The sequence below is a fragment of the Globicephala melas genome, chromosome 5 (genome assembly GCF_963455315.2).
Source record: "Globicephala melas chromosome 5, mGloMel1.2, whole genome shotgun sequence".
NCBI lineage: Eukaryota > Metazoa > Chordata > Mammalia > Artiodactyla > Delphinidae > Globicephala > Globicephala melas.
In genome coordinates this window covers 31,291,707-31,535,499 of record NC_083318.1, presented here as the reverse complement: position 1 = coordinate 31,535,499, position 243,793 = coordinate 31,291,707, and the positions used below count along the sequence as shown (strand labels likewise).

The following is a 243,793-nucleotide window of genomic DNA, read 5'->3' as shown; positions in this document are numbered from 1 at the left end:
TTATTACAAGTATGGTAGCCAGCTGTTCTCCAGCTGTAGTGAAGGTTGTAAAAAGGAAACAGAACTAGAATTTCAGCAAGACATTGAAATGAGATCAGTGGTGTCGGTGGTTTGCAGACTAGCTCAATGGACTGTGGAAGCTTTGTCGAAGGCCATGAAATGCTGATGTTTTAAACTTAAAATATGGAGGTTCTAGTAAATCCGATACCAACCTATATATAGTATAACAAACGCTTAAGGGAGAATTATGGAGTTCAAACTCAGAATTGGGAAAATGTCGACTTTGGGAGATGAATGGGAGTTAAAGCACGGGGATACCTTGATTTGGGGAGCCCAGTTTTGAGAACCCATGGGCTCTGACCACGGGCTGCACCAGCACAACCTGCAGTGGTGCCGGCTGAAGCCCGTGAGGATGTCTGGGTTCTCAGGAAGGGAGAGAATCATTCCCATCTGAATCCTGTTGCCCGGATTTCCACCTACCCGTGGGAGAGGAGGAGGTGGAGTTCCAGGCTGCAGGAGGACCCCTACGGACTGCATGGCCTGGAGACGGGGGGAGGGTGTGGGCCTGTCCCCGAGGCAGCCTCACGGGCAGCGCCCCCATCATGCGGACACACCAGCTCTGGCCTGGCCTATGGATTTAGGTCACCATTACACAACTGCAGGTTATCAGGAACTTCACTCTTTAAAAAAAAAAAAGACTTGTTTTTAAATGTTTTATTACAAAGCTTTTTTAAAAAATTGCTCAGCACGTTAACTCAAACTGGAATGACAAACGTTAGATGACAGTTTGGGGCAAAGGCTGTGCCTTGCTATTTAAAAAAAAAATGGGTACATCAATGCTCATTTTAACAACTGGCTTAAAATTCCACTAATTGGCTAATAAAAACAGATACAAATACAGAACATTTAAAGTAATAACAATTCAAGTGCTGGGCTTTTTACAACAAGGGGGTGAGAAGGAAAGAAATGAAAATTCACTGCAAACTGGTCTGCTGAAAGTATCTGTTAAGGTTTACCATTTAAAAAAAAGAGAAGAGATCATAAGAAAAATAAAATGAAAGAGGACTGCCAACTGCTACCCACAGAGTGGACTGGCTGTTACAGTTTACTTAGCTCTATCGGACACCTTACAAAGACAGGCTACTATTATTACAGGTAATTCACCGAGAAGCCCCTTAGCGGACAAGATATCCCTCAAAAGAAGAGGGCTTCTTTTCATTTCGTTTTTATTTCAAACTCTTCCAGATCTTTCGATTTTACTTAAAAAGCTCATCGCTAGCAAGATATACAAGAAGATTAAAACTAAAAAGTGTAAATTAAAAAAATTCAAGTTTAAAAAAAAAAGAAGCAAACAAGATTGATCCTTTTGCACTGTTAAATAAAAGCTTGAGGAAAAGAGAAACAAACATGAAGCCAGAAACAAAGAGGGAACTCTTCCACAAGTTCCCTCCGGGATGCTGACGGCTGTGCTGCGGCCGCTCCCAGGGCTCGGGGCAGGCAAAAGCAGCCAAGTTACTGTCCTTGCCAGGAGGTTACAGGTATGGAGGCGGGATGCTCTGGGAAGTGCACGGCGGAGACGGGGGAGGAAAGCTGCTCAGCTGACCCAGGGCCTGCTAGCATGCTTATGTGCTTTTTTTCTTTTGAAAAACCTTGTATGCTTTTTATTGTGGAACATGGCTCTCGCAGTAGATGAAAGGGGGTTTGGCAGTGATTGTCTTTATGGATCAGCGTCTCTAGCAGTGACCTCAGGGTGAAGTTGGTGTCATTTCTCCTTTGGGGTCGACTGGGCAAGCCGTGGAGACAGTCTGGGTGTTCAACAAGCTTCCATCTCCAGGAGAGGTCCCGGGGTCGCTGCCTTGGCTTTGCACGTGGGGAATGAGCTTCGTTTTCCACCTCAAGAAGGAACAAATAAAGTACTGTGAATGTGAATGTGCCACAGACCTTTACAGATTGTAACCTCCGTTTCATACAGCACATGTCTTAAGATCTCTGCATTTAATTAATCCACGTTGTTGATCTGGTGATGGCTAAAAGAGGTTGCCCTATGGTAGCCCTAAGTCCTCAGACTATGTTAGAGAATAAGTGTACTTTACTGAAATGTTTACCCTGGTTCCATGTATATGTACATAAATGCACAGGGTTACGATGTGAAATACACATAATACTTTAGATCATGGTTAAAAAAAAAAAATCTGTTGGAAAAACATCAGGAGGGAATGGCCAAACATGAATCGTAATGGCAGGCAATGGCCAAATCAGGGAAGACTTGTCATTCTAAAGTGTTTGGTCTTTTTAGTCCACTGTGGGGAGCCAGTGTAGGATTTTACATGAGACTAAACCACACGCAAGTTAGTCAGTGCCCCTCACACTCCTACAACAAGCCCCCTTGTGACCAGGATGGTCTATGTCCGCTCATATTCAGTCTTGAGGTGCATACGCTTCTCCAATCTTCGACTTTTCAATTCTCAAGAGTTTTTTCCTTCCTAACAACCAGGATCTCTAACGTTAGCCTTGGAATGTACACTCAACAAGTATTTAAAGATACTGCTGATAAGAGCATTCAGAAAGGAGAATCCCTACATCCCAAAAGCTTTAATAATCTGAGTTTTAAAAAGTGATTAAAAATAAAATATAACATTGCAACAAGATGACACAAAGACAGAAGGAAAGTGAAAGCATCTCCAAGGTCAACTCCTTTCTGGAGAGCATCCGCCTCCCCTGCTTCACACCAGCTGCAGGGAAGCACCTACTCTACCTGGGTCTTTGGCACCTCAGACGCATCTCAACTCTGTGCTTGCAGTGTCCTTGTTATTAGCAGACATTTCCTTTAAAAAAAATTAATTCTAAAAAGTGGAGTGCATTCCCTTTAGGCTTCTTATTTGAGTGGAAAGACATCTTAGAGGAGAAATAAAAGGAAGCTTTGAGATAGTTTAATAATGAAAACTCAACTCAACTCTGGGTAGCCAGTTACAGTCTACACCGCGCTGTTCAGAGAAGATGGATCTGTAGCCCGGGAGCCGTGAGGACGGGCTCTGCCAATGCCTCTAAGGGGCTCAGAGAGTGCGGGGCGCAGAGTGAGCCCTGCCATTAGGGCTCTTACCAGCCACGTGTTAGCATCGTCAGAATCACGGCAACCACCACCGCTGCTGTCCCTCAAAATGACTTACCAGAGCTGAGAAGAAACTGTTTACCCGGGTGGCTAGTGAACAAACAAAACAAGCAAAAGCAAACTGGGAGGAAATCAGCCACAGAATGTTGCCTTCAACAGAATAAGGTCTTCAATGACAGTTTCAATTCCTATTCTCCTGCTTCCCCCATTTAACAGGAAAACCACACTACAGCTTTGTGGTTTTTAAACTTGACGCAGAGTAGAGATGCTTCACACAGGAAGACGGAAGAGCTGCGAAGGGCCCTGGCTTTCCAAGGAGACAGAAGCAGAGCCCGGGCGGGGGTGAAGGCAGCGCCCGCAGACTCCTATCCACACCGTGCTCGGGCTCACTGACTCTCAAAGGCCCGGTCCCGGTTGCTCTTGCTGGTGAGGAATGGCGAGCAGCCCCGGGCTGCTGGAGACCAGTGCTGTGGTTCAGGACAGACTGGAGACCAGTGCTGTGGTTCAGGACAGACTGGCCTCAGCCACCAGGAGCGCCTGTCTGCTCACGGAGACAAACTGTCCCTCTGCTGGGACCCGTGCCCATCCCAGCCTCAGGCTGACTCCGAAGTCAGACGGTCGGCGGCCTGCGTGGCCCTGCGGCGGCCTCCACTCTCCTGCACTGACCACTCGTCGAGTCGCCCTCTCTCCTCACGGCACCCAGAGTGCCTCCTCCTCCCGCTTCTTGAGAGCATAACAACGTAATTACTAACCCGATCCTGGCTGGCCAGAGTGGCCCTTTATCCCAAGGGTGATATGCGCTTCCCTGGGAAGAATTTCAACATCTCCTAATAAAGCCAGTGCTTTTTACAGTCTCACGTTTCCCCACTGTTGTTTCATTATCTTAGTATCCTCTTATAAATCCTCCTGAAAAGCTGGTTTCAGAGGTGCTTGTACAACTGCCAACCAAAAAGCGACTCGTCCCCACCTGGGATGCTCTCCTTATAGTGTAGCTAGTATTTAAATAGGTGTGCAAGGAAACTGCCTATCAAATAAGCCGCCTTATTTGAACCTGGTTGCTCCTTTAAAATATCGGGTCACCAGGGCAGACCAGTCTTACCCCCAGATGGGAGAAATGGGGGTAAAAGGCCTTGCAGTGTTGCTTTACAGACATAAAACAGGTCAAATCAAGATTCTTTTCAAGAAACCACAGGCATGAGGCTCGGGAGACTGGCAACTTCCCACATCTAAGTCTTCACGGGGGGATGCAGCTGAAGCTGGGCTGGCCAGGCGAGCCCCGCGCAGCCCAGCCCGGCGGTGGAGTCGGTGTAATCAAAGCCGCAATTACCGCGCCCGCTTCAAAGGGAGCTCGGAGCCCGTCTTACCCGTCAGGCTTGGGCTCCCTCCACCAGCACTCACCACGCATGGGCCATTTGCTGAGTGGGTGTGAAGGAAGCACAGGAAAACACCCTCCCCCCACCGTCCCTCTGAAGCTCCTCTTCTGGACTAGACTCCAATCTGGACAAAACATCCCACTAACCAAATGGAAGCAGGAACCCAAACAGGCGGAGTCGCTTATGAAGAGCCCAAGCCCATCCCAAGATTTCAAGAGGGACCTGCGTCTGGAAGACGACCAGCACTGACCGAGGCATTAGGGCCTTCTAGGCCTTGGCTCAAAAGATGTGATGAGAGGGAGAGGGGAAATTCCTTCTTCTTACGTGCAAACGTAAGCCTCCACTGGGAGCCAAGCGTGGGGTCAGCCCATATCCTTGAGGTCCTGCGGCCCAGCCCCCTTCCCAGGCTGTCCCCACAGCAGGAGGGGCTGCGGAAACAAGCCCATTAGAGGCCGAGGTGGGGGCGGGAGGAGGGGCGACGCGTGACCAGGACCCACCGGCTCAGCTGGAGCCGTGCCTGTAAGCTCACTTCCCCGTCCAGAAATGGTAAGTAACCCGAAAGGAAGCTGGTTGGAGTAAGAGCTCCTCCCTCTCCCTCCCCCTCCCACATGTTACTAGCAAGGAGTGGGAAACTTTCAAGTGTTTTTAGTTATGATGTGAAATTTGAGGGGAGAGTATCAGAGATCAGTCTGTGAGAGATGAAGAGAGGCGGGGGCTTTGCAAAGATTGCCCTCCTCACAGCAGCACACTCCTCCTCACAGCAGCACACTCCGCCTCACGCCTACTGCCTAAGTTCTTCTGCCCCACCTCGGGGCAATCGGACCCAAGCCTGCCATTTCAGGGCGTGAACTCTCGCGCTGCACAAAGCCGCCTGTGGACGCAGAGAGCAGACTTCCAGAGCAGGAAGCGAGTGCGACAGAGCTGGTCTGGCCCTGCTGTCCTAGAGGGAACTGAGGCATCTGGTTGTCAGCGGCTGGTGTGAGGGGCCCCTAGAGATTCCCCAGGCCTCCTGGTTCCCCATGGGTCACAGGAGCTGGTGAGGAGGAAGGAAGAAGAACAACATGCGCCGAGCGCTGCTGTGCCAGGCGCTGGGACACGACGTCATGCGATCACAACAGCTCCGCTGACTTCAGCGCGTTTACACACAAGGATCCCGCTGCGGGAGGGGCGAAAGGCCTTGCCTAAGGTCACCCAACCTACAGGTGGCAGGATTAGCTTTTGAGCCTTAAACCTACGTTCTCTCCAGCACACGTCGGGGCTAAATTTTCACTCATTTGCTGCTCCTTGCCTACCTGCCTGCCGTGCCCATCACTAGTCAGCATCACTGCGGAGGTGGAGGTGGTCTCCATCTGGACCACCGCCCACCCCAAGAGGCTATGCTCTGTTTGAAAGCAGGGTGAGAGAACAAAGGGCCTAAGAAAGTAACTTTGAAAATTAAATCTCTAAGATTGAAAGTATAACCTACAAAGGCCACCTTCAGGTCTTTGAAAGTACGTACTACCCAGTATTTGAGAAAAAGAAGAGATGATAACGCGTGGTTAGGAAGGTTAGTGCTGACTCTTTCTGCAGCTGAGCTAGTCCTGAAGTCCCAGCATCAAGCCAGTCAGTCCCCCAGTCGCCAGCCACAGCTCTGACACCAGATGATTCCCAGAACGTGGAGGAGGGAGGGAGGGGTCAGCGAGACAAGGGGTCACTGGCCCCGGGCTTGGATCCAGGTTATACAGACCGAGGCAGGGTCACTGAATCTATGCGGTTCCTTTCCGTGCGGTTATTCAAAGCGTAACTGTGACCAGTGAAAGCAGACTTCTTCGGCAATGCCAAGATGACGCTGAGGCAGGCCTGGAACTATTGATAAATTGCTCGAGGGGGAAATTCTGGTTTCCGTCTGCAGCTGATGGTTTCTCTTCCTGATCAGCCCTTGGTGTCTCCCTGTGAGGACGTACACCACCATCGGTTGGCTGGGCCTCCCAGTGTAGGTCTCACCCACTAGACCTTCACCTCCGCTGGGAATACTACCGAAACATTCTCGAGGAAAGTTTTTAATAAGAGACCCTCAAAACCCATTTTAATTCTGTATATTAAAGTGCTTCAGGAGGACAGTAACTACGGAGACCCATCTACCCACCTCCAAATTCTTTATCCAGTTCACCTTTCTCTCTACAAGTTCTCCTGCACTAAAAATGCTAACTTCACCTTCTAAAAATGAGGCAACAGAGTGAGCACACACTTCTGTGTGTTTTTCCTTTCCGCCGTCATGTAGTACGAGTCTACGTGTCTAAGTATATGGGGCCTAGGGAGGTGACAATGTGTTGTGGGCTCTGAGCATGAGCTCTGAAGACAGAGCTATCCTGAGCAAGTTACTTGAACATGCCACACCGGTTTCCTCGTCTGTGAAATGGAAATAGTTAAGTCGCGCTACCTCATAACGTGTGTTGAGGGGATGAAAGGAGATAATACACATGACAGGCTTGGTAAGTACCTGGCATCTGAAAAGGGCACAATGAATGTTGGTTACTGCAGTGGGTGGAGACTTGAGTTAGAGAGAGACAGAGCCAGGTGTGAACCTGTCCCTGCTGCACACCAGCCACGTACGTGGCCCTGGACAAGTTACTGACGTCTTCTCATCCCTCAAACAGGGCAGAGATCCCTCCCCACACGGGGCTGCCTCGAGGACGGGAATGGAGAGGCTTCTGTTAGAGCACCCAGGACAGGATACGTGGTCCAGAAACGTTAGTTCCATTTCTGTTGTTCCGATCTCACACAGCATGTTCGGGGGTAAAAGCAAGATTTATACTACTTACAGAACTTCCGGTGGAAAATTACGACCAATAGAGAATTCTGGAAAATCTCTCATGAAATATTACAAAATATCTTATCAAATAGGATGTCTGCAGAAACACACCGATAGCTGGGAAAAGGAATCCCAAGAGGGCAGCAAAAAATTTGTCATTATATTTACAGAGACTGTATCTAAAAATTTAGAAAACTTCGGGTTAGATTTGACTTAGGACTTAAGCAGAAAAGCGGGCACTACTGGTTTGAGGTGCTTTCATTTTTTTTTCTCCTCGTTCTGTCAAATAGAATAGAGTGACTTTGCTAAGGCTCACAGACAGTTCTAGGCAGGATCACCCCACTCCTCTGGATCTGCTGACTGGCAGCTTCAGACCCAAAGGACACAGCTGAGGAAAAGGAAGTGAAAAGGCCTCAGGGCCTCACTGTAGTTATCAAGAAATTCAAGCAAAAAAAAAAAAAAAAAAAGCATATTTATCCTTCCTAATAAGAGCACCCTCCATGCGCCAACTCAGGCCCCATTTACTTTTAATGTATATATTATTCAAATAAGCTTTGTTTTCTGGTTCCCAAATCTACAAAATGGATCAGAAGGAAAATTACTTTAGGGGAGGGGTACACAGTCCTAGACAGAACAAGAAGACACAATAAATAGAGCAGATATTAAAAAAAAAAAAACATTATTTGGGGTCATCTAGAAGGGTCAAATGGCATCAATTCCTTGTTACCATTTACCATATGGTACATTACACTGTAGAATAATGGCATGAGTATTAAGAAATATTTAATTGTCACATACTCTGGTGAAGAAAGAGATGCACTCACAAAAGTGAAAATTAAAAATTACATGTTTTGATACTTAAAGAGGTAAACCTAGAGTTCTCTGGGAAACTCCGTTATCCAGAAGGATGATTTCCCTCAAGTATCTGGATGGCTCAGTGAGAAAACATTCTATCAAACTCCATTTGTCCAAAATAATTTTTTTATTCTATGAAGTCTTAGAATAATAGCATGGATCTTCCTTTCATAGGGCTTTCACGAACAATACTAAATATTGCGTGTCTCGAGAGGGTTGGAATAATGAGCTTCATCCTTCTCTCCGTCTACTATTATTTTTTCATGGCACGTGATCACTCTTGCTAGCCCAGGGTCCAGTTTCCTGTTTGTTTCCCAAGGCAACTTAAACACAATTCTAGCTCTTCTGACCATTAAAGAAAGAGGGGGAAAGACTTGATGGGAAGAGCACTGTAGCACAACAGAGATTTTAAAAGCTTTCACCATACGTACGATCCTCTACCAGTTCCTTCACGAATGCACAGTTGCCTAGATAAAATCACCCTGTCTGCTGACCTAACAGGCCCAGCCACCAGCTTATTCGTGAGCTGTGGTGGACGTCTGCTGGGTTGCAGCCTGCCTCCCTCTTGATGATCCCAATGCCAACACAGCCCCGGTGGGAGCGGTGAGCCCCCGACAGCTGTCTTGTACTGTGTGGCCATCTGCTGTGGCCACAGTTGACTGCAGATGGGGGTAGGAGTTTGACCCAAGCTGGGCTAGCCAGAGTCCCTTCTCTGGAATTTGACTTTGTATTGGTTTATTGTTTGGCCACGCGGCACGTGGGATCTTAGTTCCCCGACCAGGGATCAAAAGCCTGTGTCCCCTGCAGTGGAAGCGCAGAGTCCTAACCACGGGACTGCCAGGGAAGCCCCCCTTCTCTGGAATTTCAAAGAGTTTTCTCTTTTGGAGACTGGTACTGTAAGAATATGTGAGCTCGAGGGGTTCTGGACACGTGGATCAAAGAACTGAGGAGGCCAATCTGCAGAAGGGGAGGATGTGATTTGGGGGAGGGGCAGATATAAGAGAGCAGAAGCGTCTGGACAGTTTTCCAAGCCCACCTTCTAGTGCTCTCCTCGGCCTCCGCACGATGCTCCTGCACCCTTAAATAGAGGCGCTCAGCCTCGCGGGGGCTGTTTCTGCTCCTCGTGATGAAAAGGCTCGCGTCACATGAGCGCGCGTAAGGCACTCTGGAGAATGATTAGAACGTGAAGACCTGCGGTCCACGCACAGCTTGGTCTAGCCACATGGTGCCGTGAGGCAGCCACCTCCGTTTCAGACCGCGTGCCCAAGGCTGCCCTTGCTATCAGTGTCTGCATTTTCCTGCTGAACGGTCTTACTAGGGAGTCCCTAGTAAGAACACTGCAGTCCAGTGTCATTGCTGTGTGAATTCTCTGCAAGTGTTCCTCTAGCTCACGACACGTCTCGCAGGGGTTTGCAGCCAGACGTTAGAGGAGGGGAACGCGGGTAGGCTACCACCCCAGGCAAGGACAGACCTCCGTGTCCTAGGCACAGCACACCTGCGATCCTGACAAGACAAATGACGCGCCTGCGGTCGTTTCCATCAGGATCCAGACGCTTGGCCAACTGGCGGGCGAGGTCCTGCACTGGCTGGGCCACCACTCAGAGGGCGCTCAGGAGGAGCTTGGGGACAGCACTGAGCAGGGTGCAGGCGGCCGTGCTGGTCTCCCACCTCCGGATGTGAGGCTCCCTTCCCAAGAGCTCCTAACTCTGCCGTATCCTGTGTGGTTAGTGGCAATTCTAGGCTAAGTGCCTGACACGCTTAGTGCCTCATCGCGTGACAAAAAGATGAAGGATGGAAAACAGGGCATAGTTTTTTCACTTTCTCATTATCAAAGCCTTAATTTTTACTCTGAGACTTTGGACAAGCCTTACCGTTTCTCTAGCTGCTTCCAACTTTACTACTTTGTAAGCACTTGGCTTTGCTTTCTAAGTAGACATGCCAACCTAGGAACAAGTACCCAGAGGCTCACTGATACTTACTTAATGGGGGTGACGACATACGTACTTAGGGAACAGAGTTCAGAGCAAAGATTAGGCAAAGGCATCAAGTTCCCCAGGGTGAGCTTCAAAAACTATACGAAATAAATGTTTTTCTCAAGGAGACCGCTGAAAATATTTAGACCTCTCCCCGACTCTTAAGAGGACAGGGCTAAGTCCCGAGCTTCAGACAACGCTCCTAGAAGACCTTCAGGGTCACAGTCCTCTCGCTAGTCCTGCACATGACTCCAGTCTATAATGGAAAGCTAGAGACAATTTTTTTTTTTTTTTTTTTTTTTTTTGTTGCGGTACGGGGGCCTCTCACTGTTGTGGCCTCTCCCGCTGCGGAGCACAGGCTCCGGACGCGCAGGCTCAGCGGCCATGGCTCACGGGCCCAGCCGCTCCGCGGCATGTGGGATCTTCCCGGACCGGGGCACGAACCCGTGTCCCCTGCATCGGCAGGTGGACTCTCAACCACTGTGCCACCAGGGAAGCCCTAGAGACAATTTTTTTAAAGATGTAAATCCAAGCACTGCACAATTAACTATTGCATTCTATACTGTACTAGAAATTACTTCTCCCACACACCTCTTGGTGCCAGGGAAATAAAGGCGAATGTTTTTATTTAGTAAAAAATATATACTAATTTCTCAGTTCAGCAAGTATACAAGCTGAAGATTATGCCAAGGCTAAAATCATAGTGTACAGAAGAAGTATGTCTGTATGTGAGTGCCCGTATGTATCTCTGGGTGCGTTTAACCAGAGATTTTTTGCTTTTTAAAAAAAGATAGCTTGTTTCTACTTTTAAACTAGACCTTTGACGTTATATAATCAAATGAAATACACTGAAATATCCTAAGAATATCTTTTCCATCTATATAACTTTAAGATAGTGGACTTTTTATGTTTTGCTAAAGTAAATATTAGTAAACCAACCTGTAAAGTTAAGTTTTTAAGTTAGTAAACTCAGAATGATAATTCTGTCCAGCTTTTCAAAAATTCTAATTCTCTGCTTCTTTAATTCTTTATGAATCTTGATTAAGTCAGGAAGAAAGGGAAGTTCAGTATTTGATGATAATCTCTGACTTCTGACAAACTCTTGACGTTACATATTCCAAATGAAACGTGCACCAAAATACTGGAAACTCAAAGAAAGCAACTCGATCATTGTTCTGTCAAACTCAAGAATTCCCCCATGACTGGGCACGCAAGTGTTACCTACTGCAGGAGGCCTTCCTTGAGCTCGCTCTGATTTCCGTCACCTTTGTTTTTACACACTGCACTGTATGCACTTCCTTGGTAGCATAAAACGTATTATTTTATAATTATCCATTTGTACGTCTGCATCCTCTTAAACTGGGAGTGCCTCTGGTAACGGACAGGGTCCGTTTGGCAAGTAACCCCACTGCCTAGAGCAGTTCTTGCTTGCCGGAGCAGGCCTCACTGGATGTTGGCAGAATGAATAAACGAACAATTGGCATTTTATGATATTGGCCTGCACAGGAGAACGTGTGTAAGTCTCACTGCCTGAGGCCCTGGGCTCCCAGCTCCCACAAGCGGCAAGTTAGTTAAAAAAGCTAAGGATGAATCTGGATTTCCTGAATGATCCCACAGCTTGGGGATCACCTCCAAGTTGGAGGAATGTCTTTTAAGGATCCCGTTTCCAATAATCCTAAAGTCTGCTGCAAGGTGTTAAGACTGGGTTAATGCTCATTTTTTTGTTTCAACTTGATTTCACCAGAGTGAATATTCTTATAGAATACACAAAAGTAGAAACTCACAGGGAGATGGGGACACAGCTGGGTGTATGAAGCAACTGCAATGGCATTTCCCACCATTGGGAAATGAGAAAGTATTAAGTGAAACTCATGTCTTTCAAGGAACAGAAACAAGTTTTCAGAGGGCTTTTGTGTTCACAGAGGAGTCTTTTCCTGATGGGTGGGGTCTTTTCCTTATAGTCCGCTGCCCCACTCTAGTTCAGGGTACTGAGAGTTCCCTAGCATTTGAGCTACACCATGGATTGTCTAAGCTCAGTGATCTAATAGGAATTTCCTTTAAGGGCAGCAGGCTAATGTTAAGTTTCGCTGTGCAGAAAGAAACCCTCTCAAAAGTCTCTTCACGTTGGAGTCAACGGCATCCTCCCTGTCTGGGCACTGCGCTCCGTTAGCTTTACCTTCCTGCAGGGAGGGCCGTGACTTTAGAACTTCCCTTCAGAACTGAAAGCAAGTCCTGCGAGCTTTCACAGACACTATGTGCAGGAGCAAGTCTAATCAAACATTTCATCTGTCTTCGGCTTTTTTATAAGGTGGAGCCAGCACTGGCGGGACTGAAGTCTGGCAAACAAGGAGCCACGTGACGGCATCCGTGGAGAAGCAAAGCCCCAGACTAGAGGCAGTGCTTCTGGGCACTCATCCTGTGGAGGGGGAGGGGAGGCAGGAAGTGATCTATACAGGAATTGAAGAGCAAGCACATCGTGGACAAGGCGTTTTCAAGATCATACAGGTGCCTTATAGTTATACAGAGCCACTCAGACCTAGAATGAGGACGACAAATTAGTAAACAAAAAAGAGACCCGAGTCCCTTGACTAACACTGGGAGGCAGTGCAGCCCGCGGAAGCACAAAGCAGACCAGGACGTTGGGACCTGATGCGGCCGGGAGCGTAGAGGCCAGCAAAGCACCCCTTTCACTTGTGCGGAGGAACCAGTCTCCAGCTTAAACCTACTGCCCCGGGCCATACAGCACAGGGAGGGCTAATGTGAGAGCCCAGTGTGGCCTCACTCCTAGTCTAGTCTAAGCTCTTTCTACAACAGGGTGCTCTGTTGGCCTGGTCTTTCATTTAGAACAATACACACAATACCCTCCAGGGAAAACAGCTGGTTATTACTGAGTGTCACTTCTCAGAAGGGCCTTTCATGATCTTCAAGCCAAAGCCGACCCTCAAGTCACTCCCTGTCTTCTTTTTATTATAGCACTTACACTTTCCTGTTTGCTTTAAATCAGCTGCTCTCCCCGAGATGTAAGCAGTACAGAGCGGGGACCTTCTGAGCCTTGTTCGATACTGTATTTCCGGTATTATGGAGCTAACTGGCATTTATAAAGTGCTCAATAAATGCGGAATAATGACTAAACAAGTCAACGACTACACAGATAGAAGTTTCTGAATTCCTAAAACAAAGAAGGGGATGGGGAAACGGTAGGGATAGTATCATTCCTAATTTGCGGAAATCTTTATGAATGCAAATCTGACCTTCTCTCTGCTTAGTAATTCTTATCAGATGACTGCCAGTGCCGCTCTCTACAACAGGATAGTGGGGAGGACAGAACTTCAAAGGCTGCATGACTGATCCAGCAACGAGAGGGGAGAGGAACACTGGAGACCCTGATTAAGTGCAGCCCAGCCGACGGGAGCCTCACTGGTTGCTGGTGAAAATATTTTTCTTGGGGGGAGGGGGGGAGACTTTGTTGTGTTTTTCTGGGACAGGGCAGAGGGGACACCCCTTGACCTTTAGAAAAACAAGTTAAGTGACAAGAAAACACCATGATCACTGTAACATTATTTTAAAAAGAGATACTTGGGATACATTCTAGGACAAAAATGCATTCAGCCTAATCGTCTAGTTTAAAATACTACATAAGGTTAATCATTAAGGATGCAAAACTAAATATCAAAGTATGAAGCAGAGAAATACATTTTTGCATGATTTTTAATAGAAATAGCATTAAAGATTTTGGTGCAAACAGAGGACACAGTAAAATCAGCGAATGTTGGTCCTTAGCACGGTATGCTTATCAGGGTTTTCTGTTTCGAGGCAGAGCATAAAAAGGGCTGCTGTCCATACCTAAGTGTTTGTTTAGTCATTAAAAGGACAATATTCTTCTAAAAAAATGCAAAGAAGAAGTACAAGAGCCTGTGCTTGCTACTAAAATTACTTCTGAACTATGATGCCATGAGCACCTGGGGGGCAGAGCCTGTGCTCCTATAACCAAGCTGGGGGGCCAGCTCAGAAGAGGTCCTCAATTAATAGCCGTTAAGTTGAATTAAATATGAACATCATCTGTGATATTATTTTTCTGATACCTTGTTTGGTCACCTGTATGAAGGGCTGATCTTCTTTTCAGCTGGAGAAAAGCCTACCACTCAGCGCTAGTTTAGAAGACTTTTGATATCATAAAACAATGATGACATTTTGAAGAACCTGGGGAACGTGAATAAACATGAGGAAAGTTTCACAGAGGAGAAGGCAGCTGCATTAGGTCTTTGGGGTGGCGTCTAGGGAGGGAGGGAGGCCACATACGATAAACAAAGAACCCTAGCGGGCGGCGGTTACTGTTCCCATTTTACAGCGGAGGAAAATGAAGATTAAAAAGCTCACGCAGATTGCCGGGGCAAACAGCTGATGTGAAATTCATACCTATTTGGTACCCAAATCTCTGCAGATTCCCCTGGGAAAGTCCGCTGAAATTTGAGCACCAAAATTAAGTTCTGAAAGATTAAGCGGTCATCTGGTTCTAGTCAAGAATGAAGTGACCCGCAGGCTAATGCTCTTCTCCTAAGAAACACCACCCTCAGGCAGAGGAAACGGGCTTTCCAAGCACAGGGACAGCCCGTGCAGCGGCCTCCACCTGTCTCAGGGACGGCAAATAATTTTGTTTGGACTGAGCCCAAGACGCATGGTTGGAGGTGAGGCGTGTCAGAGAGTGGAACCCCCCAGGACAGGGGAGACGCAGATCCACCCTGACGTGGTCTGCACTGCGTCCCTCAGACAGTGGGGAGCACTGAGCGTTTTTAAGTCGGGAAGTGACACAATCCGTTTGTGTTTCAGCAGATCCCTCTGGGAGCAACACAGAGGATGAACTGGCAGAAAGGAAGTCTGGAAGCAGGAAAATTATCCAAAGGCTTATTACAATAATCCAGATGGGAAGTCTGAGCACCTGATCCGGGGCTGTGAAACTGCTGAGTGTGAGAGGAAAGACTCGAGACAGACCCAAACGATAGAGCTGACGGGACTGGGATGTGGGTTCCTAGAGAGAACAGAATCAAAGGGAGCGCCTCTGAGAAGAACTTTCACAGTGTAGACACACCGTGAACTCAAAGCCTAGCAAAGACTGAGGCAATTTACAAAGCCAGGTTCCCGCCAGGGATGGTGGTCAAGTGGTCAAAAGTCAAATAACTGCAATAAAAAGAAATGAGATAAATATCACCTATAAAGATGAGAGTGAGATCTAGCAATGGTTACCAATAAAGAACTTGAGAGAATACAGTTAGTAAGTCCCCATGCCATATTTTTAAATAACAGATAAAACGAAGCATCCCTCTCTTTCTCACTGGAAACAAATACATTACTTTTTAAGCCTCTGTATATCATCTCAACTGAGAAAAAGTCTCTATACCACAAAACCTTCCAGGTCCTGGGCCAGCCTGAGCTCCTCCAACGCAGCCCTGGGTTTGCAGAGTAAGATGGCATTTTGCCGGGTTTCGTTACTTGTTTGTTTCTGAAGCAGGCAGATTTGCCACTGGTCAGTAAGGAATGGCTGACAAGAGTTAGGGGAAAGAGAACAGAGAAAGATTAAAGGGGCAAAAAGGGGAAGAAGAGAAGAGAGAGACACATACTATATTGCAAATCCACAGCCGGTATAAAAACCATCAGATGTTTTAAAGCACTGATTTGATTTTGGTGGCCTTTCCTCTTTAAAGGAGCAATGCTGAATGGCATCAGTACAAGCAAGAAGATTCACAAGCAAGTGCCTCTGTTTATAACTAATGTCAGCAGTAGGACCAGAGAGTCGTTCTTACCATGTTTCAGATGTAGGCAGCTGTCATTCTTGGACCTGTACCTGCAGAAAATTGTGTCTTTAACAAATTTTTATTGAAGAGGTTTTTTGTACATTCCCAATACGTAGTAGCTACAATATAATGTGGACCTGTTTGCTTTATTTTTTATGGTTCTTATGCCAGCCAGTCTTATTTGTGCCGTACAAGTAGAGGCCTTATCTTTTATGAAAGAAAAGGGGAAATAAACTGGACCTCACTGATGGATGCCTTGAATTAACGTACACGAAAGATAAACCCTATCATCATGTTTTATATTTTTAAATAACCCCAAACCATAGAAAGGATTCTCAAGGGGATATAAGGTAGCTCATCATAAAAAACTGTATTGTAAGGAGTTTTGCAAATAGAAGAACAGAAGTGTTAGAGAACACAGACAACAAAAGCAAAAACAAAACCTTAAAAACCACCACAGTTAGCAACCAGGAATCCAGGTGACAGGGTTTGCAAGAGCTTTTTAGGTGTACCTTCACACAGTCACATTTAAAAGAAAGGTCTTTCAAACATTTTGAAAGCATCTCAGGAAGAAAAGCAGAGTTCAAGAATCATATGTTACAGCTGAAGAAGAAAGCAGCGTGTAGAAAGGTGCAGACTACTCTTTAAAAGGTGCTTGTCAGAAGCACGAGAATTGGCTGGAAAGTCACATGGTGCCTACCTGACGTAGATTCCTGTAGTTTCTCTCTCTTCCTCTTCTTTTTCTTACCCTGGAAGAAGACAGGCACATGTTCATGTTATAGACTGTACTGTGAACACACGGATGAACGTGATACAAAAGGACCAGCAGGTGGTCAACCAAGAGATCAAGATGCCTCATTTTCTCTCTCTCTTTACCATCTGTGCCTAGAAACAGGGCAAGAGAAAGAAATTCTTATCTGTGACCTCTGTCTCTATAGCTTCGCATTTAATGTCATCAGTACGGTACTGACGTAAGCAGTGGTCATACACACACACACACACACAGAGGACGATGATGTCCTAGGGCTGTGGCCACAGACCCCTCCGCCCCCCGCCCACCTTCAAGGAACGCCCGCTTAATAAGGAGACCCTCCTTTCACTGCTAAGCACCACACTTAGGACCCACTTCTGGTAGTGTCGATGACAAATCTTCCTCACTGTGAATTCCACCATCTAATTAAAAATCCACAATGTTAACTGAGGCCCCCTCAGCTCCCACGGCACAGACAAGATGTAACTGAAGACAGTAGTAGAAGGGTAAGATAGAACCTGAGAAAACTTAGAAGGTAATTTTAAAGACTGATTTATGGCAGTTAAGGACCCTGCTTCCTAAAACAAACACAATAACGTGAATATGCTTGCAATTTAAAATACATTTCAAAATCATCTTAATCACAAATTTATAATTTTAGGTCCCTCTGATAGTAGTTTAATTTTCTATTTTTCTTCATAATTACTTTCCCCTCAAAAAATAATTGTAATAGGGCATAGACACAGCATATATTTGATTTCTATGAATAGTAAATGACCAACCTAGATTAGGATGGTCTTTTCAAATAAGTGTCATAGGACACATATCACATCCAGTATCTCTATCTTATGTCTGCTGTAATAATCACATTCACAAAAAATAAAACCATAAGATTATATTGAGTATATTGTGTGAATATATTAAAGTCTCTACTTTTATGCACCTCAAGATAGTTTTTCTTCATGTCACATGACCTGACCACTGAGGCTTTATATCTTTGGAAAGCTGACTGAAACTATCCTCACAAACACTAAGGCAAACAACAGATATTAGTGACCTGGGGAAATGGTATATCAAAAATAATGGAGTCTTCTTTCAGAAGATTAAGGTGCTCCAGGAGGAGGGGCATCTGCTATCTCCCTTTCAAATGCAACGGCTGTGGTTTCCAGAAGGTGCAATAAGGTCGTTTCCTGTGTCTGGAGCCTTCTTCCTCACCGTCTCCTAGCTCCCATTTGCCCTTTAAGACTCACCTCAGGTGTCATCTTGTCCAGGACCCTTCTCTCCCCCCACCGCCCCCCGACGTCAGCCCCAGGCAGAGCTCACCACCATAACGTAACTCCGCACAGGTGTCATAAGGGGCTGTGGCCCTGGACCCCTCAGCCACATGGCTATCGGCTCACACGAGCACCGCCCGAGTCTCAGCACATCTCTGCCACCCAGCACATGCCTAGCACGTGCCTAGAACATGCGACCGTGCCCTGACATGTCGGACTGATGTTGCTTTGTGAAATAACCTGTACTATATCCTAGGTATACATCAGTGCTTCAGAGAACTTACATTTATGGTAGACAAAAGGACCTAAGGAGTTTGAATGTATTCATGTCAGCTTAACACAAAAAATTCATGTGTAGTAAACACATATAAAATTTTCATTAAAATCATATATAGTACTTGGGTTTTAAGCACCACATTTAAAAGCTCTAATAATATAAATAATACACCTAAGAAAATATGTGCACTGATTTATGAAAACCAGTTATAAAAAATGAAAGTTATAAAAACAAACTGAAGTTATAAAATCTACAATGCCATAGAATAGGACAACTTGATATTAAATCATTGAGATATATATTTAATATGATTGCAGTGAGCATCAGGATATCATTCTGACAATGAATTGCTAAGATATAGGGCATGCATCTTATTTAGACTGTACTCCTGTACTCTTATTTTAAGAATACTGTAATATCTTTAGCTAAAGTGATACCACGTGACTGACTTCTGTTTGCCTTAGTAATTAATAGGCTTATTTTGACTGTTATAAACATTTTAAGTAACAAAGCTGGGCTTCCCCTTCATTCAAAGAGATCCTAAAATCAAGTTACGCAAACAATTTCCTTTAAAAGTTGCGCAGAGGAAAATCTTTAAAGGTAAATTCACATAACACCGGTTTTCTTTAAAACTACTCTCTTCCCGTCCCTCCACATGGAGAAAAGGGGAGAGAGCAAGAGGGAGAGAACGTGTGTTTCTTTTATCTCTTTTTAAAAGTGGAAACTCACTCCTTAAGGATCAGAAACAGAAACTTCACTCAAAGACATGATATCATTCATATATGTGGAATCTAAAATACAACACACATAAATTAGGAGTTTGGGATTAACAATATACACACTACTCATATATAAAATAGATAAGCAACAAGGACCTACTGTATAGCACAAGGAACTCTACTCAGTACTGTGCAATAACCTATATGGGAAAAGAATCTGAAAAAGAATAGATATATGTATATGCATAAGTGAATCACTTTGCTGTACACCTGAAACTAACACAACATTGTAAATCAACTATACTCCAATATAAAACAAAAATGAATAAATAAATAAAAAGAAGGGTGAGTTTGAAAAAATACAACACAAATGAACATATATCTATGAAACGGAAACAGACTCACAGACGTAGACAACAGACTTTTGGTTGCCAAGGGGGAGGGGGCGATGGGGAAGGGATGGACTGGGAGTTTGGGATGAGCAGATACAAACTATTATATATAGGATGGATAGACAACAAGGTCCTACTGTATAGCACAGGGAACCATATTCAGTATCCTGTGATAAACCGTAATGGAAAAGAATATGAAAAATAATATATATATATGTATAACTGAATCACTTTGCTGTACAGCAGAAATTAACACTGTAAGTCAACTATACTTCAAAAAAAAAAAAAAAAGAGAGAGACAGTCAACACACAACACTAAATCTATGCAAAGTCACAGCACAGCAAAGCTCTCCCAGAGGTCAATGAAGGAAGGCCACTCTTCCCTATAAGGCCAACCACATCCAAAAGAGATCCAGGACGGGGTTAGAGGAGGACACTTCTGAAACCCTTTAGGTGGGGGACTGATCTTCCCACTTAAAGGGCATCACGAAGGCTCTATCCAGAAAATACTAATTACGGCCCAGAGGATGGAAGCCCAGTTCAGGGAGAAAAGTCTTCAACTAAAGCAGACTTCCTAAAAAGGTCCCGGAAGACTGAGCTGGTCCACCTGGAGGAGGAGAGAAATGGCATAGACTGTGAAGTCTGGGGGACCTGGGTGTCCCCTGTAGCTTAGCCACTACATGGCCCTGGACCAATTGCCTAACCTCCTGACAATTTAACTTCCCTCATCTGTAAAATACAATAATACTGTTGATGCCACAGGATTATTAGAAGGACTAGAAAGTAACACAAAAAGCATTTAAGACAGTTCTTGACCATTGGCATATAGTATTGCGCTGGCCAAAAAGTTCATTAGCGTTTTTCCATAGCATCTTACAGTACAACCCAAACGAACTTTTTGGCCAACCTAAGTAGTTATTTAAAACAATCAAGACAACAGTTCAGGAGAGATGATGAAGCTGCTGCTCCCAAGTCACGAAAGGAGGACTCTTACTTCCTGTGTCATAGTTGTATCCAATGTTCAAGCTCCAAACCCTGACCAGTAGTGACTTGGCCACACACTGGCCACACACTGATTTACATATTGATTCATGGCTTCACCCTCGCCCTATTTTTTTAATTAATTAATTAATTAATTTAACATCTTTATTGGAGCATAATTGCTTTACAATGGTGTGTTTCTGCTGTATAACAAAGTGAATCAGCTATATGCATACATATATCCCCATATCCCCTCCCTCTTGCATCTCCCTCCTGCCCTCCCAATCCCACCCTCTAGGTGGTCACACAGCACCGAGCTGATCTCCCTGTGCTATGCGGCTGCTTCCCACTAGCTATCTATTTTACGTTTGGTGGTGTACATATGTCCCTGCCACTCTCTCACTTCGTCCCAGCTTACCCTTCCCCCTCCCCGTGTCCTCAAGTCCATTCTCTACATTTGTGTCTTTATTCCTGTCCTGCCCCTAGGTTCTTCAGAACCATTTTTTTTTTTAGGTTCCATATATACGTGTTAGCATACGGTATTTGTTTTTCTCTTTCTGACTTACTTCACTCTGTGTGACAGTCTCTAGGTCCATCCACCTCACTACAAATAACTCAATTTCGTTTCTTTTTATGGCGAGTAATATTCCATTGTATACATGTACCACATCTTCTTTATCCATTCATCTGTCCATGGACACTTAGGTTGCTTCCATCTCCTGGCTATTGTAAATAGAGCTGTAATGAACATTTTGGTACATGACTCTTTTTGAATGATGGTTTTCTCAGGGTATATGCCCAGTAGTGGGATTGCTGGGTCGTATGGTAGCTCTGTTTCTAGTTTTTTAAGGAACCTCCATACTGTTCTCCATAGTGCCTCGCCCTTTTAAAAAAGGACAATTCCATTTAATGTGAAGTCTGTCCTAGCGGGCACTCTGAATGCTCGTCTCACAAGAAACATGAAAATGATCTTCAAATTTTTAAATTAAGAGCTTAAGTAATCAAAATCATTCCCCTCTATAAAATATGATACAACTAATATCACTTATAACAGTCTTTCTCAGTAGTTTTTGCTGTATCAAGACTACATGAGTAAGGTATTCAAACTCTGAAGTAATAAAATAATTGGCAATATAAATGAGGTATTTATAAATGAGGTATTCCCAATGAAATTAGTACAGCTTAAAAATATAATACCCACTCCATCTGAATAAAATATATAATAGGCATCAGGGTACGTTAATATGAAACGAACAAAAAAATGTTTTTTTTACCCGGTTTTAATTAGTCTGTGCAAAACAGTCACTGGAATATATTGTTTGTAAGAAGGGTAAAATAACACAATCCATTTTGGAAAGAAATCTGACAATATATATCAAGAGGCTTTAAAATATTTATAATCTGTACTCAGCAATTTCACTAGCGTTTCACTACAATTTCACTACTGTGAGTCTATCCTGTAGAAATAAGTCCTAAAAACTGTTACGCACAATCCACTGCAGGATAATTTCCAATTATTAACAAAAAAATAGCCAATGTCTAAAAAGCAGGGAAAAAATGGTTAAGTAAATTGTGACATTCACTCAGTGAAATACTGTATACCTGTTAAAAGTGATATACAGAAACGCTATGCCGTAACAGAAAAACGCTTATTATAGATAAGAGCAAGCAGCATGATACAAAGGCGTATGTAATACACAGCCACCCACCCACACATATCCAAGTAAAAGGTAAAAAGCTACGCACAACACACCGCTGTACAAAGCAATTATACTCCAATAAAGATGTTAAAAAAAAAAAAGATATGCACAGAAAAAATACTGGAAGGTAGTGTAACTAGTTATTACTAATGCTGCCTTCACATGATGAGATTATATGCTTTAAAAAAAATCTTTTTCAGGCTTCCCTGGTGGCGCAGTGGTTGAGAGCCCGCCTGCCGATGCAGGGGACACGGGTTCGTGCCCCGGTCCGGGAAGATCCCACATGCCGCGGAGCGGCTGGGCCCGTAAGCCATGGCCACTGGGCCTGTGCGTCCGGAGCCTGTGCTCCGCACCGGGAGCGGCCACAACAGTGAGAGGCCCGAGTACCACAAAAAAAAAAAAAAAAAACAAAACAAAACAAAAAAAATCTTTTTCACCAACATTTTAATGATAAGGTTTTCTTCGATTTAAAAAATTTTACTTAAAAATTTCATTAGCATATAGCCAAAAAAAAGTGACAGCACAAAGCTTTCAGACTGGAATATATCCATGAAATCTTTATTATAAAGTTCATTAACTTTCAAAAATAGAGAACGGTGCCAGCATTAGCTACACTCTACAACACATTTCCTTCACGAGAGCAACACAGAGGGAGAACGAGTGAGAGGAGAGAGCCGTGTGCATAAAGTGCTTACATAATTGTCTCTTGCAGACCAGCCTGGATAGAGCTGCATATGTAGCTGTCTTTCCTTCCGCGCTAATTCATAATATTTAGCCTGCTCTTCACGAGAGAGGGCATGCCACTGAAAAAGAAGGGGGAAGGGGGAAAAAATCAAGTGAAAGCAAAACAGCGACAGTATTGTATGTTTCATATTTCAGACACTAAAGAATGAAAACATTAAGCATTTAAACTTCGATTTATTTTTAAATGGCAGAAGACCACGTGTCGCAGAAATCCACCTAGAGTTCGGTGGCTGGAGTGAGACTCAAACTCTGATTTCTCTATTCTGTTCTCACGTGACATGAAACCTGTCAAAGTATCCAAAGTGAAATGGCCTGTCACCCAGCCTTTCTCTTCTCCAATACAAATTAAAGAGAACATTCACTGGTGAACCTCAACACCCACCTTAGCCCTTTTTCACAGTTTGCAGCACATTCTGACATCTGAGCCCAAGCACCATTTATTTATGCAAAATGAAGTAATTTCCACAGATACATCCTCACCTCCCATGCACTCTCCCACTCTGTCATGTGAGGAATCTGAAACCTTCATCATATGATCCTGTCCATAAAGCAAGACATCAAAAGTCAGTCTGTCTCAGTCTCTTCACCCTCCCCTCACACTTATTTAAACACTAATTGTCCATAGGGAGAATACAGATAACGCTGTGTAATCAAACATGCACACTTTATGGCTGTGTTTTTTAGCTTCCTTCGGATGGAAAACAAGGAACCTGACTAAGTTTATTTTGCCATCTAGACTTTGAGACCGTAGGATCTAATCTGGGGAACGTAGCAGCTGACACCCTGCAAAATTTCCACTTCCCTTTAGGTAACATATATTTATTTATCATACAGAGCAGAAGAGTTTATGCAGGCAAGGTGCTGTTTGGGATTTTTAGCAGCCTGTACCAGCACTTTGTGTGTGTTTGCACACAACTTACCCCAGGCCCCCACGGAGCAGTTTTCAAGTTGGTCCCCCTACTTCCCAAATGCCAGGATCTGTTGCCAGAACATCCCAGGAGAACTGGCTGCACTTTGGGGAACCCACTGGCTGGAGGTGACGGCACAGAGGCGGTGGACCCAACGCCACACCACTGCGCAGCTACATACACGTGCACATGCACGCGCACACGCTCTGTGTGAGCCTGGCTCCCAGTCCAGGGCTCCCAGCTCTAGGGTGTGTCGCTTCCCATTTTGCTAACTTCCCCTTAAAGGCTGGGCGATTCTTTCTCATTCACCTCTACCCTGCATATTGATTTTAATTACCCTGTTCTTGTTTTTTTAAATGATAAGACAAAAAGAAAAGAAAGGTGTGACTGGATTGGGGCAAAGGAAGGAGGAGTGAGGGAGAGAGGCTGGTGAGCGAGAAAAGGCTGCCCTCCAGGACAGCGATCCAGTGGTTAGGATGCAGCCCCCAGAGCATGGCAGGGATGCTCTCCTCAAGAAAATGAACACCTGCTGCTCTTGCCTGTTAGAAGAACAAGAACCTGATCTCAAGGAGAGCACTAAAGCACCTTCGGCCTCCTTCCATCCTCCTGTCCAGAGGCTGTGGGGCTTACAGGCAAGGCAACCAATTCCATTTCCTTTGAAAAGCCCCTTGAAGGCCAGGGCCTCTGTGCTGGATAGAGCAGATGATTTCATTTTTAATTGCTTTATACGTGCGGAGTGTAAAGGTAAGATGTGTGACCCACAGCGGGACTTGGCCTGAGTCTGAAGGCAAATCAGGTAATATGCTTTTCTTTTTAAAAAAAAAGGGCGGAGGGGGGAGAGGAGATGGGGAGGTGGCAGGAAACAACAACAACAAAAAAAAACCCCAAACACCTGGGGAAAGTTACCTGCGACACAAGTCTTTGTACTAACAGAGTAATCACAATTAGTTAAGCGGAGCCTAAGGAGGCAGGTCTGGGGAGCAGTGGAAGTTTAGGCAGGAAAAGTCACAGAGGCAGTTGCCTCTGTCAACTGACAGCTTTTCTAAACCTGAGGTACTGACCTAGAGACCTTCACAGGGAGAAAAAGCCGAACTGGGCACAGCGGAAAAGATCGGCCTACACTTTTTTTTTGAAAAAGACTGACCATTAGTGTTTAGACAGTTCTGGTGCTAACATGATCAACGAGAGGCAAAGTGTTATCAAAAAGGAACAACAACAAAAAAAGAGACTAAGAGAAAAAAGGTAAGGATAGAAGTCTTACTTTGTACATCTGTTTATTCATTTGATAAATAATCTCTCTCATCCTACTGCAGTATGTCAGTATAAAGATATCTTTTTTATAAATATAATTGTTTGTAAATATATTTTATAGTATAAAAAAGCTTAAATAATTTAAAGTATAATTTTATGTAATTTATGGCAGCTTTATAACTTGCTGAGAAAATCTGGCATTGCAAATAGAACTTATCTCCCAAATACGTATGGAGGTTGGGTCTTCTACCCAAAACAAGCAGTCAATGAACAAGCATGAATTTTTCAGTTACAGCAGGAAACTTAGGTTGACAAGACCCCAGCGAACAAAACAGCAAAGTTCAAGGAGAAAAAAAAGCAGACCACAGACTAAACTGTTTACTTGCTTACCTCAGATTGCTTTTAGTTCCTTGATATTATTTCGAATTCACAAACGAAACATCATTTACCAGAGTAAAACAGTAGGTGAAACTATGTATTAAAGTTTTGCACTGAAAACAAGAATAAAGTCTGATGCAGACAAGAAAGATGATCTTTCTTTACAGGAATTTCTGAAACACAATTGACCAAAAATGCTTTTCCATCTCTTCTGCTTACTGAAAGATTCACCAAGTTTTTGGGAAAATACCCATTTAATTTGAAGAGACATTCTGACAATAAATATGCAATAAGTGGACTTCCTTTAGTAGCCTGGAAGGTCTGAAAACGAAAGGCTTATTTTAAAGTAGTATTTGTGTTATTATTATTCAGAATACGAAGTAGAAAACTTTGATGCATTCATATGAACGAACATTTCTATGCTAGAAATACAGTAGAAGTGAATAAAAATCAGAAGATCAAATGTTCTAGGATGAATTTCAGGCCCACTATTAAGAATTCTAATTATCCCAATGTAAAACTTCATGATTTTAAAGCTGGGAACTTTAAAGAACTAGCAAGGACTACCCTGCCAGAGGCGGAGTTATGAAAGGATAGAAAACCTGATCTTAATCAAAGATCTCAGAGATCTATAAATAGAAACAGGTGTCCAAATTAAAACCAGAGAGAGACCTTAAATGAGAGCCATCCTTTAGGACACATGCTCTGATCTGGGGATTGTTAAGGGAGCTGAGAAAGTAGCAACTGTTGGAAATGTGCATTAAAAAGAGGAAGCATACATTCATATATTCTTAACTCTATAGAGCAGGAAAATAATTCCCACTGGAGGACCATGGACCTTTAACTCAAAAAAGAAACAAACAAACAAACAAACAAAATCTAAGAGTTTTACACAAGCGGAAATAAGAACCCGTCTTTTCCTCTGATTTCTTCTTTTAAAGGGTCAGGGAAAATCGTCATCAGCCTTTAAGCTTTCAAGGAGGAATTCTTCAAAAAATGATGGGAATCACTCATCTGCTATGATCTGGCTTTGGAAATCATTGTAATTATTGTTATTAAGTGTTTAAGAAGCCACAGGGAGATAGAGTACTGTACACAGGGCACCGAAAGAGCTATAATCTACCACTGCATCCCACCCCTGAAACCCTGGTGTCTTGCAGATTGGAAATTGCTGCATTTTTATGCTCTCCAACAGGAATCGATAATACAAGAACGCCTGCTTTCCTCCATCTGCTTCCTCACGTGGACTGGTAATCTCCTAAATGTTTTCTGTTATGAATGCTGAAATGTATTAGGTTTGTAACAAACATGACAAAAATTATCAACAACAGCTAAAACATGATCTCTAGGTCTCACAAAGGTTGTCAAGACCCTCCTTCTCCTGAATGTTCATTTGCAAATCATGAATTTCTTGAGAGGTTGCAAAAACAAATACACAGGGTCATATTTTAAGAAGCTACCGGGACTTCCCTGGTGGCTCAGTGGTCAAGAATCCACCTGGCAACACAGGAGACACGGGTTCGATCCCAGATCCGGGAAGATCCTACGTGCCCCAGAGCAACTAAGCCCGTGCACCACAGCTAAAGAGCCTGCGCTCTAGAGCCCATGAGCCACAACTACTGAGCCCTCGTGCCACAACTACTGAAGCCCAGGCGCCTAGAGCCCGTGCTCCGCAACAAGAGAAGCCACTGCAATGAGAAGCCCCGCGCACCGCAACGAAGAGTAGCCCCTGCTCGCCACAACTGGAGAAAGCCCGCACGCAGCAATGAAGACCCAACGCAGCCAAAAATAAATAAATGAAAAAAAAAAAGCTACCACACATATATGAAGAGCATCAACAAGTTAAGATGAAGCATTTCTAAAATTACAGTGTAATTACAGAAAAATGCAATTTGAATTAGAAAAATTCAAATGTTCTCCACCACCCATCAGATACCCAACTAAACCCATTTCAATCCTGAGAAAAGTACTGGGAAGGACTTGACTAGCCTCTGGGCTGGTGGCTGGACAAAGAAATCTAAGAGTGTCTGTCCTAGCTGTAAGTCCAGTTCCTGGTACATGACAGGTGCTCAGAAAAATATCTTCGCATGGGTGAAAGAAGCAACAACAAAAAGAGAGGCAGTCGAGAAACCTGGCCCATGTACACGTTAAGATTCAGAGAGCAATTTTCTAGAAAGACTTCTCAGGCCTGTGCCACTTCTTCCATTTAAAGCTTCGAGGTGGAACGATCTGCTTATGTCTTGCAAGGTGCAGCCGACGACATGTGCTTGACAGGGTTCACCCAGAAGCGTGGCTGGTCCCGCAGGCCTTTCTGTAGCCCCCTGGGTGGGCTAAGTGGTTTCCTGCTTCAGAGTGTGCACGCACACGCACGCAACGCACGCACACGCAACACACGCAACGCACGCACACACGCACTCGCACACGCACGCAACGCACGCACACACACACAACACACGCACACGCACTCGGGCACACACACACACACACACACACACACACACACACACACAGCTTCACCTCATCCCGTTCATCACATGGCTAACCCCAGGCAGCTCTCAGGCCTCAACTACGTTCTCAGTGGGCCCTTCCCCAGCCACCCTGTGGTTCTTTCTCAGATCCTTGCTCTTCATACAATATTTATCACAATTTTAATTATATATATACTGGGTAATTATTCGTCTAATATCTGTATCCTGTCACAAAACTTCAAGCTCTACGAGGGCAAGCACTACATCTATATTATTCAGCAATAATTATCTAATGCCTACCACAGTGCCTGGTACCTAAAAGACACTCAAGATATATTTGTTTAAAGAATGATAATAGGACAAACAGTTATGATTTTCAGGAAGTTTTCTATGTGCCAGGTACCATCTCAGTTGCTTACAAGGCACTGTATCATTTACTCCTCCTAAAGGCTGTCGTGCTCTCTCTGTTACTCCCCGAATGGCGGTGGCTGGTGACTATACAATGATTCTATGACTACCTGGCACGTAAGTGCATTCGGGCAGATGTTACTGAAGAGGTTCCGTGGTTACCGTGAACATCTGCAGACCATCCCACTACTTACCCTTCTGCCTAGAATCTGGTTGATAGCGGCACTTTCCTTTAGGGTGCACTCCGCTACGACATTCGCTCTCATTTCTTTCATGTATAACATAAAGGCATTCAGAGGCTTCTTGATGTGCGGTCTCTTGGGCTCCTGCTCCTTCCTCTGTTCATGCTGAGGCTTCCTAAAGGGCGGGGGTGGGGAAGAGGTGAGCCCAGTAAGGAAGACATGGCAGGAGAGAAGCAGAGCATCTGCTTTCACCACAAGTCCAGCTCAGGCTGGGACCACCCTCTGGGCTCTCTGTAAGCCCCCAGAACACCATCAGCTTAGAAGAGCACCTCATCAACTCCTTGTGGATAAGGATCCACCCCAACATGGAAATGGGCTTGTGAAGATGTTCCATCTAAGCTTTTAGATGCTCCTTGGTCACCTCGGGAAAAGCTGAACATACAGTGCGGGGGGTCAGTCCTCCTCCAGAACTGAGGTTCTTAACTTTTTTGGGGTCAACGGCCCCTCTGAGAAGCTAATGAAACCTTAGACTCTCTCCCCCAAACACACGCACACTGGTTTTGCCCGTATTTGCAGGGTTTTTATGGACGATCACGTGCTCCCTGCCACCCCATCCATCCTCCCATCCCAGTACAAACCCTAGATTAAGAAACTCAATTACTAATCTCTTCGGACAATCTAGCCCTGCTGTAACAGCCTGGGATGACCCTGGCCCGACAGGAAATCCTGGGCTTGGTTTGCCCCTTTCCCTTGAATTCTGTGCTCTTGAAGCCTTGATGCAGGGCGACTGCCTTTCTAGAAGGAAATGCACTGAACCCTCCAATCTACTTCGCTCCCGTGCTCCTCAAGAATCGGAACCCAATTAAAGCCTTGGAGTAAATGGCTAAACCGCTCAAGTTACTCAGTCGCTATGCTCTGAAGGTCACCCCCCTTTGGTGAGTTTCCCTGGATCTTTTGAGGTCTGTGCTCCTCTTCAATCTCAGACCCAGAACCAGAGCAGTGAGAATCAAGCTTTTGAGGACAGAGCTTCTGAGGCGGGGCTACACTGATTTCCGTAATAACAGACAGGGGGCAGATTCAACAGCAGCGAAAGAGAAGAAACTGTGTGGTTTAAGTCCTTAGTACCATAAGGCACGCGCGGGTGAAGACGGGGCACACTTACACGTGCATTAGGTCGCTGTCAGTGTGCGGGTGTTCCTGTTTGACCTGAGGCGTTACGATAGCTGGATGTGGGATGCCAGTTGTGTGGGGACCGGGAGGACCAGGAATCATGTGATGAGAAAACCTAAAAGAAGGAAAGACAAGAAAACAAAATGTACCGCTGTAGCGAAAGCTAGACAGAATTTCCAAACGACCCACTGACTGCTATTGGCTGACAGTGAAAACACACCTTCACACGCAGAAGTATTAACTCTAAGTTAGAGCAGGCTGATGATTAATTTCTTTCTTTTCTGTATTCAGGTGGAAAATATTTATAATTACGTGCCACCTCACAGATTTTTTTTCAAGCTAATGGTACAATCTGGCATTTCTCCTGGGAGGGCTCTAGGCCATAGGATTTAAAAAAAAAAAAAAAAAAAAGTGAGTCACTTTTCTTGCAAAGCAGTTTTCAGAGAAGAATTTCAAGAACAATTACTGGAAATATAACACTATATTAAGATTTAGCTTTTTAAATGATTAAAAAATTGAAAGACATCACATTTTCAATTCTCTGTCTACATTCCTAAGCAAACCTTCACATTAAGAGTCTTCTTCTCCTGTTGGCTTTTTTCCTAATACTAGGAGAGAACAATTGAGAAGACAGGGGACAGGAAGATTTGTTCAGTCCCCAATTTAATAAGGTCACCATCAACATCACCCCAAATAATTTTCTACACATAAAGAAAGTAGTGTTTGAGAGATCTGGCCTACTGGAAAACCGATAACAAAATTAAGGGGAAGGATTTAATTAAAGGGAAGGATACAGTTCTGCTTCAAGGTAAAAACTACGTATGCTAAAATGAAGGCTTTTTCCCAGAGTATACTTGTAGAGCATTAAACAAATCTTAAAATATCCAACTACCATCCAACACAAAGGAGGGAAACTGCCATGCAAGAAAAATAAAACAAATGAAGACAGTACTTTCAACAAGCTCTTTGGATAAATTTGGATACGCTTTAGAAATTTTTGTTTTTCAAGCTCTTTTAAAGTCAACAATTTAATTCAACAAAAACAACTTCCTCAGGTCTTTTCATCGCCGCCTGTACAGTTAATTCCTTCTTCTGGGAAGGAAAGAAGGGACTCTGCTTGGATATGTAATATTTCAGAAACAAATTTTTAAAAATTAAGGAGGCATGGGAAAAATACAAACATTTGATCAAATCATCATGCTCTGCTAACTGTACCATTTGCAAAAATACATGATGCTGGTTATTTGCCCGTGAGAAAATCCCGTCGTCACACAATTCTTACAATGTTAAAAAAAAGTGTACAGAGAGATTTGGGGGGAAGGATAATAATTTCATCCTCTCGCAATCAGCTAGATTTACAACCTACTGAAAAAATAACGTTTCTTAAAAAGCTGAAATTCGCCACAGAAAACTGCGAATTTCCTACCGATGTAAAAAGTAAAGATTCACAACCAGTTACTAACCCAACAGTTTGACTTCTAGCATGTTAATGCTAGCTCCCTTGAAAAAGCCACATTGAACACGCAGATGACACCACAAATGTGTGTGTACATCAAAGCACAGGGCACAGAAGCCATCCTTTCCAGAGGCAAAAGCATTACACACAGCGGTGTGGCACAGCAGACCTCACAGAGCTTCGCTTGCACCAACGTGTCCACACGGGGCCTGATTCACACACTAGGACACGCAGCCCCGTATAGCCTGACAGCCTGTGAGCACCGTCCCTTCTCTTCCGACGGCCTTGGTCCCGAAGGCTCTAGACTGGGCGTTTTCAAACACTGGCACGTGAAACTGCTACAACTTTCCTCATAGAGAGCAAATTAGAAAACTCAGATCAAACCAGTCTCTATTCTCCCCCCCGACCCCACCCCCATCATATTTTGAATCGAACAAGCTCTTCTGATAATGTCCCCTCTGGGGACGTTTCCCGTCCCACAGTCAGGTGGCAGCGAAGTCTTCTGGAGGGAGACGCGGGTTCCCGGGGCGGCCGAGTCCATCCCCCTGGTGGGCGTGGCTGGCGCTGCTGGGGAAGGACCCTCCGGGACGCCTAGTGTGGGAGCCAGGCACCCTGCGCAGACAGACGCGCGGGCCGAGCCGTGCACCCGCCCGGCCAGGACCGAGAGGCAAGCAGAGGCGCGCGAGCTGCAAGCGCAGGAAGGGCAGCCTGTCCTGGAGCGCCCGGTTCCACCTCCACCTACCTGGACATGGAAGTGTCGACTGACAGGGAGGATGGGTAGGGTTGCCTGAAGCCTCCCGTGACGGGATATACAGGCTGACCTTGCCTGAGGTCACAGAAGAAAGGAACCCATCAATGACAAAGCATGACTTACCAACCAGCAGTAAGAGTTTCAGGAGGGGAGGAACTCAACCAGAATTTGGGGGGAGTGTTACCAGGGCATTGCTTCAGTCACCCGGCTCCTTCCCTTCCTGGACACCCTCCGCCCAACCAAAGCATCGTCTGCCTTGAAGGAAATCTCCCACCGCAGTCCGTGAACGACCTGTCATCTATCCCTTCCCCTCTCCCATCCCCACGAATGCTCTGAACAACAGGTAAACAATGTTTTTACTGAATATAACAGAACCTGAGAATGGTGAGATACTCCTTTTAGGTTAGTAGATTCTTTATCAGAATCTTTGAGCATTTCAGGGAAGGGAAGAAAGAAGGAAATAAAAGTTTATATAAAAATGAACAAAGTTTTTAAAACGCTGCACTCCCCCCCCCTTATATATCCATGCTACAGGGAAGAAATAAAAGATCGATTCATCGGAGTTATTTTCTCTCTCCTCTGAGAATTCCATCTCTCCCTCTGCTTTTCCTACATCTCACACTTTGCATTTACACGGTCTTTATTTCCAGATGCCACTGATGCAACTCGGCCCAGGATTATTGCCCCTGAGTAGCTAAGTTCAGAGAGAATAATTGATGGAGCTTTGAAAATATCTGCATAATCAATTAAATTCAGACAGAGTTATTGACTGAGAGATTTAATGCAAAGAGAAGAGAGAAAGCTGGAATTTCCATGGCAGGATGAGCCTCCTTATGAAGAAGAGATAATCTAAGGATGTCAAGGTAGGGAAACTGGGGCCTTGACGTGGGAGCTGTGGGGACTGAGAGCCAGATGAAGAAAGGAGAGAAAATATCTGCTGAAGTTGCAGCGCTCTGTCCATGGAGTGAGCGGTGGGGAGAGGAGAGGAAGGGAAGTGGGAACAGGGAAAGCCTCACGCTAACAATAAAATGACAAAAACAGGCTACATCACATGCAGTGATTCTTTCTTCCCTAAATACATTTCTTTTCCTTTACCTTTACAATTAAAAAAATTTGAAAGGAATGTTACGGATTTTTCAGAAATAACAAAATAGACAGCATTTGGATTCTGAAAAGAGAAGTCCAAACATCAGTTTTTCACGCCTCTGAACTCAAACTGGTGCTTATTTTATTAAAATTCAAAAGATGCTTTTGCACTTGCATTTCTCCCTAGTTATCTGTCATTTATCTCACTTGCCCATTTATAAGCAAAGATCGATATTCAATACATCTAAGGTTATGTTTCAAAAATATAAGTTGTTCATAAAGAACTAGAAAAGAAAAATCCACACTGAACACTTTGTACAGGCATAGCAAATGCCCAAAGCCACAAATTGAATCCATAAAACTATAAGCTTCAAAGCAAATGCTACACAGCCATTTTCTACACATATTAGCAAACGAATTCAATCCATTTCAAAGTCTGTATGTTTTTTAATCTTTTAAATTGAAATGAAATAAAGTTAGCACCTTGCTTGTTGATGTGAAGTTTCTTCAACTCCAGTGTTATCATTCATAAAGCTAATTTCCATGAATGGGAAGTAGAAGAACACGTGTTCAAACGCCTGGCTAAATGTTGCAGGAAGGATCTTACCAGCCAAGAGGTGGGGTAATCTGTCCAACACCACCCGGAGACAGGGGATAGAAGGTAGGGATCTCGGGAGCTGGAGGATGTCTGGACATGCCTATTAAAAAGAACAACAGAGAGGTAGAGTTTTCAGATTCATAGGACATTCGACTTTAAGAGAAATAGAAAGGCAAGCAAATGCGTGATGTCATTAATACTTAAGCTCTAGAATGAAACAGTATTTATTTTTCAGATCCATTTAACAGAAGTCAGTTTGTTAACTTTTCTCAAGATTTCAGCATCTGAGAAAACAGGCAGTAAGGTAGTACATCTTGAGGAGCTCCTGAAAGAGTAAATATGCTGCTAGTAAAACAGGCATCAAAATAAGACTTTAAAATTATTTAGTTTGCCCTCATTATAATATCACTTTGGTCAGGAGAAGGGTAGACAATTGTTTTTGTGTAGAATGGAAAATGACAGCCCTTTATAAGTAGAAGGCCTGCCATGGTGTTCAAGGATTAGGTAAATTGCTACTTTCAGATTTTCACTGGCTCCCTTATGGACACATAGATTTGGGAAATGTGATACCTCAGAGGATCAAAGATTAATTAGAAATCATCTTCAGCCCCATAATGGTCGTACTTGATATGATTCATTTGGTCTCTGCCACTTCAGCTCCAGCTAAGCTCTTCATCAAGTTGAGTCCTCTGGGCTCCAAGATCAAGCTGTTCTGGATTAGTTGTATTCCACAGAAAATGAGAGTGCCACCAAATTGTTTCTTGAGCTCACACTCCCTGGAGCACACTGCCCTATAACTGTAAAAACCACCTGAAGCGGCTTCCCTGGTGGCGCAGTGGTTGAGAGTCCGCCTGCCGATGCAGGGGACATGGGTTCGTGCCCCGGTCCGGGAAGATCCCACATGCCGCGGAGCGGCTGGACCCGTGAGCCATGGCCGCTGAGCCTGCGCGTCCGGAGCCTGTGCTCCGCAACGGGAGAGGCCACAACAGTGAGAGGCCCGCGTACCGCAATAAAAAAAAAATTTAAAAAAAAACACCTGAAGATTGTACCTAATCCTAGTCCCAGATGACACCTCTTTGTTTATATCTTACCTTGGGTACAGAAAAGAAGGGCTAAGACGCACACATAAAAATGCAAAATAAAAACTTAGATTTAGATTTGGGGGAAAGTGCTTCGGAACAGAAAAGAGCCACATGAGTTTCTTTACATATCTAATCTGGCTTTAAAAGGCCATTACCACGTGCAAAGACACATTCCCAGGTTTAACACCCAGCATATGCATTCAGTGGCTGTAATTATATTAGCCGGTATGCAAATTAGGTGAGTATACAGAAGATGCCCTTTAAGTATGCTGCTTTTTTTTTTTTACTATTTAAAATGTTTATGAATTTCATTTGGATCTTAAAAGATACTGAAGGCCTTGAGCATATGGGAATGGCTTATGAAGTGTCGCCTTCAAAGTGGATGTTAATTTGACTTTGAAGTTAGGACACACTCTTTCTCAACTCTCAGAGAAAGGTCTTTAATCTTTCTCTTAACAGAGAGTTTACAGGAGATCATCTGAGGTTTTACTGTTTTTAAAAGAATAGTCTAAAATCTCCTTTTTTGATCTCTTATCACTTTCAAATTTAATGAGTATTCTTTTAATTCCTTTATATCATCAATTCACCAGGAGCACTGCGTACAATGGGACCCAGGGCATTCTGCGGATCCACTCTCTCCCACTGAAGCAGAACCACTGGCAGCTGGTTTTTGGAAGCTGGAAGTTCACCTTAGCAGAGTTACCATCAAATCTCCCTTTTTTTTAAAGCGAGAAATACTGCTTCTTTTGGTCACAGTAGACCCCAAGTTTCATACTCTGGGATTTTTTTTCTTGGGTCTGGGGAGGTAGGGGCAGCAGGGGTGCCTACAGTGGTGATTCTTGACGTATCAGAATCACAGGGAAGTTTCTCCAACTCGCTGCCTCCCTCACTCTGACACTCTGATACCTCTCCAAGCCTCAGGTTCTGCAGGGGGGCTGCTCCGTTTTGAAAAGAAAAACCAGGCCAACTCAGAAGAACTTGGAAAACTTTGCGGAAATTTGAACTTGAAAATCGTAATTAGAGATGGAATTGTCTGAATTGTCTCCTTTAATCCCTTTGTTGGAGAGGTGAAGTGACGGTTCAGGTACCTAAAAAATGCGATTTGTCCTGGGATCTTATCTCTGGGATGCAGAGAAGTAGCCTGCTTTCAATCTCATGTCTCTAAGCAGACAAGCTTGAAAGCTTGCTCTCCACTCTAGTCCATGTTCTGAGTACACTGAGAAGGCTGAACCAGTGATTCTGTGTGGGAGTAATCTGACAGAACAAAAAATACAAACTAGCTGCATTTGGTTTCACTGCTTAAGAAGAAAGGCGGGAACTACCATTTACTTAGCACCTGCTACATGCTAGTTCCTACGCTGGGTATTTAATTTGACTCTTCCTATTAAAAGTCTACTCATATTTCAGATACCTCTCTCTCATGGAATATTCTCTAACTTTTATTGCTCTGAGAAATCTTTCTTCTTTGAATTTACAACATTTCATTTGTACTTTTAACATGGTACTTAAGATAGTCTTCACTTGGCTTTATAGTGAGGTTGTACAAATGATTTCCTGCCTGAGCCTCGTACACTGCTTGGAAAAAAAGAGACCGTGTTTTCCCCATCTGTGCATCAAACTATGGCTGTCTCCGGACGAGGCTCTGAATATACTTCTGAGTGACTAAGCAAATGAACAGGTGAAGTAAATGGACCCATTCCCCATGCTGGGTCAGTACGATAACCGTTTTGCACGTACGTACATGATGTGGCTTAGGTCATTACATGAGTAGAAGAAAGTGGATCTGTGTTTTCTAAATAGCTTATTGTTGTTTTAAGATCCCGTTTCCAAAGATTCCTAGAAGTGTGCGCCTCTCTACCGACTCCTGCGGTACTTTAGACACATTTCACGTCATTCATTTAATGAGTATTTATTGAACACTTAACTATACTCTGGAGGCTCTATGCAGTATATCCTTAAAAAAATTTTAAACTTTTATAAATAACTTTTATAAACACAGCCAAAATGATTCTGGTGTCAGACTGCATGGATACAGTCATTCTGCCACTCACTAGCTATATGGTCTTGAGGAAGTTATTTAATTATTACTCTGTAAAATCAGAATGAAAATGAAATAAATGTTGTTGTGAGGAATAAATGCATTCGTATGTAATACTGAGAAGCGCTTGGTATATAGTATAAGCACTAAGTTGAGTGTTTGTTGTTATTTATAAGGATACAAAACATATAAACAGGTACATAAACCCAGTATTTCTTAAAAGCTCTTTCAACATTTTTATCAGACACAATGAGTGGAACAAAATGAGGGGTATTAGCTTCCCTTGCTTTTCCTACAACTAACTACACCTACACACCTGCACCCCGCACCCTATCCCAAAACACATACTGAGGGAAACGTAAAACCTAATACGCTTCCTAATAGGAAATTAACCTAAAGTTATTTTCCTACAAATGAGAATGGGTTCTGCTGACAAGCAGTTTATATTTATCGGATAATTCCATCTAGGGTTAGAGTAGGAACACGATATTCTTTTTTTTGGATTTGGGGGGGATAGAGCTAGCCAGCTTCCCAAGGAACTTTGAAATCAGCAACTCAGTACCACCTTTTGGTGGTACCAAAAGGCAGGCAGAAAGGAGAGAAAAGAGAGTAAATGCAAGAGATCCAGTAAGCCTTAGACTTTTTTTTCCCTTATACTTATTTTTTGGTGATCAAGGTACCCAAATATAATGATATGAACTCAAAATCATGTAAATTAGTACTTTTTAAAAAATTAGTTCTTTTTAAACCAAGGTTTTATATCCCCCTAACTACACGGTGATGAGGTACATGAAGTCCACGACAAAAAAAGTAATTAAAAACAGGATTTTTATATTAAAACAAATGTAGACTGTGTATGGAGTAGAATGCAAAAATCACACGAATTTTTAGGACAAAATACTTCAAAGAAACTGCAAGCAGACAATTTCTGTTCATGCCCACTAGTCCCTTCTCTAGTTCTAAAAAGTTTGTTTAAAATAAAAAAGTTTGAGGAGTAATGATATAAAGTACAATTAGCAAGGTAGGGTAGCCGTAAGATATGGAAACAGAAGAGAAAGTGTAATTGTAATTGGTAGCTAGTCAGAAAATTGTCTGTTTCAAAAATCTGAACTCTCCTAGGGACTTCCCTGGTGGTCCAGTGGGTAAGACTCCGCGCTGCCAATGCAGGGGGCCCAGGTTCCACCTCTGGTTGGGGAACTAGATCCCGCACGCATCCCGCAACTAAAGCCTGGCGCAGCCAAAATAAATAAATAAATATTTGTATAAACCAAAACAAAACAAAAAATTGAACTCTCCTAGAATTCCTGAAAGAACAACTTCTGAACCATCATGTGTTACTCCTTTAAAAATTTTTATAATGTTATTCTTTTAAACAAGTCCGTTTCAAAGTGCTCAGAACAGGGACTGGGATATAGTAAGTACTATGTAATTGTTAAGTAGATAAACGGTTTAAAACTAAATAAAACATGCTGTTGGATTATTTTTGCTAATAGCTTGTTCGGGGCTTTTATATCTATCTTTAACTGTCACCCGCATCTTTATGGTCCTCAGAGGCCAAGGTCATATTCATCATATGGTCCCCCTTGGCCACGGCCAAGGTCATATTCGTCATATGGTCCCCCTTGGCCACGGCCAAGGTCATATTGGTCATATGGTCCCCCTTGGCCACGGGCAAGGTCATATTCGTCATATGGTCCCCCTTGGCCACGGCCAAGGTCATATTCTTGAGCTTCCCTCTCAAACTCAGCCTTCTTCCTAAGATGCCTATTTTAATTCCCTTTCTCACTACATATTCACAGACCTGTCTCTGATGTTTCTTATTCTTTGGAGGTCCTTGACAAAAGGAAATAGAGGAGAGGAAGGACTGGAAATGAGGAATAAAACAGAGACAAACCCAGAAACATCGGCCTTGATGATTTCTGCCTTCTCTAAGTAAAGGTACCTGGGCTCCACTCAAGCGAAGTCCAACAGTAACTAAGTCCTCAAACAGTCGTCTTTTTAATAAAGGTGGGAAATGAACATGATACATATTTAACCTAGAAGTGTTCACAGCAGTGGGAAAAACACCCAGCCTCTGAACTCCACTTTTTTTTTTAACATACTTACTATATTTTGTTGTTCACTATCGATCAAAGATAGGCCTGGACACACGGGTGAAGTGCTGGAGGTGGCACGTTTGACCCTATATACATTCTCTGCCTTCATGTGGCTTTACAGGACCCTTTATTTTGAATGTCTAAAGAGCCCGTTGAGGTCCAAGTATGTATGTACGTGGGAAGAATAAGGGCTATGCTGTGAACAAACTCCCCCTCAAAGTCTGCTCTAAGCTGACATGACCAGAAGGCTTGGGGAACCCGAGCTTTGTGTCTGACAACGAACCCACACACACACCCATCAGGTTAGAAAACAGGTGTCTTGATTTTTCAGACTGCTTATGATGTGTGTTTCTCTGTAAATGATACAGAAGCAGAACTTGGTAATAATGCAGAGAAGCAAAATAAGACTCATGTTGCTTGACTTTAGACAGAGATGGTTTTGTATTTTAATTATATTTATATCTAAATTGGTGCTGGGAAACAACAAAGAGAGGAGAAAACACAACAGGGATATAAAGACCAAAAGAAATCACAAAAGGCTCAAAAAGGTAACATTTGAGGAAAAAACAATCTCCCACTTTGTCCCTTTTCTACCTTTTTTTTTTTTAACACAATCATCAACACCTAGTACATGCTAAAATAAACAAAGACGGCAGGGGGCACTGAGGACTGAATTTGTAATATATTTTCACAACATATTGGTTTACACTGTGATCATAGATCATCAGAGCTGTCACTTTGAAATGACCCTTCAATATTTTTGTTCTGTTTTCTTTTTTTTTAATCCTGAAAAGAAAAGAAGCCAACAACAAATTCTTGTATGCTTATTAGATGTGGCACACATATACAATGGAATATTACTCAGCCATAAAAAGAAACGAAATTGAGCTATTTGTAATGAGGTGGATAGACCTAGAGTCTGTCATACAGAGTGAAGTAAGTCAGAAAGAGAAAGACAAATACCGTATGCTAACACATATATATGGAATTTAAGAAAAAAAAATGTCATGAAGGACCTAGGGGTAAGACAGGAATAAAGACACAGACCTACTAGAGAATGGACTTGAGGATAGGGGGAGGGGGAAGGGTAAGCTGTGTCAAAGCGAGAGAGAGGCATGGACATATATACACTACCAAACGTAAGGTAGATAGCTAGTGGGAAGCAGCCGCATAGCACAGGGAGATCAGCTCGGTGCTTTGTGACCACCTGGAGGGGTGGGATAGGGAGGGTGGGAGGGAGGGAGATGCAAGAGGGAGGAGATATGGGGATATATGTATATGTATAACTGATTCACTTTGTTATAAAGCAGAAACTAACACACCATTGTAAAGCAATTATACTCCCATAAAGATGAAAAAAAAAAAGAAATTGCTATCAAATAAATTCCTCTCATCTCCTACAAATGTATTATGACCCACCCAGTGACATGTGCGGAGGCACTTGTGAGGTCGCTCAGACTGATGAGATGAGGCTCCTTGCTTATCCAAAGCGGCCCGGGGAGGGAGGCAGGGCTCTCACCTTGTTTGGAGCTGACATCCGACGGGATGTGTGACGGGTGTGATCCTGGAGAAAAGTGCTCGTCGCTGTAAGTGATGAGGGGGGTGAGAGGATGGACTGCGTGGGACGGCTGCACCACGGGCACTTTATTTGACTGCAAAGTAACCACAAGGACAGCCGTTAATATGGACGCCCAGCTCCTGTCTCCTCTCCCCGCAGAAGTCACACAACAGCGGTCACTGGGCACCAGCACAACCCGAGAATCCTCTCCAGACCTGGACGACTGAATCGTCTGCTCTACTCACTTAGGTCGTCAGGATTTTCTCATGTTCGGGACTCAAGTACATGAATATCCCACCGAGAAACAACCAGTTATTTAACCAAGGCCCCTTTGGAGATTTAGGTTGGTCACTATCATTCCATATGACGTTAAGTTCTAAACGTACACATGTACACTCCCCTGTTGGATCATCTCCTCAGGTGAAAGTCAGCAAAGAGCTACTGGAGCAAAAGTTGTGAATGTTTTATAAACTCTTTATTCATTATATATGTTCGGCATAAAAAAGGCACTCAATAAATATTGTTCAAAGAATACATAAATGAATAGATATTGTCAACTTGAAGGGCAACTTTTAAAACAACCCAGTATATATAAATCTGCTGTATTGGTATCACCTTAGTTTATAAAATTCGTCATTCTAGAGTTGTACATCTTTAAGAACCACATTATACCATATAGTTTTATAGTTTGGTCAATCAAGCATGACCATCATTCATTATGCTTTAGAGCTGCTCAGTTCATCTTCAGGTTCTTTAGTTTCTAGAAGTCTTAATTGATAAGAGCAAGTTCCCAATCTTGAGCTTAACTGCGTAATGTGAAACATGGCTTGTCAGAACACTCTAACTTGTTAGCCTTTATATTTTAACATATTTTATATGTCTTCTATGTGTTTAAAAGTAAACTTTATTATTTAATTTGGAATTCTAAAACAGTAACCCGTTTTAGAGGTTCAGGTTATTTATCTGGACCTCATCAATTTGAAATCTGGAATTCTTTTGTTTGGCTAAAGTTGACCCCGCCCCCCACCCCGCCCCCAAGAAAGTGCCTACAAAGCAAATCAGTAATATAAACAAGATTCAGGCAGTTTAACCTAATCAGGGGATTGTTTCAAAAGGAACTCTACCCACCCCCCTCCAAGAGAGTAAACTCGACACAATTATATACATGCAAAATACGTTCCTGATTTTAAATTCATCTCCTAGTTAAAGCAGTCTCGGGAAGATCTCTATTTAGAAACACTACCGTAACAAGTAACTTGTGAATTTAAGAGGAATAGACTGTAATGAATTGTAACTATTCTCTCATTCACTAGTTCAGACATGCCTTCACCACAGCCAGTTTGAAATAGTGAGACTGTTACTGTGCTACAGACTAAAATGCACACGAAATCACTTTCTCCGGAAACAAATATCTGTTTAAAACAAATATTAAAAAAATGTAAGTGCCTGAAAACTGCACAGTGTAAACTGCTTAAAATGTAGGGACATATCTGAATGGCTGAGGGCCCATAACACACTTGTGTGTGGTGGCTGCACCTATGATGTACTCTGATTATTTCATGTTTTTTTTTACAAATTAGGTATAAACGGTACGTGGCTCCAACAGGAAAAACCATCCTCTCAGGAAAATTAGGAATAATCATACTAGTAACACTTAATTCTCTTTACAGTTAGTAATAGTAATTCTCTACACCCTATCATTACAACCTGCGCCCAAAAGAAACTTACGAAGAAAAAAAAGCAAGGGGAAAAAAAATCACACTTTTTTAGACAATAACATAATATCCATACTAGACTTTCCCCTATTTTATAATTATCAGCTTCCCTCTAATGGCAGAACTTGCGTAGCTCATATAGCCCTTGGCATTTATTAAATAGAGCACCATTATCAAAGCCACATGCCTTTTCTCCCTACACTTCTGCACAGACATCTATGCACATAAATGTGTAAACGGTTAAAAAAAAATCTTTCAATGCTTTTCAAGGGTTAGTGATGCAGTTTGTCAAATACACAGAATGAGCTTCTTAAATACTTAGAATGCTAAAGGGATGCTTCTTAAATATTTAGGATGCTAGAGGAAGTGGGAGGCGGGTGGGTGTGACGATATTATTATTATAAACCCTTTTAAAGACAGCAAAAATCGCAACACCCAAATGCTAAAATGAATATATTTCAACTAGAGTTTAGAATAACTGCTTTGAGTTTCATTTTTCAGAAGTTTCATAAGAAGCATAATCGCCGAACAATCTACTTAGATATTTTCTTGGGGTAGTTAAAAAAGCACTGCAGAAATCTTCTGGGAAAAAAAAAAAAATGTATTTATTTTGCATGCCTTTCTCATTTCCAGAGCACCACCTTAAGGGACCTGCATTAGCAGGCAGCATCTTCTTGACGTCTGACCTATCCCTCCAGCCATATAGCTCAGAATCCGGTGCCATGAATTTTTGTTAAATTATGCTATCCTTGCTCTCCTCTTAATTTTACGGCTTTCAAGACAGATTTGCTTTCCTGTGGGAAGGAGATAAGAAGCTGAGGATTTTCATCTAAGCTCTGGCCTTGTCTTATATTTTGCAAGATGGATAGCGGAAGCAGTACTAGTAGGTGTGCTAAAGCCAACAAGGATTATGTCTATTTTTGTGGCCAAATAATAAAAGCAATATGAAATCTCAATAACATGAGCGAGCCCAGTTCTAGGGTTTATATCTTGCCTCCTGCTGATCACCTCTGCTACGTACACAAAAGGGTCCAACCGACACCACGGAGGCTCGGCACGTCGCCCTCACAGTCAAGTGTCCTCAGCCCTGAACAGTGGGCTTCCTCTGACATCAGGAGCCGCTGCCCTCTGATGCCACACGCCCACACAAGGCGAGAAGCCACGCACTGCGACTTTGTGTTAAGTTTTACGACAGACAATATAACCATTCTTTTTTATCGCCCACCTTAGGGTTTTTTCTCTTTTTTTTGAACTTTTTATTTTATATTGGAGTACAGTTGATTAACAATGTTGTGTTGGTTTCAGGTGTACAGCCAAGTGATTCAGTTATACATATACATGTATCTATTGCTTTTCAAATTCTTTTCCCACTTAGGTTGTTACATAATATTGAGCAGAGTTCCCTGTGCTCTACAGTAGGTCCTTGTTGGTTATCTCTTTTAAATACAGCAGTGTGTGCATGTCAGTCCCAAACTCCCAACATAACCATTCTTAATTCTAGTCTTCTCATCTCCAAATAACAATGTGCTGTATATTGGGGAGGGGAGCGTGTGAGGAGAGAAATAACTAATCGACTACTTAGCTTCTATAGACACACTTACGTAACTACATTATAATGCCTAGTTACAGGTATATATGCGGGCACATGTGTATATTCATTAAGCACCTAAAATGTGCCAAGCACTGTTCTAGTGCGGATGGCCAATACAGACAAGGTCCCTGTTCTCACGCAGCTTCCTTCCTAGGGGCCTGGAAAATGGGGATGCGAGTACTGGAGACTAAATAAATAAATAAATAAATGTGTAAAAAACAAAACAAAAACCCCAAGCAAAATCTGAAAAGACGACATCAAGTGCTATGAAGAAGAGGAACCAGGTGATAGAAGAGACAGTGTATATCCATCCCATCATATGCCTTCGTATCACATTAAAGCTGTAAGAAACCGAAAGTTCATTTAGTCCAAGATCCTTATTTTCTAAGACAGGAAGCTGAAAAACAGAGGTCACCAGGGAATGGGTGATCAAGCCATGACAACTGTCAACACTTACAGTAAGACAGCCTTACTCACTACACAACTCCAGTTAACACAGACAGGGCCACTGTGAAGAAAATGGGAATGGAGACCCCCAGGCGCACTTAAGAGAGTGGAACCAAGCAGTAGAGAAATTACCATCTTTCTGGCTCCTACTCTGTGCTGGGAACTGTGCACCTAGTACTGTACCTAATGGGACCCCAGTCTCCCGACTCCCCCTCTGGTGCTTTTCCCAGCATACAGCTCCCTGTAAGGGAGGGAGGAAGGGCAAAAATCATTTCGATTCTTTTTCATTCACAGCTACAGTCAGGTAAGTCTTAGCTTCCAGAGGAGAGCCACCAGGTACTCCCAACGTGTGTCCTTTCCTTGATCATCTCAGGAAAACAGCATGCACAATTATCCACCTTTACAAGACACCTGGCAGCCTCAAGTCGTCCCAAATTCTCCACGCCTGCTCAGAGAGAGGTTCAGTAACGTGTCTACACTCATACAGCAGCAGGTGGCTGAGCCCGGCCACAGACCTTCATCTTCTGATTCCAGCTCTGCATCTCAGGCAGGTGATCAGTCAGGTGAGCAAAGGAAAAAGATGGAAAGAGCAGGTACTGGAAAAGGGGTAGAAGATATCAAGGGTGGATTCGAGAACACAGCTCTCCTGCCTACACTCAGCACGCATAAGTGGCCATTCAGGAGGAATCCCGCAATCTTTTCCCAAACTGGAAAAACCACCATCAGGCCACCCTACCCGCGAAGCACATAATGATTACAGTAACTAACACTTAGCCAAGGACTTCCTATGTACTAAGCACTTTGTAAGTATCTTTGAGGCAGATACTATCATTATCCTCCTTTTCCAGAAGGGGAGGCTGAGGCACAGAGAAGGTAAGTAACTTTCCTGAGGACCCAGAGCTAGTAAGTGGCAGAGCCAGGTTCAAATGCAGGAAGTCTGGCTCTAGAGGCCACGTTCATTACCAGTAGACCATGCGGCCTCCCCGAAGAGCCCAGCTCATAAAATCCTGGACACCGAGTTGACCATCTGGGCCGTAGCTGACAGTACGTGACATCCATGAAATGCCCGTGTGGTCTCTGTACCCCGCACAGGAATCACATCAGACAAAGAGGCACCTTAGTAGAAGTGGTTAGACCCGGAGACTCAACAGCCACCTTTCTCTCCAGGACTGGAAAACATTCCAAGGAAGCTAGCTTGGCTGCCACCCAGGCTGGTCCCTGCGCGTAAGGACTTCTTCGGCATCACGGCCAAGAAGACCCACGCCTCCTGCGGACACGAAGTGGGTACCACTTAGGGACCCCGAGAGTCAGCCCCAAAGCAGCATTCCCAGAAACGACCCACTCACTGCTGGCAATAACTCGAGCTGTCGTGAATGTCGTCAGCCTCTGAGGATGTGGTCTGGGAAGGACTAAAACGTGGTCCAGCTCCCTCCTGGCTAAGGCCGTGGGCCTGCTGGTGAGTGGAGTAACTGGGGGGGAATCCTGCCGGCCTGCTGGCTAGTCCCCGCTGTGCACATCTCCACACCTCCACTAAAGCCCCAGTGCAGGATCTGGCTGTGCATAAAGGTCCTGAGCTCCATTTCAACTGGCTGTGCGTTTCATCAACAGTCCTCCCGGTAATGGCCGAATCCACGGGAATCTTGACACTCCACCAACTTACCGAGATGAGGAATTTCATCTGGCCTAAATCGTTATAGTGGCATTTTACTTTTTACTAAACTCTTAGTAAGCCTGGTGTTCGTGAAGTAGAAGCCGCGTAATTTCGTATCGTGCCTTCCCGTCCTCTTCTGAGAATCTGAGCTTCTCAAGCCTTCCCACAAAGAGCAGCAGATTGAATTTGCCCAAAAAGGATACAGTGACTCTTGCATTCGCGAGAACTCAAAAGTAACACTTGGTACTGGAAATCTTTCCTAAGAGCCACCAAAGCTAAACGCCTGATTCAGATCTGAGGCGGCTGTCAAATCTCAGATGACTACCGGCTGAGAGGTAGCAGCTCTTCTCAGATAATGATGAGGTCCCAGACTTTGCAGACTTCCCGAGCAGGAACTGATAAAACTTCTAAGGTTCGCAAAGGACAAGTATTCCATGAGCCCAACTCTGGAGGCAAAGGGATGGTCTCTACTGGACACCTGGAATATCTTCCCTAAGAGAGGAAGGAACATGTTGTAGGGAAAGGAATTAATATGCACTGGACACCCAGTAAGCGCCCTAATTACGGCCATGCCTTTATATCTCTGGCTGGCACTCATGCACAGAGGTGGGCGGTATCATCTCTATATTTATAGATGAGAAGGCTGAGTCCTTTTGGACACAGCTAAGTAATAATCAGAGGAGAGAGAACTTGTGCTGGCACAACTGGGCACCCACGTCCCTGACTGTCCTGCCCCACATTGCTCACTACTCAGCTCCTCTCTCCACCGCTGCTCCAAACCACCCTGCCGGCTGAGCATGGCCCGCCCTGGGCTCAACTGTAATGAAGGGTCTGGGCAGAACAACGGGCCTCTTGCAAAAGACTGATGTCACCAGCGGGACTCCAAACAGACTGATGGAATTGCTGATAAAATGAAAAGGTGTGAAGCGCCCTCCGTGTTCCCACTTCTCTATAAGGTGATGATTTCTATAGGTTTCCTCATTGAAACCTAAAGTCACCCCTAAGTTAGGTGTTACAGTTTACGTTAACACAGAGAAGAAAGCCAAGGTTCCGAGAGGGTAAGCAGTTTATACAAGATCACACAGGATGTTAAGCGGCAGAGACGGGATTTGGACCCAAGTTAGAGACTCTGAAGTCCACAGCTTGTATCCCAAGGAACCAAAACCAGACAGTGCCAGCATCCTCTGGTTGCCAAGTGGATGAGATGAGTAATAATACAGTTTAATATTCGAGTACGTGGGAACTGGAGGCAGAGCGTTCAAACATTCAAATACCAGTTAGCTGCTATGCTTAGGTAACTCACTTAATTTTTCAGAATCTCGGTTTTCCCATATGTAAAATGGGTAGACTAATACCTCACAGGATGAAGGTGAGGATTAATGAACAATGCAAATAAAATATCTATCGAGTCCTGGCATATAATATATGCTCAATGAATATCTGTGGAATGGATAAAGGGAAGAGGAAAGGGAAAAGAGGGCCACTAAATGAATTACTCTGCTCCCCAAAGTTCAAATCACTCATCTCTAAGACACAGTACATTTTAGAATTTAGAACTGTGCTTTCTTTCAGATGAATTACCCGCCAACTCTCCCTTCTGCAACTGGTTTAATAGGAAGACAACTGCATTCTCCTATCTGCTTTCACATTCAAATCTCCAATTTGATATGTTATTTTGGTTGAAACACAGGAAGAAAATCTGACCTCACACAGATACGTTGTTGAAAAGGGAAGGATGATTTTAATCATTTTTTCAGATCATTGTGGCTCTTCTTCTTTGATACTAAACCAAAACTCTACAAGTGGTAGTTGAAAGGCTTAGCTGCAATGTAGAATCGAAAAGCTTATCAATGTATTTTTCCTCCTCTGACATCAAAATCTATTGCTCTGTCTTGCACTTTGAATTCACCCATGTATCATCTTGCATTGGGTCATTCGGAAAACAGCCTTCACTGAGTTGACATATTTTGTTACACAATATAAAAATCACATTCATTCATGTCATCACTCATCTCATCAGAAAAGCTTTAAGGATTTGGGAAGCTATCAGGCCTACAGCCGCGGTTCACAAGTTTTCTAAAATTCTCGTTTTTGCTTGAAAGCTCCGATTTTATCAGTGGCAACAAATGCTATCAAGTGTTTTCACTGAAGAGAGAGACTCACCTTACTCATCTGTGAGAAAGTATCAGCCAAATACCAGGGTCCAAAGAACCACAGTTTGTCTGTCAGTTATGCAGTCAAGGGGTCAAGATTTAAGAAAATTCCAAAATTTTCTACTGCTTCCTCAAGGATATTCTAAGTGACACCGGCATTTTTGCTCCCCTGGGAGGGTGTTGTGGTGCAGAATTCAGTGACTATTAGTACCTCTTGGTGCCAAGGCACCAATAGTTTTACCCACTGCTGCTCTTGGACCAATGACGCAAATGCCTACACACGGTGGAGAAGACAACTAATGTGCTGCCGTTATCACGACAGTAGTTTTGACCTCGTGGGCACCCTATCTCAGGGAGTCCTTTGAAAACGGCTGCCTGTAGGAAAGTAATGGTACAGAAATAGTTGTTGATTGTCGATGATCCAAAGCCAATAAGGTGAAAAGTATTATTTTTGCTCAGCTGAATTCAGAGAGAAATTGATTAATGTGTTACAAAGGTAGAATGCTTTCATGATGTACTAAGTTATCATTTTTTCCTTCCTATTTGCTAGTATCATACATCTGTAAATCAAGAGAAATTTGAAAAGCAAACAATCAAAAGTAATATATACCACATCCTTTTAAATAACATTAAAATTTTTTTACACTCCTTCAACTCTTTTAACTCGATATAGAACCCCAGAGACTTGTGTTCATTCATTCAGTGTGAATTATTTTCTTGAAAGGAATTCTTGACACATAATAGCTGGGAATAAGGATTTGCACCCTTTGGTGCTAAGAAGCCTCCTTCAGCTTCCTCAGGTACACCAGTCATCACTGGCTCTATGCTTGCAGCCCCAGGACATGACACCATGCATTTACCACACTGCACTGTGACTACTTGTTTGTGCATCTGTTTCCTAGGTAGAGATCAGGTCTTGGTAACTCATCGCCAGTGTCTAGCATAGGTCCCAGTAACGTGGAGACAATCAGTACCTCCTTCTTGTGACTAAAGGTCTGAATGAGGCTTTCAACACTAAGAAGTCGGCTCTGCTCAAGAAAGAATTCCTTCCCTTAAATTAAAAACAGGGATTGGTCCTCGTGTTTTCTATTGCTGCCTGAAAAATTATCGCAAATTTATCAGCGGCCTTAACACATCACAATGTACTGTCCCTCAGTTTCGGTGGGCAGGATCCTGGCACGGTGTGACCTGTTTCTTAGCTCAGGGTATCACAAGGGTTGGCCGGGCTGAGTTCCTGTCTGCAGACTCTTGCCAGCTCTCTCTTGCTGTTAGTCGGATTCATTTCCTGTGGTGATCCCCATTTCCCTGCTGCCTGTCACGGTGGGGGGCCACTCACATTCCTTGCCAAGCAGCCCCTACGCTGAGCATCAAACGTTTCTTGCTTTGAGTCTCTGATTTCTTCTTCTATGACCTCTGGAGAAACCTGCTTTCCAAGGGCCCCCCGTGTCAGGGGTATGTCAGGCCTACCCCATAACCACTCTTTCCTAAAGCCAACAGTGAGAGTAAGAGAGCAGAAGTGGGGGGCAGCTCTGATCAGCTCAGGATGCTGCAAGACCTGATGCCATCTGTTAAGACACAGATCACCCCCTTCACTCTCTCAGTGTTTCTCTGTTTGCAAAATGTTATCACCATTAATCTTCAGCAGATAAAAATGAAGTACCATTACAAACGTTATTTATCTGGTGTTATAGTTCTTCTGGCTACACTATAAAGTCCTGAGGTTTAGTTTTGTGTTTTCCTCCTCTCCTTTTCGCTCTTTTTAATCCAGGGACTACATCGTCAACAGCGTGTTACCTCACACGCATCAGAGTTGACGGCAGTGGCGGCGCAGAGGGGAAGGGATAAGAGAGGATTCAAACATCTTCCCCTCCCCTCCTCCCAACGTCAGGGAAGTCAGGGAGAGCTATGTGCAAGGAAAGTTCCAGGGTAACTACAGGGTCATGGCTTAAAGAATGGAAAAGGGCAATCACTAAGCAGGGCTGAGGCTCCAATAGATTTATCTCGAAGAAAACGTTAACAACCAACATATCAGATTTCGGCCAATTATCTGCCTTTTAAGAAAATTTTTAGAAAGATCATTATTTTATATTTAAGTGCAACTCTCTTATTACAAGGGTCTATCTAACCTGAAGCTTTTGGCTTAATGACCTGACCCTAAAGAGTCATATAACTGTCCTACCATTTATTAATCACTAATAATGCACTAAATGCTGTAAGAAATAAACATGGTAGAAGGGAAATATATCAAAGTTGTAGGTTAAAACCTGGATGCTTGAGTGAGAAAGACAAGAGAAGGGACATTCACGGAGTATTTACTCTATTCTAGGAACTACGAATGATCCTTACACACTTGTGATCAAATTTATTTCCTCACTTTCAACTAAGGAAACAAACTGAGGCTCAGAACGGTTAAGTTCTGCCCAATGTCACATAGGTTAGCTTGTCAATGTTTGAACCTGGATTCAATACAGATCTGTTCTATCCCAAACAGAGGAACTGTTCCCTGTGAGCTGCTGAAAAGAATGGCAACAAGGGGAATAACTCCTTCTGGGAGCCTAAAGGGGACCCACACGTTTCAGTCACTGGAGTCTGTAACTCAACAGACTGGGGTTACGCCGAGAAAAGATCAGAGCAAAAGGGAAAATGACTTATAATTGGGTGAAGCGGCAACATCCTATTATTTGATTGATTTCACAACACCTTCACCACACCCCTAATCCTCTGAGTGCTGCGTTTATTTTTCATGTTAGAGGCTGTTCTTTGAAAATTACGAGAAAGAACTGGAATCATTCAAGATAAACAAACCAACCAAAGAACAAAGCAAACAGGTTTGAGATTTACTGTGCTAGTGGCGAGACATTACGAGATGAGGCCAGACAGTGGCTAATTCAGAAGCTGAATAAAGGGGTGAAGCATAGGTGAAAGGAAGGATCACTAGATTCTAAGCAAGAGGAGACTGCCTGGGCTACGGGCTGTAGGAGCGTGGGGTCCTGTGGGGTGCATAGGTAGGTGTAAGATTTTACAGCGGAAGGACATGGGGTAGAACAAGATGCCAATGGTTCGCAGCATCTTCTGGATCACAGACATCGTGATCTGATGAAAGGCGGCGTGTAAGTGTTTTTACATACAAACACAATCACACATTAACGGACCGGGCTGGGAGGTTTCAGTGTGTACGGGGGAGGACAGGGTACGGAGTAGCCCATGGACCCTAGATTAAAAACTGCTGCCCTATTCTAAGAGACAAGTGCTTTAGCAATCACTAAATCATAAAACTTTATTATTATTAATAAGCTGGAGTTTAATTAGCAGGTTGAAAGTAGTATTTGCGGGGGTCATTAGGAAATAATGAAAGGCAAGCAAGTCAGTGAAGGTGGGTGAGAAGTCAGGGCCGGGGCCGCCTTTGTCTACCCCAGAGAGCACTACGCACAGGTAGCAAGTGACAGTGTCCTCTGCAGCCCAGAGACAAGGCTGTGTAACGACAACAGGCCAACGGGAAAGGGCAGAATGAGGCAACTCCAGGAGCTCTAGAGCCAGAGAGGGAGTGTACTGCTTCGGGGTGAGTGGATCCCCAGAAGTTCTCCTCTGAATCTCATCGGCCATCAATCCTGAATAGACTCGGTCAGGTTTTCTGGTGCTGGTCTGAGCACAGGCTGGTTAAAAGAGACTATCTCCACCCACGGCCCAGGGATAGATATTCAAAGGGAAGGTTAAGTCTTCCTACTGCCACCACAGCAGAATCAATCTCTCATCCAGTTTCAGAGGGTTGGAAGATTTCCCCACGGCACTCAGAACGTCCAGTCCGAGAACTGGATGACCCCAGATCTCCTTGGGGGAGAGGGGAAGGGGGGAGCCTGCATGGGGTAGAGGGCAAGGAAGTCCCACAGCTACCCAGGAGAGTGGATGAGTTGTTTTTATGTCCGGGCTGCAAACGGATGGTACAAAATTCCGCAGGAGCAAAGGCCAACAGGCTTAAACCTGGTATTTTCGTATTGAAAAGGGATCCTTCACACTTAAAGTAACTAGGAAAAGCATGTGCCTTATTTTAGTTTAGATAAAATTGATTTCTGTCTTAAGATCAGGTGTGAAGCATTTATAGAACAGTAATAAGAAGGCTTATGTGCCCATTCTGTCCCTCAAGCGGTCTCTGATTTTAGTAAGTACCATACGTGTAAAATAATCTCTGCTTAAAACTGGGTGTTTTGAAAAGTGAAAAGAGTAACATTTATGTCTGTGAGGGACCCTCATTTTTCTACACTATTTGCTAAAGAGTCTTTCAGAAATCAAAGAAAGACATGCGAATTATTTGGGGTTCAGCTACTAACAATAACACTCTAATTGAGAGCTACAGCTTACTAGGAAAAGCAAATCATTTTCTGTGAATGTGTAAATGTGATATTTACACTGTAAGATACGCATGAAAGCTATTCTACAGAGCTGTGCTGTCCAATATGGTAGCCACTGGTCACCAGCTTTTGAGGGCTAGAAATGTGGCTAGTCCAAATGTAGACGTGCTGTTAAGTATAAAACGCACACCGGATTTCACACAGTTAATGTGGAAAAAAGAATGTAAAATATCTCAGTAATTCTTTACATCGATTACATGTTGAAATAACATTTTGGTTATACTGTGTTAAACAAAGTTATGACTAAAATTGATTTTACCTGTTTCTCTTTACTTTTCTGATGGGGCTACGAGAAAACTTTAAATTACATGTATGACTTGCAGTTGTGGACTCACATTATATTTCTAACAGACAGCTCTGCTTCACAGTTTGAAAATCTACAGGTAAGAATGCACCTTTCCCTATTATACTCCAATTTGACTTAAAACAAATAAACAAAAAAAGTCATATTTATTATTAACAAAAGGTCCTTTTATGGAAAAGGAAACTTACAGATAAAGAAACTGAAAATCAGAAAAGTTTAGTGGTAGAGCTGGAAATTAAACATTGGATTCCAATATCCCATACTGAGGGCCAAGTCAGTAAGTTTAAAACCAAATATTTGTATGACAAGTAGTATAAAACTATACATTTCATATTATAGCATGAAAGGAATTACTAAATGATATCTATCTTTTATAGGTCAGTGAGCCTTTTGAGTAAACGGTGTGTTGCACAGCGGTTATATGTATCTTCTTCCACTTGTCAGCACAGATTACTTTTAAAAACACCTAATACACATTTTCAGATTCATTACAAGTTAATGGTTAACTCACTCCCTGATGGGTAACCATCTTTCCATCTCACACCAGAATATATTGTCTGAAAAAAAACAAAACCCAACACACTAGAGTTTATCTTGAGTGAAAATGATGCTGCAGACATCACCATTTATAGGATATACTTTTATGAGTCAAGGAAGAAAAACTTTTGCTTGGGATTTGAAACCAAATTCTTGAAATGAGTTGAAACGGAGGCATAAAACCTGAGTGACAAATGAAGTAGACTACATAAACAGGATTTTATGTAATTTACTACATTTCAATTCATCTTAAAGCCCACAAATAAGTCAAACTAGAACAGCAAACTTTCCTTGAAAATGTTTGTCTCAATGGTATAAAAAGAGGAAGCAAAATGTAAAGACCCTTTAAAAACTCAGTTCTATTCATATATTATAAGAGAGAAATGCCCTATAGCCAGTGGAAAAGTATAGCAGCAAAAACGACAATAGCTATTCTCTGCCGGTGAAAAAGGATACTTCCACGAATATAAAATCAAAGATAAACTCTATTTTGTAGCATTTATTGTGAATAGGAAATTTCCTTTTTGAATTTTATTTTGCATCCTTTTTGGGAAAACTTGCTGATGAACTCAAGGCAGATACCCAATGCCTGATCTACAAACCTTTCCCAAGAGCAACCTAGGTTACTGTTTACTTACAACACTGGATTGGAGTTGGCTTCTACTAGCCCTCCAGAGCCGACTGCTAAATTTTCAGGAATTTTGAGAACCTGTTAATATTATGTTGGTAGCTTGAAATTGGCCATGGTGGGATTATTTATACCATGAAAATTGGCAAATATGAAAAGTCACTGCCACTTCCCCCCAAACTGGTTGTTAAACATGAAACAGCACACCACTGGCAAACACTGAATCCCTTCCTAAATTACCGGGTGAAACAAACTTTTCTTTCCTTATTTCTCTTTGACAAGCAACAGGAACGTATTCTCGATCTTTGTCTGAAACCGTTCCAGAATAAGACGTTTCAAAGATTGTCATTTGATGCGATCTAGGATGACCTGAGCCACGTCCCCAGGCCCTGCTAACACTGGGAAAACGTGTGGCGGCTGGGCATGAACTACTCTGCCTGGTTCCCTGCCATTGGGCTTCAGCAGCACCGGGGTCTGAGTCAGCAGACAGGAGGAGCTCCACCACGTGGCACTGACAAGAGAGGTGTAGAAGATTTGCTGGCATCTTCTTCCCTCCTCTCCTGGAAATAGTTCATGCAGCCCCAAAAAAGGATAACATGCTTAATGGAATTACTTTTGAAAGTTATCCGTAACAAATGAATTTTACACAGAAAAGCAAATAATTGAAACTATGTCATACATGCATTAAAGAAATCAGCTTCCAACATGAGGGCGGTATATCAAAGAGCAATTCTCCAGACAAACTGCACAGAACCGGGTACTGGACTCAATATTAAAAAAGAGGGAGATGAGAGGCTGCTGCCTTTACAGCACTTTTACTCAAGAAATAGGACATAAATACTCTGTAGAGAATATGAGAATCAACTTAGGGACCTCTGAAAGCAATTATGAATCTTAGGGAGAAGTGTAAAGGAGCAAAAAGAACTTAAGGGCTAATTAAGGAATATTCTTAAGACACTATACTCTTTGCTTTCACAAAGCTTTTGCCTGGGTTTCTATACGAAGGCTGGGGGTAGTGGTCGGTTCTTGGGCAGATAATTGCATACTGGATTTGAAGTGGAAACACCTGGATACTATTCCTGGTCCTACCTGTTGTGTGGACTTAGGCAAATGACATGCCCTTTTTGTGTTTCAGACTGCTCGTTCAATGAGGCTAATATTTCCCCAGCTAAGTGTGTATAAGGATCAAGTGAGATCATGCATGGAAACACTTTGCAAATGGTAAAACACTATGTAAATACAATAGTTAATTCCACTTTGGAAGAAAAAGAAGTCATTAATCTCATTTCCTACACTGAGAAAGTTATTACCTGAGTCCACATGCATGAGTCTGGTGAATACCAGATAAAGCTAACTTAGAAATTTGCTGAAACAGTTAATCATGGCCTCAAAGAATCCTCTCAATCACTGTTTCACTACTGATTTGCAGCCTTAAAGAAATCTCTACTCCCTATTCAGATAACTTCTTTGTGTAAGAATGTTTCTTTTCTGATGCAAATATGCTACACTATGGTCTATCTAAATGCACGAAGAATATTTCAATTTACCTCTTTAATATGTGTCACCTGCTCCATCTGAATACCACTATTTTAACGATGTTTGAAGGTAATGGTTGACTTGCTAATACAAAAAGTGGAAATATATACATACTGGGGGGCCAAGAAAGCCCGAAGATGACCCATAAACCCAAGAGGGAGCAAGAAAGGTAAAGCCACGTGAGGAGCGTAAGGCAAGGCTCTCAGGTGCAACAACTTGAAGTTTTTGAGTCTGACGTTTTGGGATTGGATTCCCGCCATCAACAAATGATAAAAGTGTCGGCCCGAGTATCTTCCATGCCATCTCCAGTACCAACGACCCTGTGATCCCAAAGGTTTCTAAAGCTTTGAATTCCAATAGTTTAATATTCTGTAGTTCTGATTCTTCTAGTAGTAACTAGGAGGAAGGAAGAAGGTCAGGAAGGTGAAAGAAAGAACTGCATATAATCAGAGATGACTTACCTGAACATTTAAAAAATCAGTTTGAAGATGCATCAGTGTCACACTGCTGATGGGGCCCTGGCTTGCTGGCAGCGTGTACTGGTGATCTGAAGGAACATCCATAAAGCTTACAGAACAGATGGAAGACAGAGGGCGAGAGCACTTTCACTGTCATGAAACCCGATTTCTCCCAGTGCAAGGACCTGGAAGATTGTGCTAATCGTGACAAGGGTCAGAACTTCCAGATGAGATGAGTCATCCTGCCAAGATTCCACTGAGGGCTTCTCCCTTTCTGCAGCAAAGACAGGAACCACTGTGTACTCCTGCACCCCAAGTCTACCTTGAATCTCCGCCGCTAAATTAACCTTCAAAGACAAACCCAGTTGGACTAGTCTGTGACTAAGAAGTGGCAATCCCCTGTCAGAAGGGCAGGGAGACGGCAGCCCCCTGAGTTAGGTGCACTTGCACCAAAAGGCCAGTCCAGAGTCTGCACTGACAGAGTGAGCTAACGGTCAGTACTTGTAAGTGCGATGAATTGTATGGCTACAGAGTTATGGTCCTACAGAATAACAAACATGGAAGAAGAGTCCTGCTTTATTTCAGGGGTCTAGGTTCCTGGTTTCCTCTAAGTACTTTACTGCAAAGAGGATTCGGCGTTGGCAGTTTGGTCTAGCTAGGAATAGGCCACTCCGAGGAAAGGCTGATGTCTTGTGGGGAAAAGCCAGAACTGAACTATGACAAAACAACCAATTTACATTAGTTTACAAAGTGTCTTCATGTCCCTTGTCTCATTCGGATCTTGGCATTGCCCTGGGAGAAAAGCATTATTAATTTCCCCATTTTTCAGACAAGGACAAGAAAGCTCAGGGAAGTCCAACACCACAAAGGAATAAGTAAGAAAGGCTGGACTAAATCCTATTTTCCTTCACGTAACCATGATGCAGCCCATTTTCTGATTATCCAGTGGCCGACAGCCTCTCTCACTAGGTTGGGAAAGTTGACCTGGAACAGGTCACAGGGCCTCAGAGGCAGGCGTGAGAAACGTCAAATTGTAAAGACGTAGCCAATCACCACAGACCGCCCCCCCCAAATGCTATCATCATCTGTGTTTATGCTTTAGAAATAGTTATGCAACATACTAATGTATAGTATAATCAATCAATACATTATCCACAAGCCTTGCAATTCCCAAGCCAAGCTGATGAATGGAATGTCGAGAAAGAATATACGCTGTCATTCTATTTAGAAGATTCCTGCCTCATACAAGTAATCATTTTAAGGAACCTATGGGCCTCTGTTTTTCACCTTCCCTTTAACTTCCAGTTTATGTGAACAACGGTCATTTCTTCAGGCTCTCAAGTCTTTCAGCTAATTAGCAATGCTCAGGACACCTTCCCAACCTTGATTACTACCGCTGATTCTTGAAAATAATTAAACTTTATTTCACCAGAGTTTGAATATGTCTATTAAAAAATCCAAGGGAATTCATTTTCTCCACCAACCCTATTTAAGCCAGCTTAATGTGGCGATAACATAAATCACTGTAAGTAATAAAGTTTTCTTGTATTTAGCAGAACCTGAAATTTTCCAACTCAGATTATTATTGCAATACTAACTCAGTTATGTGTTCTCTAACCAAATATACTGACTTGTTGAACTCCTGCCTCCCTTAAAAATGTTTTAACTAGGTGATATTTAGGCCTTTAAAAATATTTCAAAGGAATAGACAGGAAAACAGTTTTTCAGTTCCTCAAAAAGTTAAACATAGAATTACCATATGACCTAGCAATTCCACTTCTAGGAATGTACCCAGGAGAACTGAATGCATGTGTTCACAGAAATGCTTGTACACAAATGTTCACAGCAGCATTGTTCATTAATAGCCAAAATGTGGAGCATTCCAAATGTCCATCAACTGATGAATGGATAAACAAATTGCAGTATATCCATACAGTGGAATATTATGCAGCTATAAAAAAGAATGAAGTTCTGATATATGCTAGAATATAGATGAACCTTAAAAACTATACAAAGTGAAATAAACCAGACACAAAAGGCCACATATTATATAATTCCATTTCTATGAAATGTCCAGGATAAGCAAATCCATAGAGACAGAAAGAAGAGTCGCTGCCAGGGGCTGAGGGGAGGGAAAAATAATTGGGAGTGACTGCTAATAGGTAGGGATTTCTTTTTAAAGTGATAGAAATATTCTGGAATTAGACAGTGGCAATAGTTCCACAACTTAGAGAATATACTAGAAACCACTAAACTGTACAATTTAAATGGTAAATCTTATGTTATGTGAATTATATCTCAATTTAAAAAAATAAACTAGAGGCGCAATAACTGATGTGGACTGAATGAAGCCTAATTGTACTGTATATGTAAGGCAAATCCAAGCGATATTTTACTGTGTATGTGAATTATATCTCTGAACCTTGTAATTTTACATACAGTGATGACAGGGCAATCTCAGAAGGCTAAACTTGGGATCACATATAACCAAAGCACAGCCCACAGCAAAAGCGTGACACGCTGTGTGTGTGTAGGGACACAGATGACACCCACATAATCAGACTGAGGACACATCTAGGAGCGAGCCTCCCCTTCCCTCACAGACACCTTCCTGGGCCTTGCTCACGTGCTGGCAGGAAGGCTGTTATTGGCCCTGTGGTGTCCCTGCCCTTCCAGGAGCTCTCTCTGGAGTCGTTCCATAAATGGCACCAGTCTGACTGTGGGCACTGCCGCAAATGGACAGAAGGGAACCGGAAAATTTTCCAGGTGTTCTCCAACCTACCATAGGCTGATTAGGGGCTTGCAAGCCTCCTGGGAAATGGCACTGACTTCTCAGCTTGCTCTCAGCTGTCAGGTAGACAGACGGGCATGCTTCACGGGAGCTGAAGAGAGCATACCTTGTAGACTCGGAGTCTGGGCACACACGGAAGGAAGGGCTCCAAGGGCTTTCTGCTGGCCTGGTCGGCAGGCCACGTTCACAGCAGAAACCTGGGAAGTCTCTATTTGTAACCTGGAGTTCTAAGTCCTAAGGTTGATATTTTGTCCTATTCTTGAAAAGGCAGTGAGTTTTTAAAGTTACAAGTGTGTAAAGAATCCACTTCTTAAGAGGACTCCTGGGGTTGGAATAAAAAGTTTAAAGGCCACGCTCTAATTTTAAAACATTGTTTTCACTTCAAATATCTCCATTTCCCCAAGTGGTTTCAAAATTAACTTCAATCCTTTTCAAATCATGACTTTTACCATTATACGTGAAAATTGTAAGTTTTCTATGTTATTTCTCTACAGATGATTTGGCCAAAAGTCTTACAATAGAACAACGGAAACGATCCCATCTCTTCCAACATGGAGTCTCTGGCAGGGCTCTCATTAGCCGCCCTCACAGGATACGCGCAGAAGGACTCCTGGGCTTGAGATGAAACATTTTATCTCATACGAGACGGGGAAAGTTGCTACTTCAAAGTGATCAAGAGCAAAGCAGTTTACTGAAGTGGGATTCAAGAGCTGGAAGGGGCCTAAGGGCTCACACAAATCTGACTGCCCTCAGTTGGCCGGTTCGGGGAGCGCCGTCGCCTGGGGACGTGGTCGTCTGCAGCCAGGCCCCAGATCCAACGCTCCCCTGCAACAGCATGCCACGACCAGATCAGCCAAAATCGCTCCAAGGTGAGCCCAAATCTGGCTCAGAGATTAAACAATCCAATCAATTCAGTTCACTCCTACCCCATTCAATAAACTTTAAATCGGGTACCTACCATGTTAAAGTGCAGGGCCAGACAAGGAAGGGTGGCAAAGGGGCCAAAGATAAGAAAAATCTCACCTCTGTTCTCAAGGAACTTGGTATCTGCTCAAGGAGGTAAGACACATATGCAAGGAACTAGAAGGTGGAGTATTCGAAGCAAAGCTAGGCCAGTTGGGAGAGGAACGAGTCCAGCAGGAGGTAACAGGATGGAGGGGTGGCAGCGACAGAGGAATGGTCACAAATGCGAGCAGCAGAGGACAACGGGCTGGACGTGACGGCAGACTGGGTGTGCTGGTAAGGGGAATGGCCAGGACAGAGAGCCTTCTAGGTTTCCAAACTAGCAGCCTCAGAGAATGCAGAGGCTGCCTTTGTGGACTAGGTTGCGGGTAGGCAGGTGGGTGAGAAGTGATAATGGGCTTTGTTATCTCACACACGTTCTGAGAACATTTTAGGTCCACCGAGGGGAACAAAATTGGGTGTTACGGCCTTTGACTATCATGGAGTACAACAGACCACTTTCACTCCCCCCTCCCCAACTCTGCTGCCTCTCACGGCCACTTCCCCTGTTATACATGACCGCACACTCATGGACCAGTTAGGGTATTCATGTTGTTTTCCTTTCATGAAACAAAATTAGCAAAGTGACTTTCATGAGGTCACTGGGCTAGGAAGAGGTAGAGCTGGCACCAGACTCCAAGGAAGGCCCACTATCTGAGTCCTTGCCCCGGGCCATCCCGTACCTCCAAAATGCTACCTCTATTGTGGACGAGTTTCAAAGACCAGTTGCAGAAATACAAATTCTTTTTCCAAACCCACTCATGTTAGTAAAAAGCATATAAGAAAAAGCAACCTCACAGGATCATCAAACAACACTTGATAATGAATGGCACTTTACATATTTATAGTCCCTTTCAACTTTCGTGGAGCGCTCAGAGAGAGGAAACCCAACTGACTGAGGAGGCAGACAGGTTGAAAACTGAGCAGTAACAGAGGGATGAGTAGAAATGAGACAGCAGGCTAGACACAGACAGGGTGTCCGCCGGAGTCCAACTTGAGCCTGATTGAAAAATATTTAAAAACCCCACACCTGGGCTTCCCTGGTGGCGCCGTGGTTGAGAGTCCGCCTGCCGATGCAGGGGACACGGGTTCGTGCCCCGGTCCGGGAAGATCCCACATGCCGCGGAGCGGCTGGGCCCGTGAGCCATGGCCGCTGAGCCTGCGTGCCCGGAGCCTGTGCTCTGCAGCGGGAGAGGCCACAACAGCGAGAGGCCCGCGTACCGCAAAAAACAAAACAAAGCAAAAAAACCCCACACCTCACGTGCCTCTTATTATAAAAAGGCCCGCCCATTGGTCTTGGTGGAAAGGCTGACTGGGCTTTTAAACAGTCCACTCTCTCTGTCCTCATTACGCCCCTCGTCATTTTTATCTGCATGAATGTACCGACTCATGCCTGGAAGAGGGGCTGAGGTCAGTGACCTCTGCAGGCAAACACGATGGTGCTTATGGGCACAGAGAGGGAAAAGGGTTTTTTGAAAATGTTCCCCATACTTAGCAGCCTTTGTTCTGGGAAAAGTGAAATTTCATACAGTACCTATGGACAGAAAAAAGACTGGAAATACATGCACTGAAATGGGAACCACAGTGTTAACTTGTCAGACTAGAGGTGATCTTGTCTCTGGTGCTCTTCTGTATGCTCCAAAATTTCCACCAAGATATTATGCATTAGCCTTATAATCAAAGAAGAAGACTTCCACAACAAAGTGAAATTTTAGTGTTAACTCGAGCTTTCTTGTATAGAAAAACTGTATACTATGAACTGTACTCTGGATAGCCACTGAAGTCAGCCTCATGTGTAAATTTTTTGGTTTTTCACAAAATTTTGCCCTGTTTCTGTCAAGTAAGTGATGATCTTCATGCAAACACACTGAGAACACTGAAAGAAAAAAACAACTGGGGTGTTACGTCCTTTGACTATCATGGAATCCAAGAGTCCACTTCCACTCCTCCCCGCCCAGCCCCCGCTGTCTCCCACTGCCATTTCCCCTTTTATTGATAGAAGAAAGAAAAAGATATAGAAAACCTAATACAGGTACACAAACCCGTGCGGACAGTTACCACATGAAGGTCTTATAAACGAGGATACCCTCAGAAAGCACAACTCTGAGGACTCAGAGCCAGACATCTACCTACAGCACGAAGCTGGCTAGAAAGGGACAGCTCCCTGGGCAGGGACGGGGTGAGATGGAGAGCCATGAAGGGAAACGCAACCGCACGGAACTCGAGAGAGAGGCGGAAGTATCGACGAGACCCAGTCATCTATCTATTCAATCGCTCTGCAAAGTGTACAGCTGCAGGGACCTCAACCTGGATACGTGGCTTTACAATAGTCTGCTTCAACTTTGACGTTTCCTCTCCAAATGGCTCAGATGTTCCACGTCAACCTTCAGGCGCTTTGCCAGAGATGACAGTTGTGCAATCAGCCAAACACTGTGCTGGCAGTGAAAAGATCTCAGCTCATCATCTTATCTGCCATCAGTTCGTCACATCACCTCTTTCTTACTTTCGACTTCTTCTAGATTTGACTCACTCGTAGGACACCCTTTTCTCCTTGCAAGCTTATCTGGTTAAGAGGTGCTGCACTAATGTTCTACTGGGCTCGGTTTTTCCTACCCAAATTAAGGCAACAACACGCACAACAACTGGTTATCTGCCTTCTGAACGTGTACAATAACTCATATTACAGCACGGGGGATGTCTCACAGCCTCGGCACTGGGAACGGTTCCACCAAGATAAGAGCAGTCACATGGTCAGGAGAAAGGCCTCCCACCTCATCTCACCAGCTCCTTCCCATGAGGTAAACAGGATCTGCCAGGAAACCCGTACAAATCACTACCTTCTCAACTTATGTATAAGGCACACTTGCACGAGGTTAGGATTAACTGTTAAATATGAGGTTTAAAAATAAACAGAGGGCTTCCCTGGTGGCGCAGTGGTTGAGAGTACGCCTGCCGATGCAGGGGACACGGGTTCATGCCCCGGTCCGGGAAGATCCCAAATGCCGCGGAGCGGCTGGGCCCGTGAGCCGTGGCCGCTGAGCCTGCGCGTCCGGAGCCTGTGCTCCGCAACGGGAGAGGCCACAACAGTGAGAGGCCTGCGTACCACAAAAATAAATAAATAAACAGAAAACAAGCCAACTAGTCCTTTCTGTTGAGCTGCAAGTTTTTCTCTCCTCTCTCGCATCCCTACCCCTATTAACTCTCTTAATTACATTAAAAGGATCTGGAGCAAAGATCTTACTAGTAATTAGGGGTGACTTATGTGTGTTTTTCATTCTCTATCTGTGAACCAGGAATATAGGATTGGATCCAGACCAAGTATGAAATTCAATAGGTCCCTCCTGTCCCCAGCTTAGCATGCAAACTTTGATGTGTAAAAACTTACGTTTCTACCTAGGGATATAGTTTTGATAACAAAGGAGCTTGGCAGACAAAGGATAATTTGTTAAATCTGCTAGAAGCTACTTATCTGCTGTGGGCATGCGGATCTCTACGTATATTTGAGTTAGCACCTGTGTGGAAGAACTATTTAAATTGGAAGAAAGAAGAGAAATCCACTCCCTGTATGGCCATCAACTATTCCTCCTTAGTGTTTTTTAGCCTGTGCACTTTCTCAGTGCTCAATCTGTTTCAATGATTAACAGACGAAAGCTAAATGCTGTTCCCCTGCTGGAGGCTGTCATCTAGAAACGCCTCAGAGAAAAACGAGGAACAAGCTGTCTTCCAATATAGTAAGGGGCTGAGCTGTGGACTCTGGAGCCAGGCTGCCTGGGTTTGAATGTCACTTCTGCCCCATAACAGCTGAACGATCTCTGGCAAGTCACTCCATCCCCATGTGCCCAGTTTCTTCACATGGAAAGTGCGGAACAAGAACAGGAGCATGCCTGAAGGACTGCACGAGGAATACACGTGTTAATATCTGCAAGCCCCTTAGAACAGCGCCTGGCTTACGGTAAGTACTATGTCAATGCTGAACAAAAATAAATGCATGTGAAGTGTTTGGAATGGTGACCAATGAGCACTAGATATTACTACCCCTTGTCTAATGTAAATTTTAAACCAGAAAACGGAAGACAAAACATTCAGGGTCCTGAACGCTGAAGACATTCCCTGAGGTACTCAACTATGGCCTCCCACTGTATTAACAGATTCTTAAAAATCCAGACAAGTTATTTTCCATCAAGTCCCAAGCTCTTGGGGTCGGAGTGGAGGGCAGGAACAGCAGGTCCACAGAAATACCCATCTGCCCAGCCCCATAATTAAAAACAAGTCACCGTTACAGAGCGCAGATGTGTTTGAAGTTCACCAGAGCTTTACAATACAGTACAAATTACTTTCTCCTGGTACTTCAAGCAATTATCACTTTTAAAGTCTACTGGGGGAGGGGTGTGAAAGGGAAAGTAATGGGATTTGTATCAGAACTGCTTTTCCCTTCAATTGTTTATATTCAGCAAGGGCCAGTCGCCTCTGGTGGGGAGGGGAGATGGGGAAGAAAGGCAGGTGGTAATAATGTTGGCTGAACAGTTTTCCGGGGAGAAAATTAACATCCTCCAAACGGTATGTAATTGTTAAATTTTTCTGTCTGCTTGTTTTGAGTACAATAACAGGGGTCACTAAGTATTATAAACATTTCCTTATGGGACATGTTTTCACGCTCTAAAATTAACACGTTTTCGTATTTTATACTAGAATTTCTCACAAGCATCCTACAGTATGGGTATTTACTATCTCTACAGTGTAATAGCTTCAATCGGCCCCTGGTGATACAGCCATTTGTCTGTTGCCTAGAAGGTTCCTAATAAGATGATTATAATTGTCTTTGAGATTGACACTTGTGTTACTGGCATTTAATAAAAAAAAGAAAGAAAGAAAACAACCCACAAAGGGGGTTATTTTCAATAAGGAAACAGACACATGAGCGTTCTTTATTTCTTCACCCTCCCAAGAATGCTCCCCTCTCCACTTCTCTCAGGAAATCATCCCAGCTAATCTCTGCCCCTCCCCTTGCATGGGCACTCCATGCAGGTCTCCTGGTGTGGTGTGAAGCTGACAGATCTGGGTTCAAATCTTGACTCTGCACCGTTGGTAATCCTTGTCTATATACACCTCTCTGTTTCCTCCATTGTAAAATGGAAATGTTAACATCCAACATCTAGTGTTAATGTTAACACTAGATGTTAGTGTTATGAAAAGGATTAAGGAAAATGTAGAGAGAATTCACAGCCCTTAGTAGCTCTTCAGTAGTACATAGCAATCCTTCATGTTATTTGAAAACTTGGATGGGTCCTACAACCATAAGGTCTCTGAAACCTGTCCGTATTGAGCATTTATTAAATTGGAAGAAAGGTGCATCTTCTTTCTATATGCTGAATTTCCTAAAAATTGGGCAAATCTCCTCTATGTTCTTCTTAAGCAGAATATAGGGCTAATCAACAACTTACCTCCCCCTCACCCAATATTTCCATAGGATACACCAAAGAACACATGAGTCACAAAAGGAAGAAGAAAAGATCATTCATGTTGATGATATGAGAAGACGCCTACGAAGGTAAATGAAGGATGCCCATCTGTGAGATATACCCCTGCAGACTCAACTCTACTTTCTTTCCATTCCCATTGTTGTTTCCGAATGTAGCTATAGCTTTGATGACTTCACAAGAGCTGCGTTTTTATCTTGATTCCCAGCACACCGGCCTATAGCTATTTTTTGAAAGCACCACCTGCTGAGCGTACCTGGGGATCCAGCTCATGAACTGCATGGTTGGCTAAGTCACCTTTCAGCAACCAGGCCATGCTACAGAGTCCCCACAAACTCCTGCTTGAGGGGAGGACAGGAGGGAAAAACAAGCGACGGCTACAAAGAAGAGGTTCTTTACCTTTTGCAGCTACCATATAAATTCCCAGCCCTGATTCTGACACTTATCTCCACCACTTAATAAGAGGGAGAGTTAAAAAAGAATGAGCTAGAGAAAGACAAGATGAGCAAGAAAGGTCCTGGCATATCAAAGAGTGGCGGACGAATTTAGGTTCTATGCTGAAGGTAGACTACTGGCACTATACCTTCTTACCCATGATGGCAGTACCTAGTTCACAGGGTTGTTAAGGATTAAGTGAGCTACTATTAGTCAAGTTTCTGGATCAGTTCCTGGCTCATAATAATGACATACATATATGTTTGTTAAATAGGTAAAATGTAAAAATAATTCAACATCTGCTGCACAGTAACCAAACGTGACTCATACCTAGTACAAATGGTCTAACAGGAATGTGATTAGTACACGTGCCTCATTTTAAACCCAAGCCCTTTTACAGATACAGCCCTCTCAGAGAAGGCAGAATCAAGCCAAGGTCCACCTCCACATAGTAAAGTGTTATCTGTCCCTAAGACGTCCCCCAGAGATCCCAGAAGTACACCGTTAGGCAAAGTCAAAAAAAAGCACTGTCAGAAACTGCCCCGGTGGAGTGGAAACACCACTAGGAGAGGCAGGGGCCCAGGCATGGAAGCCGGGCGCTGCCATGAGTCCCACAAGCTGTAAGCTGGAGACTGCGCCGCAAAGGTGAGATATGTTACCGAAGTGAAAACCATGCCAGGTTTTTAATTAACAAGGCTGGTGGAAACCATTCTCTTGGTTTAAGGTCATACATGATCAAAGTGAGGAAGAAATACAGTAAGCCGGTAAATCCACCAACCCCTAACTTTTAATTTGGAAATCAGAGAGCGCGCAAGGGACAGAAACTTTCTGATGAAGACAGAGAGGAGGCAGGTGGGAGGGGTCCACCCCGCCCCCGAGCGAAACGGAGGACCTGGGGAGCGCCAACTGAGTGCCTGTCCCTTGACAAGTCCTGAAACTAACCTGCACACAAAGAGACAGAATTGTTGTGGGTGTGGAAGGGGAAGTGGGGACCGTAGTCAGGGAGCACCCACCCTGCCACAAGCCTACCTCCTGTACAGTCAGGCTCACCTAAAACATCCTGTTTTTGCCGCAGATCACAAGCACCTGAAGCCAAGTCTGCATCTCATGCTGTCAAAATACCAAAACAGAAGAGATGCATCTACAAACCTGCTCTTCGAAGAATTCAACAAGATGCCCCCGGCACTCCTGAAAACGGGAGGAAGGGCAGATACACAACAGCAAGCGCAGGGTGGGGAGCTTGGGGCCCTGAACACACAGCCCGAACGTCCGCCGAAAGGAGGGGGACGTAGGGAGGATGAGGCAGCGAGTGGCTACTTCTCCCCTTGGGCCACCCGTTGTCACTACTGCTCAGAATAAGCATTTTGAATAAAAGACAAGGCAGGTTCAAGTTGAAAGTTGGTTTGTGCTACCTTCAGCTGTAAAAGAGTTCGCTCTGGACACAAAGCCCATGTTAAAAACCGCTGTGTGAAGACAAAGAATGAAAGAAAGGCAACAGAAGAGTTCCAAGCAATCTGGGCTTCCTTCTATTTTTGTCTTAAAAGGCAAGTATGTTAGGGCAACTTCAGGAAGTTTTAAATACTCAAAACTTCTTAACCTATTTTATTAAAATTTTTCAAAACTCCATTTTTTCATTGTAGAAATTCAGCATATTCAAGCCAACAGTTGCACGTATTCAAACTTGCCCAGAGTATTTACCATTCAAACACAACAAGAAACGTGAAGAAAAACTGCCCTTCGGAGATTTTCTTTCTCCTTTAGAGTTAACTTATTTGGTAAAAGAACCAACCTTAAAAATATTTTCTGAGTCAAGTAAAGGAATGTATAAGGACAAGCAGGGAGGAGGACCAAGCTTGCCTAAATGACAGACATAAAAAAAGCCATACAAACAATGGTATCACCATCGTCATCACTGTTGTTGTCGATACAGCAGGATAATTAAGAAATATGAACTGGGCCGTTCGAGAAAATGGTTTTCGCAGAAAGCAAGTTTTCATCACCCCTACCATTCCAAAGGTCCTATGTTAAAGGGGAAAGGTTAAAATGAGGAAAACACCAAAAGCACAGAGGTGAAAAGGTACACAGTTAGGGGAAATAGCACAAATTAATATGAAAACAAGGGTTCTCTAGGAAATATGGAGACAATTTTGGTGCATATGAGCAGACAAACTCCATTAGCTGAAGATACAAGATGATGCTGTTTAGGGAGAGACACTGACTAGGAATGAACAGCTGCTACAGGGCAAGGAAAACACCCTGTGCCCTGGAAAAGGGTTTACAGAGGGCAGTTAGGACCACTGTCAGAGGCACATGTCATACGTGATACATCATTTGTCCTTATCAGTGGAAGTGTCAGCTTCCTCTGTGAACACTGCCCCTCAGCGGCCCAGGACTGTGTTACCCCAGGCAGCAGCCCTGGGCATGGTGACGGCGGGGGGGTTGCCTGCCTGGGGAGAAAGGGATGTGGGAGAACGGCATTTGAACTGGGTTCCCTCTGGCCTGCTACGGACAACCTATGCCCAAGAGGCTGCATTTAAAGCAACTGATTTATTATCCACTTTAGATTATAAGCCGTCAACTAAAGGTCCCCTTCCCTTTATATATACACTGGTATAACTGATATATTCTCCTCTGTTGAAGACAGAAGATTCTCTCCTGGCCATGCAAATACCCAACTTTATATATTGAAAATGAGCTGTCCAAATAATTCAGACCAACAGGCACACCTTAACATATGAGGCAACCTGAGGGTGAGAACGGGAGTAAGCAGAAAGCGTACAAAGACCTGATGACGAGAAGTTAGATGTAATTTGGTAGAATGCCGGGAAGCTGCCTCCTCTCTCAGTGGCTACGGTGAGCCCAGGTCATTCCTCTGCTTTATAACCTTGAGAAAATTCCTACTTAAATGTTATTTTAAAGTGGTTCACTTTGAGAGATAATGGTCTATCCAGAAACAATTTTGCTAATAACCCCAAAATTGCTAACTCCGAGCTCTCCATCAAAAATAGATTAGTAACTGATGCTACAGTAAGAAAACTGCCATCAGAACAATAGGACAGGGCTTCCCTGGTGGCGCAGTGGTTGGGAGTCTGCCTGCCGATGCAGGGGACACGGGTTCGTGCCCCAGTCCGGGAAGATCCCACATGCCGCAGAGCGGCTGGGCCCGTGAGCCATGGCCGCTGAGCCTGCGCGTCCAGAGCCTGTTGCTCCGCGGCGGGAGAGGCCACGGCAGTGAGAAGCCCGCGAACCGCAAAAAAAAAAAAAACCAAAAAAACAATAGGACACAGCTGAGGTACTTATCAGACCTGATGAGGTTAAAGGAAGGAAAAGAGTTTTGCGGCTGTTGTAGAAATATACAATAAGACTCTAACCTCTTTCTGCTTCTGGAATATACTAGAAAAAAACAATATGTAACAGAAAATGTTGAAAGACTGCACCGAGTCTTTTTCAAAGAATCAGAGCAGTGAGAGACCTTGAAATTCATTTAATCCTGTCCTTGAATTTTTCCAATGAAGAAACTGAGGCCCAGAGAGGTTAAGAGGTCTGCCTGTAACACACACAGAGATGGCTTAGGTACACCTGTGGTTTGAAGCCCTCAGGCCAGGGGTACCCTTTCTCGTTACCTTGCTTTCCCTCCCTCTATGAGAAGCAGTTATGGAAGAGCTATTTTTATAGGGAGAATTGAAGCCACCGACTATGACAGAAGGAAAGGAAATGGTGGTTTTCATTTTGAGTGAAGCTATCGACTCATTGATATGCTCACACCCAGGTAAGATTTTTGAGCCTCAGGTAAAATAAGTAGCAGGCCTTGGTAGCCGAGGCTGTTGTGTGGGGTTAGGACTGGGGTCCAAACAGTGACGAGATCGGAGGACCACGGGCTGGACTCGGCTCACAGGACAGAGAATCGACAGGTTAAGAGAAAGGGTCCAAGCAGCCCTTTGCATCCACTTGTGACTGCATTTGGCCACGGCACCCCAGTTCACCTTGCCGTGGCTACACGTACAAAATCCACCTTGGAAATAGCTTGCCAGGAGCGCTGTTAGAGCTCAAGGCAACCCGGGACCGTGCGGCTGAAGCGCGGGCTCTGGGTCTGGGTCTCGGTTCTCCTGCTCGTGTCTGTGCGAGCCTGGCTGCGTTAACCTCCTTGTGCCCTGGTTTCCCATAAGGTACAGATAACAGGCTCTCCTCCGCGAAGTTAACAGATCCAGAGCACTGAGAACAGTGCTGAGCACGCGACGTGCACAAGTCGTTTGGGACTGGCTCCTTCCACGGCATCAAGGCCACAAGCCTCCCAGGGTGACGACACGTCGCTTCCAGGCACTGCGGCACACAGTTCACACTCACACATCCTCTTTTCTCTGAAAGGTTAACCTTTTTGTCTGAAAGACAATTTGGTTTCTTTCTTTAGAAAAAAAAAAAAAATCAGCTTTTGTTTCTCCTTACTAGAATTCTCAACTCATGTAAAACATTTAGAAAATCCAAATAACAGTTAACAAAAACTACCTGATATTGCCACCCAGAAAAAAAACACTTCAACACAGAGATAAACTTCTTTCCAATCCTTCTTCTCTATTAGTTTCACACACATACATTAATTTAAAAAACAGAACTGTGATGTTGTTTTGTGATCTGGTTTTTTTACTGAATACATTGTGAATATATCCCCTTATTGATTATGTTTCATGACACCACGTTTTAATGGTGGCGCTATCTGGGGCATAATTTACCACTTCTAACATCTTCGACAAGACTTGACCTCCACCGTCCTAGTCTCACCTTTTATATATCCCCAAAGAAAACAGAAACATAACAATTAAAGCTTTTTGATGGTGACCTCCGTACAAGAATTCTCCCTTTTGTTTCTCCCCAGCTCAGTCAGCCCTGGTGCTCAGAAAGTGGCTTCCAGAAAAGCTTCTCCATGTAGAGGCTAGAGCTCCTGCATTACTAGACTAGGGAAGGGCAGCTATTATAGCCAGCTGAGTGTCACAGTGCCAGGAATGCCTGACCTTTCCCAGGGCTTTGATCTAGCAACCTCCTGCTGGGAGCTAACTGGCCAGGGCTGCTGGGGAGGAGGGAAGTAAGATAGGGGGTGGGGAGGGGAGAGTGAAGGACCCTCCACTGGGCAGCGAGCCAACCTCCTGAACCAGACTCAAATGTCCAGCTGGAAGAATTACTTAGAGCTCACCTACCAACCCCACATTTTAGAGATAAGAGAACCAAGGCTCTGGAAGATAACAGGACTTAATTAGTACTTGAGAAATACAGCTTAATATTAGCAAGGATAACAGCCACAATTACTATTACTACTATTGGGAGCATTTACTTTGTACCAAGTACCGTGCTAAACAAATGTTTAATCCCAACGACAATCCTGTGAGACTGTATAATTATCCCCATTTAAGGAGGGGGGAGTGATGAGTCTTGGAAAGATGAAATGAGTTCCCTGAGATCCCACAGCAGGCACACAGTACAGGTAGGAGTCAAATCCAGATCTGACACCACAGTACGGGCTCCCTCCAAGCACGCTGTAAGAGTGATTATTTTTATTTCCATTGCATTGGTTTTTTTTAAAAGATGAGCTTATTAGTACTCACTGTTAATTTAGAAGTTGGCAAAGAATCCACGCTTTCATCTCTCTAGTCATCTTTTTACAAATCCCTCTTTCTGCATTTGCTAAACAGTGACATAAAAATATTCAACAGATCAATTTGCTGGCAGTCAACCTCCATATATTTCATATGATGGTTCTGGTAATAGCCTGACTGTAAAGTTTAGGCTAAATGTGAACTACCAGCTGCAATGATATAGCTGAACTAGCAAAGAAGGTGACAGACTTGACAAAACACTTTGTCTCCAATGAATGACAAATACAAAGACATTTCTTCTACATTTCTCCTAGGCCACTGCAGGTTTGGAAAGGCCTCAGGCCGGGGACTGTCCCAAGTACATAATTACCATGCTTCTCTTAGATGATTATCAGGTAGAAGACAAAGATTTCAAATAGTTTGTTTACTTCCTTTTTTAAAGGCAGAGTCTCTTCTCAGAACGACTCATGTGAGCAATTTAAAACAAACAGCTGCGGCAGGAGATGGACAGCCACTGCCACCTGGTTTGGTGGGTAAATGTGCTGAATCTGTGTGCGTTAATTTGATCAGTCCTGACTCATTTTCTTTAATGAGACAGTATAACACAACATCCACCCAATCTGTTTTCTGGATTTTGTTTTACATACATTTGTTGTCATGGTCAAATCTGTTCTTGAGCTTCTTGTTGGCTGAAGCAAAAAGTTTACAACTATTTTTTTTCCAAACACGTATTTTAGGTGTGCGTATATGACAGCTATGCTCCCTTGTGAGGGAGCTGTACTTCACCGCATGTGGTCTGTGATCAAATAGATTCAAATAACTTACACCAAAGAAAGAAACATAAAAATAAAATTTAAAAAGGAGGATTTTATTCAATTTCTTTGCCTTCTCATTAGATCAGCTATGTAGACTACAGATGCAAATTCTGCAGGAAGGTGGGCTTCTCAGTCTTGATATTTTTTTCATTTTCTAGAATATCATACGGATACATGGGAAGATGATTGTTCTTTCTCACTCTCATCTCTCTTAACTGTGCTTGTGGAATTCTGAGGTCTAAAGGCCAAGAGGAAAGGTTGTGATCACAGCCCTGTCTGTAGAGGTGAAGGCCAACTCCCACATTCAGGATGAAAGCTCAAACACCAGGTTACTGAAAACCATGTGCTGAGGAAAAAAGCAAGTCTTTGGGTTCTGAATCATTTGTTTTTGTTTTCTGTTAAATGAGGAAATCTTTTTTACTTTCATTTAGAAAAGATCATTGCTATTCTTGATCTTTGAGTGAACACACTGAAATTTTATTTTAAGTAAGAAAGGACATGATAGATTCTCATACATTTTCACTCAAGAAATTTCTGAGCCCACTTTAAATACATAATAGGCTTCAGATTTATGGGGTTCAAAATGTCATTTAATACTATTACAGTCATGTACAAAATGACAGTGAGAATTACCCACACTTAAAAAATGCAAAAAAAAAAATAGCTCAAAACACTCAATAACATGTCTTAGGTCTTGCCAATATGGCCTATTTGGGATTATTTTGAATGGTGTGGTTCATCACCAACAGCCTTTATTACAAAAAAAACAAAAAAAACCCTTGTATGTATCTGTGCATTTGGCAGCCTACAATCTTTCCCATGAAAAAGTTTAAAAGTTTGACTCACTAAACTAGTAGTTCTCAAACTTTTTGGCTTTAGGAGCCCTTTAACTCGTAAAAATTATTGAGGACCCCAAATAACTTTTGTCTATGTGGATTATATCTACCAATATTTACCACACAGAAATTAAAACTGAGAACATTTAAAAGCATTTACTTATTTATTAAAAACAATAGTAATAAATTCATTACATGTGACTATAACTGACATTTTTATGGAAAATAAGTGGTAGTGTTTTACATTTTTGAAAATCCCTTTAACATCTGGCTTAATAGAAAAGAGCTGCCTTTTCATATCTGCTTCAGCACAAAATCTGTGGTGATATGTTGTTTTGGTTAAAATATATGTAGAAAATCTGGCCTCACACAGATATGTAGTTGGAAAAGAGAATTATTCTAATAGCCTTTTTAGATAATTCTGAATATTCTCCTTATACGTGCAGTATAATGGAGATATTATACTACATTGGACAAATGATGGTTTCTTAAAGGTTAGGTGCAAAATGAAATTTGAAACCATACCAGTGTACTTTTCCTACCCTGTCACATCAAAATCCATTAGTCTCCATTGAATGGATCTTTCATCCATGTATGATTTTGTAATAAGTACTGATCATTTTGAATATGTTGGTTTCCTGAGTTATTGCAGATCTTCCAAATATTGACACATTTCATTACACAATATCAAAATCACATTTGTCAATACCCCCAATGAGCTTATTAGAAGAGTCTTTAAGGATTCAGGCTTCAAGCTTATGGAGAGGGATACAAGACTTCCAAAATTCTAATTTTTGCTTGAAAGTCTGAATTTTATCATAGGTAACAAATATATTGTTTTCCTTGAAGTGACAGGCTTAGTTCTCATAAAAGGTCTACCACAAGGGTCCCCAACCTGCGGGCCGTGAACCGGTACCAGTCCATGGCCTGTTAGGAACCAGCCGCACAGCAGGAGGAAGCAGCAGGCAAGCGTGCGAAGCTTCACCTGGCACTCCCCATCACTCCCCATCGCTCGCATTACTGCCTGAACCACCCCCACCCCCTCCCCGCCGGTCCGTGGAAAACTCTCTTCCACGAAACTGGTCCCTGGTGCCAAAAAGGTTGGGGAGCACTGGTCTACCAAGCCTAAATAGCCATATTTGATCATCAATCACTCTGTGAAGTAAAAACTCAATCACACAAGTGTTTTCTTGAGACAGCCATGGCACGTCACTACACACGAAAAGTACCTTCTTATGTGTACTTCTCATTCGTCACCAGAATAGATTAAAAAAAAAAAAGACTCAAAGGGTTTAGGTTTAATAAAATAACTTTTACTGTTTTATCAAGGGGCACCAGCATTTTTTAATTGAATTCATGATAGGAAAGAATATAATCACTATTAATAGAGTTGGTGCTACAGCCTTGATCTGTGCTGTTGCCACTAGTTTAACTCATTGTTACTTTCATACTACTAGTGCAAATGTTAACACGGTGAAACAGCAAAAAGAAAAAAAGAATGAAAAAAAAGGACAATATTATATGTTATCATGAAAACAGTCCATGAAAACAGTTCATGGACCCCCTCAAAAGTGTCTCAGGGACCCAGGGGTTCAGAGACTACACTTTGAGAACCTATCTAACTAAACCAAACCTGCTGATACTGATCCACTCAACTAAGGAAGTTGGTTTTATTTTTGCTCTGAGCGAAGAATAGAGATACCAAAGCACAAGCCAAGCATGCCCTCGTATTTTGAGTACTACAGCGTAACCACTTTCCTTTTGTTACCCTCTGGACCAGCTGTTCCCAAAAACTTGGACAACATTTTCTGGCCAAGACTTTGAAAGACTGATTTCTCAGAGTCATGAGTGACTGCTAGCAGCAAAGGAGGACAGTCCCTGGCCTGGACTCTGTTGCAATCACCCCTCATGCCTCAATCATTCTCTTTGATTCATCACATATTCACCACACCTTTAATCTTTCCTGTTTTGCTCTTATGAGCATTTAAGGCTATAAATTTCCCTCTAAGTATCACTTTGGCTGAATACCACTGGTTTGATATGCCAACTTTTAATTACCATTCAGTCCTAAATAATTTCTTTGACCTTTGTGGCATTTAGAAGAGTTATCCTTATTAATAAAAAAGTTTTTCTGGTTTCCTTCTAAATTAATAGCTTTATGACAAGAGAATACAGTTGTATAATAACTAATCCTTTGAAGTTTGGTAACACTTGATTCCTGGCCTAATATTTTATATCCCAAAGCAGCTGGATATAGCAATCCACATAATCCATTTGAACAAGCTGTGTTGTTCAAATATTTTATAGCTTAATTATTTTGAGGAGGAGGAGGAACATCTGGTGATTTATCAATTATTGAGATATGCTGAAATCCCTTATTGGAATGTAGATTTGTCCATATTTCCTTATGTTTCTGTCAATTTTTCCTTTATAGATTTTGAAGTTGTATTATTATAAGCATGACAGTTTAGCATTTTATTTTCCTTTGTCTGATAGTATCATAGTTCTATCAGCTTTTTCTGGGTTGGTCTTTGCATGTAATACCTTTTACCTTAACTTTCATAATTTTCCTTTTTTTGTTTGGTCTCTCCATATGAATTCTGGAAAATTTCTTCAGATCTCTCTTCCATTTCATTAATTCTCCCTTCAGCTAAGTCCAATCTGCTCTTAAACCCATCCATTTTAGTTTTTAGCTTTAAATGCTCCATTTTTTCCTTTCTAAAAATTCTGTTTCTTTCTTAAAACTGTATCATATTTCTATAGTCTCTTGATCTTTACTCATATATTTTTCAATTCCCTTTTCTATTTCTTAAGCATATTAAACTAAGTGTATAATAATTCTACTTTCTAAAGCTGTACTATCCCATACAGTAGTCACAAGCTGTATGGCTACCTAAATTAAACATTCAGTTTCTCAGTTGTACTAGTTAAGTGCTCAAGAGCCACATACATTATGACTACCATATTGGATAATACATATGACAACACTGATTTAAAGACTCTGGTGTTTGACTCAACTGAATCTGTTGAGTATGGGGCCGTGTTTTCTTGTGTGCTGTGACTTTCTTTCTTTCTTTTTTTCTTTACTGTAAGTGCCTATTTCTTGTAAGTTTATCTATGGACATTCTTTGAGACCTATTTTAAAGGTAGGACTTCCAGAGGGAACTTGTCTCTGCTTCTGCTATGTGTTGAGAAACATTACCAAACTAGGATTCCTTTAAAGAAAATTCTCAGTTTGAGGTCTTTAGTCCACCTGGGTAATATGAACTTGGGTTGCAAACCTCAGTGAAAGCCAGCTGTGTTTACAATTCTCATGAGAGTATTTTTCCAACCTTCTAGTCAGCGCCAATATTTGAGACAAGAAATTTTCCTTGCATTTTCCTGGGAAGGTGGGTTTATTGCTAGTTCACCTTTATACTGAAGATACAGCTTTTGGCATCCAGCTTTCTGCTGGGATTGGTGTTTTTCTTTTACTAGACTCTATCTACTTTTATTCCTGTGTACTCTGCAAGATGTAAACTGAAGCTTGATTCACTACATTCAACAAAAGCCAGCTTCTGTGGGCCATTTACATCACTGGGTTCCTACTTTTACTTGTTGATTGGCCTCTGAGTATCCCTTACTTTCTAGTTAGCTGACAGATGCATTCAAAATGTATATTTTGACAGTAAGTTTTTTATAGATTGGGTATGTGTATGCATGTTTGTGTATGCATCATTAATGTGCATATATTTGTGCATATATGAGTGTGTGTGTAAGTAAAATAGATCTCCATAATTTTGGCTCATTTCAGCAGAAGGGTTGGTGAGAGTATCTCATTTACCATGATGCCAGAATTAGAAGACCACATCAATTTTCAAGATGCCTGTTGCCAATTTTAAATCTGAAGTTAATAATCAAAGCTACTACTTAGGGAGTATTTTGACTTATCACCTATCAAACATGGTATTTTAGAAACTTTCAAAACAAATAACCCTATAATCTAAGAATTATTCTTTCAGAGGTTAAACAACCTGTCCCTGGTCTCATGGTAAAAGGCAAAGGCAGATTTAAATCCAGATCTGTCTGACATCGAAAACTTTTCTCTTGCAAAATGGTATGGTATTATCAATCTAATTTACATGAAATAACTAAGGTTCTGGTCTACAACGTACGTGTTACGTGAAACCCGAGGGGACGTGTTTTTCAGTTTTCAGAATTTTCATATGTATGTAAAGTAATACAGGATGTAGACTGTATGTCTACAGGATGTAGACTGTATGTATATGTAATACCCCCAGCAGAGTCAGGGGCAGCACCCCTTAATCAGTTAGATGAACATTCCTTCAGCAAAATTCAACAAGAGTCACACTAAGTGGGTTAGATATAGGCTATAAAAAGTCTCACGTCAATTTTGGTCAGCTCTGGTGACCAATTAACTTATGAAAACACTTTCAGATTTCAGACTGTTTTTGGATTTCCACACTCCTTTATCTGCAAGCAATCTGTCCAAAGTTCATCTTGGACCTAGGATTAGAGCTTAGCTTTTCTAACACTTCCTTCTAGGTATCACCAGAATTGTTTCATACATTTTAATGTAGCAATGTTGGTACCAAGCTGTGGGAGAAACATTACTTTTGACTCATTAAATCTGAAATGAATTCTCTGCTGAAAGGCTAATCATATAGAATTTATCTCCTTCCAACTTAGAATTTTAACTTACCAACATCTTTTCCCATTAGAGACTAGCAATTATTCTTCTCTGGACTAATGCACTGAGCTTATTAGTATTCATTGCACTTACTAATTCAATATAATTCAGTCATTATTATATCAATATTACTTACAGTGGTAGGATGCCAGCTCTTTTAAATATATCTCACTATCGGTTTTTAAATTTCCCACTGCTACAGATAAAATGTTTAGTGTTTTAGAATTTCCTTGATGCACTAGTGAAAATCTGTGAAAGTCCAGCAGATATGTGTATATTATTGATAGCTTATATGTTATTAGTGGGATTTTGCAACTTTGAGGTCTCCCAGAAAAATCATTTGTTTGCTGCGTAACACTACCTTAGAATCTTTTTTTAAGTACATTTTTAAAGCACGTGAGTTTGAAAGATACTTCAGTAATCAGACTTTGGAAACAGCTAACCCTCAACAGATGGTTTAAGCACAGTAGTGTGAATGTACAGTCTTACCACCAGAGAAGAGAGGTCAAGGCTTGCCTGAGACTTCAATTCAATGTAATCCATAAATGCTCATTAAATCCACTATTATACTCGTACGAGGTAATCCTAAATGTATTATGTTGTATTATTTAGAACTCTAAGTTCAAAAAGTTACTAATCATAACAGTGTGAACACTAATCATATCTTTTACCACCAAAACCCACAAAACTACCCAAAATCTCCAGTTCTTAATATTTAAGTTCTTAGATGGACATGAGACAACTTTACTGGAGTGGGGTAGTTTCTTGTTGTTTGTTTCTGGAAATGGTCCTAGTCCAGAGTCCCGTGCTCTTAATTATGTTCTGAAATGCTCTTTTTCTACTAAGGACTTAAAGCTCCAATTATAAGTCCCTTAAGTTGCAAAAACTTTCACATACACATGCATAAAAAAGCCAATTCTAGATTTCTGATACTAATGAAAACAGATATCATGGATATTTTTAGTAAATGTTCAGCAGTTTTTTTAGTCAACTATGTCAACTTTCTCAATCAAATTTTTTCATCTAATCAGGACTTAAACTGATTAGTTTGAATTTGACCTTTTTGTGCCTTTTGATATAGGTGTGATAGGGACAAAAGAAAAATGGGTAAAAGAATCAGTCAGGGGCTTCCCTGGTGGCGCAGTGGTTGAGAGTCCGCCTGCCGAGGCAGGGGACGCGGGTTCGTGCCCCGGTCCAGGGGGACCCCACATGCCGCGGAGCGGCTGGCCCGTGAGCGATGGCCGTTGAGCCTGTGCGTCGGGAGCCTGTGCTCCGCAACGGGAGGGGCCACAGCGGTGAGAGACCCGCGTACCGCAAAAAAAAAAAAAAAAAGGATCAGTCAGGATAAATGACAATTGGAATAATTAATCAAGACTGCAATTGAATAGTTTCTCAACATATTCATCTCCTTATTTTTTATCCTTAGGAAAAAAAATGAAGTTCCATTCATTTACTTCACCATTCGTTGGTTTGTGTACACATGGCTCTATTTTAGGGGCTAATCATATAAAGGTGGTCTCTGTCCTGAAGAATCTGTGCACAGTCTAGTGAGAGGAATGGGATGTAAATTAATAACCTTCAATACAATGTGGAAAATGCTGTAAGTGAGGCATGAATAAAAAAAAATATTCTACATGAGTGATTAAGGCCAACTAGGGCTCAACTAGAGCTTCTGAGGAGAGGTGACATGTGAGCCGGTAGGAGTTTTCCCTGCGGAGCGAGCACTCAGGCACACTGAAACCTGGGAGAGGCCCGAGATGGCACCTGGGACTTCCCATCTGACGAGTCAATTCTTTGGATTATTCTTCAGGAGGGCTCCTAAGGTTGTTTCAGAGCCTTCCAAATTTGGGGGACTAGTAAAGGAATGAAAGACATCTAAAAGTTACTTATTTCATTTATGAAGTTGTGTACCTAAGGAAATGCTGAGGACGTGATGGCTGCTATATAAATCGCTGACGCCAAATCTCGTGACCCTCCAGAGAGAGGCTGAAGAGAGCTGGAGGGAGTGGGGGCAGAAAGAAGCAAGCACAGGGGTTCACTGACGTAAATAATTATTTACGATTACCACTGTGTTGTCATCAATTTTATGTTCTCTCTTTTCTCCATGCATTTGAAAACCATCCATCATCAAACTACCTCAGGGACTACAGGCAGTCTCCTGAACTTGTCTACAGTACATCTCACTTACAGAGCAGGTACTGTAGCTGCTTCTCACTTATTGAAGCAGAAAATGTACTGTAGCAGTCTTGCCACTGTGAGGAATCAGAGATTTTAGGAATGTAAATACATAGTGGGAAAAAGGAAGTTATAGAGAACTTATGGATGTAGGGAGTATAACACGTCAAGATAGTAAAGGCTGAACTGTGGGAAACAGGAATTTAAACAGGTCTCAAATTGTTTGGGGCCAGGCAAAGAGAAGGAGATCAAGGGCTGGGTCTCTGTCCTTGCATCCTCTTTTATGGGGCTTTTGACCATGGCCCTGAATCTTCTCCGTAAGGTCTGGTGCTGGACATTTCAATCCCACAAGTCCTATTTCTTTATCTTTCCAGCTGTTGGAGGTTTGCTAATGCAACACATGCAGAGTATATTTTCGTAATATATGATTTGCTGGGGAAAAAATAGCAAATGAATTATGTACGGTTCTTAAGAGAGAGTAGTACTCTCAAAAAGAAATATGCACGCAAACCCCAGTATAAAAGTGACAATATTCACCTGTTGTGGAGTTCCCACAAAAGGACCTCTTACTAACGGAGGGAGTCTAGCAGTCAGGACCTCCACAAGGACCTTCAGTCTTGCCCTCCAAAGACACGTTAGGCATTCAAGAAAAACAACAAAAAAGATGAATAAAACTGCAACAAGAGCTCCTAAACATCAATGTTTACAACATAAGCAAAATTATTTAGCTGTCATTAAAAAAACCTGTATCCGTAAAAGCTTGACAAGAAATCAGTCACTGGTAGAAAAGCAAAGTGGGATTAAAATCTCAAGGAAAAGAAAAACAAAAAGACGATGTATTTTTCTTTAAGGATAAATTGATCACTGAAAGTAAGGAGTTAGGGCTTTTTTTTTGCCCTTTGGAAAGACGTTACTTATTTTATTTTTTAAAATTGAAGTATCGTTGATTTACAATATTGTGTTAGTTTCAGGTGTACAGCATAAAGAATCAGTTTTTTTGCAGATTATATTCCATTATGGGTTATTACAAGATATTGTGTGTAATTCTCTGTGCTATATAGTAAATCCTTATTGCTTATCTATTTTATGTAGTTTGTATTTGTTAATTCCATATTCCTAATTCGTCCCCTTTAGTAACCACAAATTTGTTTTCTAAGGATATATCTTATTTTAAAGTTGACTTGAAACTGTTCTTTCCTAAATTGTGAAATATATTCATTTTAACTAGAAAATAAATATATAGTTAAGATACAGCACCCATTCTTATTGCAAGGATATAAATATCTAAACAGATAAGATTACAAAAATGCCAAAAATACATATGTAGATGGGAAAGGACTAGAAAATAGAAAAAATCGTGAATAATCAAAAGAGGTATTTATTAGGGCAGTAAGGCTGTGTATGGATTAGCTCATCTGATTTCCTTTGTTGTTGCCTTAAGACAGATTAAAACTAAGAGGAAAAGAGCTCCTAAAAATGCCTATTATAAATGGATGTTTGTAGCAATCAAATAAATATCACAGATAAAATAAATGAACACTTCCCACACTATTAAATCACAGGCACCATTTTCACTTCAGAAAAGAAGGCCAGGTAAAATCCCAGAGCGCGTCCACTGGGCACCATCTTCACCACTCCCTGTGCCCCACACCCCATGCTGAATCAGGACATCTCTTCTGTTTGTGTTCTTTCTCAGATTCCTGACAGAACCAAACCTGCTGCTCCCAAGGGAAGAAGAAAGAACTCAGAAAACCAAGTTTCTCTGAACATCTTGCAGGATTTGTGCCACTTCACAGTCTTTCTGATTATATGCAACTCTGGTCAGTTCCAACCGGCTCACTAGAGAGAGACAGAAAAACACAAACCCCTTCCATTCCCAAGAACCAGTGGTCAATTAGAATGCTCCCTTTGCCTCTAGCATTACAAGAGCACTAGAATTCCAAAGAAAATTATAATTTTGGAGGAAAAAATATCTCTGAATCATAGATTCTCTAAGCTTCAAGTCATAATTTTTTTTTTTTTTTTTTTTGGTAAGGAGTAAGTTAGAAGCTCAAACCATGTATAGATTGCATGAATTCTGAATGCTTTGTTCTCAGAAACATGGTCATTCATGAATAATGGAGAGGCAGAAGGAGAGAGAACAATCCAAGTAAAATAACACTTTTCAGATTCTGAGAAAATCCCAGATACAGAACAAAAATCCTGCCCTGGACATTCCACTTAAAAATATATATGGAATCTTAAAAAAAAAAAAAAGGTTCTGAAGAACCTAGGGGCAGGACAGGAATAAAGACGCAGACATAGAGAATGGACTTGAGGACAAGGGGAGGGGGAAGGGTAAGCTGGGACGAAGTGAGAGAGTAGCACTGACATATACACACTACCAAATGTAAAATAGATAGCTAGTGGGAAGCAGCCGCATAGCACAGGGAGATCAGCTCGGTGCTTTGTGACCACCTAGAGGGGTGGGATAGGGAGGGTGGCAGGGAGACGCAAGAGGGAGGGGATATGGGGATATACGTACGCATATAGCTGATTCACTCTGCTATACAGCAGAAACTAACACAACACTGTAAAGCAATTATACTCCAGTAAAGATGTTAAAAAACAAACAACAAAACTATCTTTGGTTGTTCTCCTCATTCTTCATAAGTCTATCCAACAACAAAATGTTCCCAGTTAATTCAGGTCATATCTTGGCATTCAAATTGTTTAATAAAGTTAGAAATATACTTAGTTTATCTTATGTTAGTTATAGCTAGTTGCAAATCCTAGGTACAAAAACATGGTATCAATATTGGGTACTTACTTACTAGGGTATAACCCTAGGAAGCACGTTGTATATTCTTTGAACAATTTTCTTAGCCTGTCTGAAGTACCAGTAATAAATGGTATCAACTTAGGAGAGAAACACTGTCCTCTTAAACCACGTTATGGGTAGCAGCGCCATTCACAGAGTGAACAGTCATTGAGGCAGTTGGTAGTGATCCCATTTTTCATTTCTTTTTTCCATAACATCATCAGTCCCAAGATCACTTTAAAAAAGTACTTGATTCACGTCCCTTTGAGTTTCAGGACGAGTTAAAATAGTCCTTCAAATCTCTCCCTTCATACAAGAACTTTCAGAGCAGCAGCTGGAATTGAGGTTAAAAAAAGAGGAATGACAGCCTGTAACACAGGTGACCAGAACCGATTATTAAGTCTGCTTATATGATTCTCTTTAAATGAAGCCATTAAGAGCTTGACAGATAACTATCCACCTGGATAATAATGTTGATGAGATCCTTAAAGACACAAGAAGGCTCTCTTATGTTGACAGTCCTATGATGCAGTGTTATCAGCCTATGGTTACATTAACTGTTTACAGTTCATCAAAAGGCTTTCTAGTTAATTTGCTATGAAGTGAAAATAACATGTTCTCTTCCCTGCCTTCCCAAGTTGCTTCCTGGAGCTTAGGCTTGTCCTTAACCAACAAAGAAAGAAAATGAATAAGCGCACGTATTTTTTTTTTTTTTTTGTCTTAAACAGCATCTGACTGTCACATGGCGGCGGGGGTGCCACATAGAAATCGTTTTTTCTAACGTAAACCACTCGAAAGTGCCTCCACAATGCCCACACGACTATGCAAGCGGCCCTCACAGAAACATGCTTCCATGTGTTATTAGACAGAATTTTGGTCAAAAGAAAGACATCTGGAAACACTGTCAACTCCTGAGCAACTGCATCCGAGTCAGTCCCCGCAAACTGCCCAAGTGGTCTGAGAGGGGGCTGCAGAGGACCAGCTCGTGCGCCTGTGCCTTGGGTAGTATCTGGCACAAGCCAATACGTGCTACTAGTCACCAGTCCGGCTTCCGTGAGGCACGGGCTCTTTGGGAACATACAATAAAAATTTTAAGTTTCTGGCAGGCTAAAAATCAGACAAAATTCTGCCCTTGGGCAGCTTACCATATAGTATAAAGCATATCTTATAAGAAAAAGCTTAAAATGTAAAAAGTTCCCAGTAAAAAATTTAGTGGTGTGCTGTATAGGGTTTGATGAGAAAACAAAAGAGACTTTTGTTTGCTTTGCAAACCACGCAAGAAATCAAGGTTATTTCTTTGTAGTTCAGCAAGTGCACTGACACGACGTTAGGATTCAGGTCAACCTAGAGGGAGATGTCAAACGCAAGTTCAAAGTGTCTATCGATGACTTGGATGAGGATCTAATTAGGCAATGCGGTTCAGGAATCCAAAACATTATGGGACTCAACTGATGTGCCTATTTGAGCAAGATGAAATTTAACAAGGATAAATAAGGTAAGGCACTTGGGTCCAAAGAGAATTGATTTCACATCCAAAAGCATGTGAAAAATGTAACCCAGTAGTCTGGCTGATATATTTCTTTAGTCCTCCCTTGCTACTGCTGTATCCCCACTGACATTCTACAGACAACAGATCTCCCAGTGGGGAGAGAACTGTTCTTCCTCCTGAGCCAGGAATGCTATTCCATCTGTAGCCCAAAGTCTTACCCATCGTAAAGCACCCTCTTCTCAATGAGCCTCTTCTCGTTGTCCCAGTTAGAATTCCTTCACTCCTCCCCTACTCTCCTTCTGTATTTTGAGTTTCATTTACAGTCCTTTCAAAATAGTCACTTGGCACAGAATAACCTGGGCCTAGACGGCAGGCACCATGGGCCTCTCCAGGTGTTTTCTTCATGGCAAGTACTCAGTACTGCTTACTGAATTAGCATGCCTCAGAATCACCTGGAGGACTTAAATCAAGCACAGGTTTCAGGACCTCGCCTTACAGAGTTCTCCGTAGATCTGGGATGGGAACAGAAATATGCTTTTCTAAGAAATTCCCAGGTGATGCTGATTCTGCTGACCCCTGGACCACACTTCGAGAACCTCTGACCTCTGGTCAGATCAAGCTCATGAAACAGAAGTTTACCACACAACTTTTATTTATAATTTAAACTCTACAGTGACTATAGCATTCTGGGTAATCGTGAGACATAAGTAATAAATGTGAAGCGAGTACGGGCTTCTCCGTCGGTAGGTGCCTGCACTCTGGCGTGGAGGGTTGGAAGAGACTTCATAGGTCCAGTTTCCTACTCAATGAACTCCTCGACAACATCTTAAAGAGGGGGTTGCATGCCACCTCTCCACCTCTCCCCACCCCAAAGAGTGATCTCAGTGTTAGAGATGTCATCACGTTGGAAAATGATCCCACTTTATTGCCAAGTATGTGAGAAAGTCTTCCCTAAACTAGGCTGGTATGTGTCTTTCTGAGATTTCTATTTACCCACCGGTACAGGCCTACAATCTAATCTCTTATCTAAAGTCCTTGGGATCATAGGTTTCGTAACTTAATTGTTCAGATTTTAAAAAAGTAATATGGTACCCATACTACATATCATATGCTGTCCTCAGTGGAGTCCAGGGTAGTACTCTATAATCAAACATGTTTTTATTTTTGCAGTGAGGCATCTGAATATTCACACTTAGTGGAATAAAGATTATAAATAACTTCACATTGATGAGAGTCAGATTTTGCCACCAAATTTACCAAAACGCTCAATTTTCAGGTATTTTTCAATTCCAAATTTATAAATAAAGGACTGTGGACCTGTATCAGTTTGTCCTTTGTGATTACACGAGGTAAGTCTACTTCCTCTTCCACCCTAGCTAGCAGTCCTTCAACCATCTGAAGACTGCTATCACACCCCTCCCTCTTATCCACTGTGTCTCCTCCTACATGTCACCGTTCTTCCAAATTATCAACTGATAGATTGATCCAGTGTAATGAAAGAGGACTAGGTAAAAGGTCAACTACTCATCCTAAGCAACCTTAGTTCTTTACTTAAAGTTCAAATGTGCAGAAATGTAGAGCACAGAAGGAATAGTCAAAAGTGGCACTCAATCCTCGAAAAGAGAAGACTTGTGAAGCTGATGAGGAGACAGTGATTCAGTTAATCCAAGACATATGGATGAAGTATTAAACTTTATGATTCCAAAGCACAGGAAAAAAAGAGAATGAATCTTTGTTGACAACGACTCTGTGCCAAGCACTGTTTGATGACTGACATACGTGATCTCCAATCTTTACAACTGCTCTATGAAGTAGGTGGTATCGTCATTTTATATATGAGGAAATTAACACTTTGAGAAGTTAACTGCTCAAGGTCATACTGCAAGCCAAAGGCAAAACGAGGATTCTTATTACCTGATTCCAAAGTCTAAGCAAGATCCTTCCAAAGTACCCAAAGGGTACTGATGAATGGCTCAGTAAGTCCGTTCTTAGTCCTGCCTCTATACGCATTTTAATCAATGAGTTTAAAGGAAATGAAGATGCCTGCCTTCCAAATTCTGATAGGACAAGAAAATGGCAAGAATAAAAAACACTATCACTGGATCCAAAATGACCCCACATGGCTAAAAATGACAAAGTAACACTGAGAAGGGCGGTTTTAATATGGCTTAGTATGAAATTTTACAAGTTGATGGGTCCATCCACCACCATGTTGGAGGAAGACAGGAATTTTAGTTGCCGCAAATTAACTTTAAGCCCACATGCCAAGAAGTGATGAAGACTTTAAAACCTATGGTTGCATTAATAGAACTCTAATGCTTAGAATGAGAGACCCCACAGACCCAACATGAAGTACTGAGGAGTTCAAACCTCAAGGCTTTACTGAACCAAAACAAACGTAATGGGGCGGGGGGGGGGGGGGGCGGGCCGACCAGAACAGCAAAATTTCTGAAAGCAGAGACTTGGAAGAACTAAGAACGTTTAGCCTGAAACAGGGGGAAAGAGTGAGAGGAAGGCAAATGACAGCAGTCTCAAAAACACATGAAAGAGTGATTCCATTTACTTTCAGTGATGGCCCTGAAAGGCAGCTACCTCTCCCCATGGGGGTGGGAGATGGTGGGAGGGTGAGAGATGAGGGAGTTACTCTCGCAGAGGGCTGGCCTCACCTGGGGAGAGGCGCAATGCCGTGTCTACCAGCCAGAATGTTAGACAAGCCCACCTCTAAGGCACTCCCCATCCCCAGCATTAGGGTTAAGGGCACTGAACAGGGGCCTTTGGCAGCAACGCCCCTGCTTTGTCTGTAGAGAACCTCTAACAGTGGGAATTGGGAGCAAGTAGGCCAGCTGAGTGACATTTCCATGGACTGCCAGCAGGGAAGAGATTTTTAGGCAAGCAGAGACTTGCAGGCCTCCTCAAGCCCTATAGTGTAGGTAATTATCCACTCTGAATCCTTCAGGGGCTAACCCCACTTGGAGCCTGCAATCCCTTCTCCCCTTCTCCCCCTCACCCCGTGGGCTGGCTCCAACGAAGCTTTTCTTTTCGGCTTCATCACTCCCCTCCACCCCCCATGCAAAAGTACATCAAACAGTATGTGTGATTAAGTATATCCTTTTAAAATTCCTTAGGCTGACTTATTCCTTACCCATTCATAAAGAAAATCAGTTACAAAGTTATTGGACAAACAGGCCAACTGAACAAAAACCGGTCTCATTTTACCTGGAAGCAGTATAACCGCTCATAGGAAGGGGATGATGGGGGGTGAAAAGCAAATCTTTCAAAGGTTCAAATTCAGGTAGAAAAACAAAACAAAACATGGCAGACAAGAACAAAAAACCTCTGAACTTAAATGCAAATGATTTCCAGAAGATTATATTAAAAACTTTAAAATTCTAAGGCATGGTTCATTTTTTCTAAGACGCACAAGCAAACACTGTGTGTTTGAGTTCTATGAAGAACTCTTACCTTTAAAATTTCCGTGTGGTGTTGGTCGAGCATTTTATACAATTTATATCTTTCTATCATGTCTGCTTTGTCCTTCTACTATATATATTCCCCCAAACCTTCAATACTTCAGTTGCACGGGCTATTCAACCAAATATTCCAAAAATCAAAGCATTAATCTTCATAGAAATGTGTGTGCTAAATTGCCAGGTCAAATACTTCTAATGAAATAATGTTTCTAATGAAACATCTCCTTAATTTCCTTTTTTTTAAAAAACAACAACAACAACAACTTTAGATGCTTGTGCTGCATAGTAACATTCCGGTTTGGAAAACCCACTCAAATCTGGAAAGCAACACAGAGGATCAAATACCAGAAGTTTGCCTTTTAGGAGGTCTTATAACTGCAAAGCTAGAGGCAACATTTACATGTTTTACAAAGCATGCTGTTTAATTCTTAGTGTGCCTGAAGAGTTAAATAAAATCATTTAGGGTCATGTGCCCTCCAATAAGACTTGCATTTTTTTTTTCAAAAGCGTAAATGGTTGAGATTGTTTACCCTGTTATGCTTGTAAGATTTTGAAAGCATGTTCTAACTCCAAATAGCCAAGAGTAAAATGGGAGATACCGGCCAAAAACTTTTATAAGTTACTATATAGGTTACGTAATCACTGAAATTTTTTTTTTTAAAATAAATTTATTTATTTATTTTTGGCTGCACTGGGTCTTCGTTGCTGTGCACGGGCCTCCTCTAGTTGCGGTGAGTGGGGGCTACCCTGAATTGCGGTGGTTTCTCTTGTTGCAGAGCACGGGCTCTAGGTGCATGGGCTTCAGCAGCTGTGGCATGCAGGCTCAGTAGTTGTGGCTCGCGGGCTCTAGAGCACAGGCTCAGTAGTTGTGGCGCAGGGGCTCAGCTGCTCTGCAGCACGTGGTATCTTCCCGGACCAGGGCCCGAACCCGTGTCTCCTGCATTGGCAGGCGGATTCTTAACCACTGTGCTACCAGGGAAGCCCTGTAATCACTGAAAATTAAATAGCTACAACTAAGAGCTCTAGAGTGTTCCTTTAAAATTCTGAGAAGTTGATCAAAACATCATTTTTTGTACACCTTTAGTATGTACAATTTTTGTCTGTCAATTACACCTCAAAAAAATTGGAAAAAAAATCTGAGAGATTGTCTGGTCCTTTCTGCTAAGGATATAGCTATTTACCCAGACTAAGTTTCTTTTGGCTTGTCAAAATTTCAGAGGTTTTATTTTAAATATTTTTAAATGGATGTTAATTAACCTCAATTAAAATGTACATTGGTGCCCCTCTCCTAAATAATTCTTCTTCAAACAGTACAGAATTTTGAAGTTAAGAGGAGTAAAACTGTTAAGTAAGTTATCTTCAGTAGTTTTTACAAAAACAACACAAATCACCAAAATTGGAGATTTCCTATTAAAACAGACGGTCCAAGTACTATTTTAAATTCCACATGGTTATCTCCCCACTGCAACTTAGATTTTAAATTTTGGAGTTCGTATGTGATAAAACTGCCCTCAAAGGCCTGAGAAGAGGAAGGTAAAGCAGCACTGACGACTGTCCACACGATGGTGAGAGGCCGTGAGTGCTGGTAGGCAAGAGGCGCAGTCTGGACGCAGGAAGGACAGATACTAGTCACTGTGCTGCCCAGAGTCTGCTTTTATCCTGGAGGATTTACAATAATCCAGTAACCTGAATCTTGTTTGTCTCATCCACCCTGAATATTATCTTATTATATTATAAATTTTAGATCCTTAACCAATATTTTATTTGTAACTCAAAATATCTGAATATGGCTCTCCTTTTCACCATTCCAAATGCTAGTGAATTACACATGGATAGACTCTGTAAAAAGAACTTAATACCGTCCTATGGAATGTATCCAACTAACAAATACAATATGTGAAAATATAACACTCATGTAATTAAAATTTTTTCCTTTGAAAGAGATAAGCTATTTCCTTTAGTATATTAAAAAGGCTAGAAAAAAATGTGAATTATGGTTGTTTTCCTCAATTCCAAATTACGAAACCTAAGAGTTAAACAAATTACTGACCATGTATTTTCTCCCATGATTATGCAGCCCTTAGGATCATTACAACAAAACCCCTTATTATTGCATCTTCAATAGACATTCAGGCTTAGACGAGACATGCTGGACTCAACGTTTCCCTCCAGAGCCTGGGCTCTACTCTGGGAATGGGTCATGAAGAAATTCAAATACCAAAAAATGCATAAACAGATAGTACATCTCAAAAACTTAGTAGCAAAATGCAAATTATCTTTTGAGTGCAGAACAGATGTGTTCTTTTCTAACATGAACCCAAGAAGAGCTAACATTAGTACCTAAAAACATCATCTATGTTTGCATCTGCATTACCTTTACACAGAGTCCCCACAGTAGTCACTACTATTACTTCCATTATACAGATAAGGAAATGGAGGATTAAAATACTTAAAGTGGCTTGCTTAAGGTCCCACAGCCATTAAGCGGTGGAGCTGGGATTCAAGTACAGGCCATCTAACTGATCAGCTCTAAACACTGCATTAGATGTACATGTATGTCCATATATATACACTCACACACAGGGGAATATGCCTGACAATTTACCTAGCATGTACATTTCTACATAAAAGGAGCCTAGGGACGGCAATCTAGGTGGAAGAAGGGATTAGAGGTTCCATCTCGAAGAATGCTTTTACTTGGCATAGGTGTTTATTTGGGGCAGCTGCTGGAGGCAGTTTATTCAGGATATTGCTGGAGATCATGGAGGCTAGCCCGCCCTCACACCCCACCCCCCAACCCCTTGGAGCTTCTACTGCCTGTGTGACAGTAAACGCCCTGAGCTCAGAATTTAGGGCTGGGATGACAGGTTCTTCCACCTGGGCCAGAGCAGAGCTTGCTTAGGGCATGGTACCTATGTGCTGCACGTACACCCTGCCCCATTTTCCTCCTCTGTCTTCTTTCCTTCCTTGCATGTAAATGTGAAGACACTTATAACAACATCTGCTAAGTAGCCTGGAAGGATGACAAAACGGGATTAAGGATAGGAAATGGAAGAGGGAGACTGGAGTAGAAATGCAAGCCGAACCCAGCCTGAAGGAGAGTCAGAGGACAAAGCCCTAAAAATACTGACTGCAATTCTCGACCATAGCTTAATTATAAGAAACTAGAAAGAATCCTCACTTCTTGTCTCAAGGCCTACAGCACACCCTTGCAAGCTTCAACGTATAATAAAGTACATTCATGAAATAGTTCAAACAAAATGCAAGTCTTTTAGATTTGTGGAAATGGCTCTACCATTTTTCTGCTCATTAACTCTGTACTAGGAAATAAAAGTTGCAACCCACAGTGTGTGGTTGTTTTCCATTTGGGTTTATTTCGTTTTCAAAACAGTGAGTCATCTGAACTTATGCAAATGAAAGTTATGATGATTTTACTCAAGTGATTAACTCCAGTTTATAAGTAGAACAAGTTTCTTTAAATAGCAGGGCATCCAGTTCTATAAAGCCAAGCTATCTTGTTCTCCCTTAAAATCTGGAGACTTATTACCCAGCAAGGGGCAAATCAGGCTCCACAGTGGTTGTGGAGGTGGATGCGGGTGGCTCCCTGGGCAGCAGCTCAGGTACACTACTCTATCAGTGAGGAAGGTAAAAAGAAACCAAGGGAAAGGTAAAAGTGTAATCTGTGCTGCTTCCTTATGAAAGACCTTTAGGGAAGCTAATGAAGGAACTGTATCTTGGGTAATTTCAGAAATGTTTACAGCTGTAAAATGAGTGAGCAAACAGGTTCACTTTTCTATAAGAATATCTAAAAATACAAGCCTTTTAAACTCTAACTTGGGTTCATAAAAATACATACTGGCTCACATAGTAACGTGCTGGCCAAACTGCTTCAGATAGATAGTTAATCTCCAAAACTATCTGCCATTACCCACAAGAAACAGGAAAGACACAGATTTCTTACCTCAAAAAAGAATTCATGGGGGCTTTCCAGCTCTCCTTAATAATTTGGCTTGGGGAAAGAATACACACGGTAGAGATTTGCCTTACTTTTCATATAAATCAATGGCTTTCAATAAACATTAAGGAAAACCTCTCCTCAACTTATATTCAAAATATCAAGGGATTATTGAAACCCCTAATTTGCTGTAAAGTCTGTGGCAAGTGTTATACCTTGAGTGAAATGCAATCTAATTCCTATGTGGTTATATTTAAAAAGGGTCGGTGGGCGGGGGGGAGGGGGTGGTGGTGGTGGCGGGGAGAAGCAACGTTATTAAAGCCAATGCTCCAGGCAGCCCTGGAGCAGACTGGATCCAGTTTGAAAAGAACTGGCAACCCCAAAACTTTTTGATAAGATAAAAATTCATTGATGTTGGCTCACACGAGGCCCACTTCAACCCTGCACTTGTCCTCCGAGTTTCCTTGGCATATCTGCTCCTTTCCTCTATGTGCTTTAGCATAACTTTATTTTTCTCTTTTATCTTTCGATAACTGCACCCAGGGACCGGAGGGGATTGATTTTTTGTTTTGACTTATTGTTTGAAGATCTGTAACTCAAAGCAGCTCTCACGCCTCTGATGTCTAAGCTGGAGCGGCATAAAAGGTAAACCCGGGCCTGGGTAGCAAGCTGAGCAGCAGCAATACCATTTTATAATCAGCCATCTAGGTTTTCATCTTCTTCTGCCTTCCCTCCCACCCCCTTTAGCTGGGCTAGCTGGCAAAGTGCGAGGTTACTCCTACGCCTTTGTTAGGTGACAAGAGCAAGCTAAAATAAAAATAAATGCCTCGACATCTTTGCGTGCCAGAGCTCTGAGACTAAATATACTTCTACTTACAGCAAAAAGTTATTTCCTACCTAGAAGAAAGGCCTTGCTTTTATTCACAATGAAAGGAAACTTGAACGCATTTCAGAAGGCTGCATTAGAAAAATATAACCTGTGAAAACAAGGGACGACAGAACAACTGACAAAATCATTTTCCCAAAGGGCTTAAGTTAAGATGAAAAAACGTAAGGCTGTTTTGAGGCAGATTAACAAATTCAAAACAAAAATGTGACTCTTGAACCGGAAGATGTTTAAAGACAGACTCACATATGTTAGGTCAGAAACTCAGTTGTGTTTTCAGGGTTCCGTGTCAGCGGTATAAATTCCAAATTAGCAAATGTAATAACCCAGAGCTCTCTTTCTCTCTTCCAGTCTAATCCTCAAATTATTAGGATTATTTCTGCCTTAATTAAGCTAACTTCACATTCACACGCTAGTATACATACACATAAATACCCACACAAGAGTATCTAAGGGTCTGTTCCCTGAAGTTGTTCAGCCTGATGAAATATGGTTACATATGCAAACATTACCGCCCAATTGTAACCTCATTTTCTGCTCTGCTGGACAGCGTGACCAGCATTTGTCATCGTGCCTCCCCCGCCCGCCACGTCATTCGTATGTCTGTAATTGTCATCGAGATGTGGCATGTCAGCAGGACTCCAGTGTTCTCTGCACCCTGTCTCCACAGTCACTCAGGTAACAAACCCGTAATCTCGTCCTGTTTTCATGATGGTTGAATTACACATAATTGTTTCTGCACAGTGATTGATTTCTGCCTGAATAGAGACCTCTGCCTTTTTTCAATGCAAGCGAGTGGCAGCCAAGTCTCTCCATCTAGGAGGAGGCAGCAGCCTTTGAAGAGATCAAAGCCAAGGCCGCAAGCAGTTGTGCGCCCTGGGAATATGGAAAGCCTTTATGCTCTCAACCCCATTTCCAGCATCATGTTGGACTGCAGCTGCATTACATTCTGCCAGCATTCTTAATGCTTTTAGTATTGACTCTGACATCACCAATAGCTGTTTTAAAGTAACAAAAGCCGAAAGATGACTTATTTTCACAACTCTGTAATTGGAACATGCAAAGATGGGGGTGGGGAATCAAGAATGAAGGGGAGGGAAGTACATTTGCTTTTAATTTAAAGCAGCACAAAAGAAAGCCCAGCCAAAGAAAAAAAATTATATAAGTTTTCACAAATGAAAAACATGTTTTTCATATGGAAAAACCAGCAGGGGCATTTTTATAACTCAGACCACACAAAATGAACCGATGGCTAAACACACGCTTTTTCAAGCCTGAAGGGTAAAATGAAAACGATGGGGTAAGTGACTCCAATTGGGAAAGGGACTTTAACATGCACTGGGTCTGAAGACACCTGATGCAAGGTGAACCTTGCAGCTCAAGAACTGCCCCCTCCCCACTCCTTTTTCTATTAAGGAGAGCTGAAATTTGCATCTGTAATACATCACAGGTTCACTCGGGAAATTGTAAATGCATAATTCCTTACTAATAAGAGAAGAAAAACAGGAAAGTCAGAGGAGCTTTTCAGTTCTGGCTCCAGATACACAGACACACAGTCTGCCATGATTACACCTTGGCATCTGAATCAAAACCGGAAGCCACCAAACAGCAGAAAAATTCTTAAGGATACGATAACCAAAACATATCAACATCAGTGTCCTACTCTTTCTTAAAATCGCAAGTAACAGTGAAGGTATTTCTGATTGTTTAAAAGTTAAGGCATTTTGGCCACTTTTATTAAGCACACTGTGTAAATAATCCATTACTGCCTTTAAAATCAACACAGAAAACAAGCAGGTCAACCATAAGTCATTATACTGTGTCTCCAGGGTTACGTATAGTGCTATCTATGTCCAGTAATCTCCACTCCCTAGCTACCAGAAAACCCTCTCATATTCCAATTCCAATACTTAAATTTCTGCTTTTGAAAATATCTGCCCCAATGAATATATGTAGCTTTATAAAGAAGCTACAAATGTAATATAGGACAAGACTTTAGGGCAGAAAAAGTAGAAAAGAAGAACTTTTTAAGAACTTACAGAATTGAATGCATCTCATTTATTAAAGCCCCCTTTTCAAAAAGATTTAATATCGTTTATGTAGCTATTAATCAATGAACCACAAGTCTTTTACTTTTTCAAGTCTACGAAGTTCTAAAACTTACTGACATCGAAGAAATGCATCCTTTCCCTCTGCACAAAATCTTAGTTTTGAAACACCAAGTAACTGGTGAACAAAAGCTGCCTTTGTGTTTCTGACAGGATTTTGAATCAACAGGCCTGGTTGTAAGGTCCCCAACTGTAAATTTTCTCTGAAAAATTTGTCTGAAACTCTGCTGAACTGGAAAGTTCTACCTCAGTTTACTGGGCTACAGTTTTGATGCCTGTTTTATTTGGGGTTTATTTTTTGGTTTTGTTTTGGAAAAAGGAGTGCAAACTACATGAATTTAGACTTGCAACAACAAAATTCAGCAAGGAAATATGAATAACAACATTTCAAAGTCTAGATCTTCTTCTCTTGGAAAAATGCTGTCTTTCCTGAATTTTACCATTTTACAGAAATTGCCAGAAATAAGTTCCAGTTATTTTCTCTGTGTTGCATTCCTAATAAGCTTATCACATTTTCTGTACCCCAAGGCCCCAATCTAATTTCAGATTATCAGGCAAAACCCATTTCTTTATGATTCTATCATGAGCGCTCTCCAGCAAAGTAACAAGCAAAATGGCCACTGGGAGCATCCCCTGCTTCTCATTCACACCTGAGGGACAGTCACTACAGGCTAACCGAACCCAGGCCCCCGCTCACAACCAAGGGTCCCACTCTTCCTAGACTCTTTCTCTTGAGTCCAATACTCTTCAAGGCTCTCTTCAGAGAAACCTGAATTTAGAATTTTAGTCACCTGGACAGGATGTGAAGTGATACAGCACCCTTTGCTCAGCCACCAGCCTTGAGAGCAACACCACGGCGGCTAAGCAGAGACACGCTGAAAGCCCGGGGAATCTCAGGTGCCGCGGGCTCCCCAACTCCTAAGACTGCCCCTCGGCCAAAACTGCCATAATTGAGAACTGAGGTGACAGCACTGTAATAATACACAGGAGACTCGTTATATAGCATAATCTATACGCTGGCCTCTTTATCTTTCCCTTCAGGAAGGACTATAATCTCTTAGAGGACCTGGAGGGCTTGCATGCTGCTGACTGAAAAGAAAATACAACTGCCTCCGAGGTGAAGGGTGGGCGAGGCAAGGCGGGTGAAGCACAGGGTGAAGCACAGGGTGAAGCACAGGACGAACAGGCACAGCCCACGCCTGGGGTCGCTCCAGGTGAGGCATTTTCATCACTTCTCACTTCCTACAAGCGTTTCTCCTTAAAACCTTTAAAGAATCAGACTCCATGCTTCTCCTTTGGTAAACCATTCTAATGTTTATTAATCCCTCCCTCTGAAGTAATTCTTCCAACCTCAATTCTTTCAACAATTGAAGCCCGTTTTCTTTGGATATTCCTTCAGCGAAAACAAAGCTGGTCACCAACTCATTTCTGAAGAAACAGTCTTACACTTAGGGATGATTTCAAACTGCTCTTCTGCCTTGTCCAAGTCAGATGATCAGCTTCTTATCAGGCAGGTCCCTCTGGGGACATCGACAGCCACAAGAATATGTCAAGATTTGGATGGTGTCCAATTTCCAATGTGCTCGTGAAAGACTGAGAACTGTCTCAGATAGCAGAGGGCTTTCTTTTCAAGCGGTTTCATCACTTGCACACACACTGTACAGTTTTGGTTGAAAATAGCAAACACCCCAGCGCAGACATCTAATCTAGGGGAAGGAAGGCAGCAGAATTCTCACACAGCTGCTGGAGGGCAGGGCCACAAGAAGGGCACACAGGAGATACCGCAAGGTCGGCATAAAGCGCAACCTCCGATGATGTAACTTAGCTGGGCCATAGCAGGGTCACACATGGCCAACAGCCCAGCGTGCGGCAAACCCAGGCGACTCTGAGCCATCCACAAGTAACCTACATGCAAAGAACCTACTTAACCGGACAAAAAGAGGAGTATTTTCACGAGTGTTGCAGAATCTGCTGGTCTCATAAGAAAACCCTCACAGGAAACACACAGCAGCCAGCTTGTCAGAAGTATCTTATTGGATCAAATAGCAATACAGCTTCCCTTTACTTTCTCCATCAATCTAGAGCGGTGGGCTATAATGTAGTATAGGAAGAGTACACAGCATCATCCGCTGGGGTGCAGGAAGAAAACATTACAATGTCCATACTTATTTTTATGTTAAATCACTTACGCTTTGCAAAATATTTCTAATATACAGATTGTCACTGGGCAAACGCCCCCATTTACTCTGTATGTCAGATGGTCAAGAAGGCAAGTGGATTGAAGACAATGCTAACAATGAAAACACAAGTAAAATCAAGAAAATGGCAAAGCTAACAGCTATCCTACTTCTAATAACAACTCTTTAAGCGCCTGTCTTAGAGCTAAAATCTAGGATGAGATCTGACAAGAAGCTAACTGAAATAATTAGAAATTATTTATTTTATTTGAAAGAAGAATTTGCAGCTTCCATCAATGACCATACACAGTGCCCTAAGTGTATACTCTAATTTGAGTTATTAGATAAATGTGTAATTCAGCTATATAATTCATAAATAATTACACAGTGGTCAAAGGTTTTAACTGGTAGGGATCTGCAATCAAAAGTATTCTCATCACTAAGTTATGTATCTGAAATATCAACTGACTTTAACTTTCCTCCCTCCCGAAAAAGACTAAATCAACTCATTTTCTCACTGCACTAATGCTTATACCGACATCAGAGAGGGTATCCAACCTCTGGAAGGTGAGATTCAGCCATGAAGAAGCAGAGGAAGAAATGAATGAAGTAGTGATAACATGCTACAACATGAAGGAACCTCAAAGATACTATGCTAAGTCAAAGAAGCAAGTCACAAAGGACCACCTATTATGATTCCATTCTTACAAGATGTCCCAAACGGGGAAATCTATTGAGACAAAAAAAAAAAAAAAATAGATTAGTGGTTGCTTAAACCTGGGGTGGGGTGGTGAGGGAACAGGGAGATGGTGGGGTGACAGTTGAAGGGTACAGGGTTACTTTCTGAGGTGATGAAAATGTTCCAAAACTGACTGTGGCGATGATTCCTCACATCTGTGAACACGTTAAAAACCATTAAACTATACCCTTTGAATGAGTGAACCATATGCAACGTGAATTACATCTCAATAAAGCTATTTAAAAATAAGTAATCACTGAATAAATGCTAAATAAATGAATACATTCCTCCTCCCCAATTAAAAAAAAAGGCAAAGTTTCGAGAAAACCCTCCCAGACATGATCCCCCTGAGTCAAACTACTGTGGGACTTAATCCTTGTCCACAGGGCTACCCTGTGACTTTAAAACGACCAAATGGTTGCTTGTGGCAATGCAGCATCTGGATGACAACTGTGGGCAAGGAATTCTAGGAACATATTGGGGTGTGCGAAAAAGAGGAAAAGCGGAAATAGTTATGGGTTGGTTCCCTGAAGCAGACCTTTATTGGTCAGCAAGCCCACTGCATGGAACTATTCAAATTAGATGTCCAGATCTCACTTGCATGGGTTAGTCTGCAATTGGGGCGCCCCCAGAGGTGACTAATGGGCAACGAGATGCCGTCCCAGAGCCAGGCAGAAGCAGTACTGGGTTCATTTTCTTTGCTTCTCAAACCATCAGACCTTGCTCTGCTCTAAGAGCAGAAACACTCCTTTGCCAAAGCACTGAGGTCAATTCTGATGTTTTCAGTGCCGATAAAACAGCTCAACGGAAACGCACATCTCATGCAGCTCAGCAGTCTGGCGCCCAAAAGCCCAGGGACTGTGCTTCTCAGTCCCCGCAACCACTTGTTCCCACTGTGAGACAAGAATGCCAAGGCTTGAGGGTTAGGAACCCCTTCAGAGACAAACAGCCGGTCAACGACTTGCCTAACTTCTTGTCAGTATTTTTTCCCCACCACGAAATTAGCAACAACAGAACTTAAAGAAAAAATTAAAAGCCTTTTAAAATTTATTTTTCCAATCCTAAGGAAAGAAAATTAATTTTTCTGCAGGTAGCCAACCATTTTCAAACTTCACATTGCATACACATCATTGAATTCATTCATTAACTATTTAGACAACCAACAAACATAAAATAAACACCTCAGATGTCCCTGAATTACAAACCGTTTTCTCAATTGTAGGCTAAATGTCAAATTTCTCTTGCTCTTTCCATCTTGGGAGGAACTATTTCCTTTTGAAAAATTTCATCTCTGACTAATTTCCCCAATGAGATACATGAGAACCCCTCAAAAATCTAGTTGATTTGATCTTACATTATTTAAATTTGGCTTTAGCTTAGAATTATTCAATAAATGGTATAGAAGGCATGAAAGCGAAGATCCTCAGGCCTGTGATTCACAGATCTATCTTGATACCTATTCCAAGCAGGTAGTCATTCCCTGCCATGGATTTTGACCAAATATTTCCTATATGCGGTAACTAAGTAACATCGTTTTCAAAGCAGTCGTTTCCTGCTGTATTTCCAACTCTCAGGAAAATTTTCAGACTGTGAGTAAAGAAACAGAAACAGAGAGGTAAAAGTAATGTTCCCCTTGGACAGCTACCAAGTGGCTGATTCTGCATTTGGGCTTAGCCATTCAAGATCCAGCGCATGTGTTCTTAGCCCTACATGACATAAGCCAAAGGAAACTTGTCTACCTTCCTGAGCCTCTGTTTGCCTAATTCTAATTGTGGTCAAGTCTGACAATAACTCTTAATGTGGTTAAAGAGTACACAGAGCAAATGTCTCACAAGTTAAGGTTTCTGGTGGTGGTGCTAATGAAAGTGACACAGTACCAACAACTAAGCAGAGGAGGGTCTGACGCCTAGCCTTCGTTCTTACCATCAATCAACTTGGCAGTGATGTTGATAAACTCGCCCCTTTAAAATGCTTTATGATGGGTGTGTTAACTTACTTTAAAAATAAATAAATAGGGCTTCCCCGGTGGCGCAGTGGTTGAGAGTCCGCCTGCCGATGCAGGGGACACGGGTTCATGCCCCGGTCCGGGAGGATCCCACATGCCATGGAGCGGCTGGGCCCATTAGCCATGGCCGCTGACCCTATGCGTCCAGAGCCTGTGCTCTGCAATGGGAGAGGCCACGGCGGTGAGAGGCCCGCGTACCGCAAAATAAATAAATAAATAAATAAATAAATAAAACAAAATGCTCTATAAATTATTGAGTTCTTTTCTTAAATAGTCTTAGGTTACTTACTATGCGTAACTTTTAATTTTAAAAAGTGTTTATTTATTAAAACAACTCTCCTGGCCCAACCCAAACAGAACTATCTACACAAGCATTTTAAAATAACTAAACCAAAAACTCTCTATCATATATCAAATGGTCCATACTGAACTGAAAGCAGGTAAAGAAAGGTTGGCACATATGAAAACTACAACCCTCAGGAACTGTTCAGTAGGCTGCACCACTGCAGGAAGACCTGCCCACTCCTGTTCCCTGGGTCCTGCTCACTCTGCGTTCAGCCGTGGGTGTCTGCACAAGCGTCTCTCCCTTCCTAAACCGTAAGCTCCTTGAGGGTGGTGACCCTGTCTTCACTGTCACGTATGTTAACAATGGGGCTCAGCACAATGACTTTCAAAATAAGTGCCTTCAATGAACGTTTATGAGATGAATGATAAGTCACACCTGAAATAAACATTCTTTGGTGTTTGCCTTCGTTCTACCAGGAAACCTGTTTTAACCCTAAACTTGAGGGTTAATTCAGAAACTGCTACAACAACAGGTATCTTCTTCTGATAGTGAAATGAAATAAAATGTTTTTTCCTGGTTACTGTACCATCCTACAAGAGTCAAAAGAGTATCTTCTCTTCTGAAATAAATTATAAAAAATGAGCCAAGCTAATGCTGGAAAGCATTTTCTTGGAATCAAAATGGTTAATGTGCTTGATATATAAAAACCTCTTATAAATCAAGAAAGGTATGATCAAGTGATTCACATAAACATGTAAAAACATATTTAATCTGAAATCTGCATAGACTTATTTCTATAAACTATTTAATTCTACATAACCTAAAAAATAGATTATGAATAAATACGCATTTTTAACAGGGTTTCATTTAGCATTGTTTCAAACAAGTAAAAACAAAAAAATAACACCCATAATTGAGGATAAAATCAATAAACTGAAATACTCTTATAACTGGATGGTATCCAGCCGTGACAATTGATGATACAGACCTTTACTTATTCACATTGAAAGATGAGCAACAATATCTTTTTAATGAAAAAGTTATAATAAAATAATAACCTTATGAACCACCTTATAAAAGTACTTGTATTATAGGTACAGTGGAGAAAGAACATCTTAAAAAAATATATAAATGAAACCATTATATCTGAGTGACAAATACAGGCAGTTTTATTTTTTTCTATTCTTTAATGAGTTTTCCCCTGACTTTTTAAAAACAATATTACTTTAAAACGACAACAAAAATCTCCTTTTGAGAGAAAGAAAATTGTTTCTAATAATTATTTTCTTAACAAAAAAAGTTTCTTCATTTTTTTAAGGAAACCCACTGTTGCAACTTCTCAGGAATGATCACAATTCCAGTTAATCCTAAACTAATTTCTTTTACTTAACCTAACATCACGATACCACAAAAATCACCACAAACAGCTCCTAGAAACGAAGCACAAACCACATTTTAATTGCTTATTGTGCAAAGAACACTCTTTGGCAGTAGATTTTTGCCTGTAAATACTCAGTTCTTATGGAAGGAGGCAACATCATTCACCAAAGTGATTCCAAGATTTACAAAACCTTTGGCCACACAGCTGTTTGATTAAGCTATTTAGTCCTTAAGACTTGAGGACACTGGGACCCTAGAAGTGAGCAATAGGAATTCCTATACAAGTCAGACATTTGTCACCTAAGAAACAAACATTTCCTGGGAATTTTCAAGAACACATTGAGCAATCACATGGTTATGTGCTGAATGAACCAGAAGACAAATTTCAAGTATTCTTAGAGCTTGCTAATCAAGCCACCACTAAAGCTGAACCGTTTACATTGTTTAATAAAACACAAGCATAACAGACACTTTTAATCCTCAAAGTGATTTATCGACATTGACTAAGGATTATTCTTTAGGGGGGGAACTAGTTTATAAAACGGGTCCCAGTTCCTAAATCAAGGCTATCTGACTTTGAATCCAAGTTCTACCGCTTACTAAGCTTTGGAACTATAGCAATCAATATAACCTCTCTGTGCCTCAGTTTCTTGAATGGAAAGATGGGAAGACTAGGTAGTGTTCACTTCATAGTGTTACACTGAGTATTTAATAAGAAAAATGCAGGTAAAGTGAACTCATTAAATATTACATGCTAGTATATTAATACTATTCCTCTCCTCACCTATAGGCAATATGCAGTTCTGTTTTTCATAACCACACAGAGGCTTCTAATCAAGGTCCAGGCAGCTCCAGAGGTAAGTGATTTTGTAAGGCACAAAAAATTAAATAAATTAGATAAATTATGGACCGAAATGATGTCCATAATGTAAAATGTTTGGTTGCAGATACTGGTTAATTTTTTGTTTTCTTAACATAAAAGAGAAAACACAGGATAGTCCTTAAGCCAAACTCATGTATGTCTGTCCTAAAACTTGCTCCTCTTTCTAAATTCATTATTTCCACTAATACTGCCCCCTCATCATCAGGCTAGAACTTTCACCATCTTTTTTGCATCTCCCCTAATTTTCCCTCCCTTCGCTACATCTAACTTGTAATTTGCTCTTTCTAAATTCATTATTTCCACTAATACCGCCCCCTCATCATCAGGCTAGTACTTCCACCACCTTTTTTGCATCTCCCCCGATTTCCCCTCACTTCGCTGCATCTAACTTGTTGCCTTTGAACTCTGTGTTCTCTATTAGCACCACAGCTATTACTACCAAACATAATGTTAAAGACATTTATAATTCCATATACTATTTTATTTTATGCTTGCAAATACCATATAGATTAAGAATCATTTACATCTTCCTGATGAGAAATTCACTGATTCAACAATCATCTAGCATCTTCTGAGTACCAGTGGCAGTGATGGCAATGAAAACTGAAGTTGCAGAAAGCACCCTGCAGTGAGAGTCAAGGCCTGGTCCAAGCATGGTACCACTACTTACTAGCTGTATATCCTGGCAAATTAACTACTTTATCTGACCAAGCATTTCTTGGTCTGGTCTTACAGTGGTCCTTAACCACTTCCATGGCCCCTATGCCTCAGTTGCTCAAACCTCCTTATGCCTCAGTCTTCTCATCTGTAAAATGGGGATACTGGGGATATCACTGGGTTATTGTGAGGATTAAATGAGCTAATATACATAAAGTGCTCAGAACAGGTCCTGGCACTTACTAAATACTCAAAACTAATAGCTAATTCTATCCCATGGATTATACTTAATGCTCAGATAATTTCTAAGCTCAATTCAGGTCTGTGATTCTGTATTAGCTTATATTTTATTAAAGTGTCTCCATTTAAATATAGATTGATATCTGGTGTCACTGCCCTATATTAATGAATTTTAAAATTTTCTGCTCTATTTATTCCACAAATATCCGTGGAGTAACCTGCTCTATGCCAGGTAGTATAACAGGCTGTGAGCAACAGAGATGAGTAAGACAAGCTCCTTATCCTAAAGGAACTAACAGTGAGACAGAAAGACACGGAGACAACCAATGATTATAAGATGTGGTAACGGTTATGAAGAAGGTCCTGTGGGAACCCACAGCAGAGAGCACTTAGTCTTAACTGGTGGTGCAATCAGAACTTCATGAGGTACCATTTAGCCTGGATCTTTCAGGAGGAACAAGACTGTGCTGGCAGGGAAGAGGGAGCAGGGCATTTCAGGGAGACCAAGCTGTAATTACCTGAAGACAGGGATTTGGGAAAGCGTTTAGGATGCAGGTCTGGAAATGTCACTGAATCGTAGGCTGCAGGGTCTGGTGGTAAGGAGGCAAGGCTTGCAAGGTGGATGATTCCAGATTGCATAAAGCTTTGAAAATAATGCCAAAGAATGTGGGTTATGGGAAACCCCCTGAGGTCTGACTAGAAGTGAGCAGGGTGCCAGTGGTCTCCATGAGGCATAGCGCTGAACTGAGCTGAGTGGAGAGAAAGTAAGCTTTGGGGCCAAAGTGCCTGACTGCTTTCTAGGTGTGCGAGTCACTTGGGATATCTAAGCCCAAGTGAATTAAATTATTGAATGTCTACTTGATCAGTGTTTTTTCAAACCTTACTGTAGGTAAGAATCGCTAAAGTACCTGGTTAAAAGTGTACGTGGTACGTGTTATGTCCTGCTTGTCGCTTCTGGTTCAGGACATTTGCAGAAGGGCCTACATATTTGCCTTTTGAATAAGAATACCAGTAAATTCGGATGCAGTTGGTCCGCCTTCCACAGACACTACTACTAATGCAGAGTGCCAGGTACTTTCATAAGTAGACGAGGTGGCAGTCTATGTTGCAGGTGAAGAAATCAAGGTCCAGAGAGGAGGTAGCTGGCTGCAGCCGGTCACTAGCAGACCCCGACATCTAGATCTTCAGACCCCAAACGCAGTGCTCCGCTGTAGCTCCCGTCGTGTACGCACGCGCGTCTCACCACTGTCCCGGCTCTCGGTCTGATCAGGGATTATGACTAAGGAGATAAACACACTCTCCTTCGCCCCTCCTCCCTAGCCTGGCAGCGGCTGCAGCCTTTGTCCCTCCCACCCCCTCACTCACTTTCCACAAAGGAAAGCGACTCATCTCTGGTGATCTGGAGAAAGAACTGGGCAAGGACGGACTGACCCTTTGTTCTCCCTCTGGGGGCCAGCTTGCCCGAGCGTGGGTTTGTTCTCGTCTCCAGTTCTATAGGACGTAAGCTCCCTGCCCCTGTTAGGGAGGCCTGTGACTTAGTGGTGTGTTCCATCTGGGCAAGTCAAAGGAAGTCCAAATTCGTGTCACGGTTCAAGCCACGTTCTCCAATCCAGCCTTATTAATAATGAAGTTGACATTCTGCTCCCCGTCTGTCCAGCTTCTTGTCTATTGCTGGACTGACTCTTGACTAGGAGAAGGCATGACACCAACCATAACCAAATATGAATGTAGTCAAGTGATACTTCTAAATACTGACTTCAAATGTTTTTTTAAGGTTAAATTGCAATGTTGGGTTACCCCCAAATTAAAAAGGTGCATTCATTGCCTTTGACTCTACAATTCCACTTCTAGCAATTCATTCCAAGGAAACAGAATTTGCGCAAAGATGTAGTTAGAAAATATGCATTGCATCACAATGTTGCTTAAGAGAGAGGAAAAAAAAGTGACACCACCTAAATGTCTTACCAACAAAACTGATTAAATAAATTAGGCAATAAATCAGGCATTAAAAATGATGTTACAGAAGATATCCACTGTATACTGGTGGGAAAAAAGCAAGTACAAAATGGTATATTATGTTTCCATTACCATGCATGTATAACATATACTTACGTGTGTTTATGTGTATTTCTAAGTGTGCGTAGGAAGAGGTCTAAAATGCTGCATGGCGAGTTTCGAGATCATCTCTGACGGCAGGACCCTAAGAATTTAATATTTGCTATTCCTTTTGCTCATCTGAGTTTTCTAGTGTACTGCTTTTTAAATGAAAGTATTTTCTTTTTATTTTCATAAAAAATAGCTAAGCATTACTGAAAAGAAGTTGCCAACAAAATCTTCAAAATAATAACTTTTTGCTTTACATTTAATCAACATTATGATTCATTTAATAAGTGTTTTATGTTCTGAAAGGCAAATTTGGTCATTTTTTATGAAAATAAACAAGTCTTCAGACCTTAAGAAGGGAAGGGCAGTGACTCTGTCGCTTACTAAACTGAAGCAGGTTCCTGCTGCCCCTGAGGATGGGCCCTTCTTTTCAGCATGGAGATTACTACACCCAACCACAGTTTCCATTCGCGTAAATTGCCTAGCACAGCACCTGGCGCATGACAGTAGTTAAAAAAGAAAAAAAAAAAAGTTAATCGTTTTCCCTTTCAAAAGAATTTCTTGAGTTTTAATTTTAAACTTTTAACATATACCAAAAAAAAAAAAAAAAAAGAGTAAAAACCAATTCAAGCAATGTCTGGGAGACTTGATTCTTTTCCTAACCCTGCCAGATACTTAACTGGTTAGCCCATTTGTAGTAAACGGTAAACAGTTTTTACTTTGGTACTCCTGGTTTTGTTTCAGACTTTAAAAAATCTTAAGTATTGGGGTCTAAGACAATGTTTAACACACTTGAGATAAGACCACAATACCTTTTTCCTTTGGTCCAAGTCATATGAACTAGTGTGCCAAGATGATACGTGTCCATAATTATTACAAGGTATAATACATGATGTTTAAAACTGAAGAAGTCTACCAAGAAAGCTAACTCCACACTGAAATATATTTAACATTCACTGAGTTTTACTGAAAGAAAAAGAAAAGTCTTGAAAGGATGAAAGCTGTAATTTTCCAACGAGACTAGAAAAACACTGATGTCTCTCTGCTGCCTGGCCAACATATCCCCCCTTGGACCTGATTTTTTTTAGATGCCACGAAAGCTCGAAAGACTTAAGTCAGAAGAAAATTTGAAGGGGGAAAAGAATAACTCTCCTGTCGTCCTCTACATTCACGCGGCTCTTAAATCTCCTCTCTATATAATGTTTGCAGTGGAGAAAAGAAACCCAGCTGCTAAAGGATTAAGGAAAAAAAGGTTTCCTAAATAAAAATCAATTACTACCCCCATCCAAGGAGTTAAGTTATCTGTCAATTTCATATCAAATGTTAGAAGGATATGAGATTTTTAAACAAATCTTAAATTTAGAAATCCATTCCCTCACACATCTCATTCCCTTAGTAGAAGAAAATCAGGTGCTCTCCTAACAGCTGCGAGAGAAAAAAGAGCCCAAGAGGAGAAAGCTGTCTCTGTAAAGAATATAATGACAATTCCCAAAACTTTTATTTTATGCTAATATTTTCTAAAAGTTAATGTAAGGCCTTGACCCAGTGTCCAATTTCCAGGCCTGCATGGGGCCATGGTAAGAACCAAAAATGTCTCCCCTTTCTCAGGAGCTTCTTGGATACAGTCAAACACCTCTTGTGACAGAATTCCTACCAGGTGGGCATGAGGGCGTACGCCATCTGAGACTTCTGCTTTGCTCCCATAGCTAAAAAACCAAATGCTTTCACAGGCTTTGCGCCATCTGAACTGTACATCCACCATATAAGGTAGGCAACCAGATATTAACATGCCTCACGATAAACAAGGAAACAAACTCTGATAGAGGTCAGGTACCTTCCCAAGGCTTTGGGGGAGAGTGATGGACGTGGGTCTAGACCCCAGACCTTTTGATATCTTGCCTAGGACTTCCCTCCTCCACAGGCCCAGGCTTCACAGGAGGATCCCTACCTCTGCCTGATACAGACTCAAAAGTTCTGCTCTCCACATTGCTGAAGAATATAATCAATTTACAACACACACTGGCCTAGAAGAGTCAGCGCTGATGCTACCATACGTATTTAAAAAGAACATGCAGAATTTTTTAATATCTCAAAATACCTCAAGTGTTACTGAAAAAAGAAATGTCCTTTCTACCTGGGAAAGAATAAAAATGAATTGAGAAGCATTAACCGTACGATACAGAAACAAAATTGAAGATGGTTTGCTTCTTTATTACTTTATTTCCATCTCAAGCACCCTTCTGAAAAAAGCGTTTCTATCACCTCTTCTTCTTCAATCAGGTTTCTAGGACATAAGTAAGAGATAAGTACTTCTTATGATCCGTCCTCAAATGAGGACCAAATCCCATTCTTTTTCACTCTAGCAGCGAGCTCTCCAGCTGACTGTTTTCAGCTGTTACTCGGAAACAACATTCTGAAGGACTCTGACTTCCTCATTAAAGACAATGGTCTAATGCTCTTTTTTTTTTCCCACTGAAGCAACAAATCAGAGAAAACGTAAAATAATAAAATACTAAGGATTTATTTAGCAGACACTTTCAGATTTTGCTTTTCATATAGCGTTTGGTTGAATAAAGACAGATCCTTTGGAAATATCCCCAGAAATACATGAAAAATTTCTACAACATTATTTATTCAGCAAATCTACTGAAGTGTCTATCCTGTGCTAGGCTACTCATGACATATAACTATCTCCTAGTTCATCAGTCGTCCCCGATCAACTATCATTCACAGTTAATAGGCTTTATTGCAAAACTTTTCAGGATTTAAAAAAAAAAGGATTTATAAAAATATTTTTCTGTGTCAGCTTTTAACAGTTTTGGTAACTGTTTCATTCAGCTGACAATAATAAGAGAAAATTAAAACTACACTAGAGCCATCCCTCTTTTTATGTTATCGTACCTTCCCTTTGTCCACCCCTCATTCAACCTTTCTCTATATTGAGTAAAGTAGTAACAGGCTTCCTTTTTAAAGCGAACATAACAGCAACAGTAAATTACCATGACTAAGATCAAAACTTGATTCTGCAGAACTGTCACCAAGTTCCATACAGTATTGTACGTGGGCATAGCTAGAAACAACGGTCAATAATCAAAAGGTTTTTTTAGAGTCTACTTGCCTCCGGTTAGCTGCAAAATTACAACACATTTCTAGACCCTCTGTGATGCAACATCTCTGCCAGTCATATTTCTCCTACAGACGCGGGAAAGAGGACAGGTAACCTAAACTCTTGTTCGCGCTGTAATGCCCTTGCAGTTTTCCCTGTACGGATTGAAGGCAAGCAAGTAACGTTCTTCAGTGAGCTTTATACTGATCTACATATAGCAAGTGGATAATTTCAGCAGGCTTAGAGATTTGGCTAGAATGGGTATTGTGTATAAATGTACTGCTTTACAGAGACTTTACAGTCCTCTGAACAGCCTCTGATAATAGTCTGCAAGTAGTCCCAGCTAGATTGGCTAGATTATCAGAAGCTGGGAGTTAGCAATCCCTGTTCCCTATCCATCCTCTGCTCAACTCCTGACTCTCCTTTTTGGTGCATTCAATCTCTCCCCTTGCTCATCTTTGTTGCTGGTCTCCAGGCCATTTTCGGGCTTTGTGCCTCCAAATCTTATAGACTGATAATTTATACGCTTAAAGTGACTTCAAAGCTTACAGCAGAGTCTACAGTTCCTACAGGAACTTCACGAGGTCACAATTAATATTTAAAAAGTGATCACCAATCTAAAATATATTTTAAAAATTATTTAAATAAAGTCCAATGGCTGCCTTTTCCAAATGAGTAAGGACCTGCTGGGACAGTACAAAGCAGTACTAAGTCCCTTGATTGCCACAGTATTAGCTTTCTACAGACTGGCTCAGTTTGGCATAATGACTGAAGTAATAACTTTAAAGATACAAAGTTTAAATGAATACCCTCTTTTTAAAAAACTTCAGTCCCATGACAGTGGCACCTATATAATGCTGAGCTCTACCTTTGCCTGGGAATAAAACATATGTGCCTTTCTGCCGGCCCATGGAAGTGCTGACACATTTTCTCTTTAAACTTCAAGTTTATCTTGAAATCACAGGGAAACCAGTTTTATAAAATTCCGATTTTGTCTATAATACGTAAACAAGGAACGAGGGGAGTCAGAGAGGAATGGAATGGTCTAACTGCTTAAAAAAATGTCAGTCACATAAACCACAAACAGTTCTGCCTAAAGAACTAACAGGATTAGTTAAAAACAAAACAAGACTCAAAAAGTTGCAAAAATCTCTCAGTTGATACTGTGGAAGAATACTTGTGAGGTAACAAGTTCGAGTCCAGATAGACCCATTTATGAGGCCCTTACTCTGTCCTGTTGGAATTACAAGAGTCAGTCTGCAAGACAGAAATGGATCAAAACAGTTGGGTTGATGAGAGCCAAGTCCAGGACCTGTAAGGGGGCAGGGGAAGGGGGTATTTCAAAGAGCAAGATTTTCTGCAGGTTGGCTTAATGGTCTTGTTGTAATGAAACTGGGTTGTTCTCATATCTTTATGAATGAACAAGAAATTTCTAGGGTCATTTCAGAAAAATCTATCAACGAAGGCTCACACTTGTGCAGTACCAGTCATGCAAGGGCAGTATTAGCTCCCGAAGGGTCACAGGTAGCATGGGCTCCCAGGACACTTGAATTAGCATGCCATTCGGTCATAAGATTTCTAAATTATCTGAAGGGGAAATGGCAATCACTCCCAGTTATTCTGACTGTGGTCCTTTCCCAACTTTGTAGCAGTACAATTAAGATGAATCAAACAAGGATTTCCCCGGCAGTCCAGTGGTCAACACTCTGCACTCCCAATTCAAGGGGTGCAGGTTCGATCCCTGGTTGGGGAAGTAAGATTCCACATGCCATGTGGTGTGGCAAAAAATAAATAAATAAAAGATGAATCAGACAGAAGAGTTTGGGGCCCTGAGGAACTTTCCCACACATTCTCCTGACATCACAGTCAAATCTGAGATAGAATATACTTTCTAAAACTTAACTTCTCCTGAACTTGAGGTAAAAGGAAAATTTAATATACTTAGCTTCAAAAAGTACACAACTTAGATTAGAAAATTTAAAATAATTTATCAGTAAGTCAAATGAAGTAGCTCCTTGCAGTAAAGTGAAAAAACACTTAAAATTTTTGCTCAAAACATAAGCTATAGTCTCCCTGTACCCTTGAATTAAGAAGCCATAGTCTCCCTATTGATTATGGTTTCTGTGATTATTTTCACAGCCAAGTAGCAGTGTGATGGACAGCTGGATAAGTGTAAGCTTACTGATTAGACATGTCCACCTACTTCCTTAATTCCAGATGTGAACAATGGCAAAAATCTAATTTTAACTGTAAGCAAATACAAACATGGGCGGGGGAGGTTAAGACAAAGTTATAATAGGTAAATTCTGTTCATCAAAAATCAAAACGTTGATTCCCTTCAGGTAAAAACCATACAATAGAACTGAGTTGCTCAAAATAACAACAACAACAAAAAAAACCCTGAAACATTTTAATAGCAATGTCTACTAAAAATAAGAAAGATGAAATTCAAACAGAAACATCTTCCTTTCCCACCTAAAAATCCATCCTCAGATCACAAAGAAACAAACGATGCAGTCTGCAGTACTATCCTGGCCAGGTGTTACTGTGGTTGGTGTGACCCGAGCTGCAACGTTTGCTGACGCTTCCTGAGCTAAGTCTGCTGCTTTTCCCTTGAGCAGCTAAAGAGAAATGAGATGTTTCTCTTCAGAGAGAGGTGCTAAACATTTGGGTTGCATGAGGGACAAATGGAAGTTTGACACCTAAGATGAATAACCACAGTGCATGAGGCCAATGGGAACTTTCACTATGTAACGCCAGCCGAGCTCACTGTCACACAGTATTCAGGCACACAAGTGCCAGGACCCAGCGCAGGAGGCAAAGAACTATTTTTTCCTTTTAATACGTTACCATTGGCCTCCAAGGATTTTCATAAATAAGACTCGGAGAAAGTGTTCGGAGTATGCTTTTAATAAACTCTCCAGGGCCCTTGCTCTGAAATATTTCAAAGGCTCCTGCATCCTCTCACACTCGATGAAGGCGACCACCTCAAGCCAAGGTTTACTGTGCTTTAAGAACTCATGACACCAAAAGTGTCATTATTACAGGTGCTTTCTTGCTAGGCCCAATTTATCTGAACCAAGAAGTCTTACTTAAAATTCTATGAAACACCCTCACAAGATTTCTGGTATAGACACACCTCTAAGAATTTCTGTTCTAGAAGGATGTAATTAGCCGATTAAAATTTCCCTTCAGGTGGAAAAAAAGAAAAAAAGCTCGATTGGCAAAGGTGGTTCTCCTGTGTAGGTAATACTATATTTAGGCCATGGGTAAAAGCTGTGCGAGCATACATGTGCCAGTGTTTGCCTAAAAAAGAGCAGACACATAATAGAATTGTTCAAATGAGCCACCAGCAGAAACATTTCTGTGCGTGCCAGTTGGATCATCTGCAGTTACATGTGAACAGAAGATTCTGTGTGGGGAAGGGCTGGTCAGGGCCCTCCCTCACCCCCAGATGTTTTTCTAATCCTAACACCTGAGGGCAGCAGATACAGTAAACAAGCAGTTGTTTGTAATGCAAATCCAAGTAACAGGGCTGACAGGGGACTGCTCCCAGGCAAAGCCCAAACCCAAATGGTCACCCTGCTCCTGACTCCTGACACCCTAGATGCAAACCTATCACTGTGGATGTCAGTTGCACAAACACTCAGTCCTACTAAGGACAGAGTTAAAGAGAAAGAGGCAGAAGTGTGGTTACGGGTAAAGAGGAGGGGCTGCCTTCCGGTTAAAGTGTTTTGGGTCTCAGACACACTAAAAACAGCTGTTAATTATTAAAAACCAAAGATTTCAACTCACTTCGGTCAGACCCTAAAAGAAAAAAATTGAACATTGTCTCGTGGTGAAACCTGAAAAGCTTCTCAAATTGTGCAAACTGCAGAATATCCCAAGAAAGGTGCCTAAAATAAATGTGTTCTAAAATGTAACAGAATAAAGCAACGCAGCAGATAGGAGGGTTAAGGTAACTGTTTCCTGACCACACCCCTTTCCTCCACTCTACACCCACCAGCATTTATTCTGGCCACAAATCTTTCCCAAACAATGAATGACTGTTCAATTCACTGACCTCAGAATTTTAATACATACACTAACAATAAATACTTTCCATTCTAACAATTTAAAATGATTAGTATACTGAGGGGGTGAAAATGCTGGTTTAAAGAGGAAGAGAAGCTTAATTTTCAGTATTCTTAGGAATAATTTATAAATATCAATAGACTTTAATTATACCGACTTTTTAAAAATTATTGCTTTGAAAGGAGAAGTGGCTAAAGAATAAATTCCACAAATACTTATTAAGCATTAACTGCGTACACAGCCTAAAAGTATAAGATTATTTTGGTAGCTATTTTCTATTGTTACCAAGTCAGAGACTATAATTTGATTTGTTGTTCTAAAAAGGCTTCAGCAGAAATCTTCAATTATTCCCTATCTAAAACATAGGCTCCTCCCCCTCCCCTCCAAAACATCAACAAAAGAAAAACAGCCCAACTTTAAAATATCTGAATGTACGCATATTTAATTCAACAATATAAAGTCTCCTACAAATTTTAAGACTCAGAAGCATTTATTTGGGTGGTCTCTGAATGTTAAAAACCATATTTGCTTTTATTAGTTCATTCACCTTTTAGATAAGAGATTTCTATGTACCACACACACATTTCTATCATTAAGTATTAGAAAAGCCTTTTAAAATGTGAAATCGCTCTTTCCTGTAACAACCATCACAAGATTTCCAAGATCTCCATTTTAGCTGCTATATGCAAATTAGAAAAATCTCATTCCCTGCTTAAAAGGTCACATATCTTTTTGGAACTTGTGGGAAAAAATTATAACTTCTAAATCACAGTGCCCGCATAAAGTGGTTGTATTTCATAGATCTATCGCTTCAATAGTTGAGGGCCACAGGTAATCAAGATAACCATAAATACTCTTGTTTGTTGATGACTGATTAGGAGGTATTCCTCTCTCCTACTCTGTAGTATCTCATGGCTCCCAGATTCTGTCCACTGAGGTATCAGTGATAGTACTTGCCCCCAGATGTCTGTGACTGATTTTTTTTTTTCACTTGGTGGAAGCACTGGGCTAATAAGGCAAAGACTACAGGTTCCATTTTATAATCCTAGATTGACTCGCGGGAGGGCCAGTTAGACTGAAACCCTCATCCTCAACACCCAAATATACATGTTTTTCATTGGGGTTTGGGTGGTTGAGGGAGAGTGAGGCCAGAAAGAAGGTATATATATTGACGGAGCAATAAAAACCCATCACTACCTACGAAGAGACAAATCTCAGGGAGAACTCCATCACCAGCACATTTCACATTCATGTACTACAGAGGTAACCCTTTAGCTGTTTTCTTACTATATAAATGAGGTCTCCATGTTATGCATAATGTGTAAAGCAGCTATAATGCCACTGGATTTTTAAAACTTGAAAGTTAACTGAACCCCGAGATAAAAAAGAACAATTTTCATTAGAATTATCTTCAAGTGATACTTTCTTAACAATTGACAATAACGCAAAAAATAGCTCATTCCTCCCCACCCCCAAACTGATTTTAAAGAAACGTTAGCTAACACAATAAAATGAGACACTGTTTTAAAAGCTGACGTAACATTTCCAATATTCAGCTCCAAATAAGCCAAAGGAGTTCTGATTCTACATAGCTTATGGGCAATGAAAGACATACAGCACTTAGTTAATTGAAAGATTAAATCAATTTCTCTCATCAGAGTAGAAAGCAAAATACTCATAAAATCATGAAATTTGCTGATTTAAATTCAATGATTCCACGATAGCTCGTGATCTGTTTTTTATTATCTTAACCAATACCCCCAAAGCTAAAATTCCAAGTGCAAAACATCAAAAGTAGCAATATTGTATGTGAGGCAGCCATTCCTCATAGCAGGTCTTATTTAGCAACGACTGGTCACACATAATGAAAGCATTTCCAGTGTCTTTAAAAAAACAAACATTTTGCCAAAATACAAAGTAATTTACACTTCTGAAATAATCTGCAACATCAGCATGTTACTCACTGTTCTCGGGATGGGTGGAGAAAGAGATCCATTGGACATGTATGGGTCATTATTCATGTTTGGCATCATTATGTACCCGGAATAACTCGAGTAAGAGGGTCCCTTGTTGTAGAGTCCTCCATCTGGATGCTTTCCTGAGAGAATGCAAGGAACAATCAAATGTGCTTTGACTTCCTTTTTATATCACTGTATTTTTCATTGAAAAGTTAATAGTACTGCTTCAAATCACACCTTACATAAGAGATTTGTTTACGAAGTATTGTAACTGGATTATTATGCTCTATTTTAGATTGACAGTATTTATTCCCTTAAATGGCTTAGCAGTGAACCAGATGTTTGAAAAACATGTGGTTCAATTTATTGCCACTACTGACTGGTTTGTTACTGGTGTTTTTACAAAAATAAGTGTTATCCATCTAACTTAATTTGTTCTAATACTAACAAACTGGACTAAGAAATACAGACACATGAAAGAAGACACAAAGCTGTAATATAAATATACTAGGCCATTCAGCTATACCCACACGTATATATTTATACACTTGAAGTTATGCTCCATCTTACTGGCAAACTCAAAAATTCTACCTGTGCTTCTAGATTTCTGGAAAATTTCTAGATTTTTACTGAGGGAGCAAGCTGTATCTAGCATATGGGCAACTACCCAAATTTATGAAGGATTAACTACAGGAGACTTAATTTTATGTGCTATACTTACATCACTCTGGTAAAGAAATGTGTGTTTGTTCACTGTATACATTTCTTCTCTTTAATCTGTGTGACTACTTTGTAGCTCAGAAGGAAGCCTGATATTATAGTTCTCTTCTCTTCTTCCCCTAGCTGACATATTGTATATGCGAACACCTCATTCTGGTCAGGCCAATTGTAAGTAATTAAAGGAGAACAGAAATGTAGACTGTTCAACAAGGGAACCCTAAAGATTACAGATTCTTTTAAAGTCACACGGAGTTCTCCTTAAATCTTAAAAAATATGTAGAATTTTTACAGTTTTGAGCAAGAATCAGCAATGGGGAGAAAGTCTATCACGTTCCATATGCATAGTTCTTAATTTTAAGAATAACGTTTTATATTTTTACAAGTTAGAGTCTTCTTTACTGAGCCATATTTAGTCTGCGCATACAGTGCCTGCCTTCTCACTATAACAAGAAACAGCAATTTCACAAATGAAAGCCCATTTGAAACTATTCTTGTTGGAAAATAAATTGGTGTAGACTGTCACTCTTTATAACAATGCAGGAAAAAATAGCAAAGATCTACAATTAGAACTTCAGGTAAAATGAGAAAACTAATTATAGACATTTCTCTTCCACAAAGAATCTGGAAGCCAACAGAAATTCAAAAGCCCCTAAGTCATTCAGTTTTTAAATTATGTAACTATACATTAGTGATAAGCAATAAGTTTCCCGGGTTTTCTTTCCCATTTTGTTAAAACACAGGCACAGTCTTATCACATATGATTCGAGTTTCTTGGATGCAAACAAAAATAGCAAAACATACCTACATTCACAAATTGCACACGTTAAATGTTAAGGTTGGGAGAGATAGAATTAGCGTCTTACCGTCATCAGGGTGTTCTCTGGCCTTGTCGTGGTAGGAGTCCTGAGAGGTTTGTGCTTGTCTGGCCACCTAACAAGACGAATCCCCACCCCCAAAAGAAAGATCACTTTAGAGTTTGTGACAATAATGATATAAGTGTGTATCCACTGGTAACGCAAAAGAGGAGAATCAGGTGCAACTCAATCTACTTGTTTATTAATCTAAGAGGATAGGCTAAGGCTGAGTACTGGGAAGTCTTTCTCTTTTCAACATGTGTTTTTGAAAATTATCTACCCAGGACTACCAGCTATAAATGATAATAACAACAGAAACAAACTTGCGAACAATCCATATGCTGTTCTGACCACTGTTTACTAAAACACAACAAGGCTACTTGGATACCTAATATGACAAGAATTTGAGTTAACGGCGGCGTTAATCATTTTGATGGCTTCTTCAACCACTGTTTACTTCAATCAGAGCTGATTAACAGTGGGCTGAAATATTTTGCAACTGAAAATGACATTTAACTAAAAACAAGCCCATCACTCACAAATGGAGATCTTAGGCAACTGTCCCAAACCAATCCCAGCAGGAGCTCTTCTCCTCATAAGCTACCATGGCTGGCTCAGTGCAAGCTTACGAGAGAAAAGTAAACTGTTCTGTGGTTAAAGGGAGGAAAACTTGAAAATTGGGCTATAGACTTCTAAAAGGTAGCCCAGCTAATGTCAGTTTGGGTAACCATCATCCACCCAGACTCAACCACCTGCAAATCAGCGGTATTACCCCTTCACTGTCTTCCTTGGGTCTGCCCCATGCCCACTTACCACTGGTAAAGATTAACAGAGCCCTAATAGGAGTTCTGGACTTCAAATGCAGCACCCTTCTCCCCAAGGCAGAAACGTTTAGAAAATGTGAAGTGCGTAGCAACTTTACTTATTGAAAAAGAAAGGACGAGGAAAAGGGGTAGAAATTTTAAAAGGCTGCTCTACAAATATGAGTTTGGCCTCGAATGTTTTGGATGTCATTTGGTTCCTCGGACATCTGTCCTCCCACTGGCCTCCTTCCCCCCATACACACATAGTCACAAATCTTTTAAGTGGAGCTGGGTGTGCCCTGGCCACCCCTAGGTTCCCCCCTAATTGGCATATTGGGATGAAAGACTCAGGGTATGGAGAACACCCCTATGCTCCCCTTAGAACCCAGGCCCCCGGGCTTCCAAAATGCGTACTCACCCCTGCCATTAGGATAAAGAAGGCAACTCTGAGGTGTTCTTAAACTTACTGTTTAAAACCCAAAATGTCCCCGCCCCCAAAACCACACGCTTTCTTTTTGGGGGCAGAAGGATGCCATTTAAGGAAAAAGAATATACCCTCCAAATTTCTTTGGAGGGAAAAAGCGTTGGTGAAATCATCTGAGTGTCAGGACTTTTCTACCGGATTTCCTCCAAAGAGTTTCCCAGTTGTTGAACAAGGGTGGCCAGTGGAGTGTCGGGTATCAGGGTCCATCCGCCCCCCCTCCCCCCACTTCTGAAGCTCTCCGCGAGGCCTGAAATAGCCCTTCCGCGAGGTCCTGCTCACTGGCTTTCTCTCGCCAGCACCCACGTGTCTCTATTTACTCTACTCGGGTTACCATCGCTATCGCCCGCAGCCGGCCAGGAGATCTGATAAAGCGCTTTCCACCCTCCCCTGAGTGAGTGCACCGGTTTCCGCTGCATCTCTCCGACTCGCCCTTCTTCTGCAAAGATTTAAAGGCCTGATTCGGGCCCAAACTAACCCCAAATATAAGCGTACTTTTTTTCTTTACGTGGCGATGATTGGAGCAAGCTAGCGTTGCGGGCGGTACTGCGAGCCCCCCCCGCCCTGGGGTGTCTCGGCTCGCCCACGGCTGCTGGCAGCCGGCCCCAGCGGCCCAAAGGACCCGCGCCCGAACCGCCCCCGCCGCCCGGGCGCGCGCCCCCTCGGCCGGCCGGCTCCGCAGCGGTTGGGACCGCCCCGCCTGTCCCCGGCCCACGCCCGCCTCCCCTTCCTCGGGCCTGTGCCTCTGCTCGCCTTTACCTAAGCCTTTGGTGGTTTAACGCACTTTTGCAGAGACATCTACCGAGAAAGATAGCGGGTGCACTCTGTTTTCCGTCCTACGGAAGAACTTCTCAGTAGTGTTGTTCAGACATACTCGCTTTAATCGCACTCCCTAAACCCCACTAAAAAGTCCGAAGGCCAAACATGATGGGTTAAGGGCAGGTTCTCCTGGCCGCAAACCAACGGTTTAAGTCACCAAACCCCAAAACTGATCCACTTGGAATGTTTCCCAGCACACCACACACACACACACACACACACACACACACACACACACACAAAGAAAGAAAGAACACTAACCAGGAGCCCAGCCACCCGCCCCCATCCCCCCACCCTGCAGACCTAATCGGGACCCTTCAGCCAAGGCTCTCCAGCGCCTTCCCTCCCTTCTTCCCTCTCTGCTCTTCCCCCGGACCCGCCACGCCTCTCAAAGCTCGGGGCAGCAGCCCGCTCACCTCGTGGCCGTTGCTCGCCGGGATGATTTCGGATTCGTTAACCAAGGAAGACTTGATGTCGGCTAAGTCACCTTCCTCTTCAGGGTGACTGATCTCGGCGAAAATCTTCTCCTTCTGGGGATCGCCCTCGTCTTTGAAGGGGATCATCTCGTCCGTGGCGCAGAGTTCCGGGTCCCCCCCACCGCCGCCGCCTGCCCCGGAGAGTTGGGGCATCCCGACCACTCTGTAATCTCCGCTCCGCTGGGGGAGCACCCCAGGCGACAGCAGAAAAGAGAAGGGGTCAACGAAAAGGGGAGGAGGAGAAGGAGAATTGAAAGGATGCGTGAGGAAGGAGAGCAGGCGGAAGCCGGGCTGGAGAGCGCCGGGCTGGCGGCCGGCAGCCGGAGCTGCTGCAGCGGCGCCCGCGCCCCAGTGGCCGCCCGTGCCTTCCCACTCCGCAAAGACCTACGCCCGCGCCCGTCCCCGACGCCGAAAGACACAGGGATGCGAGGGCCGCAGCAGCTGGCGCCTCTGGGGGCGTCTGTGCTGCGCGCTAGGCTAGGCTGCCCGGGCGGCCGCCCCACGCCCCCAGCGTCTCCGGGGTCTGCGCGCGGAGGACGCCAGTTCCGGAGGAGTTTTGACTCTCCAAAGGCCAGTGGAGAGTCCGTCGGCGCGTCTCTACGCAAATCTCTCCACCTTTGCTTTCCCAGATGCCGATCTGGGAGTCTGTTTTCCAAGAAAAGAAGGGAGCTAGGCAAAACGGCTCCGTTTGTCCCAGTAGAGGCGGTGCAAAGAGAATCAGAAGATAACGAAATGTCCACTTCCTGGAGGATAAAAAAAAAAAAGAGCCACCCGGATTGGAGATGTCCGTTTTAAAGCTTCTTATTTCCTTCCCTTTCGCTTCGGTTTTCCGTCTCCAGGAGCATTTAATCTGCCAGAGGAAAAGGTGGGGGCGGAGGAGGAGGGAAAGAGAAAGAGAAGAAGTTTGCCAAGAATAAAGTTTGTGTCGGCGAGTGCAGGGAGTCGGCAGTGGAGGGCACGGCTGGGTCTCGAGGAGTCACAGCAGGGGCCTCGGACCCAAAAGATTCTGCCGGGAGCTGGAGCCGACACACACACACACACACACGCACACGCACACGCACACACACACACACACACACACACACACACAAAACCCGATCCCTCTTTGTTCCCGTCTCGAGTTTCCTCAGTCTGGCTCGCTCGCTCTTTTGCTCGCCGCTCTCCACGCCTCCGCCGCACCGCTTGTCAAAGCAAAGAGCTTCACCCCTCGGGTTCGCCAGGCCCGGGGGAGGGGGACGCCCCGAGCTTGGCCGCGTGCGGGGCTGCGGGCGCGTCCCAGCTCCTCAGCCGGAGAGCGCGCAGCCTGGTCCCTCCTCCGCGCCCTGCCCCGCAGGTGAGCGGCAGCGCCTCCTCGCCGCTTCTCCTCCTCCCGCGCCTCGGCGGCGCTGAAAAGCTACCCTCTTGCGTCGCTTCTCCTCCCCTTCCCCTCCCCCGCCTCCAGCTCTCCTTGGCTGCCCGCTGGGGGGTGCGGAGGGGGGGAGGTGGGGGACGACGAGAAGCAGGAGGTGATTGAGGACTTTTTTTTTTTTCCCCCAGAGCCTGTAGGACGAGTCCTAGGTTTTGGGGTGTGTGTTTGGGTGTGTGTGTGTGTGTGTGTGCGCGCGCGCGCGCGCCTAGAGGAAAGATTCAGGCAACTTGGCGAGCGCAGGAAGGACCCGGCGCTTCTTGTAACCCACGAGAGAGACGCTTTGCCCGCGTGAAATTGACAAGAAACTCTGCCCCAACGGTTTAACTTCATCATCTAAGTGTCTCTTCCTTGTTCCCTTCCCACCCACCCCCCTCCTTCCTCTGCCAGTCTCTCCCCCACCTCCTGTCCTCCTCCCTCTCTCCCTCCCTTGCTCTACCAGTGGGAAGAAGATGAAAGAGAAGCCGCCGCAGCTGTGATCGACACCACATTGATAGATGCTCTGACAGAGGGGATGAGGCGGGAATCGGGGACACAGAGAAGGAAAAGGGGAAAACATAACACATTGCTCAACTAATAAGACAGAAAGGAAGCAAGAAGAACAAGAAAGAGTTGTGGCTTTCCTAAATACATTGTAAAAGGACAAGGGAACACATGCTGGCAAAAATAAAACCTCCAGGCTTACCGAGAAATATAGGAGGAGGAAGGAAAAACTGAAGACTGGATCTTAATTATCGTTTTTTAAGCAAGATCTTTTTCATTACATCCTTACCATGGGATGCTCACAGAGAGCTATGCTACAGGTCGCTCGTGGATTTTCGAAGATACATGCCACGATGTGTGGGAACCTCATAAAGAATGAAAAAACAACCCAAGTAGGGGGAAGAAAAGGCAAAAGGACCCAGGAGAGTGAAGCCAGTAGCAGGAGGGAGGACAGGGCAGTCTCTGGCACCTCGGACTGCGGGCTCAAAGAGACCCTTGAAGAGGCAAATCCGAATCCAACCTCAAAAATTCCCCAGCCTCCACCGTCTCTTTGATGCATTTTGTACAAGGACAGGACGTTTAAGGAGATGCTTTGTGAAAGTTACAGTATAAACGAAGCTGAAGTTTGAAAACACATTACATTTTATTCCTTGGCTCTCAAACCCCCTCAGTTAAAAATCCAGGCAAAATTATTATACCCAATACAGTAGCCATCTGTAAAACCTCAGAACAGTAAACAAGAGGCAGGAAGAAACGTGTCTTCATCTCCCTCAAACTGAAAATAGGGAAAACATTACAGAATCAGACTTTAGCCGTACTACACAGGAATAGTCATGCAAAGATCCCTCTTCTTTTCCTAAGGGGGAATTTGCATGCTGCTAGACATCGTATAAGTAAGCCCTTAACAGTGCTCTAAATGAACACTCAAAACTTCACTTACTGATAATTACTTGATAGAGATGGGAATTCACTAGGAAGCAATTTTTAAAACTATCATTTAAAGGGTTCAATTGGTCACATAGAGCATGGCCAGTAGTCACACGATAAATTCTATCTGGGGGGTTGGGGTAAAAGTAAAGGGCTAGTGATGGGAGCCAGGAAGAGTAAAACATTAAATCCACTGTAAATAGCTGACAGTTCTATGCCTTAGAGGAAAAACAACAACAAAAAGAATAATCTGCTACAATGTGTAAGGCAATACTAAAAAGATGGGGAAAAACCCAATTTTATTTTTTGGGTCGGTAGCATTACGCAACTTCCCTTGAAGTTATGCACGAGTGTGAGTGTAATGTCTCAGAGATGTGAACACGTAGCTATGTCAGACATTTATACCCTCTGTTCTAAAAGAAATATGGGAAAACAAAGTAAAAAGCCCTCCCACAAATGCTCCAATTTGACCGATAGAAAAAGAACTGGAAAATGCAGTTTCACCAAAGCAGCCAGAGTAGACGTTCCTTTTCATCAAACTGTCGGGGGGCGGGGGGCACACAGAATGGCCAGAGGGTATTTTCTGGAAGCCAAAGAGAGATTAAATGACGACTCCTACATCCCCCACCCCCGTTAAAGTGTTGCAACTAATTCGAATCCCATTTACTCCTTCATGTTAATTATCTGGACTCCCTGAGTCATTTGGAACTCAGCTCCCGGTGTCCTGGAGGTTAGGAGCTCGAGAAGATGGGAATTTGGGGAACAACAACTAGTGGGAACTGTTTACTAGAAGGGCCGAGGGTAGGTGGCTGCGTTCTCTATTTTGCGGCAAACATCTCTTCTGGAAACGTTGTTTCTAACGAAATCACCCAGCGCCTTACTGTCTGTGCGTGCTGCTTTCCCTCCCCGTGGCGTGCGGGGTGTGGGCTGATTGTCCTCAGCATTGCTGCAAATCTTCTGACGAGGTGCACTTAAAAGGAGCTTGACTAGAAGACATTCACTCAAGTTTTTTTTTTTTTTTTTTTTAAAGCTTTGTCTGGGAGGGAGATTGACATTTCCACGTGAAGTCTGCCTCTCCCGGGGGGAAAAAGCTGGGAGACGCAGGAGGGGCGAAGTAACCCTGGGAAGATGTTCCTCCCTCCCTACAGGTTCGGTGAAGTTCCTGGCAAAGGCATTTCTATCACGGAGAGGTCTCTTCTAATTCGCGCGAGGGCTGCTATTAACATATGCAACCGCCTCTTCGGGCGCAAGGTCCGGGATGTGATGGGTGCGGAGCGGGAGAGACACCGCCGCCCGCCGCCCCCTTCCCTCGGATGTAGAGGCAGGTTGTTCGTGTGAACTCGGGCGAACGACTGGAGGTTAGCTGTTGCAGGTTCACTCCTTCAGGATGTGGGTTTCAGGGGGCGTTTTGATGTGATTTAATTCCGACCGTGAAACAATTGCTAGGGGCTGGCTGGCTTGCTGTTGGTTTTCCCTCTTTTGGTGGCTTTGGTTGGTTGGGGTTTAGTTTGGGAGCGAACTGTGACTTGTTTTCTATCAACACTTCCTTCTGCGCCGGGCGTCGTCCCCCGCGTTGCGCGTGGACGGGCGAGACGCCCACTCTGCGCCGGAACAGAGGAGAGGGGGCTGCAAAGACGGTTCTCGAAACCCGCAGAGTAAACGCGGTCCAGCCCCCGCGGGTGCGGACTGGGGAACTAGGAGGTTGACCCACACCAATACCGGAGACCCCTCCTCCCCGCCGGGGGTGGGGGGCGGATTTTGCTGTCGAGTCGAGTCAGCTACAGACACTCAAGTGAGTCCTTAATTACAGGGAGGAGAGAAAAGCGCGGTGCCCTTCAGAGCCCTCTCCGCCTCCTCAGCCCTAACCCCCCGCCCGGGCTCCGGGTCTCCCCCTTTGTGTGGCCTGGACTCTCTCCCAGCTACAACTTTGGTGGGATCCCAGAGGAAGGAGGTGGCGGGGGCCTACGGAAGAGAATGCTGGAAGAGAGAGAAGCGTGAAGGACTAGAAAAACGAATAATGTGATTCCAGGGATGGAACTCCGGCACCCCCGATCTCCCACCCCAGTGTCACCAGGGGACTAAAGCTGTGGGCATCTTCAGTTTAACGGACTTCTCGGAAAGGGGAGGGGGGGATGGCGAGGGAAACGGCAGTTTGTGTCCCAGGGGTTCTTCCGCCTCTTCTGGCTTCCTCCTAAGACAAACAAACTCAACCCCCCACCCGCCGGGGTAACCGAGAACTCAGGGGACCGTGAAAATGTCGTTCCCAAATCTGGCCGCCTGCGGACGCCGGGCTTCCGTGGGGCCGGCGCCCCTTGGCGCCCGCACCTCCGCGCAGCCTCGCGGGGTCCGCCCACGGAGCCCTCCGGTGGCATCTCCCGTGCTCGGGCGGGCCGGGCGCGGGATCCGCGTCTCGCTGGGGTGGGTGTGGGAGCCCTCCCACGGCCCACGAGGGAGGGCCACACCCCACCCTACAGTCTGTGGGCTCGGCCGGCCGACCCTCTGCCAAGCTGGAGGCGAGGGCTCACGTCACGGGGGCGCCCAGAGGGAGAGGAGGCAAGCTGGGGTGTTCAAGGACTGGAACGAGCGGACGCGGAGTGGGTTTAGAGGAGGGGCACGGGCCAGAGAGAGCCCCGCCACGCGCCCGCATCGCTCGGCTCCGCGACGGGAACCCCCATCAACCCCCCTCGGGGACTCGGGCTCCCGCACAGAGAAGCCGGCGTTACGTCTGGGGATCCCCAGAGTGGAATGGAATGGATGTGGGAGCTGGAATACATTTGCGGGCAGCAGGACGGCTCGCCTAGTGGGCTGGACGTGAAATGCTTTTTCCTCCTTTCTGAAAACTTTCCTCAGGCGTCTCAACTTGGCGTGCGGACCAGCCTCGGGCTGCCGGCTGGTAGCGCGAACGCCGCGGCCAGCCCTTCGGCCCTTTTCCTCCGCCGCTGGTCCTCCTTCACCCGCCCTCAGGCCGGGGACGCGCGCGCTGCGCCCGCGCAAAAAGGCCGCTCGCGCGCGCGAGCCGCACCTTATATCCGCGGAGGGCGGCGCCTGCGCAGGGCCCGGCGCGGCGGCGCAGCCTTTGAAGTCTTGGCGGCTGCCGCTTTCATCCTTTCTTTTTTCCCTTGCAGGCCCCTTTGTGTGACTAAATTTGGCAAGAATATGGATCCGAGCCAGTCTTTCCACGTGTGCTCCCAGCTCCCAGCTGAGAAGGCCAAGGGTTCTCTTCCGGGTAAGGAGACAGGGAGAAAGATCAAAGAGTTTGGGGAGCTGGATCTGAAATGTGAATTGAAAATAAAAATCAAGCCTGGACACATTCCAGTTTCTAAAGCAAAACCAACCCTCAACAGAGGCCGTCTCGCTAGGACTCTCGTTCTGCCTCGGCTTCCTGTACTCTTTCTTTCCCGCAACCATTCTTGAGCACATGGAGTAGAATAAAGAGGACATAGGGAAACAGTTTCTCCGGATTTTGTTTTGCAGTAATTTTATTACGGAAAATAGCTTGTTCGTAATTACCGTTATGTGAATCCGAATTTCTTCAGCCATAAATATTGTTTTATTTCAGTATGTTTCACACTTTATTCTGCGGCCGCATTTGGGAAGAGAACGTGGACACACACGTGTGCACACGTTCGTTGTGCAGAGTGCTGCTTTTTCTACACACCGTACGGTGTGCCACGTAGTTTTCCTTACCAAAGCACTCACTAATCACGGCTGGTCTCTATGATTTGAAATCCTGTTATTGGCCGACTTTGGAAAGCTTTTCTGACTCGCTGAGTAGCCAGAAGTGGCCTGTCTTTATGGCAAAAACACAAAAACAAAAAAACACCCTCTAAGGCCTCTTCTTGAATAGACTTTTTCAGCAATGTTCTGTTGTTTCAGAAGTAACCGATATAAAGAGACAGCTTTGCAATAGTGTAATGCAAAGGGTCGGAAATCCTGCATTGAAGGTGGGCGCCATCACTTCCTCTCATGCTGTGGTGACCTCGGGCAAACCATTAAACCTTGTCCAGAACTCAGTTTCCTTTCTGCAAAATAGGTGTACTAAGAGCCTACTTAACAAGGTTGTTGTAATAATTCAGTGAGATCATGCATGTAAAAATATGTACAAATGTGGGTATGAAGCAAAGACGATTCTTAAGGAGACCTGTAAGTTTTGAACAAAAAACTTCTAAAGCACTAGGAATCTTTACCACAGGGGCAAATGGCAATGGTTTCACACTCGGACATCCACTGTTGAGTTACAAAGGCACCAAAATCACCTTGGCGTTTGTTATCCCCAGAGTGAGTGTGATGGCAGAAAGAACATTCCAGGAAGAGAGGGAATGTGCCTTAACTCTTCCTCATGTGTACGATGGACTCTTAATGCATTGATAAATTGCTGAGGAAAAATGGCACTGTGTGTGGGATATTTTTGTGAGGCATTTGGCACAGCTCCCGGTAACTCTGCTAATAGCCTGGGGTAACACGGTGGCCTGTGAAAGGAGCAACATGTATATGGGGAAAATACTCAAAAACAACAACAGAAATACAGACCCAAGGAGGGTGACTGGAAAGGTGTATTAGAGGTGTTCCTTGGGACACCAGAGCTTATGTTTCAGAACAGAATGTGATTACATATCTTAGATGGAGGCATCTCAAGGTTACAGGGCAATAAAGATTATGGCTCGGGCTGGCTGTGAAGTGACAGGAGAGCCATATGTGTAGCACTTTGGGCGTTTAGCTGAGTGTGCTTCATGCATGACCCTTTCTAACCTAAGGTAACCCATGGACGGAGTCATTTCCTGGGCTCCACCTCCCAGTATAAACTTTTCACTGTGACCTGCGTACAGAGTGATGAAAGCAGGAGTAAGGGGTGGTGTCCAGTGTTCCAGTCCTCTGTTACTGTGGCCCAAGGCTGCCCAGGTACAGGATCCTCCCGAGATGTTCCAGCTCTTTCCACCGTCTCTGCTAGCAGCAACAAGCAGATTTCGCAAACAGTGTTGAAGGGACTTTCTAGCAATGTGGAGGCGGGGTGGGGGGCACTTAGGAGAGGGAAACCTTCCAGTTTTAACATAGCTTTTCCCCAAAGTCCCAGATGAGATGTGAATGCTGAACAAGTTCACTGGTCAACTTCAGTCCTTCCTTTCACTCTTCTTTATAGACGCAGCCATTCTGATTATTCTTGGCTGAAAGAGGGACGTGGGCCAAGGCGCCAAGGGTTCTGTCTTATTTTGGGGGGACAGTAGGGAGGCCCTGAAAATACTCAGGGAAAACCTGGGGCCCTCCGGAAGTAAATAAATTCTCTGAAGGGGGTGCGTGGCTAAAGGATTTTCTTACTTTTGTAAATTTGTTTCCTCAGTGAATATGGTAATAGGGGTGTTTCTTGAATCATGGTAAATGTACCTCTTAAGATGGACGGCCTGTGTAGTCTTCTCAGGCTCCCTGGGCTGTAGGAGCAGGGCTCTGGGCTCTTGTCAGCACCGGGCCAGCACCTAATCCCTGGTTTGAGGCTAGAAGCCAAAGCCACAGCCTTCTTGCCTGAAGGCAAGAGCGGTACCAACAGAGCCATATGGAGATTAATGCAGAACAAGGTCATTAGTCTCATTGTTTATCCAGTTACTGGCAGCATAGATCTGTGTAAATTTCAGCTACAGTGGTGCAGCCTGCCTTTGATGTGTGTAATCTGTACATTTTAGTGCTCCAGGAAAGTGCCTGACTGACAGGAGCTGCATCCAATGCCCAGAAAACACATCTACACAGGCACGGTGAAGCATGGAGCTGAACAATTTTCCAGTGAGTTCCATCAAAGTAAATACACCAACCTGGAGGTTCAGGATTGAGCCTCCTTTTTATCAAGACATGACTTTTGGGGTTCCTTGTGATTGATTTTTATTTGTTTTCATTTGAAACTGGGTACCTACTTTACACCTTCCTTTACCTCTCAGAGGAGGAAGGACTTGACCTACATAACATTTGACCTTGCGGATGCTTTCTTTATTTGAAGTACTTCTGTCCAGAGAAACAGACTGATTGTGCAGCGTTATCCAGACTAATTTATACGTTTATCCAAGACACAGCTTTCCTTAACTCTTTCCTTAACTCTCTCTTGAGTGTGCAGCTATGCTTAAATTAAACTCAGAATTAGCAATTATGAGAGTAGTTCAGAAGGTAGACAGAGCCAGCGCAGATAGTTTAGGCTACAAAATTGTCATCTGGCCCAACGAAATACTTTTCTTTGGCAAAAACAAAGCTAATTTGCTTGATCCGAATCGTACTTAAAGGTCCTGCCATCCCATTCTGCCGATTACAGATCTCAAGTTCACTTCCCTTAGGTTCAATTGGCAGAAGGCAAAGGACAGAGATAAATTACTGTCCTATGAAGTTTGACAGTGATTTTTGACTGCCAATTCAGATAACTCTACAGACTCAAAATATATTTTGAGGCTTAAGTTATCCAGATATTTGACCTTTGCTGTTCAGATTCTCTGGATAATTTTTAGATTATTTTACTTTGTATCGCAGGAACAGCAAATCTCCAGTGGCTGAGTCAGACAGGCCTCGTAAGATCTCTCTTGCGCTACTGCCTCCTGACTGGTCTCTGGCTTCCACTCTTGCTGGGCTCCACACATGCCCCACAGCAGCCCACGCATCACAGACCAGCCAAAGCCATCCTCGAACATTTCCTAGTCATGGTGGCTTCCAAGTCGCTACGTGAGCTGGCTCTTGACTTCTTCTACTCCTCGTTCACTGTTCTCTCCTGCTCACCACTGGCTCTCCTGCTCTTCCTCCAGGGTATAGAGTGCACACACACACACCCCTTGGTCATTTACTTGTTGTCGCTTCTGCCCAGAAGCTCCTGGCCAGGTCGATATTCGCAGGACTCACTTTTTCACTTCATGTTTCTACTCAGACGACAACTCCTTCTCAGACCTTGTTATCTAAAAAACAGCCCACTCCCACATCACCCCAGTTCTGGGCACTCCATCTCTTACAGGCTTCATCTTTCCACACTCTCACTGCCTGACATATTTTTTTATACTTATTACCTTTCTCTCCCACTAGAACATAAGTTCCATGAGAGTAGGGACTTTGTTTTGCTGTATCCCCGCTGCCTACAACAGCCCTTGGTGCCCAGAAAATATACTAGGTGTGTGTTGAGTAAGGAATTAATATAGACTTTGAACCCTCAGTTTCCTTATCTGTAATACTTCCCTTGTGGAAGATCACATATATTTGGTATAAAGTTACCTGGTATATAGTATAAGCACTGAGTAGGTAGTAAGTATAATTGTGTAGATCTGTACTGCCAATACAAGTATAATGCGACTTAAGTTTAAATGAAATTAGGAAGCTAGAAACACATAAAATTAATTTTAATAGTATATTTTATTTAACCCACATATCCAAAATATTACCATTTCAACATGTAATCATTATCAAAACTTATTAATAAAAGATCTTTATTTCATATTAAGTTTTTCAAATTTGGCGTGTGGTCCACTGACAGCGCTCTCAGGTTAGGCTAGCCCTATCTGGAGGGCTCAGCAGCACATCTGCAGTAACACGATGGCAGCTGTAGTCCATCAACCCTTTAATGATACGTTTTGTCCAGATCGTCTTTGTTTCCCCCCCCCAACCCCCCATACCTTGCACAGTTCCCTGAAAACGGTGATCAAAAATGTATCAAAGAATATTATGATAATATGTTGTTATATACTCTTTTCACGGCAAATATAGGCTTTCACCTTCATGGGAGGGTGAAATAAGTGTGTGCACTAGCTTGAGATGGCGGTCAGCATCTTAAGTGTACTGTAAACAGTTCTTTGCACGTAAGAGGGGCTCAACGAAAAGTGGTTCAAGTGTGTTGCTGGATTGTTTCTTTGAGTATTTTTCTACATTTTAAATAATAGATTTACTATTGAACCTTGGGAAATATGTAGGTTGAAGATTTCCTGTATTATGTTTTCAAGACTGACTTTCTCCTCCCCTGCAAAACTGCTAAGCTCGATGTTCTCTAGGATCAAAGTTTCGTCAGGAAATAAATAATGTGGAGAGCTCCCACTCCCACCCAGACTTCATTTTCAGTTTTACTTCCTCAATTGCTTCTTGGCCACACATGGGCCAGATAGTAAATCTCCCTCTGTCCTGTGCCCGGAGTTTTCAACCAAGATACCTTCATAAGGCATTAGCCTTAGGCTTAGGCAAATGCTTTATAGTTGCAAAAATCACTCCGCCCGCTCTGCCCATTTAAGCCCTGATGCAATAGAGAGAGCAGGATAATTTCCTGGAAGAAATGGGTAAAGAAGCTTCTGGTGAGGTATCTACCTCCAAGGCCTTGATATACCTTTATAGTAGAAAGGCATTACTTGGATATAAGTACATGAAGATGTCATCCTTTACGGTGACTTTGAAAATGACGTATAGCGTCTTTCATCAAAAGTACAGGGGCTTCCCTGGTGGCGCAGTGGTTGGGAGTCCGCCTGCCGATGCAGGGGACACGGGTTCGTGCCCCAGTCTGGGAGGATCCCACATGCTGCGGAGCGGCTGGGCCCGTGAGCCATGGCCGCTGAGCCTGCGCGTCCGGAGCCTGTGCTCCGTAACGGGAGAGGCCACGACAGTGAGAGGCCCGCGTACCGCAAAAAAACAAATCAAAACAAAAGTACAGAGAATTAAGGATCAAGCTTATGCCACCACTAAAGTGGAGGGTGTTTAAAGGAAAACAGGTATGTTAACAATGATTCCCAAAATTATTTTGCCAGCAAGAAGATCATGAAAGATATATTCAAAAGACTCTTAATGAGATGTTTATAGGAAAGTAGGTTATAGCTTTGAAAGGTTTAGTTGTTTGAACTAGGGGATTTATTTAATAAATTCTAATATAGCTGTACCAGGGAGAGCTATGCAGCTATGAAAATGATGTCAAACAATTTTTATTCACTTGCAGATATATTAGTGATAAATTGCTAAGTGGAAAAAGCAGATTATAAAGGAATATGTACAATTGTGTCTCATTTTAAAAAATCCCTCTGTACGTATCATTTATTAGCATGCAAGCTCTGTGAGGGCTGGGCACTGTCTTGCTTACCACAGTATACCCGGCGCCTGGGACAAGCCCTGCCACAAAGTGGGCACTCAGTATCTATTGAATATACCCAGAAGCGTAGACATAAAATACTGACAGTATTTTTCCTTGAATAGCGGAGACATGGGCGATTTTTATCTTCTTCTTCGTGCCTTTAAAAACATTTATATGCAGTGAATCAGTATTAGTAAAAGGGGAAGATGAAAAGTGTTAAAATGTAATATGTTGAACAAAGATTTTAAAAATAAAAGAGCTGATCCTAGGGAATTCGGCAATAATAACAAAAAAGAGAGAAAAAGAAAAGAAAGTAAATCACCAAGGAAACGAAGATGATGAGGCAGAAGTGGTAGTGTTGGAGCCACTGCTTCATAGCAGACACAGTTTCAGGGCCAACTGGTGGGTATGTGGAAGTTAATACAAAGGGGCTCTGATCGTTTATAGCAATCAGAAAGGGTGGGCTTTTTAATTTTTAAGATAAAATTTAAACAGTGAAATGCACAGGTCTTAAGTGTACCATTCACTGAGTTTTAATAAATATATACATTTGTGAAATCATCACTCCAATCAAGATACAGAACATGTCAATCATCCCAGATATCCCCAGAAATATGGGATGAACTTATTTTGAAGCAACTTTTAAGCTACATTTTTCGTGACATGTCATGTGTTCTTACTGCCTTGCACATTTTCCTTAAACTCTGTGATTTAATTCCTCCATTTGAAAAACTTGTCAGGTTGAAATATGCCTTTCCAGGACTTCCCTGGTGGTCCAGTGTTTAAGAATCCGCCTTCCAATGCAGGGGACGCGGGTTGGGGAACTAAGGTCCCATGTGCCGCGGGGTACGTGCCACAACTACAGAACCCATGTGCTCTGGAGCCCGCGCACCACAACAAAAAGCCCGTGTGCCACAACTAAGACCCAAATGCAGCCAATAAATAAATAAATATTAAAATAAATAAATATGCCTTCCAGAAAATGTGCTAATAATATACTTTATAGGAAGGGAAGAAATAGAACTCATAGTATTTGGTTGACTATTGAAATGCTGAATTGAAACACTGACCAAGTGAATTCACTGAAATATTTGTATTGCAAATTGTTTTCCAGTGTAATGGATGCAATGATGTTTGTGGTCCCAACAGACACAACAGTCAGAAGAAGTCTCGGGTGCTCTAGACACGGATGTTTGGGGGAGAAGACCGTGGGGGTAAGATGAGAAGGAAGTGATGGGGTGATCTCCAGAGGCAGCTGCATCCCGGGGACTTGGGAATGTGAGGACTTTTGGTGGGTGTAGAGACACAGCAGAGCAATACAGCAGATTAAGCGTGCCCCCAGCACGTGCCTGCTGAGCTTAGCATTCCTCTGGCCTCTGATCTAGTCCACTGGATACATGCAGTTGAGCGCAGCAAACAGGAGGGTCTCTTGGCTGTGGCACAAAATTGTACTCATTGGGGGGGGGAAAAAAGCACATTTCCTGGATTTCTCTTACAGGAAGTGTTAAAATATAGAGATGGGATGTAGACTGATGTTTTTTCCCCTTATTGTAAAATAGTTGACATTCTTGTCTTCTCTGTCTCTGTCTTTCTTTCTCTAACATGAAGATAAACCTGGACTTCCAGGAAGGGGAAAATTCCATCAACTTAAATACGGGTTCAAACACCCATGCCGGAACAATCCAATCAGTAAACAGGTCAGAAATGTCCTAAAAGAGGGCTGTGGAATGAACTGCAGTAGGGTTCAGGTCAGACGATTTCCTAGCTAAGTGTCAGAACTTCTTGGGTTACTCTCCTGGTAGTCCAAAGAGATACGGTATGCTGTGAAGGAAATAAAAACAATAATGTGAAAACGACATTCAGGACTTGCTCCAGGTATGGACTGCAGGACATTCCCGAGCCGCTGTCTTGCCCGTGCATGCCTTTCATCTGTCCCCCTTTCTTCATGGGCCCTACAGCATGTGGGGTGTGAAATCGCTTGACAAGCTGTTTCCACTGGTGAGGTATGAGAATTTCATAGTTTGACCCCTGAACATGAAGGGAATTAAGAACTGATAGGAAGGATGATTTGGTGCCCAAGGTGGTCAGTTGGTCACCAGAAAGAGTCACTTAGGTAAGAAAACACCTTTGTATAGTGACTAGGTAAGTAAGAAATTATAAGTGAGCTGAAAATTAAGATAATAAAAAAGATTCATTTCTATGAGAAGGCCAGTTGGACAGAGAGAAACAGTAAAAATTACAATCTGAGAAAAATAAGCGAGAGGAAGTTTACTTAATAACTAAATACTTTCTTTTGTCTCTCCCCTTCATTTGTAAACCAAAGTGGGTATTTTTTTGTTTGTTTATTTTCCATGCAAGAGTTAATGCCCTATAGTTAATTATATTCATTATTCCAACAATAGCAACAGCAAAAATGATCTTTAAAGGAAAATCATCATTATGTCTATTTTTTGATTGCTAAATATGTAAAAAGGTTGAAAGTCAAATGGACGTTGTATATTAGTTACTGTGAGTATTTCACTTACTATGGTCTATTTTTTAAAAAATCTATTCTCTTTCACATAATGCTTGAAGTAAATTACATTTTCTGCCTCTCACATTTGAATACAGGACTGTTATCTTAGGGTTTCCAGCACTGTGGAAGAAACAATTTATGGAAGTAACTCCATTTCAGCTATACTGTCTCTTTCTGCTCCTTTTTTTTTTTTAACTTTTTATTTTATAATGGAATATAGCCGATTAATGTTGTGATAGTTTCAGGTGTACAGCAAAGCAACTCAGCCATACATATACATGTATCCATTCTCCCCCAGACTCCCCTCTCATCCAGGCTGCCACATAACATTGAACAGAGTTCCCTGTGCTCTACAGTAGGTCCTTGTTGGTTATCCTTTTTAACTATAGTAGTGTGTGCATGTCCATCCCAAACTTCCTAACTATCCCTTCCCTTTACCCTTCCACCGTGGTAACCATAAGGTCATTCTCTAAGTTTGTGAGTCCATTTCTGTTTTGTAAATACATTCATCTGTATCATTTCTTTTTAGGTTCCGCACATAAGCGATATCATACGATATTTCTCTTTGTCTGTCTGACTTACTTCACTCAGTATGACAATCTCTAGGTCCATCCATGTTGCTGCAAATGGCATTCTGCTCCTTTTTTATTGAAGGAAGAAAAAGAAAAAGAAATAAAGAAAACAACAATAATTACATTTATAGCCTAGGACTATGATCCTTTGAGTAAAACTGCTCTCACTTCTAGTTAACCAGGGGATGAGTGAGGTCCTATTTTCTTGAAGTTTCTAGTAGTCTTAGTAAGATGAAAGAAGAATTTACAATCAAATAGAAATGATACTGCAGACATTATGACTAATTTATATAGTTAAAAACTCAGGATTGTATTCAGAGCAACATGTCACAGATTTAATTTAAAAGGAAAGAGCAATTTCTCCTTTTATTTTGGTAATTTACATTGTGCCTGAGTCAGTAATTGTGCTCCCAGCCTCTGATGCTGTGAACACTGATGAATGTGACTTTGTGTTCATCCCTTCTGTCGATACTAGATTTAAATGGAACTAACTCCATCATCAGGTTGGAGAGAATTCAGAAGTATTGCTTGCTTTCCTTTCTCTTCTTACTGTCTTCTTTTTCCTATCTTCTAGATTATTGGTGCCTCACCAGATGGGAACAGAAGGAGATACATATTTACTGACTTATGTAAATTATATACAACAGGTCACTTACTACAGAGACTACACATGCAGAATACCTGCCAGATATACCACACATATTAGAGTATGGAGCCAATATTTTGTTCATGTAAAAAGTAAAGCAGAAAGTTAAACCAATTATTAAATATCTTAGGCAAAACACCCTGCTGTAGAAGAAAAAGCTGTTTTTTTAACCTGAACTAGTCAGTTTAAATTAAATTGAGCAGAGCTAATATTCAAATATACTTAATTTTGTTGGGGGAAAAGAATCAGACATTTCTTTTGGTTCCAAACAGTGCTAAAGTCACCGACACAAAGAGGGTGGCAAATGTGAGTACATTCCTCTTCACCCCTTCTCTCTCGAACACACTGCAGACGTGCTTTTGGGCCCATCTCTCCACCAAAACTGCGAAATCTGATGGTTGGGTCTCAATCTCCTTGTTTGATCCACCGTCAGCGTTTGACACAATTGATTACTCTGTGTTCAAACACTTTCTTCACTTGCCTCTAGGGTGCCATGAGCTTCTGGTTCTTTCCTGGTCTCCTGGGCCACCCCTCAGTCTCCTCTGCTTGCTCCCCCGTATTCTCCCTGACCTCTAGTTGGTGGAGTGTGCCCCTGTGCTCAGCCTCTCAGCCCCTCCTCTTCTATGTAATTGATTCCCTTGTTGACCTCATCCAGTCTCAGGCCTTTAAATACACTGTAGATGCCAGCAACTCCCGGAGTCACATCCCTGGCCTAGACCTAACCCCTGACGTACAGACTTGCTCCGACTGCCTGCAGACCCGCCTTTGGATGTCTGATAGGTGTCTGAAACGTCACATATTCAAAATCCAACTTCTGACCTTTCCCCAAATCTGCTCCTCCATAGTCTTCTCTCTCTCAGGAAATGATAGCTCTGTTTTTTTGCTGCTCATGCCAAAAGTCTTACAGCCATTCTTCACCATGATATTTCTCTTATGTTCCCATATCTAATCTACCTACAAAGCCTTTACTTATAAAATATAGCCAGAACCAACTACTTCTCACCAACCTGGTTCAAGTTGCCATCATCTTTCATCTGGATTTTGACAACAGCCTCCCAACTGGTCTCCCTGTCTCTGCCTGTTGTCTGCAAAGCTGCCAGGGGGATCCTTTTAAACCTGAGTCAGTTCAGGTCTTCCCTTGCACAGAACTCTCCAGTAGTTTACAGCTTCACAAGTCCTACAAGACCCTACGTGATCCCCACTCACCCCTGACTTCTCTGGTCTCATCTCCTACTGCTCTTCCCCTTGCTTACTCTGCACCCGCCTTACCAGCTTCCTTGCTGTTTCTCCAATCTCAGGCAGGATCTTGCTCCAGGATCTCTACATAGGCTATTTCTTCTCTTCGTAGTTATCTTTCCCAGATCTTCACATGGCTTACTCCCTCACCTCCTTTGGGTCTTTCTGAATGTTTCTTGTCGGTCAGGTCTTCTCTGATCACCCTATTTAAAATTATAATGCCTCCCCAGCCAGTGGTACTCCCTATCCTCTTTTCCTGCTTTGTTTGTAACACTTACTGCCAGCTGACATCCTGTACATAGTATTCATTTATTTATTGACTATCTTCCCCACTAGGGTGTAGTTTCCTGGAGGGAAGGGATTTTTGTGTCTCCTTCATTGCTCTATCTCCATGTACCTAGAGTAGTTCCTGATATACAGAAAGAGTCCAACAAGTATTTGTTGATGAAAGAATATCTATAAAAATACGTACATACCGTTTGGTAGCACTTGGAACCTGTATACTTTATCCCTTGTTATTGTTGTGAGCTATGGATGGGTGGAGCTTGATGTTTATAAATAAATCATATTTTAAATGAATCAGAGAAACTATTACTTGAAGGAATTTGATGTCTTTTTTATGGGTTAAAAATCCTTTTTAAAATGACCAACCATACTCTCATTTGTCTATGTTGTCGATGTAGGTTTTTATCCTAATGACTTGCTTCCATAGAGGAGAAACTTTTTGACCACTCTGTTGGGCAGGCAGATATGATGAGGCTATTTCTAACTGATAGGGAGGAAAAGAAATTTAAATTTTAAAATATTTTAAAAAGTCTGTTTTTTTTAGTAACCTGGTATGGATGAGATTTGACCAGGCCCCTCAGGACAGTTGTTGGGTTAGGCTCTATACCTCCTGAACTGCTTCAGGCCTTACCAGGTACCTGAAGATTTCCCGGGGTGTAGGAATCTTAGCTTAGTGGTATGGGAGATGATTTTGAGTGATTAACAGGCTCACCATAAACTCCTTTGACTCAAGTAATGAGAAAGCTATTTCCTTTTCTATTCCCTTTTGACCTCAGTTTAGTATCTAGCAGCATCTATTGGAGCCCTGTCCATATCTCCACCTTTGTCAAGTCAGTGTACTACTGCCAGGCTTCCTGGTGCAGCACTTGTATTCTTTTCCTGAGGTCTTCTCTTGCCTCTGGGGCCTTCTTTGCTGCCCATAAGACAGCCCGGGAATGCTGGAGAATTAATGTCCCCATGATCAGCCTTTAACAGCGGTTGGTGTATAAATACCCCAGCTCTCTCACCCTTTGTGAGGACTAGTTCTGAAGTGTGTTCTGCACTGGCTTCCAGAGTTTGCCCAGGGGGATTAAGCTCCAGTTGCCCAGAGTGATCGCTGGCTTGATGACACATCATTTATTGGCTTCCTTCCCTTTTCTGCCTCACTTCCCAACTCCCTTATTTGTGTTTCCATGTTTCCTTCCCCTTTTAAGTAAACTATTTGCAATTGAATTCTTGTCAAAGAGTTTGTTTCTGGAGAAATCCAAACTAAGTACCAGTAAGACTTTAACTACTTCTAGTGCTGTTGATCTTCCTTATTGCCAGAGAGCTAGTTCAGGCCTCAGGCTGGAAATCTCGGGTCATTGAGAACATCTTGCTAGAATTACTAACAGTTGTTTTGTTTTCGGTATATTTATTTTTCAGTTACCTTCTGTGTACTATGATAATTATTTTATATTTACTATTGTGATATAACTGGATCCATTTAAGTTTAAAAAATGAGTTGGTTTAAATACAATGTTTATTAAATAACAAGACTAGTTAGTGGTAAAGGGATTTGACAAAAATCATGGACTTAAATGGCTGAAGTTTGGGCATGTTGAATAAGTTTGCTTTGTTGATATAATTTTTCAATGTTTCCTTTTGGAATATTGCACCTTCTTCTTCCTCCCTCACCCCTCATCTCTTTTCTAGGAACAGAAGGAAATAGCTATCACCCATAATCTTAACGCCCAGAAACAATTACTGTTGACATTGTGTTATATTTCCTTCCTGTTCTTTTCTAATAATATATAATAAATGATGTGCTGAACCCATTCCAGTGAAGCTCCCTGACTACTATGAGTAAAGTTCGTTTTCACTTGAGTCACATTACTTGTTCCCTCACAGCATTTGACACTGCTGATCCTTCTGGAAGTCCCCTGCCTCACTGACTATGACACTGCTCTCCTCTCTCCCCTCCTAGGTCTGCTGCTTCTCATCTCCTCCTAAAGGCCCCCATCTCTGCTCATTTCTTAAATGTCGGGTCTTCCTCTGCTTCTCCCTGAGCGATCTCACCATCGCATGAAATCTCCTGCATATCTGTCTACTTCTTTAAGCTGGATTTCTATCCTCAGCTCCAGACATACGACCTCCTTTCCCGGATGTCCCATGGCCACATCAAACTCATCGTGTTCAAAATTATAGTCATAATTTTCCTCCACAAACCTGTGTTTCTTCTGTATATCCAGTCGCATTAATTTGAGCACAAATCAGAATGTCATCCTTGGCTCCTTGCAGCCGATGAGGAGCCAGGTGCCCTCCTCTCCACCCCATGGCGCTGCCTCCATGCAGGCCCCTGTGGTCTCTGAAAGACCTCAGTCACCCCACCCCACTACCTTATACCAAGAGTGATTTTTTTTTTTATATACAAAATCTGATCATGACACTTTCTTTCCTAAAACACTCTTCAATGAAGTATCCAGGAGAAATACTAAACCGTTATCTCTAGGGAATGGGCCAGGATCGTTTATTTTATTGCTTTTATATGACTTGATTTTTCTTTAACAATGAGCTTTTTATTGTTCCAATTAAAACGAATAAAGAGAAAGATTTTCAGAGGAAAACACATTCAATGAGCACCCCCTGTTGCTTACAAGCAAGGGGCTGAAAATTCACTATACTCTGCCACTGATTCTCCCTCAGCCTTTCTGTCTCCCACGCTACAGTCTTATGCCATATGTCTCAGGCGTATCCTATAGGCTATAGGTATTCTGAACTTCCAGGGCTTTACTCAAGCTATTCCCTCCATCTGCAATGCCATTACGGTCTTTGCCGCCTGTCCTGTATTTAAACATCCTTCACGGCTCAGGTTGTGTCACCTCTTCTAAGAAGGACTTCCCCACTCCAAAAGGCATGACCGTGCTTCCTTTGTTGCCCATCCTGGGGCTTTAACCCTGTGGAAAGATCCACTCTGGGGCCCACATGACATTTACACATTTGCCCCTCCGGCCTCTTGAGAGCATGGACTGTGCCCCTCAGCAAGCCCTTAAAAAAACAACATAACGAGGCCTGTCATTTACTGAACCTCTCCCTCCCTGCTGTGTACGCTGTGTGTCACATATGCCACTTCTAATCCTGAAAATAGTCTGCAAAGCAGAGTCGCTTCATCTCGCAGAATGAAAACTGAAGCTCAGAGCTAGGCTAAGCGTCACCCAGGTGGGTTTGCGGCAGAGCTGGGAATTGGAACTCGTGCCCTCTCCCGCCTCTAATGAAGGGCGTTGAAGGCAGGGACCGAGCCTTACAGGTGTCGCGCTGGTAGCAGCTGTAGCATCATGACGGCTCAGTAGTCCATCACTAAACACGTGTCTCCGAATAATTTGGTAGGACAGTAGTCCATCTCACTAAAAGGTATTTTACCAGGTCTGTGACGTAACCTCCATCCTCTCTCTGTGTACTCTCTGAAAGAGATGCCCAAGGGCACTTCAAGGACCACAAAGCCGTCTGCAGGGGTGGGCAGTGTGTATCTACCCTTGGGTAATCTGCCCTGGCTGGATCGTTGGTAGTCATTTTAAAGTTGTTTGCCAAGTTCGTGATGCAAGAGCACGTCCCCAGGGACAACAGCTTTGTCACTGAACAAGGCACAGACACAGACAAAGGCTCTGGGGGTAGGGACTTCACCTCGGGGAAACAGAGCTCTTAAGGGGACCAGCAGAAAGGTGTCAGTGCCGTGGGACTCCTTCTGCAGGTCTGGACGGAAAACGATGGGCTGCCGGGCGCTCCGAGCATGGGAGCTGTGTGTCTGCGTGCGTGTGGCTGGGCGGTCTTGAGGGCCACCACAACTAGTGGAGGCCAGTGAGGCTGTGGGCAAGTCAGAGCTGGCAAGGGTGGGGATGGTTTGTGCCTCCCTAGCCTGGCTCCAGGCTGAGGGGTGGCGGAGCCTCTTCTCGGAGGTTCTCACAGCTTCCCATAAATGTTCAGCCCGAATGCGGCTGGCGGAGGAGCAGGGCTGTGGCAGGGAAAATGGAACCCCTAGCTCCCTCTTGCTGGGGGATGCGGGTCGGGCACGTAGTAGTTTTGTGAGCCCGAGCAAAGGAGAAACATGAGTACACCCAAGTCAGTGTGAAAAACGCGTGTGACTCCCGCGACTGCAGAGGTAGAGGAGACCTAGTTCCTCCCTGGAGTTTACATTCTAGGAGTGGGAGGCACACGTGCAAACACAGAAAAACCACACACTGGCGAGTGCCACTGGCAGGTCTGCTAGCCTACGGTACATTCAAAGGGTGAGCGAATCAACATTCGCAATGTTTTATGCAAACGTGGAGTGCTAATCATATTATTATGTTTACATCGAGCACACTAGCACTTAAAGATAAGTGGAAACCAAACTGGGTCCGGTTGCTTTTGGGAAGTTGAAGGCTTCCTGCTGAACAAACAGCATTACTTTTTGCTATTCAGGATTTGGGCCACACAGTACTTTGATCTAAAATTTTAGTCGATAAAGAATGAATATTTATTGTTTTTATGAGCATTGTTTCGTATGAAACAAATTTGGGGGAGTGAAAAGGAATAAATATTTGGGACAGCAAACATCTAAACGCCAGTAGTTAATTTACTTTCTTACCTTGATTTACAATGGTAACATTTGGGTGGAGAGCTGAAAAGAAGGAACACTCTTTGTTCTTGTTTTATTTAGAATTTCTGACATCTAAAGGAATGTTTTTATTGCAAGTACATAAAATAATGAAAAAAAACCCCAAGGATTTAAATGCCATTAGAGAAGCTTAACCTCAGGGTGTTAAATGAGCAAAGGATATTCTAGCAGATTTCTTTTGAATCTTCTCTATTTTTTTCCTTCTTAAATACCTTCCAACTTCAAAGTTGTTGTTATAAAGAATAGGGGGGGAAAGGAGTGTTAAAAAAGGGGAAACAAGGGAGACTTCCCTGGTGGAGCAGTGGTTAAGAATCCGCCTGCCAGTGCAGGGGACACGGGTTCGATCCCTGGTCTGGGAAGATCACACATGCCACGGAACAACTAAGCCCACGCACCGCAACTACTGAGCCTGCTCTCTAGAGCCCATGAGCCACAACTACTGAAGCCTGTGTGCCACAGCTACTGAAGCCCATGAGCCTAGAGCCCGTGCTCCACAACAAGAGAAGCCACGGCAATGAGAAGCCCGTGTACCGCAAGGAAGAGGAGCCCCCGCTTGCTGCAACTAGAGAAAGCCCGCACGCAGCAACAAAGACCCAATGCAACCAAAAATGAAAAAAAAAAGGGGGGGGGGGAACAGGGACCTCCCTGGTGGCTCAGTAGTTAAGAATCAGCCTGCCAATGCAGAGGACACCGGTTCGATCCCTGATCCGGGAAGATCCCACATGCCTCGGAGCAACTAAGCCCGGTCGCCACAACTACTGAGCTGCGTGCTGCAACTACTGAAGCCTGTGCGCCTAGAGCCTATGCTCCACAACAAAGAGAAGCCACCACAATGAGAAGCCCGCGCACTGCAACTAGAGAAAGCCCGTGTTCAGCAAAGAAGACCCAACGTAGCCAAAAAAAAAAAAAAAAAAAAAAAAAAGACCGGGGCGGGGGGACAATATAAAGCACCTGAAGCTCCAGAGGAGTAGACTCAGGACCTCACAAAGTGAGGAGAACGGACTTATCCCTGGGAGGTTTGGGGCAGAGGAGACAGTCGTTATCTCATAGACCAGAGAGCTTTATTTGGTTGAGTCAGGCGGTTCATCCAGTCAGCATGACTAAACAGCCACCAGCTTCAGAGTCTTAGGAACCTGAAATCCTAAAATCATATTTAGAGCTGATGTGATGTTTAACAAGGGTCATCTAGAGGGAAAGCATCTGATAGGCTCAGAAGGTACAGACACTGGCTTTTAATGTTTCAACATACATTTTCCTTGATCAGATGTTGTTTTCAGGAAAGAAAATAGTCTTGTCTCTGAGACTTTGTCACACAAAAAAACTGTTCAGAAATTTTAACATACTCAAATGTTTCATAATCTCTACAAGTGTTCAAAGGGCAGAAAAATAAATCCCCATAGCCTGTGTTTTTCGAGGCATATTGTTTGATTGTTTGATTATGTTTTGTTTGTTTTATATCACGATCACAAGCGGCATGGTGTAGCTATGGCAATGCTTATAGAATTTGTGTGTCAGGCTCTGGGCCACAGTGGCTGGGTGGTGTCCCACCCTGGGGAGCAAGGAGGAAGATGACATCAAAGAACCTGAAGACTGAGCACATTTACTTTTCTGATTCTAATGACTTTGTTTGGAAAAGAGTAAACACAATTACCTTAACAACTGAGCTGGGAGGCTTTGAGGGTTTAACACTGCATTGTTTTCCTAGGGAGAGGGTGAGGACCGCTGAGGATCATGGAGAGGGGCCTGAAGAACCAGGTGGTTTTGTTTGTTTTCATTTTCTTCTCAGAAATGCGTTTGCGTAGTTACAGAGCGTTTGATGGAGTTTCTTATAAAATTAACTTTGTTTATTTTCCTTATTTAAAATGGAACTAATGTTCATTATAAAATAATTTGAGAGGCCAAAAGAGTAACCCTTCAACGTTCTGTCACCAAATCTCTTTCTACATTTGTCCCCCTAGCCACCTGTTCCCCTACACAGATTTTATATCCATTTATAAATATACAACGCCCACCCCCCAAATAATAGCATGTTATTCATTGTTTCATTGTTTGCTTTTTTTCACTAAGTATATTCTGGAGGTCTTTTACTCTCAGTCCCTATAGAATTGCTTCATTCTTTTTATCTGCAGCATAGCATTCCATTATATGGATGTTCCCTAGTTTATTTAACCTGTCCTCTATTGATAGATATTTAGGTAGTTTCTAATCTTTTGCTATCACCAACAATGTGGCAATTAATATTCTCGTAGTTGTTGTGAGAGTATGCCTGGAGGGTAAATAACTAGAATTGGAATTGCTAAGTCACAAGGTACGAGCATTGGTGGTTTTGTTCGAAATTGTATTGCCTTGCTTTACATAAAGATCATTTATACTCCCGCCAGTCATATGTGAGAGAGTGCCTGTTTCCTCATATCCTTTGTAACACGGTGTGATATCAAACTTCTGGATCTCTGCCAATCTGGAAGGTGAAAATAGTGCCTTAATGTAGTTTAACGTGTACTCCTCTTATAAGTGAGGATGAACAACTTTGCCTAAGTTTAAAGAACTCTTTGTATTTCCTATTCTGTGAACTGTATGTTCCCATCCTTTTGCCCATTTTTCTATTGGATTGTTATTCTTTTTCTTATTGATTTGTTATAGTTCTTTATATATTAATAATGTTAGTCTTCTTTTCTGGAATATGAATCACAAACATTTTTACCATTTTGCTGTTTGTATTTTATTTTGTTTATCCCCCTCCCCTCACTATGCAGAAAATTTTTATTTTCATGTAGTCAGATATCCAGGTCTTCATCTTTTATGACTTAAGGGTTTTATATTATACTTGAAGAGACTTTTCCCAAAACAGGTTATTTTAAAAAATCCTTCCATGTTTATATCTATTTGTTCATGAATTCATATTTGATGTATCTGGAATTCATTTTGGAGGAAGGCATAAGGTAAAAAACAGCCTTACTGATATCCTACATTTTGCTACCTGCTTGCCTCAAAACCATTTTTAAAATAATGTATGTTTTCATTAATATTTTGAAAAATTACCATTATATATATTAAATTACCTCAGCAATTTAGTTCTGTTTCTGGACGTTCTGTTTTATGTCACTGATCAGTTTTCTAGTCAAAGTCAGTACCACTTTGCTTTTAAAACTGTAGTTTCATTATGTACTTTAAAATCTTGTAGAGTCGGTCCTCTTCTATTACTATTTTTTCCCCAAATTTTCATGGCTATTACTGTTTGCTTATGGATGTTGAAATCAGCTTGTCTAGTTCCCCCACAAAAATAGTTAGCCTTTTTGTTGGAAACATGTTAAGTTTACAGATTGACATAGGGAGAATTGAATTTTAGGATATTAAGTCTTTATCTCAGAACATGGTATTTTTTGCTATTTTTTCCAAGTCTTTTTTTTTAAACATCTTTATTGGAGTATAATTGCTTTACAATGGTGTGTTACTTTCTGCTTTATAACAAAGTGAATCAGCTATACATACATATATATATATATATATATATACACATATATCCCCATATCCCCTCCCTCTTGCATCTCCCTCCCTCCCACCCTCCCTATCTCACCCCTCTAGGTGGTCAAAAAGCACCAAGCTGATCTCCCTGTGCTATGCGGCTGCTTCCCACTAGCTATCTATTTCACATTTGGTAGTGTATATCTGTCCATGCCACTCTCTCACTTCGTCCCAGCTTACCCTTTCCCCTCCCCGTGTCCTCAAGTGCATTCTCTAGTAGGTGTGCATCTTTATTCCCGTCCTGCCCCTAGGTTCTTCATGACCATTTTTTTTTTTTTAGATTCCCTTTATATGTGTTAGCATATGGAGTCTGTCATACAGAGTGAAGTAAGTCAGAAAGAGTAAAACAAATACCAAGTCTTCTTTTATGTCTAGTAGCAGATTCGTTTAATACTCACTCCAGTAAAGAGAATTCCTCCTAATGAAATACTAGCAAGAGCATAAGTTCCCCAAGGAGTTATTCAAAGCAAGATTTTGAGTTACTTAACTGATGTATATTTCTAATCTTTGAGAATCATCTTTCTCTTTATTTAAATATACACAATCAATGATTTTGCATCTGTGTGAATATATTAGTAACATAAAAAAATTAAAAACATTTGCAAAATTATCCTGCGTGGTTTTCTCCTTTGGATATAGTAAGAGGCCAGCAAGATAATTTTCTGGCCTCCAGCATTACATTCTCCTCTCTCTCTCTCTCTCTCTCTCTCTCTCTCTCTCTTATTTTTGTATTTAAATTTTACTTAACTTTTTAAACCAAATCTTATATTTTGGAATAACTTTTTATTTACAGGAAAGTTTCAGAATTAGTACAGTGTCCTTGTATTCCCTTTACCCAGTTTGCCCTAATGTTAATATTTTAAATAACTATGGAGCACTTGTCAAAATAGAAAGTAACATTGGTACGTTACTTTAAACTCTAGGCTTTACTCGGGTCTCACTAGTTTTTCCATTCATGTCATTTTCGGTTCCAGGATCCAATCAGCAAACCACAGTGCACTTGGTAGTACTGCTCTTTGGCTAACCCACTAACCATGTAGGCTCCTTGTATGGCTAGAGGAGAACCCCTGTGACCGCAGAATCAGATCATGTGATCGCGTGATACAGCCTTTCTGCCCTACATGTGCCTTCCTTTATTTGCACTGCTCCATTAACCTAACCTAAACGTGTGTGTACGTATGTGCGTGTGTTTAATATTAAGGCAAACCAACATTTCTATGTGCCTTTGGAATGTCTCTCCTTCAAACGCTATTGATAAGGTTGTCATACGTATTTTGATGAAACCACTGTTTGTTAAATCAGTAAACGGGTTCTTTTTCTTACTGTCCACACTTGCCTAATCTACAGAGATGGGCTTTTTTCCCCAGTGGTTAAAAGCATGGGGTCTTACAAATCTGGGTTCAGACCTAGTTCAGATACTTAGCAGCTGGGTGAGCTTGAGCAATTTACTTAATGTCTCTGAGCTTCGATTCTATAGAATGGAATGATCACAGAAACTTCCAGAGATAACACATGCATAGCCTGTAGTACAATAGAATTTCTAATAAAAGGTAGTTTGTATACACTGGCCGTCTCCCATTCTCCCTGGTCTCAAATAAGCTTTACATCCAGCACATCCCTCAAGACCACAGCTTGGTATTAGCAACATAATTTTTATGCTGTGAAGGAAAGGTCTAGGAAGAGGTTTCAGTAGTAAGGGTTCTGTCAAGTACAGATACCACGCACTCTCCTAGCCTCTCCTCTCTCCACGCATTGCTGCTTTCTTCGGCACTCAACGCGGTTTTCCTGGGTGCGCTAGTGGGAAGGATGGAATTGGCTCAGGTACGCCTGGAGGGCAGAGGCCTGTGGAGCAGGAAGGATCTCCTCCCTTCTCTCAGAGGGCTCCTTGTGTGGCTGCAGCGTGTGAGGGTCTGCCCAGGTGGGCGTTGCCAAGAGGCCGGGTGGCCCCAGCTGGGGCAGAGCTCACAGGCCTAGTTCTGGGTGAATCTCTGGCTCACTGTTCCATGTCTGAGGGGGCCCTTAGAGAGCTTCCGCTAAGGGTAACTTTGGGTCCTGCTGGATGCCACTTCCAGACTCTGCTGCCAAAGGGAAATTTTCTGGTTCACCTGGGATCGTTCCGAAAGGACGAGACAACAGGGGCAAGCTCCTTGGTCTGCTCTGCAGACCATCCTGAGCTACAGGGAGAGATTCTAGCTCAGGGTGTTTCTGAGAGATTTATTGTAATTAACATTTTTCAGTCAATGCTATTATCTCTGCAAAACTTGACACATTTTTCAATATGGAAAGAAGTATTCTTGGCTTTACACGTGAAGGCCTTCCATCTCAGCTCACATATGTCTTTACCTGGAGGTGATGTTAATGATTCCTTCTTCTTTTTTTTAATCTTCTTTTTTCTATTGTAGTTATAAAATCCTGATCTAAATATATATATGTAAAATTATGATTATTGATATTATTTCAGGTTTTCAATGGAAAATTCTTTAGGAGGAAAATAGAACCTTAAGTTATTTAGTTGCTCTCTTCTCTTAAAAGAGCAACTAAATAACTTAGTTGCTCTTCATAGGTCCTTCATATGTTTGGAAATATTTCATAGATAAACACAGCCTCCCTCAAGCCTATTTAACAGCGAAATAATTCCCAACCCCAGTAATAAATAATCCATGTAAATAAATATCTGCAGCGTTCGTGCACATAGACGTACTGTTCTGTTTTGGGGTCAGGGACCTGAGAACGAAACAGGTTCATTTTTAGTATACGATGTCTTTGGGTAATAGGCTCACACATTTTTCTTTGCTGCGGTACATTTAGTGTAAGATACTGCTTTACATTTTGACTGCTTCTCTACAAAGCTGGTGCATGGATCTTTACCTCTTTGAATATGAATGTAAATTATCATTACAGTCTTATGGAAAAGAAAGAAGTCTAATACTTACATTTCTCTCACTGCTTTCTTTTTCCTTTTTCTGGGAGAACCAGTTTGGCTATTAAGGGAACCTCTCAACACAGAGCAGAGCAAGAGAAAGCAAGCTTTCAGAGAGAATAGCTGTTTACCATCAAAGCAAACTGGGTTCCGCACAGACATGGTATATTATACACAAAGACGGAGGTAAATGCCCCATGGTTTTTATGAGTAATTTGCTGTGCGTATATACATGCACCAGAGCCTCTAGAATTCTTACTGAGCATATTACTTGCTGTTTTATTGTTTAAAAAAGGCACCAAATAACCAAATGTAATTAAAAAATCTATCGTCTGGATGCCATACCCCCCGCCCCCATAGCCTGGTGCTGCTGTGTGTCAACATCTATATATCAGAGAGGAGTGATTTTTCCATGTGATGAATGCCAATTTGGTGATGCCACACAATGAAAATTTACTAACCTTTTACTTATCAAAGTGTCTTTCTCTGCTCAGGTTTTAAAAGCAGGAATTTCACTTGGACTTATATATTTCTTGGGTTAATTTATATTTTATAAATATGTGAAATTATTAATTCACTCTCTCTGTAGTGTGTGTGGACCCTGAAGCTTATGGCAGTGCTGTTATCTGTCGTAGGGATGCAAACATGCTCTTTGATGTGTTATTCTTGGGGCCTGGGAAGGATAAAGATGGAATACGCACTGGGCCCAGCTCTCCAGACGGGCTGAAAATGCAGCAGAGAGTTAATGTGCATTTCCTCAGAGCAGGCTCGTAACTTTCTCCTGCGCACCCTGTTGTAGATAACAGGGTGCTTCAGGGAGGAGCAGCCTCAGCCATCCCTGCTCTGCACCCCTCTAGGACGGGTGCCGGACGTCTCCAGTCTGCAGACACCACTTCCTGCACGTGCTTGCTTCAGTAAGCTGCCTCCACTTTTGCTGTGTGGCATGAGTCACACTGCCTAGGAAAAATGCCCCATGTGAACAATAAAACTAACCATCAGATACGGTGCCAGCATGTGTCCCAGCCTGTTCTAAGTGCTTTGTTTCTATTAACTCGTCTAATCCTCACAACAACCCTGTAAATAGGCTTCTTAGTATCCTTGGTTACAGATGAGGAAACTGAGGCACAGAGGGGCTACCTGTGTACCTGTCTTATTCTCTGGCCCCAACCCTGTGTTGTTTTAGTGAATGCAGGCTCAGGCTTGGCATGGAGATTCATTTTTGGTTTTCCCCCTTGGGACTTTATTCTTTAATTTAGTAATTCTTTCTTTCAGTCAGTGTGTTGAGAGGTACTATGAGACAGGCGCTCACTGTGTTAGGTTTTGAGGATACAGCCAAGACCAAGTCGGGCATGGTGGTGACCCCACAAAGCTTACAACCCGCTGGGAAAGCCAGACATTAAACAGATAATTACAGCAGACTGCAGTGATGGCAGGGGAAAAACTGGATGCTGTGGGAGAGCAACGCGGGGAAATCTAATCTGGTCTGGGCGGGGGGGCGGTCAGAGTCATTGCCCAGGTGGAGTAAGAACTAGTCAAGGGAAGAGAAAAGAGAAAATTGCTCGAGGCAGAGGTAACTCCAAGGTAGAGCCAGGCAGGAGGTCTGTGGGATAAACAGAACGTGCTGCTTGAAGAACTGACAAACTAAGGTCAAACCTGGAGTGTGGATTGGAGGGCGGGGGTGGGAAGGGAGACACTGGAGAGGCAGGCTGGGGTAGCAGATGGAGAGCTTGGTAAGTTACTGAGGATTCGTCACTTAAAGAGAAGCCTTTAAAAGGATAATCGGGGAAGTGATGTGATCTGATGTACACTTTCAGAAAGACCCGTCCCCTGCTCTATGGAGAGCGTCCTGAATTGGGGCAAAACTGGGGCAGGGAAGACCAGTTAGATGGCTGCTGCAGTAATCTCCCAACCCTTGGGGATACCGACAAGTCCTCTCCTCAGTCAGCAGACGCTTGGCAGGGTAAGAAACCTTCAAAGGGCCTGCGTTCCACTGAAGGCCAGGGAATACCAATGAGCTTGGTTTACGTAGCTGGGTCAGATTGATGTAGGTTTCCAGCAGCCCGTGTGCACACACTGAGGAGAGCTGGGGAGGAAGAGTGCCCAGAGACACGGCCTTTGGATGTTTGATCACTGTTGGTTCATTCAATCAATAAGCGTATTGGCACTCAGTTTTTTGTCTAATTAATTGACAGCTAACATTTCAAGCGTGTTCACCAGTCACTATTCTAGGCCTTGAAGCGGATTATCTCGTTTATTATCATCACGGCCCTCTGAAGCGAGTGCCTTATTTCTTCCCCAGTTTCTAGTTCGGGAAGCCAGGCAAAGAGCTTAAATTACTTGCCTATGCCACATAACTAGTAAGAGGAGAGGAGCCAGGATTCCATTATATGAATGAATGAATGGATGAATGAGCAGAACCTATGGCCTCTGCTCATTTGCCTCTAATAACGTGTGAGAATGCTACCTGATTGTCAACTGCCCACCAACAGTGGGTGATCCTCACTGTCTTTATGTAGATTAAGCAACTGTGTGGGGCTCACTCAGTCTTCCATCTGCAGCTTTGACGCTAGAATAGAGAAAGGAAAATGCAGCCATTGACCTTTCTATGTTGTGGGCAGCAAGCTGCACGTGGTCAGGCAATTAAACCAAGTGTCTGATAAGAAGACAGTTTCTGTAGGGAAAACGAATCGGTAAAAAAAGGCCATACTCATTGTTTTTAAACTTTTTTTTTTTCTTTTTTGGGCACACCACACGGCATGCAAGACCTTATTTCCCCAGCCAGGGATCAAACCCGTTCCCCCTGCAGTGGAAGCGTGCAGTCTTAACCACTGGACCATCAGGGAAGTCCAGGCCATACTCATTTTTAAGGAGTTTATAGTTAAGTTGAAACACTTATGCACCCATTGCATAAGTGTCAAAAGCACTTATTGCTTTTGACAATATACTTAAAAGCAACCAGGATCATATTAGAGGACTTTTGTTTGTCTTATAAACTTTTCCCCTTCCTCCATTAAAGAAATATTAAAAAATATATTCTACAAATGTAGGGTACAAAGAGGAATATCATCCAGGCTGGATTCATTATTATATCTTTATTATTGTTATTTTCTTTTTTGGTTTTGTTTTAAAAGAAATTAACATTAAAACATAAATGTTTGTGGCTTCTAGGTACTGTGCCATTGTGCCTCATGGGTAAGTTGGTCCTGTTTCCAAATAAGTGACATAGAAAAAAATCAGAAGATTGTTTTGATCTGAACTATGGCTCTGCAGCTGTCCCCAACCTTTTTGGCACCAGGGACCGGTTTCGTGGAAGACAGTTTTTCCACAGACGGGGAGGGGGAGCGGCAGACCTGCTGTGCATCCTGATTCCTAACTGGAATCAGGTACTGGTCTGCGGCCCAGAGGTTGGAGACCCTGCTCTCGGGGATTCAAAGTTAGCCAAAAAGATACTAAGTGGTCAGTTTCCAGGACAAGGCAAAGAATGAGCAGCTGAATAAAGTCTAGAATGAAATGCGAAGGGAGACAGGTGCATGGTGAGAGAGACTAGATATTCCCTTTAACCTGATGCCAGATGTGGAGTTTGGGAAGTGATTGCTAAAAGGCACTGTACAGAGTGGGAGAGACCAACGTGGGCCAGTGTGCGTAGGGAAGGGTCCAGGGGAAAGGTGGGATCCTGGCCAGAACCCCGAGAGCCAGAGAGTAGATTAGGAGAGTCTGGGATCATTGCCGATGTATAGGGCAAGACTGCGCAAGGCAATCCGGAAAGGCGGATTCGATCAGGAGGACGTGGCGATACCATGAATTGAATTGTTCCCCATTCATGGACAATTTTGCAAAAACAAAAAAAGGTGAAGTGCTGAAAGCCAGTTCAAGTCTCTGCTTGCATGGTATCTACTATGTGAAACACACAGCCGAGCCCAGAATCAAAGGGGTGGGGCAGGTCACCGCAAAGTTACATGGCAAAGGCCCCCAATGTAGGGAGGAGTAAAGAACTAGGGTCAGTGAGATCGATCCACCGTAGAGAGTAACATGATATAATCCTCATGTTAAAAGGACTAGGCCAGTAGCTACATGGAGAAGAGACTTGGGGAACAAGAGTGGAGTAAGAGAGGACAGGCTATGGGAGCGACAGTGTAGGAGCAGTGGAGATGGCGAGGAAGGTTGAGTTCTGAATATATTTTGAAGGTAGAGCTGACAGGACTTGCTGATGGCTTAGATGTACGATATGAGGGGTAGAAAGGAATAAAAGACGACTTCTAGGTTTTTGTCCTGAGCAAGTGGCTATCACTTCCTCTGAGGCCCCACCAATCCAGGAAGTGATTGGTGGCATGGTGATCACATGAGTGTGTTCCCTTTGTGATATTTCACGGAGCTGCCCAGGACGTGCATTTGTTTGTGTGGCTTTCTGTATGCGAGCTGGCTCTCATTTTATAGACTGGGACATAATTGGTAGAAAAATGCTCAGGAAACACTGAGAGTCAACCTCACTATTTCCTCTGATTCCTCTGTGGCTCTCCAAGTACCTGTTGAATTTACTCTGTCTCCCTCATTTGTGCTTCAGTTCAGAGCTCTTGCCTGGACAATTGCAATAGCACTAACTTATCCCACTGCCTCTGGTCCCCTGTCCATTCTTATACGGTAGCAGAAAAATCTTTATAAAATACAAATACGAGTATGGCTCTTTCCTGCCAAAAATTACTTCTGCATAAAGGTCCAACTCCACTGTTTATGATGTAAACCCCCCTCAGGTGTGGCTACTTCTACCTAACCTTGCACTGCTCTATCCTTCCCATGCAGCATTACAGCCATCACAGCTGTTTGCAGTTTCCATAACACCCTGTACTTGTGCATGGCCCTTCCTCTACCTGGAGTGCCCTTTTCCCCCTGTGATCCTAGGTAAGACTCCACTCAATTAACTGCCCTTCTTTCCCAGTGTTCCAGGCAAAGCCTCCTCCACTCCTTTGTGCCAGCACTTGGGCTTTATACTTCCTTCCATGTATTATCAGAAACAGTATACTGCCTTGTAATTATTTTTAAAGCAAAGTTTATTTTCCTTTTCCTAGCCAAGAGACCTAAATAAAGGGAGAGAACTAGCCATTTGAATATGACTTATACAAAAAAGTAATAGAAAGAAGGAAAAAAAAACCCAACTCTCACCATTTAAAAATCTTTCCTTTTATTCTTTGCTTTCAATCTTTTTTCAAGGCTTATTTTAAAAACATAGCTGGAAACATACAACATAAATTCTGTCTTGCTTCTTCACGTAATATTATAACATAGTGACTTTCTCTTGATATTTAAAAATGTTTCATGTATTTTTATGGAAACCTATTTCCATTTTATTTCTTAGCACCTTACCTTCCTCATCTGTGAGTCTCGTCTTACATGTATTTCTCGTCCATAAATTTATTAGATTTAGTGTTTTCCAGTGATTTATGTAAGATTTTTCTATATCAAAAATGTAAACCATTGGGCTTCCCTGGTGGTGCAGTGGTTAAGAATCCGCCTGCCAATGCAGGGGACACGGGTTCGAGCCCTGGTCCCGGAAGATCCCACATGCCGCGGAGCAACTAAGCCCGTGCGCCACAACTACTGAGCCTGCGCGCTATAGAGCCCACGAGCCACGACTACTGAGCCCTCGTGCCACAACTACTGAAGCCCGCGCGCCTAAAGCCCGTGCTCTGCAACAAGACGAGCCACCTCAATGAGAAGCCTGCGCACCACAACGAAGAGCATCCCCCGCTCACCACAACTAGAGAAAGCCCGAGCGCAGCAATGAAGACCCAATGTAGCCAAAAATAAATAAATTAAAAAAATATATATATATAAACCATTTTCAGTTAAAAAATATAATTTAAGACTGAATTAGGCTGCAAGTAACAGAAAAGCAGGTGTATTTGTTTTCTGTCCCCCAGCTTTATTGAGGTATAACTGACAAATAGAATTGTATATATCTAAAGTGTGCGACATGATGATTCGATACGCGGTACATTGTGAAATCATTACCACAATCAACTTCACACATCCATCATCTCACATAGTTACCTTCTTTTTGATGAGACTGCTTAGGATCCACTCTGTTAGCAAATTTCAAGTATACATAGGTGTATTAGTTTTCCATTGTTGCTATACTAAATTACCACAAACTTAGTGGCTTGAACAACACAAGTGTGTTCTCTTATAGTTCTGGAGGTCAGAGGTCCAAAATGGGCCTCATTGGGCTAAAATCAAGGTGTTGGCTGAGCTGTGTCCCTTCTGGAGGCTCTAGGGGAGAGGATTTGTTCCTTGCCTTGTCCAGTTTCTAGAGCCTGCCTGCTTTCCCTGGCTGACGACCCCTTCCTCCGTCTTCAAAGCCAGCAATGGCAGATTGAGTCCTTCTCACGAGCATAACTCCTGTCTCTGCTTCCATCATCACATCGTCTTCTCTGTCTCTGATCTCTCTTCTGCTTCCCTCTTCCACTTTTAAAGACAGTTGTGATGACATTGGGCCCACCTGGGTAATCCAGAATACTCTCTCTGTTTTAAGGTTAGCAGAATAGCAAACTCAATTCCATCTGTAGCCTGAATTCCTCTTTGCCACGTAACGTAACATAGCCACAGGTTCAAAGGATTAGGATGTAGATATCTCTGGGGGGCCCATTGTTACATGCCACACCAAGCATAAAAACAAGTGAGGTGTTTCATTGTCTTCTGCAAAAATAAGTCTAAGGGTATCAGTCCAGGACTGATAGGACAACTAGTCATACCAGCAGACATTCAGGCTCTTTCCATCTTCCTGCTATATCATCCTTAGTGTATGGACCTTTGACACTGTACTTATTGCCTCATGGTTGCCAGATGGCTGCTGAACCTCCAGGCATTTCTTCTATGCTCCAGGAAGGAAAAAGGTGGCAGTGTGAAGGGCAAAGGAGCAAAAGCTAGAAGGGAATGTGTCTTAGGCCAGATTCACCAGAAGCAGACCCTGGCCTGTTCACGTGTCAGTGATTTACTAAGGAAGTAGTTCTAGGAGATATCAGTAAATGGATGGAGTAAGAGAAGAGCATAGAGCCAAGCAAGGGAGGGCTTCAGCCTGAACTCAAGGGGAGCACAGCATGAATTATACAAGTTTGTGTCGTCTCCATCTCCAAGAAAGTAGCAGACTCCTGCCCCAGTCAATGGGAAAGGGATGGGGACGTGAACACCCAGGCCTTCTGACATCTAGGCGAACAGCCTATTGCAGCCCAGAGGTAGCTGTCTGAAGAAAGTAACAGGTGCCAGATTTTAGGGTCAGCACAGAGACGAGCGCAGGGCGCCCGGAGCAGATAAAGGGTTTCTGAGGGGTCTGGGCAGAGCACCAAGCACGAGCTGCAATTTGTCTCTCTTGTGAAGCCTCTCTGGATGCCCTGGTTGGCAACACATCTGCAACACATCCCTTCTGTCCAAGCTTGTCACGTAGCCACCTCTCTCTGCAAAGATGTCTAAATCAGGATTTTTAGTTGCATATGCTGCTACTTCAATAGAACTGGAGTTCTGTTAGTAAGTGAAAAGGAGAGAATGGCTATTGGGTAGGCAACCATCAGAGTCTGCCAAAATGTATTTCTTCTTTTGTTAACTTTAACTTTTAGTCATTTTTCTTAAACAGAAGATTTAAAGTTTTACATTGTAGATATTTTCTTTTGTAATTTCTACCACTATTGAAAAATTAAAATGCCCTCATTAAACAGATCTGATAAATATCAACTTATATTTTCTCTGTATATTCTAGTTTATAAAATATTTAGCTCTGTGATCTGTATCTTACTTTGAAGAATAGTTTCAAGTATTGCTGCAGATGATTATCCATACAAACACACTTTTTTTTGTGGGCTGTGTATTCCACTCCACTTCTTCAGTACCACACTTCAGTCTCCTCACTCTGACACTCTCCAGAGTTTTTGTTCCAGTGTTTAAAATTTTGTTCGAGTGCTTTTCATGCAATGTGGCTCCTGAATTCAAGTCAACAACTTGCTACGTTGGGCTTATTGAGAGAAGGTGTGTCCATTTTCAAGCTGATCCTCATTATTCATGGATTCTATATCTGTGAATTCACCTACAGGTTAAAATTTATTTGTAGCCACAAAAATCAATATTTGTGGTGCTTCCATTCCATACCCATTCACAGACATGGGCAGAGTGGTGAACCTTTGAATTGCCCAGGACACGAGTTCCCCAGCTGAGATGGGACAACTGACACTTTGCATTCTTATTTCTGCTCTCATACTGAGGACAAGGGTCTTTTTTTGTGCTCAAGTTAGTGCCATGTTTTTTGCATTTTTGTGCTTTGTGTTGGTGATGTTGATGTTTAAAATGGCCCCCAAGCACAGTGCTGAAGTGCTGGCTGGTATTATTATGTGCAAGAAGGCTATAGTGTGCCTTATGGAGAAAATATGTGCATTAGATAAGCCTTGTTCAGGCATGAGTTGAAGTGCTATTGGCTGTGAGTTCAACGATATATATTAAATAAGAAACACACAGAAAACAAGGTTCTGTGTTGATCGGTTGACAAAAATACGATCGGAGGCTCACAATAATCTAACCCTATATTTCTCTTAGTAGCTAATGGTTCGGTATTTGTTAATTCAGTGTTTGTAGTGATTTTACAGAACATAACTACCGCAAATGACAAGAATCAAGTGTACTTTCCTAAGGGATAGTTGACGATTATTTGGGCTACTTGTGATTTTTAACCTCAAGTGTACCCACGTCACCTCTTGCTCCTAAAAGATGGGACTCCTTGTATCTTATCTGGGCATGACACAGGAAGTGTTTGGATGCCTGTGACATCCCCTCACGATGCCTTCCTCTTGAGGTTGTTTAGACCCCATTATTTAGAAGCCTGGTGAAGGATTTTCATTATTTACTTTAATATATAGCGTATCTTCAGTTTCATCATTAAAACAACAACAACAGTGGTTTTGTATTGAGAAGCACTGAATACAGATTTTAGGGAGGAAAAGAAAATTGTACCCTAATTAGTGATGTTGTACATTCCTCAGTGACTTATAAAAGCTTTCTCGTAATGATAAGAATCGTTGCCATTGGGCTTCCCTGGTGGCACAGTGGTTGAGAGTCCGCCTGCCGATGCAGGGGACACGGGTTCGTGCCCCGGTCCGGGAAGATCCCACATGCCGCGGAGCGGCTGGGCCCGTGAGCCATGGCCGCTGAGCCTGCGCGTCCGGAGCCTGTGCTCCGCAACGGGAGAGCCACAACAGTGAGAGGCCCGTGTACTGCCCAAAAAAAAAAAAAAGAAAATGTTGCCATTAAGTTTTACTGTCTTCCAAACACTTCAGTAAGCACTTTGTATGCTCTATTTTATTACATCCTCACACCAATCCTGCACAGTAGGTCTTATTATCTTCATTTCACAAATAAGCATCTGTAGATCAGGGAACTGCATTTGAATCCAAGTCTATTTGACCTAAAGTCCAGGTCTTTCCAGGTCTTTCTACTAAAGCATTCACAGTAGACACTAGTTGTTTATATTTACTGTCCTTCCTTGTGGGTAATTCATAAAACATATTAGGAGAATATGAATGAAGTTTACTCAACTGAATGTGTCACATTAACACCTTCTTAACTCAAGGGAAGACAAACAAATGTAAAAAGCATGATACATATTCACATAACCATAAATTCAACCCATGCTTTGTTACTTTAACCAAGAAAGAGAAACGTGTAAGGAGTAAAAAAGGAAGGCACACACCAGACCCCCTATTTTTGTAATATATTAATTAATAATAAATACAAACAGATATTAGTGTAATATCTACATTTCATGAGCTTGAAAAAAGCACACAATTCCAGAAATGGCGCCTTTAGCTCCAGAGTGCACTGACAATGAAACAGCAGTTGCTACATCCAACAAATGAAACCGATCTTTCTGCAGGTGCTTTCAGGGTAATGGTAATTAAATAAATTTTGGGTTACTCCTGTCCTATGTCCTGCACTAAGTTGATTAACCTGTTTAATGAGTATATGAGAATGACCAAAGCTGACCTCACATCAAAGAGCCCCATTGTTACTGTGTGCTGACCTGAATTTTAACCGTGAACTAGGTTCTTTAATTGCTCCACAGATGTGCTGGAAAATAGAGTAGGTATTTTAAGCAGCAGTGAGTTTCTTCTCCCAGATGTGTTCCATTACTCAACATACAGTATTAGATGTTGGTTTGCATATCCAGGCTCTGAACACTCCCCCTCTTTGCAAAGATTCGAAGTTTAACAGTTACCTTTGATACATCTGGCAGTGGTAATCAGTTTTATTTCTATGGTAAAACTTAACTATGTATTATTAAACATCACAAAGGAATTTAGAAAATAAAGTCTGTAAGTAAGTCAATAGTGACTGAAATTAGAATCCAGTCTTCAGGCGTCCCTTAAGGCCTCCAAGAGAATCCTTAGAAGCAGATGCGGCTTCCTTAGAGTACTGTTACCAAGAGCTAACTGTTACTTCAAGCTCTACGTGCCAGACTATAGAAAAAAGGAAGCTGGCTCTTAAGTGACAACATTGATTTTTTAAAACCCTGAAACTCAGTACCATTTGTTATAGTCTTCTTTCCAATTCCTCTGCAACATGCTTTTGTAAGCAAGGCGAAGAGGGTGTTGTCGCTATCCATTTGCAGTAGGACGACGACATCCCGATCTCATTTTTCACTGTGGCACTTTTTTTTTAAAAACACTGAAGTTCATATACTTCTGTTGCTTAAGCCTTAAAAAATAACCTGTCTTATAGTGGGAAGCAGCCTCATAGCACAGGGAGATCAGCTCGGTGCTTTGTGACCACCCAGAGGGGTGGCATAGGGAGGGTGGGAGGGAGGGAGACGCAAGAGGGAAGAGATACGGGGATATATGTGTGTGTATGGCTGATTTTCTTTGTTATACAGCAGAAACTAACACAACATTGTAAAGCAATTATGCTCCAATAAAGATGTTAAAAATATATGAGCTGTCTTCATATCTTTTTGCAACAAGCTTTTTTTTCTTGGTAGGCAGGCAGACATATATAAATAAGGGTAAGTAAAGCAACTACTGCTCCCTTTGCTGTACTCTTTCCTATGCCCATTCCTGGAGTGGAAAGTGGACCCACTGAATGCAGGACGGGGCTCAAATGACTTCTGTCCTCCAATCTGCATCTTATCATCTGTGACGGCATCCCCAGATGTACATATAAAATAGCACCCAGTCCAGGCTGGGTGGGAGGGGTGGAAGCAGTAGGAAAGGCAGTGGGATCGAGGGAATATATGGGACCAGCGGGGTACAACAGGGTGCAAATGCCTCTAATTTCTGCAGGAGCCGGCCTGATCCCAGCAGTCTTGGATTCTTGAAGCTGCTCTCTTTCACCGCTTCTTTTGTCTTGCCACCCGTCTTCCTCATTTAGTTTCTTGTCCAAACACTAACTTGTACTACAACCACGAGATAGTCATTTAACTTCAACTTGCGCCTCAGTTTCTTCATCTGTCAAATGAAGGTGTCGTACATTATCTCCAAAGTTTGTTCCACTAAATGAGTTGTCTGCTATTTTGTGGTCATCTTGTCAGGGTACTTGACTAGGAAGATGATTAAACTATTTCCTAAAGTCTATTTTCTTTTTCTGTGGTATCTTTGGATTTTATTTCATGTTCCCCCACGAGTATTTTTTTTTTTAAATCCACAGTCTATTGGTTATAGATAGTTTTATAAAGAGACAAAATAGCTGGACTCCAGATAGTCTCAAGATGATGTCAGGATTGCCCCCAACCTCCCAGTTTTCTGAAGAGAAGTATCTACGTTTGTACCTGCTGGTACAGTATCACAGCCAGAAAGGGGCCATGTAGGAAAGTCAGAAAAGGTGGGGACAGCAAGGGTGTTTGTGTGGTTGGCTAGATCCCAGTAGTGGTGATTCTGTCTCTGAATAGAAAGCATTAGATTGTTTTATTGTTTGGGGAAGATTGCTAGTACATCAAGGGTGTTTGTGTCTTTGGCTAGGTCCCCTTAGTGGTGATTCTGTCTCTGAATAGAAAGCATTAGCTTGTTTTATTGTTTGGGGAAGATTGCTAGCACATCAGCTGGACCTCTCCTTCACTCAGTAAGTCAGCAGGAGACCAAGGAATTTTTGTTCCTCAGTGTGTCTGGCTGCCACTAATCCCACGTCTAAGTGGGTAGTATTACGTTTCTTCGCCCTGTCGACCGGTGTACCCTGCAGTGAAACCTTCTGTAGATGCTGGCGACAGCAGAGACGCTCAGAAACACACTTTTGGAAAGGCAGTGTCTGAAGCACCTTCCTTAGGGCTGCGCAGGTGGGAAACTGTCCTGGGAAAGGTGGTGGCATGGGGCGGGCAGGGAGTGGGAGTGATGGAAGGAGAGTCAAGCCTGAAGGGGCAGAGAGGGAGGAGAGTCCACTGAGGCTAGTAAGATACAGGTCCCTCTTTGGAAGCAACTCTCCCAGAAATTAGCTGCCTTGTAGTTCTTTTTCTCCGTTATCAGAAATCTCTTTTGCTTGCTTTCTGCATTTTTTTTTCAGGCACCTATGTCAGAGCCCTTCTGATTCATATTTTGGTTCCTATGTAACTAGAGGTGGGGGGAGGGTGTCAGGATTATGCCAAGATGCTGGGATGCTGGTGCACGTGTTCCCCTCATGTCCTGTGCAGAGAGAAGACCCACTTTGCCCAGGGACCACCGCCCGCCCCCAGCAATCCTGCCCGAGAGTTCACTAACCCAAGGAACTTAGAGTAAAGGGGTGGAGGTGAAGTTTCTGATCTTAACCCAGAAAGCAGGTTCAGGAAACCTGGGCCTGAACTGTTAGGAGGGAGAGAGTGTGACTCAGGTCAGCAGGAGTATGCATAGATGTACCATCAGACTCACAAAACACTAGTTCTAGAATCACACTCAGATTTGCCACAGCTGCAGTTATTCTTATTAGGCTGTAATCATCGCAGGTGAAAGGGACAAATAAATATTTTATCTGAACTGTGGTTGACTATTTTCCCCCATTTGGAGGTGGTTCAGGTGTGGCTGATTTGTGAGGCCTCCCAGGCAGCAGGCTTTGGAGTCAGTTCCTGACCTCAAAGGGTTCATTTAAGCTTTGGTCCCACTCACGCTTACTATCTGTGTGAATTCAGTTAAGTTCCCTCCTTGGTCTCTCTGAGCCTCAAGTTCCTCACCTGGAACCTGCACATGATAACATTGGCTCTAGGGAATGCCCTCTTTGAAGATGCAACACGAGCATCTTTGTGAATGTACATCATAAAGGACGACATACGTTTCATTCTTTCGTGGCAGCCATAGCAAATGTGTAACAACTCTGTTATGTACTGTTTTTTTTTTTTGTATTAGCCTCACTCTAAGTTCCACTTATTGTCCCCGGTTTTGTTTTCTTATTTGTTTTCATTTCCAGTTTATAAATCTGCTGAATATAAGAACTATTCTGGGGACAAGATAGGGCATGTATAAGTAACTGAATAAATTTAGATGGTAATTTTGCTAGTGGAGTGATAAAAGAATCAGAAAGGTATGCTAACGCCAACCTTCCAGGACCAGGCCTGCTAGTTTATTGCAACCTCAGTCACTGACTTATGTCAGGTACCATCTGGGGTCCCTTTCTTTCTGCAGCTTTCTAGGGGAGGTGATACATGATCAGTGTTTACCTGATGGACAGAGTCAGTTACGTTGCTCCCCTTATGTGGCCCAGGAACGGACAGATCTGGGCTTCAGATCAGGTACAGTCTAGGGCCACCAGCTTGGTGGGCTGTTTTCCTGATGTCACCACAGGCTTTCTTGTGGAGACAGCTCCCAATTCACATACCTAGAAATGGTAGGAAAAATCCATTCGTTCCATAAATAGTTAATGAGCCCCTAGCACTCACCAGGCACTGTGGCAGGCACTCCGGGTGCTGCAGGCATGGATAAGAAGTGGACCCTGCCGTCAGAGAGTGCAGGGGCCAGTGGAGAAACCACTATGTAGGAAACCCAGTTGCTGGATGGAGTAGAGAGGTATGGTAGGGTGTTGAGTGTGCAGACCCTGGAGCTGGCCTGCCCTGTCATCTGCCAGCCTGGTGACCCCGGGCACCCATTTCTCAAGCCTCAGTGCTCTTATCTATAAAGTGGGAATAAGAATAGTACTTACTAATAGAGTTGTGGTGAGGATTACTTAACACACGCATAACACGCAGAATAGCGCCTGGCACCACAGAAAGCTCTCGACAAAGACGACGGTGATGACGATGTTGTTGGGGGTGGGGGGATAGTCAGTGCTCCAGTGTGGGAACCAGAGGAAGCCTTGCCAGTTTCATCCGGGAGACTGGGAAGGGCTCTGGAGAACTGGTCATGCTTGGTAAAGGTGAGGGAGCTGCCTTCAGGTGGAGGGCTCAGCACTGTGGGCATGGGTAGGGCGGAGGGAATGTTGTCTGAGAGCTTTTTAGTCAGGCAGGGAACTACCTTCAGCTCCTGAATTCTGAGCTTGGTGCCAGAGTGGAAATAAACATGGCCTGTTTCCATCTCAAGAACATTTTGTTAGTAACCACGGGAGAAAATTGGCCAGGCTGAAAAAATATGGTTTGTGAACAAATGATTTTGTCAAATAGACATGCCCAGTGCCTACAGTGGCGGGGAGGTTAAGAACAAGCACTTACCTTGTTAATTCCAGGTGGGGAAAAACTTGGTAAGAAAATGAAGGGTGTAAATAAATCTGAATGAATTATACAGGTTGATAGTGTGCTCTGAATTTGGTGAATTATTTTTTAGCCCTTCACCTTCCTTGAAAAAAAGTCGCAAGCTGACTCACAAGCCACAATCAAATGATATCTGTTTGGGCACAAACCCTGATAAAATCCCTGGGATTTTAAAATCCTCCTCATTACCAGAAAACTATTCCTTTAAAAAATGAGGGACAAGGGGCTTCCCTGGTGGCGCAGTGGTTGAGAATCTGCTTGTCAGTGCAGGGGACACGGGTTCGAGCCCTGGTCTGGGAAGATCTCACATGCCGCAGAGCAACTAGGCCCGTGAGCCACAACTACTGAGCCTGCGCGTCTGGAGCCTGTGCTCCGCAACAAGAGAGGCCGCGACAGTGAGAGGCCCACGCACCGCGATGAAGAGTGGCCCCCGCTCGCCGCAACTAGAGAAAGCCCGCGCACAGAAACGAAGATCCGACACAGCCAAAAATAAATTAATTAATAAAAAAACAAAAACAACGAGGGACAAGAATTGCTGTGAGTCTCCAAAATGCCAGAAATTTCTAAAAATAAAACCAATGACAGGGAGTGAGAAAAAGCCCCACTTACCTTTAGCTTGTACATAAATAAGTTCAGTTATATATAATTCAGTGTATTCTGTCTGAAAACATTGAATTCCCAAACAGAATAATCAGTTTAAAATTAATGTGGTTTATTAACGATTAAAAGTGATAACACAAGCTGAAGAAGATTGGAGGTGAAGTGTTGAGTTTCCTTTGATAGGTAGAGTAATTACAAAGTGTGCTTTTGAAGTTCAAGAAGACAGCCTTAGGACACAACATTTTTAAAGTAAAAATTGGCTTGCACTCTGTTCAAGTGATTTATTTTGCACTGAGATGGGTGTGAGACATGATGTGATTTAAAATTTCATCCCTTGATAGAACCGCTTGAGGGTGACATGGTTTTTTTCTTTTTTTCTTTTCTCAGCCTGCTTAGCCTATGAAGTTTCCTATCTAAAAGTTAATCTTCTGAAATTCCTTAGGAATTTAAGGAAACCTAATCTTTTGGTGTGTAAACAAAAGGGGCTAAGTGTATTGCTTTCCCTCTGCCACTCAGGAGCCCAGGAGTGTCAAAGTAGCAGCTAGCAGGATCTAGTGCTGACCATGGCAAAGCAAATCCAGCCATTCTTGTTTTGTTGCCTATTAAGTAATTACCTTAGGAAAACTTCACCTTTACCTTTAAAAATGCTTTTTCTCTCTTCAAGGCTTGAAAGGTCTGGGGGTGAACAGAGGAGGGGAGATAGAATACATTGAAGAGGGAAGTTAAAAGGAACTGGTATTTAGTTCAAATAGGCTAGAACATCAAGGGAGAGCTCATTGAGGGAAAGAAGGTGAATAACAGTTTAAAAAACTGGTTGACGGCAAAGATATTTCATATGTTCCACTGAGCGCTTCTGCTCTATTTCCAACAGAGAAAAGAAATACATTTAACAGACTTTAAAATTTCTTCAGTAGTCTATTTGTGAAGAGAAAAAATACTTGAAAGAAATGTGTCTGTCATGGTATGCTAGCAAATGCTTACAAGCTGGCTGTTTGGAGGAGGGGAGGGCAGGCCCTGATTTGTAGTGTTTGTCAATTTCCTTGGCGTAAACACTCCCACTCTGGTGGATTCTACAGTGTGATGTCACAGAATGTGAAGCTGGAAAGAGATGTGCAGTAACACACTGTTAGTTTTTCCACCACACGTTACAATAAACATAAATAAACCCCAAAACATAGGTAATTGTAAAACGTAGTAAAAGAAAAAAGAAAAAAGGGGAGTGGTTTTCTTTTTTTTGGTTTTGAGTACTTCTTATCTTTTTTAAAAATGTGATTTAATTGTAAGTCTATATAAATTAATTTTTAATAATGACTGTGTTTAACATCCAGCTCACAACTTTCCTGACAATTGAAGTTGGCTCTCAAGAACCAGTTCAGGCTGGTTCCAGCACACCGCTAAGTACATGTATGACATTCATGGAAAGGGGTTTGGAGGGTTACGCCCCAAATTACTGACCGCGGTACTCACCTGTTGCTGGGGGGAGTCGTGGTGTGTGGACGGCACCTTCACGGTTTACTCCGTATACCTCTCTTTTGTATACGCTGCTACTGTAGTAAGAGTAAATAGAAAATGGTTTTCATAAAATATCTGTTGTCTTTGTATCAGTGCCTTTCCCCCTTCTTTCAGCTGAGCTGAAGTCCCTGAGGTAGTACGGCTAAATGGAGAGAGTATGAACCAGATACTAAAAATTTGGTTTTTAATTCTGGTTTGGCCCCCGGCAGTCTCGGTAACCGAGTACAAGGTATTTAACCTCTCTGAACCTTGGGCTCTTTGTTAAATGAAGATATTTGGATTTTATCTCCAAGAGTCTATACAGTTCTAACCTTGACATTTCTGATTATTTCTGACGTCATTCAGTATGTGCACTCTTTGCAGGAGATCCGGAGCACTCCCACAGAGACTTCTGTGAAGTTCTAACACGTCACATTTATTTTAGTTTTCTAACATCTTTATTGGACTATAATTGCTTTACAATGGTGTGTTAGTTTCTGCTGTATAACAAAGTGAATCAGCTATGCATATACATATATCCCCATATCCCCTCCCTCTTGCGTCTCCCCCCCACCCTCCCTATCCCACCCCTCTAGGTGGTCACAAAGCACCGAGCTGATCTCCCTGTGCTATGCGGCTGCTTCCCACTAGCTATCTATTTCACATTTGGTAGTGTATATATGTCCATGCCACTCTCTCACTTTGTCCCAGCTTACCCTTCCCCCTCCCCGTGTCCTCAAGTCCATTCTCTATGTCTGCGTGTTTATGTCCTGCCCTTAGGTTCTTCAGAACCTTTTTTTTTTTTTTTAGACTCCATATATATGTGTTAGCATACAGTATTTGTTTTTCCCTTGCTGACTTACTTCACTCTGTGTGACAGACTCTAGGTCCATCCACCTCACTACAAATAACTCAATTTCGTTTCTTTTTATGGCTGAGTAATATTCCATTGTATATGTGTGCCGCATCTTCTTTATCCATTCATCTGTCGATGGACACTTAGGTTGCTTCCATGTCCTGGCTATTGTAAATAGTGCTGCAATGAACATTGTGGTGCATGACTCTTTGAATTATGGTTTTCTCAGGGTATATGCCCAGTAGTGAGATTGCTGGGTCATATGGTAGTTCTATTTTTAGTTCTTTAAGGAACCTCCATACTATTCTCCATAGTAGCTCTATCAATTTACATTCCCACCAACAGTGCAAGAGGGTTCCCTTTTCTCCACACTGTCTCCAGCATCTATTGTTTGTAGATTTTTTGATGACGGCCATTCTGACCAGTGTGAGTTGATATCTCATTGTAGTTTTGATTTGCATTTCTCTAATGATTAGTGATGTTGAGCATCCTTTCATGTGTTTGTTGGCAATCTGTATATCTTCTTTGGAGAAATGTCTACTTAGGTCTTCTGCCCATTTTTGGATTGTGTTGTTTGTTTTTTTGGTATTGAGCTGCATGAGCTGCTTGTATATTTTGGAGATTAATCCTTTGTCAGTTGCTTCGTTTGCAAATATTTTCTCCCATTCTGAGGGTTGTCTTTTCGTCTTGTTTATGGTTTCCTTTGCTGTGCAAAAGCTTTGAAGTTTCATTAGGTCCCATTTGTTTATTTGTGTTTTTATTTCCATTTCTCTAGGAGGTGGGTCAGAAAGGATATTGCTGTGATTTATGTCATAGAGTGTTCTGCCTATGTTTTCCTCTAAGAGTTTTATAGTGTCTGGCCTTACATTTAGGTCTTTAATCCATTTTGAGTTTATTTTTGTGTATGGTGTTAGGGAGTGTTCTAATTTCATTCTTCTACATGTACCTGTCCAGTTTTCCCAGCACCACTTATTGAAGAGACTGTCTTTTCTCCACTGTATACTCTTGCCTCCTTCATCAACGATAAGGTGACCATATGTGCGTGGGTTTATCTCTGGGCTTTCTATCCTGTTCCGTTGATCTATATTTCTGTTTTACATCACATTTATTAACTTATTTTTTTTCCTGACTTTTCAAAAGACTGTGTACTTGAAACTCACTGTCACTGTTGGTAATCATAAAAGTTGGTTGGGTTGAGAAAATTGAGGTTTGGAAACTAGCGGAAGGAAGGTCCAGGAGATGGTCTCTGGTTAGCTCTGTTCCTAGCAGAGACCTTGTTGATTGACTGATTGTTGATGGTGTGTGCCACTAGAGACCTGGACACTGGGCCCTGGAGGAGCCCTCCCCATGCTGCCTGCTTCCTATTCTTCTGGCATGTATTGGCTTGAGTGGCTGCCCCGAACCTCGTTGTATGTTGAGCTGACTCTAGTCTCTGACCTGGGCTGTTAGGAGTTTGGTTCCCAATCAAAATGATGACATCAATTTTTATTGTTTTTAGTTTTCAACTATAAAATAGCAGATACTGTAGAAAATTTAGTAAATACATATGAGAATAAAGCAAAAAGGAAGATCACTGATTTTAAAGTGTAGAACTTTCCGTTTTTGTTGTTGTGTTTTGTATATATGTCTATAAAGTTATGGAAGTTTGAAAGAACATCATCTTTCTTGAAAGTGAGGCCCGGTATAGATACAGAGTATGGGCCCTGGAGCCATGCTACGCAGGCTGGAGTCCTCGTTCCACCCTCTGTGTGAACTCGTGCACTTTACTCTGCCGCTCTGTGCTTTTGTTCGCTCATCTGTAAAAGGAGGCAGATAGAATCTGCCTTGTAGGTTTGTTGTGAGGATTGAGTTAATACCTATAAAATGCTTATAGAACAGTGCCTGGAAGACCATTCAATAAGTGATAACTTCTGATTTTATCCTATTGTATGTCACGTACCATAGTTTACTAAACTCTTACCGTTGGACCTCTAAATGGCTTCTGATTTTTCACAATTGAGATGAAATCTCATAAGTTATAACTTTACACACATCCCCAGGATAAGTTCTCGGGCCTGGAATCACTGGGTATGTACATTTTGAGGTGTTAAGTATATATTATGAAAATTAAAGTCCTCCTTATACTCAGGCAAAGACCACGTCAGCGCATGAACACGTTCCATCTGTCCCTCACGTCAGTGCTGGTGACTAGGCTGGGCTTTCACAATCCTTATCAAAACGGGAATCACAGTCTATTTCCATAATATATACAAATCTGTGATCTTCATCTTAAGTGCAAAGTAAATGCCCTGAGATACTATTAAACTATGAAGATTTAATTAAATTGAAGGCAATCATTCTTTTTCAGAAATTCATTCACCTGGTTGTGCCTAGGCGTGGAAATACCTCAGTGCTGAGCAGTTTGCCCTCAGCCCACCGCTGGGCAACGGCACCGGAAGAGACACAACGTGCCTCAGGAAGCAGCGCTCCCCCCGGGCTGGAGGGCAGAGGCCCCCCTGTCTCTCCTCTGCGGCCTTCTTGTCGCTGCAGATTCCGACGCACTTCCCCACGGCTTTGAGGCAGACCCTGTACACAGCCTGAGGGGAGGATGTGATGGCCACCTCTGCTTGAAAAGTGTGTCAACACAAATCACGGCCAGCCCGACGGGGACGTTGATGAGGGAACTCTACAACGAACAGGCAGTGTACCAGTCAGGGTCCAGTCAGAGAACCGGAAACAGCAGGGCCCTGCAAGGCTGCTGCCCACAGGTGGGATTGCTTTTTCCTCAGGAAAAACCTCAATATTGCTTTTATGTTTCTTCAGTTTATTGGAAGCGCCCCCCCCCCAGATTATCAAGGGTAATCTCCTAAAATCAGCCGATTGCAAAATTCCCTTACAGCAACACCCAGATTAGTGTTTAATCTGAGAACTGGGGATAGTAGCCTCGCTGACACATCACAGGCAGTCACAAGGAGCCAGCGTTCACGAACAGCGGTCCAACTGCTACTTCCACCAGGCAGCCCTCTTCGACTGCTGAGAGGACATAGAGCTGCCCTATCCTGAGAGAGGAGAGTGCTAACCTCTCCTCATGGGAAGGCGGAAGGGAGCTTGTTATCCCTATTTTCACTCAGGATGATTTGGAAAGTACAGTTCATCAGGCTCATGTAATTAATGATTTCATAGGAAAGTCTAGAATATCCACTCAAAGGACTATTGGAAGCAGTAGAGGGCGAATCTGTATTTCTTTACAGAAAAACTGAAAAGCCTCTTTAGTAGGTTAATTTGAATGGGGACTCTCGAAAGGGACTCCAGTATGCAGTATGTATCGAGCTAACTTGATTACAAAATCAGTTTTTTGCTGAGCACCTTTTGGGTCTAGTGTCCCATGAAAAAGTCTGGGGAAAGATGTAATCAGTAGTGTTAGCCCCTCAGACCACCCATTACGAGCCAGGCATTATGACCAGTGCTGGGAACACAGGGCTGTGTAAGACCCGCTCAGATCCTTATCTCATTGAGCTTATGTCTTTTTCTAAACATGTATCCCATGAGGAAGGGATCCCCTGATTCCTCAGCTATTCCAGATGGAACCCCACCAGACCCACCATCAACCCTAGTGCATAAGTCTTCTGTAGGTTAGAGGATTATAGAAATGAGACCACGTGTCCAAAGAGCCTGTGCTTTGGCTGGAGGAAGGGAAGTGCTAAGAAAAATCACATCTGTCTTGCCCGATAACTACATCAAAACCAGAAGAAAGAGAATCCCTTCACAGGACTAGGGTAGACAGTTCGGCAACAAGCAAAGCCTCTGAAGTTGATGGAAATAAGAGGTGGCCAGTCTCCCCTTCCTGCTGCCGATATTTTCCCTGACAGCCAGAGACATCCTTGATGGAAAGCCTTGAGTGTGGGAAGATGCAAATAACTAAAAAACTCAGGTCTTTCACTGCCATATAAAGTTAAAAAACCAGTCAGGAAAGCCCATACCTGAGGTTCTCATCTCTAGGTTCCTGGTTGGTGCCACTTTGCTGAAGAGGAATTTTAGTCTTTCGTGGGCCTAAAAAAGAAGCCAGATTGGCTATCTCATGCAGGACTGTTGATTCCTCGGTTTGCCGCACCCTGTATCTCAGTGGTCAGGCTCATCTGGCCGGCTGGAACATATCTAGCCGGCTCCTAGTTGGTACAGCTGCAGGCTTTCTAGAGTAGGTGTCGTATCCTGGGGAGGTGCTTCCTGGCAAAACGGAGAGAGTGATTCTCCAAGAGGGTCACTGGGAGACAGGGACAAGACGAAGGGCAATCCTTCCTTCATCTTATGCCTGACACCAATCAACACACTTGTATTGAACGTTTCTTTTATGCCATGTGCAAAAGAAGGGGACACTAAAGGAGGTCAGGTATCTTGACAGTAGAAATTTAATTCCAGTTGGGAAATTATAAGTAGATATTTTCCCAAGCTGGAATTGGGCATGGGCCTGGAAATTGTTCCTTTTATGTTTGTTCTAGTTTCCAGTCTCAGCCCCTTGCCCATAAGGCCTTCCATTCGCAGGCCCAGCCATACCCAACTCTTAAATCAGTTCTGATCAGAACAGTGAGCAGGTTCAGTAGCTTTGGCTTATGAGGTAGTGGGGGATGACTTAATCTTATTGCCACAGGCTTTTTGGGATGAGTACAGACCTGCCCATTCAGTTGTAGCTTCCCCCTAATATTGTCCTCCCGCTGAGTTTCACCTCATCCCATCTTGATGTTTAAATTTCCTTGACATTCCTTCTTCTAGATCCCTTTGGAGTCTTCAAAGGATACCGCATAACTTGTAGGAGTTAGTCCTAAAGCAAGTCAATTTCCTCAACCAAACTCACACTCAGCCTGAGCAAGATTAATCCAAGTAATAAAGAAAATTTTCGTTAAAGGTCACATGTGACCGCATGGAACCTTATGAATGGCAGTGGTCAGTAATGCATGCTCAGGGGCCAGTCTTTGTGGGTTCAGATCATGGATCTGCCACTTACTAGCTTTATAATCTTTGGCAAATCACTTAATCTCACTGGACCTCAGTTTTCTCATCCATAAAATAGGTATGCAAACTCATGGAGTCGTTGTGAGGATTAAACGAATGGTAAAACCTTTAGAAGAGTACATTTCACATAGTAAGCGATCAAAAAAGGTAGCTATTGTTGTTACTATTATTATTTTCCTGGCTAATCTAAGGGGACTCTCACTTCAATAGGAACAGAACTCATCAATTTGGGTTCTTCTGTAAGAGAGTGGTAGGGGTGTGGGAAGTGCTTATCTGGGCTGCTAAACTCACACTGGCATTTCATACTTGCAAAGAGTTCAAGTTTGACCCTGGAAATGTTCACCTCGCAAATCTGCTGTAATAACTTTGCAGTTAGACCTTAAAATATGGCCCACTCTTATTTTGAGTCCAAAGTAGAGAGTGTCACCACTGCACACCACGCCTACCGCTGATCCGCTAAGCAGGGACTTAGGGTAGGGAAACAGGCAATTTCTCACCTCGTTTACCTGCTGGAGCACTGCCTGGCTAAGTACCCCTCCCCACCTTTGAACACCAAGCTTTGAACTGTTGCCTAAGACTCTCACACCTTTTCTTTAAGAAGACTTCTTAATTTGACTATTACCCTCAAGGAAATCTACTTGCCAAAAATCCCAACAGTAACTATGGGCTGAGATCCTAAGGGTAAATTAGTATTGGATTTCTGGGCAATTTGCCCTAAATGCTAATGTATAAAAATGCACCTGGATAAGGACATTTTTCTTCTGAATCATAGATTCATGGTCTAATTTTTACTAACAAGAAGAGAAATGCTAGTTTTCTTTCTTTCCTTTTTTTTTTAAGCTAAGTACATTAAGTAAGGTCTGCCTAGCTAACAGCTTGAAGGTAGGGACATTCACCTTTCCATCCCTCACAGCTCCTAGCCTAGTGTCTTGAACACATAGACACTCCCGATATCATGGTGGACTGCAAAGGGGACGTGTGCTGGAGGCATAGAATCAGGTTCAAATTTTATTTCTGCCACTTATTTACTAGTGTTGGGGTCTTAAGTAAGTGTTTAACTTCTCTGAGAACCAGTTCTGAAGAAAATAGTGTAGGTAAAGTTTCTGACACATCCTCTTCTGTTGCTCTATGTTATGTGATTGAACCTGGAATTCCTTCCCAGTTCCAGGGACTCTCCTGGACTCTTGAGAAACTTATTTTGCAGTACTTAATTTTACAAACTTTTCCCAAAACCACTGTCATTAGAAAATAATTCATTCTGCATAACCTAAGTTTTTAAATCATAGAGATTAATTACACTTGTTCTTTTCCTACTCGGTTAAAAAAAAACCAAACTAATGATTATACCTTTGGTAAAACTTAGCCATCATTTTTCTAGTAGAATATAAATTATTCTTAAATCAGTTTTATGAAATCATTAAATCCTTGGAACAGACATTACTGCTTTCTTTTTGAGTAACTTTTTACTTCATATCGTTTGGAAATTTTTCAATCCAAACTTCTAGGCAGAAAAAAACAGATTACTTACCAAGAAAGATAATCAGATTGTCATCTGACTCTTCATAAGCAAACAACACATACTAAGAGATGATGGATTCTAAAGGAAAAAGGACCATGGCCACAGAATTCCACATACAGCCAAGGTGTCATTCAATTGTGAAGATATGAAAAGACAGAAAACATGCTACCTACATATCTTTTATTTAAAAAGTTATTGGGCTTCCCTGGTGGCGCAGTGGTTGAGAGTCCGCCTGCCGATGCAGGGGACATGGGTTCGTGCCCCGGTCCGGGAAGATCCCACATGCCGTGGAGCGGCTGGGCCCGTGAGCCATGGCCGCTGAGCCTGCGCTTCCGGAGCCTGTGCTCCGCAACGGGAGAGGCTACAGCAGTGAGAGGCCCGCGTACCGCAAAAAAACAGAAAACAAAAAAAACTTCACAACTATATTATTAGTTAATTACTACAAATTTTATACACACCATTATATCTTGTATATCTCAGCTTCCCTTCTTGACCTCATTCTTCTGATTTATTTTTCATTTGACTAGAGCACTTCCCTGATTAACTTTTTTTTTTTTTTTTTTGGCAGTAAGCGGGCCTTTCACTGTTGTGGCCTCTCCCGTTGCGGAGCACAGGCTCTGGACGCGCAGGCTCAGCGGCCATGGCTCATGGGCCCAGCCGCTCCGCGGCATGTGGGATCTTCCCGGACCGGGGCACGAACCCATGTCCCCTGTATCGGCAGGCGGACTCTCAACCACTGCGCCACCAGGGAAGCCCTAGTTGTGAAGTTTAATGAAGATTTTAAGAATTTTTATACCAGAAGAGAAAATTATACCAAAAAAAAAAAAAACAATCTTTAACTAAAATTTCAATTTACTTCAATGAAGCCTAAGAGTGAGGAGAGGAATTAAAGATCTGATCGTGATGATTGAGCAGAGATAGGTTAAAGATTCTGAATAATTCCTGACTTTGATAGAGAAATGTAAGTTCACTTACATTTGTTAGAGTGATGAAAACGTTCAAGATCTACTCTCAAAGCAGCTTTCAAATATAAACACAGTATTATTAACTGTAGTCACCATGCTGTACATTACATGCCCATCACTTATTTATTTTATAGCTGGGATTTTGTACTTTTTAACCTCTTTTTACCATTCCCACCCTGCCCACCCACCTTCTCCTCCCACAGCCATCAATCTCTCTATATAAATTTCTTTATCCATTCATCCACTGAAGGACACTTAGGTTTTTTCCGTATCTTGGCTATTGTAAATAATGCTGCAGTGAACTTGGGGTATATATATCTTTTTGAATTAGTGTATTCATTGTCCTCAGATTAAAACCCAGAAGTGGAATTGTTGGATCAGATGGTAGCTCTATTTTTAATTTTTTGAGGAATCTCCATACTGTTTTCCATGCTGGCTGCACCAATTTACAGTCCCACCAACAGTGCACAAGGGTTCCCTTTTCTCCACATGCTTACCAATACTTGTTATTGTTAGTCTTTTTGATACCAGCCATTCTAACACGTGTGAGGTGCTATCTCGTTGTGGTTTTGATTTGCATTTCCCTGATGATTGGTGATGTTGAGTACCTTTTCATGTGCCTGTTGACCATCTGTATGTCTTCTTTGGAAAAATGTCTATTCAGATCCTCTGCCTATTTTTTAAATTGGATTGTTCATCTTTTTGATATTGAGTTGTATGAGTTCTTTATAGATTTTGGATATTACCCCATATCAGATATATGACTTGAAAATATATTCTCCCATTTGGTAGGTTGCCTTTTCATTTTGTTAGTGGTTTCCTTTGTTGTGCATTAATTTAGTCTGCTTGTTTATTTTTGCATCTGTTGCCTTTGCTTTTTCTTTTTTACATCTTTATTGGAGTATAATCGCTTTACAATGGTGTGTTAGTTTCTGCTTTATAACAAAGTGAATCAGTTAAACATATACATATGTTCCCATATCTCTTCCCTCTTACGTCTCCCTCCCTCCGACCCTCCCTAGCCCACCCCTCCAGGCGGTCACAAAGCACCGAGCTGATCTCCCTGTGCTATGCGGCTGCTTCCCACTAGCTATCTACCTTACGTTTGGTAGTGTATATATGTCCATGCCTCTCTCTCTCTTTGTCACAGCTTACCCTTCCCCCTCCCCATATCCTCAAGTCCCTTCTCTAGTAGGTCTGTGTCTTTATTCCTGTGTTACCCCTAGGTTCTTCATGACATTTTTTTTCTTAAATTCCATATATGTGTTAGCATACGGTATTTGTCTTTCTCTTTCTGACTTACTTGACTCTGCATGACAGACTCTAGGTCTATCCACCTCATTACAAATAGCTCAATTTCGTTTCTTTTTATGGCTGAGTAATATTCCATTGTATATATGTGCCACATCTTCTTTATCCATTCATCCAATGGACACTGAGGTTGTTTCCATCTCCGGGCTATTGTAAATAGAGCTGCAATGAACATTTTGGTACATGATTCTTTTTGAATTATGGTTTTCTCAGGGTATATGCCCAGTAGTGGGATTGCTGGGTCACATGGTAGTTCTATTTGTAGTTTTTTAAGGAAACTCCATACTGTTCTCCACAGTGGCTGTATCAATTTACATTCCCACCAACAGTGCAAGAGGGTTCTCTTTCCTCCACACCCTCTCCAGCATTTATTGTTTCTAGATTTTTTGATGATGGCCATTCTGACTGGTGTGAGATGATATCTCATTGTAGTTTTGATTTGCATTTCTCTAATGATTAATGAAGTTGAGCATTCTTTCATGTGTTTGTTGGCAGTCTGTATGTCTTCTTTGGAGAAATGTCTATTTAGATCTTCTGCCCATTTTTGGATTGGGTTGTTTTTTTGTTATTGAGCTGCATGAGCTGCTTATAAATTTTGGAGATTAAACCTTTGTCAGTTGCTTCATTTGCAAATATTTTCTCCCATTCTGAGGGTTGTCTTTTGGTCTTGTTTATGGTTTCCTTTGCTGTGCAAAAGCTTTGAAGTTTCATTAGGTCCCATTTGTTTATTTGTGTTTTTATTTCCATTTCTATGGGAGGTGGGTCAGAAAGGATCTTGCTGTGATTTATGTCATAGAGTGTTCTGCCTATGTTTTCCTCTAAGAGTTTGATAGTTTCTGGCCTTACATTTAGGTCTTTAATCAATTTTGACCTTATTTTTGTGTATGGTGTTAGGGAGTGATCTAATCTCATACTTTTACATGTACCTGTCCAGTTTTCCCAGCACCACTTATTGAAGAGGCTGTCCTTTCTCCACTGTACATTCCTGCCTCCTTTATCAAAGATAAGGTGACCATATGTGTGTGGGTTTATCTCTGGGCTTTCTATCCTGTTCCGTTGATCTATCTTTCTGTTTTGGTGCCAGTACCATACTGTGTTGATTACTGTAGCTTTGTAGTATAGTCTGAAGTCAGGGAGCCTGATTCCTCCAGCTCCATTTTTCGTTCTCAAGATTGCTTTGGCTATTCGGGGTCTTTTGTGTTTCCATAAAAATTGTGAAATTTTTTGTTCTAGTTCTGTGAAAAATACCAGTGGTAGTTTGATTGGGATTGCATTGAATCTGTAGATTGCTTTGGGTAGTAGAGTCATTTTCACAATGTTGATTCTTCCAATCCAAGAACATGGTATATCTCTCCATCTATTTGTATCATCTTTAATTTCTTTCATCAGTGTCTTATAATTTTCTGCATACAGGTCTTTTGTCTCCTTAGGTAGGTTTATTCCTAGATATTTTATTCTTTTTGTTGCAGTGGTAAGTGGGAGTGTTTTCTTTATTTCACTTTCAGATTTTTCATCCTTAGTGTATAGGAATGCCAGAGATTTCTGTGCATTAATTTTGTATCCTGCTACTTTACCAAATTCATTGATTAGCTCTAGTAGTTTTCTGGTAGCATTGTTACAATTCTCTATGTATAGTATCATGTCATCTATAAACAGTGACAGCTTTACTTCTTCTTTTCTGATTTGGATTCCTTTTATTTCCTTTTCTTCTCTGATTGCTGTGGCTAAAACTTCCAAAACCATGTTGAATAAGAGTGGTGAGAGTGGGCAATCTTGTCTTGTTCCTGATCTTAGTGGAAATGGTTTCAGTTTTTCACCATTGAGGACGATGTTGGCTGTAGGTTTGTCATATATGGCCTTTATTATGTTGAGGAAAGTTCCCTCTATGCCTACTTTCTGCAGGGTTTTTATCATAAATGGGTGTTGAATTTCTCGAAAGCTTTCTCTGCATCTATTGAGATGATCATATGGTTTTTCTCCTTCAGTTTGTTAATATGGTTTATCACATTGGTTGTTTTGCGTATCTTGAAGAATCCTTTCATTCATGGAATAAACCCCACTTGATCATGGTGTATGATCCGTTTAATGTGCTGTTGGATTCTGTTTGCTAGTATTTTGTTGAGGATTTTTGCATCAATGTTCATCAGTGATATTGGCCTGTAATTTTCTTTCTTTGTGACATCCTTGTCTGCTTTTGGTATCAAGGTGATGGTAGCCTTGTAGAATGAGTTTGGGAGTGTTCCTCCCTCTGCTATATTTTGGAAGAGTTTGAGAAGGATAGGTGTTAGCTCTTCTCTAAATGTTTGATAGAATTCGCCTGTGAAGCCATCTGGTCCTGGGCTTTTGTTTGTTGGAAGATTTTAAATCACAGTTTCAATTTCAGTGCTTGTGATTGGTCTGTTCATATTTTCTATTTCTTCCTGATTCAGTCTTGGCAGGTTGTGCATTTCTAAGAATTTGTCCATTTCTTCCAGGTTGTCCATTTTATTGGCATAGAGTTGCTTGTAGTAATCTCTCATGATCTTTTGTGTTTCTGCAGTGTCAGTTGTTACTTCTCCTTTTTCATTTCTAATCCTATTGATTTGAGTCTTCTCCCTTTTTCTTGATGAGTCTGGCTAATGGTTTATCAATTTTGTTTATCTTCTCAAAGAACCAGCTTTTAGTTTTATTGATATTTGCTATCGTTTCCTTCATTTCTTTTTCATTTATTTCTGATCTGATTTTTATGATTTCTTTCCTTCTGCTAACTTTGGGGGTTTTTTGTTCTTCTTTCTCTAATTGCTTTAGGTGCAAGGTTAGGTTGTTTATTCAAGATGTTTCCGGTTTCTTAAGGTAGGACTGTATTGCTATAAATTTCCCTCTTAGAACTGCTTTTGCTGCAACACATAGGTTTTGGGTCATCATGTCTCCATTGTTATTTGTTTCTAGGTATTTTTTTAATTTCCTCTTTGATTTCTTCAGTGATCACTTCGTTATTAAGTAGTGTATTTTTTAGCCTCCATGTGTTTGTATTTTTTACAGATCTTTTCCTGTAATTGATATCTAGTCTCATAGTGTTGCGGTCGGAAAAGATACTTGATACGATTTCAATTTTCTTAAATTTACCAAGGCTTGACTTGTGACCCAAGATATGATCTATCCTGGAGAATGTTCCACGAGGACTTGAGAAAAATATGTATTCTGTTGTTTTTGGATGGAATGTCCTATAAATATTAAGTCCATTTTGTTTAATGTATCATTTAAAGCTTTTGTTTCCTTATTTATTTTCATTTTTGATGATCTGTCCATTGGTGAAAGTGGGGTGTTAAAGTCCCCTACTCTGAATGTGTTACTGTCGATTTCCCCTTTTATGGCCGTAAGTATTTGCCTTATATATTGAGGTGCTCCTATGTTTGGTGCATAAATATTTACAATTGTTATATCTTCTTCTTGGATCGATCCCTTGATCATTATGTAGTGTCCCTCTTTGTCTCTTCTAATAGTCTTTATTTTAAAGTCTATTTTGTCTGATATGAGAATTGCTACTCCAGCTTTCTTTTGGTTTCCATTTGCATGAAATATCTTTTTCCACCCCCTTACTTTCAGTCTGTATGTGTCTCTAGGTCTGAAGTTGGTCTCTTGTAGACAGCAAATATATGCGTCTTGTTTTTGTATCCATTCAACCAATCTGTGTCTTTTGGTGGGAGCATTTAGTCCATTTACATTTAAGGTAATTATCGATATGTATGTTCCTATTCCCATTTTCTAAATTGTTTTGGGTTTGTTATTGTAGGTCTTTTCCTTCTCTTGTGTTTCTTGCCTAGAGACGTTCCTTTAGCAGTTGTTGTAAAGCTGGTTTGGTGGTGCTGAACTCTCTCAGCTTTTGCTTGTCTGTAAAGGTTTTAATTTCTCCATCAAATCTGAATGAGATCCTTGCTGGGTAGAGTAATCTTGGTTGCAGGTTTTTCTCCATCACTTTAAATATGTCTTGCCAGTCCCTTCTGGCTTGCAGAGTTTCTGCTGAAAGATCAGCTGTTAACCTTATGGGGTTTCCCTTGTGTGTTATTTGTTGTTTCTCCCTTGCTGCTTTTAATATGTTTTCTTTGTATTTAATTTTTGACAGTTTGATTAATATGTGTCTTGGTGTATTTCTCCTTGGATTTATCCTGTATGGGACTCTCTGTGCTTCCTGGACTTGGTTAACTATTTCCTTTCCCATATTAGAGAAGTTTTCAACTATAATCTCTTCAAATATTTTCTCAGTCCCTTTCTTTTTCTCTTCTTCTTCTGGAACCCCTATAATTTGAATGTTGGTGCGTTTAATGTTGTCCCAGAGGTCTCTGAGACTGCCTTCAGTTCTTTTCATTCTTTTTTCTTTATTCTGCTCTCTAGTAGTTATTTCCACTATTTTATCTTCCAGGTCACTTATCCGTTCTTCTGCCTCAGTTATTCTGCTATTGATACCATCTAGAGTAATTTTCATTTCATTTATTGTGTTGTTTATCATTGTTTGTTTCATCTTTAGTTCTTCTAGGTCCTTGTTAAATGTTTCTTGCATTTTGTCCATTCTATTTCCAAGATTTTGGATCATCTTTACTATCATTATTCTGAATTCTTTTTCAGGTAGACTGCCTATTTCCTCTTCATTTGTTAGGTCTGGTGGGATTTTATCTTGCTCCTTCATCTGCTGTGTGTTTTTCTGTCTTCTCATTTTGCTTATATTACAGTGTTTGGGGTCTCCTTTTTGCAGGCTGCAGGTTCGTAGTTCCCGTTGTTCTTGGTGTCTGTCCCAAGTGGCTAAGGTTGGTTCAGTGGGTTGTGTAGGCTTCCTGGTGGAGGGGACTAGTGCCTGTGTTCTGGTGGATGAGGCTGGATCTTGTCTTTCTGGTGGGCAGGTCCATGTCTGGTGGTGTGTTTTGGGGTGTCTGTGGACTTATTATGGTTTTAGGCAGCCTCTCTGCTAATGTGTGGGGTTGTGTTCCTGTCTTGGTAGTTGTTTGGCATAGGGTGTCCAGCACTGTAGCTTGCTGGTCGTTGAGTGAAGCTGGGTGCTGGTATTGAGATGAAGATCTCTGGGAGATTTTCACCATTTGATATTATGTGGAGCTGGGAGGTCTCTTGTGGACCAGTGTCCTGAAGTTGGCTCTCCCACCTCAGAGGCACAGCACTGACTCCTGACTGCAGTACCAAGAGCCTTTCATCCACACGGCTCAGAATAAAAGGCAGAAAAAGTAGAAAGAAAGAATTAGTATAAGTAGAAATAAAGGAAGAAAGAAAGGAGGGAGGAAGGAAGGAAGGAGGGAGGGAAGGAAGGAAAAAAGAAAGAAAGAAGATAAAGTAAAATAAAATAAAGTAAGATAAAATATAATAAAGTTATTAAAGTAAAAAAATAATTATTAAGGAAAAAACCTGAAACAAACAAAAAAACCGGACGGATAGAACCCTAGGACAAATGGTGGAAGCAAAGCTATACAGACAAAATCTCACACAGAAGCATACACATACACAGTCACAAAAAGAGGAAAAGGGGAAAAATCATAGATCTTTCTCTCAAAGTCCACCTCCTCAATTTGGGATAATTCGTTGTCTATTCATGTATTCCACAGATGCAGGGGACATCAAGTTGATTGTGGAGCTTTAATCCGCTGCTTCTGAGGCTGCTGGGAGAGCTTTCCCTTTCTCTTTGTTCTCACAGCTCCCAGGGGCTCAGCTTTGGATTCGGCCCCGCCTCTGCGTGTAGGTCGCCGGAGTGCGCCTGTTCTTCGCTTTGACAAGACGCGGTTAAAGGAGCTGCTGATTCGCGGGCTCTGGGTCACTCAGGCCGGGGGAGGGCGGGGCACGGCGTGGAGTGCGGGGCGGGCCTGCGGCGGCAGAGGCCGGCGTGACGTTGCACCAGCCTGAGGCGCGCCATGCGTTCTCTCGGGGGAGTTGTCCCTGGATCCTGGGACCCTGGCAGTGGCGGGCTGCACAGGCTCCCCGGAAGGGAGGTGTGGAGAGTGACCTGTGCTCACACACAGGCTTCTTGGTGGCGGCAGCAGCAGCCTTAGCGTCTCATGCCCGTCTTTGGGGTCCGCGCTGTTAGCCGCGGCTCGCGCCCGTCTCTGGAGCTCCTTTAAGCAGCGCTCTTAATCCCCTCTCCTTGCGCACCAGGAAACAAAGAGGGAAGAAAAAGTCTCTTGCCTCTTTGGCAGGTCCAGACTTTTCCGCGGACTGCCTCCCGGCTAGCTGTGGTGCACTAACCCCGTGCAGGATGTGTTCACGCCGCCAACCCCAGTCCTCTCCCGGCGCTCCGACCGAAGCCCAAGCCTCAACTCCCTGCCCCGCCCGCCACGGCGGGTGGGCAGACAAGCCTCTCGAGCTGGTGAGTGCCGGTCGGCCCTGATCCTCTGTGCGGGAATCTCTCCGCTTTGCCTTCTGCACCCCTGTTGCTGTGCTCTCCTCCGTGGCCCCGAAGCTTTCCCCCCCCGCCACCTGCATTCTCCGCCCGCGAAGGGGCTTCCTAGTGTGGGAGCCTTCACGGCTCCCTCCCACTGGTGCAGGTCCCGTCCCTATTCTTTTGTCTCTGTTTTTTTTTTTTTTTCTTTTGCCCTACCCAGGTACGTGGGGGGTTTCTTGCCTTTTGGGAGGTCTGAGGTCTTCTGCCAGCGTTCAGTAGGTGTTCTGTAGGAGTTGTTCCACGTGTAGATCTATTTCTGGTGTATCTGTGGGGAGGAACGTGATCTCCGCATCCGCCTTTGCTTTTGTTGTCAAATCTAAAAAAATCATCACCCAGACCAATGTCAAGGAACTTATTGCCCATGTTTTCTTCTAGGAGTTTCCACTCTTTTAAAACACTTTTCAAAGAAGAAACTGTAGACCCACATTTTGAGAGCTACTTATAACTAACTTCCCTTTGCCTTATTAGGGATACAAAAAGACAAGTTTCTCTCTAATCTCTTTATGGAGGTATACATAGCAAAAAAGGAAGCAAATAGAAGTTTTAAACAAAAATGTTTCCAACTAAAGTTTCCTTCCATGCAGACAGAAAATGGTGCAGGGACTTTGGCCATTTTTCTTAAGGACTGTGGTCATAATCTATATGTCTCATCCCAGTCAGATGTAGGGAAAGCCATTCCATTTCCAGCACAGAAGTGTCATGCCCAAATTGGGAGTTTTCCTGATCATCCTCTGTGACACTAGATTCTTGGATTTGGAGCAAGCTGGAGGGTCTGTCTGGCTTCTCCATTTGTTTCCACTCGGTGCCACAGACTGAGCGTCTAGCCCAGCTACTATTTCCAACAGCTAAGCTGCGCCAGGTTTCTAACATCCGCAATGAAATGTGGGCCCGGCACCTGGCTCGTCCATGTTTCCATGATTTGCACATCTTGCTTTCTTTGCCTAAAGCCCCCTCCCCTTCCCGCCAACCCGGCTACTACTATTTCTTTTTCAGTCTGCAGCTCAGATGCAACCCCCTGCGGGAAGCTATCCTACCTGACCTTGCCAGCCTTGGCTAGTAGCTGTCTTTGCATTTATTATGGCATGAATCCTGTTGTTTGTTTCTTTACTGACCTGACTCCTCCTTGAGGCTAGAGCTGCTTGAGGGCAGGTTGGCACCCAGCCCAGGGTCTGACATATGCTCCATCAATCAGCGTTCAATAAATACTTCCCGGGCCAATTCATTAATGATCGAGTGAGCAGGGATACCTCTTTTCCTGAGACTGGAGTGAAGTGGGAGAGGAGGCATGACAATAGAGCTGACTGGAGAGGTCAGGACAGAAGCAGAAGTTGTACTGCTCATGGGCACCTGCTTTGTCCGTGAAGGGAGGAGGTTAGGCTGCCTGCTGAGAGCAGGGGAGACAGGAACCTGGTAGGACCCTTGAGGAAAGTGGTAAAGGTTTGGAACAGCTGTTGCGGAGAACAGAAATGGAGTAGATGAGAAACCCTTGAGGGCCCAGCTAAGGAGGGAGCTCATAAATTTATAATGGAGCCCAGCAACATGAATATGCAATTTTCTCCAGAAAGACTTAGCAGACCTGAACTGGGAATAGACAACATAATGCTAGTTTCTATTTATCCATGCCTCCTATATGCCAGGATCCATGCTATATGGTTAAGATGCCCGTTCTCTATTCCTCATAATAAAGCCTGTGTGTAGGTATCATTGTTTACACCATAGGGACAGAGAAACTGATGCTTATGGAGGTTAAAAACCTAATAAAGCCACACAGCTGGCAATTGGCAGGAGCAAAGGCAAACCACAGACTGACTCCAAAGTCTAGGACCTTGTCTGGGGCCATGTCATTCCACTGATCCTTCTGTGGGTCCAGCTGGGTTGAGCTGAGCTGGGGTTGGTCATGGTGAAGGGACAAAGGAGACTAGAAACAAGGGTACTGGCTAGCGTGCTGTTAAAAAGACTAAATGTGGGCTCTGGGTAAGCTAGTATCTGAATCCAGGTGTGTTTGGAGATCTCTCAGTGGTGAGGAACTGAAGGTGTCAGTAATATCAAAGAATAGATTTTAAAAGAGTAAAGAAATAGCAGAAGGACATAGATAGGAAGATGTGGTCTGTGTTTATCCATGTGGTGATAAAGCTAAGGTGCTGCCATGGGAATGGATGTAAATGAACCAGAATGAAGGGAGTCATAGAAATACAAGATCCTTCTGTATTGTTTCTTGGAAGATTAATGCCTGGCATATTTTAGATGTTAAATATTTTCAGAGTCAGTGAATAAATAAAAGGATAAATACAAAGAGAAACTATGAAGTAGTGGGGCTTTTTTACTTGTGTGGTTTGTGGGCATGTATCACTCTTTTAGAATCCCAGTATACCCATAGATCTAATAAAATAGATGGAGAGAGAAGATGGAAGTTTGCCATCTAAAATGAAAACAAAATGCTCCCTTGAAGCGACTCTCTGATTTTGGAGAGTAGAGTCATAGAGGCTTAAATATTTGGAAGAGAGGCCTGTTTGGTTGGAAGAGAAAAGAAATTTCAGTGACAACAAAGTTATTGTTATTATGGCTGAAAAGAATGGTGATAAAATTTAGAAATCTTCTAGATACTCTTTGTTGTTTGTTCCTGTGATGTACGTGAACTAACGCCCATAAGGCCCTTCAGAAAAGATGGTATGAACATTCTATGTTTTGTGTGTTGTATCAGGGACCCAGGCTCAGTCAACACTTATGCTTTGAAACCTGTAATCAAGGCATAGAGTCGCGTTTAAGCTAAGTCATGATTAGCCTTCGCAAATGGAGTATAAAACAAGAGTCCTGATTCATGAATTAGTGTACTGTTTTCTTCTGCTGATGTCTGATTGTTAGGTATAATATATATATGCATGCCAAGCAATGAGAGATGAAACAGCATGATGTAATCTTGTTGTGTTTCAAAGAGTGAAGCCTCAAGGGTATTGGTAAACACACGGCTAAACAAAGCCTCCCAGTACACTTCTGTGTTTTACGGTTTTGTCCAAATCAAAGGAAATGTATTTACTTTGGAACAAATAATTGTGGGAAATTTCTGTAGTGTCCCTGTGGCTTGTTTTTCATGGTAACTACAATTTCCTTTGGTGTGTGAATAACATTGTATAAGAAAGCAGTACTGGACAAAGGACAAGATGAATTCCAGTCTGTAATTATAGTGTAGAGGAGTTTTACCCTAGGCTTCTTACTTCACTTTTCAGGAAATAGCCGTGGAAAGGTGCCTATTGTTCCACAGCTAACAGACTTAAGGTTCTTAGCTGGATGTACTCTTGGTGAAATATGAGAGAAAGACAGTTTCTCAACATGAATACTTAGATCATTGAAACTAAAAGACAGCCCTGGCTATCTGTATTTTGCTACCTTTGTGATTTTGCAGTAGAGAGGATGACTTCCATGCATCGTGGCTATTGGCTCTGACATTTTTTAGGTGCCTGCAAAAGCATCCAACTCATTTCTGCTTAATTGTGTGATGGTGAATAGTCATCGTAATGAGTTCCTTCTACTTAAGAATACACCCACAAGAGGAGCGCTCTAAGAAATAAAATCTAGGAACCAAGAATTTTTGTCAATCTCCAAATCATACTTTCCTTCCATTTTGTTTCTAAAATTATTAAACCTTAACACTTAAAAAATTTTTTTTTAAATGACAGAAACACTCTTACTCTGTAGATACTCTCAGATATCACCCTGCATAGCAAGAGGTGTAAAGCAAAAGGCAGAAATAGAAATGTCTCTAGTTGTCTGAAACCTGGGAAGATGAGGCAGAGAGGCCACACCCTCTGTTTTCTGAAGGCTCAGTTGATTCTTATACTATGATTAAATGTCATTATACTAATTATAAGGCATTTGTATTGTGAAACTGGCAAGCATGGGGTTAATTGATGACACTAATACAGACTGCATTACTTCAAGGCAGAAGTAATGCAATTCTTTGCGAGGCAAGAGTGCATTAGAACAGGTCGTCAGCAGAATCCCAGTGAAAGTGAGTCACAGGAAGGATGTGGACAGAACCAGCAACATGCCAAAACCTCCTAAAATTCACGAAAACATAATGTTAATATTGAATTTTATTCTGCCATAGTTAGAAGGGCATGTCGTGGTCCTTTATTGCAAGGACTAGGGGTTATAGACATATCTACACTCTAGACGTTTTCCCCAAGTTCTTCTCTTCAGAATAATGGAAGAATTAATTAAATTGATTCATTGCTATTCCTGGGAACTACTTTTATAAAGAAAGAGCACTGTATGAACCAGAAGATCCAATATGATTCATTTCATACAAAATGGAAAAGTTACAGATTATAAATCGAGATGGTTCTATGAAACACCATATATTGTCATTATGCTCTAAAAATTAGAGTATTTTAGGGAAGAGGAAAAAGAACCCACATGATTTGTAATTTATATCCTGAAGTTTCTTCCTCTTTCAGAAAAACAATTAAGAACATTTTTTTCCTTTTAAATCAACAATACACAGCCATGGGAATTGGGTGGTGGTTAATTCTTGTGAGAATTTCACTGAAAAGGCCTAACTCTATTCTATTTTAACGGTGGTTTCAAGTGATTCCCCTAGTATTCTGTATTTTCCTTGGTGATCTGTGTTAAAGCACTGTTATTAGAGCTACTTGGCTGGAAGCCAGATTGCACAGGCATTAGATATGAGTGGGTGGTCAGGAAGTGGGAATCAGTGAGTATGTTTCTTTCAAGAAGTCGGCAGTGAAGAGAAGAAAAGAGAATGGACAGGAGCTTCAGGGGGTGGTATATCAAGGGAATGCTCTTTGGGGGTGGGAAGAGAGATTTTTACCTTGCTTACAGGCTGAGGGGGAAGGACCACTGGAGAGGGAGAAAGGGAAGAATCGAGTCAGCTGACAACTGTTATGGATACTCGAGGAGGATGAAGTGGGTAAGCTCAAGCTCACCAGGTTAGCCTTGGAGAGCAGGAAACCCTTCTCTGTGCCGGGAAGGACAGAGGAGAAAATGGATGAAAATTTAAAGATATTTTGAGGAGGAATGGGGGAATACGAAAGAGCTCTCCCATGGCCTCAGCTAAGGCAAGTGGTAGGAGGATTTGAAGAAAGGGAATGATGTAGAATTGGTTTGTAGGGAATGTGATTGGGTTTCACCGAATAAAAGTACTATTGAGTAAGAAAAGGGGCCAAGTGAGATTGGATATATAGATTTTAGTGGGCCCATTCCATTTTTAAATTATTTTTAATGTCTCCAGGAACAGTTAGTACCTTGGGAGGAGAAAATGTGAAGAGGGATGTTTTGAAGACCCAGGTTGGGGATTCTTAAAGTAAGTTAAGACTGGAGAACACGGGCTGATAGAATTAATAGCACAGATACAGGTTGTAAAAAGGTCTAAAAGGGACCAATGAGTAATGAGACTAGGGAATGTCTTAGGAACTGAAGGAAAATGAGGGCAGAGAGCAGGGATTTAGCAGGGATTGGGGGGTATCATCAAAGAGGGGAATTTAAGAGTTTAAGATCCTGGAAGTGAGCAATTCTAAATTATGAATAACCAGATCTAAAGTGGCGGTCTGTTTCTGGACAGGGTAAGTAGGAGATGGAGGTGATTAAGGACATGTAAGCTAAGGGCTTGGAAGGGTTAACATCATGGACATTGAGGTGCCTACAGGGTTTGAGCTTTCACTGCACCGGTACTGAGCTCCATGATAGCACTGTTCTTTTATTATCACGTGTGTGCCTTCCCACTAGACTGCTAATTCATACAACTTGAATAAGGTCTTATTTACCTTTATATTCCTAGTGCCTGATGCAGGGTTTCACGCACCTATTAACGGAGCATAATTGTTAAGTACAGGAGTAAGAACAAAATTTGAATCAGGTATAATTTATTAAAAAAACTAAGAAATATAAATGCAACAAATGGAGAAGGGTGATATATGTGATGGCTTTGATTTCAGATGTAAGCAGATATTGGGAGATGACTGAAGAAGTAGGTTTGTGATTAGAGTATGCTCATCTCAAAGTGATGGGTCGTAAAATGAGTGGTCACTGTTAGAAAGCGTTGTGAGGGAAATGGTGTCTACAGGGACAAACCAGTATTGAGGAGAAAAGACAAAGAGGGTGTGTATGTATACTATGACAGAGGTTCCGCAGGACATAGTGGAAGAGCCTGGTGGGAGGTGCAGGAATTCATGATGTGGGGATGGAAGGAGTTGAGCCAAATTGGAAGGAGGTGTGGGAAGCGATGACAGAGGGTTGAAATTCCCCTTTAGGACAATATTCCAGTCCCAGGAAGGAGAAAGGACACTGGGAAACAGCCTGAAGATGCCACGGTGATCCTGACAGAGTTTGTTGAAATAATAATAGCTAACGTTTATTGATGCCTTCTTATGTGCTAGGTACCGTACTAAGGTATTGTACTATGATTTCATGAATTATCTCATTAAGTAATGTGAGATCAAAAATATCATTTCTGTTTTCTAGAAGGCGAAGTAGCTTCCTCAAGGTCAGGCTGTTGGCCCATGGCCGGTGTAGGGTTCACACTTCAGAGCCTGTCCTAATCATTACACATCCACCCTCCAAAATAAACCCCCAAGTTCCAACAAGTAGTGTTGCTTTTTCACAGACACTTCCCACATGTCAACCCCGGGGTGGAAGTCCTAAGAACTCAGGAGATGTCAGGCCCTGTGTTCTTTGAGGTAGTAATCAGAAGGACATTCATTTTTGTTTAGCCTGGGGTGGGTGATCTTCAAAGCCCCACAGTGAATCACAGCCTCAGAAAGTACCTCAAAGACTGAGACAATTGCAGCATGCATAGATTATTGATTTGTTTTTTTTTTCTTTCTTCAGAAAAGCCTAGATAATTATGAAAAATATTTAGCTCTGACAGAAGAAAACATGCCTTGCTTAATAACAGACTGAAAAAGACAAGGGCATTGATTAACTTCCATGAAGAGATTGTTGTGTGGGGTGTGTGCGTGCATGTGTGTGCGTGCGTGTGTTGAAGAATGGGAGACCTAACAGTTGTGTGTGGAGGCATGTTGTTTTGATAGCACTTGTCGAGGCAGAACTAAATGTTTCCCTATGGCAACAAAACTGTAGGAAGCACAGACCATATACTCTTAAATTGTAAATTGTGTCCCGTATATGTGTTTGAATGGGTTGTGTTTGCCTGGTGAGAGGGCTGAGCAAAGACGGAAGAGCCTGCGGGGTTGGTATCTGGCGTGTATAGGAGACAGACAGACTCATCCTGTATCTGGGGGCAGAGTGAGTCAGCGGTGAACAGGGAAGGTGGGAACAGGGACTCCAAGAGAGCACGAAGAGCATCATCAGGGAGCTCGAAAGGTTATCATCTGGAATAAAGAGGACTTCAGAACTGGGGGAATGCTGTCAGGAGATAGGACACATGAGTGTGGGCTCAGATGCGCTTTCCTTGCACCGGGGCTATTTCAACCACAAAGTGGTCCTTACTCCTGGGTGTATGCAAAGTGCTGTTCACCCTCTGATACCTGAGGCTAGTGGGGGTCATCTGGTTTGAAAAATGATCATAAAAAACTATATGAGACATTTTTAGTTTGTGTTTTTAGGACATGCTGTGGATTTTGTAACACTGTCATGTTAGCTTTCTCTGAGCCTCAGTATATCCGAGTGCTAATCAAGGTATTGGTTCCAGTCTGATCTTCTGCAATTCATGGATCTTGCTTGCCTTGAAGATATTTATTTCACAATTATTTGATACAATGCTAGGTAGTACACATGAAAATCTAGATCTGGACTCTGCCACTTAGCAGGTGAGTGAGACTTTAGGTCGGTAGATGAATCCCACTTACTCATCTATAAAATGGGAATAATCAAGCCTACCTCACAATATTATTGTAAGGGTTCAATGAGATTCCACAGGCAGAGTGCATAGCACAGTGCTTGTCACACAGTAGGGCTCCAATTAATATTACTTGCCCTCCCCTTACCCTTCTCTCCCACCTTGTTGCTGGTGTGATTCTGATCATGTTTGACTCAGCTGCTGCAAACCCTGTCAGTCAGACTGACTAGATTTGAAAAAAAGAATTGATATTTTGATTGCTCGAGGAAATTAGAAATGGCTATGATGGGGCTTCCCTGGTGGCGCAGTGGTTGAGAGTCCGCCTGCCGATGCAGGGGACATGGGTTCGTGCCCCGGTCCGGGAAGATCCCACATGCCGTGGAGCGGCTGGGCCCGTGAGCCATGGCCGCTGAGCCTGCGCATCCGGAGCCTGTGCTCCGCAACGGGAGAGGCCACAACAGTGAGAGGCCCGCGTACCACCAAAAAAAAAAAAAAAAAAAGAAAAGAAATGGCTATGATGAAATCATTTTTTACCATTAAAGGAGTAGCAGGAGTATATATGAAGAAGAAAAAAAATGTATAATTTTGTTTGAGAACCCAAGAAGACACAAGGGTAGTGGTGCTGAAATAGTCTTCCAAGCTGCTGTGAAACGTCTAGATCACAGCACTTTGCAATAACCACTTAGAAAAATATTTATCAAAGCTAAACATACACATACCCTGTGACTGAATTCTTTTACTCCTGGCTGTATACCCAACAGATATGAGCGCCTATGTCTACTAGAAGACATGCACAGGAATGTTCATAGCAGCTTTATTCATAACAGCCCCAACCTGAAAACAGCCCATATGCTCATCAATAGAAGAATGGGTAGATAGTTTGTGGTATTTTCACAAAACGGAATACTACACAGCAAGAAAAAGAACGACCTAATGATACACACAATCTCATGTATAAATCTCCTAGATGTGACGTTGAATGAAAGAAGTCAGTCATAAAAAATAGTTACATATTGTATGTGGTGACTGGAAACGGGCACACAGTTTTTGCAACTCCTCTCAAGAGGAAACAGTCTATTTATTCCTCCCTTGAATATCAGTTGCTGTTATGACTTGCTTTGACCCACAGACTGTGAGGGAAGTGACACTGTGTGACTTCTCAGCACTGAGCCGCAGAGGCTCGCAGCTCTCACCCTCTTGGAACGTGGATGCCCCGTGATAAAGCCCAGGATGCCCTGCTGGACACGTGTAATCCAACTGACGGTCAACAAAAACCAGCAGACATTTATTTGGGACGTGTTAGATCACAAAACACCAAACTGGGTTGCCAGATGACTGCAGCCATATGCATGACCCAAGGTGGAACAAACAGAAGAACTGCCCAGCTGAGCCTAAGCCAGACTGGCGACAAAGAATTATGAGCAAGTAGAATGGTGGTTGTTTTAAACAATTAAGATTTGGGGTGGTTTGTTATACAGCAAAGATAACCAATACAGTGTATTATTTTATTTATCTGAGGTTCAAAAACAGGCTAATCTATAGTGCTAGAGGTCAGAGTAGCAGTTATCTTTGGTGGGGACTGACTGGAAGGGGGCATGAAGAACACTTCTGGAAACGCTTTCTTTATTGAGCTGGTTTATAGTCATTAAAAAAATTCATCGAATCAGATACTTGAGCACTAGAGATTGGTGCACTTTACTATATGTAAATTATACCTTAATTAAAACACACACACAGGGCATATGATCTAGAATCTCGAGAGAAACAGGTGCTGCACTATGTGGATGAGACAGCAAGCAGGCATGTAGAGTCAGCAAAACACTAGACTGACAGACCGTTGAAGATGGAGGCCATTCATTCAAAATATACTACTACCCACCTACTTTGGACCAAGCACCGTGCTTGAATAAAACACAGTATGACCTTGCAAAATTGTACGTGCTGAGACAGACCAATGCAGACAAAGGCCAGAACTAAATGCTATTATTTTCCCATGACAAATGGGCAACTGAGGACATAAAATGTAATTAAAAACTGGATTATAAATCCCATCATGGACTTTGAGAGAGAAACTGAGTAAGTACTACTTATTAAGGTTCAGATCCATCAGCAGACCTACAGAACTGTATATCTTTCATTTTGTGTAACATAGCATGTATTTATGAGACTTGAAGATACCATTGACTTTAGGAACTGCCAAAATAGAAGGTGCTGCCCCTCTCTTGGTTAGATCATATTTTAAAATTAAAGTATTAAGTATTAATACTTTTGTCAGTGGGCTTGACATTACAGTGTACCAGAGCAGAGAGTAGCTGAACAGTTTCATTCACCCTTCATTCACTATAAATGCAATGTTAAGTTTCTAGAAAATATGTCACCACAGTCAGCTTCTACCAAAGGTAGAATTGTTCAGTGAGCTGAATGAATGCCGAGAATGAAGGCAACACAGAGCAGGACTGCGAGGTGGAGAGACGGCGTCTGATGGCGTCGTTTGAGCCCTTGCTCTAGCTGTACCTGAAGCATAAACACTTTTCCTTTATTATTTATTTATTGTTATAGCAGTTTGGGTCTGGCTTTTTGTCACTTGGAAGAATCCTAACCAATAGGGTCAGCTGGACTGGCCCTTCCACCTCCTGCCCTTCCTCGGCTGTTAGCTAAATCCTTACTACCCCTACTAGGCACAAAACTATCTGGGCTTATCTTCTTTCTTTCAGGCAACTTTATACAGAGTAAAGGTGTGGTCGATGAAAGTAGTGGCCAAAAGGTGAAAAAATGGCAACAGTGGCAGGGTCTGGAGTTTTTCTTGTTTGCAAATAGGAATTCTAGCTGTCATCTTGTCAATCACCTAAATGAGTGGTGACCAGCAGTGCCATAGTTGCTTATATGTGGATATAGCCTTACTACACACACATATATCAAAGCTGAAGTTTGAACAAACAGTGAATAACTTTTTTTTATTAACCTTTTAATCATTTAGTTAATTAACCTGTTAACGTTGTGAATTGTAACTATATTTTCTGAAATATTTAGAATTATTACTATTTATCAAGAGGTATGCTTTAGTTTATTACATGTTGCTTGTATATTTAATTTATTACTTTGTAGTAGACCCTTATATATGTGAGCTGCATATATTTTAATTCAAGGAAAATTTATGTTAGTCACTGGGAGTGACAGGAGAGGAATAAGACATGGCCTCTATCCTTAGGGAATTTATAATTTAGTCAGAAAGACAGATATATAAACTGTTTGTGGAAATCAGTCTGGACATGGTGTCATTGTCATCTAGCAGTAATATATATATAGTCTGTTGTTTGAACGTATATGTAAATAGGAGTAGAGAGTTCAAAACTAGACAGGCAGGGAGAATCTGTGATTTTCTCATATGCTGTTTTACAATCTCTTTCCTTTCCTGTCTCCCAAACTGCAAGGTGAGCACCCAACATCTTACTCAGCTTGTATTCCAGACCTTTCCATAGTGCCTGGATTAAGAAGTGTTTTGTCGAATTGCATTAATATTGTAGCTGCATCCTTGGTTCATTTAACTTTATAAATACGTCCCATATCCATCTCACTTGACCCCTGGCTGCCTTTCTATAGTTCAGAGGAAACAAGTAGATTCCTATATCCTGCCTTTTGCTTTTAACATATACTGGGCGTCAGGCCAACCAATGGCCCGGTGGACAGGCAGACAGGAGTCTAGAAAGTTTATCCAAAAGGTCAAGGAAAGGTGGATGGCCTTGGGTTTAGCCAGGCATGAGAAAAAAGGTGGGCCTAATTTGACAAGTCAAGGGTCTGGGCAGGCAGCCAAGGCAGCTCTAGGAACAGAGTCAGAGGAAAGGACAGGGTGGGGGCCAGGTGAACTGTGATTAATTCTCACGCAAAGCTCTAGCCCAGTCAAGAGCTTACTCCTTTGAGAGTAAGACCCAATCTTAGGATATGGGAAATGCAGAGAGCTCTTGAGTGAAACTGGCTGACTGTGCAGTGAAGTTCCAAGATGAATCTTAACGGGACCTCATTCTGTATTTTTCATACTGACAGCCGGATCTCATTCATGTGAACAAAGGATTACCCTTCACAGTACTTCTATAAACAGCATTTTAATTAATGAAATCACAAGTAACTATTTCCTGTTTATGTGCATTAAACAAAGTTTGCTCATAACTTTTATTTTAAGCCTAAATCCACTCATAGCTGGATGCAAACTACGTATGCATGTGTCTTTACAGGAATACCTCCTCCACTCCCCCGCCCCCCTCACCACCACCACCACCCCCGCCCCACGCACAGAGCTAGAGAGAAAATATCGAAATATCTTCAGTTCATTGGGTTAGGATCTGAAAATGTAGAGCCATGCACACTAATACTTTGAATCTTAGCTTATGGAAATGAAAATAGGATTCCTATCAGGAACACTGAATCCACTTGGTCCACATATATGTTGGGAGGCTCTGGGTCAGACTGAGAAGTTTGTGGGAACTGTTCAATATTAACCCTTGGAATTTATAGTTCACATCTCTGAACCTGATATTAAATTCCCTGAATCAGAGTTTTACATTGTGCTGTGATGGATTGGGTTTATCCTTCTGCCTTAAACAACTGAAAAGGGGGGGAGGGCAAAAATACGTGAAACAATTGTGTTTAGTTATTTAAAAATAGTACAGGACAATGATCTCTGAGAAAAGGGAAACAAATGAAGTGAACCCTGTGATTGGCCCTGCTCACTGCCTGGTGAGTGTTTCCAGACTGCAGTGCAATCTTCCCTGAGATGAGGAGAAAAAGTTTGTAGCTTGAGGAGGCCAAGGTGACTAGAATTCACAGGGCACAGTGCCAGAGAGTAGAGAGCTACAGAGAGAGACAGAAAATGCTCTGGAGATATTCAGAGGGTACCCTCAAGTCTTTAGCTGAGTACTAATCAGTGCATGTGTGTGAGGAAGATTCTGAGGCCAGGAAAAGAATCAGTGGAAAGAAGTAGGTAGAACGATCCCCAGGGCTCACACAGAGCAAGGAGTAGTTCATCTTCCCACCATTCAAAATGGAAAGACCTCTTAACACAATACATGCGGGAGAGTGCTCAGAAAGGTATTTCCTTAGTTGTGGGGTCAAGCCCTCCACTAAATGTTATTGTGGATCTGCCTGACAAACATTAAAAGCAGACCTTAAAAGGATCACCTGTTTCTAAGTAACTTAACTTTCCCAGAACAATGTTGCAGAATATTTAAAGGAATACAACAACAAAAATCCATCACTCCACAATCAAAATTCACAATGGTTAGCCCTAATAAAAAATGAGTAGACATACAAACAAATGGGAAAATGCATAATATAAGAAGGAGAAAAGTCAGTCAATAGAGACAGATCCAAAAATGACATGATCAGAAGATTAATAGCAAGAACATTAAAAGAGCTGTTAGAAATATGCTTCATATGTTCAAGAAAATAGAGGAACACATGAGCATGATAAGGAGAGACATGGAAGGAATCAAAAAGATCCATATCAAACTTCAAGAGATGGAGAGATATACCATGTTGTTGGATTGGAAGAATCAACCTTATGAAAATGACTATACTACCCAAAGCACTCTACACATTCAATGCAATACCTATCAAACCACCAATGCCATTTTTCACAGAACTAGAGCAAAAAAGTTCACAATTTCTATGGAAACACAAAAGACCCCAAATAGCCAAAGCAATCTTGAGAAAGAAAAATGGAGCTGGAGGAATCAGGCTCCCTGACTTCAGACTATACTACAAAGCTACAGTAATCAAGACAATATGGTACTGGCACAAAAACAGAAATATAGGTCAATGGAACAGGATAGAAAGCCCAGAGATAAACCCACGCACATATGGTCACCTTATCTTTGATGAAGGAGGCAAGAATATACAATGGAGAAAAGACAGTCTCTTCAATAAGTGGTGCTGGGAAAACTGGACAGCTACATGTAGAAGAATGTGAAATTAGAACACTCCCTAACACCATACACAAAAAATAACTAAAATGGATTAAAGACTTAAATGTAAGGCCAGACACTATAAAACTCTTAGAGGAAAGCATAGGCAGAACACTCTATGACATAAATCACAGCAAGATCCGTGTTGTCCCACCTCCTAGAGAAATGGAAATAAAAACAAAAATAAACAAATGGGACCCAATGAAACTTCAAAGCTTTTGCACAGCAAAGGAAAACATAAACAAGGCGAAACGACAATGCTCAGAATGGGAGAAAATATTTGTAAATGAAGCAACTGACAAAGATTCATCTCTAAAATATACAAGCAGCTCATGCAGCTCAACATCAAAAAAACAAACAACCCAATCCAAAAACGGGCAGAAGACATGAATAGACATTTCTCCAAAGAAGATATACAGATTGCCAACGAACACATGAAAGGATGCTGAACATCACTAACCATTAGAGAAATGCAAATCAAAACTACAATTAGGTATCACCTCACACCGGTCAGAATGGCCATCATCAAAAAATCTACAAACAATAAATGCTGGAGACAGTGTGGAGAAAAGGGAACCCTCTTGCACTGTTGGTGGGAATGTAAATTGATACAGCCACTACGGAGAACAGTATGGAGGTTCCTTAAAAAACTAAAAATAGAACTACCATATGACCCAGCAATCCCACTACTGGGCATATACCCTGAGAAAACCATAATTCAAAAAGGATCATGTACCACAATGTTCATTGCAGCATTATTTACAGTAGCCAGGACATGGAAGCAACCTAAGTGTCCATCGACAGATGAATCGATAAAGAAGATGTGGCATGTATATACAATGGAATATTACTCAGCCAGAAAACGAAACGAAATTGAGTTATTTGTAGTGAGGTGGATGGACCTAGAGTCTGTCATACAGAGTAAATTAAGTCAGAAAGAGAAAAGCAAATACCATATGCTAACATATATATGCAATATATGTTTAAAAAAATGTTTCTGAAGAACCTTGGGGCAGGACAGGAATAAAGACATAGATGTAGAGAATGGACTTGAGGACACGGAGAGGGGGAAGGGTAAACTGAGACAAAGAGAGTGGCACTGACATATATACGCTCCCAAATGTCAAATAGATAGCTAGTGGGAAGCAGCCACCTAGCACAGGGAGATCAGCTCGGTGCTTTGTGACCACCTAGAGGGGTGGGATAGGGAGGGTGGGAGGGAGACGCAAGAGGGAGGGGATACGGGGATATGTGTATACATATAGCTGATTCACTTTGTTATACAGCAGCAACTAACACAACAATGTAAAGCAATTATACTCCATGAGGATATTAAAGAAAAAAAGAAAAACCAGTGTTTGAGAATAAATACACCAGATGGGATTAATAGCAGATTAAATAGTACAGAAGAGAAGATTAATGAATTTGAAGGCACAGCAATAGAAACTATCCCAAATGAAACAGAGAAAGGAAAATGAGAGATAAACAGAGAAAGGAAAATGAGAGATAAAAAGATCAAAACAGAGCATCAGTGAGCCTTGGGAGCACATTAAGTTAACCTATACCTATTAAAGATACTGAATTAATAGTAAAAAATCTTCCCACAAAGAAACCCCAGGCCCAGATGGCTTTATTCATGAATTCTACGAAGCATTTAAGGAAAATATAGCACCAATTCTACACAAACAGCTTGGAAATTTCTTAAAAAGTTAAACATATATCTACCATATGACCTAGTCATTTTACTCCCAGGTATTTAACCAAAAGAAGGAGAAAGCATCTTTCTACACAAATACTTGTATACAAATGTTTGTGGCAACTTTACTTATAAAACTGGAAACAACCCATGGGCTCATCAATATGTAAATAGTTAAACGAATTGTGTTATATCCAGATAATAGAATACTACTGTAAAAAAGAACAAAGTATTGATATACAGAACAACATGAACAAATCTTAAAATCCTTATGCTTTAAGCTAGACAAAAAGGAATACATATTGCATGATTCCTTCCTAGATAAAGTTCTAGAAAATACAAACAAATCTGCAGTGACAGGAAGCAGATCAGTGGTTGTCTGGGGATGAGAGTGGAGGGAAGGATGGATTACAAAGGCCCACAAGGAAACTTTTGGGGGTGATGGAAATGTCTGTTATCTTGATTGTAGTGACAGTTTTGTGGGTATATACATATGTCAAAGCTCTCTCCGTCTTTGATGTGCCTCTCTTTTGCCACTGACCTGCTCAGCTGATGGGCTTTCCCATTTACCAGGGGCAGGTTTGGATCCAGGTTGAATTATGTGGAGTGTTCTGCTTAGTTTGTTGTGGTTCTTGGGACGTTGGCAGCTAGCAGCACCTCTGTGTTGGCCACCAGAGCCATGAAGAGGCTGTGCCTGTTTTGGATTTGTGCCTTGGGCTTCTTCTAGAGTAGCTCTATAAGACTGGAAGCCAACAGCTTGAGTCCAGCTGTCATTACTGCAGATTTCTTTGGAAAATGATGGAATGGGCAGCCACCCTTGAACTTTATATAATTCTCTTTTTTTGGAGCAAAAGTTTTCACTCAGTTAAAAATTAACTGCCTAGAGAAAGAGAAACATTTTGCTGTGCAACTTTCTAAAGTAAGTGTGAAATTTTTGAAATGTTTACACATAGATGGACATTAATGACCCCAAGTTATTCTTAATAGAAGTCAGCCTTAATCATAAGTGATCAGGAACGGCTAGAAAAGACATGACTGGTGAAAGTTAATTCCACTTAACCTTTCCATTTAACTACATCTTGGACTTCACAGTGAAATAGACTTCATAGTAGAAGAAGTAAGCAGAGATATCTAAGCAGGTGGATCTAGATACATTGAAGACTGATATTCCTGGAAGTGTAGAATCACTAGGACAAAAATCAAGTCCATGAAATTACCAGTGGCTTCCCCATTAGAGCATCCAGCATGGTCCTCCCCAAAGGGTCATCCCTCATCAGAGGAAAGACTTTTTCCCTTCCCTCCTTTCCTATTCTCACCTTGGTGCCTAGGTTTTTCTCTTCCACCTCTCACTCCAGTAAGTTTCTGTGATGCTGGTGGATCCAAGGGGACATTCGTGACACCAGGACTTTATCCTGTTGCTTTCCCAGAAAGCTTGTAAGGACCAACCATGAGGATCTTTTCTGCTAAGCAATTTTTCTGGTCTGCAACATCCTTCTGTCAAAATATCTGTCCACCAAGAAGTTCTCCTTGCTTTCCTCTCCATAGGTTGGACCCTCCCATTGCTGAGCTCCCAGAAGACAGCAAGAAACCTAAGCGTCTTTTGTCTCTTTTCTAAAGTAAATTTGAATTATCTATCATTATCTAAGTGATTATATATTTTTTCAAATGGAAGCTTTGTTGAATTGTAATTCCTAGGTTAGTGTTTTGAAAATACAGTTGATTAAAATACTTTTAAAAATAGAAAAGTGCTTAAACGTGTAAAACTAAAAAATAATCTCAACTATAGCCCAATAAAAATTAATTAAAAAAATAATCACCCGAATCTGTCATGATACATTTTTTGGTATGTTTTGGAAAAAAAGAGTAATTTGGGGGAAGAAAAGCCAGGGAAGTAACATTTGAGACAGTGCCTGGGATTTAAGAAATGTAAATAATTATTCTTATTTAAACCACCTGTCTATAGTATCTAGTTTTACAGCTAGTGTATTAATTGGCCCTGGTCCTGGGGATGGAAAAACTCGAAAGTATTTGTATATATAAAATGAGATTTAAAAAAAAAATTTCAAACTTTCGGTTAAAGTCAAATTGAGCTTTTCGTGGGCAAATGCTCTTCTCTTCTTTCTTTCTGCAGCCTGTTATTCAGGGACCACTCCCTTCTTAAAACTTCTTCACTTCTGAAGTGGTGAATCACTACTGGCTCCTCTTTTCCCACATAACCGCAAATACCATTCTCCGGTCTCTCCTTGGGAGATCTCACGATTTCTAGCTCTAGCTCTACCCTGCATCCTGACTAACATCTTCATTTTCAATTGCGTTGCAATGTCTCTTACGCTACGTCACCAGCACTTAAAATCCCAAAGGTACAAAATGTGCCTTCCTTTCCGAATGTGTGGCTGCACTTGAATTTCCTCCTTGGTCAGCATTATTATCAATTTCCCAGTCATTCTATCAAGAAATACCAGTGCCTCGCTTTATTTCCCATATCCAAGTTTTTATATTTTTAGTAATATTTAGTAATATTTTTAGTTTATGTGCAGAAGTCGCTAAAATATTTTCCTTCATTCTCATGCCCACTGGCACTTGCATAATTCAGATTCTAACATTTCCTCACCTGGATAAATTACAGTACTCTGTACTTTTTCTGCCTGCCAACGTTCTTTCTTCTATTCAAGAAATCCTTCACACCGATGCTTGCATTTTCTGTTTAGATTTTAGCTTGGTTTTTGTAGCTTATTCATTTAAACACTGTAATGGCTCATTATCGTCTGTGGAATAAAGTCCAACTTCTTTGCTAGTGTTCAAAGCCCTCCCCAATCTGACAAACCCTTCATTCAGAGTTTATTCCCCAACTCCAACCTTTCATGAATCCCTGATGCATTTTCACTTCTCATTGCCTTTCCAGTGCCTCCTTTTTCTTGTGGGTCTTCTTCCATAGCAGCTACTAAAACCCAAGCTATTTTCAAAATTGTGTGGAAATGCCCATTTTTGATGAAGGTTAACTAGATTTAATCACTTCTTACTTGCCACTGAGATAGCCATTTGCTTGCCCATCTGTTCTAGCACTCATGCTGTGCTTGGTGTAAGATATGTTTGGCTCTACAGCTGGCCTCTATATTCTTAGAAAGCAGAGACTGTCTTACACACCTTTGTAACTCTGATAGTGCTTAACAGACTGCCTTGCATAGAAAAGCAAGATTCACTATGCCACCCACAGTTAAGCACAGGTCACAAAGCGGAGGAGCACCCAAGCTATTTATCCTCTTGTTGCAAGGTGCTTAGACCCTTGTGTAAGTCTGTCTCAGGTACATAGATAGGGAGTTTGTGGATAAATACCCTGTATACTAACTGCTTACCACACCAGATTTTCTTTTAAGTATGTGAACTCTGTCAGTAAACACAACAATATTATTAACATGTTGATGAAAATGATAGTTGACAGCTCATTTATAGAGCTCTTGGAGCACTTAAAGTACACTATCTCCATTGATTCTCATGAGGCAGAAATGGGGAAGAGCATCCCCATTTTCTAGCTGGAGAGACTGAAGCTAACATACTGGATCACACAGATAGCAAGCACCAGAAGTAGGAACCACATCCAGTTTAGGGCTCCCCTTTCCACAGCATTTGGGATGATAAATTGTTTTGGAATAGTTTTCTTAAAATTTCCCTTTGAAGAGAAGAGTTTTGTGAGGCATTCCATGAATCCTAGAAGAATGGCAATCTTCTGGGTTTTTCACTTTGTGAATCTCTGTACGTCTGGCCACCCTAACACCATATTTCTAGATCCCTGTTTTTGGTGGTGATGGGTATTACTTAACGAGTACACAGAGCCCTGTATGGAGAAAGGATTTCTTGAATCAACAGTCTTCCAAGATTTGAGTTATTTACTGTCTTAGCTTCTTGAGGCCATCAAGGGACACAGAAAAACCTTTTCTTTGTAGGTTCTATAAAAACTCAGTTCTTGGCTTTCTGAATTGCCGAAGTCCTTAATTAAAATGTTCGGAAGGGTTAGCAAGAGTTTATACATATTGTCAACTGAAGAAACCTATGTACTTTCACTGGGATTTAAAATATAACAAGGAGAGGGCTTCCCTGGTGGCGCAGTGGTTGAGAGTCCGCCTGCCGATGCAGGGGACACGGGTTCGTGCCCCGGTCCGGGAGGATTCCACATGCCGCGGAGCAGCTGGGCCCGTGAGCCATGGCCGCTGAGCCTGTGCGTCCGGAGCCTGTGCTCCGCAACGGGAGAGGCCACAGCAGTGAGAGGCCCGCGTACCGAAAAAAAAAAAATATATATATATATATATATATATATATATAAAACAAGGAGAACATGCTTTGAAAATAAGCATAGAGAAGCTTGTAGAATAGACTCATCTGGTTGTTAGTGACAGAAACCCATCTCAATTACAGGTTTATGAAATTGGAAAGTCGAAGAGTAGAGCAGCATTAGGCACTGTGCAGGTGCAGATAATGTCATCCATCGAGAGTCTGTCTTTTTCCAGCTCTCAGCTCCACGTTCTCCTGCACTGGCTCATTCCTGACCTGGTTCTCGCCCTAAGCTGAATGTGGTTACCATCAACACAGGCCTACAACCTACCAGATCAGCACACTAACAGAAAGAGAGCATCTCTCTCATAATAGTTCCAGCAAAAGTCTTGGGAATATATTTTTTTGGTGCAGAGTGGATCACATGCCCATCCCCAAAGCAGTTACTATGGACAGCAGGATGGAGTGCTCGGACTCGCCAGGTTTGGATCACATGCCCATCTGTGGACTGAGGTTGGAGTCAACTTTAGTGTAGCCTGATGGACTACGCTGTGAGAAGGGGAGAGACAGTTTCCAAAGAGAACATCAGGGAAATGGCAGAAAGGGAAATGGACTCTGGACAGGAAAAAGGAGTACTGTAACTTCTTAGTTATCAACTCCTATAATAGAAAATATGATAAGTTAGTGAAGGCCTAAATTTTAATAATACTAATAGAGAAATGTTTATTTAAAAAATTAGTGTCATAAGTAAAACTACAAACTTTTTTTTTAGCTGCATTGGGTCTTCGTTGCAGTGCACGGGCTTCTCACTGCGGTGGCTTCTCTTGTTGCAGAGCATGGGCTCTAGGTGCACTGGCTTCAGTAGTTGTAGCACGTGGGCTCAGTAGTTGTGGCTCGTGGGCCCTAGAGCGTAGGCTCAGTAGTTGTGGTGCACGGGCTTAGTTGCTCCGTGGCATGTGGCATCTTTCCGGACCAGGGATCGAACCCGTGTCTCCTGAATTGGCAGGTGGACTCTTAACCACTGTGCCACCAGGGAAGTCCCTGTTGGAAGATTTTTAATCACAGTTTCAATTCATTACTTGTGAGTGGTCTGTTTATATTTTTTCTAATTCTTCCTGGTTCAGTCTTGGAAAGTTGTGCCTTTCCAGGAATTTGTCCATTTCTTCCAGGTTGTCTATTTTATTGGCATAGAGTTGCTTGTAGTGGTCTCTTTTGATCCTTTGTATTTCTGCGGTGTCAGTTGTAATCTCTCCTTTTTCATTTCTAATTTTATTGATTTGAGTCTTCTCCCTCTTTTTCTTGATGAGTCTGGCTAAAGGTTTATCAATTTTATTTATCTTCTCAAAGAACCAGGTTTTAGTTTTATTGATCTTTGCTCTTATTTTCTTCGTTTTTATTTCATTTATTTCTCCTCTGATCTTTATGATTTCTTCCTTTCTAACTTTAGGGTTTTTTTTGTTGCTGTTGTTGTTGTTCTTCTTCTTTCTCTAGTAGCTTTAGGTGTAAGGTTAGATTGTTTATTTGAGATTTTTCTTGTTTCTTGAAGTGAGATTAAATTGCTGTAAACTTCCTTCTTAGAACTGCTTTCACTGCATCCAGTAGGTTTTGGGTTGTCATGTTTTCATTGTCATTTGTTTCTATGTATTTTTTAATTTCCTCTGATTTCTTCAGTGATCTCTTTGTTATTTAGTAGTGTATTGTTTAGTCTCCATGTGTTTGTGTTTTTTACAGTTTTTTTCCTGTAATTTATTTCTAATCTCATAACGTTGTAGTCGGAAAAGATACTTGATACAATTTTCTTAAATTTTCTGATGCTTGGTTTGCACCCCTAGATGTGATCTATCCTGGAGAATGTTCCATGTGCACTTGAGAAGAAAGTGTACTCTGCCGCTTTGGGGTGGAATGTCCTATAAATATCAATGAAATCTATCTGGTCTGTTGTGTCATTTAAAACTGTACTTCCTTATTTATTTTCATGTTGGATTATCTCTCGATTGGTGTAAGTGGAGTGTTAAAGTCCCCCACTATTACTGTGTTACTGTTGATTTCCCCTTTTATGGCTGTTAGCATTTGCCATATGTATCGAGGTGCTCCTATGTTGGGTGCATAAATATTTACAATTGTTATATCTTCTTCTTGGATCGATCCCTTGATCATTATGTAGTGTCCTTCCTTGTCTCTTGTAACAGTCTTTATTTTAAAGTCTATTTCATCTGATATGAATATCACTACTCCAGCTTTCTTTTGATTTCCATTTGCATGGAACATCTTTTTTCCATCCCCTCACTTTCAGTCTGTCTGTGTCCCTAGGTCTGAAGTGGTTCTCCTGTAGACAGCATATATATGGGTCTTGTTTGTGTATCCATTCAGTCTGTGTCTTTTGGTTGGAGCATTTAATCCATTTACATTCAAGGTGATTATCAATATGTATGTTCCTATTACCATTTTCTTAATTGTTTTGGGTTTGTTTTTGTGGGTCTTTTTCTTCTCTTGTGTTTCCCACCTAGAGAAGTTCCTTTAGCATTTGTTGTAAAGCTGGTTTGATGGTGCTGAATTCTCTTAGCTTTTTCTTGTCTGTAAAGCTCTTGATTTCTCTGTTGAGTCTGAATGAGATCCTTGCTGGGTAGAGTAATCTTGGTTGTAGGTTTTTCCCTTCCATCACTTGAAATATATCCTGCCACTCCCTTCTGGCCTGCAGAGTTTCTGCTGAAAAACCAGCTGATAACCTTATGGGGATTCCCTTGTATGTTGTTTGTTGCTTTTCCCTTGCTGCTTTTAGTATTTTTTCTTTGAATTTAATTTTTGTTACTCTGATTAATATGTGTCTCGGTGTGTTTCTCCTAAGGTTTATCCTGTATGGGACTCTCTGCACTTTTGACTTGGCTGGCTATTTCCAACCAAGGGAATTTTTTGACTATAATTTCTTCAAATATTTTCTCAGACCCTTTCTTTTTCTCTTCTGTTTCTGGGATGTCTATAATTCGAATGTTGATGCTTGTAATGTTGCCCAGAGGTCTCTGAGACTGTCCTCATTTCTTTTCATTCTTTTTTCTCCATTCTGCTCCCCAGCAGTTATTTCCACCATTCTATCTTCCAGCTCACTTATTCGTTCTTCTGCTTCAGTTATTCTGCTATTGATTCCTTTTAGCATATTCTTCATTTCAGTTACTGTGTTGTTCATCACTGTTTGTTTGTACTTTAGTTTTTCGAGGTTTTTGGTAAACATTTCTTGTATCTTCTCAATCCATACCTCCATTCTGTTTCTGAGATTTTGGGTCATCTTCAATGATCATTACTCTGAATTCTTTTTCAGGCAGGTTTCCTGTTTCCTCTTCATTTATTTGGTCTTGTAGTTTTTTTATCTTGCTCCTTTGTCTGTAACATATTTTTTTGTGGTCTCATTTTTTTGATGGGTGGGGCTGTGTTCTTGTCTTACTGGTTGTTTGGCCTGAGGCATCCAGCACTGGAGTTTGCAGGCAGTTGGGTGGAGCCGGGTCTTGGTGCTGAGATGAGGACCTCTGGGAGACCTCACACCAATTAATATTCCCTGGAGTCTTAGGTTCTCTGTTAGTCCAGCGGTTTGAACTCAGCGCTCTCACAACAGGAGTTCAGGCCCGACCCCTGGCCTGGGAACCAAGATCCCACAAGCCATGGGGCACAGCCAAAAAACAAAACAAAACAAAAAAGGCAACCAAAAAAAGGAGCAGAAAAATAACAAAGAATAAAAATAGAAAAATAAAAAATATATTAGAAAAAATAAATATACACGTGAAATGACAACAACAGGCAAAACAGAACCACAACAGAAAAAAAAAAAAAGGAAAAAAGGCCAGAATAGGCCTTGGTGTGGGGGGGTGGGCCAGCAAAGGCCTTGGGGGATGGGGGCGGGGCTTAGGCTCAGCATGGCTGGAGGGCACCCTGGAGGGTGGAGGTTCAGGCCCGGGACCCCAGTAGGCTCCCCGGCCTGAGCAGGTGAGGGAAATGCTGTCTGTGTTCCCCTCCGATCCCCCAATCCCCTGAAGGTCTCTCCCCATCCCTGCTGGTCCCCACACCATGGGTGTGCCCCTTTGATCATGGGAAACTCTCTCTTCCCCCAGCCACCCCTCAGGGGTGCCGGTCCCATCCCACCTCCACTTTTCCTCCCCCTCCTCCTTCACCCCCACATCCTACCGGGTCATGCAGGGATTCCTCCTGTCCCTTTATGTGTCCGAGGTCCCCCACCAGCCCCTGGTAGGTGCCCTAGTGGTGAGGAGATGTGACCTCATTGTCCTCCTACTCTGCCATCTTGACTCCTCCCCCCAATTCATTCATTCTTGAAACTCCTTTTGAGGGTTTAGCCAGACATTGTGCTAAATGCTACAGGTACAGATTCTTTAAGATTAGGTTATAGATTCCCTAGTTGACATTAATCTCCCACACATTAAAACTGTGGATGTAAGAGCTCTACTTGATAGTTGGTAATGCAAACTAATTTTTTTTAAATGTGTTTGGTAAAAAGTATTTTGTAACTTAGCATTTTTAATTGATTCATCTTGGCCTTGCTTTTAGTTACGCCAAGTTAGTGATTTGACCCACAGTGTATTTCTCTAGCTTCTTATGTCTGAGGAGTTCAAGATGACGATATAAAAAGGCAAAAATCCTCACATCATTTATGTTTCTTTCATTATGATTACACTGTGATAGATGTGTGATCGTACCTTCCAACGTAACTGATCTTTTTGATGATGAAGCTCTAGTCTGTGGTGAGTTCTTTCATTTTTGAACCAGTTATGCTGAAACAAAGGCCATCTTTCTTGTTTCAGTTATATTGAATATTCACATTACTTATTAAAGGAGGATTATGTAACGTTTAAATGAAGCCTCCAGTCCATAAAATACCTGTCACAGATGAAAAACATGTACGTGGATAAGCATAATGCATTCATTTACAGGCTGTGGATCAGCTTCCCTCCAGGAATGTTATAAACCCATGTGTTGTCCCTGGGCGTCAGGGCTGGCCACAGCATCTGTAGCTGTAACAGCCAACGTGGCCCAGGAGCTCCTCGCTGGCTACACATCTGAACAGCTTCAAGAGTACAAGTTTCCCCATCAAAGGTGTGGAATAAATTACACTAAAAAATTGGCTCCAGGGAGAGTTATTTTGGAAAGGACAAGGTGAAGCTCTCATGAGGTGTGTTAAATGAATCCCTTCTGAGCAGTGGGTGTCTGTGGGAAAGTCGGTGAGGGTGGTTAAAGGCTGTGGAGGAAATGGGGGAATCTAACTCCACACATGCTTGGACAGAAATGTCAAATCTACTCACCGGATAAGGGTTTTGAAAATTCAGTTTCTTAATAAATGGCTTTATAACTTAGTATGAACATATAGCTTATGAAATAGTAATCTTTTTCCTGAGACTTTATTTTCCAGAGAATGTCTTTTCCCCTCAGTGGAGTGCTGGAGCCAGGTAGTACCAACTTACGAGAGCTGATTGTTAAGGTTTTAGGAGTTTTATGAGCCAACCGTCAAACACAACCACCATTTAAAATTAAATTATATAGACTAACAATTATATAAGTTATATTAAAAACAAAGGTAGCAAATACCCTAAACTTACCACTTTCTAATTATCTTACTACTTTTCAATATAATATACTCTGCTCTTGAGGTCACTTACATCTGTCATACCTGTACAGAGGACATGTCATATAACAGTGTGCTGCTGTGTGTCTCTTCACAGCCCCACCTTCAGTGACATCACATAGGTGGTTTGAAATAAGCATGATGGCAGTATTGACATCACAGAAATTGACTACAAATCAGGACTTGATTTATTGTTTTGTTGATTATTTAGACCTGAGAAAGTGATGGAGAAAATGTTAATAATAATAATAATGTATACTAAATTTAATCAGGTGTCTTACCTGTGTCTTACCTGTACTCATTACATTGTGAATAGTCCCCCAAACTGAGGAAATATTCTTCCAGTATTCAAACACTATTATCTGATTCAGCAAAGAAGTTGCTTATGTCATTAATGAACAAGTGTGGTTACTATATATGTCTTAGTTGTTTATTACTCAAGACACATGAAAATATTAACCAGCGTTCCTGTGAAAATTATACTTGTTTGATAATTGCAACTGTAGGTTGGCTAAGGATACAAAACTTAGATAAAAATCAAGGAAAGCATTCTGTGAGAAATCAATTGTCTACATAGAATTTATAATACAGGTTTATATATTTTATTATATTTATAAATTATAGCCACACATTCTTTATATCAGTAAAATTTATACTAAACTTATGCATACTTTTTTTTTCCCCCCAGAGAGCTGATTGTTAAACTTTTTCTAGCACACCACCGCCCACAAATAGAGTTGTTTCCTACTCGTGTTTGGAGTTTTCCTCTGTTTTCCCAGAGCCGAAGTTTCCCCTGTGTTAGATACTGAAGGAGGGGCTATGGCACAAGTGAGGGACGTAGGTACCTGGCCTGCTTGAGGTGGCACAGAAGGGAAGAGAGAGGTAGTCTTTCTAGCCATCACCCCACTGGCCCTAAGGGTGGATCTTACGCATCATAAGACTCCATGTGAAAAGCAAAAGATCCAGCTATTTCTTTGGGCTGCTTTCCTGTGGCATTCTTTTTCTCTGGTACCCTGGAACCATGGGGCCATATTCCATCTCCCAACACATGCTTCAGGCCCTCTTCAGTTTACAGCCTATTATCCCTCCTTTCTATGCACCCGCACCCCCAGCTGAACAGTCTGGTATCTGCCAGTGCCGCCAGCTCTGGCCCACAGCATAGGAGCCAGACTACCCCCCCACTCCCCACCCTCACCACCCAGGGAAGGCAACCTGGAAGCCTAATGGTGGGCGTGATGCTTTCAGAGGCAGGGGCTCGTTGGACCCCATTTGATCAATGGCTTCTCCAGGGACAGTAACCCCAGGGACAATGCCAGGGAAAGGAAGAACATGATGGTGGCCGCATGGTAGCTGAGGTGCTGGTTTATGACCCGTTTGAGGTGCCCTATGTATTAGTCTAAGTATCAGGGTGGAACTTGGTATTTAAAGGAAAATTGGATAATATTTTGTACTTCCAGGGCATGTTCCAGCATTCACAGACTTTACAAAATGGTCTCAGCCTGATAACGGTTCCTGAACAGAGGCAAGATTGTCTGGGCCAGTGGGAAAACATGTGGAGTCAGGGGACCTGGTTTTACTCCCAGTTCTGCTGCTGCTGAGCCCTTTGGCCTTAGACAGGTTATATTACTTCTCTGGGACGTAGTTTTCTGTAAAATGATCTACAGTTTCCAGGAGTAAAGGTCCCTTCAAACTCTGTCATCCTATCACTTTCTGTCTCTTGTTCTACAGTTAGAGTAAAGGAAGCACACATCTTTGGTCCAAAAGTCAAGGGAAGAGTCTAGCATCTTGCTCGTATCAATTCTTTGATTTCCAGGCCTCAAATCCTTGATGGCAGTAGGCATAAATCATAAATAATTCCAGGCTACTACTCCCAGATTTCTTAGAAGGATCAGAGCACTGACATTCTTTGGCAGATGAAAAAAGAAATTCAATTATCTGGAATGCAAAGAAAAAAGAATCTTCTCTCTTGTTGAAAGTCTTTCTGAAGGGCAGTAGCAGTTTTTCTTGCTTTAGTAAGAACAGAGAACATATTAATATTTCTTCCATTATCATGGCTCTGTTCTGCTTCAGGATTAAGATTCCGAATACGAATGTGTTCAGTACTGTATGCTCTGCCTGTAGAAGATTTAAGAGATTGGCCTGCATGTCTACTGTCTTAAGTGCACATGGAGACATTTTTATCAATCATGTCTGTGGTCTCTGTGAATCACTTCAAGTTTATATCTTTCTCATTAAGTGGGATGACCAAAAAGTTCTAAAAACAATTTTTTGGGGGAGGTGGGGTGGTGGTAATGTTCTGTCTCATTGAGTTCTGATTAATTAAGGCTCTAGATGTTTAAAGAATTCAGAAAGATAAAACATTTATACTATGTTCTGAGTATTAAATACTACAGTTGTTATTTAACAAGACAGTTGCTCATGAGCAAATGTTTTCAGATTCTGAGGAATAAGAAACAATATACCACATCAGCCTGGCCGTCCCTGTGCAAGAGCTGCTTCTCCTCTGACATAGCTACTTCCTCAGTATGGGACCTTGGGGTGGTCCCAATCACAGGCTCATTGTACAGTCTCAGCCTCCAATGAGCTTGAATTCCAGTATTCAGGTATAAGACATATTCCCCACCTAGACTGTGACCAGTTTCCAAGGCAATCAGAGAGAAAGGGAGGGTGAAAAAGAGGACCAAGAAGAAAAGCAAGAAGGAAAGAGGTAGAAGAGTGAAAGAGTAGGATTAGTCATGAAGAGCTCATGTTTAATTTTTAAGTAGGAGAAGAGAATTCAAACCTCCAGAAGAACAAGAGTGCCCGTCCCCTTTGCTTTTGGAGTATCCAAGGTGGAGCTTTTCCTCTCATGGGAATCACAGGCTCTGGATGTCAAAACTGTGGCATGGGGCTTCCCTGGTGGCGCAGTGGTTGAGAGTCCGCCTGCCGATGCAGGGGACATGGGTTCGTGCCCCGGTCTGGGAAGATCCCACATGCCGCAGAGCGGCTGGGCCCGTGAGCCATGGTCGCTGAGCCTGCGCGTCCGGAGCCTGTGCTCCGCAACGGGAGAGGCCACAGCAGTGAGAGGCCCGTGTACTTCAAAAAAAACCCCAAAAAACAAAAAACTGTGGCATGTAGTTCATCCACTGGGCTGCTTTGACTCAAGATTTTCCTGTTCATTGTCAAAAGTGTATCATAAACCTTCTACTTATCACAACACTTCCAATCATGCAAAGATTCATGTCAAAAAATGAAATCGATTTTAAACCTGAACTACTTGTCTGAAGTAAAGTCAGAGTTCAACACATTTCTTGATGACCCTGGCTACTGAGGGATTTTTGTGGATTCTTAGGTAGGAAATGGATCTGACAGTCTTCATCCCCAGCCAGCCAACCAACTGACCAACCGAAGAAACCAAATCTCTCTCCCCACCTCCACAGTTGCACTCATGTCAAATGCAAAATTCTTTTTTTCTTCTGGTGTTGATCTCTTGATTCAGGAAAGTCCTGATTATTTCTATGTGGCTGACGCATTTCATCAGTTTTCCACATAGCTTACTCCTTCTGTTGCCTGCCTGTTAGCACCTTTGTTGATAATGAGAAAAGAGGGTCTCAGACGAGTTCATCTGGCTCTGTGTTAGCAGTTCTTGAATTAGTTTTAATGGAGAGAAAGTTGAAACGAATGGATAAAATGAGGGCTTTGCATTATTCCTGCCTTTCAGTTGTTTATGTCAGCACTGACCTATGTTTCCACAGGTATTTGAAAAGTTATTTTCACTTCTGTATTTTTAGATTTTAAGATCAGTTTTGCTAAATGTCTGAGACCCAGCCTTGCAAGGTGGTGGTGGTACTGTTGATGTACCATGCCTCCTGGCTTCATTCTAGGTAAATAAATCAGTCATAACTCTTTTGAGCCTTTCACCTTTCTTTCATCTCACTGTGGAAAAGTTTAGGTAGAAATATATCTGTCTATCTATATCATGCGTATTTTTTTGTGAAAAGGGTAATGGAATACAGAATGCCATACATGGGTTATTCCCGCTATGAATTAGTCTCTTTTATCTGTCTCTGACCAAAACAGATGTTGGCAGCCTTTCTATTCCAGCTCTCTAAGTCAGGCTAAGACTATCAGTTCCGCTTAGGAAAGCTGTAGGGAAATGATTTAACTCTTTCAATAGACTCTCACTAGTTTTTCCCTTGGTTCCTTTTTATTATAAACTACAAACAAAATTAGAATGCATTTTTATGCAACAATAAAAGAAATATAGCAATATTAAAAATACATCAATACAACTCTAGAGGGAAGTGAATTTTTATTCAAGGGCTTTCAAGAATTCTGACATTGAAAAGACATGTTTGCTTGAGGAGACAGCTAAGTGTGTTTCCAACTTAGATGCAAGTTCATTTGCATAGAATACCAAAAGAGCCATTTTTTTTAAATTCAGAAAAGGGTGTCTATCAGAGTGTGGCAGGATGCATCTTGCTAGGATTCTACTCTTTTCTGTAGAAACTGACCATTTAAAAAAGTCACTCTGTGGTTGGTGCCACAATAAAGCTCACCAGGATTTTGCAACAAAATGTAAATTAAAGGAATGTGAGAAATGGAGGGTCTATAGGGGAAAGAAAGGATCAAAGAGTGAAAAGGAAGGGGAGATTAGTAGAAAAAAATGTTTAATAAACAATAGCATTCCAAGAATTTATCATGGAAAGAAACAATCTCTTTAGATTTTAGGTTAAAAACGTTCTGTAAGCTACCAAATAAAAACTTGAAACATTTTCCAAACCATGCAAAGGAAAGAGGAAAAGAAAATGACTTCTTAGACTCCAGGTAGTTTCAAGTAATTTATCACACTTAATTCTTACAGTTATCCTATGAAGTGGGTATTTCTGTCATTACTTTTTCATGTAGTACCCATGCCAGGGCACCTGTGTGTTAGACCCCCAGGTAATTGGTTTTGTGGAATAATGCCTCTGCTGGCACACTCCCTCCTTCCTCTAACCCTTCCAGGAATACTGGAAATACAGGGCAGGAAGAACCTTGGACTTTCTTGACCAAATCCTTCCAATGAAGTCGTCAAACTATAACTAATGATGCGTTTGATCACCATTTATCAGTAGATGGCATCTGGAAATTCAAATTCTCCGTATTGCTAAAGTGAAAGCCAAGATTTATTGACCTACTTACCATACGCCAGGACTATGTTAAACCCTTCACATATATTACCTAATTTAATCCTTTTCAGCAGCTTACAAGGTAGGTGCTATGTTTTTTCTCATTTTCAGAAATGGAGACTATGGAAGTTGTTAGTCATCTGATATCTCACAGCCAGTACGTGGCAAAATCTGGCATTTTGATTCCAGAGCTCGAATTCCTAACTGTCTAATCTCAAAACTTGGCTCCATTGGACGTTGTCTTTCATTTCAGTCTCAGTCACATTCCGCTGCTCCAGTAACCTCATCACAGAACTTTGAGGTGGATCTCTTCCGCCATAGCCCCTGTCACTATCAGGTGTGCTGTGTGACACAAGGAACTTCACAGAGAAGCATTTCCTGCTTGTGATAGGTGATGGCCAAACTGTGACTTGTTGATCATGGAAGGGCCAAATACAGAGATACCAAACACCAGAGGAAATCATGGATGGCAGAAGTGTCCAGGTCACCCAGTGTGCGTGATTTCAAAGCCCACATGCTTCCTCTGTACCATATGAAATTAAGGACTCAACCAGAAGCAGGATGAGCACTTCTAATTCCCCTAGAAATGACTGGCAAGCAAAAAATTAGATATCTTTAGATGAGGCGGATGGTGACAGAGGGAGAGAGTAAACAGCCTTCTAGATTCTCAACTAAGAGCATATCATGTGCTTCTACAGAGGAGGCTGGATCAGTCTCTAAGGAGTTACAGCCACGTTAACTGCTGTGGGGTTAGTACCATGCTGGTGGCTCTGATAATTCTACAAGGATGAGCAGTTACCACATATTCATTACACAGATTATGTTATATTTTGCATTGGACGTTAAAATGTCCAAAAGCAATGAAATTCATTGTAGGATGGCCTTTGGAGTGTTTTTGGTATATAAACACCATTTTAGCTGTGTCTCAAGGGGCTCAGGCCTGTGATATCAGTATCAGGAGGACATAATTTGAGAAACCAAAGGTAAATAAAATATATGTATCTGAAGTGGGAGCTAAGTAGTCACAGTGACCCAGCTTTGGGTCAGGGTAGAATCAAGATGCCTAATTTCTGAAATAGATAAATTCTTCAGCCTCTTTCCATTGTACGGAAAGGTCGGGCTGTCTCTTCGGTACAGCACGTTTTGTGTCTGCTACAGTGCTTTCAGTCAGTGAGAATCTATTCTACGAGGTGAGAGTCCTGCCCACTCTTTTGAGCAGGCCACATGTCCAGCACAGCTGTGTTGGCCCTGCAGGCAGTGTGGAGAACATCTGCTCTGCCAGCACACACACACTTCCGTGTCGGGGATGTCGCCACAGAGCAAACTGTTGCACATTTGTCACCGGATAGTTCTTTGTGTGTCGTCCTCGCTTATTCCTGTGGCTGACAACAAAGAAAGCATCATGTGTCTACAGAACAGCCGCTTCCTGATGACTGTGCTAAAATTCAGGCTTCCCATTGGCACTGTGGGGTTTTTTTTCCCCTGAATTCCTCCCTCTTCTTTCCACAAGTAAATACCTGTCCATTCTAGAAGCTGGGGGTACAGCAGTGAATGAGACAGGCCAGGTCCCTGCTCTCATGGAGATTGCATTCTGGTTGGGCGGGGGATAGACAATGAACAAAATAATTTTCAAAGCAGACAACATCGTGCATGTTCCAGAGAGCATGCGGAGATCTACTGTAGAGGGCTGTCCAGGGAGGGCTTCTCTGCGGAGCCAGTGCTTAGGCTGAGACTGGCATGACTAGAATGCAGCGGGCAGGAGAAACCTGGCAGTGCACTGGGGGTGAAGAGGAGAAATGCAGAGTCCTCAGAGGAGAACGGCCTGGCAGATTCCTGGAACAGAAAGGCGCGTGGCCCCCATGAATATGGTGGAGAGGTAGGAAATGAAATCAGAGAGGCAGGCAGGGTCCACATTGTGTGGAACATTGGAGCCCCTGAGAAGGAGCTTGGATTTTGTTCTAAGTATCTTGAGAAACGATTGGAGACTTTTGAGTGTGGGACTAACATGATATGATTACTATTTGAAGGGCTCTGTAACTTTTAGGGGAACAAGGATGGGAACAGGGAGACTAGATGGAAGTCATTCAGGTGAGATGATGATGGCCTGGACCAGGGTGATGGCCATGGTCAGACTTGAGATTGGACATACAAGATACATATTGAAGATACTGAGATGGGAAAAGTGAGGAGGATCAATTTTGTGGGTGGGGTGAGGGTGAAATCCATAGCTCTGTTTTGGCCATGACAGTCTTGCGATGCCTATTAGAAATACAAGTGGAGGGCTTCCCTGGTGGCGCAGTGGTTGAGAGTCCGCCTGCCGATGCAGGGGACGCAGGTTCGTGCCCCAGTCCGGGAAGGTCCCGCATGCCGCGGAGCGGCTGGGCCCCGTGAGCCATGGCCGCTGAGCCTGTGCGTCCGGAGCCTGTGCTCCGCAACGGGAGAGGCCACAACAGTGAGAGGCCCGCGTACCGCAAAAAAAAAAAAAAAAAAAAAAAAAATTGGAAGCTACCTCAGTTATAATAAAAATAAAAACATTTAAAAATCTGGATGGATTCTAGAAAATAGAGACTTGAGAAATGGCAATTTTAGAAGAAGAGAGTGGTTACATTATTTTCACTGAAGTTTATTGCATGAACATACATTTATGTATGAGGCACATGTAATCTATATTATATAAGCACAGATTACAAAAAAATAAATAAGTCCTAAAACCGAGGCTCAAGGAACTCACAGCCTAGTGGACAACATACACACACACGAACATTTATTTGCAAGCTACTTCTTTGCCCTGTACTGAACAGAAGCCTTCTACTAAGTGTGCACATCATTTTCCTGGATGTTGAATGAGGCACAGATCCCATGTCTAACCCTTCAGGTCGCTAGAATCATCCCGGGGTCAGTGGGATGATGTGCTGGAGGCAGACCACTCTTGATGCTAACGTGGTGTGCTAGAGCGTGGGAAAGGTATCCTGTACAAGGGACCAAAGGAACTCAGTAAGAGATCACAAACCTTTGCCTTGGGGCTGGAGAATGCTTCACAGCAGACGTGACATTTGAGATGCATCTTTCTTTTTTTTTTTTATGAGTTTTTTAATAGACATAAGGTAATTGTATGTTTAATGTATAGGAGTTTCCACACTGTTTTCCAAAGTGATTGCATAATATTATATTCCCAACATCAAAATATAAGAGTTTCAGTTGCTCCAAATCCTATGAAAATTTTGTATTGTCTTTTTTTTTTTTTTGCATCTTGACTGATGAGCCGGAGTTTGCCAGAGGGCATGGGATGAGTGGGAAGTCTGTTTCTACTAAAGGAGTTTCCAGAGTGAAGGTGTGTCCTGGAGAAAGTCAGCCAAAAACATTTTTTCTTCTTTGAACACACTGCCCAGGTGGGCACATAGATCAGATCTTTGCTAGGTTTGTCAAGTTACTCTTTTACTTTTGAAATCTGCCAGTGCCAGACTTCCAGTGTTTCATATATGCATTAAAAATCCCAGATCATTTTATTAATCTGACTTGTGGGGACACAAGACTTTTTTTTTTTTTTTTTTTTTTTTTGCGGTACGCGGGCCTCTCACTGTTGTTGTGGCCTCTCCCGTTGCGGAGCACAGGCTCCGGACGCGTAGACTCAGCGGCCATGGCTCACGGGCCCAGCCGCTCCGTGGCATGTGGGATCTTCCCGGACCGGGGCACGAACCCGTGTCCCCTGCACCGGCAGGCGGACTCTCAACCACTGCGCCACCAGGGAAGCGCCCAAACGAGACATATTTTCATTTAAAGCTTTGACTGAAGAATATTCTTCTTCACACCCTCCCATCTCCTATCTTAGACAGAATTAATGAAAACAGTATATAAGTGGATTATTGCAGCATAACTATATCCTGTTTCCTTTTATGTTAAAAAAATCCAAATAATAATTATAGGTAATTACTACAGTGTAAATCTCAGTCTGTTCACCATCTAACCTAAAGCGAGTTCATCCGGGAGTCACCTACTGCACGTTGGTATCTAGTTTTAAAATAGACTGGTGCTCTCCATGCTTCTTTATCATTGCATTTGTAACAGAGTGCCTTTCAGTTACTTCTTGGCTGCAGTTGATAGCCACTGTTTCTTCCCATTACACCTCTTAATGCCAATTTCTTCCTCTTCATTTTAATGACTCAGCACAGATGTTGAAGACTAGGAAAGAGATGACCCAAAGTGGGACTTTCTTAATATTGGTAGTAAAATATTTGCAAACCACTGCCTTGTTTATGTCACTTAGGATGCCCCAGAATTCCTCCAGATTTCCTGAAAACTTACATGGAGGAACAACATGACAGCCAATACATAGAGAGGTTAGTTTGTAGGAAAGCACTGATCTTAGTCTAATTCGTCTCTTCAATTTTGTCGGTGCGTGACAGATTGAATAGTAGTGGTTTCTCAGAGGCAGCAAATAATTATTCTTCCCCTTCCCAGGTGAAGAGAAGATGAAAGTTGATTATCTGCTGCCAACCTTAAGCATGCCTTCTGACCACGATTGTGTAAAAGTGTTTAATGGAAATATAAATGACTTTCCTTGAGCAAGTTACGCAAACTTCCTGACTTCTCAAGCAGCTAAGTGAGGATAAAATCTCTTTTACAGAGTTGTGGAGATTAAATCAGAGCACATCTATGAAGAGTCTAGCAAACAGCCCGGCACAGTGAGTGTACAGCGTATGTTAATTATTGGCCTATTTCCTCTTACCCAGAAGCCTTAGTGGGGCTGTTTTTATATGATGGGAGCATCATATAAAAACAGCCCTTCATATAAAATCTTCTATATGAAGATTCCAAAATTTTCCAAGTTAAATGATTCATTTCTTACGAGACATCAATATCACCAGTGACCCACTAATCATTTTACTTTAGTGATATGAAGAACACACCCTTGTGATGTTGTTAGGAGCTGTACTCAGGTGGTCATCTTGTTATTTGCGTCCTGACCCAATTTGATAGAAATAGGGTTAGGACATACAATCGTCAGATTTGTGCTCTGTTTGAAAATTCAGTAAATTCTTGGGAGACTCACAGAGGTTCTAGGGCAAGGTTTTGATGAATCTCCAAAATGGACATGTTTCGATATCCCCCTGCCTTCCTGCAGTTAGCTGTTTTGTCTGCAAACCTACATACAAGTTAACCAAACTGAATTCAAATTTTCTTTCTCATTTTATTGCTATTTTAAGTAAAGAAAAAATTCTTAAAAAGTAATTCATCAGAGATGCAGCTTATGCAAAAAGAGGATTCCAGTGCTGGACAGTGAGTGGGGTTGACTATATGTCTCTCCTTGCCCAAGACAGACTCAGTTTATGCCTATGGTCTTGTTGTAATTATTAATAGCACCAATTTTATTCTCAAAAGTGGTCCCAATTTGTCCAGTACGTCATTGGTCCCAATTTTGACAATATGTTGGACTGCCCCACATGGTAGATCACCGTGTCCCATCACTACCTATGTGGCCTGTCAGGAGCTCCCACCTTGCAGCAGAATTATAAATGATTACACGGCATAGACCCCTGAGGTTGCTCCCCAGTGGTCTACTATGCATAGTTGAATCTGAAAATGTCAAGGATCTCCAGGATTTAAACACCCACTGAGCCACATCTGTCTACCAGTGAGCAGCTCCCCCTCGGAAGGGATCCTGCAGCCTTTCAGCACGCAGACTCCCACTTCGTTCAGAAGATTTCACCAGTGTTTGAGGTTACTTCCTATCACCAAGTTTTTATGGCATCAAAACCCAGCCTGAGTAGTTCTTTTTTCTGCCCACAAGCTGTATTGTTACTCGAGTGTGCTTCTTAAAGCAATGAATATGTAACTCATTAAATGCCTTCAAGGAAAGGGAGATGTAAGGATCTAATTTTATTGACTGACATGGACAGCAGAGACACACAGAGCCTGCTCACATCCTTTGTAAAGTTTGGATTCAGAGACACTTCTTCACCCCCTCCTGCCATAGAGGGAGCCGCCATCACACATGTTTATTGACTGGTAGAGAGTAAAGGTCTGTTGGCCATATGCACTCAAGTAAAACAACATAGATCTTGACAGGAGATGTTTCTTATGAGCTACATTTAGGAGAAACTTCTCTGTCCAGGGCTGGTGTGGTCACATTGTTGGTACCAAATCAGCTGGTGTGAAGAACTCAATGGGTCATCCTGTATGCACCCTACCCTCTAGAAAGGATTTGTTCACACCAACTCAGAAATGCTGTCTCAAGGAACAACAAAATCAGGCCAACCCCAAAGGACAAAATTTCCATTCCTGCTTGATAACTAATTTTGTTATATGCGACATCTCACTTCGATTTCATGCACTTTAACTTAATCCCCAAACGTCTTCATCTTGATGGAAATAGAGCAAGTGCTTACAGTTAATGTAAAACTAACAAAACACAATAGCAAACACGTAGCACTGACTATGTGCCAGACGCTGGTTCAAGCGTTTTACATATCATAGCAAACAGAATCCTCATAAACACTTAATGAGATAGGCACTATTATTGTTATCTTACAAGCAAGGAAACTGAGGCTCAGAGTCTGTGCCTACACTGCTTGCTGCCCTGCCTCTTGTACACTGGCAATGTTCTAGAAGGCATCAGGGAATTGCAGCTCACAAGAAGCATCTCCTGTCGAGGTCGGTGTGGCTCCACTCGTAGGCTTATGGTCGCCAGATCCTTGTCATTCGCCTGTCAACAGTCATCCCTTTCCCTTAGGAATAGATTCCTATCTCTGCCCTCAGCCTTCTTCTCTTAAGGCACAATATATCTACATTCTTTTACTTCTTTCATTGTGAGGACTGTTTCCCAAACTGTGAATCATTTTAGTCGTTTTCTCCAAGTGCCCCAGAACGTGCTTCTCCTGGTACCTCCAGACCCGTCCCACTTCAGACTCACTGGCTGCATGAAGAAGTGGGGTTTTGTATGGTGTAGGGATAAACAGGGGAATAGAAACAGAATCAGCCCAGATCCCCCAAACCATAGCCATTTAACCAGGAGAGTAAGGCAACCATGATTCCTTGATTCCTTTCAGTGACCAATGGAAGATAAGTCATTTAGTTTTCCATGAAGAGAGGTTTATACTGACACATTTGTAATCTAGTTAAAAATCTTCCTTGGTCACCCAGAAAACTATGCTGGTGAGAGACATGAATACATGGATCTTAAGCAAATGAACAGATAAAGGAGAAGGCACGCCACAATTCCAGCCAGCTGACACACTATTTTGAAACCTCTCCTCCTTTAGTAAATGTTGGAAGATAACTGATGGTTGTATTTTTGTTTTTTTCTTGTTTCTTGTGGTCTTTCTCATTAGAGGATAGTCATCCTTTTAAGTGGGATTCAACAACCTTCCTCGAAGGTTGGAAGTCAAAACTGAGCCCAAACTACTTTGAAATGGTATTTAATATAAGGTTGTCAGGGTTTTAGAATATGAAGGTGTTTGCATTAGGAGGTTACTTGCTTGATTACATTATTTGATTTTGTGAAAATTCTGTCTATTCAGAGGATATTTTTTAAATTGAGGTAGTTGATTTACAATATTGTGTTAATTTCAGGTGTATAGCAAAGTGATCTGGATTCTTTTTCAGATTCTTTTCCGTTATAGGTTATTAAAGGAATTCATAGGATATTTTAAATAACGAGTGCACAGACTACACACAGTAGTTGCCCTCAAAATGTTCATTTCCCATTCTACTGTAGTGTATTAAGTTATGCTTCAGCATTGTTTAAAAATGCCATCTGGTATATTCAATTTAACAGTTCATGTTTTGTCTAGGTTGTCATTTGTGATGTAAACATGGACAAATGACAGCTTTCACGTTGCTCAGTTTGAAGGGACTATCTCTGAAGACCCTCATTTCTCAAGGTGGGACATGTGTTTCTTTGTTGGTTCACAGTATGATATGAGATGGTATACAATGAACTTTTGAAAACATTTTGTTAGCTATATATTTACTTAACATGTATTAGAACTATTTCTAACATACCAAGTCTGTTATTTCATAGGTATTATTCCTTAAGATGGGGCTGAAGAGAAAAGGAATAGATTTAAAAGGAAAAATTTAGAGTATATATGTCTATCAGCCCATGCAACAAAAACTTTGAGGGAAAGTCATAAACGTATAAAGTTTGGGACACACCAATATAAGATATCTTGAGACCCAGGAACTTTGTTTTCCTTGGTCTATTGATGGATGTAGATAAGTGCCAGGAACCTTATTGCTCTTGTTCCGATATGTTCTAGACTTGTCTCAAATTTTCCTGGCCATTCTTGGTACCTGATCTGGCTCTTTCCTACCCTTGGAATGCCCTTTCCAATCCTCTACAGCTCTCCAATTTCTCCTGTTGTTCAATGCTCATTTCAGGTAATATTCTTCTATGAAACCATTTGCACCCATGCAGTCACATAGCATTTGCTGCTTCTATTACCCTGCTTCACACTAAACTCTCCCCTCCCTGGCCCCTGGTACAGAGCTTGCTCACCTGTGCGATACGCTGGGTGTTGAGTAGCCTTGGTTTCTACAGAATGATCGGTCTGGGGAAAGGCGAAGGTAAAACCAATTCAAGCAAGTCACAGATCAAAGCAGGGCAGAATTTATTAGCTCTGCTCTTAAATATTCTTCTAAGTTGACCTGCTATCCATCAGGCCAGTCCAAGAAAGCTCACATTCTCATAAATTACATCATCAATCATCTAGGAACAATAGTGTTCATTTCTAGGTAGGTTGCTTCTTCCTTAGTCAAAATCCTAATTTCATTAATTTTTCTGAATTCCGGATTTCAATCAAATTGTGAAGTCAAAGGATTTAAAATTTTGATGTTTTGCCATATTGTCCTCAAGAAAAGCTGCATAATTTATCTGCCACCACACACTGGCTGACATGCTTGCTTTAATTTGAGATGTGCAGGTTAAAAAAGGATACTTCGTTGTTGTGGAAATTTTGCGTTTTTAAAATTACAAGTGATGCTTATATTTTAAAATTATGAGTGATGTATATAAAATTATGAGAAGCTTTTTGCTTGTCCTTTGCTTATTTTTCCTTTTGCCTTTCTTACTTCTTCCTTTCCTACTTCCCTGCCTCCCTCCCTTTCTTTTTTTCTTTTCTTTTCTTTCTACCGATTTATAAAAGATCTTTTTGTACCAAGCAGAATGTATTACAAGAGTTTTATTCAAGTTTGTCTTTTTACTTTATTTTTAGTATTTTTTCCTATAGAATTTTAAAATTTTGAGACAAATTCAATAGATCAATCTTTTCCTTTATGGTTTCTGGGTTTTATGGTTTTCTTAAAAATAACTTCCCCACAGAATTTTTTTTAAATCCACACATTTTAAAATTCAGATTTCTGATTTTGAAAAGGATGTTCTGTATTTGTTTTATCCCTGACATGCTAAGTGGAACAAGCAGCTCACACAGCTCCAGAGCACAGGGACAGATCCTCTTCTGGCCTCCCTGGGAGGCCTCACGTCTCCCTTGATCTTTCATTCTGTGTACCCCGGCTTTGGCTTCAGCTCCTGAGCTCTGACTCAGGCCTTACTTGTTCGGATGCCTCTTGGAGCTCATTTTTTGGGCCTGTAGACCTCAGTCTGGTGTGATACTCTTTGTTGACTGGATGTATGAAAGGACCCGTATTAAATAGAGCAGCACCTGCGACAAAATAAGGGTTCCACACTATTACTAATACCAAGTGTTGCATTGAAATTGCCTTTTCACAGTTCAAAATGGTTAAATAGTTGAGGCTGCTGATGGTGAGGACAAAAACAATTTCTAAAATTCTAACAGGATATGATAAAAAAATCCCTGAGAAATATATACACACATATATATATATATACATATATATATATCTCCATACTCTTTTACAAAATTTCAAAAGGTTGAATTATGAGCAATTCCTTTTTTTTTTGCATGTTAACATGTTAAATGTTAGTTAGTAACATTAACGTGTTAAATGTCAGTTAGTAAGTTATCCAGATTTACAGTGTTGAAGTGGTTAAATAGAATTCCTATAGAACATGAGTAAGTCCTGTTTTGAGTTTTATTCCATGTGCTATGGCCCCTTTGGTCAGTCCCATGGCTCTATTTCTGCCTAAGCCCCATGTGGCCATGCTAGCAGCCAGCCACTATCGATTTCCTGTGACCGATGCCATTCCTGAGATCCTCGCCCATTTCTGTTGGGGGGTCGGGACTGTAAGAGCTTGGTGCCACTCTGTCACACGTCTCGCCCTTATGATTGACAGTTCACACTGGAATCGAAGGCGAATTCATGGGAGTGGAGGTGAGCCGTCCTTAGGCAAGTGTTCTGTAAAGAGCCTCCAGCATTGCTTCAATAACAATAGCGTCTGCCATTTTCTCTAAACGCCTGTGCGGGCTTTCGGGGCCCCTGCGCTGCTGGTATTCGGAAAGCCGAGGGCTGTTGCTGCCGCCACTGTTGCTACTGTTACACCGCTAGGCCCAGGCCGCGGTACCACCCAGCCCGAACTGCTGGCTCTGAGGGCGGATAGGCCCAAGCGAATCTAAAAGGAACAATAGGCTTAGAGGAGCCCACGCGGGAGTTCAGGACTCGGGCCTCGACATCTCAGGATCCACCCGTGCGACAGCGTCCGCAAGCTCTCAGGAATGGCGGCCAGTGCTTTCCCCGAGCAATCCCTTTAAAATAGTGCCATTGTCTATCTGGGACATGTAGGATGCTTGAAGTTTGAACTGAAGCCTTTTGGGAGGACTCATAGTAAGAAACTCTGCTAGAGGTACCTTTAGTGTTCTCGCCTGTCGGTGTCTGTACCGGTTTCTCATAGCCACTTCCCTTCTTGCCGAAAGCCTGCCGTGTGACATTCATACACAGTTGTATTTGGTTTTGTGGGATTTTTGTATTTATCACAAAGAAGTCAAGTCATTGATAAACCATTATAGGCATATGTTTTATTTCCCATTAGATTTGGTTCTTTCTGACAAAAAGTGGACCAGTTTAGAGGGGTCTTAGGCTTTTCAAACAAGTCTGGAGGTATCCTAATAAGCCACCAACTAGCAATGCCTCTGTTTTCCTTTAAGATCTTTCAAATCAAACCGTAAGAAATGAGAACTATTTTATGAAGACCTCCCTAGGAAATTCCATACCATGTTGAAAACGTTCACTGTCATAGTGAATAGAATCCACTGGAGTGAAATTAATATACTTAATTTAAATATATTATACTAATATATTTAAAATCCATAATCTCTTACTCTGTTATGATCAAATGAAATTTTTTTTTAAAAAACCTGGACTTCATCCTCTGAGATTATTTTTCCCAGGCTTGGAACATTTATTAAGCCTTGTGACGTGATGTGCTGGAGCTGGATGGCAGCAACTCAGGAACAAGAACGTTCACGTCTCTTCGCAACTCTGTTTAGGGACCTCAGGTAGAGAGCTTGAAATTGGCGTCATGACAGTACTTACACCATGGAAATTGGCGGACACTATACGTCAGGGCTTTATTTTACAGAGAGCCATTTTGCCAGCACACCACTGGTTTCTGTCTGCATACATCTTATAATGGGAGATAAATAACAGGCTATTCCTTGAATATTCATTTTCTATGTCAATATTACTGAGTATCTAAGGGATTAAGTAACTTAAAAAGTCAACAGTTTGGCTTTAAATGATAGAATAAGTAGTTTGCTTGCTAGTTCCTGACTTAGCAAGTGTGACTTATAAGTCAACAAATAAAATTTTTAACTGACAAAGGACATAAAAGTTGTGTATGCCTGTCTCCTATCCTCTGAAGAACCCCTATTACAGGATAGCTGTTATTTTTGTCTGCCCTGAAACCTCTTCCCTCTTTTACTGATGAATAGCATTTTGATTCTCCCTCGGCAAGTCTAGGTCCCCACGGTTTAAGAGGGAGGGATTGTTGACTCCTGCTCTAAGGGTGTGCACATGACCCAGACCCGGCCAAAGAGAGTGCTGCGTGCCCGTGACCGCCTAGATTTGTGCAGCGTCGTCACTTGACTTAGTTCTGACTAATGCGATCGCTGCTTTTCCCATGTCCATAGCAATAGGTTCAGGGGACGCACTTGACCCAAGCTAGAGTGAATTTCAGAAATTACTGCTGCTATCAAGAAATGCGAAACTCCACTCCTGTTGCTTAGTCGGTGGAGTGTGAGACTGAAGCTGTAGGTTCTCTTTGCCACCATCTTAGTATGAAGCCAACAGAAAGGCAGGTGGAACTGGAGTGATAGAGATTCTTAATGATATCATTTGAGCATCTGGATCCTTCTGGGCTGAATCTAGAATTACATTGAACCAATTCATTTCCTTTTTGTTTAAGCCGTATAATTTAGTTTTTGTCACTTGCAATTGAGAGCTCTCACTGATTTAATGTCTTTCTATAATGGCTGTGAGTACTCAGCAGCTGACTCTTGAATACATCTAGAGGTAGGGCCCTCACTGTTTTGTGAAGCAGTTCATTTCCCTTTTGATGATTCTGAATATTAGAATATTCTACACTGATCCCAAATTTATCTCCTTTCATTGGTCCTATATGTGTTGTCAATGGCAACACTTGTAAGTGTACATCTTTATCTGTCTTCCTTCCCTTTGCAAACCCTGAGTTAATTATCATGCTTTTGCTAAATCTTCTCTAGCTAAACATACTTAGTCTCAAATATCCTTCATGATTTTCATCCTCCTGGTCATACTTTTCTAGACGTACAACAGTTGGTCAGCATCTTTTTAAAAATGTGGCTTACTCATAGACCTAATATTTATGAGAAGTTTGAGCAGGGTAGAGAGGGATTATTCTCTTGTTCTACTTGCAGGACTGACTGTAAGTGAAATGCCTAAGGGGAAAATGTACGGTTATGACTTGGCTTCCATTTCTATTTATTCTTCTATTTCTGTTATTTCACCCCGTCAGGGTTTATTTTCTCTTTCCACCCCAGGGATCCTCTTACCCCTTGTCCCCTTCTCTACCTCACCGCTGTTGCCTCTGCCCCGTTCTCCCTCCAACCCAAGCTGCTCCTGTTACAATAAACAGTAAAGAAAGAATTTGACTCATGTATTGCGTTGAAGTACAAAATAAATGCTAACTTTAATGTGCCACCTCTCTTCAGGTGTATACATTTTAATTTCCATAGGCAAAGCCTTGTTTAATTTGAGTCAAAGAACAGAAGTTGCAATTGTGGAGTTTTAGCTGGGGTTGAACTGTTGGGAAGGTGGTTTATTGGAGGGTGCTTGCTTTATTGAGATCATATATTTCAAGCCCCGACTTTGCTAGCAGAGTCTTGGCCAGCTTGCAGTCTCCAGGGCCCTGCTTCACAACCTGCCCCACTGCCTACTCTCACATGTACAGCCTGGTCTTCTGAGCTTGGTGACATCCAGCTGTGTTTTTGCCTTCTTATTCTTTTTGTTTGTTTTAATTTTTATTTTATAATGGAGTATAGTTGATTAACAATGTTGTGTTGGTTTCAGGTGTACAGCAAAGGGATTCAGTTATACATATATTGTACATGTATCTATTCTTTTTCAAATTCTTTTCCCATTTAGGTTATTGCAGAATATTGAGCAGAGTTTCCTGTGCTATACAGTAGGTCCTTGTTAGTTATCTTTGCCTTCTTAAAGAAGCAAAATTCTTCTTGTTCTCAATGGAAGACAGATTAGACAAAAACAAAACAAAACAAAAATAAAAACTTGGAAGTCTGCACCATTTCTCCTGTGAAATGCACGAAGATCCTCCTGTCACTGGGGTAGAGATGACGCCCATGTCCAGGGCGGTGTCTGAGATACGAACGAAAGTTACACATTTCATGTATTGCATCTCCTTTTGAGATCACATATTGATCTCCTTTTGAGGTCACGTATTTTGGCCATTTTAACCACTAAGTCCAACTCCGTAGGTTTGCTGGATCAATTAATACTATCATTTAAGACTAAACATAGTAGATCAATGTCTTTCTTTTCATTTTAGACACATAGATTTCATCCGATTTTAGCATTCTTTTGATATTACCAATAGGGTTTTTTGTTTTTGTTTTTTTTGCAGTTGTTGTATCCCAGACTTAGCCCAATTCCTGGCTCTTAAGAAATTTTTTGCAGTTGTTTAATAAAAAATAGCATGTAGATATAAATATTCAAAGCAAAATCACAAAGCTATTTAAAACTGCTCCTCAGAACTTCAGTTCTTTAGCAAGTTTAATGGAGTTTTTCTATAAGACCTATTTATGGAGGAAATTTATGAAAATGTGGGTCCATCTTGTACTAAGTCCTAGGATATTCATTTCTCAGAAGTAGCAGAAAGACCTCTTTATAATATGGCTTTTCCCTGCGTCAGTGTGTTTTGGAAGTGGACCACCAGGCCAGCACTATAGTGACATCCCTGTGTATACACACATTGATTTCCTAAAGCAATGGGTGATTTTCACCAAGCTGGCTTCTCCTCAAAGATCGAAACTTAATTTTTCTCTGGGTCAGTTTTCGTGTGAAGAATCCTTTCCAAATCACTTTCCGGTCTCTCTCCATGAAACCACCACTGGTTAATGGGAACCTAGAGCACTTGATGGAGTGGGGCACAATGATAAGTCTCTCAGTCTGTTTTCTTCTTTGAATAAACAGGTCTTTTCTAAGGGCACTGCTGGTGGTTTGATCCTTGGCAGTGACTCTCCTCAAAAACGTGTCTTCCAAGAGCAAGTGGTTCTTCCTAGTAGAATGGGTACCTTTCAGAGCCCTTTCTGTTTGTTTAGTTTCTTGATTATATGAAGTACGTTAAAACCAGTCCAAGGCCCATTAACATAATTTTCATGCATGTTAGTTCTGGCAAAACACACTAGGCAGGAACTGTATGATAAATGAGATAAATAATTTTGATGGAGCAGTGAAATAAAATAAACTTTTGCTATTTAAGAAAACAAACCATGACTGGTGGTGTGTATGGGGGCCAGTTTGTGTTAGGGTGGCATTCTGAGGGTGGCCTCTCATCCTTAGAACATTCTGGGGAGAAAGAGCCGCTGTCTAACTCCAACAAGGTCCAATTTCGGCTTGAAAATAAAATACTATGAAGCCTGTTGTCCTTTATTTAGGGGTTGATTATCCAGGCTATGGATTGTGTGAGGATCCTTGTACATCTTCTCCTTGGCTGCATTTTAGCACTTTGTCTAAAGAATGGGCAAGGCAGACAGAATAGATGAAATTTGTGTTCATAGTGAGACTTATTAACACCTTGGGGAAGAAGTCACTGGAGGCTGAGTGGATTCTTTCTAACAAGTATAATTTTGCTTAGTTAGCAGCTTATAGACTGTTGTATGAGCAGATCCTGTGAAAAGTGTCTATCAGAGTTACTAGCAGAGTCAGGCTCGTGGGGCCTGGGCCAATAACATGGTCTCTGTGTGCTGCCCAAATCATGGACGGTAGAATGGACCTCAGATGAAACCTTGAGAGTTTGGGGTTTTTTTTTTTTAAAGAACTTTTAAAAAATGGGTTTCTGGATATAAGGTATTGTTTCACAGTGGGTTGATTGTTCCAGTGTCACCTGGATTTTGTATCATTGAGACCTCCCTCCTCCAGTGCCGAGCTGTGTTTCTTGGGTAGGAGGAGGAAAATCCCACACAGGTATGCATGCCCTGGCAGAAGATGGCTAAATTACACTTGTGTATGTTTTTGTATTTTTCCTTTAACTTCTCAAAGACCGATCAACTAGGAGAAATGCAGGCAATAAATAAAGTTAATGAGATTATTGGAATGATTGATGGATTTTAAATGTCCTTGCCAAAGCTGCCATCATAGCACTGTCAATAATTGTGAACTAGTTATGTACCACATGTGACAGGAAGCCCTAGGGTTTCTACTTCTAAACACATGGGAAAATATAGCACCATATCCCTGCCACCCACAACACATTCTAGCCTGTCTATAGAGGCCATTGGATCTTTTATCATAATAAAATCCTCATTATCTCAGTAGCCTGTGATGTTGATGATTGCCTTAAAGTTTGGTTTTAGAATGTTGGGAAAGTGGTGGCAGCATGATTTTGAGGTCTTCCTAAATTCCCCACAAAAAGCACAGGATAAATTGCATGCTGTATGAGTTATAGCTCAACAAAACTGTCTATATATATATATATATATATATATATATATATAAAACTATAAGGAAAAAATAGAGCAACTACATCATAAAACTAAAAATCCATCCATGGACAATATGTATGAAAAGCAAGGAAACAAGATAAACCAGTGAATCCTAAAAAATGAGCTATAAGACCCGTACCTTCTGCCATCTGTATAAGAGGAAACACAGGGAAGCAGTGGGGCTGGATTTGATGAATATGAGAATTGAAGAACCTCAAAACAGACGAAACTTGGAACTAAAGCAGGTCAACTTGATAAGAACAGCTGATCTTGCCAAGTGTTTGCCCAGCCCAGTTGCTGGTGATACAAGGGTCTCCTGTTAAGGCTTAAAGTGACTGGAGCGGTACAGCCTCTGTGAGCTCTTGAAACGGACCCACCAGAGCTCTCTTCCAGGGCAGGGCCTCACACTGAAGAGATGAAGGAAAGAGAAGGTTCAGATAGAAGTGGATGGGTGGAGGAAACAGCCAGAAAGTCTTAGACAGCAAACTTGGTGTGTGTTTGTGTGTAATAGACTTTATTTTTCAGAACGGTTTTATTTCTTTTTTATTTTTTTGCAGGGCAGAAATAGAGACACAGATGTAGAGAACAAACGTTTGGACACCAAGGGGGGAAAGCGGTGGGGGTGGTGGTTGTGGTGGGATGAGTTGGGCGATTGGGATTGACATGTATACACTGATGTGTATAAAATAGATAACTAATAAGAACCTGCTGTATAAAAAATAAATAAAATTAAATTAAAAAGTTAAAAAAAATTAAAATTAAAAAGATAGAATGGTTTTAGATTTACAGAAAAATTGAGAAGATAGCACAGAGTTCCCATATACTCCCCACCCAGTTTCCCTATTAAATAACATCTTTAACATCTTATATATTAATATGGTAGAGTTGTTATAATTTATGAACCGATATTAATATATTATTATTACCTAAGTTTTACTGTATTCACATCTCCGAAGTTTTTACCTTTTCCTGTTCTAGGATCCCATCCAGGATACCGCATTACATTTAGTTATCATGCCTCCTTAGGCTCTTCTTGGCTATAACAGTATGTTAGGCTTTGCTTGTTTTTGATGATCTTGACAGTTTTAAGGAGGACTGGTCTAGCTGTCATTATATATATATATATATAAAACAGTTCACAGAAACAATACAGGAGAGATCTCTGTGAAGTAAGGAAATTGTATGAACCAACTCTCTTCCAAAAATTTCAGGAAAATAATTTTACATGAAAATTAGCAACAGAAAATTATTGAGTTCAAATTCTATACAAAGTTACTGAAAGCAAAAAGAGAATCGAGAGAAGAATAATATCTCTATAGGCAATAAAACATACCAGAAAGATATATGCAAAAAAGATAAATAGGATAATGTACTATTTCAAAACAAGCTAAATATTTTAAGAAAATTATTCAAAATATGAAGGAACAGCAAAAACCACAATTTAAAAGACTCAGAAATCAGGGAATAGGTGTCAAAAAATAATTAAAAGTAAAAGAAAAAGTGAAGATTAGATCAGAAGAAATGCAAGAGTGAATAAATATGAGATAATTCCTTAAGAGAAATAGAAGGTGAAAAGGAGAAAAAACTTTTTAATTCAAAAAAAAAATGAGGAAAGAAATGAAAAACAGATTCAAGACAATGAGACAGATATTTGAAGATAGGCAAAGAAGATTAAACATGCAGATGACAGGAGTCCTTAAAGAAGAAACCCAATGGACAGGAATAAAACAAATGCTAAAATTACAGAAAATATTTCTGAAATAGAAGAAAAATTGAAACTACATTTTAAAAAGCACACTGTGAACCTTAGAATATTGATCTAGAATGACCAACATCAAGAAAAATTCTTATAAAATTACTGAACTTTAAAGAAAAAAACCCCTAATCTTTTGTATATATAGACAAAGAAGGCATATGATATATAAGTAAAATCCAGGTAGGTTATCATCAGACTTGTCAACAGCAGTGCTTTATGCCAGAAGAAAGTGGTATAAAATATTTAAGACATTCAAGGAAAGAAAATGTGTGCCAAGATTTTATATCTAGTAAAACTGAATTTCAAGTAAATAGGGCATCAAAACTTAAATTCAGCATGGAAGAACTCAATAAATATTGTTCCATGAACCCTGTAAAAATCTTTCAGACTTAGTTTTGTATTGGAAATATCAGCATGAGCTTATGAGGTATTGTATTTTAAAAACATACATGCATATCTTGTGTGTGTATTTCCTAGCTCTGTTCACATAAAAGGTCTAGAAACAATAACCAACTCAGAAACAATGAATATCTCTAGGGCCCAGATGTGGTCTTGAAATACCATTCTCTCTAAAAGAAACTAGGATTTATTGGAAAATGGCTGATCCCAAGTCTGAGGCAAGAGATACAAGATGAGCCTGGAACGCCTTGTAATACCGGGCAGCAAAGAAGCTCTCAAAGACTGGAGGGTCATGTCTAATGGACTTGAGAACCAACTTGAAGACAAAGCTCTCACTGACCAGTTTGAGCTTCAAAATGGATAAGAATTGCAAAGACTTGAAATCCATCAAATATCTTTAAATCTGGGCATTCATAATTTTATTTATATATATATATATATAAAAAACATTATATGGCACTAGTTGGTCACCTTTTGAAGATAATAAGTACCAATTCATTTATTTAAAAACTGGGTAGATGAAAGGAAAGAATCAAGCATTTATCTGCTTCTCCTTTGTGAACCATACCACTAGGTATCTCCTTATAAAATTATTACAGCCAACAAATGAAAACAAAACGATAGATTAGAATGTGACGATTTTGTAACTCCTAGTGAACGAATGGATCCAGGCATTGAGTCAATGGTTGCTTACAACAAAAAGGAGTGAAAACCACCATTATATGCCTTTTTTTCCCCACATCTTTATTGGAGTATAATTGCTTTACAATGTTGTGTTACTTTCTGCTGTACAACAAAGTGAATCAGCTATATGTATACATATATCTCCATACCCCTCCCTTTTGAGTCTCCCTCCCACCCTCTCTATCCCACCCCTCTACGTCATCATAAAGCCTCTAGTGGATCTCCCTGTGCTATGCAGCAGCTTCCCACTAGCCATCCATTTTACATTTGGTACTGCATATATGTCAATGCTACTCTCTTACTTCATCCCAGCTTCCCCTTACCCCACCGTGTCCTCAAGTCCATTCTCTACATCTGCGTCTTTATTCCTGTCCTGCCCCTAGGTTCATCAGTACCATTTTTTTAGACTCCATGTATATGCGTTAGCATACAGTATTTGTTTTTCTCTTTCTGACTTAACTTCACTCTGTATGACAGACTCTAGGTCCATCCACCTCACTACAAATAACTCAATTTTGTTCCTTTTTATGGTCAAGTAATATTCCATTGTATATGTGTGCCACATCTTCTTTATCCATTCATCTGTCGATGGACGTTTAGGTTGCTTCCATGTCCTGGCTATTGTAAACAGTGCTGCAATGAACACTGGGGTACATGTGTCTTTTTGAATTATGGTTTTCTCAGGGTATATGCCAGCAGTGAGATTTCTGGGTCATGTGGTGGTTCTATTTTTAGTTTTTTGTTTTTCTTTTCTCAGTACGCGGGCCTCTCACTGTTGTGGCGTCTCCCCTAGTGAAGCACAGGCTCCAGACGCGCAGGCCCAGTGGCCATGGCTCACGGGCCCAGCCGCTCCACGGCATGTGGGATCTTCCCGGACCGGGGCATGAACCCGTGTCCCCTGCATCGGCAGGCAGACTCTCAACCACTGCGCCACCAGGGAAGCCCTATTTTTAGTTTTTTAAGGAACCTCCATACTGTTCTCCATAGTGGCTGTATCCATTTACATTCCCACCAACAGTGCAAGAGGGTTCCCTTTTCTCCACGCCCTCTCCAACATTATTGTTTCTAGATTTTTTGATGATGGCCATTCTGACCAGCGTGAGGTGATATCTTATTGCAGTTTTGATTTGCATTTCTCTAATAATTAGTGATGTTGAGCATCTTTGCATGTGTTTGTTGGCAATCTGTATGTCTTCTTTGGAGAAATGTCTGTTTAGGTCTTCTCCCCATTTTTGGATTGGGTTGTTCGTTTATTTGATATTGAGGTTCATGAGCTGCTTGTGTATTTTAGAGATTAATCCTTTGTCAGTTGCCTCATTTGCAAATATATTCTCCCATTCTGAGGGTTGTCTTTTGGTCTTGTTTATGGTTTCCTTTGCTGTGCAAAAGCTTCTAATTTTCATTAGGTCCCATTTGTTTATTTGTGTTTTTATTTCCATTACTCTAGGAGGTGGGACAAAACGGATCTTGCTGTGATTTATGTCATAGAGTGTTCTGCCTATGCTTTCCTCTAAGAGTTTTATAGTGTCTGGCCTTATATTGAGCTCTTTAATCCATTTTGAGTTTATTTTTGTGTATGGTGTTAGGGAGTGTTCTAAGTTCATTCTTTTACATGTGGCTGTCCAGTTTTTCCAGCACCACTTATTGAAGAGACTGTCTTTTCTCCATTGTATATTCTTGACTCCTTTGCAAAGATAAGGTGACCATATGTGCGTGGGTTTATCTCTGGGCTTTCTGTCTTGTTCCATTGATCTATATTTCTGTTTTTGTGCCAGTACCATACTGTCTTGATTAATGTAGCTTTGCAGTATAGTCTGAAGACAGGGAGCCTGATTCCTCCAGCTCTGTTTTTCTTTCTCAAGATTGCTTTGGCTCTTTGGGGTCTTTTGTGTTTCCAAACAACTTGTAAAATTTCTTGTTCTAGTTCTGTGAAAAATGCCATTGGTAATTTGATAGGGATTGCATTGAATCTGTAGATTGCTTTGGATAGTATAGTCATTTTCACAATGTTGATTCTTCTAATCCAAGAACATGGTATATCTCTCCATCTCTTTGTATCATCTTTGATTTCTTTCATCAGTATCTTATAGTTTTCTGCATACAGGTCTTTTGCCTCCTTAGGTAGGTTTATTCCTAGGTATTTTATTCTTTTTTTTGCAATGGTAAATGGTAGTGTTTCCTTAATTTCTCTTTCTGATCTTTTGTTGTTAGTGTATAGGAATGTAAGAGATTTCTATGCATTAATTTTTTATCCTGCTACTTTACCAAATTCATTGATTAGCTCTAGTAGTTTTCTGGTGGCATCTTTAGGATTTTCTATGTATAGTATCGTGTCATCTGCAAACAGTGGCAGTTTTACTTCTTCTTTTCCAATTTGGATTCCTTTTATTTCTTTTTCTTCTCTGTTTGCCATGGCTAAAACTTCCAAAACTATGTTGAATAATAGTGGTGAGAGTGGGCACCCTCATCTTGTTCCTGATCTTAGAGGAAATGGTTTCAGTTTTTCACCATTGAAAATGATGTTGGCTGTGGGTTTGTCATATATGGCTTTTATTACGTTGGGGTAAGTTCCCTCTATGCCCTCTTTCTGGAGAGTTTTTATCATAAACGGGTGTTGAATTGTGTCTAAAGCTTTTTCTGCATCTATCGAGATTATCATATGGTTTTTATCCTTTAATTTGTTAGTATGGTGTATCACATTGATTGATTTGCATATATTGAAGAATCCTTGCATTCCTGGGATAAACCCCACTTGATCATGGTGTATGATCCTTTTAATGTGCTGTTGGATTCTGTTTGCTAGTATTATGTTGAGAATTTTTGCATCAGTGTTCATCAATGATATTGGCCTGTAATTTTCTTTTCTTTGTGAGATCTTTGTCTCGTTTTGGTATCAGGGTGATGGTGGCATTGTAGAATGAGTTTGGGAGTGTTCCTCCTTTTGCTGTATTTTGGAAGAGTTTGAGAAGTAGAGGTGTTAGCTCTTCTCTAAATGTTTGATAGAATTCACCTGTGAAGCCATCTGGCCCTGGGCTTTTTTTTGTTGGAAGATTTTTAATCACAGTTTCAATTTCAGTGCCTGTGATTGGCCTGTTCATATTTTCTATTTCTTCCTGGTTCAGTCTTGGAAGGTTGTACGTTTTTAAGAATTTGTCTGTTTCCTCCAGGTTGTCCATTTTATTGGCATATAGTTGCTTGTAGTAGTCTCTCATGATCCTTTTTATTTCTGCCCTGTCAGTTGTTATTTCTCCTTTTTCATTTCTAATTTTGTTGATTTGAGTCTTCTCCATTTTTTTCCTGATGAGTCTGGCTAATGGTTTATCAATTTTGTTTATCTTCTCAAAGAACCAGCTTTTAGTTTTATTGATCTTTGCTATTGTTTCCTTCATTTCTTCTTCATTTATTTCTGATCTTATCTTTATGATTTCTTTCCTTCTGCTAACTTTGGGTTTTTTTGTTCTTCTTTCTTTAATTGCTTTAGGTGTAAGTTTAGGTTGTTTATTTGAGATTTTTCTTGTTTCTTGAGGTAGGATTTTATTGCTATAAACTTCCCTCTTAGAACTGCTTTTGCTGCATCCCATTGGTTTTGGGTCATAACGTTTTCATTATCATTTGTTTCTAAGTATTTTTTGATTTCCTCTTTGACTTCTTCAGTGATATCTTGGTGGTTTAGTAGCATATTGTTTAGCCTCCATGTGTTTGTATTTTTTACAGTTTTTTTTCCCTGAAATTGATATCTAGTCTCATAGCGCTGTGGTCGGAAAAGATGCTTGATATAATTTCAATTTTCTTAATTTACCAAGGCTTGATTTGTGACCCAAGATGTGATCTATCCTGGAGAATGTTCCTTGTGCACTTGAGAAGAAATTGTATTCTGTTGTTTTTGGATGGAATGTCCTATAAATATTGATTAAGTCCATTGGGTCTAATGTTTCTTTTAAAGCTTGTGTTTCCTTATTTATTTACTGTTTGGATGATCTGTCCATTGGTGTAAGTGGGGTGTTAAAGTCCCCTACTATTATTGTGTTATTGTCAATTTCCCCTTTTATGGCTGTTAGCATTTGCCTTATGTATTGAGGTGCTCCTATATTGGGTGCATAGATATTTACAATTGTTACATCTTCTTCTTGGATTGATCCCTTGATCATTATGTAGTGTCCTTCCTTGTCTCTTGTAATAGTCTTTATTTTAATGTCTCTTTTGTCTAAAATGAGTATTGCTGCTCCAGCTTTCTTTTGATTTCCATTTGCATGGAATATCTTTTTCCATCCCCTCACTTTCAGTCTGTATGTGTCCCTAGGTCTAAAGTGGGTCTCTTGTAGACAGCATATCTACAGGTCTTGTTTTTGTATCCATGCAGCCAGTCTGTGTTTTTTGGTTGGTGCATTTAATCCATTTATATTTAAGGTAATTATTGATATGTCTGTTCCTATTACCATTTTCTTAATTGTTTTGTGTTTGGTTTTGTAGGTCTTTTCCTTCTCATGTGTTTCCTGCCTAGAGAAGTTCCTTTATCATTTTTCATAAAGCTGGTTTGGTGGTGCTGAATTCTCTTAACTTTTGCTTGTCTGTAAAGCTTTTTATTTCTCCATCAAATCTGAATGAGATCATCGCTGGGTAGAGTAATCTTGGTTGTAGATTTCTCCCTTTCATCACTTTCAATATGTCCTGCCACTCCCTTCTGGCCTGCAGAGTTTCTGCTGAAAGATCGGCTGATAACCTTATGGGGATTCCCTTGTATGTTATTTGTTGCTTTTCCCTTACTGCTTTTAATATTTTTTCTTTGTGTTTAATTTTTGATAGTTTGATTAATATGTGTCTTGGTGTGTTTCTTCTGTATGGGACTCTCTGTGCTTCCTGGACTTGGGTGGCTATTTCCTTTTCCATGTTAGGGAAATTTTCAACTATAATCTCCTCAAATATTTTCTCAGACCCTTTCTCTTTTTCTTCTTCTTCTAGGTCGCCTATAATTCGAATGTTGGTGTGCTTAATGCTGTCCCAGAGGTCTCTGAGACCGTCCTCCATTCTTTTCATTCTATTTCCTTTATTCTGCTCTGCGACAGTTATTTCCACCATTCTATCTTCCAGCTCACTTATCTGTTCTTCTGCCTCAGTTATTCTGCTGTTGATTCCTTCTAGAGTATTTTTAGTTTCAGCTATTGTGTTGTTCATTACTGTTTGTTTGCTGTTTAGTTCTTCTAGGTCCTTGTTAAACGTTTCTTGTATTTTCTCTGTTCTATTTCTGAGATTTGGAATTATCTTTACTATCATTACTCTGAATTCTTTTTCACGTAGTTTGCCTATTTCCTCTTCATTTATTTGGCCTTGTGAGGTTTTATCTTGCTCTTTTGCCTGCAAGATATTTCTCTGTCTTCTCATTTTGTCTAATTTACAGTATTTGAGGTCTCCTTTACCTAGGCTGCAGGATCGTAGTTTCCCTTGCTTCTGTTCTCTGTCCCCGGTGGTTGGGTTGGTCCAGTGTCTTGCATAGGCTTCCTGAATGGGGGACTGGTGCCTGCATTCTAGTGGGTGGAGCTGAGTCTTTTTCCTCTGATGAGCAGGGCCATGTCAGGTGGTGTGTTTTGGGGTGTCTGTGAGCCTAGTATGACTTTTGGTAGCCTGTGTGCTGATGGGTGGGTTCGTGTTCCTGTCCTGTTTGTTGTTTGGTGTGAGGCATCCAGCACTGGGAGCAGCAGGCAGTTGGGTGGAGCTGGGTCTTGGATTCAGATAGAGGCGTCCATGAGAGCTCTCGGTGATTAATCTTCCCTAGTCATCTAGCGTCCTGGACTCAGTGCGCTCCCACCCCAGAGCCCCAGGCCTGACTTCTGGTTGAAGAACAAAGACCTGTAAGTTGCTCATCCCAGCAATAAAGGAAATTGAAAAAAAAAGACTAATGAAACCCCAGACAAATGGTAAAAAGTATAATCAAACAAAAACAGAAACAAGGAAACATGCACACACACAAAAGAAACAAAAACAGAACCAAATAAAACAAAAAGTAAGAGAACAACCAGACAAACAGGAGAGCACCAAAACAAAATCAAGGAAAACTAACAAAACACGAAACCATAAAACAAAACCAAAACAGAGTGCCAACGGAAGAATGAAGCAAAGAAACAAAACAAACCAACAAAAAATGATTTAAAAAAAAAGAAAAAGAAAAAGGAAAAGTGAAAGGGGAAATAAGACAGAACAACGGAAAAGCAACGTAGAAATAGAAATATAAAAAAATAGGACTTCCCTGGTTGCACAGTGGTTAAGAATCCACCTGCCAATGCAGGGGACATGGGTTTGAGCCCTGGTCCGGGAAGATCCCACATGCCACGGAGCAGCTAAGCCTGTGCACCACAACTACTGAGCCCGCGCTCTAGAGTCTGCGAGCCACAGCTACTAGGCTTGTGTGCCACAGCTACTGAAGCCCGCGTGCCTAGAGCCTGTGCTCCACAACAAGAGAAGCGACTGCAATGAGAAGCCCGCGCACTGCAACAAAGAGTCGCTCCCTGCTCATCGCAACTAGAGAAAGCCTGTACGCAGCAACGAAGCCTAACACAGCCAAAAATGAATAAATAAATTTTTAAAAGGAAATATTAAAAAAGAAAAAAATATATATATAAAAGTAAGAAGAAGAAAAAAAAGCCAAACAAAACCCCAGAGAAATGGTAAAAACAAAATCAAACAAAAACAGAAGCAAGGAAACACACACACACACAAAAGAACAAAAACAGAACCAAATAAAACCAAAAGCAAGCAAACAACCAAACAGAAGAACCTGAAACTAAAATCCAACAATTAGAATCAGAACTAAGAAAAACACAAAACCTAAAAACATAACCAAAGCTGTGTGCCAACTGAAGAATAAAGCAAGGAAACAGAACCAACTGATCAAAATGATTAAATAAATAAATAAAATAAAAACAGAAAAAACAGAACAACAGAAAAGCAAAGTAGAAATGGAAATATAAATATATATATATATTAAAGAAAAAGAAGTAAAAAATAAGGGAAAAGAACACAGAACAACAGAAAAGCAAAGTAAAAATAGTAATATATAAAAAAATTAAAATAAAAAATATGTTATGACACAAAGATACCAAAAGACTAAATTAAAAAAATACTAAAACAACAACAAACAACAAAAAAAAGCCAGAACCAACAACAGAATGAATCAAAACATAATAAAGTTAATAGTAATAATGATGTTTCCCTGGGGTCTCCACTGTAAATGACCTTACACACCATGTGAGCCACAGCCCCCCTCCGCCTCCCTGGGAGGCCCTCCTCTGCCTCTGGTCTGCTCTCTGGACCCACTGTGGGCCCTGTGGGGACCCCTCAGGCTCTGATCTGGCCCAGTGTGGAGCTGTGCTCCACAGCTGCCCGAGCTAGCCCGTTTTCATTTGTGGGAACACTCGCTGTCTACTCAGATATTCCATAGATGCAGGCTCTGCCTAGCTGACCGTGGGGATTTAACCCGCAGCTTGTACAGGTGATGGAAAGATTTTCGATCTTCTTCCTTAGTCGCCCCGTCCCTGGGGTTCAGCTTGGGGTTTATCCTCACCTCTGCATGTGGTCCACCCACAGGAGTCTGTTCCTGAGGCTGCCTGGTGCAGAGGTGGTATGACTGCTTGGATTGCGGGAGCCCCCGTGGCGCCAAATGCACAGGGAAGCCAGCAGCCACGGGTGCAAGAGCTATGGCCCAAGTGAGGGCCTTTTCTGGCACCCCGCATAAGGCACGTGAGGGCCAGCCCTGGCTGGAGTTTCTCTGGCACCCGGCAGCCGGCACCCAAGGGCCAGCCCTGAGCAGGCTTCTTTAATTGTCGTTGGCAGGCGCCGGTGTGTGGGGAGCGAGAGGCTACAATAGCGGCTCCTCCCCCTGCATGTGAGTCAGCAATAGCGCCCTGCTTCCGTGGCCGTCCAGTCTTCCTCCGAAGGCATTCCCTGCTGTGGATTTCCTCCCTCCCATCTCCTCAGTCTGTCTCCCCACAGCCAACAGCAGTTCTCACCCCGGGCCTGTTCTCCAATCCCCACGCTCCAGCTCCCAGCCCCCTCGCACACCTGTGAACACATGTCCCAGTCAGGGGCACGTAGGGCCATGGTACGGACCATCTGTGTATTTCTCACTCTGTCCCGTCTGCCACAGAGTGGCCGCTTCACCCTCTTCCAACAGCCTCAGATATTTTGTCCCGATCGATTTCCTGGTCAGAGAGGGGGTCTCCCCCAAATTTGGGAATCTCTCCTCTGTTTCAGCTCCCCTGCCCCAGGGTGCAGGTCCCGTCCTGCTTCTTCTCCTCCTCCTTCTCCGTTCTTTTTTCGTCCTACCCAGTTATGCAGGGATTTTTATAGTCATTTCCAGTGTCTGAGGTCTTCTGCTAGTGTTCAGCTGGTGTTCTGTGAGAATTGTTGCATCTGTAAATGTATTCCTGATGCATCCGTGGCGAGAGATGAAGTCCACGTCCTCCTACTCCTCCGCCATATTAACTCCTCCATTATATACCTTTTTTTTGCGTTTGTTTTTGTTTTTTGCGGTACGCGGGGCTCTCACTGCTGTGGCCTCTCCCGTTGCGGAGCACAGGCTCCAGAGGCGCAGGCCCAGACACTGAACAGGCAGCTCTGTGGAGTGACTGAAATTTGGGCGGGGGAGGGGCATCCAGCATCAATCTCTGTTTGCATATCAACGATGTTGAGAGCACAAAGAACAAAGGGTTAAAATGTAAGTGAGAGGGCTTCCCTGGTGGCGCAGTGGTTGAGAGTCCTCCTGCCGATGCAGGGGACACGGGTTCCTGCCCTGGCCCGGGAAGATCCCACATGCCATGGAGTGGCTGGGCCCGTGAGTCATGGCTGCTGGGCCTGCGTGTCTGGAGCCTGTGCTCCGCAACGGGAGAGGCCACAACACTGAGAGGCCTGCATACCACACACACAAAAAATAAATGTAAGTGAGAGTGGCTACATGTCACTCAAAGTTCATATGTTCACTTCCTGTCACGCAAATGCCAACCTTACTTCATTCTGAGTGTAGTTAGTTTTGTAGTTTATAGGGGCAACAGTCGGTCATTTTAGGGAAAAAGAATTGATGGCTACCTGTTAGGAGCCTGGTCGTATACCTATGGCTGTCTGTTTTTCAGGAGGTTGGAAATCATTTAGTTCTTGCACCAAACATAACATTCCTTTTATTACTCCTTTGAAGCGAAACTTAATTCTTTGTGTATTTTTTTTTTAAATACAGGACTCAAAGAGGAAATCTCACATTAAGTGAAACATGAGATGGTTAACTATTGATCATAATATGTAGGTGTCAAGATGATGGCTTATGAATCTGGGCTGGGTGTATAGGTTGGTGGAAAAACCCTGCTAAAAATCTGTTACATCATTGCTGATTTCAATGGAAGACTGAACTTATGTTGATAAGAAACAGAATTTAAAGAGACCTCTTTTACTATAAAAGTGGTTTAAAATGTGTACCGCTTGGGCTTCCCTGGTGGCGCAGTGGTTCAGAGTCCGCCTACTGATGCAGGGGACGCGGGTTCGTGCCCTGGTCCGGGAGGATCCCACATGCCACGGAGTGGCTGGGCCCGTGAGCCATGGCCGCTGAGCCTGCACGTCCAGAGCCTATGCTCCGTGGCGGGAGAGGCCACAACAGTGAGAAGCCCGCATACCGCACACACACACACACACAAATGTGTACTGCTTGATTCATCTGTCGTCTTTGGAGCTTAAATTAAAATGTGCATTAATAGTCATCTCTGAACATTGAATGTTGTGATGGTTGTCTTTCTGGATCACCTTCCTATTCTACTATTCAAATAAATGTTTCCTTTCTACCAGGGAAAGACAAAAGAAACACCAATAAGACAAGAGCACAGTGAATTTAGAGCTTGCTGAATAGGCGCACTCAACCAGAACTGTCTGTTACTCATCCGGACGCAAAATTTAAACCTTATCATTTCTCGGCATAGAAACCAGCAAATGGGAGCATAATTCTGGTGGCGCTGCAAATTCTAAAACAACGCAAGATATGAAAATCAGTGGCAAAGTGAATTCAGGCATGGACTGAGAGGTAGGTAATTGGAATGTTGTGTATTCCTTTAGGGATTTCTACAAACCACCTAGAGGACATCCCACTTCTTTCTGACAGTGATTGTTCTAATCCCAAATTTTCAGAGAACCTTCTGGGTGCTATGGTTGGTTGTGGAAATGTCTTTTCACTGGGCGGAGGGGACCTGGGTTGGAGATCCATCAGTCCTCAATTTAAATCACCAGCACATATCCACTGATACACTTTGCTTTTCCCCTAACACCTTGGCTTCTTACCAAGATGGTAAGACAGCTCAGGCTCACTCATACCCCTACCTAAATGTTGGAGATAGTTATGGAATACTTCATAGGCTGGGTTGCTCTCATAATCCAAAATTCAGCTGATTTTAAACTGTAAACAGTAGTATACATGTAACATCTCCCAGGAGCTTGTTCAAAATGTAGATTCTAAGACCTAACTTCCATGGATTCTGATTCAGTAGATCTGGAGACTCATGAGTTGCATTGTAACAAGCACTGCAGATGGTTCTGATATAGATGATTTCTGGTCCACGTTTTAGGAAGCACTGCTCTAAGGAATCATGTCCAGTACTGGTCTTCAGACTGTTCTCTGCAGATACCGCTACACAACATATGCTAGGCAGAAAAAACAAGAAAGGGGAAATTTAAGAGCCCGTTTACAAATGATTCCCTAAGATGCCTGAGAATATATAAGTACTTTCTTGAAAGGGATAGGTTGGGGAACTAGCAAGAATTGCTACCAATTGCTGTTGTGTCCCCAGTGAAAATAAGCTAGAATTGGGAGAAATTGTTCCCATATCCTTGGAAACCTAGTCTTTAGATATCTGCCCTTTTCCATCAGACCCCATGCCTCTATTCCTAAAATGTTCTATCAGTGAAGTTCGGCCCAGTGCCTGACGTCATGGAAAACTAAACCACAGGCTGGTTTGGAAGTCATGCAGCTTTTCAAAGAAAGGTAATTCACCGCAAGTTAGATCCCCACAGTTCTAGCCTTGTGTTAATTTGAACAGGTGAAAGAAGTTTCCAAGAACTTTTGGTAATGAAATCTTCTCCCCTCCTGCCACGTTTTCCAAGTTCACTTGCTGTGAGTTGCAAAGTTGATCCTGGGGGTATATACACGTAGGCTGCTTGTTCTTCCCATCGTGTTCAGAATCTCCTCAGGACTGCTTGGGAACTAAACTCTTTCAGTAAATTAATTAAAATAATAAACAGCTGTGAATCTTAGAACACCTGGCCCTCCTTTGAAGTTTTTCTAGACTCTAAATGGTAGAAAAGTGAGTGAAATAAAAAAACCAATTCTAGGGAGATTCCTCACGAGACAAGGTAAGACATGGAGAGGACTATCTGATGTTTTGCCAAGAGCCGTCTTTTAACTCTTGTTCTCCTGGCTTTAATGCAATAGGCCGTCCTGTGAATCTAAAGACAAAAGACTTTGCCAGTGGCTTTACAAGAGAGTTGTAACTGGTATATTTCTGTTAAACTAGTTTTTTTTAACTTCCTGATCAGGGAGCTTAAGAGACAAATCATTTTATAGGTAACATTTATACACACACACACACACACCCCTATTAAGCAATAGTCCTCAAACTTTAATATGCATACAGATCTCTTGGAAATCTTGTTAAATGTAGATTTAATAAATTGGATTTGGGGCCAGAGATTCTGCATTTCCCACAAGTTCCCCAGTGGTGCCCACGCTGCAGGTATAAGGACCACACTTTGAGTAGTAAGGCACACAAGGGCATGTGATAAAGAAATAGATAGGGCTTTATGAATCTTGGATTTATAGCACTCCTTTCAGTCCTGAGGCATGGTCCCTCTGATTAAACAGAATAGAGTCTCTATTTTAGTTTGACTACCAAGCATTCACAGTTGTATTTATTTGTTCTGTAACTTTTGAGGGGCGTGACTGGTGTGACCATTGTGATACTGGTCAATAACATCAAGATAGACCTTCAGTTTGCTCCATGGTACAGTCTGTTGCAAAACACCAGGCCATTCAAGTTTTAGTGGTCAAATCAACATTTTCCAACAGATTTCCTTGGCATTTGAAATGTGAATAAGAAGAATGACAGAAATAAGTGTGCCAAACCTACATTTCACAGAATTTCTGGTAAAGAAGAGTATAGTTGTTGCTCTTCAAACGATTGGCCTTAACTGAATTCTCTTTGATCTCTGGGGTCTCAGAAAGAGCTTGACTTATCCGACTTTCTCACAACTAAAATAACACACGAAAAAGCAACTGATTTAAGTATCTTCATCACAGCATTCTGCTCAACCCCCTTCTATATTGCATATAACAGTATAATCTCTTAGGGCAAGACCTAAGATGAGCAGAGAGCCTATCTCATAGCAAAGCTGTTAATTCACAGGTAAACAGCATGTTCTCCAGGGGAGCTCATGTGGTTTGCAGACCCTCCATACACTTAATAAGGCTATTATGATTTTAGAGGTTTAGTTGTCATCTTTGATTTGTGTTCAAATCTCTTCTCTTAGGAATTCAAAAGTGTCTGGTTATGTTTTTGATGGAATTGCCCAAACTAAAGAAAAGAACGCAAGTTAGAAGAAGTGGGAGTGCTTCCGGGTGGGGTGTGGAAGAAACTTCACTGAGACCTAACTGCTTTTCTTGTTTTGAGAGAAAAGTGGGAATGGGGAAAAGATCCAGGGAAAAGTAACCAGATAACCAAGGATATGGAAAATGGGTTCTTTGAGAAAAAGCTGACGATGATGGAATTGTTTTACCTGTAAAAGTAAGGATTAAGGAGTCAGTTAATTCCCATTTTTAGAACTATGGAGGGTTATTACAAGGCAAAGGGATCCAGTTATTCTCTGTCTTCACAAGGAAAATCTTTACAAGTGTAGATTTGACAGATAACTTCTCTGAAGTGCTTTCAAGAGCTATCATTTCATTTATTTTAAAAGTAAAATAGTGTAGCTTTTAGAGATAGTAACTGGGTCTTTTTTTATGGCAAAACTCGTGTGAAATCTGTATCCATTTACAGAATTGCTGGGTTATTTATATGAACTAATAGTGATATTTGCTAATCTTTGCTAGTTAAATTTAGTTTCACCATCGTTGAAAATGTAAACTGTTTACACTAATCTACATTTCATAATTTGTTCTCTCTTCTTTTGAAGTTCTTTATTAGGTGTGCCCTCTACCGTAGGATCACCACTGAACCCCATGCTAATGGGTATAAATTATAGTGGGGCCAGCTTGTCTTACCTTTGTTAAATATGTGTCAACTGTTTCACAATGAACCTTTACTTTCCATTTTACGACTGGCTATAAAAACTGTGCTTAGAGCCAGTGAATGGACACGGTGTATTATATCCACAGTCTTGAAAGTCCCAACGAAAGTCCATTGTTTTACTCTCTAGGGATAGTTCATGGCACTTTCGTGATGTTCATCCTTTACCCTTTTTCCCTTTGTCTTTGCCCATTGTTTTCTAAAAGAAGATGGGAAGGAAAGCAACATAAAGTAAGCCTTCAGCTCGCTGCTTTGTGACCACCTAGAGGGGTGGGATAGGGAGGGTGGGAGGGAGAGAGACGCAAGAGGGAAGAGATATGGGGACATATGTATATGTATAACGGATTCACTTTTTATAAAGCAGAAACTAACACACCATTGTAAAGCAATTATACTCCAATAAAGAGGTAAAAAAAAAAAAAAAGTAAGCCTGTCAGTTTTACCCTTCAGTGTAACTTCTGCATTCTGGTGAGGGGGAAATTGATATTATTATAGAAACAGTAAGTGATTTAATTTAACATATAGTACTCTTCTTATCCATTATTATTAGAGTTAATTGAGAGTTGGCCATCTTTTACTTTTTATTTATTTTATTTTTTTGGGGGGGTGGTTTGAGCAGAGATTTATTTGTAAATATGTATGAATAGATCATGAATAACATATGAATGAACACATATAAACCCCAGAGCTTATATAACTCCATAAATCATTTTGTTAACTTCTTTATTGGAGTATAATTGCTTTATAGTGTTCTGTTAGTTTCTGCTGTATAACAAAATGAATCAGCTATACGTATACATATATCCCCATATCCCCTCCCTGTTGCGTCTCTCTCCCACCCTCCCTATCCCACCCCTCTAGGTGGTCACAAAGCACCAAGCTGATCTCCCTGTGCTATGCAGCTGCTTCCCACTAGCTATCTGTTTTACGTTTGGTAGTGTATACATGTCCATGCCACTCTCTCACTTTGTCCCAGCTTACCCTTCCCCCTCCCCGTACCCTCAAGTCCATTCTCTGCGTCTGCGTGTTTATTCCTGTCCTGCCCCTAGGTTCATCAGAACAATTTTTTTTTTTTTTAGATTCCATATATATGCGTTAGCATACAGTATTTGTTTTTCTCTTTCTGACTTACTTCACTTTGTATGACAGACTCTAGGTCCATCCACCTCACTACAAATAACTCAATTTCGTTTCTTTTTATGGCTGAGTAATATTCCATTGTATGTATGTGCTGCATCTTCTTTATCCATTCATCTGTCGATGGACACTTGGGTTGCTTCCATGTCCTGGCTATTGTATATAGTACTGCAATGAACATTGTAGTACATGACCATTTTTGATTTATGGTTTCCTCAGGGTATATGCCCAGTAGTGGGATTGCTGGGTCATATGGTAGTTCTATTTTGGGGTTTTGAAGGAACCTCCATACTGTTCTCTATAGTGGCTGTATTATTTTACATTCCCACCAACAGTGCAAGAGGGTTGCCTTTTCTCCACACCCTCTCCAGTATTTGTTTGTAGATTTTTTGGTGAGAGAGTTGGCCGTCTTTTAATCAGATGTCACAGTGGTATAAAATTAGAATCAGTCAGGTGAAGACCTAATAGTTTTTACAATTAGTTATCTTGTGGGAAACATTGATGTGATTCCCAGTTTACAAGTTGACAAAAGTCATAAAGCATCATTTTGTGGTGGGGTTTAGAATTAGATAATTCCAGATCATACATGTACTTTTTCATGAATACAAAGAAAAATAAAACAAGAGCTCAAAAACACTATGTTTGAGACACCTGAAGAAACTTATAAAGAAAACAGAAACATTTAGAAAGGAAAGCCAAGAAAGGAAAATCCAAATAATACCTGAAAATAATCAGGTGATGAACAAATATGGTGAACTTCTTTGGATGTGAATGAAGAGGCAAAATATAAGGAAAGAAGAGAAAAAAATCACATTTTCAGGGGAGAGAAAAATGATTTCTAATGTCTTTAGCAAATCAGGATAAATAGAATCGCCATTTGTTCTCAATAGAACTAATTGAAAGATCTCCTGGGAATGTTTCCATATTGGCCCTTCTTTTTTTTTTTGCGGTACGCGGGCCTCTCACTGTTGTGGCCTCTCCCGTTGCGGAGCACAGGCCCCGGACGCACAGGCCCAGTGGCCATGGCTCACGGGCCCAGCCACTCCGCAGCATGTGGGATCCT

The 243,793-nt window shown here is 42.1% G+C and overlaps 1 protein-coding gene across 5 annotated transcripts; it reads right to left on the bottom strand.

Annotated features, from left to right (window-relative positions):
- Positions 1–699: 699 nt before the first annotated feature.
- LEF1 (lymphoid enhancer binding factor 1) lies at positions 700–118,936 on the bottom strand. 5 transcript variants are annotated; one of them, XM_030864100.2, is made up of 12 exons: positions 117,800–118,936; positions 115,290–115,356; positions 113,713–113,846; positions 40,120–40,252; positions 33,394–33,484; positions 31,692–31,775; positions 29,486–29,608; positions 28,336–28,498; positions 22,680–22,787; positions 16,591–16,639; positions 15,900–15,940; positions 700–1,893 (listed from the first exon to the last, which is right to left on the bottom strand). In XM_030864100.2, the coding sequence occupies exons 1-11, from the start codon at positions 118,010–118,012 to the stop codon at positions 15,906–15,908; spliced, it is 1,200 nt and encodes a 399-aa protein (XP_030719960.2). In that variant the 5' UTR covers positions 118,013–118,936; the 3' UTR covers positions 700–1,893; positions 15,900–15,905. The 5 variants fall into 5 exon arrangements, with proteins under 5 accessions (XP_030719960.2, XP_060155091.1, XP_060155092.1 ...); XM_060299108.1 differs by having other exon boundaries at positions 15,900–15,934; XM_060299109.1 differs by lacking the exon at positions 15,900–15,940.
- Positions 118,937–243,793: the final 124,857 nt, after the last annotated feature.

Excerpts from the sequence above, each read along its gene's own strand:
- LEF1 (XM_060299109.1), bottom strand. The coding sequence starts at position 118,012 with ATGCCCCAACTCTCCGGGGCAGGCGGCGGCGGTGGGGGGGACCCGGAA. Across the intron at positions 29,609-31,691 it reads GTCGACACTTCCATGTCCAG|GTTTTCTCATCACATGATTC; the intron begins GTAGGTGGAGGT and ends TCCTTCTTTTAG. Across the intron at positions 22,788-28,335 it reads ACCAGATTCTAGGCAGAAGG|TGGCATGCCCTCTCTCGTGA; the intron begins GTAAGTAGTGGG and ends CTTCTTTTTCAG.